The 275,478-nt window shown below is 43.7% G+C and overlaps 3 protein-coding genes across 9 annotated transcripts in view; 1 reads left to right on the top strand and 2 right to left on the bottom strand.

Moving 5' to 3' along the window:
- The first annotated feature begins 32,626 nt into the window (after positions 1 to 32,626).
- Positions 32,627 to 90,391, top strand: EZH2 (enhancer of zeste 2 polycomb repressive complex 2 subunit). 6 transcript variants are annotated; one of them, XM_071559625.1, is made up of 21 exons: positions 33,521 to 33,633; positions 35,738 to 35,803; positions 58,535 to 58,658; positions 59,149 to 59,250; positions 62,097 to 62,213; positions 63,601 to 63,721; positions 66,333 to 66,476; positions 66,998 to 67,100; positions 68,247 to 68,410; positions 74,847 to 74,938; positions 75,925 to 76,165; positions 77,164 to 77,333; positions 77,714 to 77,808; positions 83,362 to 83,402; positions 84,555 to 84,680; positions 85,842 to 86,020; positions 86,852 to 86,947; positions 87,539 to 87,620; positions 89,103 to 89,183; positions 89,300 to 89,384; positions 90,068 to 90,391. In XM_071559625.1, the coding sequence occupies exons 2-21, from the start codon at positions 35,766 to 35,768 to the stop codon at positions 90,126 to 90,128; spliced, it is 2,262 nt and encodes a 753-aa protein (XP_071415726.1). In that variant the 5' UTR covers positions 33,521 to 33,633; positions 35,738 to 35,765; the 3' UTR covers positions 90,129 to 90,391. The 6 variants fall into 6 exon arrangements, with proteins under 6 accessions (XP_071415728.1, XP_071415726.1, XP_071415725.1 ...); XM_071559624.1 differs by having other exon boundaries at positions 63,601 to 63,739; XM_071559623.1 differs by having other exon boundaries at positions 59,149 to 59,277.
- Positions 90,392 to 92,408: 2,017 nt separating this feature from the next.
- CUL1 (cullin 1) lies at positions 92,409 to 157,512 on the bottom strand. Its single transcript, XM_071559621.1, has 22 exons — positions 157,436 to 157,512; positions 141,954 to 142,243; positions 123,199 to 123,373; positions 121,696 to 121,863; positions 120,627 to 120,677; positions 119,608 to 119,698; positions 118,756 to 118,919; positions 113,917 to 114,079; positions 109,786 to 109,916; positions 106,416 to 106,523; positions 106,214 to 106,320; positions 105,087 to 105,135; positions 104,425 to 104,556; positions 103,563 to 103,680; positions 102,277 to 102,353; positions 101,686 to 101,817; positions 100,399 to 100,491; positions 97,504 to 97,551; positions 97,328 to 97,410; positions 95,865 to 95,970; positions 93,917 to 94,030; positions 92,409 to 93,036 (listed from the first exon to the last, which is right to left on the bottom strand). The coding sequence occupies exons 2-22, from the start codon at positions 142,091 to 142,093 to the stop codon at positions 92,956 to 92,958; spliced, it is 2,331 nt and encodes a 776-aa protein (XP_071415722.1). The 5' UTR covers positions 142,094 to 142,243; positions 157,436 to 157,512; the 3' UTR covers positions 92,409 to 92,955.
- Positions 157,513 to 206,601: 49,089 nt separating this feature from the next.
- CNTNAP2 (contactin associated protein 2) overlaps positions 206,602 to 275,478 on the bottom strand; it is a 1,051,893-nt gene continuing 983,016 nt past the window's right edge. For both annotated transcript variants that reach the window (XM_071559619.1, XM_071559620.1), the window contains 3 exons: positions 232,772 to 233,002; positions 213,810 to 213,881; positions 206,602 to 210,312 (listed from right to left, as the gene is read on the bottom strand). In XM_071559619.1, coding sequence (XP_071415720.1) covers positions 210,113 to 210,312; positions 213,810 to 213,881; positions 232,772 to 233,002 — 503 coding nt within the window. In that variant the 3' untranslated portion in view covers positions 206,602 to 210,112. The remainder of the gene's footprint in view (positions 210,313 to 213,809; positions 213,882 to 232,771; positions 233,003 to 275,478) is intronic.

The raw sequence follows: 275,478 nt of genomic DNA, 5'->3' as shown, positions 1-275,478 counted from the left end.
CTCCCCTGCAGCTTAGGTTTACATTGACATCAAAACCAAGACATCTTGTATTCTAGAAACCTGAATAACAGCTGCTTTCTACACTTCCAAAATACACTGTGGAAAATGAAAGCAGTTTATTTTGAGAGACTGCAGTGCACTACAGAGGAATGATTCAAGGTTTGGAAAGATATTAATGTCTTTCACATCAGGGGAAAAATAATAATAATCAGTATGTTACCCTTAAACCAACAGCTTCTTTTCAAAACTTTTTATTCTGAGGTGTCACTCGAGGCTAGTAAGAATTCTAACTTTAGCTGCAGGTCCTCTGAGAAAGATGAAGTAAAGTTATGTGATCCTTGAGAATGTACTGTAATAAGGCTTCAAATAGCACTGGGCAAACACATGCACGCACATTACTGCATATATTCAAGCACAAGTAATGTTTATGTTGCTACAACTCTCAGGAATGACCTAAGGAGGCCACATTTGGATTCAGTTTACTTTTACAGTAATGTAGTCTGTTATCCAAGTTTGGGCCAGAGATTGTCATTCTGAAGGTTTGCCTTCCAGACTCTCTCTCCTTGTATTATAAACCCCTTCCCTTCCCTTCCCTTCCCTTCCCTTCCCTTCCCTTCCCTTCCCTTCCCTTCCCTTCCTTCCCTTCCCTTCCCTTCCCCTTCCCTTCCCTTCCCTTCCCTTCCCTCCCTTCCCTTCCCTTCCCTTCCTTCCCTTCCTTCCCTTCCCTTCCCTTCCCTTCCCTTCCCTTCCTTCCCTTCCCTTCCCTTCCCTTCCCTTCCCTTCCCTTCCCTTCCCTTCCCTTCCCTTCCCTTCCCTTCCTTCCTTTTTTCAGATCAGTTACATTAAAATGGGATGATACACTGAAGTTTCTTCTGACTTTGGGTTCAAACCACAGCATTTAGGTAGGTTTCAGTACAAAAATCTTCTGTTTGTGGTCATCTTCTCCTCTTTGCAAATATAATATTCCTTTTTTTATTAAAAGTGCTGGATTTTTACCTGCAACAACATTTTTTATTACTTTCACTCAAGCTGGAGTGAATACCTGGAAACACAGAGTATCAGGTACAACAGCAACTTGTCTCTGCTATTTATGTTAGTTTAAAATTCATATAGAAACTTGTGAGAACTGGCTTAACTTACAGTTTGCCACTGATTTTTCCTGTAGGCCATTCATAGGGTAATAACCAAATAGTTCACTGAAAGGCATCATTTTGATTTTTGTGTGATTTTAATTTTTGACACAGCACACTTTGAAGTCTTGTGATACCAGACACAAGATCCCCTTGTTGGTTTGCTCAGCCCTGCTCAGACTGTCAGCCCAGGCAATGCTCACCTGATCCACCTGAGTGTCAGTCAGGATGCTTGTCCTTGGCCTGTCTTCTCAGCTGCCACTCCAGAAACCCAGTGAGATAAAAACAAATGAGCTGAAGTAATTAGCTGACTGACTACAAATGGGCAGGAATTGTAGGAACTGCTGAATTCATCACCACTGTCACTACAGCTGGAACTTGGCCAGAGGGGCAAACCTCAGCCCTGATGTGTCCACAAAAGCAGCCAAATTAAGAAAGGGCAGCACTTTTTGTTGTACTTTTGTTTCTCTTGGATATTGTATGAAGCAGCTGTGATGGTTTGGTCCTAGAAATGTGCATCTACCTCACAATCTAGATCAAAATAGCATAAATGTCAAAACAAATCTACATCTTGGCTTTTGGGGCAGACACTGGAATCTCCTCTGTAGGATGAATATATAAATAAACCCTTCATTTCGGTTTCAGTCCTCCTGCCCTTCAGCCCTAACTGACCTTTCACAGCAGCAGAGATGCAGAGCCAGATTACACACAGCAGCAGATGCCAAAGTGGGCAATTTGTCATCAGGAACACAATGGGAAAGCCACATATTTACAGTTACCTCTGTTAGACAAGAATACTTTCTCTTACTGTGCCTCGTAGAGAGAATTTACATGGACTGCTCTGATTTTCACTGAGGTTTAATACTTCAGACTTGTACTAGTGAACATAACTCATCACCTTTTTCACTGTCCCATGGAGCAGACCAATACCCTCCTTATGATCAGTGTCAGGAAGAAGTTTATCAAAGTAAAGGGGATTTTTCAGACACTCAGGATATTACCATAGAAATGTTTGACATAATGGTTAAATTACTCAGCCTGGATTTCTGTAGGTACACCTTTCCTTTCTGGATTCTGTTCACTTCAAGATTAAGACTTAAAGTACTGTTCAACTTTCAACAGTAAGAACTTTTATCCTCTAATTTTTTTTCTTTTGATCAACTGTCATGTACTTTTTTCCAAATCACCCTTGTGTCTTGGTTTGAGATAAGCAACTGCCAACCCCCCCGAGCACAGAGAGAAAAGCCTCCCTCCTAACACCAGGGAAAGGGAGGAAAAGAGAGGGGAAAGGAAAAAACACTTCAAACTGCATTTATACTAAATCTACATATATTTTTCACAGAAAGAAAGAGACAATTAGAAGAGAGTACAAATATTCACTCACACAAGTCTGCAACAACAAGTTCCCCACCTCAACTTCTTAACGAACACACAAATTCTACTGTCCTAACTACACATTACTTAAGAAGAAGCTTATTCCCCAGGGAGACAAACCCAAGCAGAAAGGAGAGACCCAGAACAACATATTTTACTTTCCTGATATACCCTGTGAGCCAGTGGTGGGCCTGGTCCTCTCCATCCCCCCTGGGACAGCATCGTGCGTCCTCCCAAGAGGAGGGCTGAGAAGCGACTGACTTAACCACTCCCACACTGGTTCCTACTTCCCTGGAGATGATGTCATAATGTGGTATGGAATACAAACTTACTGGCTAGAAGAGGTCAGCTGTTAGCTCAGCCCAGCTCAAGTCAGCTGACAGCTTCGGCCTAGTCCAGACTTCAGAGCCCAAATCTAGGCCCACCTAGGGGAACCCATAACACCTTGCAACGACAGAGAAATCAGCCTCCAGTCTTAAGAAATCTGTCTTTAAATCAAACATGCAAATGTGGCCTTTCCTACAAAGTACTTTTCATGAACTCTGGAAACTCTTACTAGAGAGCGATGCTTTTACAAGTTCTCTACACTCTATATGTTTACTGTCTCCCAGTTGGGTGTAACTTGCATTTTTCTGCTGCAGTATTTCCTTTCCAATTCTCCTTGCTTTCTTAAAAATAATGGTCTTAGTTTCCCTTGTTCTGTTTTATTCTCTGAAGGTTAGGTAACACAGACCAGCCACCTAAATCTTAGCAAAGTGCTACTTTTCCCTGTTGCCTTTTATTGAAAGCCATTTTGTAGTCAAGAGCATAAAACATAGAAGTTGTACTTAAAGGAGACCATAAATTATTGGAGAGGTAACAATTTGCCAGGAAGCTGTTGCATGATATTAATGAAAAGATAAACTTTAGGGGGAAGAGTCATCACTGGTAACAAATGGTAGAGGATGGCAAAATCCCAAATCTTTGTGGGGTATTGTAATGGTTTGACCCATGGCTTCCTCAGTAACCATTGTATCTAAGGAAGTTACAAGTATTCCACACGTGTCTTCCACGTAGGAGTGGGGGAGTGGTGTTGTGGCTTCTTCCCTTCCTTGGCTGAGGAGCTGGAGGGAGGTGGTTGAAGCCTGGTCCCTCCGGTGCCTGGTGTTTCTCCTGTCCTGGGTGAGATTGTTTCATTCTTGTTCCCCTTCCTTGAGGTTTTTAATTGTGTTTCTTTTGATTCATTTGGTTTCTTTGGGTTGGGTTGGTGTCTTCCCTATTTTCCAGCTAATCAATCCCCTTTTCTCCCTTCCCCTCTCCCCTGGGGGGTGGGATCCTATGTATTTTGTATACAGTGTGGTTTGTAAATGTTAGTAAATATAATTTATTCTTTTTATTCAGTTCAGTTTCTTTAGAGTGCGTTTCTTTTCAGGTTTTTTTTCCCTTTCCTTTGCTGGGAAGGTTCTGGGAGGGGGAAGGGGGGTCAGTCCAGGGTTGGCAACAGCTAGGCCAAACCTGCGACAGGTATTATACTATATTACCTACTTATAGAAAGCACTGGCATGCAGTGACTCCAGTGAGATTCATCTCTGTGCTCAAGGGAAGCAGGCAGGCACTTCGTAGGTCCAGACCTGACACTCAGATGTCTCTCCCTCCCTGGCAGAACATCCTGTGGTACCCGGGAGTGGCTTGGCTGCAGATGGCAGTGCTGGGAACCTCTGGAAATGCATCAGACAAGCAGAGCCAATCGCTACGATGCTACTTCGGTCACAAAGTCAGTTTTATCATTGTTGTTGGTAGGTGGTCTCCTTTACTGACTGTTATGACCCAAGCACCTGGAATCATAGATTTATTAATTCTGCCAAAATCCCATACGAATCTGGAAATTCAATGCTCTTTACATTGTACATAGAACTATTATTTATGTTTGTTTCAGAGGCAAATACACCACGTAGTGAACTGTCTTCTGTGAAAACTACCCTGGGTAGTGAGAAATGAATGTTGCAGCACCAAGGGGTTTTTTTCTGAGAAGCTGCAGGGTCACTTTAGCTACAGATTGGCCGATGTGCCCAGCAGCTCAATGTGATCCAAGCAGCAGGTGCCTAAAAAGCTGTAAAAAGACCAGTCAAGGTTAGCAGTGGGTTAGAATATAGAGAGGTTAGTGTAACTAACAGTAATAATGTCTGTGTACCCACTACCATCGGACCAGCCAGTAAACACCCTGCCTGGGCTTTTATATAAGTCTCTCTAATCACAGTTCCACTCTAGTTAGGATGATCTGTATAACTAATCCGAGCAGAGAAGATGATTAATGTTGAGCATTTACTTCGTGTCATGGGCACCGCTAAACGAGGGCTCTCCCCTTGCCGCATTTCTTTGGCAGTTCAGGGAGCAGAACTAGTTCTTGGCTTGCAACAAATTTGCATGATGGGAAATATAAGCAAATGAATGAGTTGTAAACTCTCCTGTCTGTGCTATGACAACATTGGGTTGAGCGGCTGTCGAGAGAGAGGGTTTAGTTACCGAAACAAAATAATATCGGCTGATTCGAAACTGGTGCCGAGAGACGGACTTTGTGCGGCTCGTTCTACTTCCCGAGCTTTTCCGCACGTAATTAAGAATAAACCCCCAGACCGAGCCTGCCGACCAAATGCAGCAGATGGCAGTGATGTACAGAGGAAACACAGCGCTTGGCTTATCTCGGGATTACCCTGAGCACAGACTTCACCCTCCCTTCACACCGACTGTCTGGCCTGGAGCTTCTAAATGTTTCTGTTTTTACTCGTCTGCATTTCAACTCGCTTTAGTCTATTTGTCAGCAAATGCCTTAAATCAAGAATCAGGAAGATTCGAAGCTGAATGGCTTTGCAAATTCCAAAGAACATCACTGAGATGTTGTCAGCATAAATAAGTAACTCGAGAAGAAATAGCTGCTGATATTAAGACACACCTACTTGGAACAAGGGTGTCATCTCGACTTTATTAGCAGTATTTTTAAAGCACCTGTGCCAGCAATTAAAAGGGTGAACCAGATAAATTCAATCCTATGGCTTATAAAAAGCAGTACTGTGTATTCATCCCTATTTGGAAAAGAGCAGTATAACTCTCCTCAATGCTGTCTGTTGTAGAATTTCATCTTGTATTTCCTGCAAAAAAAGTATACACAGTTTCAGCTAAAATAGGGCCTGTCTTACAGAGAAACATTAAGTATTATTGACACCTGTTGAGAGATTACTATAGAAGTTTTAGCAATATCTGACTAAAAATGGAGGAAAAAGTCTTCTTTTTGATGCCACTCAGGCCTTCAACAGGGAGGTCACCCAAGTCCTTCCCACTCCCACCTTCCATGCTGTCCCTGCTCATTTTGTATTCTGTCACATTAATATCTCAGGGCTCCAACTTGCAGCCTGTACTGGACACTGTTTACACTCTGGTGGATCTCAGTGCACACCAAGCCAGGTGCCTTCAGTTGCAGCCACGGCCGAAATTCCCCACAGAGAGGTCTCTGTGGCCAGTCCCAGAAGCACAGCCACCACCAAGCTGTCTCCAAAAGTGGTGTGAGCATGGCTTGGAGATTAGGAGTTAGGAAGGAAACATATTAGCTCCAGTTTTCTGACCTCTTTGGCCCCATGAGTTTGAGTTTGTCTGTGTCAGGATGGAAACAAACAGTTGTGAGTTGGCAAAGCCCAGGAGGCACCTTGTGGAAGGTACTGAAGCTCTTTGGTTTCTCCCCAGTGAATCTGCCCTTAATTTTAACCAAGAGGTCAAGAAGTGACCTTTAAAAGAAGAGGCAGATGAGATTCACTGTTAATCACAACTCTCATTAAAAAGCACCCACAAGGAGTTAATTTTTTCTCCCTGCCTCTCAGTGTTCCTGCAGCCAAACTGCAGGACTTGCTTAGACTTTCCTCCCTCTCAGGAATGCTGTCAGTGACCAGTTTGAGTAAAGGGCCTCAATACTTAGAACTGAACACAGTTTTGGTCACTGTCTTTCTTGAGATTTTTTTTCATAGGCCAGGAAAGTAAATGAGCAGAAAATAAGTGAACAGGAAATAAAATCTTTGGGGTTTTTTTGTTTGTTTAGATTTTAAAATTTTTTTAATATAAATTACATCTAGACATTTTCTGGCCACAGCTCCTCTGAAAAACAAAAGATTAAAAAATATTATCATCACAACATGATAATAGCAACATCTACTGCAAGCCAGTACTGTTGGCCACTGGCTAACAGAAACTGTGCTGCAGGTAAAACTCAGGAACAGAGAGCCCATTTCCATTGGGGCTATGAATGCTAATGTATGCAATACTTAGAATTCAGTTTAAGCAAAAGTATTTTGATAAAGAGAAGCTGAGCTAGCAATAATCTTGCAGAATTCATTGCCTTTCAGAAGGGAGACAAGCAGAGTCCAGTATGACTGTTTTGACCCAGAAACCTCAGCACAGAAAAACTGGATGTCTTTTCTGTCTGGCATCAGCTCAGATCAATGATGGTTCAGGTCATTGTGGACTGGGACACTTTCCTTTTCAAAATGATGTATCTACATATTTGCTGCTGCTACTCAGAAGAACAATTTCTGGAACAAACTAGTCAATGAAAATGAAATTAATTATTTAATGACTCTAACAATAAACTGGAGGCCAGTCTGTTGGCATCCCATCTAAATACTTCATATGACATCCTTTATAATTCAGGGGTTATTTGGTTAAAAGGTATTCCTACATTATTCCCAGTTAGAGACAAAGCAAAAGTCTGTTTTCTGCCACTATTGTGATGGTTGTAAAGCAACACTTCTGGCTGTAAAATAAATAAATTGAAATTCTGTAAAGCCTCATCTTGTTCTGAGCTGTATTCAGGATGAATATCTAAGTAAGCATTTATGTAAAATCATTTACAGGCTTTACAGTAACTACAACAGCAGCTCTTTAGTCTGTAAAAGAAAGATGTCACTACACCATTTGTATCAAACAAATGCACAGAAGGTATGAAGGTTACTGGTATAACCTCAGCTATCTTGAATGTGTCCTTAGCATAAAATTTAATCTTCTCATTTTTCCCAGCCAGTGAGGCATACAGAGCATGATCTGCTGCTGCTGGCAGAATGCTTAGGTACACCTGTGTTTAGAGCAAATGGTTTCCCCATATTGTGTGGATTTTAATTTCAGGTTATTCCTCTCACTTTAATGCCCTTTTATGGCCTATTTCTTATTTCTAATACGAGGAATATTACACAATGTTGTCTCAAAACCCCAAACCAATTCTATTAAAAGAGGTTTCTGAGGCAAATTCATAATCTAAATACTCTCTTTAAAAAAAAAGCCCCAAACCAACAACCAAATCCCAAATTTAGGTTTTCCTTTGATTATGGTGAAACAGAAATGATCTGACAGTGATTATCCATAGTGCAGAGTCAGTTCTTTGGGTCATTGTCTGTGCAAGAAATAACCAGTGCTCAATTTCCTCTGCAGGTGAATAGGATAATTACAAGAAATAGTGACTCAAAGAGGGAGAATATATTCTCTTAAAACCATCAAAACACCAAAAAGACAAAAAAACCAAAAAAATGTGGGAGGAAGAAAAGATCCCATTTATATATTCTTGTACATAAAATTATCTATTCCTGCTCTCAAGGAAGCAAGATAAGATAATAAAAAATGGGAAATGCACTGGATTACAAGAATTTGTTCTGTGTGTGTAAAAGACACGCACCATTCAGAAATTTTATGTGCTTATTTTATTACAGGTTTAACTGTTTTACTTTAAATCATGGCATGCACTATTTAAACAGGCTTAAACAGAATATTAATTAGAAGTGACGGTTAAGCCTGAATATAAATCAAGATGTTAAGCGAGTAGTCTCAGTGGACATTTATAATTAGGATTTGAATGTATAAGTAGATATTCATTCCAAGCAAAGAACTGTAGAAAATTCTATAGTTTTAATTATGAAAGGGATTGGATTTCACATGACTGAATTTACTCATGCAACACACTTGGAAAAACATGGATTCTCCTGAACCCACAGCAAGCAGATTTCCTTTATGTTTGTCAAGACAGTGACTGGGGGGTTTTCTCACTCCTAAAAGAAGCTGGCTGGGATTTTCCTGACCCCAGGATGCTGGATGACCTTTTTCCAAATTCTCCCACCGGTTTATGTGCCAAGTGGCGTTTGAACAACACGTTCAAACCGCGCTCAACCCAAGCAAACCACAGCACAAGTGCCCAGACGAGCCTCCACCGTCCCTCTGGTCACAGAGCCCAGCCCACACTGTGGCCTGGCAGCGACCTGAGCACTCCCTCTGCTTCACGCATCGCCGCTGGCAGGAGAAGAGTTGGAATTTTAATGGTAATTTCATTAGGGAGTCGTAAGGCTCAACAAACCCCAGCTGACCATCAGCCAGGCAGCTCTGGAGTGCCAACAAGTAGTAAAGGGACTGGTTTTGTCAGCAGCACAAGCATGGAAAATTCAGGGAGAGAAGAGACAGGTCATGTGGTAAACCCATATATTTTAGGGCAGCTTTGAGTCAATTTTGGGGCAGTTTTGGGTCAATTTTGGGGCAGTTTTGGGGCAGTCTTGGGTCAATTTTGGGTCAATTTTGGTTGAATTTTGGGGGAGTTTTAGGGCAGCTTTGAGTCAGTTTTGGGGCAGTTTTGGGGCAGTCTTGGGGCAGTTTTGGGTCAATTTTGCGGCAATTTTGGGTAAATTTTGTGGCAGTCTTAGAGCAGTTTTGGGTCAATTTTGGTTGAATTTTGGGGCAGTTTTAGGGCAGCTTTGAGTCAATTTTGGGGCAGTTTTGGGTCAGTATTGGGTCAATTTTGGGTCAATTTTGCGGCAGTTTTGGGTCAAATTTTGGGTCAACTTCACGTCAGTTTTGGGTCAATTTTGGGGCAGTTTTCGGTCAATTTTGGGTCAGTTTTGGGTAAATTTTGGGGCAGTTTTGACTCGATTTTGGGACAGTTTTGGGGCAGTCTTGGGGCAGTCTTGGGTCAATTTTGGGTCAATTTTGCGGCAGTTTTGGGTCAAATTTTGGGTCAACTTCACGGCAGTTTTGGGTCAATTTTGGGGCAGTTTTCGGTCAATTTTGGGTCAGTTTTGGGTCAATTTTGGGGCAGTTTTGACTCGATTTTGAGACAGTTTTGGGGCAGTCTTGGGGCAGTCTTGGGTCAATTTTGCGGCAGTTTTGGGTCAAATTTTGGGTCAACTTCGGGGCAGTTTTGGGTCAATTTTGGGGCAGTTTTCGGTCAATTTTGGGTCAGTTTTGGGTAAATTTTGGGGCAGTTTTGACTCGATTTTGGGACAGTTTTGGGGCAGTCTTGGGGCAGTTTTGGGTCAATTTTGGGTCAATTTTGCGGCAGTTTTGGGTCAAATCTTGGGTCAACTTCGGGGCAGTTTTGGGTCAATTTTGGGGCAGTTTTCGGTCAATTTTGGGTCAGTTTTGGGTCAATTTTGGGGCAGTTTTGACTCGATTTTGGGGCAAGTTTGGGTCGATTTTGGGGCAGTTTTGGGGCAGTCTTGGGGCAGTCTTGGGTCAATTTTTGGTCAATTTTGGGTCAATTTTGGGGCAGTTTTGGGTCAATTTTGGGTCAATTTTGAGTCAATTTTGCGGCAGTTTTGGGTCAAATTTTGGGTCAACTTCGGGGCAGTTTTGGGTCAATTTTGGGGCAGTTTTCGGTCAATTTTGGGTCAGTTTTGGGTAAATTTTGGGGCAGTTTTGACTCGATTTTGGGACAGTTTTGGGGCAGTCTTGGGGCAGTTTTGGGTCAATTTTGGGTCAATTTTGCGGCAGTTTTGGGTCAAATCTTGGGTCAACTTCGGGGCAGTTTTGGGTCAATTTTGGGGCAGTTTTCGGTCAATTTTGGGTCAGTTTTGGGTCAATTTTGGGGCAGTTTTGACTCGATTTTGGGGCAAGTTTGGGTCGATTTTGGGGCAGTTTTGGGGCAGTCTTGGGGCAGTCTTGGGTCAATTTTTGGTCAATTTTGGGTCAATTTTGGGGCAGTTTTGGGTCAATTTTGGGTCAATTTTGCGGCAGTTTTGGGTCAAATTTTGGGTCAACTTCGGGGCAGTTTTGGGTCAATTTTGGGGCAGTTTTCGGTCAATTTTGGGTCAGTTTTGGGTCTGTTTTGGGTCAATTTTGGGGCAGTTTTGACTCGATTTTGGGGCAAGTTTGGGTCAATTTTGGGGCAAGTTTTTGTCAATTTTGGAACAGTTTTGAGTCAATTTTGGGGCAACTTTGGAGTATTTTTGGGTCAATTTTTGGTCAATTTTAGGGTCAGTTTTTGGGTCAATTTTGGGGCAGTCTTGGGGCAGTTTTGGGTCAATTTTGGGTCAAATTTGGTTGAATTTTGGGGCAGTTTTAGGGCAGCTTTGAGTCAATTTTGGGGCAGTTTTGGGGCAGTTTTGGGGCAGTTTTGGGTTTGAAAACAAACACTTATAATCCTTTATATTGTCTAAATATGAATGTATTATAAATACACTATTCTAAAACTAATACTTTAATTACAAACACTTTAATTACATTCTTTTTGGGAAAGTATTATTTTTCTAACTAGAAACCTGCTTCCAAACGAGTGTTTGTGCACTGTTTTTGCCTGCACTAACAGAACTCAAACCAGAAAATAACAGTATTATTGATTTAATCCCTTATCATTATTACCAGTGCATAACCTGCAGTAATTTATTGTGTATACTAAAAGTAATACTTAGTCCATAAGGAATGTACCATAACACACTATTTAATTTTCCTTCATAAAGCAGTAAAACAAAACTTACATGAAGCCAATCTGAGCCTTCGCATTCTGACATTTATATAAATTTTACTTCCTTAAGAAAATATAAAAACAGCAGTAAAGACTGGGAAAAAAAAGTTTAAGTGGAGTGAGCTGTGAATTTTTATCATTGTTGTCATCATTGTTATCAACATTGACATTATGATTACCACCAATACTACTATTACTACTACTACAATTTTTTTTTGCTTGGGAATAATTGGAATTTAAAAATCCTGTTGAAAAATTAAAATAATTTTAGGTAATAATAGGTAATATTAGGTAATTGTAGGTAATATTTTTTAGCTATTTAGGCCTCTGATATTCTGCTATCAAGGGTTTATGAAGTGTTTTACAAAAGTCTACATCATCAATATTCTCTGATAAAAAAATAAAGAAACAGGTGTAAAAATTGTGGATTGCTCCAAGCATCACGATACAGCTGGAAAAGCCAAGAACAAACCCAAAGCCTCCAGACTCCTACCCACTCTCTCTGTTGTGTCACCAATGAAACAGAGCACCAGTGAGATGTGGAAAGGCTACGTAGGCTTTGGGTAGATTTGAGTGCATTGGAATAGGAGGTAATGGCGAAAGGTTGCTGGAAATTATTTTCTTTATAGTTGGTAAAGGACCTGGTGGTCTTTCTAAAACCCGTCAGCACCTTGCAGGAGATGTTTGGGATACACAGAGTTATTAACAGCTAAAGAAAATGAGGGCAAAACGAAAGAGTAATCATTAAGTCAGTGATAGACCTCACAAAGCAATGCCCCATGACCGAAGTGCTACTAAGATGCTGTATTTGCAAGAGAAATCTTAAAGGTTGTTTGCCAGCTCAGCTGGTCTAGCACTGTCTGTCACAAGCAATAGATCCTGTAATTCATGTCACTGCCCTGGCTGGGTCTGTAACTCTTTCTGCTTTGTCCTGTTTGCAGATGACTCAATCACAATGCCTTCCCCTTGCTGTTCTGTGTATCCCTCCTTGTCTCTGGTTTTCACTCCTTCCCACTCAAGTGTTAGTATTTCCTTCCTCTTTTCTACTCTGACTTCCCAAAAGGGATGCAGAGAAATCCCTCCCTTCCTCCCACTGCTTGCCACTCTTTTTTCCTTAGTCCTTCTTGGTTTCACTATTTGAGGGAAAGCCCCTGCGTAGCATTTAACACTTTAACTTATTTTAGGAACATCAGAGTTGCTTAAAAATGCTGCAACAAACTGAAACCCTGGAAATCCCCAGCTGCACAATTAATTCTTAGATGTGTATTTGTACTAGATAAAACTTAGGGGCCTTCCTCCTGCACCTTGTAGCTGAAGTGGTGCCTCAGGTCACTGAACTAGGGGCAACCTCACATGCACCTCAGAAAAGAGCCTTATGATTTAACAAATTGAATGAACTTACTGCTAAGTAGAATTTTATTCCATCAGTTAAAGATAGACTTTATTCAAAATTTATATGCATTCATACTAAATTAGTACCTGGACTGCTAGTGTACCTATTAACTATAAAAATAATTTTTTTAAAAATGAGTAGTTGTGCCACCATTTTAATAATTTTACGTATAATTGATCTGTCATCAGTTAAACAATACGTTATCACCAGTCTTGCATACTGACATAAGCACATCTTTTAATCTAGAGAATTATTAAATGAGACTTAGCTGTGTCTACAGTGTCTTGGGTTTCATTTATTCGTGCTTTTTCTGTTTCTAGCCATTTTCACAACAAATTGTGGATTATTTTATGTCTGATTAGATGGCCATAGCTAAAGACGATTTTCAATAACTTACTTGGATACACAGACTTCTCCAACAGTCACAGAATCCCAGACTATTCTGAGTGGGAAGGGACCCACAAGGATCACCGAGTCCAACTCTTCAGTCAATGGCCCACACAGGGGATTGAACCCATGACCTTGGAGTTACTACAGCCAATTTTTAACCAACTGAGCGAATCTCAAGGTCAACCACATCTGATCAACTCTTGATCAGATAATTCATCCACGTCAGTCTGTCTGGTTTGTTGTGAGCAGCAAATTCCAGGAGTCTTGGGTATATATGAACATGATTTCTTCTGGTCTTCTCCTGTGGTAATACATTTCCCAGCTGTAAACTTTCCTCTATACCGTTCCCTTCCCATCAAATTCTCATTTGGAGTCAAGTTACTTAATATGCAATTTACCAAAGTTTGGGACCACTCAATAGGCTGAGACTGACAACACACATAAGGGCCTACAACAAATGTTGTTTTCTGTGTGTACCTTCACTGGTATATACAGGTACACAAAATCATTGCTCCTGCTAAGAATAACTACTATGTAACCATAAGAACCAAGTTTTGATATAGTTCCCTGATGCCCTACAATAAGCAATTTTCTCCTCCTCTCCTGATCAGTATGGAACTAGCAGAGATTTAGAGCAGGTCTCAGCGTTGGGAGCCCAAAGACTGGGCATAAGAATAAGGAACCAGCTGGCTCTTTCAATAAAAGAGGTGAAGACAAACAAACTCAATTCTGTAACTTGAAATGCAAATCAAAGGTTAAATACCTTTCATTTTCCAACAAAAATCGGACAGTCTGTGATTGTTTTTAATCACCTTCACAGAAAGTGCATGCTTTATACTGCAAATAGCCTTCACAGGTTATACACTTTGCAAAATATCAGAAAAGTTGACCAGGAACACGAGACACTTCTTCAGCCCTTTCTGGCCTATTACACATTTTATTGTGTATTTTGAATGTGTGTGCAATGTGTGGTAACAAGTTGGCTGTTTCAGACCACATGTCCTGGATCCAAACTAGCGTGGCCAGCAGGCCCAGGGCAGTGACCCTTCCCCTGGACTCTGCCTTGGGGAGGCCACACCTTGAGTGTTGTGTTCAGTTCTGGGCCCCTCAGATCAGGAAAGAGATTGAGGGGCTGGAGCGGGGCCAGAGAAGAGCAACGAGGCTGGAGAAGGGACTGGAGCACAAGTGCTGTGGGGAGAGGCTGAGGGAGCTGGGGGTGTTCAGCCTGGAGAAGAGGAGGCTCAGAGGTGACCTCAGCACTGTCTGGAACTGCCTGAAGGGAAGTTCTGGCCAGGTGGGGGTTGGTCTCTTCTCCCAGGCACTCAGCAATAGGACAAGGGGGCACGATGGGCTCAAGCTCTGCCAGGGGAAATTGAAGTTGGAGAGCAGAAAAGAATTCTTTGCAGAGAGAGTGCTCAGGGATTGGAATGGGCTGCCCAGAGAGGGGGTGGATTCCCCATCCCTGGAGGTTTTTAACCTGAGCTTGGCCGTGGCACTGAGTGCCATGATCTGGTAAAGGGACTGGAGTTGGACCAAGGGTTGGACTTGATGGTCTGGGAGGTCTTTTCCCACCCAATCCATTCTATGATTCTATGTTTATGCTCTTGAAGCACCTCATTGCCTTGCTAGGCCTGACCTGCAGTTCTCAAGAGCAGATTGCGAGGATACTCAGGCAAGGTGTGGATTGATCTGTGCTCATGTAAACCCAAGTAAAACAGAACTGAAAGCAAAATCAGGGTGAAGTAGCTGAAAACCAATAATTAGAGAGGACAATAGTTCAATAAAAGAAGAAAACAGTGAAAAGCATCAGTAGTTGTAAAACTCTGTCATCCTTATTAAACTAGAATTAAACATTCCATGAGAGCTTAATGCAATCTGACTAAACCATGGCTTTCAAAGTTTCAGACCAGACTGGTATTCACAGTTTTTATTTTTGAGTGACAAATTCTGTCCCACTCAGCTCTTCCCCAAGTACAAAATACTGTGTGTGTGTGGTTTGTACAGGTGTCATCAGCCTGCCAGGAAACGGGTCCAAATGTACTTGAAATGATTAGTACATAACGTGAAATTGTCAATAATAAAAATACTTTTTCTCACAGCTGTGAAGACATTATTGCATGCTATCCAAAAATCTTAAAGGGGTTTTTACTTCTAAAACAGGTGTAGGTATCAACAAAGAACACTTAGCCAATAAATCCCCAGAGCACTTGGATGAAATGAAATGTCGTATTCTCACAATATAAAAATTCCTATGAAGTATCAAGGAAGACAAATGTTTTACATTGGTCACAGTGGGCTTGTCATTTTCCAAATTTTGACATTTCAGCTGGTTGATCTTCAAAAAAACTGAGGCATTTGGAGATGATTCCAGAAAATTATTAGAATCACTCTATTTACACAACACTATGGTTTTATTGAAGCAAGGCAGACATCGATAGTGTGTTAAATTTTGAAAGCTGCTGAACTAAATTGCTGCACATTTTGTTGTTTTCCAGTAATAAGGAGGTACATGTTCCTTTCCAGAGTTTATCTTGGTATCTTTGACTAACAAATATACAGCTTTCTTTGTTTTTTAATAAAAGAAACTTCTGTAGTTAGAAATAAGCTGCCCTTTTGAATATAAGATATGTATGCTCACAGAAGATGTTATTGACCTTAAGGACAGAAAACTTGCATTATTTTTGGTTATTCCCAGCATTAACATTTTGGTGTAATCCATGTCAGATCTCTGGCTAATCTCAGATGTTATTTCCTAAATTAGGGCACTAGCAGCTTACGAGGTGTGATCACATCTCACTGATGCATGTGATGCTAAATGAGTTTAAAGTCAGACTGTGATTCCATGGTACCATAAACTTGAAATGAGCCCTCGGAGCGGTGCTGGAAAAAACCCACAATGGCCACTGTAATTTGAAACACTAACCCAATATAAACTCTCCCAGATGTTTCAAATGTGTTTATGGCCTTGGGTGGAGAACTTTGCAGTGGTGGGCTTTCACAGAGTCATAGAATCGATTGGGTTGGAAAAGACCTCCGAGATCATCAAGTCCAACCCTTGGTCCAACTCCAGTCCCTTTACCAGATCATGGCACTCAGTGCCACGGCCAAGCTCAGTTGAAAAACCTCCAGGGATGGTGAATCCACCCCCTCTCTGGGCAGCCCATTCCAATGCCTGAGCACTCTCTCTGCAAAGAATTTCTTTCTGCTCTCCAACTTCAATTTCCCCTGTGCCCCCTTGTCCTATTGCTGAGTGCCTGGGAGAAGAGACCAACCCCCACCTGGCCAGAACTTCCTGGCTTTAGGGCAGTCTCTCTCTCTCTGAACTCCTCTGACCTTAAGATGCCTTATGGATCCTCCACTTTACCGTGGCTGATGCATCACTGGCACAGAAAACACACCATCTGAACAAGTGCATGTTCTCAGCAAGCCAACAGCAACATGATCAGGGGTCTCATGAACAGACACTCACAGTGACCCAATGAGACAGTGATGACTGAGGAATCACAAAAAAATGTACCCAGTTCAACAACTGAAGGTAAGATTACAATCATAAGCATTTGCAAGTTTTTGTGCAGCCTTTGTTGATAGATTGCAGCACTAGGAAAATATACAACATGTATATATTTATTGAGAGGAAAATATAAGGCCAACCAAACACGATTTGTCTTGGTTGAAATGCTGCAGGGCAAATGTTTGTCTGTTCTCCCTGGATTTCACTGATGACAAACAGATTTTTAATGTGACAGTAAAATGGGGGGAAATATCCTGTAATGACTTCTTCCTGCAAGCCTACAGTATCTTTATATTGCATGTCTAAGTGGCAGATGGTTCACAAAGAAGTCACAACAGGGCCCTCTATAATTTTTCAATTACACCTGGCTATCCACATCTGCACTAATATTTGATATGGTAAATATATTATTCATTTTGTATAGTATTGGGACTAAGTCTGAATATTTTTTGAACCTGGTACCAAAGCAGCCTCTACTGATGTTGAGATCACTGTCTGGCTACTCAACAACTGGGACTAAATTCTCTTCTGATCCCTCCTTATACTCTATGAGTAGCATGTGCTTAGGCTTGGGGTTTCCTTTCTTTTCTTTCAGTAAATGTGAATTCTAGATGTTCTTCCTCAGGGAAAATAAGATTAAAAAAATCAGATTTCTGAAACAGAAGAAAATTTATCATAGTTGGTAAATTGGTGTGCTCCATGGTGTACCTGCATTATAAAAAAGAACTGACTCCTTTACACACACATCATCTTTTGAAACTTAGAGATAATTAAGGCTTAGAAACTATAGTATGATTTATAAGTGGAAAATAAAGTGCTCTTGTACCAATTCTTACATTGCTAATCCCATGGGAAATGATCAGGGTTCATTAACATTTTTACTGCCATTTGTTATGGACAATGAATACTGAATGGCCAAAAAAACAGCTACTCAAGGTCTGCAAGCTGCATTTTTCTTTACTCAGCACCCACTGGAGACTTACACACAAAGCTGAGGATGGCTGTTAATTTGAAACATTCACATTTTCAAGGCAGGCTTATTTGTAAGTTGGGTTGCAGATCCAGTTTTAACATATAAAACTGTTCCTTCTAAATGGAAGAAAATTAAGTATTTCTTGGCAGACTTGACTTCAACTGGAAGACATGATTGGAAGGAGATTTTTGGGGCAGCCATGCAGTGCTTATCCTAATATAATTGTGGATTTTTTTGTAGATGCTATTTCTACTGGTCCTAAATGAAATATCCACTATTAAATTTAAAATAATAGTAAGTAGTAAAGATTCAGATGTTTCCTCCACTGAAAAAATTTAACACAACCAGGGACTGTGTCCCCCAGCCCCACCCTCTCCCCTCCACTCCCCCAAAATCTTTTTATAAATGTAGACTGGAAAAAAACACTTGAAGTCAGAAAGATTGTTAACCATTTAACTCAGGTCCCAAACACTTATTTGTATATTATTGTGTGTGAAAAATTGTTGAGACCATAAAGAGCCAAATAGCACACATTATTTAACGAAGAACATGCCAATTAATACAGATCTTTCAGCAGTCCTTAAGGGGATATATATTCTGAAGCTCTTTCAGCAGTGAAGTCCTCAGATTCCTCTCTTTGTTAGTAACTTTCTGGATGTTGTTCACTTTGGGATAATCAGTAGAAGATAATTAAAAAACTCAAAACTTACAGCATAGAATTGTTCTCTAATAGACTAGTGCAGGATCTTGGCAACCACAAAATGCAAATACCAGGTTTCTACAGCAACATCAATTTGATCACAATGTAAATCTGGTTTATTTTACAGTACTCATTAAACAGCAGAAGTATAGCAATCAATGTGTTCAGTTAATTTTAATAGAATTTTATTTTATTATTAAGCAAGGCTCCAATTACATTTTTTCCAAACAAGTGTGGGCAGTTTAGTCAGTTTGATCCAGATGTCAGCATACAATTCTCAAAAATCGTGAAGTTCCTGCAGTTTGAGAGGGGCCACCATTCCCAAAAAATGTAACAAGGAGAACAGGACAAGAAAGACTGTCTCCATTCATTGTGGCATTGCTGACATGAGAAAATTAACTTCCACATTTCCTGACTTCTTACATTTTAACTGGGTAACTGTGTGTGTGTATGAATGGAGGGCTTCATTTATTTATTTTTGCATTTAATTTCCTAAGTTTGAGGTTTCTTAACAGAGAAGGAAAGCAAACAAAAACCTTCTGTTTATGCAGTCTAATGAAGCTGATTTGGAGCTTTTGATGTGATATTCTCTGTGTGCTGGATGAGGCACACAGGGATAAGTGTTTCTTAGCTGTGCAGTTCAGAAAAGTCCTCTGAACTGGCAGTGTCCTTTGGATACAGCTCGAGCCTCGGGATTAATAACGTTTCTCTTTACCTGCCTTCATAGATTTTCTCAGGAAAGCACTGTACAAACTGTAAATAATTGAGCTACAGCTGTCAGTACATGCAAAATTCACTCAAAGCACGATTCTGAAGCTGTTCGTGCTGGACATTCCTGCAGCATTGTGGTTTCAAAGATGCAGCTTCTGCAGCAGCTTTCTGGTCCCTTGAGTCTATATACAGAATGGTAGAAAAAGCTGGGGAAATAAATTTGGATGGTCATAATGAATGTAAATGAGCTGCTGTCAAATGACAGCAGTTGTTTATTATTGATTCTCTCTATCTTCACAGTAATGTGAACTTGTCCATCTGAGATATTTTGTGAAAGAGGCACCAAAAAAGAGCATGTCATGTGGTCACCAGTGCTGTTTCCCAGGGGTCTGTGTTGGGTCCAGTCCTGTTTAACATCTTTAGTGATGATTCAGATGAGGGGATTGAGTCCATCAGCAGCAAATTTGCTGATGACACCAAGTTGGGAGGGAGTGTTGACCTGCTGGAAGGCAGGAGGGCTCTGCAGAGGGATCTGGAGAGACTGGAGAGATGGGCTGATTGCAATGGGATGGAGTTCAACAAGGCCAAGTGCAGGTCCTGCCCTTTGGCCACAACAACCCCCTGCAGCGCTCCAGGCTGGGCACAGAGTGGCTGGAGAGCAGCCAGGCAGAGGGACCTGGGGGGACTGAGGGACAGGAAGCTCAACAGGAGCCACCAGTGTGCCCAGGTGGCCAAGAAGGCCAATGGGATCCTGGCCTGGATCCAAACTAGCGTGGCCAGCAGGCCCAGGGCAGTGACCCTTCCCCTGGACTTTGCCTTGGGGAGGCCACACCTTGAGTGTTGTGTTCAGTTCTGGGCCCCTCAGTTGAGGCAAGAGATTGAGGGGCTGGAGCGGGGCCAGAGAAGAGCAACGAGGCTGGAGAAAGGACTGGAGCACAAGTGCTGTGGGGAGAGGCTGAGGGAGCTGGGGGTGTTTAGCCTGGAGAAGAGGAGGCTCAGAGGTGACCTCAGCACTGTCTGGAACTGCCTGAAGGGAAGTTGTGGCCAGGTGGGGGTTGGTCTCTTCTCCCAGGCACTCAGCAATAGGACAAGGGGGCACGATGGGCTCAAGCTCTGCCAGGGGAAATTGAAGTTGGAGATCAGAAACAAATTCTTTGCAGAGAGAGTGCTCAGGGATTGGAATGGGCTGCCCAGAGAGGGGGTGGATTCCCCATCCCTGGAGATTTTTAAATGAGTGGTACTGAGTGCCATGATCTGGTAAAGGGACTGGAGCTGGACCAAGGGTTGGACTTGATGATCTGGGAGGTCTTTTCCAACCCAATCCATTCTATGATTCTATGGTTCTATGATTCTATGTACCAAGCCTGCCTGTTTGATGTCCATGCTCTGAGGAAGCACAAGGAGAATCCTGAATGGGTTACTTGAAGCATGGGTTAAGGATGTGGCAAAGTGCAGAGCTTCCAAATGGTGATCTATTATCTTTAATGACCCCCTGCATGAAATTATTCATGAGGTTCTGCTTTTGTGCAGGCATCACTATAAGGCCGAAGATCAAATAGAAAATTAAGCACTCAGATTTTGATTTATTTTTGTCTATTAGCTTAGTTTAAGAAAGAGAGTGCAATCTGATAGAGGAAATAATGCATATTGAAGAGACCACACTGCGTAATAAATTAGCGGAAAGTGAGAGGCAAAATGCCCTGTCTACTGATGGGTCCTGTTGTGTTATAGGAAAGCATCAGAGATGGAAAGCAGCTGTGTGGAGTCCCCTGTGACAAGTCCCAGAAACTGCTGAAAGAGAAGATGACTCCAGTCAGTTTGCAAGGTGAAAGCCATCCAGTTGACCTTAGACATTGCTGAATGAGAGCAATGGCCAATACTTTACCTGTACACTGACTCATGTCTGTCAGCAAAGGCCCTGTGGGAGTGGCTGCAGTGATGGAAGCAGAACAACTGGCAGCACTGGCATTGTGGCATTGATACTGCTGTGGCGTGTGCTGGTTTAAAAATTGGCAGGAGAAATGAACCCAACACAAGAGAGATTGTAAGTCAGAGTTAAAATTTAATATTAATATTACAATAAATGCAATGGCACAAAGAGAGACTGGCTTTAACCCATGAAATCCAGAAGTATAACCCAGCTCCCTGGGGCACAAACACAGTGGTTCCCCTCAGTCCAAAGGAAAAGGAGGTGCAAAACCTTTTGGTGCAGCTGATGGTTGCAGTCTGGTGAAGACTAGGGGTCACAGTCTGGTTGAAAGTGGTGGTCTCCTCCTCTTGAGGTTCTGGTCTTCCTCTGGATCCGATGAGTAGTTCCTCAAGGTCTTCAAACTCCAAGATTATTTACCCTCATGTCCAGGTGGGAGCACCCAGTCCCTTCCCCAGGGCAGAGAGTTCCACAATGGTTGATCTGACTCTGTGAGTCAGGGGGGATTTTGGAATCGTTGCTGGCCCATCAGCAGAGCTGAGCCCTCAGGTGGGTGTGGAGGTGCCAAGGACTCCCTGCAGGGCAGTTCTTCCAGCTCCTCTGCCAGGCTTCTTTCCCAGCCAGCTCCCAGCCTGAGGGCTCAGCTGTGCCCTGGGCAGCTGCTGCCAATGGGCCATTGGGAACAGTTGGTAGGGAATGAATGGAGGGTGGAGAGTGCACAGCTTTGGTCACACCCACACAGGGATAAACTGGTCTCACCTGCTGAACTAGGACATGGCAAAATACTGCTGCCTGGGTAGAGAACCTGATTCTGAAAGTATGTCACATAGATGCTCATGTATCCTTGAGTCAGGTCACTGAAGAACATCAGCATAAACAGCACATGGAACAGGCTGCAAAGATTAAAGTGTCTCAGGTAGATCTGGACTGGCAAAATAACTATGAATTATTTCTAGCTTATGGGCCCATGACACCTTGTGTCATCAAGGAAGAGATTCATGTGGTAGATGGACTCATGACCAAGGGCTGGACTTGACCATGGACACTATGGCAAAGGTTATTCAGGAATGTGAAACTGTTCTACAATCAAGCAACTCAAGTGGTTAAAGCCTCTCTGGTAAGGAGGATGATGCCTGCAATATAAATATGGAGAAGCCCAGCAAATTGATTATAGCACACTGACAAACCCCAAAAGGCCCACTCCATAGGCTTTCAGTGCTGGAAGCAGCCACTGGATGGCTGGACACATGTTCTGCCACTGTCCAGAACACTGTCCTGGGCCTTGAAGTGCAAGGCTTATGGCAACATGATCCCCCTGAAAGAACTGAGTAAGATAATAGGATTCATTTCTAAAACAATTTCATGGACACTTGGGCTAAAGAACATGGCGTGGAGTGGGTGTATCACATTCCCTCTAATGCACCAACCCTTGGGAAAATCTAATGGTACAATGGACTGTTAAAGATGACACTGAGAACAATGGGTGGTGAGACATTCAAACATTGGGATACACATTTCGCAGAAGATACCTGATATTCAACACCAGAGGATCTGAAAATTCACCTGGTTCTGCCTGTTGAAACTTTTATGTAGTGTAGAAAGGGAAAAAATTCCAGGAATGTACATTAAAAATACACTGGAGAAAATAGTCTGGGTTATTCCTGCCTCAGGCAAAGGCAAACACATCTGGAATTGTTCTCCCTCAGGAACTCTGGTGCACTTGGTGGGTAATGAGGGACTGTGGAAGTCTGGTGTGTGCCTTGGGGGAATTTGATTTTGCATGAGAATAGCCAGTGAATTATCTTGCATGATGGTAATTGCTACACAACACCCTATATCATCCCTTCTGTGGTGGCTGTATGCCAGATCACGGGTAATACAACGAAAATCACCCACATTCATGAAGAGTCAAACCCTGATGAAACTGGAAAAGCACATTTGTGATGGAACTAGAGCTGGCTTTATTTTGCAACAACCCAACACTACACACTGTTTTACCTTGCCCCAAATGACTGTCATGACAAATTGAGCCCAAAGTCATGGACTAAATGAACTCAGACTTTTACAGGGATGATCCATAGTCTAAGGGAATGATATCTCTGGGTGCATCTATCTATCTATCTATCTATCTAGCTAGCTAGCTAGCTAGCTAGCTAGCTATCTGGCTGTCTATCTAATCTATCTATCTACCTGTCTATCTGTCTATCTAATCTATCTATCTAATATCTATCTATCTATCTGTCCTTCCTTCCTATCTATCTGTCTGTCTATCTATCCATCTATCTATCTATCCTATCCATCTATCTAATCTATCTGTCTATATTATCTATCTATCTATCTATCTATCTATCTATCTATCTATCTATCTATCTATCTATAATCTATCTATCATCTATCTATCATCTATCTATCTAATAATTATCAACCCATGGGCTTTGTCTTTTTTTCTGGTTCTCTTCTCCATCATCCTGGAAAGACAAGGGGGACTAAGTTGCTGGCCTGAGGTTAAACGACGTCATAACTTCATGAAGCAAATGCTCTCCAGTGAACTTCCACGATCCATGGTAGACGTCAAGCCACTGCCCAACTGTGACCTTTTGGAGATCTGCAAGAATTACATGCAGACAAGTATTTGCTTGCTCTATGGTGTAACATTGCCCTTTCTTATCTGAAAAGTTGACCCAGCTGTGGGCAAGGCTTCTCTCTCCACATATCTGGCCACCCAAAACAAATATGACATGATTTAACTCCTACTTGTCTTCCGATACTGTATTTCAATATTGCATTCAAATCATCCAATACAGAATGTACTTTGAAAAGAATTTAAATATTTCTCAAGTAAGTTTCCTCTCTAACAATTACATACTGAGATGCAAAGCCTTATTTTCTCTTGGCATCAAATGCACTGTACAAGGATTCATTAATCCCATCCTCATTTTGAAAATGTGTGAATTAGTACACAGAAGTGCAGTTGTAAAAAACTACAAAGCAAATTAAAGGAAGAGCAAATTACATCTCTTTTTCTGGATCATCCACTCCTCACACTTCTGTTTTCCACCAATTAATCCTAAACTGAAGAACTAGAATGAAATAACCCAGAATCCCTCTTCTTTGCACAACAGTCCATTTCACAGAAATGTTGTTCAGCTTTCTCTATGCAGTAGCAATGTTTGTAATTGATAGTAGGAGACTCAGTGTCTACTATCAGCCAATTTTCAGTTCTTCATAAAATAGCTGTTAATGGTAGCCTTAGATAGAAACATCTTTTGATTGAAGTGATCAATTAGAAGATTCCTACCTTTAGGAATTGGTCTAAAACATTAACTGCTAATTTGCTGCTTTCTGTAAAACAGTTTTGTCAATTTAAACTTTTCCAACAATGTTAACCTTTGTTTATTCCTGGGTATTAGCACTTTTTTTCATGAGATCTGAATGAAATACTACCCTAGATTTACCTCAGCCTGGATAACTAGAACATACTTATGTGACTTCCATCAGAGAATAAGTCACAAAGTTTTACCTTTGGCATTGGGCTTGAATAGACATCAGGGACTAATTTTGCTCATAAAGTCAAATAGCTCTTTTGGTTAAGTAAACCCACAGAAATCCTAAAATAGTTACTCTTTGTAAAGCAAGTCACATAGTTTGAGGCATCCAAATCAAGACCAAATACACTTGGAAAAGATGGCAGCATATGCAGAACATCAGCATTTTGCTAAATCAGTGTGTTTGCCAAGTCATGTCCTTCTCTGGAGAATTGCCATCCCAAACCTGGAAGATGCAAAAAGCAAAGGATTCCTGCTTTTTAAAGAATGGCAAAATATTGTCAGATCATAAAATACATGAAAAAATACTGCCAGCTGCTCAGTTTACTGAAACATTTTGAGAGAGTGCAGAGCAGATGAGAGGGCAGAAATTGGCTTAGAATCAGGAAATATCTTGTACTGGAACAATCAGCCAACATGCAAGAAAAAGCCTGAAAAAAATGTAGGATTAATTACATAATATACATATGTTTCCCATAAAGTCAATTTTCAAATTCAGAATAATTTACAATAATTAAAAGCCTTCTCTGGCTCAGGTCAGGATATCAGAGTTGTTGAAATTCTAGTAATTACTAATGCTTGATACATTTTCTTTGACCTTTCCTACTACTGGAAGTTACAATTTTTTTTTCTCTTTTAAAAAAAGTAATAATATTTTCTTATAATTTTTTGGTTTCTTGATAAAAATGGCAAGGTAAGTAAGTCTTTAGGAAGAAAAAAAAAGCCAAAGGGGGGGAAACACCTCTAAGTTTTCCAAACTCCTAGACTGTTTTTTTATATCCCCTCATCACACCTATGATTTGATGGTGTTGACTCCTATTCTCTTACTTGCATGCAATCAAACGAAAAGTGATAACAGAACACCATTTATATATGACATAATAGAACAAGGTTTTATTCTGCTTCTGTTTGTGCTATTTGAAGGAAGAAGCTTTTAGGGTGCCAAAATTATTGCTAGCCTTGTTAACTCCTTTGGAAGCAGAATAGTTGACACAAGGATAGCCAGATCTGTCCCTTTATGAGAGTGTAATAAGACAGAAAATCATTTCATTGTCAGATAATGCTTCAGTTTATGTGACACAATTAGATTTGCAATAAACCACAGACAGATTTGATAATGTCACTTATAACAATAATCCTGGAAGAACTAATAGTGTACCATTCAGCTCCCTGATGCCAATGAACTGAGAGCAACCTGCCAGGAGGCAGCTGGTTACCCAACCCAGAGTTACATGTATGAAACAAAAAACAGACTTTGGCACACTATAGTTAATTTTTTTTTAAATTTGTCTCCCAACTAGATAACAAGTTTAGCTCTGGTCTCCAAGTATTAATATTCCACACACTGGGCTCATTAGTCTAATCAAGCGGTGGGAAGACCACACAAATGTATGGATTGTTCAGCCACCCTGACCCCACTCATTCACACACATGTAATAGCCCTGCCATTCACTCATGCATGGAAATGATCACAAAGGCAAACAATGCCGTGCTCACTCATTCACTTAATTAGTTAGTCACTGTTTCACTCACTTGGTTGACTCAGTCCTTCATACTTACAGCCTTAGAATCTCATCTCACTTTCCCAGTGAGTAATGCCAATTAAAATTCACTTAGGACCCACACAGATTGAGAGAAATCAGGATTACACCCTCGGTCTGACAGATACTGAACTTCATGAAGCAATCCCTCAATGTGACTTGGAGTATTTTAAAATATTAGGTAGAAATTTAGTGCTGCACAGGCCTTACCTCCCCTTTTCCTCCTTTTTGCTTCTCTTCCTTTGAAAGAAAAATATGTGTTTCTGCCATTGGTATTATTCATTTAAATAAGCATTATTTAAAGCAAAATGTGTCTTTTTGCTCATAAATCATAGACAAGGTTTCAACACTCCCATAGTTGTCAGCAATCTATCATTCATAGAGCATTTCTCAGCATCAGTCTGCACAGGCACTCAGTTATTTCCTAATTGTCTTGGCTGAAATCCAGTTCCCCTGATTTCTCTTAATTGTATGTTTCACACCCAGCATGAAGGCTCCAGAGAGGGAAGTGATATGCAACATTCTTAAATTGTTAAACCAAGGACCTCTTTCAGTCTATGATACCAGTTTGATACAAATTCACGTTGGTCATTCTTTCCATTAACATCCGACAGCACGTCCAGCTGGCACCTACAGTGCAATGTTGTCTGTCTGTCTCTGGACCAAAACTTGCATCACCACATGACAGACTTCAATGTACAGGTCTGTCTGCATTTGTGCACACTCGTAAATCACTGCAATGCTCATCCTTTATGTCAAAAAGCACCGAAAGATTAACACGCTTTGAGTTTAGAAAGGGAATACTAATTTCCCAGTAACAGCTTTCTCAGATCAGCAGCTGAGGGATCTTTTTACCGTTTTGATTCAGAGATGTTTATATAACAAAGAGCTACATATTTGGTGAAAAAAAACACCCTGCCAAATAACTAGAAATCCTTACACATAGGAAGTAAACTCACCGACACAATGTCAAAGTACTGAATGGGTCTGTGTAATCCTTTTTTAAAATTTGCACTTATTTGTGAATGTTTTCACCAAGGGCTAAGACTGGAAAACAAAAAGCTTGGGATGCAAATGGGATACATACTTTGTACATCTCCATAAACTTTTGTGAACACCTTGTTTTCATGACTTGTATTAGACAATTCATTTAATGGGTGGATAAGTATAATTATCTTTTTACTTTCGCTCTAAAGTTGTTACATCTTTTTAAACTTGACTTTTTGACCACACAACATACCAGTTATCTTATCAAATCCACTCTCAAAGTGCTCCTCCCATAGAGGCAAGGAGACCAGGTACTTCCTATTGTTTAGTCAAGTTTATGTTGCTAAACAATGTTTTTATTTTTACATTTATTAATTAACTAACCTTGAATATGTCAGATCATGTGCATATACACACACAACATAATATGCATAATTACCTGCTAGAAAAGGTAGGCAGGACCAGCAGGACTGCAAATATCTCTTACTATTTTAGATGTCAGGCTCAGTTAATTCCAGGACAGAACAGGACAGGACTGCACCTTTACAAAGAAAGAGCTGAAAGTAAAAGGACACAACATAAATATCAAAGAGAGAATGAGGAGGGGTAAATGACGTTAAAATGGAGGCCCATGCCTGGCAAATTCACACAGAGATGAAAGGGTGGGTACATTTGGAGGTGATAGTTCCAAATGGAGGTGAAATGATGAAGAGAGGGAAGAGATTTCACAAATGCATTTGCTTTTGCAAACAGTCTGACTTATCACTGCATGTATATTGCACTTTGCTGGCTGAAGAAGTACCATCTGCAGCCAAATAGGAATATTTGATTCCAGTCAGTGACCTCTGTCTGCTGGGGTAATTTAGCTGTTTCCACTGAAGAATTTTGACACATCAGAAGCACAATATTCAAGTAGAGCTCAGGCTTTTAATCTTGAATTTGGCCTGATGTGAGACCATCATCCATCAGCATGCACTGAATTCCTCTGTGAACCTCTAAATTTGCAGCCAACTTCCCCTCTGTGAGTGGCACAAAACAGTCTCATACAGCTACACCTGCAAACAGAGCCAGGGCACTGCAATTCAAGTTCTCAGGCAGATGCTTTAATGGCAATTTTGCTACATGATACCATTTAGACCCTGAATTGGTTTAACAGTAAATGCAGGTCAGGTAAGGTAGAAAAAGAAAAGGGAAATACAAGGAACTATTTTTCTCACAAAAGTTAAGTGGCTTCTGTGACTACAGAATAATCAGAATTAGTAGATTCTTTGAAGTGAAACAATTACTTAGAGATAGTTTTTAAAGTCAACTTTATTTCTAATTGAAAGCAGGGCAAGTAAAATTATCTTTTACACAAATTGAAAAGGCTGATCACGTGCAATAAGCTTTATGTCTCCATGTTCAAAAAAGTTAACAGAAAATGACTTATATTGCTTCTGTCGTTGTGCAAAAACATTGGAGCTTTCCTTTCAGCAACATTTCTCCTTAGCCAAAAGGATGCTGTCCTGTATTTAATACAGACACATAGTTTGAGTTAATTGTTTGCATCACTCTTGGTTCCACCTTTGTCTTGCATCCCCAACAAAATCTCCTTGAACAGAGTACGACAGAACTGAGGGGGCTCAGCATACTGAAAACATTTATACTCAGTATAAAATATATTACACAGCTTTATCCCAACACATGAGACAAACATTCACTGAAGGATCAGGGGGCTTTCTGTGACTTGTGTGTGTGTGATGATGCATTTGCAGAGCTATGAACATGCTGCAGGTGTTACCGTTTGTAGCATCAGGTGCAGAAAGCCCAAAAAAGGCCCAGAAATCTGTGCATTTTCCCATAGCAGCACTTCATCAAATCTTGCTCAATGTAATTGCTGTTACCCCTTTTTTTCTATTTAATTTTCACTGTTCTGGTGTTAGACAATATGCCTACACTTCCCACTGTTCACGTTTTCCCTCCTGACTGTTACACCTCCCCTGGTCAGGTGAGGCCCCACGTGCTGGATCTTGTGGCAGGGGCATCAAGTCAAGTGTCAACCACACGTCTGCTTGTACAACAGGCAGAGAGTCCACGGCAGGTGTAACTTCTGCTGGCTGGTCAGCTGATTATCAAACTCCATTCTGCAGAGAAGAATACAGCAAATGGGGGGGAAAAGAGGTCAGAAGAGGTTTGTGAAATAGGTGATAAGGCTGCATTTCTTTCTGGGAAATTGGGCCATGTGTACCATTAAGACATTAATGGAAAAAAACATTTAAAAACATAGTTGATCTTAAAATGGTTAGTTAAAAAATGCAGTCATTAACTGTGTTAAAAGCTAACAGAAAAAAAATGTTTTTTTTTAAAAACAGTGTAACAAGAGACCAACTCTTAAAAAAAATGTAGCATTTATGCTAATTTCTGTGTAATCATTGCTGTGCATCAGACTTTAATGTTATTACAGATTTACTATTTTAGGCTGTACTTACATTTCCAGACATGTAAACATTTTGCAAAATCTTATCAAGTTCACATGAACCAAAATGCAGAATTTTAGACACACAACAAGCCGAGGTATCAGGAAAAGTACAGATTAGCATTAGGAAATGAACACCATGGAAGGCACTTTTAAAATAAATAAAATATATTTAAAAAATAACATAAAACAAAACACAAAGAAACAAAGACCGTGCTCCTAAACGTTCTGCCAGGTGAAATATTATTTGCTGTGTTACAGGCTTTGATTGCAGAAAACACTAAAAACATGTTTTCTGAAAGACTGTGAAGCTCTTAAATAATCTCATTTTAATAATCTATAGTGAGACTGGTACACTCTGTCTTTATTTCAGGCTAAGGTAGTTCCCTGACCAGTCTTGCTTGGTTACCAATACCGTGTAATTCTGGCAGCAAGGAAATCATTAGGATAATAATGCATAAAGAATAATCTATACTTTGGAAATACCACCTTATGTGAGATGTCGAAAATCTCTAAAAGAAACCGTTCAACTATTAATTTTGCTTTGTAGTGAAATTTTATTTGTCCTTTTTTTTTCCTGGATTCAACTTCCATCCTTTTACAAGGTGAGAACAGACACACCAGTACACCCCCACAGAAGCAATCATAGTTAGGAACATCCTGTGGTGCTGTCAAATGGTTATTTTTGTGTCTGATTGATGTTGGTGATCTACCACTGACAAATCCTTATTCTTCTGTTTTAGTCATACATAGAATATGAACATACATGTTACATTCACGTGCTGGGAATGTGGAAAAAGCTCTTCTACAGTGTATTAACTGTAGGGAAAAAAAGGCAAAAGCTTTCAGCAGTTTGAAGGGTCTGAAATGACACTTTTTTCCTGAGCATGATTTTATTTGATTGGCATGTAACATGTATATATTTCTTCCACATTAGCTGCTTTTCTCAAAAGCACTGTTACATGCTGCCATCTGAATTCACTCCTTTCAGAATGACTCCTCAAAATACCACATTTGGTAATTCTTTCAAGAATTGGTGCACTATTTTTGCCTAAAAAGCTGATCTGAATGTCTCTGTATAACACAGATCCTTGTTCTTTAATCGCAAGATAGTTGTACTTTAACCACAAAAATACAGCAGAAATAGAGAGTCATTTGGGTGGTTTAGTCTGTGAATACAGAAAGTCTGTACAGAGCTTGTTGCAACATTAAATCTCTGTGTAGGGAATCAAATAGCCACTAAAATTCTGGATGTTTGAGACAGCCTGAACTATGGATCAGGAAATCAGCACCTAATGGGGTTCCTTGCCAAGTTCATCGCTATAAGAGCCGTGGTGGAAAGGTTGTTTTGCTACAGCAAAAAGACGAAAGAGTGACTCCATTCAAACTGTGTTCAGCTTTCCAGTAACCACCAGTTTCAGGTATAACATGAATAATCTTCTGTGCCAGACACAAAAACATGCTCTGTGCTGAGCTCTAATACACAGGGCAGGTTCTACAGCGCAGGTTTTCCCACCTTGTGGGTGACTGTACCTGTTTCAGTAAGTTACCCTATGCTTACTTAGCAGTGGTTATTTTTACTTGCTGACTCAAACCAGATCCCATGAAGTGCAACCTGAGGGACTGAAATAAATTCCAAAAGCAAAGTTGTGAAGGGCCTGGGGAGCTATTTTGCTGGTGGCAGCCATGTTGGGGCAGAACAGATTCAAAATAGCTGAATTTCCAGAAATTACTAGTATTTTGCAAATGACGTATTTTTTAAGATGATCTTTCCAACTGTCAACCACCCTGCTAGAATGTGAGGGAGGGTATGGCCCTCTACCACACTGAGACATGGAACTGTAACAGGAAGTCATTGCTGCTGCACGTTTTGTGCTCACAAAACTCACAAAACCTTGAGAGGTTTAAAAAATAAAACAAGTTACTGGTAGAAACCCCTGTTCAAAGCCATGATGGAAATTGAGAACATACAGTGTAGGAATGCCCACACTTGACATCTCACTGCAAGTCTAATACATGATGAAGACTGGAAATTTTAAGTACTTCCAGAAAGACAGAGACTATAAAAGTGGACAAGCACATCTCCTTTAAGTAGAACACCAAGCCTTATTTGATGTCTAAGCCAAGTGCATGATTTGGGTATGAGATTGCATTTGTGATTTACTTCTTCCACAAGAGACTTCTGCCACTCAGGACCTCCTTGCAGTGGCCACTGCTCATTTTGGGGCTTCGATCCTGAAGATTTATTCACAAGAAAGAGGGGAGTAAGGAAGGATGACGGGAGTGGCTGTGGAAGTGAAGCTCTGATTGCTCCAGTGCACCTCGAAGTAGCACAGGAAAGGGACACGGGAAGGGCAAAGTACCCATTAGAAAACTTATCTTCGCAATTTATTTTTCCCTGCTGAAGATGAAGCAAGGCTCGAGTCGACAGAAAGCAGGATGACAGCCGAGTAAAGGTGCAGGTTTAGATACAACCTCGGCAACAAGATTGCCAAGCACGGCTCACGGATTAGAAACGGGGGGAAATGACAGCAGGAGACAGAACGCAGCAAGCAACAGGATGCGAGCCCGGTGCGGGGCAGGCACCTCGCGCTGCTGCGATTGACGACACCCCCACGACAGCGGGAAATCGCGAGGATGCGGGGGCGGGGGGGTGGTAGGGAGAGGAGGCGGCGGGGGCAGGCGATGCGGCTGTGCCGGTGAAGTTTGGGCAAGCAAAGGTCAGACACACGACACGAGGCGGCAGCGCTGGAGAGTGACTCAGCCGGGGCCGAGACATCCGCCGGGGAGCGGCGGGGCTTCCCAAGGGCTGCCGAGGTCCGGGGCCGCCTCCGGCTCCGGGGACGTGGTCACTGTCCTGCTGAGATACCGGGGATGCCTCCGGCTCCAGGGACGTGGTCACTGTCCTGCTAACGAACAGGGGCCGGCTCCCGCTCCGGGGTTGTGGTCACTGTCCGGCTGAGAGACCAGGGCCGCCTCCGGGTCCAGCCGCTGTCCCGCTGGGGGAGCGGGGCCACCTCCGGCTCCGGGGACGTGGTGACTGTACTGCTAAGGAACTGGGGCCGCCTCTGGTTCCGAGGCCGTGGCCACTGTCCTGCCGAGGGAGCAGGGCCGCCTCCGGTTCCAGGGACGTGGTGACTGTCCTGCTGGGGGAGCACGGCCGCCTCCCGCTCCGGACACTGTCCTGCTGAGGGACCGGGACTCCCGTCATTGTCCTGCTGAAGAACCGGGGCCGCCTCCGGCCCCGGGACCCGTCACTGTCCTGCGGAGGGAGCGGGGCCGCCTCCCGCCCCCCGTGGCCGCGGTCACTGTCCCTGTGTCCCACCCGTGCCCCGTGCCCGCAGGTTCCACGTGTCAGCGGCCATCGCCTGGGAACGCGGGTGCGCCTGTGATTTAGTTCTCTCCCGAGAGAGACTTTTACCGCTCTGGACCTCACCACCTGAGGATATACTAAAGGCATCCACAAGGAAGCGGGTGCTGATACTCGGTAAGGAAGCGTGACGGGCATTGTGGAAGCTCCGGGGCACCTCGGAAGCAGCGCTCAGTGTGGGACACGCAGGGAAGGGATCTGGTCACAACGCGGGGGCAAAGCGCCCATTAGGAGGGTTTATCCTGGTAATGTCACGTTTCGCTGCTGGGGAAGGCAGGAGTGAGTGACCCGGGCCGGGGGAGCGGCTGGGCCGGCCGGGGCGTTCCCGCCCGCCGGGACCGTTACGGCCGTTACGTCCCTCCCGCCCTCGCCCCGATTCAAACTCGGCAGCGGCGCCGGGCGGGAGCGGGAGCGCGGCCCCTCCCGGTGCCCGCCAATCCTCTCGCCGTTTCCCCTCCCTCTGCCCGTCCCCACGTGAGGCGGCCGCGGTCCCCGTTCCCGTTCCCAGCCCCATCCCCGGGCCGGGCCGGGCCGGGCCGGAGCGCGGGGGGGCCGCGCCGTGAGGGGCGCGGGGCGGGGGGCGGCGCGAGCCCCCAGCGCGGGCAGCGCGAGAACAAAGAGCGCCCCCCGCCCCTACCGGCCCCCCCGCACGTGGGCGCCGCGGACACGCCCCCGCCCCGCCCCTCGCCGCTCCCCATTGGTCCGCCGGGGGCCCGGCCGCGTCCGCCCGGCCAATGGGGGCGGCGCTCGGCGCTCGCCAATGAGCGCGATGGCGATTGGGCCGGCGCGGTTGGCGCTCGGTCCGGGAGGGTGAACCGGGCGGAGGGAGCGGAGCTGGCGGTGCAGCCGGGAGCGGAACCGGGAGCGGAGCCGGGGCGGCGGCGGGGGGCGGGTGAGTGCGGGAACGAGGGGCTGAGGAGCGAGCGAGCGACACCTCGCGGGGCGAGGCGGCGGCGGGAGCGGCTATTTATACCCCGGTCCTTTGTTATGGGGGAGGGGAGCAGGGGAGGGGGCCGCGGCAGCGGGGGAGAAGGGCAGGGAGGGAGGGAGGGAGGGATGAGAGCGACGGTGGGTCTCGAGGAGCTGCTCCCGAGGAGCAGCCGCCCCCGTCCCTCCCCGCGGGGACACGCGCGCTGCCGGCCGGTGACAGCTGGAGGGGGAGACATGGAGTCAGCAGTGCCCTTTGTCTAACTTGGCTCCCTCCAGCCCGGCCGGCGGCGCCGATCCCCGCCCGGCGGGGCGCAGTCTGGGCTGGGGGCGAGCTCGGCGTCCCTCTGGCAAAGGGCGGGGGGCGAGAGGGAGCCCGGGGCGGGGGGCGAGAGGGAGCCCAGGGCGGGGGCAGAGCCCGCGATTCCCTTCCCTTCCCTCCGCCCCGTTCCTGTCGGCGGCGGCCCCGGCGTGGCGGGCGGGAGGGGGTTGTGTGATCCGTGTGTGTGATCCGTGTGTGTGATCCGTGTGTGTGTGTGTGTGTGATCCGTGTGTGTGTGTGTGATCCGTGTGTGTGTGTTAGACAGAGAGAGAGATATCCGTGTGTGTGTGAGTGTGTGAGTGATCCGGGTGTGTGTGTGATCCGGATGTGTGTGTGTGTCTGTCTGTCTGTCTGTCTGTCTGTGTCTGTGTGTGTGTATGATCCGTGTGTGTATGACTGAGATGTGTGTGTGTGTGAATCGTGTAAGTGTGACCCGTGTGTGTGTGTGAGATCTGTGTGTGTGTGTGACCCGTGTGTGTGTGTGAGATCCGTCTGTAAGATCCATGTTCCCCCGGCGCCGCAGTCGCCCCTGTGCCCCCCGAGCCCCCCGAAAGCCGGGGCGGACAGGCTGGGAGCGCCCTCGGGATCCGGCGCCGTCCTGGGGGGTCCCGTCCCTGTCCCTGCCCTGGGGACCCGGCGCTGGGCTGGGGGTCCCGTTTTGTCCCTGCCCTCGGGACCCGGCGCTGTGCTGGGGGTCCCGTCCTGTCCGTGCCCTCGGGACCCGGCGCTGGGCTGGGGGTCCCGTCCCTGCCCTCGGGACCCTGCGGTGGGCTGCGGGTCCCGTCCTGTCCCTGCCCTCGGGACCCGGCGCTGGGCTGGGGGTCCCGTCCTGTCCGTGCCCTCGGGACCCGGCGCTGGGCTGGGGGTCCCGTCCTGTCCCTGCCCTCGGGACCCGGCGCTGGGCTGGGGGTCCCGTCCTGTCCCTGCCCTCGGGACCCGGCGCTGGGCTGGGGGTCCCGTCGTTGCCCTCGGAGCGCCCCGGGGTCCCGTCCCCGAGCTCAGGAGGGGCCGGGGGGCACCGCAATCTGTCGGCGGCCCCGGCGAACTCCCTAAACGGGAAGAGCACCGTGCGATCCCGAGCTTCCAGAGCGCCGCAAAAAAGTTCATTAGGAGCTGGTAATTGTGGGGGTTTGGAGCTAAGGTGGCCAAGCAGGACGGTGCGGGACGCTGTCTAAGGAGGGCACTGGGCAGAGCCGCCCCTGAGCAACAAACGGGAGGTTGGATAAAGAAGTCGATGTGTTGTGGCATCACCGCACGTGTATTTGGCACTGTGGGGTGTTCGCGGTGATTCACAAATTGTTACTAATAGACTAAAGAAGTGTTTGCGAAGATGCGGCGGGAATGGGGTAACAAACTTGTACATTACTCAAGATACTTATTTCTAGCTTACAAAGCACGGCACTGATTTTATTGGGACAAGGGAAAAGTTGTTTCTTTTTTAAACCTGGAAGTTCAGATTGTCGGTCTCTCTGATAAGAAACATTTAACAAATTAAAGAACGTAATTTAGTTATTGCAGGATAAGTTTGTCTTTTCTTTAATCCAGCAACTGCACTTTCAGCTGTTGTGAGTTTGATTTTACTAATACAGATTTCAGTGAAGAGTTTTTACCAGCACATTTGGTGTGATCTTCACTTCTAAACCGGGATTTTTCAGATAGATACGTTCACCTTTTTTTAGGGGTTGGCACATTGAGATATTTTGTGCAATTTATAAAAATTTAAAGGCCGTTCTTTGTTTGTCCCCAGTGTCTATATCAAATTGAGAGTCCGGGGAATGTTTATTTGTGGTAACAATAAAGCATCTTCAGAAGGGTGAGTATTGCCTGTACAGAGTGTACTAGTCTGACTATAGATTATTAAAATGCGATTATTTGAGAGCTACAAAGTCTTTCAGAAAACATTTTTAGTGTTTTAGGAGATGTGACTCAAGTTTTGGGCGACGGGGTGTGTGTTTTTGAGAGTTATTTCTTAAGTACTGGCTATGACATAAAATCGTTGCATTTCTTCTTGTGGAGTTTCCTTTACAAAAAGAAAAAAAAAAGAGCAAAAATACTTTTTCCTTCCTCTGTCTCCATAAGAAATGAAAGTAACAATTAAAGTTAAACAACCTGTGGAGAAATCTGTCAGTAAAATGTTCCATGAAATGCCTACTGCTATTTTTGTCTGAAACTCGGAAGGATTCAAGATTTTAACTTAGGAGAAAAATTGGGAAAAACTTTATTTTTTTCAGACTTTTTTTAATATGTAATTTCACCTTGAAAAGTGGCAAACACTGAAAATCCACACTGTCAAAAAGTCCTAAAATGTTTGCTCAATTTAAAACGAGCTACAGAGGGGTGGTGTGTAAACTTAGGCCAGAGACTTGAAATTCAAGCTCCGTTTTTTTCCCCCCTGCTGTGTTTTCTTCCTTTCTTGATAGACTTGTCAACGAGCTGAAATATGGTGGTTTCTTTGAAGATATGCCTTTAAATTGGTTCTTGTTTGTTCCATAACATTGGAGCATTCATGGCTGAAGTGTAAATATTCCTGCAGTCCTTCTTGCCTACAAAGAAACTTTGGGTTAGGGATGAAGAGAAGTTTTGTAGTGCATTATTGAATGCATGAGCTGTATTATATATATTTATATTTATATTTATATTTATATTTATATTTATATTTATATTTATATTTATATATATGACCACTTTCTGTAAAGCAACTTAGGTCAGAATAAGCCACGTCTAGAATTCAGTGCAGTCCAACAGTGTTCCCAGGAAAGTTGGTGCACTCTAAAATTCCTCTCATAATTAGTCAAAAAAAGGTGTCCTGTCACCATTCACTCACTGATTCAGCCTCTTTAGCTGTATGGATCAAGTGTGCATTTTAATAAGTTCACAACTGTGATGTTAAATCTGAAAAAGAATTTTGGATAACAGAATTTTGGATAACAGAATTTTGGATAACAGAATTTTAGATAATAGAATTTAGATAACAGAATTTTAGATAACAATTATATTCACGTGATTGAGCAGTGAGAGTTATTTTTAAAAATGGCTGCAATACTGACACAAGACACACTTAATAAATGTCTGATTTATGTTGTGTTTGAGCAAAAGTGCTGTGGAAAACTTCAGTGTAAAGGTTCTGTAATTCTGCAGTTGGTGCTTGCAGATGCATCTTCACTGATTTGAGAAGTGTCTGTGAAGCTTAAGAGGGAATAGAATCACATTTTTCCCAGCAGGGATGCTGAAAATCCCAGGAACAGGACCTGGCCTTTGCTAAGCAAGGAAGTTCACTGAGTTGAGCAGATAATTTTTGCAGTGTTACTTATCCAAGCAAAATGCAGCTTGCCAGACTTTTACAACTTGGGGGAAACGAACTTCATACTGTACATACAATTCTTAATGATTTGATGGAGGTGTTTAAATAATAGGAAACAAGAGCACTGATAACAGAAGCTGTAGGAGAGTAAAAGAAGGTTTATTTGAGTATTAAAGCTGCTTCCAACCTTTGGCTCATTCTGTCAGCAGTGTTGGCCTCCTGGAATGGTTTCTGATTGAAGAGCATCTGTAAATAAATACATAAATCTATACATTGAACACCTAAATATGTGACTTGCACAGCTGTTCTGGAGGGGGTAACTCAATGTCTGAATGGATGAGCTGCTCAAGCACTGAAAAAGTTTTAAGTGGGAACTTCAGTGAAGCAGCTCAGTCTGCTGGGAACGGTGAGACAAATTAAACTCTTGTATAAAATGTATCCAAAGCAGTAAAATCTTGTATAAAATGTTTGCAAAAGGAAAAGCTTCACAGGGGGATGATAAAACTGGTTACAAGTTGGTAACTCTACCAGTTACTTGGACTTTCTGTTTAGCTCTGAGTATATGCAAAGAGTTTGTTGAGCTAAAGATTAAAAGGAAAACTGTACAGAATTATTAATTAATTATTCTGTCTGTTCTCACAGAGATCAGTTAAAGACTTTAAAATGCTGCTGTTTGTATCCAATTATGGATGAGGTGAAACTAAAAATGAAATTTGGTGAAGGAGGGAGTAAGTTCTGTTGAGCTCCAAGCAAGAAACAATGAAGTTTTCTAAAACATGCTGCTTTCTGTAGCTGGTGGTAGTTGGCAGTTTAATTGTCACAGTCTTTTTCTAGTTGTAGGCCTGGATTTCCACTAGGATGGGTCAGACTGTGGATTTGAGGTCTGGATCCTCAGCAAAAGTGAGAAAACCACCTCCAGTGTCATAGACAGAATGTGTATTCTGAATTAAAATGATAAAGGAACATGAGTAAACTTGGGTAGAGACAATTCTTATGAAGAAAAGTATAATTTGTGTATACTATTGATAAATTGAGCTTCTCTTAAGTAGCAAAGAAGAAAGGAGTGTGTAGATATTTAACAAATTATTCAGCCGCAGGCTTGTAAATTGATTGTAATTTTAAAAAATACTGAGAGAGAAGAGGATGTCTGTTAATGTCCCTGCTGTGTCCAGAAAAATGTGTAAACTTGACCCACCTCCAGATGAATGTGGGTCACACTCTTATTTCAGGAATCTTTTGGCTACCTGGCTGAACTCTGGATTTGTCGTTTGTTGTGCCTCTGCTGTGTGTGTGGAAACTCCTGTTGCCTTGGAACGATTAAAATGCCTGCTGTGCTTCCTGTCTAGTGGTAAAATCAGTAGCACTTCTAAGGTGAGAAGGCCATTTGGAAATTTAGATGAGACACTGCACGTGACCTGAATGCTGGAGATAAAAATAACGGTGCAACGATGGGAGTGGATCAGCAGGGCTGTCATTGGCTTCAAAATGGGATGCTGCACTTCCAGAGCTTCTAGTTGGGATATATATATATGATTTCATTAAAAAAACAGGTAAAACTGGTGCCTTCCTGTGTGCAATAAAGACTTCATTGATACACAGTTAGTGAATACTCCACAATTTGTATTAGTTTTCTTTTTTTGTATTTGCATGTGGTGCCTCCTTAAATAATCTTATGTGTGTAATTGTGCAAGCCCAAATTGCACTCCACATCCTGGGCTTTCTAAGATATGAACTGAAAATAAATCTTTACAGGAGGGTACGATTTCTTTATGCTTTTAAATTGTCTTTTAATCTAAACCCAGGCCTGTTTCCCTTGTCAGTTTTTGTTGTGTCTGGCTCCTTTCCATCCTGCCTTTTACGTGCTTAGTTCAGTTTTTCCTGCCATGCCTTCTCTTTTCTCAGCCTGCACGTTCAGTTTAAATCCCAAAGCCATCGGATGTAATTTAAAGAAACAAAGTATTTGAAAGGAAGGAAACTCAACCCTTATGGCTCATATATAATTTTAATTTTTTTTATTGTGAGCTGGTTTCCTTTCCATGTTTCTCGGAGTGAGTGGTTCTGACAAGGTTTCTATTTTTGGTGTGTAATTGCCTGATTTTGTTTCTTGCTAATAAGACAAAAAATTCTAGAGTTGAAATTAATTTTGTTCCATCAGAAATCGTGTGAATGTGTGTTATAGATGTTTGATTTACCTGTGAAACTCGACCATGGCAAATGGATTAAAGTCTTTATTATCATCATCTCTTTTTCAATTATACAGTTTATAACCAGGACAGCATAAATTTTGTCCTTTGTGGTAACTCCTTCCTGTTGTATGTCCATTATTTGTGCCGTGTTTCCAGTGAGTGTTTATTGCTAATAGTGCAAAGTTCAATCCACTAATTATTGGAAGAAGAGATTGACATAAATGTTGTTTCAATCTTAAAGCAGTTTAACCATCACTGATGTTCAGTTCGTGGGAGACATAATCAATCCTCAGACCTCACTATTTGCAATTCTCTTCCACAGTCTGAGGGAGATGTTTTCCTTTTCGCTGGAAGGTTGTAGAGTTTTTTTATATTTTGTTTTTATTTTTCTTGTTGCTGTTTTGTTTTGTTTTGGCTTTTTGTTTGTTTGTGTTTAATACAAACCGTTTCTCATTAGTTTTCTATCAAACTTCTGCAAAAGCAATGTCTGTGTTTTTTCCCTTTATAACCAACATCTGATGTTGTGCTGGTTTAAAGGTGAACCAGCAGGGGAAATGAACTCACCACGAGAGAGATTGTAAGTCAGACCTAAAATTTAATAATAATATTACAATAACAACACTGACACACAAGGGAAATTGCTTTCAACTCACAAAAACCCAGCAGTATAACCCAGTGTCCTGGGGCACAAACCCAAGGGGGTTTGTTTGCCCTTGTGCTGAGACCCCTGTGGTTCCCCCAAGTCCAGAGCAAAAGGAAAAGAAAAACCTGTTGGTGCAGGCGAGGGCTGTGGTCTGGGCGAGAGCGGGGATCTCCTTCTGTCAAGGTCCTGCTGCTGCTCTGGATCCGACGAGAGGTTCCCGAGGTCTTCTTACCCACCACTTATGTACCCTCAGGGAGCACCCAGTCCCTCCCCCTGGGCGGGGACTCACACAATGGGTGATTAACTCTGGGAGCCAGGGGGTGTTGAGCTGTTGATGGCCCATTAGCAGCTCCGCCCCCCTCAGGCTGGGTGTGAAGGTGATAATGGCTCCCTGGGCAGCTGCTGCTAATGGCCCATTGTCCTTGGGGAATGAATAGAGGGGGTAGAATACACAGCTTTGATCACCCCCACACAGGGTTAGCTGGTCCCTCCTGCTGAACTAGGACAGATGTGCTGGTGGGTTAATCCCCACATGCCTTATAAAATAAGGATAACATACATTAAACCCTGTTATTTTGTGGACTTGAAAACGAGAGTTTTGTAAACAACTCTTAGGGCTGCTTTGATAATTTGAAGCTCATTTTGGACTTTTCAGGCAAATCTCAAATACTGGTTTAGCTTCAAAATTTGCCAGACTGTTCTGCAGTAAATTCTTCATACATGGAAAGAATAATGTTTGAATTTCAAAGTTTGTGCTGTTTATGCAGGGAAAGAGTATGGAATAACTGTTGAACTGCTGAATTGTCGTGTCAGGCTTTTCCCTACATGGAGAGTGTGTTGCTTTTGCTCGCGTGGTTTGAGCTGCAGAACCTGTGGCTATTTTGGTTTTGAGAGGATAAAAGGTGTGTCCACAAAACAAGTTCAGGAGGAATAATCACTGCACTTCAAATTCACATCCTAAATTATTTTACCTGTGCAGACACGTCTTGTGTGCTCCCAGCAAGTGTTGCTTTTTCTGCCAGATTTATCCAGGATATCAAAAAGCTGAATTTTTAAGAGATGGAGGTGTTGGGCAACAAGAGGTGGATTGGAATGTGCGTGGGAGTCATCCAGCTCCTCTGGGTGTCTGAATGGGTGTGAAGAGGCAAATTTGGAGGTACTTTTGAACAATTCAAAGGTGAAGTTCAAGTTTTATGTAGAAAACTTCACTTTTCTAGGCTTGGTCTGATGTGAGAAATGTGGGATCGTTTTAATGGTGACTTGTAAAAAGTATGGTAAAAATTGAGCTTGAAACTTTCTGTTGCTGTTCTGCTGTTTGAAGTTTTGAAAGGTTTGATTTGTTTTTTGAGCCAAATAGTCTTACTCATGCATGTAAATGTAGTTAAAAGTATTTATACACACAGATATCCAAGGGAAAAGTAAAGAGTTGCATTACCTGCTGCACGTCGGTCTGCTGGTGTTGCCCAGACTGAGGAGAGATTTCAATTAGTGCCAGTTTTGGTTTAGTCTTTAACATAAAATACTTGGTTATGATCTCCCTGCTCTCTATTCCCCTTCCCCCACCCGAGTGCACGAGTTCTTGAACTTCTTATTTTTATTTCCAAACCAGGATTTTTCTAAAAGTATCAAATGTTGAAATGTGCTGGAAGAAAGTGGTAATATAGGAAATTTAGTAACTTTTTTCCTGTGAAATGGGTTACTCTTACTCCTTCCATGGTATTCAGTAATGATTTCATGTCTGCTTTTGTTTCTCTGAATCCTGAAGTTGGGATACAGGGAAAGATTTTGGGGTTTAAGGGAAAAGTAGCTTTGAAAGTTGCAGGTTTGCTTTTACAGACTGAAGGATCACTCCAGTGAGGGTTTATCTTTTTCTTTTAAAACTGTCTGAAAATAAGTTATGCTACATTATTTTTTTTGTTTTACAGTTGTATTTTTTTAAGGAAATGTATTGGAAATATAATTGTTTGTGTTGGAATCTTATTTTCTCAGTAATGGATGCAACTCTTTTATTTTTCTCTACTGAAGAGAGTGAGAAACATCCACACCACTATTTCTTGGTGTGTAAATGTTCTAAATGAAGGACTCCCACTAAATGAGATGATGTGAAAATAAATCCAGAGGCAGTGTAATCCTTGGGAAAAAAGAAACCATCAAACTGATGCCCTCCTCCTTTATGTCTGACAGAAAATCAGAAGTAAGTTTGATTTCTGGAGCAGTTCTGCTGCTGAATCTTGCTCAGGTACTTCATGTTGAACCAACCTCTAGTTAGTGCCAAAAACTTTTAAAATTATCGAGGAGTTTGGTCAAGGCCAGATGAATTTTTGTGGGGTTTCTTTATATTTAAATTTCTGAAGGAAATTGATTAAAATTATTTTAGCTATTAATAAACAGATACAATTTTGACTGAATTTTCTGAAGGACTTCTGGAAGTTCAAGAGTTACTGATGAACTCTGAGTTGCAAAGTTTTTAACCAGCTACAGACAGGGTGAGGGATGTTCAACACTGGCAGTTGCTTTGATAGTTTTCTGACCCAGAAAAAATAAAAGATTCTCATTTTAAACCAGCAAGAATATAAATTAAAATTTCTCATGTTTTTCCAGGAAGGAAAGGGGAGTGCAGCATCGTTTCTTTCTCTTTAATATCCATGACCTGCTTGACTCCTCATTTTTCCCTTTCTTTCCTCCTTGTCCTTGGGAGTTTCTAATATTTGCCTGGTCAGTGGATATAATAGTCATAGAAATTCCTGAGAAGAATTTTAAAGCATCATATTGTTAAATTACCTACATGAATGGACTGTTAGGGGAGAAATAAAATACTATGGGAGGGAAACTGGTATTTATATTTAAAAAATTCCCGAAATCAAATGGGGATTGAATAAAGTGTGAGTTCTGTGAGCCCTGGAGTTGACATCTTTCTTTCATGTCTTGTGTGTCAGTGACTGAACTGCTCTGACTTACTGTGTGAGGTGAGAATTTCAGTTAATAAGTGTATGAACTGAGCACATCCAGAATTGATCTGCAGACTTGGGCATTTAGTTCTGTCACAAGGAGCTGAAAATTGAATGCCCATGGCCACAGGTCACTGTGTCCTTGGCTGGATGGTCACTTTTCTTCAGCCAGAAGCAGCAAGATGCTTCCAGCCAGAGGAGTCCCTTGTTCTGTCAAGGTCTGGCTGCAAAACTGCCCCTGCTCTCAGGGGGGAGGTGATGGCACAGGTGCAGGAACCAGGGGCAGGTCAAAGGGCTGCTCTTTGTAGCATGAAGTGGGGGTGACCCTTGAAAGCCAAAGCCGTCTGGTCCTCCCTGCAGTTTTCATAGAATCATGGAATCAGTTGGGTTGGAAAAGACCTCCGAGATCATCCAGCCCAACCCTTGGTCCAACTCCAGTCCCTTTACCAGATCATGGCACTCAGTGCCACGGCCAAGCTCAGGTTAAAAACCTCCAGGGATGGTGAATCCACCCCCTCTCTGGGCAGCCCATTCCAATGCCTGAGCACTCTCTCTGCAAAGAATTTTTTCTGCTCTCCAACTTCAATTTCCCCTGGCAGAGCTTGAGGCCATCGTGCCCCCTTGTCCTATTGCTGAGTGCGACGTTTGTCTGGTATGTTTGGGCAGTAATGGGGAACTGTGTCTAAAGAGATTACTTTGTTAAAAACCGACTGGAAACAGTAAAGGATGAGGGAAAGTGCATGTTGGGATCAACCCAGGCCAAAGTCAGGAGTTACATTTGTGGAGGAGAGACTCCTGATCAATCTGGACCAAAGGTTAGAATTACTAATACCTGAGGTAAGAGCATTCCCTGGGAACATCCAGGCATGCAGGGCAGGGCTGTAGGACTGTAGGCAGTTCTGTGCCATGCTGGAGCAGAAAGCAGGGACAGTGAGTCTGTCCAAGTATGGTTGGTGCAATGGCAATGCCTGGGGAGGGACAGCTCTTTGCTGACACATCAGTGTCTGCAGCCCTGAATGGTGTCTCTCCCCTGTAATTGTTCTCTCTGTAAAGACAACAACAGTGTGCCCAGGTGGCCAAGAAGGCCAATGGGATCCTGGCCTGGATCCAAACTAGCGTGGCCAGCAGGCCCAGGGCAGTGACCCTTCCCCTGGACTCTGCCTTGGAGAGGCCACACCTTGAGTGTTGTGTTCAGTTCTGGGCCCCTCAGTTGAGGCAAGAGATTGAGGGGCTGGAGCGGGGCCAGAGAAGAGCAACGAGGCTGGAGAAGGGACTGGAGCACAAGTGCTGTGGGGAGAGGCTGAGGGAGCTGGGGGTGTTCAGCCTGGAGAAGAGGAGGCTCAGAGGTGACCTCAGCACTGTCTGGAACTGCCTGAAGGGAAGTTGTGGCCAGGTGGGGGTTGGTCTCTTCTCCCAGGCACTCAGCAATAGGACAAGGGGGCACGATGGGCTCAAGCTCTGCCAGGGGAAATTGAAGTTGGAGAGCAGAGAAAATTCTTTGCAGAGAGAGTGTTCAGGCATTGGAATGGGCTGTCCAGAGAGGGGGTGGATTCCCCATCCCTGGAGGTTTTTAACCTGAGCTTGGCCGTGGCACTGAGTGCCACGATCTGGTAAAGGGACTGGAGTTGGAACAAGAGTTGGACTTGATGATCTCGGAGGTCTTTTCCAACCCAATCCATTCTATGATTCTATGACTTCCCTGATTTGTAATTATTTTTGTTTTTTATCAAATATGTGCTCACATTGACTCTTTTCATAATGCCAGGGCACTTGCAGTCCTTCGTGAAACTGCTTCAGAAAATGTACATAATTTAGTGACATGAAAGCCCTGTCATCTTTGGTTTATGTTTTCCATTTGCACCAGAAGTTACCGTAGAGGTTGTGTGCAGGAGGTGCATCAGCCTTGACATCACAGGGAACCTAAAAATCAACCATTGAGGGGAATTCTGTTGCATTGCTTAGCTCAGATCCAAGGCATTGCCTGTGTTATAATAATCCAATAAGTTTAGGCTGCCAAATAAATACAGTCATTCCAGTTAATAAGGTAGTTTCATAGTAGTACTACTACAAATAAGAAGTTTCATTAGATTAAGTATGTCATGAAACTGCACTCTGAGGTCACTGATAGCCACTCATACACAGCTGTGAGAGAAAAGGGTGTGTAGAGTCATTTTGTTTAAGACAGATCAAGGTAACAAGTGATGTCCAGGCTTGAACTTGCCACAAAATGGGGATTTCTTTTTTTCTCTTAACCTGGTTTTGAAATAAGCTGAAATTCTTACTCAAAACATACAGGAAAGCATCTCAGTAATCCTGAATATTTTGAAGTGTCAATTAGGAGCTTTTAAATTAAGGAGCTGCTGCGATAGTAACAAGGTCCAAAAAACCATTATGTTTGGGAAGAAATAATGGAGGAGGAACATCTTTCAGGAAAGCAAGTCATGAAGTGTTGCTTATTGTGAACATGTGCACCACTTGACTTTCTTAATGATTTCTTCTAGAATATGCTTAAGTTTAGAAATGGGAAAAAAAAAAAGGGGGAAAAAAGAAAACCCCGAATCCAAACCCAAAAGGCAACCAAGAATTTAATGTTCCAAGTTTGAGATCAGGCTTCTGATCTTAAGTATGCCAAGTACAAGGGAAGGCTGAAGCCACTAAATGGCAGAAAGTAAAAGGTGTGAGAAGAGAGACACTTCAAAGGCACAAAGGTCGGGCTGTAAGAGAAGCAGAACCCCATTAGGACAAGAAGACACAACTTGAATTAATAGCCCTTTTATTTATTTTAGGCATAATGTTAAGTTTAAGCACTCTAGTTAGATTGCTTTCTTAATTAGTGAAGAGCTTCCCGATCTGTCCTTTTTAATAACGGTTTCTAAGAGGTAGAACTGAAGGCTCCAACTGTGCTGTCAACTGGACAAGGTGTCTTTCAGGTGAACAAACACATGAAATAGTGGTGGGAAGGAGTGAGTGAACTGCCTTGTTGGTGGACTCTACAAATGTTACTGACATTACAAATGTTTCTACTGATTGTTACAATCAGTGATTTCCCACAAACTGAAGACTTCAGTCTGCTGAAGCTCTTAAACATTTTATTTCCCAAATTATTGTTCCTTTAATAGTAGTTTTTTCACATCGTGCCTGTAGCTGATCGAAATCCTGTGAGTGTTAAGATGCAATGTGATTGTTTTCATCTTTTGAAATACTGAACTGGAAGGTAAATGGCAAGCAAACTCCATGGCATCAGCTTTGAAAATGCTGTGGTCCTTGGTTTTGGGGTGGTGGGCCCAGCTGAGAGCTGTATTGACCTGTAAAATAGTTTAGGCTGGCAAGGACATCTGGGAGCCATTTGATCCAGTCTCCCACTTGAGTAAGGCAAACACTGCAATTGTGTTTTCCAGGCCACTTTTAAAACATTTTCAAGAGTGGAGATTCTAATGCCTCTCTGCTTAATGCATTCATATACTGGACCACACTCACTGTGAAGAATTTTCTTGTTATATTGAAATGCAATCCCTTGCTGAGTCTTGTCTGTTGCCTCTTGTACTTTCCTTTGGCATAGATTAGCATGTCTCGGTGGAAGGGCTACAACAGTGCTCAAGTTCTCTGATAGTCTGGGTTTAGTTCTGAGTTGTGTGGGAAAATGTGCTGTTCAGGGAATTAGTGCTTTTATGTAGTGGCTGAAATTCTTGGAGTGACTTGTCCAGTTTTGATAAGGCCCAGAAACAGACAAAAGCATGGCATGTTCTTAAGAGTGTGTTCAGGAGTCTGGGAGGCCACCCGTGGTATTCCAGAGGAATATCGGGAAGAGCAGCTAGAAATGCCTTGAAGCCTTAGGCTTGTGCTAGTACTTGTTGGCCATTTATCTGAATTACACCCCAATGATACATTGCTGTGATTGGCTGTAGTGGGATGTGTGAGGCAGAACTGAAGTGAAGGAATCTTCACTAGTGTTGCTTTTCCTTAGTCTTGCACTGGCAACTGCAGTCACAGGTTGCACATGGTTTCTGCTCTTGTTTGCCACTCACTGCGCCTTTTCAGAGCAATCTTTAGTCGATCAAGAGAGGGCAGGAAACAGCTTCTTGAAAGCTGCTCCTGCAGAAGTAGTTAACACATTAACTGCTTTGATTGTGCACAGTCTTGTAAGGAGCAAAAAGCTCCAGGATGTGAATAGTGTGTTTTACATGGTGTGGAACAGGAGTGTTCCAGTCTGACATAAGTAGATCATACACTGTGATGGTTTTACTGCTTACCCAGGACTCTGGTTTCATGGTTCCTCTTCTTCCTTGCCAGATTGGATGTTTATAGTGCCAGCATGAACAACTTTAGTCCAGTTAGGAAACTCTGCTTCTTCTGAGCTCACAAAAGATATGATTTGATGTAACTGAACAACTCAAATTTATAACATTTGCCATGTACAATCTGTCTGAGATGCTAAAGCAGTGTAGACAGACAGTGAAGAGAGAAAATTACTGCCATTTTTAAGATCCTACTTCCTTTCCCAGTCTTAATTGAGAAGTACACTAGGATGTATTTATTATCAGCTTCCAAGAGCAAATAGGTGAGACAATCATGGAATCATAGAGTGGATTGGGTTGGAAAAGACCTCCCAGATCATCAAGTCCAACCCTTGGTCCAACTCCAGTCCCTTTACCAGATCATGGCACTCAGTGCCACGGCCAAGCTCAGTTGAAAAACCTCCAGGGATGGGGAATCCACCCCCTCTCTGGGCAGCCCATTCCAATCCCTGAGCACTCTCTCTGCAAAGAAGTTTTTCTGATCTCCAACTTAAATTTCCCCTGGTAGAGCTTGAGCCCGTCCGTGCCCCCTTGTCCTATTGCTGAGTGCCTGGGAGAAGAGACCAACCCCCACCTGGCCAGAACTTCCTTTCAGGCAGTTCCAGACAGTGCTGAGGTCACCTCTGAGCCTCCTCTTCTCCAGGCTAAACACCCCCAGCTCCCTCAGCCTCTCCCCACAGCACTTGTGCTCCAGTCCCTTCTCCAGCCTCGTTGCTCTTCTCTGGCCCCGCTCCAGCCCCTCAATCTCTTGCCTCAACTGAGGGGCCCAGAACTGAACACAACACTCAAGGTGTGGCCTCCCCAAGGCAGAGTCCAGGGGAAGGGTCACTGCCCTGGGCCTGCTGGCCACGCTAGTTTGGATCCAGGCCAGGATCCCCTTTGGCCTTCTTGGCCACCTGGGCACACTGTTGGCTCCTGTTGAGCAGCCAATGCGCTGCTCAGTTTCGGTTACTTTGAAATGTTGTTCTCCAAAGCTAAATTCGTTCAGGGAACTGCTAACACACCAGTAACCATGGATTGCATCAGGGAGAAGCTTGGGTTTGACAGCTGTTCCAGTGGAGCCCAAGCCTTTGGGTTGTTGGTGCATAAACAACCCCACAACATTGCAGTGACGGGGCTGCTTTTAAAAGGGATGTTAACTGACTGACATGTATTTTAGTGTTGCAAAAAGTAAGTACAAGTAACAAACTGCCATAATAATAGAAGTTTAGTTGTTGGAGACTCCTTATAATTAATATCATGCCTGTTTATAGCAGCAGACCTGCTTTTGGTGCTGCCGTATTAATTACCTGGAGAGCCTGTGGCTGTCGTGGGTCTGTGCTGGTCTCTGGGCTGACAGCAAAATATCTTGGACATAGTTGTTACCAGCATTGCAAAACAGGTTTTTCATTCTACTTGCAAGCCAGAAGATATCTGCTAACTTGGAGAGGAGGAAGAGGAAATATTCTGAAAGAGGGACATTTGCTTTCACACAGTCATTGTTCCTCAGTTTGGGGTTGGCACTGATACTTCTGAGGCTGTTGATGGTTCTCCTCCTTACATCAAATTTATTACAGTTAATAGTTTTGTCTGTGGCAATGGCTTTGCTGACAGTTTGCATCTCTTGACTAATCCAGAACATTCTTGCAGAACATGTAATGTTGTTAAGAGTTGGTCATGAGTGGTTTGTTGATCTCCATCATGCTCAGCCACCAAAGCCTGTCAGGGTGAGGAATCAGATGAGCTGTTTGGAGGGGCCTGCTTAGATCAGCTCACCAATCTCTTCTTTTAGAACCTGCCAGACAGAGCCCAGCACAAGTTAAGCCTTTGTAGGCAAACACAAACCTCTTGGCATTTCTCTGCCCAAGCAGTGCCACAGCTGCTCTGCAGGGCTTGGTGAATGTTTCCTGTTCCGGGTTTTCACCAGTAATTCTTCTATACCATCAAAACTCAGTGTCAGAGGGATGGCACAGTTTGACAGACACTTCGGTTGGAGCCTAAACTGCTGCCCTCTCCAGTTTTGGTTCTTTGCTTCTTGTTTCTGCCTTGTGTGGATTCAAGAATTCGTGGCTTGAACAAATTTGTAGCTGCTGAACAAACCAGCATGTGGAGCTGGTTTTGTTGAAAAATTGTTTCTAAAACCCAAGTCTGTTCATTTTTTGGGCTGTTCAGAGACAGATTTTTTTTTTCCCTGACCTAGTTTGGTTACAGACTAATCAGCACTTAAGCTCTCACATTAGAGGAGGATGTGTAGAAGTGGAAATGAGTGACCACTTACACAGTGGACAGGTGATGACTTTTCCAGGTAAAACATCAAATAGCATTTGAGGAAGGTGGTTGAACTGATGGCGGCATTTGGTGTAAGTCCTCTCTCAAAATTTAAACTGTCTTCAGTGACACAGCACTTCAGCAAACAGAATTACAACATTATGCAAATTTTTAAGCATATGTAAGTGTTTTCAGGTATTTCTCATTTTAAAATACATTGAACTGCACTAAGTTAAAATATCACATTTCTGTAACAAAATAGTAAAAATCACACACCACAGTTTACTCTCATCTATTTCTCTGTGACTATTTCTGTAAAAGGTTAATTGTGATATAGTTGTTTTTGTAGTAAAACATTATTGATAAACTATGTTAATATTTCCTAAAATTGTGTTTCCTAGATATTTTTGTTAGTTTGTCTCGTTTGGTATCTGAAATACTCGAGCTGACACTGGCCTTGGGGATATTTTTCTTCCCCTGGAAATGAGAATGTGCTGTTTTATATAGATAAGTTTGAAAGGAAACCACATTTTGTTTTGCTTTAGAAAATCCAAAAGGAAGAGTAGCAACTACAAAACTTGTAGGCAATATTTATTTGTTTTATTTCTAGTTCATTTTCAGGTTCTTGATAGTTGTAACAAGAGTCTGTTGCAAACCACCTGCTCTGGAAAGATTTAGGACAGATTCATAGAGAGTATTGTCTTGCTTTGCATTTAGGGTGTATGAAGTAAAACACTAAAATAAAATTTCCAGGAGTTTCTAAGCAGTAAAGTTTAGTGTAACAAGCATGAAAAATAGTTTGCTGCAGTTGAACAATCATTTAATTGTATTGTGTTGTGTTGTCCTGTAGCAAAAAATATTATTTGAGACTTTATGAGGTAGTTTGGGAAAGTTAACAGCTTTAGATCTAAACTTAATGTGTTGGGGTTTGATACTTGAAATACATAATCCTTTTTGTTTGTTTGTTTTCTACCAAGTACTGAACTTTTTTGTAGGCTTATGACAAAAATCTTGTTAATCTCTTCTGTTGCTAAAATTTTACTTTTTGAGTTGAACATCACAGGTGTCCTAAATCCTGCTCCCCAAGCAAACATTTCTTTTTGGTTTGTGAAAAAACATAGAAGGGTTTGGGAGGGTGATTGGTTTTCTTTGGGTTTGTTTGTTTGTTTTCTTTGAGATTTTTTTTTCTGTAAGTTCTATGGCTGCTTGAAGATGTTCAGTGTTGACTTCAGGTAGGGTTTATGATTTGTCCATTAGTAAGATTGCATAAGCTCAGGCTGAGAGACCTGTCTGGATCTGATAACAGCTCACAGCTACAGAGCCACTCCAGAGCAAACTGGTGTATAAACCAGTGCCTGTTGTGGTCTCGTTGCCTGCACTGCTTGGCCTGATTTTCTGTCAAGTCCTTCCTGCATTAGAGTTGAGCACAGGAAGCCACAGCTGTGGATGGGATCGTCAGACTCCTCTGTGTGTCAGACAACAGTCACAAAAGTCAGCTTGTATTCGTCCGTACTCAGTTTAATCCAGTTTGTGGTCAGTACGGGGGGGAGAATAAAGAGCTGGGAAGGGTGGGATGATTGAATCATAGAATGGATTGGGTTGGAAAAGACCTCCGAGATCATCAAGTCCAACCCTTGGTCCAACTCCAGTCCCTTTACCAGATCATGGCACTCAGTGCCACGGCCAATCTCACCATAAAAACCTCCAGGGATGGGGAATCCACCCCCTCTCTGGGCAGCCCATTCCAATGCCTGAGCACTCTCTCTGCAAAGAATTTTTTTCTGCTCTCCAGCTTCAATTTCCCCTGGCAGAGCTTGAGCCCATCGTGCCCCCTTGTCCTATTGCTGAGTGCCTGGGAGAAGAGACCAACCCCCACCTGGCCAGAACTTCCCTTCAGGCAGTTCCAGACAGTGCTGAGGTCACCTCTGAGCCTCCTCTTCTCCAGGCTGAACACCCCCAGCTCCCTCAGCCTCTCCCCACAGCACTTGTGCTCCAGTCCCTTCTCCAGCCTCGTTGCTCTTCTCTGGCCCCACTCCAGCCCCTCAAGATCTTTCCTCAACTGAGGGGCCCAGAACTGAACACAACACTCAAGGTGTGGCCTCCCCAAGGCAGAGTCCAGGGGAAGGGTCACTGCCCTGGGCCTGCTGGCCACGCTAGTTTGGATCCAGGCCAGGATCCCTTTGGCCTTCTTGGCCACCTGGGCATGCTGTTGTTGTCTTTACAGAGAGAACAATCACTGGGGAGAGACACCATTCAGGGCTGCAGACACTGATGTGCCAGCAGAAAGCAATCCCTCCCCAGGCACTGCCATTGTACCAACCATCCCTGGACAGACTCACTGTCCCTACTCTCTGCTCCAGTATGGAACAGAACTGCCTACAGTCCCTTAATGCAGTTACAACCCTGCCCTGCATGCCTGGATGTTCCCAGGGAATGCTCCTACCTCAGGTATTAGGAATTCTAACCTTTGGTCCAGATTGATCAGGAGTCTCCCCTCTGCAAATGTAACTCCTTTTGGCCTGGGTTGATCTCCGCCTGGCTAGAACTTCCCTTCAGGTAGTTCCAGGCAGTGATGAGGTCACCTCTAAGACTGTAGAGTACCATCGCTGCTTAGGAAGTTACTTTGGTGAGTATCTTCATTATTTAGTATTGAGTCTAAATTAATAAGTTTATAATATTTGACGTGAGAGTTCATGAAGGCAGCTCAGAGTTTGTGCCCTTGGGCACTGTTGGCAGGGATGGGGGCAAGGTGGGAGCATTCAGGGGGCAGTGTGGGGTAGCTCACTGAGCAGGCTTGTGCAGAAAAATTGTATTTAAAACCCAAGTCTGTTCATTTTTGGGCTGTTCAGACAGATTTTTTTTTCCCTGACCTAGTTTGATTGCAGACTCATCAGCACTTAAGCTCTCACATTAGAGGAGGATGTGTAGAAGTGGAAATGAGTGACCACTTACACAGTGGACAGGTGATGTCTTTTCCAGATAAAACTGACAGCTCGAGGTTCTGAGAGGGAAACGTGGAAACATTTGGCTTTGAGGGAGGTGGAAGCAGCACTTGTACCTGCCCATGCCCATTCTGGGTGGTTGTGTTCCTGCATTACTGAGTTCTGTTACTGTAGGCAGCAAAGGGCATGATTATTGCTCATTTTATTGTTCCGTTTGCATCAGATTGCACATGCAGTTTGTCTTTTGTGTTTTATATTCTCCATCCTCACTGTCCTCCCAGGGAAACTGCTGGTTCAGAGTGCTCTGAAATGCAGCATTTTAGCAGCTTATCCATATATTTAAAGTATGTGAATAACCTTATAAGTGTAGATTAATTAACAAAACAAGAACTGATAAATTATACCATAGAAAATATGTTTTCATTCATAAATATCTCCAAACAGGAATCCTGAGTAGAGGGAAGATTAATATAGAGTTTCTACAGCTTAAAATATTGTGTAATATTAAGCACAATTACAAATTAATAGTGTTCTCTCCAAAGGGCAGACCCCCCTCATTTGTTCTCTCATGCTTTTCAGTTGAAAATTTTCATTAATTTATTTTCTTTCTGAATTTTGGCACAGTAGCCAGAGCAGCTTAAATATGGTTTTTGACAGCCGTGTGACTGTTTGAATAGACTGCCTAATTTAGAGAATTATCTGTGTGCTTGTCTGTCACGGGTGGATATTGCCAAAGTGATCAAAGAAAAATGGGATGTTGTCTTTAAATAAGACTATTTCTGTGTTCTGTGGGCAAAACAGGAGCAATTTGAGCTGAAATTGTTCTACCCTCCTTTATCTCTTGTTGTGAATCCTGGATTTGTTGTACACAATTTGTCTGCTGGAAGTAAATGTTGGCTGATTGAAGCTTACAGGCATGAATTTTCTTAAAAACTCACTGTAAAGAATGTGGATCATGTGCAGAATTATGGAATTCTCAGCAGGGTTTATTTAAAATACAAATATAGATGCCCTAAGACTGCCATTATTTTAAAATTTATTTTAATTTTTTTATTTTCAGCTATGCAAGGCAGGGCTTATTTAAAACACAAATACAGATGCTTTAAGGCACTGCTATTATTTTTTATTATTATTTTATTTTCAGCTATTCAAGTATGAGTAGAAACTGCCTTGGAACTGTGCCTGCTTTCTTTGTATCTCTGCTGGAAATGCCATAATCTGCCCAGAATTTACTGACTTGGCTGCTACAGTTTCTTTCTTTTGGATAAAACTTTTCAGGGCTGGGATCTTTGGCAGTTTGGTGGTTTCTGTGGGCCCTTTTTATCGAAAGGATAAAAAAAAATTGGGAAAGAATAAAATTTTTAAACAATAGAAACATCTATCAGGGTTCAGGAGGGGCAGAGAAGAAGGACAAGGCCTGGAGGCTCTCGGGGTCAGATCATTGCACTGAGACAATCCAGAATCATGTTTGATTTATTAAATGCAAACCCCTTAACACTGTGCAGTCTTAAGACAGGCTTAACTATTCTAAGACATTTGGCATTTGGCTTGTGCCACTCGGGCTACTGTGGGGGATATTTTGGAACTTGGTATGAAAAGTTGGTTGTTTCTTACAAATTGATCTTGACGTTCAGTGGCTTCTCTGCTCTGCAGTCGTAGCTGACTCCCAAACAACACAATTTAAGGAAAATGTACAGGGATTTTTCTTGCCTAGCAAAGTGAAAACTGTGTATTTTTTACAGCTCAGAGTAGTTTCATCATTTTCTACTGTTCACATTTGTAAGAGATCGTAGAATCATAGAATGGATTGGGTTGGAAAAGACCTCTGAGATCATCAAGTCCAACCCTTGGTCCAACTCCAGTCCAGATTTGGGAAGGGCTTTTCTTACACACAGGTACTGGTGCAAGTGGGCCAGTTGTAGGTTTGAGAGAACAATCCTGATTTTGCCCCAGAGATTCAGTTGATGTTGCTGATTCCCTGAGGTCTTTTAATTCTCCAGATCACTTTTGGTTGCAGGGATGGAAGGAATGTCCATCACCCCAAATGTCCCTCACCCCAAATGTCCATCACCCCTCTTTAAGAGGTCGTAGTTCTGTCTCACTTTTTGCTCCCCCAGCATAGGCTGTCCTTGCCTGTGAAACTTCTTATCCTCGTTTTTTAGGTTTAGCTTCTTAATTGTGAGTCTTGGGGACAACCTTTGAATTGACATTGGAAATAGCCAATGGCTCTTGTCTGTAGTCCTGATGTGAAGATGATGGATTAATTGCACTGTGGGAATTAACTCTGTCCACTATGGATACATCTTCCTGTCCTACCCCTGCATTGGTTGTTATTTTGTTTTGTTCTTTTTTTTTTTTTTGGTTTGTTTGGTTTGGGGTTTGGGTTTTTTGTTCTTTTTTTTTGGTCTTATTTTCTTCTCTACTTTCTTCTGAGATTTGGGATGGGACAACAATTGCCTTCTGCCCTAGCACATATGTGAGCAATGCTGTAATTCTGCTTTGGTCATGTGGAGCTGCCCAGAAATGCAGTAACATGGTCCACTTGGTTTGAAAAACTGCTGAGAGTTCATTAACACATTAATGTTGAAACCCCTCAAAATTTAAAGGCTCAGAGGTGACCTCATCACTGTCTAGAACTACCTGAAGGGAAGTTCTAGCCCTGCACCATTCATATTAAACACAGCCAAGTCAATCAAAGTGACTCAAAGTGCATTGTGACATTGATTAGAGAGCAGCATAAAAGCACCATGAAGTGCAGAAAATACATTATATTATATGCTAAACTAAGCAAAACAAAAATATGGAAAAACATCCCATTAACTAGAAATAAATTAGGCATAGAGAAAGTGCCACTATATAACATGCAACCTCAATTCATAAGCAGTACAGAACACCAAAATTGCTTCAGTTGTGATTCAGCCAAAAGACATGGAAATGGTACCAATGAACTCAGAAGATAATGAGAGCTCATCTGACAACACTGAAGTAACACAGTCCATAAAACAAAAACAGATTACATTGACTTACTCTAATACTGCATCAACCACAGCCCTTCTTATTCCAGTTTCCTGCAGAATAACAAATTACTCAGGCTCAAAAAAGCTTTCTGAACTGAAATTAAATTGCCAGATAAGCCCTTCTCATCAAAAGCAGATCTATATGGAAATCATATATAACTGGATTAAAAACAACAACAAAACAGATAAAACCCAACAGAATTTCCATCTTTCTTTCATACAATTTAAATACAACCTCGAGAAGGCACCAGAAGGACTTAAGACCCAAGAGAAGTACATCTCCACTGCATTAAAAAATCCAAACTATTCAATTTTCCAGTAGTGAACATCATCGTTACCTGTTTTATTAAAATGCTTAAAAAATAACAGTTCACAAGAAGATTAATACTTCTTTTTAAAACAGCATAACCCATGAACACTCAGGCCATTCATCTGAAAATAAACATGACTTAAAGGAACACTCCTCTTCCACCACTTTCAAACTTATACCTGGGGCACAACATGGACAATGACTTACTGCTCAAGGCACCAAAAACAACTCATAGAAAAAAAATAAAAAGCAGTGATGCTTATGTCAAGTTATAGCAAAAAAAATTGTTCTAAAGAAAGCAATAATAATACTGTGCAGGAGTCAGTGGGATATACATCACGTATTAAGTCAAATATATATAAACAAACTAAAAATTGCTTTTTAAATGTCATGTTTTTATTATGAGAAAAACAGTGAGTGGAAAGAAAACTTGTGCATAAATGGGTTATAGAAAAATTAGAGCTGAAAAAAACAAAAAAACTGTCCTGTACCCAGGATGCATCGAATCATAGAATGGACTGAGTTGGAAAAGACCTCCGAGATCATCCAGTCCAACCCTTGGTCCAACTCCAGTCCCTTTACCAGATCATGGCACTCAGTGCCACGGCCAAGCTCAGGTTAAAAATCTCCAGGGATGGGGAATCCACCCCCTCTCTGGGCAGCCCATTCCAATGCCTGAGCACTCTCACTGCAAAGAATTTGTTTCTGATCACCAGCCTCAATTTCCCCTGGCAGAGCTTGAGCCCATCGTGCCCCCTTGTCCTATTGCTGAGTGCCTGGGAGAAGAGACCAACCCCCACCTGGCCAGAACTTCCCTTCAGGCAGTTCCAGACAGTGCTGAGGTCACCTCTGAGCCTCCTCTTCTCCAGGCTAAACACCCCCAGCTCCCTCAGCCTCTCCCCACAGCACTTGTGCTCCAGTCCCTTCACCAGCCTCGTTGCTCTTCTCTGGCCCTGCTCCAGCCCCTCAATCTCTTTCCTCAACTGAGGGGCCCAGAACTGAACACAACACTCAAGGTGTGGCCTCCCCAAGGCAGAGTCCAGGGGAAGGGTCACTGCCCTGGGCCTGCTGGCCACGCTAGTTTGGATCCAGGCCAGGATCCCCTTGGCCTTCTTGGCCACCTGGGCACATTGTGAGAATAAGTTTCTGTATTGATTCCCCACCTCCCATCATAAAACCTGACAGAACTCAAGTCTGACCCGTGCACAGCTACTGAAAATGGAGCAGGAATCTTTTAGTAAGGTGGATGAAGCTGTCCATGACTGCCAGGGGGGCTGTGTGTGCAGTAATGGAGGTGAGTGGGCATTTGATTCCAGCCTGAAGGTGACACCTCCCTTCATGTTGACCTGCCTTGATAATTAGAAGGGCTGGAATTGTTTCTGCAGAAAATGGTTATACTTGTTTGAGAATGTATTGACCTCAGGCACCTGGGCATTTCAACCCTTTCCTCGTCCGTGGCTGTTCTGAACGATATTTTGAGCTGTTTAGTGACATGTTGTAGGTTGTTGCAGTGTGTCTCTCGGGTGGAGGCCAGTCCTTGATGTGGTGGTTTGGTGTCAGGGTTCTGTCAAATCAGCCATTGCCAGCACAGTCACAGCATACGGTCCTTGGTCTGGAAACATACGGAGCAGATCGGCATATTCTAGCAGTGTGCTTGGATTGTAATGAATAAATACAACTTCAGTGCCAGCAGTCCTGTATCACAGAACTGAATCAGTTGGCACCAGGAGGCTGATCAGCAAAAGGAGAATCAGTGGACTGTTTGAGGTTTTATAGAACACTTGAGAAAAGGGCAAAGTCTCTAATTCTGTTTCAAAACTTTGTCTAAATATCTAGAATTTCTGAATGCTTGAGAGGTTGGGTAGGAGGACTGTGCTTGGGGTGCCTCTTTGTACTTGGGGTTAACTTCAGAAGCCTATTGTAGGAGCTGGTGTCTGAGTGAAGAGGACCACTCTTGCAAGGAGGAAAATGTTTGTCTGCCATGGACATAGATCTCCAGAAATTAATTTACAAGGCTGCTTGCAAGGATTCTAATGTGTGTCTTTGCAGTGGGAATCTCAGAATCCCAGAATATTCTGAGTTGGAAGGACCCACAAGGATCATCAAGTCCAACTCAAGTCAATGGCCCACACAGGGGATTGAACCCATGACCTTGGCATTATTACAACTAAGTTTTAACCAACTGAGCTAATCTTGATTTATTCTTTCTCACCCCTTTAAATTCATCAGGTACCTTTCTGTAGAGAGGTATTGGAAGTGTTTAAATTAAGCAAGTGTGAAGGGTCCCACTGATTTATAATTACAATTCTGTATTTTCTAGTGTCTATCACTTAAATATATTTTCCTTTTTTTTTTTCTTTCTGTTGCATTGGAATGGTACCACAAGTGTCTGATTGCAAGGAATTAAAACTTGATTGTAATAATGCCAAGGTCATGGGTTCAATCCCCTGTGTGGGCCCTTGACTTAAGAGTTGGACTCGATGATCCTTGTGGGTCCCTCCCAACTCGTAATAGTCTGGGATTCTGTATATACATATACATATATATATGAAAGGTATTAAAGGAATGTCTCTGTCCTACCTACCTTTACTCTGACTTTTTCAGTAAGCAGTGCCATCAGGTTTGGTAATGTTAGTGTGCCATTGTCTCTTGTAGGATAATCATGGGTCAAACCGGAAAGAAATCTGAGAAGGGACCAATTTGCTGGAGAAAACGCGTAAAATCGGAGTATATGAGGCTGAGGCAGCTCAAGAGGTTCCGACGTGCGGATGAAGTAAAGGTGCTTTATCTTCTGTTCTCTTGCCGATGAAATTATACAATTACAGATTTTTTTCTGAAGTCTCAGGTGACCTGCAGCTGACATCTGCTGTAACACTTTCATTGAGTACTTTGTTAACCTACTGAAAACTTGTCTTATAAACAGATATGGTGTGTTTATATGGGATTGGATTGGGAATGTGAAGTATCAGAAGATACTGTGGAGGGCAAGTATGGCAACTTCTTTAGCTGCAAAACTCTTCAGCATTCAGTTTCATGCTAAACCTCTGAGTCTCTAAATGTGAGAACGTGATTTGAATCAAAGGGATAATGAACATATTAAATCTCACTGACATTTAAAACAAAATCTGTATGGTTGAGTTTTGAACACTTTTTTTTTTAACATGTCTGGTTTTGTTTATTTTTTTTTAGTAAGTGTTATAATGCCTTAAGATGCCAGCAAGTGACTTTAGAGTCTTTGATTTATTTGTAATGTTGTGATTAATTTTTAGAGTATGTTTAATTCTAATCGTCAGAAGATCCTGGAAAGAACTGAAATCTTAAATCAAGAATGGAAACAACGCAGGATCCAGCCTGTTCACATCATGACTTCTGTGAGCTCATTGCGCGGGACCAGGGAGGTTGGTTAACATGTGTTGTGGTAATTCCACTTACAAGGTTCTTACCACCTTCTCGTTTTATTACTGCAAATCAGCTGTTCTTGTTTTTGTTTCCTTTTCCAGCATAATGTGACTTGGTAGCTTAATATGTTTTGTATGAGTCTCTTAAAGAATTTATTTCTGATTTGCTCTGATCATATGACTTCTGGAAACTAATAAATATGTAGCAGGCTACTGAGCTTTAAATGACACACGAAAGTGAAACTTCTTTATTTCTGGTAATACTTGGATCAGCATCCTTTAATCAGACTGGTTTGTCTCTGTGATGCTGGGAGTTTATTCTCCCACCTATTGGAGTTTTCCCTCAGTTGCACCACCGAGTGGTTCCTTTGGTTCTGACTGAGTTAAAGCACATGAAAACTGTGAGCACACCCACTTGACAAAGTCGTCTTTATATTAATTAAAGTCGTTAAACCACAGAGATCCTGCAAGGAGTTAGGTTGATGAACCTTTGTGTTGCACAAGCAGACTGGAAGTTGACTTTTGAAAAGCATTTCTGTAATCCTGGTGCAGTTTGAGCACCTAAACTGGCTGTCAGAGACTCACTGAATGGGTGAGGTTGGAAGGGAGAACTTCCCTGCCCAAGCAGGGCCATCCTTGAGCTGGTTACCCAGGACTGTGTCATGTTGGGAGCTTGAGCAGGTCTTTAAGCCCCATCCAACTTTCTGTGTTCAGCCCAGGTTAATTTAACTTCATGCTCAGCTGCTCTGTGGGCACTTCTTCAAACTAAGCCAGTATGAAGTTGTTTTATCTGTAGTCTGAAAAGCTGGGATGAGAATGAAAAGACTTTAATGAGAATAGGTTAAAAAAATCAAACCAAACTGCTTTATCTTCAAGGAAATTTGCCCAATTTCCTGTTCCTAAAAATTTAGTGGAGAATTGGGGGACAGGAGTGTGTCACAAAGGTGCATTTTTTGTGCTTTTTGTTCAAATTCAAGCAGACAGGACCTTTGTGTGTTCTCTTTTAAATGTTCTTGAATATGCAATTACATGTACAGCTCTGTCAGTATTAAATGGCACTGTAGGATCAGAAATTCTGATAATAGTTGACACAGGTACACATCCAATTTTCAGCTTTTTTTTGTTAATAGAAGATCATTCCTCACAATTCCTTTCTTTTTTCATTTCTCTTTTTTTGTAAGCTTGGTGTTCACTGTTCTTTATGTGAATTTCCTGCCTGTTAATTGCTGCATTCAAATCCAGGCTCTGTCGCTCCAATGCTTAAGTTTGCCATAATTGAGACAAAGTGAGACAAAGAAATGGTGCAGACTTTAAAAGATTACCTTAAAATCTCCTTTTTGTGATATGCTGAATTTCTTCAGAGTTGTGTAAGACACTGGCTAGAAATTCAGTGACTTGCTGGAAAGGTTCTGTGAGAGCCTTCAACCAGTGACAATAACATGTCCTGAACAGTGAGCTGAGTTCCATCCCCAAACAACAGGGCAACATGGCTGAGACTCAGTGCTAAACATTTTGAGTCATTTTGACATAGCCCATTTGTCAGCCTGAGACATCTAGTTCCAAAGATAAAAGTAATTAGTTTTTTAACTTTTTTATTTTTCTTTAAAAATACATGAAAAATATGCTAGATGGCTGCTAGCTAGAAAATGAAACATTAACCTGGAATGTTACAGCAGTAACATAGGATAGAATCTTGAATATTAATATGCACAGCAGAAATCTAATTTCATTTCCTGCACATTAAAAAGAAAAGAAATAAATCTGGCTTTTGTCATTCTCCAGAGTACTGTCTCTTTATACTGTTTGTTACATTACTTTGTGTATTTCTTTAGAAATGTGAAGCTCTGTTCATCTTTCCCTTCTGGAAGGGAGAAAGATCTTTTGTCACCACTTCCTTTTTCCCTTTCAGGTACCTATGATAGCTGTTCTAAACTTTGTTTTATTTATCTCCAACCCCCCTTTTGTCGTTCTTCTCCTGGCTTTGGATGTTTCTGTCTGTTTTTGTTTCTAACTTTTTTTCCAGAGTTCTCCATGCAGCTGTCCAGGTATTTGAGAGAAGTTGACCTGTGTTTGTTAACTGTTGATTAGATGAAAGAATAACCTAATGTTGTCTGTATTTCTATGGATTGTTTATCCTTTGGAGGCTCCATGAATCTCTGAATCTCCAGGACAAAAGTCCTGTAGCTGAAAATCTCATTGTCATGTCCAGAGTTGCATATTTAATTTTCATTTTTCCTTTGTAAGCAGTGATCAGAATGAAAGGCTTGAGGATAGGATGAAGATAAACAGACAATAATGGGAAAACAAGGCAGGAGTTAGCAAGTCATATGGAGGTTTTATTTACATAAGGTGTCTTGCTGGCATTAAAGTAGTATTTTATTTAGTTTTGTGACATAAATAATACATGATTTCTGCAGTGTATTGATCTGAAGCCAAGGGAATTCAGTTGGCTCTCAGGTGGCTTCAGTAAATAATGACATCAGTGTAGCAGCAACAGGTACTAAATCTGTTGTGAGATACAAAACTCAATTTGTATCGTAGATTGAGCAGTCTGAGTGAAACACTATCACAGCCACTTAATAAAAAGTGGAAAAAACCCATAATGATCTATTAGCAAAGGTATTGACATAGAAATAACTCTTGAGTTTTTTTCCTGCTAAAACTATGTGTGCTATTACACCCTAAAAAATCATGCATTTTTCAAAGGCTGATATGGGTAATTTTGAGAAACTCTTTGAATTTTGTACATTGTGGAGTGTTCTGTGTTTTATTTTTGTTTGCTGTTTTTCTGATGTTGTAACTTCAGCCTCTTGTTTCAGTGCTCTGTTACCAGCGACATAGACTTTCCAAAGCAAGTCATCCCCCTGAAGACTCTCAATGCTGTTGCTTCTGTGCCTATAATGTATTCTTGGTCTCCCCTCCAGCAGAATTTTATGGTGAGTTTAAACAAGTGCTGGCAAGAGAAACGTGGGGAGAAAAGGGAGGTGTTAATTCTAGAAGTAAACCAGGAACAATCTATTGCCAATTACCCTCTCTATCTTTGGTAGTGGTAACGAGGCAGTGATAATCAGAAATTAACCCCCTCCCTCAATAAAATAAAGAAAAAGGTAACTTTGATTGCAAACTAAAGCTCTGTCCTCAATGAACCTGAGTTATCTCTAAAATCCTGCTGGAAATTCGTTTTAATTCAGGTGACCTATTGTCTTGTGTGGCCTTTTCCAACTGTTGATTTATTTGAAAGTAAATAATTAGTGTAATGGGAGATGTTTTCTGAGGGCTGTGAATACTTTTATGTAGACAATCAACCAACATACCTGTGGCAGAATAGTAGTTCTTATGGCATAAAGGAAACTTTATTCTCAAATAGTCTCCCCCACGCTGGTCATTCTCATACAGCACCTGAGTGTAACCTTTTTTCTGATTAACTTCACCATATGTAGAAGCCATAGCAGTAGATTTCTTATGTAGGTATTTGACTTACTAGAAAAGCTTAACTTATTATAAATCTTTGTCACATCATTTTGTATCTGATCACCTTTGCTGATTGGTTACTGTGATAATAATTGTAACATAGTGAATTAAATAGCTATTTTTTATCAGTATATGCACAGAGTTCCCCCCTACATTTTTGTACTTACTTTCAATTCATCAGTGTTTGGGTATTTTGGACTAGTGCAGAATCATGATCAGCAGGAAAGTTTATGTTTATTTTCTCAACAATAGAAGGTTCTTTTGTAGTATTGGAAGATGCAGCTAAACATCAAGGTCCGTAAATTCTACTGATAAAACATGGGAGTATTAATGCCTTTAGTGTTTAGACAGACAAAAATAAAGACAGTGCAGTTCACATTAAATTGTCAGACACGGTTCTCTGTTTGCTGTTTAGATAACTTGAATTTAGTGTATTTTTGTGGCATATTTTCTTATCACTGACAAAACAATGAAGGGATGGTTTCCATTGTGGTTTCCAACAGCATCAGTGTAGAAGAGAACCAAGGAGGGGTGAATGAACTTATCAAATGCAAGCTTCCCAAAGCCAGGTAACTTAATGAGTTTCTGTAGTAGAAGCTTTGTGTAAACACTGATAACCTTGAGAGTAGGAGCTGGTATTAGTATTTTGAGCCAGTCATGATGAGTGCAAAAATTGTTGAACATCAGTGATGGTTTTGTTTCATTTTTATTCAGTTAATAGTAAATGTCCTAAAGCAGTGAAGCCACTTGTTAACTGTGATAACTGGACTCTTGTCTTGTAGAAAATGGCAATGCAGAAATGGTCCTTTGGATCTGCAATTTAAACAGTTTCATTGTGACTGTTGTTCCCAGGTAGAGGATGAAACTGTTTTACACAACATTCCGTACATGGGAGATGAAGTGCTTGACCAGGATGGGACCTTTATTGAAGAACTGATCAAGAACTATGATGGGAAAGTGCATGGAGACAGAGGTGAGCCCAAACACTCAGGTATACCAATCACTTCTTCCTACACCAGTAATTGTTGTAGTGTTGCTTGTTAAGGGTTGATTGTTGCAATGTATCTCTAGAATCTCTGCATTCTGTAAACATTGGGTATAACTGACTTCCTTCTTTAAATATATTGCTTTGCATTTTCATAAGGCTGGGTGTTAAGGTAGTAGTATGGAGAAATTAAACACATTAAATTTTTCTCTATACCATACAGTAATTCTTAGTATTCAGTTCTGTGCCCAGAGTTTTGGAATAAAATAGTTTAATTTCCCTACATGTCCTGCCCAGCAGAAGGTGGCAGGAGACATATGCAAAACTCTGATAATGACAATTACAGTCCAATAGAATAACCTCTTGTAGGTTTGTGGGGGTTTTTGTATTTATTTTCCTCTAAGGAACTTTTTAGCTATTTAAACTCCTCAGCTCTGTAAGTCATCTTAGAGCAAAGCTGTGTCCTTCTGTTGATAGACTGTATATGTTTATTCTGGGGTGTAATTCACCCCCTGTCCCATGTGGGAGGTGCACTGAATGCCATGGCATCTGTTTCTTGGTTTGCTAAAGTCTCAGTGAAGGGGTGACCTTCTGCTTGGTCTGTGCTCACTCAGAACTGGGTTATTGTCTCAGTGTAGGGGTGACCTTCTGCTTGGTCTGTGCTCACTTAGAACTGGGTTATTGTCTTAGTGAAGGGATGACCTTCTGCTTGGTCTGTGCTCACTTAGAACTGGGTTATTGTCTCAGTGAAGGGATGACCTTCTGCTTGGTCTGTGCTCACTCAGAACTGGCTTATTGTCTTAGTGAAGGGATGACCTGCTTGGTCTGTGCTCACTCAGAACTGGGTTATTGTCTTAGTGAAGGGATGACCTTCTGCTTGGTCTGTGCTCACTTAGAACTGGGTTATTGTCTCAGTGAAGGGATGACCTTCTGCTTGGTCTGTGCTCACTTAGAACTGGCTTATTGTCTCAGTGAAGGAGTGACCTTCTGCTTGGTCTGTGCTCACTCAGAACTGGCTCATACAAACCTGAACTTTACAGCTGTGAAGGTTTCTCTTGCCTGCTCTGGTTCCCCTTTCACAGAAACATTACCCACCTACTCCACCTCTTCACTCAAACAGGGAGTAGTTTCTTAGCATTTACTGTATTCCTGTTAATGATGTTAATGACTAAGGGAAGTTTCTGAGTTCATTGGGTGCTGCTCATGAATGTTAAGGCTGAGATCAATAATAAATGTTACTTAGTCCTACATTAGACTTGTTGATGTGCTCAGGATAGCTGGTGCCTTTGTATTCCATAAGGAACATGAACTCTTCCATGGGCTTTGGCCTTTGGATGTTTTTACAGATTTACTGATTGCTGATATCCCTGTCAGAGAACTGGTTATGTCAAAATTATGGCATTAGTAGTAAATGTCTTCAATTATCAATTTATTATTAAAGGAGTCTGGCTTTAAAATTAATCCTGTGTGAATATCTTGAAACCCAAGCTGTGATGGCAATTTTTGCTATTATGGGTTCTTCAAAACTATATATTGAAAGAAGAAGCACTTCTTTTAGTTTTGCAATAACTCATATTCTTGAGTGACTGTAATTAAATGTAAATGCTGTGGGAATCTGTAATCCAGAGGAGTCAGGGTTCTAAAACAGCTTTATAATTGCATGTTTGGGAGAGAAATTTGTAGCAACCTGTGTGTGTATTAAGTGTTCTGTTTGAAGCATCCAAGTGGTGTTTTCAGTGTCTACCTAGTAATAAAACTATTAGTTTCTGTCAAGTTATTTTGGCATCTAACCCCAGTCCAGGTTCAAAAGGATGGTGATGAGCACTACAGATCCTACACATTTCATGGTTATTTTTTGAAAAATACCACCCTCTGTTAACATTAACTACCATTTTTCCTGTGTGCAGAAATACCTTATTGTTTAACCTCATCTGCCCTCTGAATGCCACAGCAGAATATGAACTAATATTATAATTTCATAATATTACTAATATTAATACTATAATTTTATAATGTTCCTAATATTAATTAATAAGATATATGCAGTATTGTATCCTTCACTTTTCTCTTGATTTTTTTGTGTATAACTGAATTGTTTTTCTATCCCCCTGTCAGAGGGATCTGTGGTGGGGAGGTGGAAGCTGAGGAACTGCCAACCAACAATCTCTGTGGAGATTCCCCAGCTGTCTAAGGGTTATTTTATAGACTAATTAGCATGTATTTCCAGGCTGGCTTAATTTGCCATGTTGTAATGGGGATTCTGGTATAAGATCTCCTCAGTAGTCTAACTAGGAGTATCTTTTTATCTTCCAAGGAAGAGAGATTTATAAAGGTGTGCTGGTATGAAGCACAGAGAGTCTGGAAAGGAAAAATTTCCACAAATTTCTTTCTCACCTTCCCAGTTGTCAGTCTAAAAGTTGAATAATGAGTGTTTTAAACTCATCCTTGTTCATACACTGAAACTAAGAGGGGGAAAATACGATTTTTTTTTAATAAATGGCAGCATTTTCCATAATTTAATTAAAGTGTGGGGAGGATTAAAAATACTTCATATATACCTTGTGCTTTTGTGTTGACTCCCAGTTTTGCTGAATTTCAGAATGTGGATTTATCAATGATGAAATCTTTGTTGAGCTGGTCAATGCCCTTGGTCAATACAGTGATGATGAAGATGATGATGATGGAGATGACAATCCTGAGGAAAGAGATGACAAACAAAAAGATCGGGAAGGGAACAGGCTGGGTATGTCTGTATGCAAAATGAAAACCAAAACTTTTTCAAAACTTGTTCAAACCCTTCTATATCAGATTTATTTTCAGGCCTAAAGTAGCATGACTTTCATGGTTTCCTTTGTCATTTAGTTCAAGAGTTGTACAGAGAATACTACAAAGGGAACTTGTTCCAATTTTTGTTTGCCTGTGTACTGAGGCAGTCAAATGGAACAAAAATCAGTAAGGTATCAGTCTAATAAATGCTTTAGTGCTCCTCAAAAATTGAAATATCATTATTCTAAAGTAGGCAGAGTTGTTCTGAATTGCCATCTCCATCTGCTGGTGAAATAATTGTTTCTCCAAATTTTATTGGTATAGTCTCTTGGCAGGAAAGATCACTTAACCTGGTTTAAGTTTTCTCTGATTTAGAAATAAAAGCCTTTTCTTCCTTTCTTTTAAACATTACAATTTTGATGAAGTCCCCCTTCTTGAGGTAGGAAAGAGTAGAAGTATAATTTTCTTGGTTTTCCAAATATTTTGCTTCCTTGACAGAGAAAGAAAGTCACCCACCCCGGAGATTTCCTTCTGACAAGATATTTGAAGCCATTTCCTCAATGTTTCCAGACAAGGGTACAGCAGAAGAATTAAAAGAGAAGTAAGAAATTGTTACTTATGGTGTATTACTCTTGCTTTATGAAACAAAGATTCCTCAACTTCATTAAATGTTTGTTGATGAGGAGTAGTCCCCCTGCAGCAGGTTCTGTGGCAGTTTTGGAACTGCTGCAAGTGATACTTGAAGGGCCATTCCTGCAGAGTCAAACAATACAGAATGGGCCAGTGGGATCCTGGCCTGGATCCAAACTAGCGTGGCCAGCAGGCCCAGGGCAGTGACCCTTCCCCTGGACTCTGCCTTGGGGAGGCCACACCTTGAGTGTTGTGTTCAGTTCTGGGCCCCTCAGTTGAGGAAAGAGATTGAGGGGCTGGAGCGGGGCCAGAGAAGAGCAACGAGGCTGGAGAAGGGACTGGAGCACAAGTGCTGTGGGGAGAGGCTGAGGGAGCTGGGGGTGTTTAGCCTGGAGAAGAGGAGGCTCAGAGGTGACCTCAGCACTGTCTGGAACTGCCTGAAGGGAAGTTCTGGCCAGCTGGGGGTTGGTCTCTTCTCCCAGGCACTCAGCAATAGGACAAGGGGGCACGATGGGCTCAAGCTCTGCCAGGGGAAATTGAAGTTGGAGAGCAGAAAAAACTTCTTTGCAGAGAGAGTGCTCAGGCATTGGAATGGGCTGCCCAGAGAGGGGGTGGATTCCTCATCCTTGGAGGTTTTTAACCTGAGCTTGGCCGTGGCACTGAGTGCCATGATCTGGTAAAGGGACTGGAGTTGGACCAAGGGTTGGACTTGATGATCTCGGAGGTCTTTTCCACCCAATCCATTCTATGATTCTATGAATGGTTCATTAGCCTTCCCTTTAAACTATAGAAAAGTGGGTGCTTGTGTGTCTTCAATAATTATGTTATTTTTGAGGTGGTAAAATAAAAGCTTTTGTTAAAAAAAATCTCCTTTTTGGAGTTAGTGAGTAATATGTGTGAAAAGATGATATTCCAGAAAACCAATCCATTCTTTCCAAGCCAATTTTATATTTGTATTAATGAATATGGAATGAATAACTTGTCGTGTCACTAACAGATTCACCTTTTTAACTGGCACTTATTTCTTAGGGTTTTTTTAAAATCTGTTAGAAAATGCTCGAATAAAAAATAGGTTTTCAAAAAAAGAGATAATAAATAACTTGTATTTCTTTTAAAGATACAAAGAACTGACTGAGCAGCAGCTTCCCGGGGCTCTTCCTCCTGAGTGCACACCCAACATAGATGGACCAAATGCTAAATCTGTTCAGAGGGAGCAAAGCCTGCACTCCTTCCACACACTCTTCTGTAGGCGCTGTTTTAAATATGATTGCTTCCTGCATCGTAAGTACCACTGGAGGGTGCTTGGTTATAGCTTAGTTTTGCAATCCAGGAAAGTTAAAAGAACCATAAGACAGTGCAGTGGGAAGGAAAGAGAAGAAAGAAATAAAAGCATCAGTATCTCTGAACTTTGTGAAAACAGCTTGTCCATGTTGACATTATTTTGCAGTGAAAACTATACCTCAAAAAACCAAATGCACCTTTGTGGGGTAGTTTGTTATCCTTTTTTCATTTAGGACTTCATATAGAATTCCTACCTTGGACCAACCTGTAGCATCACTTCTCTTTTTATAATCTGCAATAAAACTACATTATTTTCTACTATTTGTGTCTTACACTTTCTCAGTTTATGCATCGAGAATGGAATATATTTTTCCATAAAAATTCCTGATTATTTATCAAACTTGCTTCATTTTCCAGTAGGGAGAATGAACACTTCTGAACAGTTTTATCTTTTATTATCTAAAGTTACTTTCCAGCCACTCTCCTTGAATCTGGTTATTTGAAGAATTGTTTGAGAGAGTTGAGTTTAAAATTGTGATATCCTTTCCACTGAATTGCTTTCATGTTGCCCCATTCTTGCAGGGGAAGGACTTAACCAGAGCTTAGCAATGATGTTAGTTTTCACTTGCAAAGTGTGAAGAGTAAAAGAGATTCTGAAGTGCTACTTGAGACAGTTTTTGCTCAGAGAGCACTCAAATGTAAAGGAGAAACGAACAGTTCAATTAGGAAGTGGTTTTGATGTGTAGTGGAATACTCTGATGCCCTCAAAGTAATTTTCTCTTTTGACTGAGCTGTTCATTTGCATGTTCCACTGTGAGTGTGCATGCTTGTTCATTTGGAGATCTCTGTGCTTTGTCAGCAGCTCCTCATCCAGCACACATGCAAAAGCTGCCTGTGTTTGTACTTCACACCGAAGGCTTTGCACAGTGCTGCTGCTTTTTAGTGTCCCTCAGTTGCCTTTCAGCTTGAGGAGGAATTGGAGTTGTTCTCAGATGGTGGGCAGGAGGGAAGCTTTTCACGTTCCTAGTTCCTGGAATATTTGTGCCTTTTGGAGTCAGGTCTATTAGTTTCACTTTCTCCTTATATTCTGTTGACAGCACTTGCTTGAAAATACCAGGAAAAATATAAAAGGAAGCTCTTACTCGTGAATAATGTTCAAGAACAGTAAGTTTGTGGAGGTGTAGCTGCTGCCTTGTCCAGCCAGTCTCACCATGATGGGTTCTGTGAAGCTGGAGGGTTTGTAGTGTCTCATTCTCTGGGATGACTCATTCCAAGAAGTGCTGTGTGCAGCCTTAGTAGGGCAGGGAAGTGAAACTGTGTGCTGCCTCTCAGCAATCCATTTGTCTGGCAGGGGTTACATGAGTTCTTGACAGTCTCAATAGTTCAGTGGAGAGATTGAGTGCCAGTTTAAAAGGATTTTGATTTTTAAGTCAACAAAAAGCATTGTCTGGACATAGTGAGAACAAACTCTGGTGGCACCTTGGAAGACTTCAGGTATTTCTGCAGCAGTGTTTCTAGGCCATTTTTCTCACTGATTTTATAAACTTGTGTGAGTTTTCCAGTGGAGATGTGGTGGGTTTCTCTAAAATACATGTATATTTCATTAGTCTATGTAGATTTGCCTTTCATGTTCATTTTTGCAGTTTGACAGAGGTAGAACTGAAAGGTTCCACTGACCATCAGTTGGTTCCTACTACTCTGGGGAGCCTGGTATTACCAGTTCACAGTTTTGAGACACCAGCTCTTTGAGACTTCTATTCTTTAGGTGCTGGGAAAGGTTGGTTCATAGTATTGTACATTTTGACACATTTTTGAGTGCCACATTCAGCCAATGTGAAAGTCCAGAGTTTTTGGCTGAAATGCTGACTCAGTTCTCACAGCAGCAGCTCCTTTAAGCCAAAAGCTCTGTGTTCATAACCTTGAGATGGAAGACAAAGTGTTTATGCTGAAGGATGGCCCAAGTTCTTGTTGCTGGTGAATTTTGATATGTCCCTTAAAGAAGTCAGTGTTCTGTCCAACCTGGTGTATGTCCAAGGCTTCGTTCAAACTGTGCCTCGTAGTTAAAAAGCAGCCAGACTTAAGCCATCCCTTCAGGATTTCTGGGCCTTAGCAGAAAGAGGGATGAACAGCACTTTCTTTCACTGTGAAAGCATTCAAGATGTACCTTTGTGTGAGGATGGAGTGTGAAATCACTGGTTATGAGAATAGTCTTCATGACAGCACATGTATTGTCACTGATAATGATGTGTTTGGTACTCGAGGATTGCAAAGGGATCTCTTGAAGCTCGACTGACACATTCTCTGGACACTGAATGTAGGGAACTGATGCTTCAGTCACCATTCCCTGAAAACATACCCAAATTTCACCTCAACAATGACTGCTCACTGCTTTGGGTGCATCGCTTCCTTTTGCTTTTGTCCATAGCACCGCCAGAGAGAGTTTTGTTTCCTGTCTGTGTCTGTCTGTCTGCGTGTCTGTCCAGAGCTGGGAATTTATCTGTTAAAAGCTCAGAGAGTCAGTTGTGTGACCTCTTTGCTTCCTGTGAAATTCTAAGACTGTTGGTCCAAACTCACTGGGCTCATTGCTGAGAACAAGTAACTCATCAAAAATAAGAAGGCTGCTCTGGCTAATGGAAATCTGCACCAGCAATTTGCAGTGTCTCTGCAACAATTTACCAATTTAACTTTTGAAAAAAACTGATAACATGTCCACAGTTACCTCTGATCTGCTTCATGCGCTTGCCAAGAACTGATGACGTCCTGGCTTCTGCAGATGGCATTTTTGATGAATTACTTTGGAAATGTGGTGGGCTACAGTGATCAGATTTGTACTTTGAAAGGTGCAAATCTCTGTAGAAGTCATAGAGAATTAAAAAAAAGCAGGAATTCTATTGGATCTGGTCTTGCTTTTTGTAATTTCCCCGCTTAGATTCCACTTTTGTTAAGATTATCCTTGTTTTATGGAGTTTCCAATCTTTGTTCTAGAACGTTTGAGTTGAATGTAGGAAAAGTTATCATTAGATTTTTAACATGTCAAGTCCCCTTGACGACCTGGCAATCCCTTTATGTGCAGGTGATGACAGTACTGAAAAAACTTGTGTACCGACTTCATTTGCTGACAGCAAGGAATTATGCCTAAATGTCTGGACTAACAAAGAATTTAGAAGAAGGAAAAGTATCAGGTAGGGAGAATTTCCCAAATAGCTTGACTGTGAAGCAGGTGTACATTTCAGGCTAACCTGTTGCCTGTGTACTTTCACATTATGAAATACACGAGAGTCGAGCCCATTGGGGATGAGACAGATAAATAAATCTCAAAGACCAAAAGTACGCTCAGTGAAGCAGTTTTAGAATGATTTTCTGAAGGAAATTATTAAAGCAATACGGACTTTAGTTATTTAGGAAACCCTGCAAAGTCTTCCGTGGTTTTTTTGAAAGTAATTATTATTACTGATATTAAAAAAATTAAAACAGCTGTACCAATAGTTTTATACTTTGGGATCCTTTCTTTGTAACAAGCTTCCCCCCCAGAAAAAAACATCCCTCTCAACAGTGGTGGTAGATTTTGGCTTTAGTTGTCTTTACTGTGCTGGGTGTTTTTTAAATAGTTGAATACAAGATATGAGACTAATATTAAATATCAGATACAGCCTCCTTTTGAGGTCTGGCTGATTTATAAGTATCAAAGGTTGATTTGTTTCACTGCATTGCAGACTTAGCATTTCTTGATTGCCTAAAGGAAAACAATTTTTGAAAAAGTGCCATTTTAGGGCCTCAAAAAATGAACTTGTGAGAGAAATGTTTGCATCTGCAGGTGACATGTCAAAAGAATAGTTTTGATTTCTGCACAGCCTCTGATATGGATCATGGCTTGCAAATGTTTTACTGTTCTTTTGCATTGATGTAAAATTATTTGCCTTGTGGTATGAAGAGAAGGGAAAAAAACCCAGAATGAAATGGTGTAATGTGTAAATTTAAAGATACAATGTTAAAAAATGGGGTGGCTTCCCCCTCCACTTTTGTATGGGGGGCTCCCATCATCTCATTGTTAAAAGCTGGAAAAATGGGGAATAACTGGGCATTTAATTGCTGGTTTTTCTGGTTATTTAGCATATTGACCTAGGGAATGTATGAATGCTGCAAGGATATGTGAAACATGAGGAGGGACATACCACATAAAAGCTTTTAACTGGAATCTCGGGGAAGAAAGAGTGTATAAATTACCTTCCTATACTTGTAAATAATTTCTACATAGATATGTGCCCATTCATAGAAAATGGAAGCTTTTTTGTGTTCCCAGACTTATAAAATGTAATACCTTTTTTTGAAGAAAGGGATGCAATATTTAATTAGTGATGCTTTTATATTGTTCATACCATTTTAAGAAAGCCTTGGAAGAAGATGTTGCTTCACTGGGTCCCCATGTGGTGTTGTCATTAATACAGGCACAGTGTTACAGAATTTATAATTTGATTTTCAACCTGCCTTCCTTTGTGGGAGGGCAGCATGGAGGGATGGTGGATGGTTCCAAGGCAGAGTGGTTTCACCAGAGCAGCTCTGTTAGGAAGTGCTCACCACTGGTGCCAAAACAATGTGCCTGCAGAGCTGTGCTGCAGACCAGACCATTGAAATGAAATTTGCTTTTAAAAACTTTGCCTGTGAAGACAGATTTGGGCTCTGCCCTCAGTCTTCTAAAGGGAAGGAACTGGATTTAGAAAGGTCAGTCCTGAAAGCACAGTGGACACACAGAGAGAAGCCTCGTGCATGATCTGGAAAGAAGCTGAGTAGGAAAGCCTGTGGTGGTGGTTCATGAAGGAGCAGGGTGTGTGTGGAGTTGGTGTGGAACAGCCCTTTTAGATCAATGTGGGAAAGAGGGGAGGGATTTCTTCTTCCAGTTTGAACATTAACACTTTTAATTCACTGCATGTTTAAAAACTTCACTGTCAGGAACAGTTGCCTCACTGCAGCTGAGGTAAAACTGCAGCATAAGTGCTTTTACACAGCTTGGAATTCACACATTTTTGGAGGAGCACATTTTCTAGGCCTTCATGGAGCATTAGCAAACAGACAGCACTGAGTAATCTCTTTTTTTTTACCTTATGAACTTCGTGCATTCTCCATTTTTGTTCCTTGCAGTTCTGTAGCCACTGTTAACACATCTAGAGGGGCAAAGTATTTATTGATGCATATCTGTCTCTATATATAAAAACGAAAATAATTTTTTCTTTAAAGAATTTTTTTTTAAAGAAAATTACAGAACACCAAGGATAGTGTTTCAGAAAGCTCCTAAAGTAATTTGGGAGCATAATTATATGGGTTTGGGTGAGAGTCTAGTGGCAGGTTTTCCAGGCTTCAGTTAAGTAACTAGTGTGGAGAGGCAAGACCGAGAGGAAAGAGGAAAGTCAGTCTCTCTGAAAACATCCTGCTGGGAGGAGAGCAGGCTCTGGCAAGGAGAGTGCTGTTACAAAGGTGTTCATGTTGCATGTGTGACATACCCAGTTCTGCTCTGCAGGTTGTGCAGAGTTACAGTCCATCAGATCCATGGGCAGACGCCTCTCCACGAGCTGCAGACTTGACTGTGGTTGTTCTGATCCACAGTGACTGTGCAATGATGGCTTGTTCTTACCTGCAGCTGGGATACAGGAACTGAGCTCTTACATCCTGGCAGCTTAGCTGGAGTGCTGATAAACTAATAGAGCAAAAATGCTCATGTGTCTCCTCCTCATTGTTGAAAATATAAAGTGGGTTCATTACCTTTCCAAAGTGTGTATGAGGTTGGATTATTGGACAAGGTAGAAATTGAACAACTGAATCTGACAGATTGAAGAGATGATCCTGCATTAATAGGAGAAGCTCTGATTAATTCTGTTTAACACGACAACAAAGTTAAGTCTGTATTTTTGTTGGGAAGGGAGATAATAGAGCAAATCTTCCTTGATAGATGATATAAATGTGATGATTATCTCTGCTGATGTAAATGGCTTTAAACTGAAAGGGATGGGCAGATTTACATTTGATATAAGGAAGACATTCTTGATGTGAGGGTGGGCAGGCCCTGGCACAGGGTGCCCAGATAAGCTGTGGCTGCCCCATCCCTGGGAGTGTCCAAGGCCAGGCTGGATGGGGCTTGGAGCAACGTGGTCTGGTGGAAGGTGTCCTTGCCTATGGCAAAGGGTTTGGAATTAGATGATCTTTTAAGTCCCTTCTGAACCAAACCATTCCATGATGTGTGAAACTTTCTTATGTGCTGTCTCTGTGTATTTAAGTGGTAAGTCAGATGTCACTACATGGGGTTTATTTTGTGCTTTTTTTCCATTTGTTAATGTTTTTATTCTGGTTTTAATAAAGTCTTGGTAAACCTTTTGTTTTGAATACTGTTAGATATTTAATGTATTTTTATATGAAAACTTAAAAATGTGATGTTTTGATTCAACAGCATTCCATGCAACTCCCAATACTTACAAACGAAAGAATACAGAAACAGCATTAGATAATAAGCCTTGTGGACCCCACTGTTACCAACATTTGGTAAGATAATTTTATGTTTTACAGTTCATTGAGTGCTTCTGCCAGCTGCAGTGTGGCAGGATAGATACACTTAATACAAGGACAGGCTGGATTTAGGATAGTGCAGACACTCATGGGTCTCTTGCAGTCAAGTAGGTTTTCTTCAGTGGGTCTGAAAGAAAGGATTTAACTTCCAATTTTCTTAAGCAGGAATAGGTTTAGATCTGTTAGATATAGCCTGAGATATTTGTGGGGAAGGAATATTATCACCTCCTAATAATTGTGTTGCTGCTCTCATGTCCAAACTAGTCAAGGAGCTGCAGATTTGGCTCTCTTGTAAATTATATCACAGCTGAAAATTATGAAGGTTTTTTAGTTTGTCAAAGGCAGGTTCCTTCCAGGACTTGTGTTCTTAAGAAGGAAAAAGATGGAAATTAATAAGGTGTAAAGTTCAGTAATAAAATTCCAAATCTCTCCCATAATTCCCCTAAATTTTTAGTATGGGAAACTGTGATTTTTCCAATCTAAAAACTTGATATACATCATACCCCTTTCATCCTGAAAACAAATTACCAGTGCTTGCATTTTAAAAAATGGAATTTTAAAAAATTGCTGAAGTGCCACATGCAAGAAGAGTTCCTGTATTTTGACAGGTATCCTCTGCAGGAAATTCTCATTTTTTCTGTCATCTGGAAGAACAGAAATTTACTACTGAATTATTTTCCACTTGGCAGCCAAAATAAAGGGAGAACTGTAATACTGACATGAGTATTTTATAAATGTAGATTTATTTTTTTTTCACGGTAACATCAGAAGTATTTTATGGTTCTTCTTAGTGGGATCACAGGGTTGGTGTTCATTTAACTGGAATTTCTGTGCATGTGATTATTTATAGCATAACACAAAGTTACACAGAATGCAAGCAGAACTGTGCTCCCCCAAGCCTTGGCCACGGGGGAAAATGCTTTTGAATTATTTTGCTGCAAATTGTCACATTTTGTGTTCAGGAGGGAGCGAAGGAGTTTGCGGCCGCCCTGACCGCCGAGCGCATCAAGACGCCGCCGAAGCGCCCGGGCGGGCGCCGCAGGGGGAGGCTCCCCAACAACACCAGCAGGCCCAGCACACCAACCATCAACGTCCTGGAATCCAAGGACACAGACAGTGATCGGGAAGCTGGGACTGAAACTGGGGGAGAAAACAATGATAAAGAAGAAGAAGAAAAGAAAGATGAAACATCCAGTTCCTCTGGTACGGCTGTCAATGCTCTTTAGTCAATTAGCTGTAGTGCTTGGGAAGATAAAACAGAACCAAACCAAACCAAACCAAACCAGAGATTGGCTCAGTTGGTTAAAACTTGGTTGTAATAATGCCAAGGTCATGGGTTCAATCCCCTGTGTGGGGCATTGATTGAAGCGTTGGACTCGATGATCCTTGTCAGTCCCTTCCAACTCAGAACAGTCTGTGAACTCTGTCTGTGGAAAAAGCTCAGCAACAACAAAACCCACCAAAACAAGTTTCACAGACAGACTGGTGAGAGATTTACAGACTATTCTGAGTTGGGAGGGACCCACAAGGATCATCGAGTCCAACTCTTCAGTCAATGGCCCACACAGGGGATTGAACCCATGACCTTGGCATTATTACAACCAAATTTTCACCAGCTGAGCTAAAGTTGAACCATGGGATCCTAGAAAATGTGTATTTGGAATGTATGGAACTGAGTGTAAAAAGACAGAGTAATAATACGAGTTTAATCAAACAAAACCCTATAAGGAGGTGTCCACATTGTCTCAATTATCATAGAATGGATTGGGTTGGAAAAGACCTCTGAGATCATCAAGTCCAACCCTTGGTCCAACTCCAGTCCCTTTACCAGATCATGGCACTCAGTGCTACGGCCAATCTCAGGTTAAAAACCTCCAGGGATGGGGAATCCACCCCCTCTCTGGGCAGCCCATTCCAATGCCTGAGCACTCTCTCTGCAAAGAAGTTTTTTCCTGATCTCCAATTTCCCCTGGCAGAGCTTGAGCCCATCGTGCCCCCTTGTCCTATTATGTATAGATTATGTAATTTGAATAGTTACTATGGGCTTCTGTAAGAGGTATGTGAAAAGTGCAGGGGTTTTTGTGGCACTTAGGAATAAACAACAACAAATTGGGATATTTTTAACTGCACTTAATGATTTGAAATTTTTAATGGCTGTGTAAAATTTTTGAAATTATGTTACTCTCAATTATTTATTACAGAAGCAAATTCCAGGTGTCAAACACCAATAAAGATGAAGCCAAATACTGAGCCTCCAGAGAATGTGGAATGGAGTGGTGCAGAAGCCTCAATGTTCAGGGTTCTTATTGGCACCTACTATGACAACTTCTGTGCAATTGCCAGACTGATTGGGACCAAAACGTGCAGACAGGTAAGAAGGGCAGATACTTGCTAGGGGTGATAGCTTTTTACTTTTAAAACTGAAGTGTAGAAATACCAGTATTGATTACTAAAAGAGAAAAATGAAATAATTTTCTTGGTCTTCCCAAGAATTCTGTGATCCAGAATTCATGCCACAAATACATAAAAATTAGTTTTAAAACTGTTTTAAAATTAAATTTACAGGAGGTTTAAATTAGCCTGTCAGTTCTTAAATAACAAAAATAATCAGCTTTAAATGTATTGAAAAGAGACTATGACTGGATATAATCTGTAAGTTGTTGGTTGAAGGAAATCATACTAACTTAGAAAATGAGCAACTTTCTACTAGTGAGAGATTTATCGTGGATGTATTATGGTATCTCTTGTTAGGTGTATGAGTTTAGAGTAAAGGAATCTAGTATTATTGCACCAGTCCCTGCTGAAGATGTTGATACTCCTCCCAGAAAGAAGAAAAGGAAACACAGGTAAATCTGTTACTAAATAACCTTAGCATAACAATAAATTGAAAGTTCAGGGGATCAGAACAGAAAGTATTTTGGAGGAAAAGTCGTGCAGCATTTCCTTTGCTTCGAAAACCAAAATGTGCAGCAATAAAACAAAACGGTGTTTTGGTTTCAGGCAAAAGTCTTAATGCCTTGGCAAATGTCACCTTCCACTTCTCTTTCTCTCTCTCTTCTTTTTAAGCTCTTTAACAGCCAGAGTCTTGTTAGGAGATTCTTGTAGGTGTATTGCTGCAAGTAGTCAAAACTCAGTTTAGACTAGAAATACCCTACACAGCTTGATGCAGCATTCAACATAGTGTGGTATAATTTTGTTTGCAGCAATAAACGTGAAATTTGAAAGCATTACAGTGGGACTCAATAATGATTATATGCTATTGTGTAAATTAAAACTCCTATTTTTTTATGGTGAAGTGTATTTCAGTAAGATTCAGATGGCTAGTAAGCAAGAACATTATAGCAAACTAGAAGGGTTGCCCTTTTTTTCTTCAGGAGACACTGTTCCTTTGTAGCACCCCAGTTTCATTAGCAAGAACCAGGCTAGCAAGTTGTTATTTGAATTGAAGCTGCTTTGAAGAACAAAATCAAGCTTTTTGCTGGAGCCATGAAGACCATCTGAAACCATTTCTGTTGAAATGTTGAACTTGGTAGCTGCTGTCTGTCAGTGAAATGTGTTTTTCTTTGAAAATACCGAGGTTGGGAATATGCAACTCTGCATTGATTGCTTTTATTCCCAGGGATAACAACATAGGAGATAAAAAGCTGACTGAAAATTACCAAAAGCATTTCTTTCAGCAACAAATAAGAATACTTCTTTCCATATAGTTCCCTATTTCTCCCTTTAACTTCACCTCTATTCCTCCAAGTTTGTTACTCCAGGTCTTCTCCCATCAATTCTTGCTTCTGTCTTAGCTTGGATAAGCATATTTATTTTTTCCAGGCTCAGTGAAATTCCTGATCCTGGCTCAGAGATGCTTTTGACGTGGAATAGGAAAAGATCCACTGAGCATCTGGAAGAGATTCTGTTCTCTGCAAAAGCTGTGGAGTTGAATGCTCTTGGCACAGTTTTCAACTGTTTGGGCATTTGGTGGGCTTGGCTGTTTAAAATTAGGTTATTAGCCCTGGTGCAGGCTTGGAATATGCAGCTGGGAATTTGCTTGTTGTCAGATTCATACAAGTTGCTATAAAAGTGGTGTTGTTACATCTGTTTAAAACTGAAGGGCTCAAATGCATTTTGAAGCTGGAATGGCTTGTGTGGTTACCAGGTTGACATTATTTTGGAGGAGTTTTGAGATTTTTAGTTTAGTTTTTTTTTCCCCAAATAAATAAAAGCACACACCATTTCATGGGAGTTCGTGATGTTATTTTATTAGTTGGCCATATAAAAACTTTTATGGTAGCAATCTAGTTTTGAAATGCCTTTTAATTCTTTTAACTCTCATTGAAGGAAGGAGATAATTTTTTATTTCCCAGAATATGTGGCAATCAAGCTGTCTCCATTCTTCCTTGTGCAGCAATCCTATAAAAAAGGAAAATAATTTAGCCTGCCTACATATGTCTGTAGTCTGAGCACTCTAAAGATGTGACACAACTAGCAATTGGGACAAACATCTGGAAGTCTTTCTCTGTTTCTTTCCTTTCTTTTAGCTGAGCTTACTCACTCTGAGAGTAAATCCAATCCTAGAGCTGGGAAGGTCCTTCTTTTCCTTTTGCTCTTTTCCATTGTGAGGGTCTTGCCAGTCTGCAGCATCTCCATGTGTGTGTGTGTAGCACTTTGGGCAAAAGCAGCATTCACTGAGGGGGAAAAGCAGGAGCAGGAGGTTGCTTTTAATGGCCTCTTGGAGCTGATTTGATGGCAGATTTTCTTACAAGACTTTGCCTGTTTTTCACTGTGGTGCCCATACTGGCACACTGGGCAGCTCCCTGGCAGGACTGCACCCCTCTTGGGTGGTGAAACACACTGTGTCCCTCGTGCCTGTGTCATTTTTGTTAGATAGCCATAACAGGGCTGATTAATGAGAGAGGAAGGCTTTAATACAGCTGCTTTCTGGAGAACCAGCAGGTGCCAGAGCCCCTCCTGTGTATCAGAGGTTAACCTGGCACTTTGGGGCAAACTGTGCCTTCCTGAGGAGTAAGTACTTTGCATAGAAGGCAATAAAAAATCTGAACCAGGAAAGAATTCCAGAAGGCATGGATGTGTGCTGGAGGGAGAGCACTTCAGGGCTGTTTTTTCTTTTCTTCCACTGCTGGGAGCTGAATTGTATTTGGTTTAACTAATCAGCACTCCTTCCTCTATTTTGGTAAAGATTTGTTACTAATTGTAAGGTCATGTAAAGCTGCTTCTTGATTATTTTCCTCTTCCCCCTCATCCCCTTTTCAGATGCCACTTAGTAACTTTTATTTGAAAATATTTTCCTTTTTTTCCCTAGTTTCTGATTCTCCTCCTCCTGTCCCTCCCTTCTGCTGGGCTGCTGTTCACTGCATGTGTTGGAATAGCTTATGGAGTTCTGCCAAGAGTTCAGGATGCCTTTTTGTATGGATTTTAAGTCTCACCAGGCAAAAGGTGCAGCTGAGGCATTGGCACAGGTATTCTTCTGTGCCACCTGGTTGGAAGGCTGAGTCTTGGAGTGGCAGGGAGGCTCTGGATAAGGTGATTTAGGAAACTAAAGTCCTTGAGTGATGCCAGAAAACCAAACACTGCAAAGACTCAACTACATATTTGACATAATTGGCGTGTATTTTGAATTTTCAGTGCTCTTTCTGATAGCAGAGTATGCCTGTGCAGAGCAAGAAATGGCAGTGTAGCTTCTTCCAAAGAATGTGTTTCTACTGCTTTATTAGCTGATACTGCTGCCTCCTAAAACCACTGGCAAAGTCTGGTAGGTTGTTAGGAGAGAACAATATTTTTGACAGCTTCTGTCATGATGCTCCTGGAAACACTTGTTTTCTAAGCTGGCTCTCCTGGAGATGTCAGCAACCAGATGTACAAATCCACTGGCTTGCTTGGAAACCTGCCACTGAGTTTCCAGTTTGCTTTCCTTTAATGAAGCTCCAAGTTGTGAGTGCTTTCTCAACTTTCTGTCCTTTCCTTGCCTTTGCTTCCTGGTGCTTGGGACCAGATCTTGCCCTTTGTTTCTCTTTGAGACCACAGATTATGGGGCAGACTCCACCTTTAGTATGGTACTTATTCAGTCTTCAGCTTTGTGCCCTAACTGGGAGAACTTGCAGTGCTTCTGGCAGTTTTGGAAAGTTGAAAGCCAATGCAAGCTCTCATCAAAGCTCCTGTGGAGCTGGTCACTGTTGGCAACTTTGTGTTGTCTTCTGCCATCCCTGGCAATTCCTGCTGGCCCTGTGTGCCTCCAGCTCCTTTCTGGGCTCTCCTCCTCCCTGGCACTCCTGCACAAGAGGGGCTGAGCACATGCTTTTGCCATCCTGACTGCATGGATGGTTTTATTTCTGTTTTGAGTTGATACTGTTACTGCTCTGTTGATGGTGGTGTTCCACTGCTCTGTTGATGGTGGTGTTTCACCCTTAAAGTATTAGGACAGTACTTACCTTAGGAAAAAACCCCACTAACTGGTAATGAAATGATATTTTAAGAACTCTACCCACCTGTCTAGAAGGGTTTTTGGTATACTGGTGGGTCCTTATTATTCTGGGGTGACAGAAATTTTCTGTGAAAGACTTTTTCAAAAATGTGGTCTGTTATGTTACCAAATACCAGACAGACAAGAGAGAAAGTAGTTTCATGTGCATTAGAATAATTTAGGTCAAAATTGCACTCCTTCTTTCAATTATATGGGAGCTGTCTTCTTACAAAGAGTCTCATAGTTGTTAAGTACATGTTGGTTGCCTGTTTTTGTAGGGTGAGTCACTCTTCATAGGAATATCACCTATTTATTACAGTGCTCTGTAATGCTGAGAGTATTTGGGTTTTTCCCTCCCCTCAACCTCAGTTACTGGGACCAATCTGCCTCTGTGGGTTTCTAACAAGTATGGGCTCCTTCAAATGCTTGTAAGGAAGTTGGTTGTTTAGTTAAATCTTTGAAAGGACAGTTTTATAGAGGATCTTACTTGTGGGAAGCTGTTGGGGGGCACAACACACCGTGGGGCTGAAATAGAAACTGATAACGCTTTTGTGAAAGAAATAGGAGCTAAAAGGTCCTATTTAAGTAGTTACAGCAGGAGATATTTTCTCAGAGTGCAAACTCCTGAGTGTTGCATTCACTGAAAGGCAGAATGGGGAGTTTTGAGTGCCTTTTGAGTGTCTTGGGCTGCTCAGTGAATATGCAGGGGAAGTGAGGTGGCTCAATGCAGTGGCCAGGGAATGAGGCTGCTCCTGCATTGTCTTCATGTTGCTGTATGACACACTGATCCAAGATGTATAGACTTTGAAAATCCTTATTCTAATTTTTTTTATTATATGTGTTCACTGAAATACAAGTGCTAACTAAAATTCGTGGAATTGAAGCAAAATAAAACAATTGGTTTCTCCTTTAAGGCTACTGAAATTAAAAGTCTGGTTTTCCTTTTGGTAGCTGAGGTTCAGACAGGTGTTTTTGCTTGATTGTGTCAGAGATGCTGTTTATGCAATAGTTGACATTCTGTGCCCAAATGATTTGCAATTTGCAATGGATACAAAATGAAGGAGTAATTGTAACTTCCAAGCATGTTAAAGTATAATGAGTTACATTATGATAACCAAACCCATGTTATTCTTAACGCAAACCCCAACAAATCCAAACAATAAATCCCCATCACACAACAAAAGCACCACTCCTGGCAAAGGGTGTGCTTTGCTGAGCTGGCTGAGAAAGGGGACACTGAAGGAAAACTGTAAGGACACAAGAGAAAGGTGTATGGAGTTTGAAACAGAAGGGAAAAGGCTTAGTGCAGCACCCCCAGCCAGAAAAACTAGGGGAAAATGTGTCCAGCTAGAAGAAATGCCAAGGCCACATCCCTCTGGCTGTGCCAGGCAGAGCCATCATTGCTGTCACACACTTGGAGCTCACCAGGGGAAGGACAGCTGTGACCTGTAGGTGACAACCAGCGTGGTGGTGCTGGGGCTGAGTGCTGGGAAGCAGCTGCCAGGCCTTCACTCTCTTAGTTAGACATGACCCTTCACATCTGCAATTCCGTGTCCTTCTGCTGCTGCTTCTGCCTGCTGGAAGTGGCTCCAGCAGCTGCTCTCTGCAGGTTTTCCTTCAGGGCCATCTGAATCTGAGCATCTCTGTAGCCTGGGCTGGGTGGGACTGCTTGTCTGTACGATCCTGGGCCTGGAGGAATGGTGTGGGGAGGGGGGAGCAGCCTGCAGAGCTTTGGTCTTTTCAACTCCAAGAGACTGGGACAGGGTGTTTTGCTGCAGCCACCTCTGCCTTGTGTGCAGTTGGCAGATGTTCATGTCACCAGAAACTTCCCCATCATAAGTCAAGTGTGGGTGCCAGAAGCAGCGACCTTTCCCAGCCCACTGCAGGAGGGGTTCCTGTCAACCTTCTTGTTTGTTTTGTGTTTTTGCAGGTTGTGGGCTGCTCATTGCAGAAAGATACAGCTGAAAAAGGGTTAGCATCTTTCCATTCAATTTATGTCCTGAACTGTTGAGATTCTACTATTGCTTTCTTGGTTTTGTTTTTCGGGGGTTTTGTGTTCATGGGAGTTTTTTTTTGTTGTTTGGGGTATTTTTAATGTTAGGCCATTCAATAAGTTCTGTGAGGAGCTGGAGATTGTAGGGGAATAAAAAGAAAAAAAGTAAGCTCTCATTTCAAATATTGTAGGGACAAAAGGCACTCTTTGGTTTACATAACTGGAAGAGCTTTGTATAATTCAATTAAAAGGAAAGCAGGCTGAGTTTACAATCTCTTCAGTATTCAAGCACAGGTAAAAGTGGTATTAATAGTTGGAGCTGCAGTTAAAAGGACATGTGTGTGTTTTTTTTTTAAAACATCTTATTTTAGAAATAGTGTTCTGCAAATTTGTTGAGAATGGTTAGGACTTCAAGCAACATAAACAATAGATCAATTTTTCTCACTCCTTTTTTGTTGCTAATTGGTAACTTGAGCACTTTTACAAATTCACATAAACCTAACACAAGCTCAGGAGCATTAACAGCAAACATAATTTATATAGCACTAAATTTTCCTGGCTGCTCTATAGGTAAAGCTCTACACTTGGCCCTGGTATTTCCTTTCTTGTCCAGAAGACTTCAGCATTGTGCTGGAAAATTGACTTGGGAAGGCACAGGGGTATAATAATAACCAGGTATTATGTTGCCAGTGGTAACCTGTTTGATAGCTGACTGTTGTTCCACACTAAAAAATTACTTTGGGTGTTTGAGCAAATTTACTGTGCTGAATAATACCAGTGCTATTCTAGAGCATGTTCACACAGGAAGTGATACCACTGTAGTTTGGTTTTTCAGTTTTTCACAGTAAAGAGATTTCAGCTCTGAATACTGGAAGCAGCTGAGGGATGGGCAGAGTGGAGGGCAGTGGGAAGCAGGCAGGGAGTGGTGTCAAACACCCCAAGAGTGTTACAGTCCTGCTTAGGTGTCTTTTGGGTTTTTAACCCCACTCATTTGTGGGTTTGGGTTTTTTGTTCACATTTGGGACTTTCTTGAATGACTAAAAGGGAATGTCTGCCTTGAAGAATGAGGGGAACTGTATATTGTTTGGTTGCAAGTTTCAACTTTACAAAATGTTGCTATTTTTATTCAGATGGGTCATCGAATCATGTTTACAACTATCAGCCATGTGATCACCCACGTCAGCCTTGTGATAGCTCATGCCCTTGTGTAATTGCTCAAAACTTCTGTGAGAAGTTTTGTCAGTGCAGCTCTGAATGTAAGTAAAACATTTAAGTTATCTATAAATTTCTCTCCCTGTCCCATCACCTGGCTCTGCACTGGCAGACAGTCCATACTGCAGTCAGTGTTGCAGGAGCAGCAAATCATGGCAAACAGTGTGAGCACACAGTCAGTTCAGTTTGGCCCTCATATTTAGCCATTGCATGAAGTCAGAGAGTCTTCAGCCTTAAAACTGAGGAAGACTAAATTAAAACCAGGAGAGAAAAGAATTACAGTATATCCCAATGTCCCATGACTGTTTTAGTATTAATATCATAGAATGGATTGGGTTGGAAAAGACCTCCGAGATCATCAAGTCCAACCCTTGGTCCAACTCCAGTCCCTTTACCAGATCATGGCACTCAGTGCCACGGCCAAGCTCACCTTAGAAACCTCCAGAGATGGGGAATCCACCCCCTCTCTGGGCAGCCCATTCCAATGCCTGAGCACTCTCTCTGCAAAGAATTCTTTTCTGCTCTCCAACTTCAATTTCCCCTGGCAGAGCTTGAGCCCATCGTGCCCCCTTGTCCTATTGCTGAGTGCCTGGGAGAAGAGACCAACCCCCACCTGGCCGGAACTTCCCTTCAGGCAGTTCCAGACAGTGCTGAGGTCACCTCTGAGCCTCCTCTTCTCCAGGCTAAACACCCCCAGCTCCCTCAGCCTCTCCCCACAGCACTTGTGCTCCAGTCCCTTCTCCAGCCTCGTTGCTCTTCTCTGGCCCCGCTCCAGCCCCTCAATCTCTTTCCTCAACTGAGGGGCCCAGAACTGAACACAACACTCAAGGTGTGGCCTCCCCAAGGCAGAGTCCAGGGGAAGGGTCACTGCCCTGGTCCTGCTGGCCACGCTAGTTTGGATCCAGGCCAGGATCCCCTTGGCCTTCTTGGCCACCTGGGCACACTCTTGGCTCCTGTTGAGCTTCCTGTCCCTCAGTCCCCCCAGGTCCCTCTGCCTGGCTGCTCTCCAGCCACTCTGTGCCCAGCCTGGAGCGCTGCAGGGGGTTGGGGTGGCCAAAGGGCAGGACCTGCACTTGGCCCTGTTGAACTCCATCCCATTGGAATCAGCCCATCTCTATCCTGCTGTGCTATAATCTGCACAGTCTGAATTTGACCCTGTACTTGTTTCACCCCTGCTCTCTCTGGTTTCCACTGTTCCTGTGCAGGCCAGAACCGGTTCCCCGGCTGTCGCTGCAAAGCCCAGTGCAACACCAAGCAGTGCCCGTGTTACCTGGCCGTGCGCGAGTGCGACCCCGACCTCTGCCTCACCTGTGGGGCAGCCGACCACTGGGACAGCAAAAATGTCTCCTGCAAGAACTGCAGCATTCAGAGAGGATCCAAAAAAGTATGTTGATGGTTACAAAGCTCCATGGCTACTGCCAGCGTTTGGGGGTGGTTTTCTGTTTTCATGGCAGAGAATGGAATGTCTTTGCCTTCGTGATGTCAAACAAAACAAAACAAAAAAACCAAACAGAACAACAAGGGAGGTGGCTGTCACTTAGTAGCTTGTTAAGCTCTGGTAGGTTTTGCCATGTACCAATTAGTGTTTCTGTGTAGCACTGCTGTGCAGTGTCTGCTTTTCCCCATTCATACTTGGCTTGTAATGTGCAAACCGGCTGCTGTTTTAAAGTGATACCTCAGCAATCTTTGCCTGCATCAGCATAAGGAAGTTTGTCCCAGACACAGCAGCTGTTTCTCTGTTCAGTTTTTGATTCTAATGCACAAACTTACATAGTCTACTGAAGACACCCTGAAAGCCCGTTCAGCTCTGGTAAATCAATCAATCAATCAATCAATCAAAGTTTATTTCTACTCTGGAACATCATCTCACAAACTAGCTGAGTACTGAGCTAATCAGTCACGAGCTTCTGTCTGCAGACTTCTCTAGCTTGAAATCTTTAGTAAATGTGGTTTTATGTAACACCCTCATTTCCAGGTCAAACTAAAATTTTTAATGGTTTTCAAATACTTGAGGTCGTTTTTCTTTTATCTACATCTTCTGATCCACAAGCTCAGTGTGCATTTGGCAACCAGAAGAGTCTGTGTGTGTCCACTGTCTTGGAGTCCCTTCATGTACATTTCATTAGGTGATACAAAACAAAATAGAAAAAAAAATGCCTGAACTCAAATCTAAGCCAGGCATGTCTAAACTTTTTGGTTTTTTCTGCCCCCCCAGCACTTACTATTGGCGCCTTCAGATGTGGCAGGCTGGGGAATTTTTATCAAAGATCCTGTACAGAAGAATGAATTCATCTCTGAATACTGTGGTGAGGTAAGGATGGAGGACACTGGTTATGTATGAGCTTAATTGGGGAAGTTTTGCAGTGACAGGGACCAACAGATTGTCTGTAACCTGGTATAGGTTTAGCCAGGGTGATGTGATTGACTGAGTGTGCAGATGCTGCTGTCAGAGGCTCAAACCCAGGAGCTACAGTTGAAATGTCACACAAATTTGAAACAGGTTCTTTGTGAGAATTTTTATCTGAGATGTAATTTCAGTTCAGACATGCTTGGAATTTTGTGCCACATCATTTAGTAGAGTACTAAAAGTCAGTAGGTGCTTTCATTAAATTATATTCTGTAGCAATAGAACCCTGAATCAGGTGTGCAGTCTTGAGATGAGAAGCAATTCTTGCTCTTCTTCTGCTCTGAAAGGATTTAGTTATGCAAAGAGTAGACCATGGATGTTTGGTAAATGCAGAATGCTTGCTGAAAACAGGGATTTATGTTTGGGAATCCTTTCAATCCCAGAGAATAAAAAACCCCCTCCACCTGTCTTTCAGAATATCTGGGTGTTTTGAACTCAAGCTACAGTTAGAAAAGGGAAGAGTTTTCTGTTTTATAAACCCACTGTTTCTTTCAGATTATTTCTCAGGATGAGGCAGACAGAAGAGGAAAAGTGTATGACAAATACATGTGCAGCTTTCTGTTCAACTTGAATAATGGTATGTATGCATCAGTTTGCAACCCTTGCAGCATAAATAAAAGATGTGTGCTCACCACTTTGTTCAGCCCTGTATTTTGCAGACAGCAGGAAACACTGAGATTTTTTTCTGCACATCTTTCCCTATCAATGTGTGGATTCCCAATATTGACAGTGCTTTTTTTCCCCCCCAAATGCTACTCAAGTAGATTAGTCATGGAGCCTGTTACACAAGTAACTATGTAAGATGAGTGGAATTTGATGGAGTAAAATTATGTGCAGGCACTAAGTAGACTGAAGAATTTAGAAGGCTTGCCAGGTATTGTCTGAAATAATTCTGCTTTTTAAATCAGCAGTAAGTGATGATGATAATTACACTGGGGGGAGGAAAAACTCAAGCAGAGATATGTGGTATGTGGTTACTGCCATGAGAAGAGAAAAATACAGACTGCACTGTGCCAAGCATGAAATACCAGAAAATAGTTGAAAGGAGGCAAAAAATGCTGCTTTATGTCAGTGTTGACTTAGCATATTTAAAGGCAGAGAAGCTTCAACCCCCTGCAGCGCTCCAGGCTGGGAACAGAGTGGCTGGAGAGCAGCCAGGCAGAGGGACCTGGGGGGACTGAGGGACAGGAAGCTCAACAGGAGCCACCATTGTGCCCAGGTGGCCAAGAAGGCCAATGGGATCCTGGCCTGGATCCAAACTAGCGTGGCCAGCAGGCCCAGGGCAGTGACCCTTCCCCTGGACTCTGCCTTGGGGAGGCCACACCTTGAGTGTTGTGTTCAGTTCTGGGCCCCTCAGTTGAGGCAAGAGATTGAGGGGCTGGAGCGAGTCCAGAGAAGAGCAACGAGGCTGGAGAAGGGACTGGAGCACAAGTGCTGTGGGGAGAGGCTGAGGGAGCTGGGGGTGTTTAGCCTGGAGAAGAGGAGGCTCAGAGGTGACCTCAGCACTGTCTGGAACTGCCTGAAGGGAAGTTCTGGCCAGGTGGGGGTTGGTCTCTTCTCCCAGGCACTCAGCAATAGGACAAGGGGGCACGATGGGCTCAAGCTCTGCCAGGGGAAATTGAAGTTGGAGAGCAGAAAAAACTTCTTTGCAGAGAGAGTGCTCAGGCATTGGAATGGGCTGCCCAGAGAGGGGGTGGATTCCCCATCCCTGGAGGTTTTTAACCTGAGCTTGGCCGTGGCACTGAGTGCCATGATCTGGTAAAGGGACTGGAGTTGGACCAAGGGTTGGACTTGATGATCTCGGAGGTCTTTTCCAACCCAATCCATTCTATGATTCCATGATTCCAATGAGAGGTGAGGGCGGTGCCGCTGTGGCAGGAGGAAATGGAGTGGAGCAGCAGGAATACTGTAGGATGCTGGGCCAGCTCCTCCATGTAGGAAGCTGTGCAGTTCTCTTCTGCGGCTGCTGAAATCCAAGCACACTAAGTATTAAACACTAAACATGTTTGTAGGTGACTTGTCCATCATTTGTGGATTTTGTTGTTTGTTTCACCCCCAGATTTTGTGGTTGATGCAACACGCAAGGGCAACAAAATTAGATTTGCAAACCATTCAGTAAATCCCAACTGCTATGCAAAAGGTAAGTTTTAAATTTACTTGCTTGTCAGCAGCACATGAAGTGTTGTGGGGTACTTATTTAGTGTGCACATTTTATAGGTATTTGTACTAACATAAGGCTAAATTTCTTTCAAACAGTTATGATGGTTAATGGCGACCACAGAATAGGAATATTTGCTAAAAGAGCCATTCAGACTGGTGAAGAACTGTTCTTTGACTACAGGTGGGTAGAGATGGACTTTGTCACTTCTTTCATTGACTGGAGCAGCTTTCAGTATCTCTGCCAGCTCACAGTTAATTCCTGTGCCTGCCTGGTCCCTGCAGCCTCAGGTCTCAACAGCCCCCTGTGGTTATTTAATCCAGGTGTCACAGTAAGAACTGACTTGAGCAAACTTGGAACAGCAGCTTGTAAAGTTCAGTGACCAATGGGGACAGACCTGCACAGCAGACTGTAATAGGCAGGGCTCTCTAGGGCTGGTATTGGTTGACTGTCCCATCATTCAGTACTGACTGTTATTTCAGAGAAGTGCTTGGTAAGAATGTTCATACTGACCTCTAAAATCATCCCACTTGAAGAAGACTAAGCTGTCCAGTGACAATACCATGTAAATGCAGTTGCTTTCCACTTGCTGGAATGAACTTCAGCTTGTGACATTCAAGGTGAAAAAGTGTGGAATTGTAGTGGTTTGTTTCCTCTCGATCAAACTCCTCTAAAAGTAGTTTCTTGCATGGCCAGCATTGCTCTGCACCTGCAAATTCACAGGAGAAGGAAAGGCTCCAGCTGGTGAGGAAACTGTGGGAAATCTGAGATTATTCCAGTCTGTGGTGCTGTTCTGTAATGTCAGAACAATGAAGCTGAAATGTTCTGTTAAACTGTTTTTTTATTTGTGTTTGTTTAAATTTCAGATATAGCCAAGCTGATGCCCTTAAGTACGTGGGCATTGAAAGAGAAATGGAAATCCCTTGACACCAGCTACCTCTTCTTTTAAACAAACAGCTGCCTTATCTTCAGGAATTTCTAGTACTGTGGGCAATTTTAGAAAAAAAAATGATGCAATTTGAAATTCTGTATTTGCAAAGTACTGTAACAGTAATTTATAGTAACGAATTTTAAAACAAACAACTTTTTATTGCCTTCTCACCAGCTGCAAAGTGTTTTGTACCTATCAACTTTTGCAATAATGTGGTGTGGTACATTTTTCAACCTTGAATAAAAGATACTTGAACTTCTTCATTTTTACTGGAACTGAGTTGGAATTTTGTGTCATGCAGCGTGAATTTAACTTGTAACTTCTGAGCAAAGGCAGCTCCATCCTTGTCCCCTTCTGACACTGTTACTTCAGGTCACATTGAAGATTCAGGGGAAGAGTCAAACAGTGCAGGAGACATCAGGGAGGTTGCCTGTGGTGCAGCAGCACCTCCCAGACCTGGTCTGAGAGTGTTTGTGTTCCTGGCCATGCCAGCTACAATCATGTTCTCTGGAGCAAGGGCTGCTGCAGAGAAACCTGCACTCAACCTTTACATCCCACAGCTCACCTTTTGTCACAGGAACAACTGCATTTCATCAGTCCTTAGTCCTAACAAGGGCTCTCTCCATTATCAGTAGATTTAATGGAAGGAAAAAGTGTCCCCCCCAAAAATAATCCAGAATAGCTGTGATTTCTGTGACAAACACCACTGTCAAGACAAAGCTGTGATTTCTGTGACAAACACCACTGTCAAGACAAAGCTGTGGTACAAGATGCCCTCAGCAGTGGCTTCTCTGAATAAGGGACTGCAACAGTAATTACCTGTGCATTTCTCTTCTGCATATCCTAATTTTTTTAATATATATGTTTTTAGATCATTTAGATTACAGTCTGTCTGGGTCTTGGACAGGGCTACCCAACATTTATTTTGCTTGCCTGTGGGGTGGGAACTCTGCAGGCTGATGGGACATAGAACAGAACTCTCCAGTCAAAGCAGCTGGAGAGGCAGGGCAGGCAAAACTGATCTCCAGAAATCCTGTCCATGGTGAGCATGTCCCTTCTGTTCAGCTCTGACCAAAGGTAAGACACTTATTTTCTCCATGCCTGGGGAGAGTGTGGCTCTTGGTGTCAAGCTGAAGGGGCAGGATACAGAGCACTGCTTCAACCAGCCCTGGGTTAGGCTTGGCTGTGAGAGGCAGCTTGAACAGGTGGCCTTCCATCTGAGAACAGAATTCAGGCTGTTTCTCTGTCATCAGACCACTCTTCCATCCTGCTACAAAAGTCTTGCCCTGAAATTTCAGCAAGAATTGTTCACCAAAACAACACAGCACTTTACAATACAGCCATCCCAGAAAGCATCACAAGCTCCACTTTTCTCAATTTCCAAAAGCAATTTTAAAACTGAACAGCAAGATGCTTCTATTCCCCATCCTGGCAGTCTTCAGTACAATTAAAATTAATTCAGAATAGGAATAGCAAGACTGCAAATTCTCAGGTGCAGATGAACCTTCCTCCTCCCTTTTCCAAATCACTTTGGATCACATAAATTTTTGCTCCATAAATTTTTTTTAAAACGCAGATGTTTTTGTAGGTTTAGTTTCCCTCAAGAGACAAATATTAGAAACATCAAACCTGGCTCCTTTCTCTTCCTGTGAGAAAAAACACTAAACAAATCACAAATTTGAAAGGGAAAAAAGTGCTTGGCTGCAGAATTAAAGTTCTTTTCACCATCACGATCAGAAAATATAAATTACCAAAAATGAGACTTGTAAGGATGGCAGCCTTTTGCTTGTAGCATGTGGAAAGCCAAGACTCATTTCATAAAATGTTGTGAGAAGAACAGAATGGAGCCTGGTCAATCAATGTATGAGAAGCAACACTCAAAAGTATTTTAATTCCCATCACAGGTTGCATTTAATGGGAATAAATCTTTGGGAACACGCTCAGTTTTCTGTTCCTGTCAAAGACACAGGCAGTCTAAACCTCCCTTGTTCCAGGCAGCATTTAAGGAAGGGTGATGCATTTTATAGCACACTGGGCAATATTAAAACCAGCTCCAATTTCAGATGGCCATTGCCCACATATATCCCAAGTGTTTCCTGTCCTGCAGATCTTGTGAAGTCATCACAACTTCCTTCTATTTCCAAAGTGCAGACTTTTCCTCTTAAAAAAGAAATAACATGCCCACAGATGATTATAGATGACAATTTCTTCAGAGAACAAAATGTGCTTAAATCACCAGAAAACAGGGAGGAAAAGCAAAACCAATTTCTAACAGCTTTCATAACCATTATACCTTTTATTTACATTTAGAAAGATAATTAATGAAACTTAAAACAATAAAACCAAATGCAACTTGTACAGAAATCTTTTAATTTTTTTTATTATTTATCACACATTAAAAAATGAAACACACTATACAAATGGTTTTTCATAGCAGATTACACATGGGTCCATTCAGACTCGCTCTCCAAGTGCTGCCAACATGTATAAGTACTGCCTGTGATGGCAGCTGTTTACCATATAGCCAATGTATTGATTTAAATGCAGTAGCATGCAACCCTTAAAGGAGAAGGGTTTGATTCCTCTCTGTTCTTAAATTAGGTTAAATGGCATTGGTGTCCATATTTACATACTTGAAATGTATCAATCCTGAGCAGTTCTGATGCAAATCTGAGACTGGCTGATGGGAGTCCTGGTCTCAGGTATTAAAAAGGGAGGTCCAAATGGCAGCAGTGGCTGCTATGAAGTTCTGTTGCTTTCATTCTTTCCATCACATACCTATTTGCCGAGTGTCACACAGTCAAGGAGTTGCTAATAAAAGTGTTAAGCCAAGTAACTGTAGGTGTCCTTCTCACCATCCACACGTTCCAAGTACTCCTTCTCAATGAGAATGTCGATGCATTTCTGTGGGAGGAACAGAGGGGAGTGGTGGGGCACTGGCAGAAAAGTGTGGCTGCTACAAAGGGAGTGATTTCAGGAGTAGGCAAAGGGCACAAACACGGCAGTTCCCTCTCCTGTTCCCAACCACATCCAAGTAAAGGACTTTGCTAATCCATTAAACTCAGTTATACCTACTTGATGCTATTCTAGGGGAGTGACTGGGAGATCAACCCATCATCAGTATGCTGAAACTTCACAGCAAGACATCAAATAAAGAATTAACCAAGCTGTGGAATGCTCACACAGGTCACTACAGGAAGGAGCTGCCTGTGGCACCATCTGAGCAGGAGCCTCTGCACTTGTGCCAGTGTGTGCAACTGCCTGTTCTTTGCCCCACCTACCCCCTTGGCTGTGGGTGTAAAACCACAGGTGAGCCCACTTAAACAATCTGATGAAGAAATTAAGAGACATTAATTAGTAATTAATATAATCAATATAATTATTAGTAAATAATTAAATACAATGCGCCCCATCCCAACATTTTTATCCTAAAGGAGATCAGGAAGCTGTCAGATGGAGCCAACCCCAAGGCTGGCTGCACTCCCACAGCTGGCAGAGCAGGAACAAAAGGTAAGCCTGGAGCAAAGGCCACACTGAGCTGGAACTGATGTGAACAGATGCAACCAAGCTACTATTTTACCACTGCCAACAATGCAAAACACGCGTATTACCCTAAGGGAAATGGTATTTCTGGTTAAAACATTTCCTACTTACAACTCCAAAAATCTGTCCTTACCCATCCCATCTCCTTAGCTTTCCTTTTAACGCAGGAACACGTGTTTTGTCTATATATTACACCCTCCTCAGCTCCTGGAACAGGTACAGAGATGTGGTTCTCACATACCTTAATTACAGGAACTCGTGGCTTGAACCTCGAGGACAGCTGTGTTAGCACTTCTCCAAGCAGTTGCTGGTGTTTTAGAACCTTCCTCATTTTCATGATTCTCACAATAGCAGCCTGCACAGCAAAGTCACAAAGGGGTGCTTAGGAGCAGATACTTGTCTTTTTGGACAAAGCCATTTAACTCCCTGGCAGATCACACCAGGTCGTGCAGAAGCTCCACCACAGCAAACCTGAGTGCCAGACAGGGAGAGGTGTGCCCACAAATGCCAGCTACTCACACAGCTCTTGAGAGCTCAGGTTCTGCACAGCACATGGGCATCAAAGTGGGTTTGTGTCAGGTCCAAGGTTTGAGACATGGATTTTAAGGGCTTTGCTTACGGTCGGTCATAACAACGGCAGCAACTGGTACCAAGAGCAACATGAAACTACTTGTGTAACAAAAAAGCCTTCTGTATTTATTTAAACTGCTTGTGTCCTGTCTGCTATCCCGTGGGAGGGGAAAAGAATGGGTGAGGAATACCAAGGAGACAAGCCCCTCCCTAGTTACATCTGGTTACCAGGAAAGAGCCTGAGTTAATCAATTACACTGTGATGCTCTCTTAGCAGTACATCCCTATTTCCCTGCCCTGCCTCTTTGCTTCTCAAGTGGCTTCTGAATGAATGATATAAAACCCCTGTTAATGCCACACTACCTGGATATCCCTCCTTTACACCCAGGACAGGGTCTGCTGAGCGTGTTTATCCATGGAACCCAAACATCATCAGCTTAGAACAAACATCAACAACACATCCTGCCTGCAGAAATGCCTTCCCCCATTCCCCATTACAGACTCCAATCCCCCATTCCCCATTACAGACTCCAATCCCTCCTTTTCACCCAGGACAGGGTCTGCTGAGCGTGTTTATCCATGGAACCCAAACACCATCAGCTTAGAACAAACATCAACAACACATCCTGCCTGCAGAAATGCCTTCCCTCATTCCCCATTACAGACTCCAATCCCTCCTTTTCACCCAGGACAGGATCTGCTGAGCGTGTTTATCCATGGAACCCAAACACCATCAGCTTAGAACAAACATCAACAACACATCCTGCCTGCAGAAATGCCTTCCCCCATTCCCCATTACAGACTCCAATCCCCCATTCCCCATTACAGACTCCAATCCCCCATTCCCCATTACAGACTCCAATCCCTCCTTTTCACCCAGGACAGGGTCTGCTGAGCGTGTTTATCCATGGAACCCAAACACCATCAGCTTAGAACAAACATCAACAACACATCCTGCCTGCAGAAATGCCTTCCCCCATTCCCCATTACAGACTCCAATCCCCCATTCCCCATTACAGACTCCAATCCCTCCTTTTCACCCAGGACAGGGTCTGCTGAGCGTGTTTATCCATGGAACCCAAACACCATCAGCTTAGAACAAACATCAACAACACATCCTGCCTGCAGAAATGCCTTCCCCCATTCCCCATTACAGACTCCAATCCCTCCTTTTCACCCAGGACAGGATCTGCTGAGCGTGTTTATCCATGGAACCCAAACACCATCAGCTTAGAACAAACATCAACAACACATCCTGCCTGCAGAAATGCCTTCCCCCATTCCCCATTACAGACTCCAATCCCCCATTCCCCATTACAGACTCCAATCCCTCCTTTTCACCCAGGACAGGGTCTGCTGAGCGTGTTTATCCATGGAACCCAAACACCATCAGCTTAGAACAAACATCAACAACACATCCTGCCTGCAGAAATGCCTTCCCCCATTCCCCATTACAGACTCCAATCACATTTAAGGGCATTTTAAACACACTTTTAACTCCTAACACAGTGCATTGCAATGGCATGTTGTCCTGTAACAAAAATTAAGAAAGCCCAGAGTAAGCCCCAGTAAAGGATTACAGAGCTCTAATTCTGAGATCATTCTGCAACACAACTCACCTGAATCAGTAGTTTCCTATCTTCCTCTATATTTTTGTGTGTAGTTTCCTGTTCCTGCTTCTGTTCAGTCTTCATTGGCACATTGATGTTTACCCTTAATTTTTTGCTGTAAAGAAAAGCAGAAGTTCATAAAACAATTAGCCTATTTAAAAAACAATCAAAGAAACAAAAACCCCTGAGTAAAATCCAAGTCCAAAATAAAAGCTACACCATCACAATTACTTTACAACAACAGAGGGCTTTGGCTCTTCTGTAAATTTTAGACAGTGCCATTCAAGTTTAAAAAAACAAAACATAACAAACCAAGATGAAAAAAACCCTGCAACTATAACCAAAATGCCCAAATACCTTTTTGATGGATGTTCTTGTGTTTCCTGACTTACTGAACCCAGCTATGATCTGCTAGGTCTGTACAATTACACTGGGTTTGAAACATTTCTGTGTTTAGTAAGAAGCTTTGAGTCAGTGAACAGGACACAGAAAAGTCAGTGGAAACCTTTCTGATTTCCTGGATTCTGACCACAATGTGGAGAAATCCATTTGTTCTGTAACTCTGCCTTCTCCAGTGCCGAGGGCTGTGCTGAGGGGAGCCCCCCTACCAGGTGTGACCACAGCCTCAAGACAAGGCACTGTCACAAGTGGGGAACAAATGTCAGCAAATGTCACCAGGGTGCACAGGGCTCTGCTGTCAGTGATTCTGCACAGTGCTGGGCATCATCCTGTGTTGGTACCACCACACTGCACACAGCAGCAACACCGAGCTGTTCCCATCACTGCTGACCATGAATTCCCAAACCTTTCATCATGGGTTAAGGGGGATGAAAGATAAAGAGTGAGGTACAAGGAAAGGTTTTAAAATGCTTCTTTCACTTAGGATCTTATCTTCAGGAAGTACTGAACTCCTCACTGAATTTATGTGTGTTTATATCCATGCTCTGGTAAGCATGATAAAGTCACCACAGTACTGTAAACAGCTTAAAATACAGGACTAGCTAAAGTAGGTAATAAAACCTACTGAAAATCATGTTTTTTAAGTCTTCAAATCACTGTACCTTCTGTGGTTCTAAAATGAGCCTGACAGCTCTAGGGGATGAACACAGAGCTGTGCCCTTTGCTGGGCACTGAGCATTTCTGTGACCCCATAAAATCCCAAGTGCTGTGCTCAGTGCACACGAGTCAAACAGCAGCAGTGACCAGAAATAAATCATTCAAGAATCAAGGAAGAAAAAGGGCACTGAAAATACATCCAAGCCTTGACAGACTTTATGCCAAAGTCAGACAGCCAAAATCTTCCCCATCCCTCCCTTGCCAGCCCTCTCCTTAGTACACACTGGATCTGTTTGGAATTGGCACTTGGGCTCTGAAGTTTCACCCCAGGTATACAAATTTTACCCAGATTTTAAAAGCAGGATGATGCTACCCATTATACATAAGTGAGGTTTGCTGCTCAAGTTTTTCCTTACTTTTTGTAACCAAGATAGAGTTTTATTAAAGTATCTGGTTTTAACTCCACCTCATCCACGTTTGCATTTTCATCTTCCAAAACCTGCAAGAAATAAACAAACAAATAAATAAATAGATAGTCATTAACACACTTCACTGCCTGTTAAGCAGGTCATAAAACAGCAAGAGTACTTACAAGCAATTTTGATTTCAAAAGTATCTGTAGAACTTGTGCCAAGATATCCTAAAAAATTACAGAAAATATTATCAGTACAGACAGACAGCACCTTTCTCCAGCTTAAAAACTTGAACAGGAATGCATATATTTAGACTAAGAACTAATGAGTGCAGACTGCAAACCAAAGGGAAATAAAAGCAGCAAAAATACAGTTCACAGAGATAAAACATTAAAAGGGCCTTTTTGGGTTCTGTGACATTATCCCCCTTGTGGTCAGTCAAATAATATAAAATTCTTAAGAAAGACTAACTCCAAACAACAGATCTTTCTAGTTGCTGGTTTAGGAACTATTCAATGAGCAGATTTATAAGCCCAGGAAAACATTTTTCCCAAACCATGCCAATATATATATCCCATAAAAGCACTCTCTGCTTTCTGATCAACATATTTTTCTTTTCTGTCTTATACCAGGGATCTGTTCTGGTTGCTGTTGCTGGTCAGTCACCCAGACAGCTCCTGCCAATGTTCTGTGCAGGTTTGCAAAGCTGCTATTTCACCACAGTGAAAACCTTCTGGGATCCAGGCAGTTGGTTTTCAGCTGTATAAAGAGGTTTTTTTCCTGATCCAACCATAATTTGGGCTAAATATTTATTTGACATAAATATATGTATCTCTGCAAACCAGTAATAAAGGGCAACCCCCTAAGACTTCTGAGTTGGCTGTAAACCATCAGCAGCAATAACTTTCTAGAAGAATAAGATCTCACTACCCAGGGATTGCCAAACTTTCCAGAAGTGGATCAGGCTTGATGCAAAGCTACTACTAAAGGTCACTGATGCCAAATAAACTGTGGGCCATAAAGTCCACTTGGAAAGACAAAGAGGGAACCTTTTCCACAGCAGAGAGTTAGCCAATGATTTTACCATGTATAAAAGAATGCCAGACAGGCAGATCAATCATTTAGGGACAATGCTTCTCTTTTTGCTGCAGTGTTGTCTTTTAACATTAAAATGTAGGGCGTGTGTGCTGCCATTAAGCAGGCAAAAAGGTTGAAGGCCCTTTGGTATGGTGGACGCTGGGACAAGTATAAATACGGAGAGGCCTGGCAGGTGGACTACATCACATTGCCACAGACCCGCCAGGGTAAGTGCTATGTGCTCACCATGGTAGAAGCGACTACCGGATGGTTGGAGACTTATTCAGTACCACATGCAACAGCCCGGAACACTATCCTGGGCCTTGAGAAACAGGTCCTGTGGAGGCATGGCACTCCAGATGGCATTGAGTCAGATAATGGGACTCATTTCAAGAACAATCTGGTGGCCACTTGGGCACGGGAGCATGGTATCGAATGGGTGTATCACATTCCATATCATGCACCTGCGGCTGGGAAGGTTGAGAGGTGCAATGGACTGTTAAAAACAACTCTGAAGGCACTAGGTGGAGGAACCTTCAAGAACTGGGATAAGCACTTAGCCAAGGCCACCTGGTTGGTTAACACCAGAGGCTCTATCAATCGAGCTGGTCCTGCCCAAACAGAATCCCTCCACACGGTGGATGGAGACAAAGTTCCCGCAATTCACCTGAGAGGCATGTTAGGGAAATCTGTTTGGGTTACTTCTCCCTCGGGTGAAAGCAAACCCATTCGTGGGATTGTTTTTGCCCAAGGGCCTGGGAATACCTGGTGGGTGATGAGACAAGATGCTGAGATCCAGTGCGTGCCCCAAGGCAACCTAGCCTTGGGGAAAACCTAATTGTGTGCCTTGAGTTGTGTTTTGCAGGAAACCAGACACCGGATGAGAAAGACCCAAAGCTGATACTGGTATCCCATGACGTCCAACGATAAGGCAGCCCTAACCTGTGAACCAGTCCTGAACTTGGAACTGTGACTTTAACCAAAAGGCAAAGGACCCAAGCTGAACTGATGCTGGTGCTGATCCTTGATGAAAGGCCACCTGCCTCGAAAGACTGCATACGGACTATACATATATGCATATAAGCACGGGAAAAAAAGAATGATTACTGTGGGATATGGGCCATTGATGTCATATGATATGAAATAAGGGGTGGACGTTGTAGTAGTTTTGGCTTTAGTCAGCATAGGTCCCCATTTAGGCCTCAGTTTTTAGCAGGCCTCAAAGGTTGTGACACAGATTAGAGGGGACAGGTATCATCTGACTTAAGCAGCCATAGAGGTATTTCATATCATCTGACATCATCAGGAAGTGTCGGGGAGTATAACAAGCAAGGTGGGAGGAGTCTCTGGGCTCTTCGGTCCATGCTTCTGACCAGGACGGTTCCCGCTCCCTGACTGCTGATATCAGGCCCTCCTGCCGGTCGGCACGTCTGCTTAGCCGGGGACGTGAGCACATTCCTGTTAATTCCTCTTTCCCTCTTGCTGGGAGGTTTCCTTTGGGGAGGGGGTTTGGTTGGTTTGGAGTTTCACCTGTTAGCTGGGGCGACCTCGGTGAGCCTGTTGTTGTTTCCTGTCACTATGTGCTATTTCATATTCTGTGTTATTCTCTGTATAAATATAAAAACCTCACTGTGTTTAAAGCCTCATTTCTGCTGTTTTCCCTCACTCTCCTGCTGTGGGAGTGGACTTTTTGACTGGGTACCAGGCAGTTGGCATTTTGCCAGCTCAAACTATAACAGCGTGAAACACTGAAAAGTTCCTCCCAGAGCTCAGCAGGGACACAGACACTTCACTCCAGTCATGAACAGGAGCGCACACACACCAAGGCTGTGGTTACAGGGAAGTGAACCAGGAAATAAGTTGACCAAGAGAGCACATCTGTCTCCTTGGGGACAGACAATGCCTCTGGCTTCCAGCACATGCAATCCCAGTTTCTTACGACAGCAGAAGACCCAGAGACTTGTTCCCAAGTGTGGTAAAGAGTGCAAAGTCACTACCATTTTGATCTGAGTGCTGTCTGTCAGCTGCTGCACCGTGTAGGCATCTTCTGTGTTGTACTGCAGTAAAATCGCCATCTGGAATGTGGATGCCTGACAGAGCCAAACACAGAGAAAGGAGGGGAGAGGGGGGAATCAGAGAGTGAACCAACACTTTCTGAATTTGAACAGACCGAAATTCAACACTTAAACACATCAACTGGAATATCTGGACAACAGAGAATACCCAACTAGTGCTAATCACTACACAATCAGAGAATCTGATGCTGTTTATACAACTGGAACTCCACCTTCTGGTATTACCTAACCATAAACTCCAGGACTATGATCATTCAGCTACCTGCAGACACTTCATCCTATTATCTATTATGGTGTCAAAGCATTATCCTACTTGCTAATACAGTTTAAAATTATTTTTCTTTGTCCCTCCCTGACCCATTTAATCTTCATTAAAACCTACACAGACTACTGAATTCATCCTCACAACTCCAGAATAATGAAACCAAGTTCATAAACAAGGCAGGTTATCAGTGGGTATCACCACAGGGTTAACATATGTTGATGACAAGGTCAAACTGAGATTATCTTGTTTCTTCTGACTGTTGTGAACTCTCCTCCTCTGTCTGCTTTTTGGGAGAAAAAAAAAGCTGTCAAATTAAAAAATTTGACAGTTCTTACTGCAATCATATTTGTCCTGCAAAAATTTTATTGCATACCTTTGGTTTTGTAATAGTGAAGATGTGTTATAGGTGAACTAATAGGACAATAGAGGGCAATTGCCTCAACCTCAGTGAGAATTAAACTTTGAAAACAGTTTGTCTGGGATATTTAAATTCTACCAGAGGAATCTTGTTTTGACTGAGCCAGCAGGAACCATGTTCAACTTATATGCCAAGTGTGCATTGTGTGTCCAGAGAGGATTTTTCCTTACTGGAATTGATGGAAATTCATGAAGTTTAATATCTCTTAGAGAAAATAACATATTACTGTAATGGATCCAATCAGTTCTGCTCTATTGCACTTAGAAAGGAGGTTTACTTTGTAAAAATCAGGTGATTCTCTAAAATGTTTTTCATGAGATCCCACGCAGAGAGGTTGGAGTTACCTCACACAGTGCAACTCAACACCTGCTTAGACCATGGGCAAGGTACTCCCTTTTCTAAGTCCATTTTCTTAAGTATCAGTACAGTAAATAAAACAAATGCACAACAAGGGTTCTGTCAGCTGCAGCCAGTGCTCTGGATGCAACAATCACCACGTGTTTTAGTGGCATGGCCTTGTCCTCACCTGTAATGTATATCTGTTTTTGAAACAGTTGGTGACCAATTCCCCCTTGGACAGCTGATACAACCACGTTAATTTCCTTCCACTGTGACGACTGGCATAAAAGGCAGTAAATCTCTGATAGCTCCGTTCTAACTGTAGAAAACCAACAACAATAAATAAATAAATACATGATGTTCTTTACCTTCGTTTACCATTACTAGAACATGTAATACAAGCAACACAGGGACAACCCTCAAACACCACCTTTTCTGAACAACACAAACAGAAATCCAAAGTATTCAAATACCACAGACTGGATGAAAATTTCCCTTTGTGACAAGGTCTTTCTTTAAAGTATCATTAACAATATAAATGTAAACCAGCATTGAAGTTTCATTCTTCCTTTTTATAATACAATAAGCACGACTAGAAAAAATACATAATTCACACAGTTCTTTCCTATTATTGTGTTGTTCCAAATACCCTCATAAGCAACTACCAGAGCCACTCCCAGCCCTCTCTGACACACAGCAAGACAGGAGGAGACACCAGCCTGCTAAAACAAGTCTCTCTCAGGATGATTCCATGTCAGCTGAACCCAAAGAGCCTCACCTCAGAGGGCAGAGCGAAGGTGCAGGATTGCTGGAACGGCCACGACCCAGAGCTCAGCACCTGGATGCTGAAATCCACTGCAAGAGAGGGGAACAGGCTGAGCTGCATCATTGCCCTCGTTCCTACCCCCTCTTCAAACACAGTCCCAGTCCCAGCACAAACTGGAAATGGTTCTGTCTTGTGGTAAAAATATCATTAAGTAATGTATTTTTTTCAGATCATAAACTAAAGACACTCCTGAAAGATGTCACTGCAGTTGGAGAGCTTTACATTTACTGTGACAGGCACTCAATTTTCTCTGTTTTGGAGAAGTTACTACCCTATTTCTATCCCCACAATGGATTTCCCTTTTAACATATAACTCTGAAAATTGTAAACATTTACTGTCACACAAATGCTGGAACAGACCTTTCACATTTATATTTGTAAGGCACTTTGGACAGGTCAAGTAAGAGTAACATAAGAACTAAGTAAAATTTAGGCTTGACAATCCCCAACTCTAACTGTAACCCAAGAAATAATTACCAGTTCTTGATAGAGTTTGGTCCAATGTGCTTCAATTAAAAAATATGTATAAAAAAGAGACAGGGCTGTCTAACAACCTGGGACACAATATACTTTTTTCCTTCATAGAATCATAGAATGGATTGGGTGGAAAAGACCTCAGAGATCAAGTCCAACCCTTGGTCCAACTCCAGTCCCTTTACCAGATCATGGCACTCAGTGCCACGGCCAAGCTCAGGTTAAAAACCTCCAGGGATGGGGAATCCACCCCCTCTCTGGGCAGCCCATTCCAATGCCTGAGCACTCTCTCTGCAAAGAAGTTTTTTCTGCTCTCCAACTTCAGTTTCCCCTGGCAGAGCTTGAGCCCATTGTGCCCCCTTGTCCTATTGCTGAGTGAATACTTTCACACAAGTCTGAACTTCAGCCATGTTGTGTTCAAAATCAAAACATTTTCAAGAAAAACATCTCTCCAATCAAAAATTCAAAAAGGAAAAGAAAAAGGAAAAAAGAAGAGCCAGGATTCAATGTAATTTACTTACATATCTTAACATGAGCTGCAGAATCAAGAGGGGCTCCCCACAAAAGGCAGAAAGTGCTATTAGAAGACAAAGCACATGCCTAGAAGACTAACTTTACACTCCTGGCTATCTTGGTCAGCAGAGCACTAACTGTGACTTCTGGCAGTACAATGGCTAAGGCAAGTATTTCCCTCATAGTTAGCTCTGTAAAAATAAGGGGAAGCCAAACTAGGCAACAGTAACTTAGGGGAATGTATTACTTACAATCCAGTGGTTCTGAATTGGTCAGGTGCTTTTTAAACTGCTCATTCAAGTCCTTGCTCACACCAATGTCTTGGAACATCCGCTGCAGCTTGGAGGTGTACTCAAAACCACAAGCTTGCTGCAGTTTGAAAGCACAGGTATATCAACAAGACACATATTTGACATGGGATAATGAGAAGAACAAGTATCAGAACTTATTTTCTAAAAAGATGTGGAAATTTCCCTATTTCCCTTACTCAAAGTACTGATCTCAACTAGATAAGCTCTTCAACTGTCATTGAAAACTGAAGAAAATTTTGTTTAACAATGAAGCAAAACACAAGGAAACAGAATTCTCCAAGGGTATTAGACCATACTTTGCTTGACTCTGCATGAACAAGAGTTAATGAAATAAAGCTACTTTTCAGTAGTCATTCCCCTGAACAAATATATCCATGTCGTTCATTTGGATAAGAATAATGAAGTTTAACTCCAAGGGACAGATATGTATTCCAAGCTGGTATTACTTAAAAAAAAGAAAAAAGGCAGAAATAAAGATCTAGAAATAAAGATCTAGAAACAAAGATCTAAAGATCTAGAAATGGAGATCTAGAAATGGAGATCTAGAAATAAAGATCTAGAAATAAAGATCTAGAAATAAAGGGCTAGAAATAAAGGGCTAGAAATAAAGGGCTAGAAATAAAGGGCTAGAAATAAAGGGCTAGAAATAAAGGGCTAGAAATAAAGGGCTAGAAATAAAGATCTTGTGTATTTTTCTGCTGTATAAAAAAATAAAGAAATGAAGGGATATACATTAATTCTTTCCAAAACAGTCTGAAGACCTGCAAGGCAGTAGGTGATGGGACAGCCATGCAATACTCACTTTTAATTTTGAGATCATGCTTGCCTCAGCATCATCACTAGCACTGTTCTGGTGCACAAGTCTCTTTGCCAACATTTTAGCATAGAATTTCTGAAACACATCTTTATCCTCAATGTACTTGAAGACAACCATCTGGAAAAGCCAATAGAGTTTGTAAGGAAAACAATATTTGAACATTTGTCTTGAAAAAGCTGCAGCAGTAGCTGCTTCATTTGCACCTGAATTGTTAAGGTGAGGGGGGTTTGTTTGGCTTTTTCTTTGGGAGGGGGAGAAGGGAGTGGTGGTGTGTGTTTGTTTTACATGTGGATACAATTTAAACACATGAACACGTATTTCACATGTGCAGCCTTTTATATACATGTAAAAGATACTGTAGAAATTATATCTATATATTACATATGTATATAAAGATGAAGTAAAAGCACAGCTTCAATATAACCCCTTTAAATTTGCTGTAAAGGGCTTTTTATTAATACACAAAATAAAACAATTTTTAAAAAGCCACACAGAGATTACTATTATTACTCAAAAAATTAAATTAAATACTAAGGAATGAAATCAAATGTGCAAAAATATTTCTTTTCTCTGCCTTGTGTGACACTTGAGTGTTACTAACTTGTCAAAGCTTACACAGAAGAGAACTGGACTTATAGACATCTTACCACTTGATTGAGGGTATCTTCCAATTCTGCTTCTTCTGGATTCTTTGAGCTGCAATTAAAGAAGTGCATCTTTAATGAGTCCCCAAACAGCAGAACTAAATCCACACATGGATGTCTAAGGAAACTCCACAAGTAAAGGAACACAGATTTGAGCAGTTGTCGGATCAGACTCTTTAAAGAGAAAACAATGCCATGAAATGAACATTTCACTGCTCCACCTGTGAGCAATTCCGAAGGACACAATTTTTACAGGTTGAAGTTCTGGACCAACAGCTGCTCAGGACTTCTTGATACCTGATACTTCTCAAGATTTATGGGCTTAAACATGGATCTGTGCCTTTTCCTGCTGTTAAAGGCTGTCTGTATTTCTTATCTCGGATAGTACAGTGAGAAGAGAACAGCTCATAAAGCTTGGACTTGACTGGGTGAGGTGACTGTTCCCCTCCATGACTGTCCAACAGGCACACCCCAAATCCACCCTGCAGAAAGCCAGTATTTATAAAGGAGAAAATAAATCCTTTGCTCAAGGAAGGAGGGGATGGGGAAGGGAAAAGTCAAAAAGTTCTTCCATTTTTGCATTGTTTGGTGGTGGGTTTTTTACTCCTCCAAAACATTTAGACACCAATCCAGGGTGACCTGAACTGTGTATGAGCTGCTGAATCACCTGAAACCAAATACCTTGAATTAAAATATGAACTGTGAGAGGTTAGAAAGCAGTTCTTGCTCTCAATTTCTACCCAAGTGGAAGAAGGTATAGAGGAAACAACAGGAAGAAAGCAAGAGTTTTAATGGAAAAAGGGAATGTGCGTCTCTTCTTTACAACATACAACCCAACTCAAACTTCTGGGGGGAAAAACCTCCTTCTGTTTTATTAAAAAGCAGAACTCACATTCCTATAAGGAATTAAAGGTTTTCTTATTTCCCCTCCTCTTCCTTAAAAAAAGAAAAGCCAAGTCAACATAACATTTAGGAATGATTGTACAGAAAGTTTTGCATCCAGAATTCAGCGCAATTAATTTCTTGAATCATTAAGTTCTGTTTCTGAAGACACAGGGTAAAACCTCACATGACAGAATATTTTAAACCCAAAGCCAACATGAAATAATGATTTCTCTTTGAAGACATACCTTTTCTTTAGTAAGGAGTCACAGTATCGTGCCAGTAGCTCTGGGGATTTACTGGATGATTGAGCCATTTTTGTCACTGCATTGTTATTTATGAAGCGACCACAAGCCTATAAATAACAGAAGACAGTGAAATTTTGGGAGACAAGAGACTGAATGGAAATGAAAAAAGAGAAGCTCCCCCTGTGGCACTGCCCACACTTACCTTGTCCAGTGCAGCCACAAAGCCAGCATCGTTGTTGAATGCAGACATGACTAAAGCATTGTACTTCTTATGCACATCCAGCACTGTCTGTACATACATTTTTGGATCCTGCAATAAAGAGAGAATGGATTTTACATCCTGTTCACGTTCTGCTTTCTACTTCCTCCAAAATGGAGCTACTCACCAGCCAAAGCAAGTTTTTAAGGAGGAAGTCCACAATATTAGAACTATTTTAAAGGTAAAATAGTACCCAGACTGGTTCAGGTCCTGTGTCCAGGACTGACTGACATCAGTGTAAGTTTTCATTTACAGCAACCAGAGTGTAAAAAATAAAAAAGCCAAACAAACCCCATCTACTCAACCACTGCAAACATTCTCAAAGATTAAGCTCAATTTGAATTAGAGCTGAGAGAACTGGACAATCATTAAATGGCAGCTGCTGCAGAAAAACACCTTTCCAAAATAAATCTCTGTAGTGAGAATGTAACAGGTACGACTTAGGACAGAGATCTCAGTCCTTGGCAGCTCCTAAAAATTACCTGCTCTACACTCAATGGCAGCCAAATGCCAAAAAACATCAAGTTTATGGCACTCCCAGACCATGTGCAATTACTAATCTTTGGACCTCAGTAAAGATGGAGTGGAGTTGGAACAGGGACAGTGAGGAGCAAGTAGAACAACAGGACAGTGACTGTAACAGACTAAAAGGTCTAGAAGTCTTCAATTTGGAGATAGGAAGTTTGAAGAGAGTATGACTGAAAAGATGAATTATCATTAAAAGCCACATTTTGCCACTATTGGGCATTGGATGAAAGTGATAGGAAACAAGTTTAAGACAGATAAAAACCACCTTTACATATAAAATAGTGGATTTCTAGAACGTGGTGCCAGAGGAGGGTGTTGGAAGCAGATCAGGAGGTTCAACCAGGCATGGACTTAGTCCTGTAACAGTCCTATCTGTCAGTAGGAGTCCTGGATGCTGGCAAGAAATGACAGAATATGGGTAGGGTTTTATCAGAATCCTGAAAAACACTCCCTGTTGCCACTGAAGGCAGACACAGACTGTGTGGACCACCAATCTAACACCGTGCTTGAGATAAAGAACTGAGATGATGGAGAACCTCACAGACAAGAAATGCAAGTGGATCTGAAGGACATTCAGAAAAGCATCTACTGATTACAAGGACTCAGAGAAAAAAAATAACCAAGGCACAAAAAGCAGCAATCTTCAGCTGAAGAGCAGCCTTGTGCTGTATCTCTATTAACTGTGTTAACAACTCATTCTGGAGTACAGATGTAAAATAGGTGAGATGAGTCAAGCTGGTGTGACTATTTCTCTGCACCAACTACAGAGAAACCTCTGAGAAGCATTTGCTGAGCTGGTCCCAGAAAGGGACCTGGGGGAACTGAGGGACAGGAAGCTCAACAGGAGCCAAGAGTGTGCCCAGGTGGCCAAGAAGGCCAATGGCATCCTGGCCTGGATCCAAACTAGCGTGGCCAGCAGGCCCAGGGCAGTGACCCTTCCCCTGGACTCTGCCTTGGGGAGGCCACACCTTGAGTGTTGTGTTCAGTTCTGGGCCCCTCAGTTGAGGCAAGAGATTGAGGGGCTGGAGCGGGGCCAGAGAAGAGCAACGAGGCTGGAGAAGGGACTGGAGCACAAGTGCTGTGGGGAGAGGCTGAGGGAGCTGGGGGTGTTTAGCCTGGAGAAGAGGAGGCTCAGAGGTGACCTCAGCACTGTCTGGAACTGCCTGAAGGGAAGTTCTGGCCAGGTGGGGGTTGGTCTCTTCTCCCAGGCACTCAGCAATAGGACAAGGGGGCACGATGGGCTCAAGCTCTGCCAGGGGAAATTGAAGCTGGAGATGAGAAAGAAATTCTTTGCAGAGAGAGTGCTCAGGGATTGGAATGGGCTGCCCAGAGAGGGGGTGGATTCCCCATCCCTGAAGGTTTTTAACCTGAGCTTGGCCGTGGCACTGAGTGCCATGATCTGGTAAAGGGACTGGAGTTGGACCAAGGTTGGACTTGATGATCTGGGAGGTCTTTTCCAACCCAATCCATTCTAAGATTCTGTTTAGATTCAGCTCAGGTAAATGAAGCTGGGCAGAATCAATCCCACCCAGGATTGTGGCTAACAAGGCAATGATGAACAGCAGCACAGCAGAGAGAGGGACACTGGAAAAAGAGGCAAGATGGATCCCAAGGGAAACAGCCAAAGATACTGCTATGAATGTGAAGAACAGATGTGTGGAATAAGAAAAGGAACAAAAGAGAAAGATGAAAAAATAAGGAAAAGTGTCATGAGCAGGCAGAGTTTTGTAAATGGCCAGAGCCAAAAAACTAACACAAATTTCAGGCCTTCCCTCTCTGAAAGAGGAACTAATTCCTGGAGAAAAAGCTTTCATTTTTTTTTCCTGTTAAGCTCTTCAAGGCCTAAACAGCAAAAATCCAGGAGTGATGACCACCAGGGGGATGTGTCAGGCACAGGGCATTTGTGATTTCAAAAGTTAAAGTGATGTCCACAAATGAAGCTGAAGATTCCTGAACTTGCCTCAACTTGATGATCCATAAGAGATCAACACAGCTAAAAAGCTCTGAATTTAAAACTATAGAAATGAGCAACAGACAAAAAGGTCAGCAAAGGGTTGAAGCACCTTCATGCTGCTGAGATGCAACCCTGGTCAATACTAAATGAGTATTAGACAAAAGTCTGAAATTACAATTATGGGACAAAAATGAAAGAAGACAATTACATGGCTAATCAAGCACAGAGTTCTAGAGAGCTGACCTGCTCTTTATAGTGTGACCTTCCTAATCATTTTAGTTCTTTCTTCCTCTTGTATTTCTCATTCTTTTCTAAACAGAAGAAAGCCATGTACCAAAAAACTCAAACCAACAGGCACTTTCCCCAAACTGTCCTGCCCAAGTCAGAATGCTGCAAGATGATGGAATAAAATACAGCCCACTGGACAAAATGCTTCCTGAAACAGGGGACTCTCAGGTGCATTTGTGCTGTAAGTGCTGGGTGCTGTATTTGCACAGCCAGCTTTCCAAGCACCATGACATCCTAACAGAGCTAAAACTCAGAAGGAAACTCACCCTTCTCCCCAAAAACAAAACTAAAAATCCACACTAAATCCCCTCCCATCAGGTCAAATGAAATTAAAAAACACAGCCCCAAAAGCCTCTCAAAGCTCAAAGAGCAGTAACAATATGATGTAACTTGTTTTAAGACTATAATCAACATTTGAGCATTGCCTAGTCCTCACAAAATTAAATTAGTGAGAGGGAAAACAGAAGCAAACTGGGAATTCACCATCCTCTAATGTAAAAGTGGCAGCAACCACACACAGACTCATTTTGATGGGGTACTTGCATTTAGAGCAGCTTCTCCACATTTCTCAATTGCAGCCAGACCCTGATTATGAATGTGGGTTTCCAAGAGTTTTTTCAGCTCCCCAAGGCCATCCTGGATTCGAGATACGAGGTTGTACATCCGCCCCAAGTCTGGAAAAGACAACAAAAAAAGAAAAGGAACATCTCCCATCTGTACTGGCTCTGACTCTGATTTCTCATTTACAAGTTGCCAACAGGAGTTAAACACCCACTGCCAACAAAAACATACATGCAACTGCTCCTGTAAAATGCCAGAAAAAAGCTGCAGTAAAAAAATACACAGTATAGCAAACCTTGGCACTCACCTGGACAGGTAACACCAGTTAAAAACAATCTGTTTTACCTTTACCATGTGACAGATCTGAAGACTAAAAAAAACCCGAGCTGAATGGTAGAAAATCTACTTCTGATTTCTAGTTTTCATAGATTCAAAGCAATGACTTTTAAAAATGGTGTTAAAATACTGTTATTTATATAAGATTTTGAAGTGCTACCATGAATTAGAGCCCATTTGTCCTGTTACTGCTGGCTGTGCTACAACATTCTCCAGCTGACCAGAGTCCTTTGAATCTTAACCTGAACAGGGGAGTTCTCAGAGATCTGACACCACCTGTAGCCCTTTGTACATTAACTCTTTTACTCAGGGCAGTTTCAGTGGTAATAGTTGGAAATTTAAGGCAGAACACTGTGCTTTGATGTGACCTGAGCAGATAAACTGAAATGTTATAAATCAAATTTCTTTCCATAAAGTGCTGTTAATAACAGACATCTCTTAAAAAAGGTTTAAGTGACTGATTACCAGTAGAAATAAATGTACCTGGAAAAAGAAAAGAGGTTCTGAAAAGCATTACCATAGGAAAAAATTAATAGAAGCAAAAATAACCTGGATGTCATTTCACATGTCAAAGCTTCACATTAAAATCTCACCAGTTTTCAGCCAACACTTTCCAAACCTATTGGTAATTTTGGAAAGTCCAACACTGAAGAGGGTTTTGCTTTTCTTATTCAGTTGCAACAGAGGAAATGCTTTGTACTTTCAGAGTGTTGAACTCTTTAAAATAAAAGGCAAACTGTGATATGGCCACAGACAGGTACACAAACCTGCAGTTACCTCTTGCAATCCTGTCCTGACTGAGCAGGCACTCAATGAAACAGTAAACAATCAGATTATTTACTGTAAACTAATGAGGGTATTTCTTTCACCTTGCTGAATCCACCTTGAGGCTGTCAGTGCATCCAGCTCTGCTAAAGGGTAAGGAAGAGTTGGACTCCACGATCCTTGTGCGTCCCTTCCAACTCAGAATAGTCTGTGATTTTGTGATTCTGTGACTTCTCTGAAGGGCTTATGAGCAACTTGTTACCACAGGAGGGTTATGAGATTAAACAGAACACGAAAATAAAGGAGCCAGAGCTCTGCCCAACTCTGGAATGTCACACAGAGTTTGGTGCCTTCTAATACTGAAGTGATGACATCTCAGTTCACATCAGTTTCCGTGTCACATTTTCTGTTCCTCAGAACTTTGTCAAGCTTAAACATTTTTTTTTCTCACGAAAACCAAGATTTCAACCTGATGGTAACTTTTATAAGAACTTAAGAATACCATACTGAATTTTGAAACAAAGATAGAAAATAATGCCAGGCATGGACATAACAAGCTGCTGGTGGATCTGTCCTCCATACATTAATTGCACAATGAGATTAAAAAGTTACAGAACACCAGGAGGAGTGGCCAGTAATACCACACACTTACACACATGGGAGAACCTTGAAACCATCATACTTTGAAGAGGAAAGCAATAAATATTTTAATTGAGAGCAAGTTTTTATTATAAGTTTAGGATAGTCTATAAAAGGCTATGATAGTACATCACAAATTTGAGAAGGAGCTGATTACAGTGACAATCTTTCAAAATAAATGTTTCTAAGCTTGAGATTTCATGAAACTTAAAGGAGGGCCAGGGAACTACTGTAATTTGCACAAGTGAAGCCAAATAAGAGAAAATAGAATATTTTGAAAAAGACGAAAAAAATTAAGTGTTTTAAAAGGCCTAATTAATCTTAGAAATAACACAAATGAAAGTAAAACCAGAAACATACAATTAGACAGTGCTTAGACATAAAATAATTTTCTTTTTTTTGAACCCTCACAAACTCATGGAATTGCATCACTACAGTAAATGACTACCCATGAGCTTGATAAATGGGGAGAGAAAAAAGCCCAGAAAGGCCTCCTGAGTAAAAAAAAAAATACTTTGTTTGCTCTATTTGATTGTCAGAAGTCATTTATGAAGCTGTTTATTCCAATTACAAAGTAAATATTTACAAACACGTGACTCTTAAATAAACAGGATATTTACATTTGAATCAGCCAACTTGTGGCCTACTAATCACACTGAATTGCCCTTTCCAATTTTGAATCATCTCTTAGTTATCAACGTGACTATTACAGTAATAATTGATAGCTGCTATTTTGAGACTGATGTATAATGTGACAGTCATAGTTGCAATCCAAAACTCTCAAATGAACAGTATCATCATTAGTAACTTGATCATAGTTTCCCTTGAATTCTTAAAAGCAGTATTTCAGCTATACAGCCTTACTCTGACTTCAAATACAGATTTAATTTATTCCCCAGCTGAAAAAATCAGACACATCATTCACCCTTATCCTCTGCACAATCCATAGGAATTACCTGGCCTAGTTCTGATTTATTTTGTGCTCTGTAATAACTCCTGAAGAAACTCATAAAAGCCAATACAACTGGCCATTCCTTAAAGACACCTAAACTGCAATAATCTCATTTTAGAGGAACTGCTGAAGAAGTCTTTATTCTGCATATTCTCAACGATGGCATAAACTTGATCCATTAGTAACACCTGAGACTCATTTTTACAGTTAAAATTAACTCAACAATTAAAAATTTCCACCCTTTCTTTGTGCTCTCTTTTATGTATTTTATATACTCTACGTTAAAAGCTGCTTCTTTGCTTCCATTCCTCCTTGAGCATCTCCTGTGCATAATTCCAAACACTTTGGAATTTAAAATTCTCGCTGCTGACTCAGAAGGATGGATGGATTAAACTGCCCCAGCTGGTGAGAGCACTGCTGTGTTTGTCACTCCCATCTCTCTCACACAAGCCCCAGCCCCTGCTGGAAGGATGGCTGGAGTGCTCTTGGAGCTCTTCCAATCACAGGAACAGAAATCAAACCAGTGATGTTCTGCCTTAATAACTGGGATTGGAAGAGGCTTCTTGAAGCAGTACCACAAACATCCCCAATTAATCAAAATCTGTTTGCCAATCACTTCAGTGACCATTTTCTCTCAAACTAATACTGATATAATCACTTTTAGCCAGCACCAGATTTCACAAACCACCAGGGAGGAGAACTCTGAGCCTAAAGCCAACGTTTGGATCTCTGTCCCAGTTCAGCAGGTGGGACCAATTTATCACTGTGTGGGTGTGACCAAAGCTGTGGCTTCTACAACCTCTAGTCATTTCCCAGGAACTGTTCCCAATGGCCCACTGGCAGCAGCTGCCCAGGCCACAGCTGAGCCCTCAGGCTGGGAGCTGGCTGGGAAAGAAGCCTGGCAGAGGAGCTGGGAGAACTGCCCTGCAGGGACTCCTTGGCACCTCCATACCCACCTGAGGGCTCAGCTCTGCTCATGAGCCAGCAACGATTCCAAAATCCCTCCTGACTGCCAGAGTCAGATCCCCCAGTGTGGAACTCCTTGCCCTGGGGGAGGGACTGGGGGCTCCCACCTGCACCTGAGGGGAGAGAATCTTGGGGTGTGGGGACTTGGGGAACCACTTGTTGAATCCAGAGGAGCAGAACCTCAACAGGAGGAGCCCACCACTCTCAACCAGACTGCGTCATCATCTGCACCAACAGGTTTGTCGCTTCCTTTTACATTGGATTTGGGGGAGCCATGTGGGGTTTGCACCCCAGGGTGCTGGGTCATACTTCTCAGTTTTGTGGGTTAAAACAAGTTTCTCTTTATGCCATTGCATTTATTGTAATATTGTTATTAAACTGTGATTCTGACTTATAATCTCTTTTGTGTTCACTTCTCCTGCTGGATTACCTTTAAACCAGCACAATCTCCTTACCTTCATTTTTGTCAGCATCTAACAGATTCTGGAACTCTGTGTGAAAGATCTCCAGGTGTTTTTCAATCAGCACTTGCTCACATTTCCGTGCCAGCTCATCCTGTGTGCTCTCATGGAGATACACCTGAACTCTGCGCTGCTCCTCCAGGAGCCGAGCCTCGGCCTGCGGGACAGAGGGACAGTGAGACCTTGTGCAAGACAGAGAACAGGGGACTGAGCACCAAGTTCATCCAGAGAAAGACAGACAACAAACCTCCCACTAATGGGGGGTTACGGACCACCTACTCAAGCAGTGGTTTGTCTGGAAATCACAACACACGTTTGGAATTGATGCCTATGTTGGAGATAACACTGTGCCCAGAGAGTGCTGGAGAACGGGGCTGTGTCCAGCTGGTCACCAGTGGTGTTCCCCAGGGGTCTGTGTTGGGTCCAGTCCTGTTTAACATCTTTAGTGATGATTTAGATGAGGGGATTGAGTCCATCATCAGCAAATTTGCTGATGACACCAAGTTGGGAGGGAGTGTCGACCTGCTGGAAGGCAGGAGGGCTCTGCAGAGGGATCTGGAGAGACTGGAGAGATGGGCTGATTGCAATGGGATGGAGTTCAACAAGGCCAAGTGCAGGTCTTGCCCTTTGGCCACCCCAAGCCCTGCAGCACTCCAGGCTGGGCACAGAGTGGCTGGAGAGCAGCCAGGCAGAGGGACCTGGGGGGACTGAGGGACAGGAAGCTCAACAGGAGCCAAGAGTGTGCCCAGGTGGCCAAGAAGGCCAATGGGATCCTGGCCTGGATCCAAACTGGTGTGGCCAGCAGGCCCAGGGCAGTGACCCTTCCCCTGGACTCTGCCTTGGGGAGGCCACATCTTGAGTGTTGTGTTCAGTTCTGGGCCCCTCAGTTGAGGCAAGAGATTGAGGGGCTGGAGCGGGGCCAGAGAAGAGCAACGAGGCTGGAGAAGGGACTGGAGCACAAGTGCTGTGGGGAGAGGCTGAGGGAGCTGGGGGTGTTTAGCCTGGAGAAGAGGAGGCTCAGAGGTGACCTCAGCACTGTCTGGAACTGCCTGAAGGGAAGTTCTGGCCAGGTGGAGGTTGGTCTCTTCTCCCAGGCACTCAGCAATAGGACAAGGGGGCACGATGGGCTCAAGCTCTGCCAGGGCAAACTGAAGTTGGAGATCAGGAAGAAGTTCTTTACAGAGTGGTCAGGCATTGGAATGGGCTGCCCAGGGAGGTGGTGGCTTCCCCGACCCTGGAGGTTTTTAAGGTGAGATTGCACGTGGCACTGAGTGCCATGATCTGCTAATCAAAGTGGGGTTGGATTAAGGGTTGGACTTGATGATCTCAGAGGTCTCTTCCAACCCAACTGATTCTATGATTCTATTCTATGACTCTATGCACTATTTGAATGGTGGGGGAGAACCACAGCAAGACTGCTTGCCCATTGCTTCTGAATAGGAAGTTTACAGATGGAAATCTGCTGTCAGAAAAAGAGAAATCTGCTGACATGAGATGCTGGAAGTTTTAGAATCAGAAAGCTCTCCAGTGACAGAGGTAGTTTTGTTTAAATTATAGAATCATAGAATGGATTGGGTTGGAAAAGACCTCCCAGATCCTCAAGGCCAACCCTTGGTCCAACTCCAGTCCCTTTACCAGATCATGGCACTCAGTGCCACGGCCAAGCTCAGTTGAAAAACCTCCAGGGATGGGGAATCCACCCCCTCTCTGGGCAGCCCATTCCAATGTCTGAGCACTCTCTCTGCAAAGAATTTTTTCTGATCTCCGACTTCAATTTCCCCTGGCAGAGCTTGAGCCCATCGTGCCCCTTGTCCTATTGCTGAGTGCCTGGGAGAAGAGACCAACCCCCACCTGGCCAGAACTTCCCTTCAGGCAGTTCCAGACAGTGCTGAGGTCACCTCTGAGCCTCCTCTTCTCCAGGCTAAACACCCCCAGCTCCCTCAGCCTCTCCCCACAGCACTTGTGCTCCAGTCCCTTCTCCAGCCTCGTTGCTCTTCTCTGGCCCCGCTCCAGCCCCTCAATCTCTTGCCTCAACTGAGGGGCCCAGAACTGAACACATTTCATGCTCCCACAAAACCAAGAGGCAGAGGACTACAATTTACCAGTATGCTTGTGACAAATTCATTGAAATGATCTCATGTACACAGAAAAAGCTTCCCAATAAACTACAATAATTTAAGTATACTAGCATTTAATTTGGCATATGAAGTGCTCAATATGCACATCTTCCTGGCAAACTAAAATTTTAAATGTCACTCGAGGAATAGTACCTACACCAAAATGTGAAACTGAAATTGTTTATATAACAAATCTCTCTATTTTGTTTGCAAAAGTGTTGAAGATTCGCTTTACAAGCCATCTGTAAGTGCAGCACATTATTAGGGAGTAAGTCTGTATGTTCCTCTTACCAGTCCAAATAATTTAAATTAATGCCACCAAGGCAATGAAATTAGGTTAATGCACTTTCCTAGTATGTCAGAATATCGACTAAGCATGAAAGATATCACATTATGGACAGTAAAAAAGGACCAATTCCACTGCAAGTACACTGCAACACATGGAGACAGCTTTAAATATCCTTACTGTTAACTTCACTCCTTTTGGTAACAATTTTGTACTTAAGTTCTTGTAAAATGATCCTGGGTTAACGTTTCCTAGAGCTAAACCAGTACTCATCAAAATACAGGAAATTAAATCCACAGTTTAGGAAGGAATAGAAGCTCCTGCTTCAAAGTACTTGCCAGTTCCTTACCAGTAAGGACTAACAATTAACTTCCTTACTGACAGCAAATAGAAGCAAACCTTTCTGATGAACAGTAGGAACTGGAATGGGATTAGTAGTTCTCCTGATTTTACTTTTAAGCAATTCTGTATTTCTGTAGTTCAGGAAATTCTGCTGCTTCTTGAAATATCCTTAGACCATCACTTTTAATGTTAACAGTCGACTCTCACTTTGAGCTCCTCTACGAAAAGAAAGATTTACTCTTCACTTCATGTTTACTTATACTCTCATTTTTTGGTGTTCTTCTAACTCCATTTTCCTTTTTAAGTCACATTGCAGAAAAATGGGAAAAATAATTAGTCCACACAAAGCATGTTGACCTGTTCTAACTATAATGATCTACAGTTCAGTTTCAGACTATATTTCAAGGGACAGTCTTAAGAAATACTGACCTTTTTCCCTACAGCACATCAGGCTGTGCTAGAAGAAAAATTCACAATCCTTCCAGACTCAGTAAGGCTGCCTGCATAACTATATACACAAACCCTAATTCTGACTGAGACTTCACTGGGTGTTCTACAAGAAATACCCACCATTCTACTCTAACATTAACACTGATGTTATGCTGAGTGAACTATGGCACTCCAACAAGTTTCTTTTTATTTTCCAATGCTCCCTATCCCCAGTCAGAACTAAATACAGTGCACAGTGAGAATGTCATGTAAGTGCACCACCAGCAGATTACTCTGTCACAGGTCATGCTTCCAACAGATTATTTTCAAGATCTTATACTCACTAGTCTATCAGGAGATGCCAAGACTGTCCAAACAGCCTTTATACATCTCTACTATATTAATTTGAGCAAAGACTTAAGGCTACACATTCTCTTGCTGGAGATTTCCCCTGCCTTCTGCCAACCTTAGAAGTGCTTTCAGCTTCAACATCAGCTTCAAGCAGAGTGATTTGCTCTTTTGTGGATTTTTGAAGCCTTGAGGGTTGTTTGGGGCACTAATAAGTTATTTCTACTTGTCACTAATCTCTAGTTCTTGAAATAGCAATGACCTTCAGACAGATTTTACTGTCCTGTACTAAGGAAATCTGCATGAGCCAGGCATTCAGGTTATGAATGACTGAAATTCCACCACTCTCTTTTTATACATATATTAAAGTTAAGACAAGAAATCAAAAGGGAAGTAGCAAAAAATAATTAATTCAACAGCACAAGAGTAAACATAAGTAGGTCTGGTAATTACTGGGCAACTCTCCCAACAGACTAAAGGCATGACTTGTTTCACTGTGTTATTTCTAGCACTCCCCCACCCTTTTTTTTTTTTTTGGGTAATCCATTGACTTTAATGCCAAGAGTCAAGAAAGGATGTGGTAAAAAGCATCATGCAAAGGATACTGCAGGGAGGGATGTGTATCTGCACACACTCAAAAAGCTCTCTTACTTTTTAACTGAAGCTGAAATGGAAAAAACAAGCAGCAATTCAGAAAGTGAAGAAAGAACATAAAGCAGCACTTGTGCAAGGTGGAAGGTGACCCATCTGTCTCACATTCAGTAAGACTGACCCAATAACTGGGCTGGAAATAGCCAATGTTTATCCTATTTGCTCTCAGTTGCTCTGTCTGGGATGCCCCAAACCAGAGACTAGTTTAGAACTTAAATCTTGTCTCTGCTGTCATAAGTTCTGTGTAGGGCTCAACACAATGAAATATTCTGAGAGAACTGAAGTTCATTAATGATGTATTTCCTCAGGTAGCTGCTCAGCAAGAGATTCCAACACACAGTTCCTAGTACAGGACCAATAAATTTGCAGGCTTTTAGTGTCCTGAAGTCTAACAAAATCTGAATTTATTTTAACATTATTTTCTGTTTTGCCCACTAATAATGTTTCAAACTTTCCTTGTACTTACTGAAATGCAGTAGGGAGACAAACTTCACACCAGCTAAACACAGAAGCAAATCACTACAGGAAAAAGGAGCTAACTTTCTGTCAAAGAACCACCACTTTAAGAAACTGATAATAAAAGCCTGGAATTTGTATTACTTTAAAACACATCTGTATCCAGGAAAAAAAAATTTCCACAAAGCTGATTAAGTAATTTACCTTCTTCATGTACTCTGTGACTGGGTTTTGTTGCAAGAATTCAGTACTTTCTCGTGTATAAAATCTCTCTGTGTCAGCAAGAAACTGAGATTCAAAGGATTCTTTATAGACAGTTAGTGTAGGTCCTTTTGCAAATGCATCATCTTCATTCAGACCCAGCTCCACTACACGAAAAAAATACAAAAAAAAGACCAAGCATGACAAAACTGTTTTTTATGATCTCTTGCAAATAAACAATTACACTCCTTCTGACTTAGATGAAGGTGATTGGTTGGGACTGTGTCAACACCACTTTTAAAAATATACCTTGATTTTGCATTTACAAAATAAGCAGCACAAGACATGACTCATGTAAACTGCACCTCTGGATACACTTCCTAAAATGGATTATAGGATTTGGAAAACTTTATAATCTCAAAAGCTGGTTCAAATTCTCTTTTCATTTTTCTCCTCTTGGAGTTCCAGATTATACACTTTTGTTTTTATTAATGAAACTAATAATCTGGGTGGCAAAACTCTCAATATCATGCAAATGGCAAAAAAACCCCCACTTTTGGAAACTACTCCACTTCCCTCCCTTCCAGATTTAGCTGCCAAATAACTGATTTGTAAACAATGAACACCCTTGTCAGTCAGTTGCACTTTCAAGTTTTACAAACATGGTGTAATGAACTGTGACTGTATCAAGTGTCAGCAGAAATACGAAGTTAAACAATAAATTTATATTACTGTAAAAAAATAAATCCTTATTGCACACCCAAGGAGGTGGGTTGTGACTTCTGAGTTCTGACAGGGTACAAATATTTATTTATTCTTGAGAAAGTAACAGAATTTTAAAGAAATCTCATTTACCATAGGATTGTACAACTCCACTGATCAGCCTTGTGTTGATAGTTTCACCATTTCTTTCCTTCTCAATCAACTTCAACACTGCATTTGTTACCTTAGAAAACAGGGATTAAAAGTGAGTCAAGCACAGAGAAAGCAGCTGGCAGATCAAGCACAGTAATATTTAAAAAGGAGTGTATTCCTACACTCAAGACAAGTCAAGCCCCTTGGGAACAACATTTAAGGAGATCTGAACACATAAAATTCCTACAGAATATGCTACAACTTTAAGTTATATAACAGAATTACAGTCTGATTAGTGGTGAGGTATATATGGTTTTATATATGGTATTTTTTCTTTTTTTGTTTTTAATTTGCCAAACTTCTGTTTGTTTTATAACTGAAATACAATAAAACTTTGTTGCAAGAGCTGAACCACCCATCTGTTCTTTACACAAATAATCTGCTGCAACTACTTCATCATGAACTTCTGGAAAGTGAAATCAAATACATACCTACCTAAAGATTGTGAGGGAATGTCTTGTTTTATATTGTGCTGATTCGTTAATTTAAAATATTTGGTTGGCCTGAATCTCCCAGGGATCAGTGTAAATTTAACAATTCACAGTAACATGAGAAGGGACCAAAATCCCAGCCTGTTGCTGTGTGTTCTCCTGAAATCTTGACTCTCAAACATGCCTGGATTCCTGCCTGGCTTAGAAACAGCTGAAGTTGCTACTTCATTTAAGATGAATCCCCTCAGCTTTTTTTTTTAAAAAAAACCCCAAGGATTCTCTCAGCAAAGAGACAACAGAACAGTCTTGGTATCAAGATTCAATCACACACACAGAAAAAGGCCTATTCCCCCAAATATTTCTCTTTATCAACATCACAAAGGAGAAGCAGAAGGTTCCCCTTTATTTTCAGGGTTTGAGCCCCTCCCGTCCCCCAAATTCTCCTTGAAGCAGTTACTAACAATATATAAAATTAACCCTATGCAATAACACTACAGTAATAATATATTTATATACAAATATACATACCTGCTTATTTAATGGCCTGAATAAGCAGTCTCTCCAGGTCACCAAGGCAAGCTGGGAGGAAAGGAAGGGAGGTGAAAGATGGAATAAAAATATTTCTCCTTAAGGAAAGCTGACCTACTATGCTAAACAATCAGAACTTCTGGAATTATTATATTTTGGCAGACAGATTTCTCAAGCAAAAGACTTTCACACTAAAATTACCATGTGCTTTATGACTAACTCTACACCTAAGACATGCCCTTTTCTGACAGCAATTCACTACAAACTAACAAACCCCACAAGTTACTTGGACAATATACAGCTTTTTTGGTTGGCAATTTCCAGGCTGACACAGTCCCTTAGCATTAGGCTGGTAAAGTTAAGAGGAAGGGAACTAAGCATACCTATTGTTTTTCTACCATGTGCAAAGTTCTTTTAGTGAAGTAGTAAAACAGCACACCACTTTTCTAATGCTTTCCCAGCAAGGACAATAATTATCTGTTATTAAAAAAAAACCCAAACAAACAACAAACTTTTAGTTATCCGAGATAGAGAACTTCTCTCAAGTTCTTCTCTTATTTATGTTACTTTACATTACATAAAAAATTATCAAGATCACATATCAATCTTTCAGAACTGTACCAAAATAACTTACACTACAAACCAAATGTTGACTGAATCTTAGCAGCTTGGATGAGAAAAAATTTGTAGAGATGTATTGAAGTCATCAGAAAAAAACTGCAATTTACTTCTTCGTTTGGTATTTGAAATGCTTGGCTGAATTCTAAGTGGAATGACAAGGCCACACTGATGCACACAGATAATGGTATAAACAGCAAATATTCAGAAACAGAACCCTCAACAGTCTAATACTGGAAGCACCAACACACACAAGGCAGATTGAACATCTCACAGGCTGAGACCCCAGGAATTTTTACAAATATTCTATGGTGGGAGTATGGAAATGGGGGAGATTTCCACTTTGCTGACTGCTTCAAAACTCCTCTGGATTCAGGCAGAGATCTGCAGGATAATAATGCAAACGTGACAGATGGAATGGATAAATCATTCCCTTCCAACAGCTACTTACTGAATAAATTTCATATATTCCTTTACGACCTTCATCGCACTCACGACGAACCCAGTGTCGATTGAGGTAGGCACAGATCCCATTCAATACTTTGCTTGAAAACCTGTAATCTTCCCACTGCTGAGTGTAGAACTTCAGCACACTCTCATCCATCAGATCTTCACCATCCTGAAATAACAGCAGTTCACCAGGACTGTTGGGTAATTTTAAGGTGAAACCAAGATATCTAAGGGTGTACAAACAGACTGTGTGATAAGCCTACACCATGCAAAGGATTTATAGGAACATAGTGCTAATAGATTTAGTTCTACACTAATGAAGCACAAAATCAGTATGAGATTTTGGAATTAAATGCACAGCACAAAGCTCCAGAAGATATCCCTGTGCTTCCTGTGGGACAGAGCATGAGGGCACCACGTTAGAATCAAACAGAGACACTGATGAGTGTGCCAGGCAAAACACTCCAGTGCAATGGCAATGGATTTAACTGATAATCTCCATAAAATGTACCAGCCATTCCCACTGCTGCTCCCTGGGGAGCTGAAACCAGAGAGTGTGGATGGAAGAGAAGTAGTAATGGTAGTAAATGGGTAGTAAATGAAGCCCAATATTCATTGAAACAGGTATGGCATAATATTTGTTCTTGTTACAGAAAAAACAAGGGAAATAGATAAAGTTTTCAAGTTCAAGTATCTTTTCAAACTGGACCTCTGCAGCCTGAATGGACAAGGGAATTAGTGATTCTGGCTCATGTTCAGCTTCACATGGCATGTAACATTACTTGAGATTAGCTCAGTTGGTTAAAACTTGGCTGCAGTAACACCAAGGTCATGGGTTCAATCCCCTGTGTGGGCCATTGACTTGAGCTGGACTTGGTGATCCTTGTGGGTCCCTTCCAAATCAGAATAGTCTGTGAGTCTGTGATTCTATAAAACACAGGAATGCTGTTTGGCTTGAAGGGGAAAAGCAGCTCACAGGTACAACACCGTGACTGATCTATGCCTGAGGTGAAGCCTAAAAGCCAACCTAATGGCTAATGGAGACAAAAGCAAACTTCAAGATCATTCTGTTTCCTTCCAGTGGCTGCAGACACCTCCAGGTTTGTTGATACAAGCTTATCTCAACCCAGCTCCTGTCACAGAATCATAGAATTGATTGGGTGGGAAAAGACCCCCAAGATCATCAAGTCCAACCCTTGCTCCAACTCCAGTCCCTTTACCAGATCATGGCACTCAGTGCCACAGCCAATCTCAGTTTAAAAACCTCCAGGGATGGGGAATCCACCCCCTCTCTGGGCAGCCCATTCCAATGCCTGAGCACTCTCTCTGCAAAGAAGTTTTTTCTGCTCTCCAACTTCAATTTCCCCTGGCAGAGCTTGAGCCCATCGTGCCCCCTTGTCCTATTGCTGAGTGCCTGGGAGAAGAGACCAACCCCCACCTGGCCACAACTTCCCTTCAGGTATTACTTACTCCAAATGCAGATCCATCTCAGGTCCCATCTTACCTTAAGGAGATTTGTCAAGTAGTTCTTCAGAAATTCTTTTAGCCGTTTGTACAACTCCAAGCCCACAAACTGGGCACCTCCAGGTGTCTGGCCCTTTTTGGATTTGGAAGGAGGCACTCCAGCTCCCCGTGCTTGGTTGGACTGGTGGACACTGGTACAGTAGTTATAAACATGACTGACAGGAAAGTTAAGGAATATGTACCCAGGGCAAGGCAACAAAAACACAATGAAAAACAAACGTTGAGTTCAACAAGCTGTTATTTATACAATTTAACATAATACATTGCAACAAACATTAGGCCACATCAAATCAAGGTGAAGCAAACAAAATGAAGTGACTTTCAGCAGAATTATCTGCAGCAGAAATGTGTCAAACTGCTGAGGGCACTGACAGTACTGACCCCAACATCAAATTAACTGAACACTTACTTAACAAGACCACCAAGAAAAAAAAAAGCAGTGGAATTTGCTGATAAGATTACTTTCAAGGTTTAAATGGTATTTATTTTATGTATTCTATTGGTCTTCTACAAATACATAAGCCTTCATTTGAACTGGAAGAAATTAGCTCAGTTGGTTAAAACTTGGTTGTAATAACTCCAAGGCCATGGGTTCAATCCCCTGTGTGGGCCATTGACTGAAGAGCTGGACTCGATGATACTTGTGGGTCCCATCCAACTCAGAACAGTCTGTGATTCTGGGGTTGGTGTGACCCAAGCGCAGAACCCAACATTTCTCCTTGCTGAACCTCAGACAAGTGGCCTGAGCCCATCGCCCCAGCCTGCCCAGACCTCTCTGCAGACTCTCCCTGCCCTCCAGCAGATCAGACACTCACCCAACCTGGTGTTCTCTGTGAGCTGACTGAGGGTGCACCCGATTCTCTCCTCAGTCACCAGAGATCTCAAACAGAACTGGTGCCAGTACCAAGCCCTGGGAAGAACCCTTGTGCCTGGCTGCCTGTTTGCTGCCCATGCTGCCTGTTTGCTGCCCGTGCTGCCTGTTTGCTGTCTGTTTGCTGCCCGTGCTGCCTGTTTGCTGCCCGTGCTGCCTGTTTGCTGTCTGTTTGCTGCCCGTGCTGCCTGTTTGCTGCCCGTGCTGCCTGTTTGCTGCCCGTGCTGCCCGTTTGCTGTCTGTTTGCTGCCCGTGCTGCCTGTTTGCTGCCCGTGCTGCCTGTTTGCTGCCCGTGCTGCCTGTTTGCTGTCTGTTTGCTGCCCGTGCTGCCTGTTTGCTGTCTGTTTGCTGTCTGTTTGCTGCCCGTGCTGTCCGTTTGCTGCCTGTTTGCTGCCCGTGCTGCCTGTTTGCTGCCCGTGCTGTCTGTTTGCTGCCTGTTTGCTGCCCGTGCTGCCCGTTTGCTGCCTGTTTGCTGCCCGTGCTGCCCGTTTGCTGCCCGTGCGCTGCCTGTTTGCTGCCCGTGCTGCCTGCTTGCTGCCCGTGCTGCCTGCTTGCTGCCTGTGCTGCCTGTTTGCTGCCCGTGCTGCCCATGCTGTCCGTTTCCTGCCCGTGCTGTCCGTTTGCTGCCTGCTTGCTGTCTGTTTGCTGCCCGTGCTGTCTGTTTGCTGCCCGTGCTGCCTGTTTGCTGCCCGTGCGCTGCCTGTTTGCTGCCCGTGCTGTCCGTTTGCTGCCTGTTTGCTGCCCGTCCTGCCTGTTTGCTGCCCGTCCTGCCTGTTTGCTGTCTGTTTGCTGCCTGTTTGCTGTCTGTTTGCTGCCCGTGCTGTCTGTTTGCTGCCCGTGCTGCCTGTTTGCTGTCTGTTTGCTGTCTGTTTGCTGCCCGTGCTGCCTGTTTGCTGTCTGTTTGCTGCCTGTTTGCTGTCTGTTTGCTGCCTGTTTGCTGCCCGTGCTGCCTGTTTGCTGCCCGTGCTGCCTGTTTGCTGCCTGTTTGCTGCCCGTGCTGCCCGTTTGCTGCCTGTTTGCTGCCCGTGCTGCCCGTTTGCTGCCCGTGCGCTGCCTGTTTGCTGCCCGTGCTGCCTGCTTGCTGCCCGTGCTGCCTGCTTGCTGCCCGTGCTGCCTGTTTGCTGCCCGTGCTGCCCATGCTGTCCGTTTCCTGCCCGTGCTGTCCGTTTGCTGCCTGCTTGCTGTCTGTTTGCTGCCCGTGCTGCCTGTTTGCTGCCCGTGCGCTGCCTGTTTGCTGCCCGTGCTGTCCGTTTGCTGCCTGTTTGCTGCCCGTCCTGCCTGTTTGCTGCCCGTCCTGCCTGTTTGCTGTCTGTTTGCTGCCTGTTTGCTGTCTGTTTGCTGCCCGTGCTGTCTGTTTGCTGCCCGTGCTGCCTGTTTGCTGTCTGTTTGCTGTCTGTTTGCTGCCCGTGCTGCCTGTTTGCTGTCTGTTTGCTGCCTGTTTGCTGTCTGTTTGCTGCCTGTTTGCTGCCCGTGCTGCCTGTTTGCTGCCCGTGCTGCCTGTTTGCTGCCTGTTTGCTGCCCGTGCTGCCTGTTTGCTGCCCGTGCTGCCTGTTTGCTGCCCGTGCTGCCTGTTTGCTGTCTGTTTGCTGCCTGTTTGCTGCCCGTGCTGCCTGTTTGCTGCCCGTGCTGTCTGTTTGCTGCCCGTGCTGCCTGTTTGCTGCCTGTTTGCTGTCTGTTTGCTGCCTGTTTGCTGCCCGTGCTGCCTGTTTGCTGCCCGTGCTGCCTGTTTGCTGCCTGTTTGCTGCCCGTGCTGCCTGTTTGCTGCCTGTTTGCTGCCTGTTTGCTGCCCGTGCTGCCTGTTTGCTATCCGTGCTGCCTGTTTGCTGCCTGTTTGCTGCCTGTTTGCTGCCCGTGCTGCCTGTTTGCTGCCCGTGCTGTCTGTTTGCTGCCTGTTTGCTGCCCGTGCTGCCTGTTTGCTGCCCGTGCTGCCTGTTTGCTGCCCGTGCTGCCTGTTTGCTGTCTGTTTGCTGCCCGTGCTGCCTGTTTGCTGCCCGTTTGCTGTCTGTTTGCTGCCCGTGCTGCCTGTTTGCTGCCCGTGCTGCCTGTTTGCTGCCCGTGCTGCCTGTTTGCTGCCCGTGCTGCCTGTTTGCTGCCCGTGCTGCCTGTTTGCTGCCTGTTTGCTGCCCGTGCTGCCTGTTTGCTGCCCGTGCTGCCTGTTTGCTGCCTGTTTGCTGCCCGTGCTGCCTGTTTGCTGCCCGTGCTGTCTGTTTGCTGTCTGTTTGCTGCCCGTGCTGCCTGTTTGCTGTCTGTTTGCTGCCTGTTTGCTGTCTGTTTGCTGCCTGTTTGCTGTCTGTTTGCTGCCTGTTTGCTGCCCGTGCTGCCTGTTTGCTGCCCGTGCTGCCTGTTTGCTGCCTGTTTGCTGCCCGTGCTGCCTGTTTGCTGCCCGTGCTGCCTGTTTGCTGCCCGTGCTGCCTGTTTGCTGTCTGTTTGCTGCCTGTTTGCTGCCCGTGCTGCCTGTTTGCTGCCCGTGCTGTCTGTTTGCTGCCCGTGCTGCCTGTTTGCTGCCTGTTTGCTGTCTGTTTGCTGCCTGTTTGCTGCCCGTGCTGCCTGTTTGCTGCCCGTGCTGCCTGTTTGCTGCCTGTTTGCTGCCCGTGCTGCCTGTTTGCTGCCTGTTTGCTGCCTGTTTGCTGCCCGTGCTGCCTGTTTGCTATCCGTGCTGCCTGTTTGCTGCCTGTTTGCTGCCTGTTTGCTGCCCGTGCTGCCTGTTTGCTGCCCGTGCTGTCTGTTTGCTGCCTGTTTGCTGCCCGTGCTGCCTGTTTGCTGCCCGTGCTGCCTGTTTGCTGCCCGTGCTGCCTGTTTGCTGTCTGTTTGCTGCCCGTGCTGCCTGTTTGCTGCCCGTTTGCTGTCTGTTTGCTGCCCGTGCTGCCTGTTTGCTGCCCGTGCTGCCTGTTTGCTGCCCGTGCTGCCTGTTTGCTGCCCGTGCTGCCTGTTTGCTGCCCGTGCTGCCTGTTTGCTGCCTGTTTGCTGCCCGTGCTGCCTGTTTGCTGCCCGTGCTGCCTGTTTGCTGCCTGTTTGCTGCCCGTGCTGCCTGTTTGCTGCCCGTGCTGTCTGTTTGCTGTCTGTTTGCTGCCCGTGCTGCCTGTTTGCTGTCTGTTTGCTGCCTGTTTGCTGTCTGTTTGCTGCCTGTTTGCTGCCCGTGCTGCCTGTTTGCTGCCCGTGCTGTCTGTTTGCTGCCTGTTTGCTGCCCGTGCTGCCCGTTTGCTGCCTGTTTGCTGCCCGTGCTGCCCGTTTGCTGCCCGTGCGCTGCCTGTTTGCTGCCCGTGCTGCCTGCTTGCTGCCCGTGCTGCCTGCTTGCTGCCCGTGCTGCCTGTTTGCTGCCCGTGCTGCCCATGCTGTCCGTTTCCTGCCCGTGCTGTCCGTTTGCTGCCTGCTTGCTGTCTGTTTGCTGCCCGTGCTGTCTGTTTGCTGCCCGTGCTGCCTGTTTGCTGCCCGTGCGCTGCCTGTTTGCTGCCCGTGCTGTCCGTTTGCTGCCTGTTTGCTGCCCGTCCTGCCTGTTTGCTGCCCGTCCTGCCTGTTTGCTGTCTGTTTGCTGCCTGTTTGCTGTCTGTTTGCTGCCCGTGCTGTCTGTTTGCTGCCCGTGCTGCCTGTTTGCTGTCTGTTTGCTGTCTGTTTGCTGCCCGTGCTGCCTGTTTGCTGTCTGTTTGCTGCCTGTTTGCTGTCTGTTTGCTGCCTGTTTGCTGCCCGTGCTGCCTGTTTGCTGCCCGTGCTGCCTGTTTGCTGCCTGTTTGCTGCCCGTGCTGCCCGTTTGCTGCCTGTTTGCTGCCCGTGCTGCCCGTTTGCTGCCCGTGCGCTGCCTGTTTGCTGCCCGTGCTGCCTGCTTGCTGCCCGTGCTGCCTGCTTGCTGCCCGTGCTGCCTGTTTGCTGCCCGTGCTGCCCATGCTGTCCGTTTCCTGCCCGTGCTGTCCGTTTGCTGCCTGCTTGCTGTCTGTTTGCTGCCCGTGCTGCCTGTTTGCTGCCCGTGCGCTGCCTGTTTGCTGCCCGTGCTGTCCGTTTGCTGCCTGTTTGCTGCCCGTCCTGCCTGTTTGCTGCCCGTCCTGCCTGTTTGCTGTCTGTTTGCTGCCTGTTTGCTGTCTGTTTGCTGCCCGTGCTGTCTGTTTGCTGCCCGTGCTGCCTGTTTGCTGTCTGTTTGCTGTCTGTTTGCTGCCCGTGCTGCCTGTTTGCTGTCTGTTTGCTGCCTGTTTGCTGTCTGTTTGCTGCCTGTTTGCTGCCCGTGCTGCCTGTTTGCTGCCCGTGCTGCCTGTTTGCTGCCTGTTTGCTGCCCGTGCTGCCTGTTTGCTGCCCGTGCTGCCTGTTTGCTGCCTGTTTGCTGCCCGTGCTGCCTGTTTGCTGCCTGTTTGCTGCCTGTTTGCTGCCCGTGCTGCCTGTTTGCTGCCCGTGCTGCCTGTTTGCTGCCTGTTTGCTGCCTGTTTGCTGTCTGTTTGCTGCCCGTGCTGCCTGTTTGCTGCCCGTGCTGCCTGTTTGCTGTCTGTTTGCTATCCGTGCTGCCTGTTTGCTGCCTGTTTGCTGCCTGTTTGCTGCCCGTGCTGCCTGTTTGCTGCCCGTGCTGTCTGTTTGCTGCCTGTTTGCTGCCCGTGCTGCCTGTTTGCTGCCCGTGCTGCCTGTTTGCTGCCCGTGCTGCCTGTTTGCTGTCTGTTTGCTGCCCGTGCTGCCTGTTTGCTGCCCGTTTGCTGTCTGTTTGCTGCCCGTGCTGCCTGTTTGCTGCCCGTGCTGCCTGTTTGCTGCCCGTGCTGCCTGTTTGCTGCCCGTGCTGCCTGTTTGCTGCCCGTGCTGCCTGTTTGCTGCCTGTTTGCTGCCCGTGCTGCCTGTTTGCTGCCCGTGCTGCCTGTTTGCTGCCTGTTTGCTGCCCGTGCTGCCTGTTTGCTGCCCGTGCTGTCTGTTTGCTGCCTGTTTGCTGCCCGTGCTGCCTGTTTGCTGCCCGTGCTGCCTGTTTGCTGCCTGTTTGCTGCCCGTGCTGCCTGTTTGCTGCCCGTGCTGCCTGTTTGCTGTCTGTTTGCTGCCCGTGCTGCCTGTTTGCTGCCTGTTTGCTGTCTGTTTGCTGCCCGTGCTGCCTGTTTGCTGCCCGTGCTGTCTCTTTGCTGCCCGTGCTGCCTGTTTGCTGCCCGTGCTGCCTGTTTGCTGTCTGTTTGCTGCCTGTTTGCTGTCTGTTTGCTGCCTGTGCTGCCTGTTTGCTGCCCGTGCTGCCTGTTTGCTGCCCGTTTGCTGTCTGTTTGCTGCCCGTGCTGCCTGTTTGCTGCCCGTGCTGTCTCTTTGCTGCCCGTGCTGTCTCTTTGCTGCCCGTGCTGCCTGTTTGCTGCCCGTGCTGCCTGTTTGCTGCCCGTGCTGCCTGTTTGCTGTCTGTTTGCTGCCTGTTTGCTGCCTGTTTGCTGCCTGTTTGCTGCCTGTTTGCTGCCTGTTTGCTGCCCGTGCTGCCTGTTTGCTGCCCGTGCTGCCTGTTTGCTGCCCGTGCTGCCTGTTTGCTGCCCGTGCTGCCTGTTTGCTGCCCGTCCTGCCTGTTTGCTGCTGCCCGTTGCTGCCTGTTTGCTGCCCGTGCTGCCTGTTTGCTGCCTGTTTGCTGTCCACGCTGCCTGTTTGCTGCCCATGCACTGATAAAGATGCATTTGAGCTGGGCTGTTGATCCCACCACCTTTTTTAGGGTGGAAGTCCCCATTCCTGTGCAACCAGGGATTTCTGTAGTTTCTGACACATCAATGCCCCTTTCTGTCTTTGCTGCTACATGGATCTCTATCCCTCACCTTCACTAACATGGCAGACTGAAAGGCCTAACTGGCCCACCATCTTTCAAACACTGCTGTGCTGCCCCCTGCTTTTATACATTCCCCCCACAAATCTAGTTTAAAGCTCCCTCAGTGAGTCCTTCTATCTCCTGTGCAGACACTTTTCCCCCTTTCAGACAGGTGTATCCTGTTTGTTGCCAACAGGGCCTGGTGTCCCACAAACCAGCCTGCAATGAAAAAAAGATTAAAAACATGGAAATTCTGCCAGTGACACCAGACTTGGAGCCAGGTGTTGATCTCCTGGCTCTTCCTGTTTCTTCCCTGAGAATCATAAAATGGATTGGGTTGGAAAAGACCTCCAAGATCATCAAGTCCAACCCTTGGTCCAACTCCAGTCCCTTTACCAGATCATGGCACTCAGTGCCATGGCCAAGCTTAGGTTAAAAACCTCCAGGGATGGGGAATCCACCCCCTCTCTGGGCAGCCCATTCCAATGCCTGAGCACTCTCTCTGTAAAGAAGTTTTTTCTGATCTCCAACTCCAATTTCCCCTGGCAGAGCTTGAGCCCATCGTGCCCCCTTGTCCTATTGCTGAGTGCCTGGGAGAAGAGACCAACCCCCAGCTGGCCAGAACTTCCCTTCAGGCAGTTCCAGACAGTGCTGAGGTCACCTCTGAGCCTCCTCTTCTCCAGGCTAAACACCCCCAGCTCCCTCAGCCTCTCCCCACAGCACTTGTGCTCCAGTCCCTTCTCCAGCCTCGTTGCTCTTCTCTGGACCATTCCTTGCAATGGGAAGGAGAGAGGAGAAAACTACTTGTGCTCCTGATCCCTTAACCAGTCACCCCAAGGCCCTGAAGTGTCTCTTCATTACCCTCAGACTTCTTGTTGCAACTTCATCTGAGGACTGTACCAGGGTAGGAGGTTTTCTCTTCACATCTTTAAGTCAGGCCTCAGAGAGAGGCAGCAGACAACTAAAAAGTGGCAGCAATAATTTATCCTCTTACACTAATACAGCCTAGAACTGGTAACAAAACATTTGAAGGAAACACTCTGTTTTCTCATCTAAACCCTTCAACTATTCAGAATTCTTTTAAAGGAGTAAGCAGAAGTCACACTGTCCAAAACACTTCAAATAGGAAAGCACCCTGAAAGAAACTGCACTTCACAAGCAAGAAAAATAAATTAGCTGGATCAAATTGAACTTGATGTCAGATTTAACAACAAAAATCACCCTAATGACTCAGAGGGCAAACAATTAGGAAAAAGCTACAGAGCATTCATGATTCCACTGACAGTCTGAAGGCAGGCTTTGAATCACATCCCACGTTAGAGAATTAACCAATCCAGAAGGTTTAATTTGGTTTTAACACAAGTGGACCCAGCTTTAACCAGCTTTCCTCCACAGTCATATTTTGAAATTAGTACTCTGCACAAACTTGACTTTTATCTTTCCTTTCAGAAGGTCCAGCACAACACAGTTCTGCTGATGTCTTTCATTAAATACCAAAGGAATTATAAGCCCCAAATACACGATGCATTACAGTCATTATGAACAGACTTGCTTCTAGTATTTAATTAGACAGCATTTAAAAACTCAAGCAAAAAGATCTCTTACAATACCCAGATTGCTACCTTGTAATTGATTTTAACAAAGCTTCATAGACAAAGCATCCCTTAGGATTTAATGCTCTGAGTATCTTGGATGTCACCAGGAACAAGGCTCATGGTCTTTGTGTCCAACCAAAAGGAAACCCTGCCCATGGTCTGTACTCACATTCCTGTTCAGAGTCATTTAATTCTGTGCAAAGCTGTAACACCTTTTGCCTGACCCAGCACACCTTCATTTCTCATCTGTTACCAGGTGCCCAATAACTAAACTTCCCAAGGTATCAACATTTCATTTATGTTCAATTGAAGCAACTGAACTTTTAATCAGCCCCTTATCTCCATCAGCCACTGATTTCCTGGACATTAATGATTTCTTCCACTTCCCAGTCATTTGTTTATTCAGATTCCCTGTTACTGTTGCTACTTTTACACTTGGATTTCAGAATTCCCTGTTCAAGTGAGGAATTCTGAACAGCATAACAACTTTTTTCTAAATGCACAACTTGCTTTCTTTCCACAAACAAGAAAAGCAGAGCTTATCTCAGTTAAATTTTAAAGGAGTTACTAAAAATGTCTCTAAACTGTGTATGGAAACCCTCTCCATCATATACAAGGAATGCAGGGCTGATTTACAAATACCCAACTGACAGTCTTGCCTCCTCCTTCTTCCTCTAACTCTCCTATCCCAAGTGGCTCTGAGCAAGCCTAAAAACAGGAAGATTGTCCAGATGAAGAGCAACTCCTGCAGTTTTGAGAGTACAGCCTGAGAAAAATATTCTTTCTGTTCACCTCTACAAACAATCACAACAGCTTTCAGAAAAATAAAAGACCAAATAAAAGGCACAACCCTTTTTTAACTCCACACACTTCACTATTAAAGTCAGGATTCCTTGTAAAGAAGATAGTGAGACAGATTGAGACTTTTTGTCCACATCTGACAGTAATGAACTCCCAGCTGGAACAAAAGTAATACCAGTATTCCACAAGACTTGACCTACCAGTATTCCAGCTGGGAATAACAAGGGAATGCCATAAGAATTCTTGGTTGCAGAAGGCAAAACAATCTCCTCAGTGCTTCATATGCTGCAAGCCACATATATCAGTATAATCTACACTACTTTTGACAGCCTTGACTCAGTTTCTAAAGGTGGGCAGAGCAAAGGGGGGAAAAAAATCCCATGCAGCTATGTCATAATGAAATTAAGGCCTTGTGGAAAGTCATTTTTACTGAAGGAAATGATCACAGAAATCATAGAACCATAGATTGGGTTAGAAAAGACCTCCCAGATCATCAAGTCCACCCCTTGGTCCAACTCCAGTCCCTTTACCAGATCATGGCACTCAGTGCCACGGCCAAGCTCAGTTTCAAAAACTCCAGGGATGGGGAATCCACCCCCTCTCTGGGCAGCCCATTCCAATGCCTGAGCACTCTCTCTGCAAAGAATTTGTTTCTGATCTCCAACTTCAATTTCCCCTGGCAGAGCTTGAGCCCATCGTGCCCCCTTGTCCTATTGCTGAGTGCCTGGGAGAAGAGACCAACCCCCACCTGGCCAGAACTTCCCTTCAGGCAGTTCCAGACAGTGCTGAGGTCACCTCTGAGCCTCCTCTTCTCCAGGCTAAACACCCCCAGCTCCCTCAGCCTCTCCCCACAGCACTTGTGCTCCAGTCCCTTCTCCAGCCTCGTTGCTCTTCTCTGGCCCCACTCCAGCCCCTCAATCTCTTTCCTCAACTGAGGGGCCCAGAACTGAACACAACACTCAAGGTGTGGCCTCCCCAAGGCAGAGTCCAGGGGAAGGGTCACTGCCCTGGGCCTGCTGGCCACGCTAGTTTGGATCCAGGCCAGGATCCCATTGGCCTTCTTGGCCACCTGGGCACACTGGTGGCTCCTGTTGAGCTTCCTGTCCCTCAGTCCCCCCAGGTCCCTCTGCCTGGCTGCTCTCCAGCCACTCTGTGCCCAGCCTGGAGCGCTGCAGGGGGTTGGGGTGGCCAAAGGGCAGGACCTGCACTTGGCCTTGTTGAACTCCATCCCATTGCAATCAGCCCATCTCTCCAGTCTCTCCAGATGCCTCTGCAGAGCCCTCCTGCCTTCCAGCAGGTCGACACTCCCTCCCAACTTGGTGTCATCAGCAAATTTGCTGCTGATGGACTCAATCCCCTCATCTAAATCATCACTAAAGATGTTAAACAGGACTGGACCCAAAACAGACCCCTGGGAACACCTAAGACACAACCCACCTGCAGAGCTTCCTTGCCACCTGCTTTTCCAGCAGCATGGGAGCTCATGCAGGCACTCAGCCCCCCAGCTTGGGGAATAACCACCACTCCAGCTGCTGTCCCTCTTCCCAGATCCTTTGCCGAGCAGATCTGAACTGCTGTGTCCACACAGGGGAAGCCAAACAGGCTCTTTCAGTAGCAGTCCGTTATTTTTGGAGCAAGCATGCCATGAAAACAAAAGCCTGAGCAGGCCATGCTCAACTCCAATCTGCCCTGCTGCCCACAAAAATACTCAGTACAGCTTTTTTTGTTTTTTTTCTCCAGGAGTAACTGCAAAAAGAAATTATATGAGGAAAACTATCAGCTTTGTACTTCAACACACAACAGGAAAGAAGTCAGACTTTACACTGATGGGTGCAAATTACTCAGTTTTGCACAAGTCCTTAGTCTTAAAATTTTTAGAAAGAAAACAGTTCTGCTGAGGTAACAACTGAATTCTCTTTTAGAAGTACAGGTTTTCCAATTTGCTCTGAAGAAGCAACACAACTGGAAGAAGCAACACAACTGGAAGAAGTCTGCTTGAGGAACAGACATGTAAAATTAAAGGAACTGAAAGGGAAGCAGAATGAACACAACACAGCACAAAACTTCAGTGCAGAGAGAAATGACAACAAAGCTTTTTAAAAGGAGGAAGCCTGGAACAACAAAAGCTGATCAATGCTCCAACCATAATTTCTCTCTCACCGCTTCTAGAATCGTTATCATAAAGGTCAGTTTTAGGCATAAATTTGCTATTTCACAGCTTTTAGCAGTAACTAACTGTGCTCTGTGGTGAATGGATGCCCTACAGGATTGAGATTAGTTCCACTTGTGTGAAAAATTTGTTTTTTCCTGGATTACACCAAAGGCATTGCGAGAACACTGTGAAGAAAGTTACTCAAAACGCTGATAGGGAAATTGCTAGGGAAAGATTATGGAAGTTTTGTATCCTTATAAAACCACTTTTGATAGAAACAATACAGCTTATTATATTTACTAAAGAACAGCTTTACGTATTTTCTTCACAATTAAATCTCTGCTGAAATCCAGAAGTTGATGCTGTGTGTGAATCTCACAAAGCCACCTCAGGCACCAGCAAAGCTGCTGAGAGAACTGGACACACCTGTGTGACTTCAGTGCTTCATAAACCAAAGAGATGAGGGAATTTTGCACAAGTTCCTGAAATTATAAGGTTGTCAAAAAGCAATCCCTTTTCAGAATTTGTGCTTTAAACACCCATTTTAGCCTTGTGAGTAGAAGCAGTAAAACAAAAACCCAGAAACTTCCATTCTGTTCAGGGAGGTGTCAGCAAGAGATTTCATGTAGGTTCAGTTCATCATCCAGTACTGAGAGTTACCCCCACAAACAGCTCAAAGAAACAAACAAAAAAATTAGGATACTGTCCTTAACCTCACACATTGACCACTTGTGTCACAGGCAATTAGGTCTCAAGACTCAACTGATACATTGAAGTGTTTAATTTGATACAGTTGCTGTTCAACCAATCCCATTTCAGGCAGGGAAGGGGACGAGGCAGACGCTGAAGGAGCACCAGCCCAGGAGCTGCCAGGAAAATCCAGGGATAACTCTGCTCAGACACATTTCTACAGCTTTGAGACCAGAGAAACTTCCAGCAAAAGCCACCTGAAAACTAACAGGTAACTTTTTGCTTCCTTCTTCATGGCATAAACTCACGAGAATCACAGAGAGTTTCAAGAAATACACAACTTTTCAAAGCCAAGTGTAAGAACCACCATAACTGAGGCTGCTTTTAAATTCAGCTTTCTTTGCATTGACAGAGGTGGGGTTTGCACAGAATATTATTGGGTACTATAAAAAGCAAGTAGAACAGTGAGCAATCACTATGGAAGAGCACATAAAAAAGGGAAATGATTCCTCTACTACAAACACACTCTGCCCTTCTTTTAAACTGAAGCTGCAATTTCTGTAAATACACACAAAGCCACACAATTACACCAACTTATCCACAAAAAAACCCCGTGTTCAAACATGTAATAAAACCACATTTACTTCCACCTTCCTGTGCCACACAAGCACTGACTTGGCACACAATAAATGCTGTGAAATTGGATATTGACTATAAGCAGGACTAACACCAAAAAACCAGTAGAGGCTGCTCTGATGTGTCCAAAGTGACCTTAAACAATGTGACACTGAAGGGAAGGGATGGCTTAGAGTGACACAACCTCAGAGGGAGTTTTCAAGATTTAAATAAGAAGTGCACGCCCTGACATCTCAATATCTTTTCTGTACAGAATAAGCATAATAATCTGGTCAGATAAAAAAAAAAAACAACCAACCAAGAACAGACCATGCTGCCTGGTAACAACAGACTCATGTGATTGGAAAACAGAAGATTTTCACAGTTTCAAAATGCACCTGCTGATTTAAAATCCTACTAAAATACAAGAACTCAAGTGAAAGCCACTGGGAAAAGGACTGCAAGAGAAGCAACTACAAAGGGATGCCAAGAGAAAGGCTTTGTAGCTTTGCTTGGGCAACGTGCACTGCTGGTGCTGAATCTGTCCAGAGGAAATAAAACTTTAACTTTGTCCCAGTTCAGCAGGTGGGACCAGTTTATCCCTGTGTGGGTGTGACCAAAGCTGGGCACTCTCCACCCTCCATTCATTGCCCACCAACTGTTCCCAATGGACCATTGGCAGCAGCTGCCCAGGGCACACCTGAGCCCTCAGGCTGGGAGCTGGCTGGGAAAGAAGCCTGGCAGAGGAGCTGGGAGAACTGCCCTGCAGGGAGTCCTTGGCACCTCCACACCCACCTGAGGGCTCAGCTCTGCTGATGGGCCAGCAACGATTCCAAAATCCCCCCTGACTGCCAGAGTCAGATCCCCCAGTGTGGAACTCCCTGCCCTGGGGAAGGCACTGGGGGCTCCCACCCAAACCTGAGGGGACAGAGTCTTGGGGTTTGGGGGCTTTGGGAACCTCTTGTTGGATCCAGAGGAGGAGCAGATCCTCAAAAGGAGGAGCCCACCACTCTCCACCAGACTGTGCCATCATCTGCACCAACAGGTTTGTCCCTTCCTTTTCCTTTGGACTCGAGGGAACCACGTGGGGCTCAGCACAGGGGCCACCAAACCCCACTGTGTTTGTGCCCCAGGGGGCTGGGTTACACTGCTGGGGTTGGGGGTTAAACCCAATTTCTCTTTGTGCCATTGCATTTACTGTAATGTTGTTATTAAATTGTAACTCTGACTTATAATCTCTCCTGAGTTGTGTTCATTTCTCCTGCCAGTTCACCTTTAAACCAGCACAAATGTATTTATACATTCTACTCTATCAACAGATAATTATCCTGAATCATCTGCTATTTTTAAATTGTGAGCATACTACAATCAATTATTTAATGTTTAACACAGTGTTTTCCTTCACCACGTGCCAATATCTGAAAAAAAAATTCCCTTTTCTAAAACAATTACAATAACCTTTTACATTTGGTCCAATGGACAGTCAGTAACCACCTCTTTGCTAAAACAAGTATATACATGAACAAAACTGAACCTCAGTAAGCAACTTTTGAAACAAGGAAAGGATTTTCATAAAATAATGAAATGTAAAAGAACAGCTTAAACTTTACCTTAAAATACTTCAAGCACTTATTTTGAAAAAAATTACTAATGATGGCTAATAATGTAATAATATAAGAAACACATTTGTAAAATCCAATGAGACTTGAGCAAATTTCAAGTCATAGTAAATTCAGTCATTTTACTTCAATTTTTGACATAATTATGCCAAACAACTATTCAAATGCATTACAGGAACTGTTGAAATCAACAGTACAATTTTTATGTACAGAACATTAGAAAGTCTTGAAAGCCAATCTGGACACTGTATTTTATATCTCAGCACAACACCCACATCACACATTCCACAGAACAGGAAACTCTCCTTATCAATGAAAAGATTTTAAGGTATCTTCATGTACATAAAATCTTATTTGTTATAAAGCAATGGCATTTGGAATCTCTAAACAGCCTTATTTTTCCCAATTGAATTTACTTTAAATCTTAAAATTAGTTTATGTCAAAAGAGGTGGTTTTGGCATTTCAAATAAAAGCACACACACAGAAAATGGAAGCACAACATTAATCTTTGCATTCATAACTCATATCTGAAAATTTGTTTAATTGATGCGTGCTTGGATGAAGAAAATAAATATTTTAGGAAGTTACTTGGTGTTTTGGCTGAGTCTCTGTGAAAAATTATGTTACTTTCATAGTGCAGGAAAGTTTTCAGACAGTCTGTACTTGGTCTGAGAATCTGGTCAAGACACACAAAACAAGAAAATTAACAAAATCCTTTCACTCTCTGCACTGCAGAGTTTAAATACAAATGGAAATAAATCCTGATTCATCCTCTCATACCATGAGGCCTCAGGAAAAAAAAAAAAAAAAAAGTGCAGGCTCACCATAAGATTAGTTTGAAAAACAGGCATGACCTTCTGGGGGAAAAAAAAAGGAAGAAAATAACACAATATGTGGGAATATTGTATCACTGTCAAATGGAGTTAAGAAGGGGTGGCCATAAAACAAATCACAGCAATATAAATGAGGAAGGTAAGAATCATTCTGGTAAACAAAGTAACAGCTCTTCAGCCAACAACTCAAACCAGAACAATTCAGGAACAGAAAAGCATCCAGATTTCATTTTCAAGAATCTCACATATGGGGAAAAAAGCCAAATAACATAAAAAACACTTAAACAGATGATCATGTGACCTGACAAAAAAAGTATCCTGCAATCAAAAGCAGAAATAAACTTCAATTAGAAAAAGGAGGGATGATGACCTTGGTAACCACCATTCAGAAACAGGATTTTTGATTCACCTCTTAAAAACCCTGGAATAATCAAACTCTTTCTTCTCCAGCTGAAATAAAAGGGAAAAAAAACCCACCTAAAGTACAAGCTCTGGCTTGTCCTCAGAGATTGACTCAGGTGTTCTCACAAAAAGAGACACTGAGCAAAGAAAATGAGTGCAGGTGTGAGGGAGGTACAAACATTTGGAATTGCACAACTATTCTAATTCTTTACCAGATGCACTTCAACAAGGCACAACAGAAACTTCTGCATCTCCAATTGATTTTGACTGAAAAAAATGCATAGCAGATACAGATTAAAGGCAGGTTTGCTTGTGTGCATGCTGCTCCCCCTCTCATAAACTAGAGGGATGAAAAGGAATCCCTTTCAGGAGCAATACACTGAGAAAACAAAGAAAAAAGGGGTGGATGGGAAGGGAGGAAAAGGATGAGAGGATGAGGAAAGACTAAACTGCCCCCTGCACAAGACCCAGCACCCTGTAAGGCTGATCTTCAGACCAATCACAGCTGCAGCTGAAACTCATCTGCATCTGCTCTGCTTTGCAAATCAAGCTGTTTGATAGGCAGAGCTTCCTGAAATCAAAGTCCATCCATCTCCTGGACTTGCTGTACACAAAGACTGAGCACGTATAGAATCACAGAATAGATTGGGTTGGAAAAGACCTCCGAGATCATCAAGTCCAACCCTTGGTCCAACTCCAGTCCCTTTACCAGATCATGGCACTCAGTGCCACGGCCAATCTCAGTTGAAAAACCTCCAGGGATGGGGAATCCACCCCCTCTCTGGGCAGCCCATTCCAATGCCTGAGCACTCTCTCTGCAAAGAAGTTTTTTCTGCTCTCCAACTTCAATTTCCCCTGGCAGAGCTTGAGCCCATCGTGCCCCCTTGTCCTATTGCTGAGTGCCTGGGAGAAGAGACCAACCCCCACCTGGCCAGAACTTCCCTTCAGGTAGGGAATATATATCAGGGGGTTAATATTTTAAGCACACCTTTGAACATGTGCACTTGGTACAGGAAGCAAAATGCATTGGTGTCTTCACAGTGAATCAAAATCTCAGCCCAACCAGTGTCAAACATTCTGAGTTATCAACTATTATATTAATCCACAAATCAAAGTCTAGCTACAAAATTATTCTCTAAATTAATTCACTTAAGAAGGTAACAAAAACAGTCCTGAGTTTCGAACCCAACAACTCCTTGAAGTAGCAACAAGGAGATGAGTAGTGGACAGTAGATCCCTTTTACAGCTTCATTCCAGGAGTATTTGAGAACATCAGGACAGGAAAAAAAGCCAGAGTTTTACCATTAGCATCAGAATTAGTGCTTAGTCTTCAGCAGCCCTGCATAACATCTCACAAACAAGAATGTATTAAAGGTGCTGAGAGGCAAAACTCTCTGAGGTTCTACTTCTTGTCAAATTTCTATCAGACATTCTACTTTGCAGACTCATCTCACTCAGTCACAAACAAGGTTGAACCCAGCGCTGCAAGAAATCAGTAATTTTAAGTCTTAGGAAAAGTTCTGACCCTAAACAAATGTTATTCTATCTTCCCATGGCTATTAAAGAAGTATCCTGGAAACACTCAGCAGACTGATCTGATCAGAGGGTTTTTCCCACTGCCCACAGGAGCACAAACTCTGCAGGCAGAAATAGACAAGATTACACATTGATGCAGAGATCACATGTACAGAACATCTTTCCTATCTCCTTAAAAAGTCCAGGGAATCTCAGAATTGACTGCTTTATAGCCCTCAAGCTCCTCTTTCATTTATAAAACCTCTGTCCCTTCAAAAAAATTAACACAGACTAAATTTTATATGCTGCACTTCAGGATCAGTGCCAACAACATCTTGAGACGTTTTTGTCCTGGATCCAAACTAGCATGGCCAGCAGGCCCAGGGCAGTGACCCTTCCCCTGGATTCTGCCTTGGGGAGGCCACACCTTGAGTGTTGTGTTCAGTTCTGGGCCCCTCAGGTCAGGAAAGAGATTGAGGGGCTGGAGCGGGGCCAGAGAAGAGCAACGAGGCTGGAGAAGGGACTGGAGCACAAGTGCTGTGGGGAGAGGCTGAGGGAGCTGGGGGTGTTCAGCCTGGAGAAGAGGAGGCTCAGAGGTGACCTCAGCACTGTCTGGACCTCCCTGAAGGGAAGTTCTGGCCAGGTGGGGGTTGGTCTCTTCTCCCAGGCACTCAGCAATAGGACAAGGGGGCACAATGGGCTCAGGCTCTGCCAGGGGAAATTGAAGTTGGAGATCAGAAAAAACTCCTTTGCAGAGAGAGTGCTCAGGCATTGGAATGGGCTGCCCAGAGAGGGGGTGGATTCCCCATCCCTGGAGGTTTTTAACCTGAGCTTGGCCGTGGCACTGAGTGCCATGATCTGGTAAAGGGACTGGAGTTGGACCAAGGGTTGGACTTGATGATCTGGGAGGTTTTTTCCCACCCAATCCATTCTGTGATTCTAGTTTATGTATTAGAACAACTTTGTTAAAATAAAACAACTCTAAAAATTGATAAAGAAAAATAGCTGAACTACTTAAAGACTGGAAATGTAGTCAGTCACCACTTCTTCTATTGTATGTCTACACACTTTGCTGTACCACCACCCCCTTAAGCAGTGCTTGCTCTACTGAGCAATACCAGGTCACAACAGTCAATGCTGAACAAGAGATGCAAAACAAAGGTGGTTCCTCACCACATCCATTCACAGGCCTCTGTTTAGGGGGAATATAAAAGAATTCCCCACTTTCTAAATGAAGTCCTGAAGTCAAACACTGCAGCTATAACAGAGCACAAGGCATGTGTGTCCTTCAGATTGGTTATAAAAGATTCTTTGCACTCCCTGACAGAAAGAAGCTTCCTACAATCACCCAAACCACCTCAGCACACTCACACAAAGATGAACATCTTGTAACAACTCCCAGAATGGGGAGATGCTGGAAAACAGCTCCCTGAATTAAAGAGAAATCCACTGGACACATTATGAAACCAACTCAAGAGTAAAGTATTACTTAAAGGATGACATTTGAAAAATTATTCAGGTAACTGGACATTATTACAACTGAGACCTGCAGGATAATGCCAGAGACTAACATAGAAAGGAAAAAGAATTTCTGTTTTCTTTCTGTGTACTGTGGACTCAAAATTAGGCCTATTAATAACATAACTTTAAACATCTGCTCTGTCAAAAATCACAGCAATCAAACCTGAAATACAGAGGTAGCCATAATAATTACCAAAGTCAGGTTTCCAGACAACAGAATGTTTCTGCTTATTTGCCAGTAATATTAAATATAAAAGGCTGATCTTCAAAATAAAAATATGCATTCTTAAAAGCCATCAAGTCAAATAGTTATGAAGCAATTTTGAGTTTGGAAAAGTCAAAATCTACCTCTGATCTACCAACAGGGAAAGCAGTGACTGCCACAGGCATTAGGATACGTGTAGAGTTCCATGTATCTGGATTTTGCCATACTTTGTCTGGTGTAAACCTGTTGAATTCCAGCTCTAAGGTCATCCCATATCTGGTCCAGACCAATCTGTTTGAGTCCATGCGGGTTCTGACTCCTATTGGATGACATTTTGTATTTCCTGTAAAGTCTCCCAGTGCAGCAGCCTCAGATCTGGTTATTCCTCCATCAGAATCACAAGGCAAGTAACATTCTAAATTCAGCTGCAGCAACTCAGGGAGGGATTCTTTACATGCAAGTGAGGCTTCCCAGGAAGATAACCTGCAAAACAGAAAGAAAATAGACACCTTATGTGACAGGCCAAATTCATTCACACTAAAGATACAGAATTATTTCATTGAGACATAGTTAAATACATAGATGACAACTCCATGATGAGATCTGAAATACCAAAACCAAGGAATGTAATTTTGCAGTTCAGCCAATGGGGTGGTTGGTGCCAGAGCTGTCCAAGGTCAGCGCTGCTGACAACAAAACTCCAATGCCAATAACAAAACACAACAGTAAAAATCTTCCCAACAGCAGACTCCATCTCACCAAGAAGTGTTTTCTCCCCCTACACAGTAAAATTCCAGCATTTCCAACCAACTCCAGGTTCTGTGGTAGCTCACTGTTTAACAACCATCCCAATGGATATCAAAGACTAACCAGAAAATATTAAAAATAACTTCTTCTTAAAAAAGAGTTATCAATAACTCTTCCAGAATTGAGATTCCATCACAGGTAACCTGAAAGTCCAAGGTATTTTAGAAGCAGAGCTTTTTTCTATCACATATTTCCATTAATTTCTTTGCCAAGTAAAAGAACACAACTTCCTTCAATGTCATTTTACCAACATGCAGCCAATAGGGGTGGGAAGAAAGAGCTACTGATGGGAGTACAGAGAATAAAATATTGTGTGAACTGTGACTAAAAAACCAGAAACTAAGAAAAGGCACTACTGCCATGAGACTTCAGTGCACAAAGTCTGGAACACAGTGAAAAGATGGTTGTCAATTCACAGATGCACATGCTGAAGTCTCCTCTTTACAACCAATCCCAGACTATTCTGAGTTGGAAGGGACCCACAAGGATCATCGAGTCCAACTCTTCAGTCAATGGCCCACACAGGGGATTGAACCCATGGCCTTGGAGTTATCACAACCAAGTTTTAAAAAATTCATCGACCTCGTGAAATGACAGGGTAGGAAACCAACCACGTGGAATTACCACTGAAAACATCAAGTAGAGAAGATCCTTTTTTACACAAGTCCATAACAATAATTGCCCGATTTTTACATGTCTTATCTAACAAAGCAACAAAATTAAGATATAAAAAAATAATGAAGATGGTAGCACAATTACAGAAATTAGTCCACAGATAAGCAAGCTTTGACAAGTTGGAACCAACTTAACCTGAATTCAGCCTTTCCATTTACATAGAGAGCTTATGAGAAAGATGAAGACTTTTTACTGGCAACTCCAATGACAGGACAAGGGTCAATGGCTCTGAATTAAGAGGGTAGATTTAAATAGATAGAAGGAAGAAATTCTTTACTGTGAAGGGTGGTGGTGAGATCCTGGCACAGGTTGCCCAGAGGAGCTGTGGGTGCCCCACCCTGCCTGTGTTCAGTGCCAGGTTTGATGGGGCTTTAGGAACCTACCCTAGTGGGAGGTGTCCCTGCCCAAGGCAAGGACACTGGACCAGATGGCCTTTAAAGGTCCCGAACCACCCTGTGATTCTATACCCTACAGCTCATTGACTGAAATACTCACAACACAATGGAATATAATGGTTTTCTATCCTTCTGCAAACAACACAGCTTTATGATAAACCAGTGATCTCAGGCTCCTCTGGACCTTCCATAATTTCAAGGATAGTATAGGCCAAGACTGCATAAATACTATTATTTGTTTTTGACCTCTGAGCAGCAGAATGTAAGGATATTAATCATTGAATCATAGAATGGATTGGGTTGGAAAAGACCTTTGGGATCATCAAGTCCAACCCTTGGTCCAACTTCTGTCCCTTTACCAGATCATGGCACTCGGTGCCACGGCCAAGCTCAGGTTAAGATACTGAGGGGCTGGAGCAGGGCCAGAGAAGAGCAACGAGGCTGGAGAAGGGACTGGAGCACAAGTGCTGTGGGGAGAGGCTGAGGGAGCTGGGGGTGTTCAGCCTGGAGAAGAGGAGGCTCAGAGGTGACCTCAGCACTGTCTGGAACTGCCTGAAGGGAAGTTCTGGCCAGGTGGGGGTTGGTCTCTTCTCCCAGGCACTCAGCAATAGGACAAGGGGGCACGATGGGCTCAAGCTCTGCCAGGGGAAATTGAAGTTGGAGAGCAGAAAGAAATTCTTTGCAGAGAGAGTGCTCAGGCATTGGAATGGGCTGCCCAGAGAGGGGGTGGATTCACCATCCCTGGAGGTTTTTAAACTGAGATTGGCCGTGGCACTGAGTGCCATGACCTGGTAAAGGGACTGGAGTTGGACCAAGGGTTGGACTTGATGATCTTGGAGGTCTTTTCCAACCCAATCCATTCTATGATTCTGTATCAAAATATTTGGCAAGTTTTTGCCTTAAAATGAGCATCCAAAGGTGGATCTGTTGTCTTCAGCTTTATCTTTGATACAAAACATACGAAAAAAACAGAAAAAAAAAAGAAAAAACTCTCTCTTGTACCCAAAGTAATGAAAGTAATCAGTTTAATATTCTCCCTTACCAACTTAATACTCTCTTACCAAACACGGGCAGCTTCACAGACAGGTCACTGCCAATGACACACACTGCAAATCAGGCTTAGGATTCCTCTTGATGTCATAAAAACACATTTTGAAAAGGCATCTAAATGCAAAGTACAGAGCTAAGAACAACACACCTCCCTCCCTCTGTTGCTGGTGAGCCTGTAAGATACAATCTACACAATTAATTACATTAATTAAGTGTTTGGAGATACATCTAAGTATATACTTGTACGATTATTTAAGTATATCCTTACAGAAGTATAAATATTTAAGTCTAAGGCGGGGAGAGATGTAAAAACTGTTTGCTTTCATATTTTACTTCTTTGCCTTGACAATGTATAAACTATTTCTTGGACATTTTTTCCAGGTTAAAAAAAATTGTCTCTTGACTCCTAAAGGACACAACGTCCATTCCAGCTCATATTTGCTGGATGAGAAATAATTCTATTTTGTCCCTATAATCACTTGCACTCACAATTTATGATTTCAAAGACACCTTTCATACCCATGTACCTGCAAATTAATTTTGTGTTCACTTGATTTCAGTTGAGGTTGGCATTATGAGCTCAAAACTGTAACACAGCTCAGATTTCACATTCACAAACTCACATTTTTGTCCAAAAGTATTTTAGGTCACTAAATATAAGGGCTACAAATTAGACAGAGAGTTCATGCAACAAGACACAGTTCTTAAAGAAAGACTAACTCTAATGTCCTGAGCACTTCACATGCTACAAATGTGCAATTAATCAACATCTGGAGCAGAAATTTTCCTTGTGCCCCAGCAAAATGACACAACTATCATAAAAAGTAGTTATTCCAGAAATCACATCAGTACCAGAAGTATTAGAATCTTTTCTCCCTTTTCAATAATGATATTTAAGAGATGAGTTATGAAAACTACCACGTTCTGTTCCTCTGCATTATTACAAAATACTGATTTACATGTAGTGTGAAAAGCTTTATTTTCCAGAGAGTCAAACTCAGTTCATTATGAGAAGAAGGCAGAAATGTTGGCATGCACACACTCCTCCCTCCCAAAAGTTGTCTTGGGCTGACAAAAACATTCTGTACTTGCTCCTACTCTAATTTTTTTTAATGCTGAACACTTTGCCAGTAATTTAAGAGCAAGTCATGAAAGTCTGTGTAAATTTTGAGCAGCTACTACTGTACCTCCCAAACAATAACTTGATTTGGGGCTTCAGTGCTGTCCCCACACCCTCTGCTCTGTGCTACACCTCTGATCAGTGATATCCACAGTGCCAAAAGGAACACACTCCTGCATTACTTTATGTGCCAGTGGTACAGCTGCCAGCTGGAAAAACAAAACAAAATCCAGATTCACTTTTATTTTCAAATTGAAACACAATATATGGAAGCAACCTGGAATTGCAGTTTTCACACTTATTTATTTACCTAAATTATGCATGGTTGTGTTCACTAAAAGCCTTTGTAAGTGACATGGGTTTAATCTGCACACCTGACCATGGGGATTTTTCCAAAACTTTCAATGCTATTCCTCAGAAGAGCACCAAGAAACTTCCAGCATGCCACTTCTCCACTTCTCTTTGCCTCTTTTACGAGATCTTTAACATCCTTCCTTTATTTCTTCCTTTCAGCTGTACCCTTGTCTTCCTTGACCAAGGAATTCCTGTAGCTTTTGACAGATATCTCACTACAATAATGCAATAGCTAAAAAAAAACTCCAAATAACACCAAATCCCAACACACTTGAGGCCTCATAAACAAGAATAGATCTAGACTAGACAAGGTTTGCTGTTCTATTCTGTACAAGAAAACTCTCCCTTCTGCAACTGCAGCCTGAGAAACCTTTGGTCAGTATTAAAAATCTCTCCAGCATCTGAAAATTTCATGGTATTCTGACAGCAGCAACTTCAGAAACAGGGGAAGGGACTACAGCCCTAAGTATTATACATGTAAAACTTCTCAAGTTTGTTTGGCCATATTTCTGTGCTAAAACCAGGATTTCTGTGCTAAAAACAGAGAAGTTCTGGCCAGGTGGGGGTTGGTCTCTTCTCCCAGGCACTCAGCAATAGGACAAGGGGGCACGATGGGCTCAAGCTCTACCAGGGGAAATTGAAGTTGGAGAGCAGAAAAAACTTCTTTGCAGAGAGAGTGCTCAGGGATTGGAATGGGCTGCCCAGAGAGGGGGTGGATTCCCCATCCCTGGAGGTTTTTAAAGTGAGCTTGGCCGTGGCACTGAGTGCCATGATCTGGTAAAGGGACTGGAGTTGGACCAAGGGTTGGACTTGATGGTCTCGGAGGACTTTTCCAACCCACTCCATTCTATGATTCTATAGAGGCCCTGCAGTGGTTTTTAACTGAGCCTGCAGTAACAAGGTCCACAGTTTCTTAGAACATTGATTATGCTCAGCTTGTACACCTTGAAAAAATGAAGGCTGTGGATTAGGAAAAGAAAAACACCATTCAAAGAGAATCAAGTCAATATATGAGTTCACTGAAAAGAAGGAAGAAAGGTCTACATATGTTGATTGGGTTTGTGTGGCCAGGGTTTGGTAGCAGGGGTGGTAGAGGGGTGGCTTCCCTTCCCTTCAGGGAGTTCCAGACAGTGCTGAGGTCACCTCTGAGCCTCCTCTTCTCCAGGCTAAACACCCCCAGCTCCCTCAGCCTCTCCCCACAGCACTTGTGCTCCAGTCCCTTCTCCAGCCTCGTTGCTCTTCTCTGGCCCTGCTCAAGCCCCTCAATCTCTTTCCTGAACTGAGGGGCCCAGAACTGAACACAACACTCAAGGTGTGGGCTCACCAAGGCAGCAACACTCCTGGGATAACATATTTAAGAAGGATAAAAGTTACTGCACACATGTGATTGCACTCAGAGAGGAAAAGAGTGAGAATATGTGAGAGAACAGCCCTGCAGACAACAAGATCAGTGAAGGAGGGGCAGGAGGTGCTCCAGGCACTGAGATGAGGTCCCTGCAGCCCCTGGTGAGGCAGGGACAGTGCAGAGATCCACCTGCAGCCCGTGGAAGAGACCCACAGCAGAGCAGGTGGGTGCCTGAAGGAGGCTGTGACCCTCTGGGAATCCCGTGCCGGAGCAGGTTCCTGGCAGGGAGCTGTAGAGAGAGGAGCTCATGCTGGAGCAGGTTTCCCAGTGGGACTTGTGACCCCATGGCAGACCCACCCTGGAGCAGCCTGTGCCTCAGGGACTGCACCCCATGGAAAGGGGCCTGTGCTGAAGCTGTGAAGAGCTGTAGTCCATGACAAGCACTCAGAGCTGGAGAAATCTGTGGAAAACCATCTCCTATGGGAGGGATCCCACCCTGGAGCAGCAAAGGACTTGTCTCCCTGAGCAGCAGCAGAAACAGCCTGAGCTGAACTGACCATAGTCCCCATTCCCATCTCCCTGTGCTGCTGGGGGAGCCTGAGGATGAGGGAGGGGTGGGGGGAAGGTGTTTTTAAGGTTTGTTTTACCTCTCAAACCTGCTCTGATTTTGATTGGTAATAACTTCAATTAATTTGCCCACATCTAGTCTGTTTTGCCAGTGACAGTAATTGATGAGAGATCTGTCCTTGTCTCAACTCATGAGGTGTTTGTTGTATTTCCCCTCCCCTCTCCACTCGTGGAGGGCAGTGATGGAGTGACTTGGGCCATCCAGCCAGGATCAAACCACCACAGTAAAACAAAGGGCCCTGAGTATCCCCATTCCCTCTCTGGCTCAAACCACATATGATACAACCTGTGTAAAAATCCAAATGAAACCAAACAAGCAAACAAAAAACCAAACAAAGCCCAAGAAACCCCAAAAAAGCATAAGCCCTGAAGGACAATGCACACAAAGATACAATTCTTGAATCAGAAGGATTCAGAAAAGGAAAATGAGGGAGGACAAACCAAAAACTCAATGCTAGATACCCAAAATACCAAACAGAAGACAGATTAGTACATCTTGTTTTCCCAGAAAGTTAGGGAGAAATAAAAAAGAAAAAAAGCAACAGCAGCAGGGAGCCCGTTTAGAGACCTTAATGATAACAGAATCACAGAATGGACTGGGTTGGAAAAGACCTCCCAGATCATCCACTCCAACCCTTGGTCCAACTCCAGTCCCTTTACCAGATCATGGCACTCAGTGCCACGGCCAAGCTCAGGTTAAAAACCTCCAGGGATGGGGAATCCATCCCCTCTCTGGGCAGCCCATTCCAATGCCTGAGCACTCTCTCTGCAAAGAATTTCTTTCTGCTCTCCAATTTCCCCTGGCAGAGCTTGAGCCCATCGTGCCCCCTTGTCCTATTGCTGAGTGCCTGGGAGAAGAGACCAACCCCCACCTGGACAGAACTTCCCTTCAGGGAGTTCTAGACAGTGCTGAGGTCACCTCTGAGCCTCCTCTTCTCCAGGCTGAACAACCCCAAGGTTGTCCTCCTTCAAGGACAACTCTTACACAGAACTGTTTTCCCAAAAGCTCTTACTAGACATCAAAATTCTAACTAAGTCCAACTTAATGAGTTAGAAAAACAAGATCCTACAGATCTCCACCAGGCAAACCTTGGTACATGTCACAGTTTGCTTCAGACACAGCATGAGCTCCACTGGAACCCCCAGGGCCTCTGAAGCACAGCCCAAACCCCCCACTCAGTGCACCACAACACACTCTGCCACACTCACCTGGTAAGACACAAACAGGAGTTTCCACCTGCAACAATATTTCCACACAGAGTTTTCCCATGCTCCTGGCAGGCAGCAGTTCTTATCAATAACTTTAAAAACATTAACATGTTGCTAACAAGTGTGGAACACTCCTGGCTGGAAGCTCTTCCCAAACAGCTTGCTAATTTTACAGCGCCTTCCATCTCGCTACTTTTGCAAGAGCTCAGCTGATCAAGGCAGTGCAGTTTGACACTTGGATTTATAAATAAAGATGATGGTCACACCAATTCATCTCGCAAACAGTCTGATACTCCCAGACATTCAAATATACCACAACAGCACAGCTTAAACTCTGAAGAGCTTCCTCTATATTCACCTTCATACTGAGGTTTATTCTGGAGTGACGAAGAATGCAACTATAAAATGTTAGTTCTGCTAAACCTCAGTAACATTTTCACAGAACCTTCAATCAGTTTTGACCTCTAATGACAGCAACAGGCACCCCGGCACAGAAGCAAAACAATTTAATGTCCTAAAAGTTAAAATTGACACACATCCCCAGCAGCCACAGTTAAATCCTCCTCCTTGTTGATTAAGTTTGCACCATTAAGTTTTAAAGCTAAGTCTGCACTAGAATTTAACAAAATGAATTTAATTACTGAAGGATACACATTTTAGTTTTATACTATTCCTACTAGTGATGGCACCTGAGCAAAGGCACAGCTTCAGAGATAACAAAACTATTCCAAAGTTATCTCTGAATAAAGGACAGTAAGAGAATAGTCTGAGTCTGTTTTCTTAACAAAATGCAAACATTCTAAAAAAAGCACTTCCAATTACACAGTGTAAAGTTTATCCTTTGGCTACCAATAAGGAAAACATTTGCCCATGAAATTATTACCATGGAAAGCAAGATGAAAACACTAACAGCTAAACAAGTACTATTGTCTATAGCCCTCTTTTCTCCCCCTAATTCAGTCCTCCAAAGTTCAGATAAAACTTCCAGGTGAGTCTCCACTGCTGAGAGACTAGAGAAGCTTGCAAATTTACATATGAAATTAAGTTTAAATTATAGAGCAAACCAGGGTGAACCAAGGTCACACCAGCAGTCTGAGTTCTGAACTCTCATCCACATTAAGGTGTTGTTCAACCTTAAACACATAGAGCAACAAAAAGCAAAGTTACACTGGATGCAAGTTAAAAATACAAACAAGAAGTTTCCGAGCTCAGCTACAGCTGAAATTGCATTAGTAACAACAGAAATTCTTGTAGATCCCTGCTTTAAGTTTAAAAAATGAACTTCTGTCTACCTTGTGTATTAATGAATCGAATACATTTGGGTGCCAGTGGCAAAACCATCAGTATCTCCAATAAAATGGCAAAGAGAAGCATCATGAGTCTTAAACAGGTAAGTGCCTTCCCAAAGCAGAGTGAGAAGCTGCTGCACCATCCTGATCCTCACCATCCCTTCCATTTCTCCTTCCCGGTAACACCAAGCTTGAGACATCAGCAACATCAACTACAGCAAATCTCATGAAATCCAAGAGCATTTTGTTTTACATCACCTCTATGTGCTTCTAACTGAAAGCAAAACACAGGCCAATGGTATGGAACTGATACTCGGGTCCAGTGTGTAACTACAGAAACACCAGAGAAAATGGAGTTTTTACCCTTTATTCTCAGTGCTGATGTCAAGCAATGCCTCGGACCTGCCAGACCAAGCAGTGAACCTTCTGCCTCCAAAACCACAACAACCAAAAGGGGAAGGAAAGGAGGTAATACACATTTTTTCCTGAGTTTTGGAAGAGCACCACATCAAAGTTGCACTGTTTATTCAAGAACCATATAATGCTTTGGGTTGGAAGAGACATTTAAACATCGTGTAGTTCCCACCTCTCCACTAAAGGTGGAAACATCTTGCCCTATCCCAAGTTGCTCCAAGCCCCATCCAGCCTGGCCTTGGACACTTCCAGGGATGGGGCAGCCACAGCTTCTGTTCTAGTGCCTCACCAGAACTTCTTCCTTCTATCCAACCCAAATCTACCCTTTTTCAACTTAAAACTTTTCCCCCTTGTCCTGTCAGTGTAGGGCCTGGCAGAAAGTCTCTCTCCATCTTTCTTATAACCCCCCCTTACACACTGAAAGGCCTCAGTAAGGTTTCTCTGAACCATCTCCTCTTCAGGCTGAATAGGAAAGGTGTTCCATCCCTCTGATCACTTTTGGGGCCCTCTGGATCTGCTCCAACAGCTCCATGTCTTCCTTGTGCTGGGCAGGATGCAGCGCTCCAAGTGGGGTCACAGGAGAACTGAGAGAGGGTGAGAATCACCTGCTTCTTTTAACAAGTTCAGGATACAATTGGCAAAGAAAGTGTCAGTTTTAAAGAGCTAAATTATAAGAGACCCCAAATCTGGTAAAAAATTTACATATATACCAGTTTCCTCAAGTGCAAAATGGAATTACTATTTTCCTATTTTCACTTCATTTTCTAAGGCTTATAAAGAGGAATTTGAAAAACACTACATTATATAAAGTGGAATGTAGTCAATCACAGAATCATAGAATGGATTGGGTTGGAAAAGACCTCCGAGATCATCAAGTCCAACCCTTGGTCCAACTCCAGTCCCTTTACCAGATCATGGCACTCAGTGCCACGGCCAAGCTCAGTTGAAAAACCTCCAGGGATGGGGAATCCACCCCCTCTCTGGGCAGCCCATTCCAATGCCTGAGCACTCTCTCTGCAAAGAATTTCTTTCTGCTCTCCAACTTCAATTTCCCCTGGCAGAGCTTGAGCCCATCGTGCCCCCTTGTCCTATTGCTGAGTGCCTGTTCTGTTTAGTTAAAAAAATATGTATTTTATTTTGACCTGTATCATTTACAAGATGAGGTAAGGCAGCAATTAAAGGGGTTCACTCTTGTGCCATCAGCAGTTCTGTGGATAAAAAGAAATGCAACAGAAAACTACCCAGTGGGACACACATTATTTCCCAAACCAGTGCTCTTCCCAGCAGCCAGGATAATGCAACAACTGTTTAAATCAATGTTCTATCCCTGTAGTTGCATTAAAGACTTCAAGTTTCAGGGCACATCAGCTCAGAACAATTTTATTAACAAGTCATTTAGTCAGGTCTGTAACAGGTCTGAACTGCAGCATTGTAGAAACACCAAGTCAATCTGTAGTAGTGTCTCCACTGGAAATCCCACAATAAAATACAAGTTACTTAGAGACATGCTGAACAGGTCTCTGTAATTTTCCAATAATTAAATTTTTTGCCTTTGTCTTACTGAAAATTCTCCTTTAACAGGCAAAGGAAACTCAATGGTCGCCATGACAAATTTAAAAAAATAGTAATTTAAGTTTGCACATTGTATAGATCTTAACTCTTATCCAGGCCTCTAAATGTTGGTTCCAACAACCACTTCTTTACAGACATTAACTCAAAAAATAACTGAAATATTTCTATTACTTTACTCTTACCTAAAAAACACACTAGCATCTAAATATTCTGTTTAAAGCAAATTCATGCATTCCTTAAGCACACACAGAACTTCCAAGACCGAATTTTCCAACCCATTCTTTCTCCCCACTCTGTGCAGCAGGAGGACTGTGCCAACCTGCCAGGGCTGCCTGTGCGTGTTCTCCTGGAATGCCCATCCAAGTGGGACACACAACCAGTTTCCCTCCTCATGCACAGGCAGACCCTGTTGATGACCAGCACTGATTGAGCCACTTTAACCCGATACTGCCCTCCACAAGTTGGAAAATCCTGGCTGAGAAGGCTGACATGGAACACTCTTAGTAAGAAATCCCCTCCCTTCATGTTCATAATACACCCCTCTCAACATCCAAACTTTGTAAGTGCAAGAGGAACACCTTTAAAGGTTTCATCCACTAGGATTCTGCTGGGTTTTCTAATAATTAAAAGCACTCCAAACTTCAGTGCCAAGAGAGAAGACTCCAGGTATTCCCAATTGATGCAAGCACTGACACCCTGGATATGACTCATCACTAACTGGGCTCTGCTGGAATAACTGTGGCTACACAAGCCTGGGCACCACCACAGAAACTCTGCAGATGAAAAGCAGGACTCAGAGGTCTTAACATGTAAATTTTAAGATAACACTCTCAGGCTGAGTGTCTGAGGTAACTTTCTCAAAGGACTCAGTATTGTTTTCATAGCAATACAGCCAAATTCCATGAGCTTTCACCAATAAGCTAATTTCAAAAAAAGTCACACCCAAAGCACTACCCAAATAAGGATGTGCATCTATTTGGCTTAGAATTAAAGTTATTTAAATTGAAGCAATGTGATTTTCTTAAGCCAACAGGCCCAGGTTACAAGGCCAATTCCAAACAAGGATCCGAGGAGTAAGTGGAAGAAGAATTATTTAGTTAAACCAGCACAACTATTTTGTCAGCCAAGGAGCAGAATGCATATGCCTAATTTAGGTGTTCTCCCTGGACAGGCAGTGGGAATTTTCCTCCAGAGGGCTATTTCAGAGCAGGAGCCTAGTTCAGTTGTTCTGAGCTGCTGTCGAGTTTCTAGGGTCTGTGTGAAAAAATATGAGAAAATATGAAAATATGAAGCTGTTAAGGCTGAGCACAAAACCTGGATTTTAGAGTTAGGTATACAAATTATCCCAAAATCAAATGTGTCCACTGTGGGACAGGTACATCCAGTGCTTCATCTGCACCTCAGGCATGTTGTGATGACATGGCTGTGAAATGTAGCCAACCCTCAGGCCCAAGGCAACTACGACATAAAGTAAGAAGTTGGACAACAAACACTGAGAAACAAGAGAAGGTACAAAGCAGAGGGAAAGGACGATGGGGAGAGGCTGAGGGAGCTGGGGGTGTTTAGCCTGGAGAAGAGGAGGCTCAGAGGTGACCTCAGCACTGTCTGGAACTGCCTGAAGGGAAGTTCTGGCCAGGTGGGGGTTGGTCTCTTCTCCCAGGCACTCAGCAATAGGACAAGGGGGCACGATGGGCTCAAGCTCTGCCAGGGGAGGTTTAGGTTGGAGATCAGAAAAAAATTCTTTGCAGAGAGAGTGCTCAGGCATTGGAATGGGCTGCCCAGAGAGGGGGTGGATTCCCCATCCCTGGAGGTTTTTCAACTGAGCTTGGCCATGGCACTGAGTGCCATGATCTGGTAAAGGGACTGGAGTTGGACCAAGGGTTGGACTTGATGATCTCGGAGGGCTTTTCCAACCCAATCCATTCTATGGTTCTGTGATTTCTTTCTAGTCAAATCACCATCAGAGACACAAAGTGTCAGTGCAGCAAGGACAGACACCTGACCACCAACACACAACAGCACAGAGTGAGTGGACACTGCCTACTGTAGTACCTGTAGTATCCTACTATATCTCCAAAGAGGATGCATCCCAAACATGCTCCCTATCAACTAAGCACCAACTCACAACATGCTATTACAAAAATAATTTGGCCTAGTTCAAGTTACATGGCTACTGGGTATTTCTGCCCCCCATGGACCATTTCTCCCAGTCACAGAATCATAGAATGGATTGGGTTGGAAAAGACCTTCGAGATCATCAAGTCCAACCCTTGGTCCAACTCCAGTCCCTTTACCAGATCATGGCACTCAGTGCCACGGCCAAGCTCAGTTGAAAAATCTCCAGGGATGGGGAATCCACCCCCTCTCTGGGCAGCCCATTCCAATGCCTGAGCACTCTCTCTGCAAAGGAGTTTTTTCTGATCTCCAACTTCAATTTCCCCTGGCAGAGCTTGAGCCCATCGTGCCCCCTTGTCCTATTGCTGAGTGCCTGGGAGAAGAGACCAACCCTCACCTGGCCAGAACTTCCCTTCAGTACTGCCAAAAGGATTTCCAATACAGACGTTTTCCTCCCTGAGTGGCATCAGGGTATCCATGGGTATTAATTAAGGTGGAGGTGTATGATTATACATGAACACATACACCAGGGCAAGGTTGCTGAGGAAATCAGTAACAAAACAAATTACAACCAAATAAGGTAAAACAAGTAAGTCATCTCTGCCCTCTTAGTGCTGACAAGTATACAGACAATCTAGGGTTAAATTCCTTCTCCTCAAAGGCCCAGCTGAAGGATCTAAATACAAAGTTGGGGGGATAACATAGGAGTCTACAAAGTAAAGGAGTATGTGGAAAGGAAAGAGTATTAGGTGAGATCACAAGGAAGGTTTTAATGACAGGAGAGTAAGATCAGAAGGGCAAAAAACCACAGTGAAGGAAATGGTTACTGGGAGGAAGAAAACTGAAAGGGGAAAGGTAATAGAGGGATAGGGATGGTGCTGAAATATAACTTGAAGAGGAAGCAAGAAAGATGGGGAAAGGATCCCAATAAGGCCTCAGTTACCTTTCAGTGGCAAAGTCACTGGGAAACGAACAAGGTGATTCTTTGCAAAGACAAAAACTGCAGGAGCAGTGATCTGGATGGAGGTAATAAATGCACAGACAGACAAAAGATCACAGAGGGCACTTTCCCTGGGAAGGCTACAACAGTAGGTGGCAACAAGGGGAAGCCTGGTGCACAGTCCTTGAGAGGCAGAGAAACCTGGAGAAGGTGACAAGGATGAACTATGGCAAATATCACGGTGCTGGGGACACCGGGGAACCTCTCTGGGTACAAGCAAGCTGCTACCAGACAGACCCGAGCGTCTCTGGGGCTCTGGGGATGGCTGGGACACCACAGGGGCAAAGGAGGCGGCACAGAAAAGCACAGGGAGGGCAGAGGGCAGGGGAACACCTGACAACAAGGTTATGGACAAAAGCTCATGGGGGGAAAAACGTGGGCAGAGGCCTGGGACGAGCCTGGCATGGCTGGGGGGGGCAGTCCTGGGGCCAGGAGGGGCCAAGTGAGGGCGTGGGGCTGCAGCAGGACGGGCCGGGCTCTGAGAGCAGCCGGGGCAGCACCGGGGCGGGCAGGGACATGTGGGGCAGCGGGCAGGAGACAGGGCAGGGCAGGGAGGGCCGGGGCAGGAGGCAGGGCAGGGGGGAGCGGGCAGGGCAGGAGGCAGGGCAGGGGAGAGAGGGCAGGGCAGGAGGCAGGGCAGGGGGGGAGAGGGCAGGGCAGGGGGGAGAGGGCAGGGCAGGAGGCAGGGCAGGGGGGAGAGGGCAGGGCAGGGGGGAGAGGGCAGGGCAGGAGGCAGGGCAGGGGGGAGAGGGCAGGGCAGGAGGCAGGGCAGGGGGGAGGGCAGGGCAGGAGGCAGGGCAGGGGGGAGAGGGCAGGGCAGGAGGCAGGGCAGGGGGGAGAGGGCAGGGGGGAGAGGGCAGGGGGGAGAGGGCAGGGCAGGGGGGAGGGCAGGGGGGAGCGGGCAGGGGGGAGGGCAGGGCAGGGGGCAGGGGGCAGGGCAGGGGGGAGGGCAGGGGGGAGGGCAGGGGGGAGGGGGCAGGAGGCAGCGGGCAGGACGGAACGGGCTGGACGGAACGGGCTGGACGGAACGGGCTGGACGGAACGGGCTGGACGGAACGGGCTGGACGGAACGGGCAAGGCAGGAGGCAGGGCAGGATGAAGCGGGCACACAGAGCCGGCAGGGCCGAGGCAGTGGGCAGGAGAAGGGCAGGAGGCAGGACGGGCAGGAAGCAGAGCAGGAGGGAGCGGGCAGGCACACAGAGCCGGGGCAGGAGGCAGCGGGCAGGATGGAGCGGGCACACAAGGCGGCAGGGCCGAGGCAGGAGGCAGTGGGCAGGACGGAGCGGACAAGACGGAGCGGGCAGGAGGCAGGGCAGGCACATAGAGGCGGCAGGGCCGGGGCAGGAGGCAGGGCAGGCACACAGAGCCAGCAGGCCCGGGGCAGCCGGCGCGGCGCTCGCAAGCCCCGACGGAGGCGATCCCTTCCGAGTGCGCAGTTCGCGGCCTCCCCGGCCCGGCCCGCGGCTCCCGGGGCCGGATCTACGAGCGGCCCGAGCGGCCTCCCCCGCGCTCCGGGGCCGGCAGCGCGCCCGGGAGAAGAAAGGCAGGCGGGCCAGGCCGAGCCCGGCCGCCCCTTGCCCCGCTCCCCGCGCCGTGACTCAGTGCCGGGCCCCGCTCCGCCCGCTCCGCGGGGCTGCCGCCGCCTCTCCCCGGGCCGGGCCGGGCCTGGCTGCGACACAACGCCGCGGCCTCCCCGCACTCACCAGCATCGCGCGTCCCGCAGAGTCAGGGCCGCGTCCGCCCGCCCCTTCCGCCTCCGCCGGGCCCGCATCCGCCGCCGCCTCCCCCCGGCACGGCCCGCGGAGGGCGGAGGCGCCGCCTCTCCCGCCGGCCCCGTCCCGCCCCGTCCCAGGCGCGGCTCCCCTGGCTCGGCTCGGCTCGGCCGGGCTCAGCCCCTCGACGGGGACTGCTCGCCCCAGGGGCTGCTCGGCTGGGCCCGGCCCCGCCACCGTCCCTGCCGTGCCCTGTCCAGCCCTCCCCGAGCAGCCCAGTGGCAGAGGAGCTGAAAGGCTGGAGGGGGGTGGTTGGCAGAACACTCAGCGTGAGAGGCAGTGTGTGCCTGCAGCACACAAACAAGCCACATCCTGGGCCAGCAGCGCGGCCAGCAGGGCCGAGGAGGCGAGTCTGCCCCTCTGCTCCGCCCCACCTGGGACGGGAGCACCGTCCTGGTGTGCCCAACACACACGTGGGAAATGGAACTGTTGGAGCAAGTCCAGAGCAGGGCTCGCAGCTGATAAGAGCACTGCAGCACCTCCCCTGCCATCACAGGCTGGGAGAGCTGGGGCTGTTCAGCCTGGAGAGGAGATTGCGGGGAGACCTCCCAGCAGCTGCCGGGACTTGAGGGGCCCTGCAGGAGAGCCAGAGAGGGGTCTGCGTTCAGGAATGGTGGTGATAGACAGAGGGTAATGGATATTAAATGAAAGGGGAAATTTAAATTCAGAGCCAGGCTGGATAAGCCCTTGAGCAGCCTGGCCCATGGCACACGGGGTTGACACTAGATTATGTTTAAAGTCCTCTCCTACCCCTAACATTCTATAGAATCATAGAATGGATTGGGTTGGAAAAGCCCTCCGAGATCATCAAGTCCAACCCTTGGTCCAACTCCAGTCCCTTTACCAGATCATGGCACTCAGTGCCATGGCCAAGCTCAGTTGAAAAACCTCCAGGGATGGGGAATCCACCCCCTCTCTGGGCAGCCCATTCCAATGCCTGAGCACTCTCTCTGCAAAGAATTTTTTTCTGATCTCCAACTTCAATTTCCCCTGGCAGAGCTTGAGCCCATCGTGCCCCCTTGTCCTATTGCTGAGTGCCTGGGAGAAGAGACCAACCCCCACCTGGCCAGAACTTCCCTTCAGGCAGTTCCAGACAGTGCTGAGGTCACCTCTGAGCCTCCTCTTCTCCAGGCTGAACACCCCCAGCTCCCTCAGCCTCTCCCCACAGCACTTGTGCTCCAGACCCTTCTCCAGCCTTGTGTTTCAGAATGACATTATTAGGCATGACAGGACTTTCCTCCATCCATAGTCCATTCAAGGGTTGGACTTGATGAACGCAACCCAGCTGATTCTATGATTCTATAACTAAGCAGCTACTTTTGTATTTATGAGAAATGTGGGTTTCTGGGGTGTCCTGGACACACTGAGTGGCACCATACTGTGTTTGTGGATGGTACAGCTGTGCAATAACAGCCTGTCCTTGTCAAGCAAGTGTTAAACCAAACTGTGAGGCTCCTTTGACTTATTCATAGGAGGAATCTTTACCTCGAGGTGCATGAACATTGCTTTGAAAACTTTGATGGAAGTGTGGCTGTTGTAAGAACACAGAAGTTTTTCTGTAACTGTGAGTTCCAGAACAGTAACAAAACAACTTGGAAACAACATTGCAGAGGGAAGCACAGGTAGAAACTGGAAAAAAGGAAATTTTATTGTTCAGCTCTGAGCTGGTTGGCAGACATGTGAGGGTATTTGGTCTGACTTAGGAATAAGAAGTTACATAGACCTGTTTGCAATCTGTGAACAAATTTAAGCAAAAATACCTACTGTAGGTAATTTAATATATGATAATAAAATCTAAAACTCCTAGCATCGCTTATATCTGGATTGAATGTTGATTATTCTATGTAACAGCATGAAATTAATGACACAAAATCATACCAAAATTAGAACAGGTTTCAGAAGAGTATTATTTTGGAGCCAGTCCTGTCTTATTTATTCCTGAAGACTGTGGAATTAAACTGCTGGAGCAGTTCTGCAAAGGAAAAGAACAATGTTTGCAAAAGATGTCATAAGAAGTTCTTATCCCTTATGTAAGTATCGAGAGTTCAACCCCCTTCATGCAAAAGGAAAGAGAAACAGGGGAGCAATAGGAAGAAAGAGAAGGTTTTTCTTGTCTGCAAAGTGCTTCACTTCCATTCTGGTTCTACCAGCTGTTCACCTTTTCTGAAAATTGACCTTCTCAAAGCTAATGGTCTTTAGTCATATAAGTGCTTGAAAAATTACTTCCCTGTGTAATAATGCCTTACACAGCACAGCCTGCTGAGGTGGACACAAGCAAAGCCAGTGACACAGCCCTTCCAGTGAAACAGGGCTGAGTAAGCACCTGGGGAGCCCTGTCTGAGGAACTGGTTTGATGTATAGCAGGGACACTGTCTCAGCTGGCTGGGTGGCATCACGATGCTTGTATTAATTTTGCCTGTGTAGATGTGCTTATAAATACCATTCCTCAGCACGACTGAATTTCTGGCTTGGTAACACATGTGAGCTGTGCTAGAGGAGGGTTTGTGTTAGTCAGGAGCAGCATGGCCAGTTCTGCATGGGGTGTTACAGTGTGGGGAAATTCAGGGCAAGCAAAATAGTCTATGGGAGGCAGGAACCAAATCCAAAGGAAGGTGGACTGATCATAAAAAATAAGGACTGATTTTAGAGTCTTGTAAAGATAAATTTTGGTGCTGTGTTGTATTTACAAGAGGTAAAGGCATCTTTGTTTTAAAGGTCTACAACAAGCAGATAGGAGAGCCACGGATAAGCAAGGAAAGAGGAAAAGACAGGCAGGGAAGAAGATATGGCAATAAGGATGGTCTGAATTGGCACCATCTTGCACTAAACTATGTGGGGTTTTTTTGTTTTTGTGATTAACTGCGTTAAAAGCTTGAGATAGGATAGTTTGGTTTTAAAGGAGTGTTTCTCTTTCCCCCCAGGATTGCTTTATGCTTTGTGTTCACTATATAGAGACAAGGCACAGTTCTCTGATTTTATTCACAGTAGTGGTAGCTTAGCTGGCACTCTGAAAAGGCAGGCCATGAAAAACATCCTCCCTAGAAAACTCAGACATGATGCATAGCATGGCCCCTTCATACATCTCTTGGAAGTATTCCTGTGTCAGGGTCACAGAGAGAAAAGGGAATTGATTACAAAAATAAGTATTACCAAATTACTCACTAATGCATTATAAATTGTCCAATGGAATTTATGTACTTTGCATGAAAGGAGAGAAGCTTCACCTACAGACTGAGGCAGCTCAAATTTCAAGGACAGACGTCATGAGAGAAATCCACTCTTTTTTCACTAAAATGAGTTTGCAGGACTGCTGAGAGGGGTCTGTTTTCACAGTAACTTGCAAGTTTCCCACTTGTTGCATCAGCAGTGAATCAGCACACACCAAGCAAGAAAATTATCATGACAATGTTTGCTGTCAGTGCAAGTAGGCAGCTCCACTGGCAAAGAAGAAAAGCCTGAGTCATTCAGAGACACAGAGTTGCTGTGGCTGTTAGTTTATTACTGCTGTCAGGAGGCTGGACTGATGTGGAGGGAGACTTTCCTTGCTGGTTACATGTAGAGCTATCTGAAAGCGGGAGTTAAATCACCCTCTACATGTGTTCAGTTCTGGGCCTCTCAGTTCAGGAAAGAGATTGAGGGGCTGGAGCGGGGCCAGAGAAGAGCAACGACGCTGGAGAAGGGACTGGAGCACAAGTGCTGTGGGGAGAGGCTGAGGGAGCTGGGGGTGTTTAGCCTGGAGAAGAGGAGGCTCAGAGGTGACCTCAGCACTGTCTGGAACTGCCTGAAGGGAAGTTCTGGCCAGGTGGGGGTTGGTCTCTTCTCCCAGGCACTCAACAATAGGACAAGGGGGCACGATGGGCTCAAGCTCTGCCAGGGGAAATTGAAGTTGGAGAGCAGAAAAAAATTCTTTGCAGAGAGAGTGCTCAGGCATTGGAATGGGCTGCCCAGAGAGGGGCTGGATTCCCCATCCCTGGAGGTTTTTCAACTGAGATTGGCCGTGGCACTGAGTGCCCTGATCTGGTAAAGGGACTGGAGTTGGACCAAGGGTTGGACTTGATGATCTGGGAGGTCTTTTCCAACCCAATCCATTCTATGATACCCTTGAGAGGACATGCTTGCTATGGCAGGGCAGATCATAACCAGATTTGGTAAAGGTTGCATGGCTGTACTGAACATCTCTTGCCTTTTCTAGCACATCTGTTTTCCTCGATGTTTCAGTCAAGAATGTATGGCTAAGGTCCTAAGTGATGGTTCCCCATTTAAGCACTTTATTCCTCCTTTTGAGCTGAGCACAACTTGGTCCCCAGCTCTACGAGCCCCTGTTGTTTGAACTAGCAAGAGGTAGTGTGTTTTTCCCCTTATTGTTCCTTCTTGAGGGGATTGCAAGCCAAGATACAGGTAAAAACCCAACATTTTTGGAAAAGGGGTATATGGTGGTGTACAGTACGTGAACATACAGATTTCTACAGCTTTTTTGTTGAGTGGAAAACCTGAGTTTCAGGATTGTCCATCCTTGCTAGAAAATCACTGTCATGCACCTTTATATAAACCAGCTCAGAAGAGACATTGCCTGTGCCTCCAAATTCAAAGGTGTCTGAAGAAATCCATCCATCAGTGGCAGATGACACTCTAGTGCTCTACTGCTGCTTGTGCTGTGGGAAGGTAAAAAACCAGAGATCAAATTGTTCTTTGCAAAGGCCAGTCTCTGCATGTGTAAGACAGTCAGTGCCAGGTTCATATATGGAATAAAAAGGCAGCCTAGAAATGCTACACAAACATGGCAATCTGTGGTTAATTTGCTCCTTTTATAGGCACAGGTCAGTGTGTATACAAGGCACAGGTTAGCAGCTCCTCTCAAGGCTTCTGATTTTGCTCTTCTCTGCCAGGTGTCTATCACCAGGTTTCTGATTGTTTCAGAGATTTGCAGCAGAATTCCAGCATTAGAATTAGAGAGGAGGAAAAAAGAAGAGTTGAGTTAGAAGGGACCTACAACCTTATTTTGTTCCATGACCACATTGGCCTGATCACTTTGAACAGTTCTGATCTCAAGGTAGGAGGTGGAGAATTCATGCAAAGTAGGATCACAAGGAGTGGAGCATCACTGCCTATCCAGAGTAAAGATGATTTATGCCTCTTTGAATGGAAGATGAACAAATATCCACCTTGTTCCCAACTTTAAGGTATTTAAACTCCAGAACTGAGAGTATTTGTTCACACAGCTAAAGGCACACATCGGCTCTGGGAATTTCGAATGGAAAGAATATGGTAGTAATTCCCCCCAATAATTTCTAAATTAAATACTTTCAATCTGAAATGGTTTCTTTCTGCCTCTGCTATCTACCATGCAAAATAATGTACTGAGACACTACCGTTTCTTTTTCCATCCTCTCCTCTGCTGGGCTGAAAGTTTCTCTGGGCCTGAGATCCAAGACTCAGAATTGGTTTAACTCATTAGAGCTCTCTCTTTGTAGGAGCTTTTACAGACTGAAAGACAGCCTTGGTTATACTTCTTTTTTTTTAATATATTTTATTTTGAGTATCAGCTGATTTGCTGCTAATGAAGCAGAACTCTTAGTAAAAGTTGTATTCCTTTTTTGAAATTATTTTTTTCATTTTCTGTTTTTATTTGATATTTGGTGATGCCAAACAAGCAGCTGTTCACACACATATAACTAAGCAAGTCGATGTTCCACGTGAAAGATTTTCATACAGGAACACTGATCTTTGGGCTTGACTTGTGGAACTGTTTCTCACAATATTTCTGCCTGAAGGGATGAGAACAAGGAGGAGCAGTCTCCCAGGAGCCCACTTCTCCTGCAAGTCACAGCTCAGCTTTTCACACTCAGCAGATTCGAAATAAGGGTTTATCCTCACTGCATCCTTCCTCAGGCTGAAACCTCAGGCCTATCAAGGCTTGCTTGTCTGGGTTTGAGCCCACTCAGATGCTGCACAGGACACATTCTTTTGCAGGGTATTTAGTGTCTGTCTGATCAGCATTGTGTTAGCCACTGTACACAGAATTCCTACAAGCAGGAATGTCTAATAAGGAGCATGACAGAAGATTATTCATAATGTATCTAAATTCTGACAAGCTTGTGATATTTCCTTCAGTGCCATGATAGTTCAGCGTTTATATACTTAAAGCTTATGGTTTAGGTCTTGTTGCAGAGATTTTTGGTGGAAGAAAACATTTATATGGAGGAGGAAATATAGAATGATAGAATGGATTGGGTTGGAAAAGACCTCCGAGATCATCAAGTCCAACCCTTGGTCCAACTCCAGGCCCTTTACCAGATCATGGCACTCAGTGCCACGGCCAAGCTCAGGTTAAAAACCTCCAGGGATGGGGAATCCACCTCCTCTCTGGGCAGCCCATTCCAATGCCTGAGCACTCTCTCTGCAAAGAATTTCTTTCTGATCTCCAGCTTCAATTTCCCCTGGCAGAGCTTGAGCCCATCGTGCCCCCTTGTCCTATTGCTGAGTGCCTGGGAGAAGAGACCAACCCCCACCTGGCCACAACTTCCCTTCAGGTAGTTCTAGACAGTGAGGAGGTCTTCTCACTAGTCTGGCTTGTAAAAACACTGAATTATAACAGTTACAAAGGGGATGGTTTCCAGTAATTTAGTGTATTACCCACATTTATTACTGGTGGCATCAATTTAACACAGATATTGACAGGAATGGTAAGAAGAGAGGTGGTTTTTGTGGTCAGGAAAACAGATGATACCTGAAAAGCTCTCTGAAATGTAGCCTGTGCTGCAGAAACCTCTGCAAGTCCCTGCTTTTGATATTTGTGGTGTGAGTCTGTGTGTACCTAAGGCAGTGACAGGAGCTCTAGCACCTCCTGGGGAACTGCAGGCTGTGAAGTCTGCTCTTTCCATTGAGATACCTTGGTACAGGACTGGCATTAAGGCCATGAACAGACATGCCAGCCAATGCCAAAGGACACCAATCCTTTGCCTGGCACAGCCAAACTCACCAGTGTGGGAATCTGAAATTTTGACCGTCTCACACCAGTGCTGCCCTTTGCTGAGCACAGAACATGTTTCTCTAAGACAGAGAAAAGATTTCAGTCTATTGTCTCTTTTCCCCCATGGCCTGGCTGTTTTCCCACCTAGGGAGGCCACTGATTTTGGGCCTTTACTTCTAGAGCTGATCTTCCTTTTGGTACCAGCTCAGGACACCTTGTGAATTGGCAACAAGCTGTTCCTTCGTGGCTTCTGGTTCCTGTCTTTGCCTGTGAACACTCTTGCAAGGCCATTGTTGCTGCAGTTCCCTCCAGCCTGTTCCCCTTTGCCCTGGGAGCAGCTCTGCTGTTTCCAGCTGGTGTCCCCAGCACTTGGCAGTGCTGCTGGGATGGGAGGCTTTGTCTGCACTAACCCAGGAACAGCTGCAAGGATGGCACTCAGACAGATACAGGTATGTGTGTGTGGTTGTGCATCATTTTTCCTGTTTCTTTCCAAGAGATTATTTTGCCTGTTTTGGACCAGGAGTGGGCAGAGGCAGCAGCATTTTCCACTGCTGTTTTTAACATGAATAATGGTGTTTTGCCTAAAAGAATGGTTCATTCAGACAAACATTTCAGCATTTCAGACAAGATCCCTGCTGGGGCTGTCTTCAGTACCCTACAGCAACATCTCCAATAACACACTAGGTGGCTTTCCTTTTTTCCTCACAGACCACTTGAGAAATAAGCCTTGCACGAGAGAGACCAACAGTCCTTCTGCACTCCAAGGATGTGAATGAACTTGCTGGGGTGATACCATCTCAAGCTTTCAATCTTTACCCTCTATCCAGTACCCTTTCCTTCAGTGATATTTAGCTGAGGTGTTTTAAACTGAGGTACTTGACTGAGTAGGGTATTTGTTTTGCTTGTGTGTTGCTGGGAAAACCTGCTCAGTCCACAGGGCTGGAAGCAAATTGGGATCCAAGTGCTTTACTGGTCGGTCAGGAACACGAAATTAGGCAGCAATCAGTGAAGTATTGCATTTGTTTTTAACCTGAGATTGGCTGTGGCATTGAGTGCCACGATCTGGTAAAGGGACTGGAGTTGGACTAAGGGTTGGACTTGATGATCTCAGAGGTCTTTTCCAACCCAATCCATTCTATGATTCCATGATTTGAGATCAACAGTAGAACTACAACAGGTAAACTCCCAAACTAGACATACATTAATGTTAATAAGCACCAGGAAATTTCTAAACACCCTGTGACAAGTGCAGAAGAGATTTCTGAAGCACTTCAAGCCTCTCCATAGGAAAGACATGCACTGTGCAAAGCCCTGGTGAGAACTCACTGACACCTGTGGTATAAATGCCCTTCTTTGCATAGTCTGGACATGCAGATAAACGTACAGGGATGACCAGTGGAGCATCCTGGGCACAGAGACTTGGTCTTAAGGTTCTAGTAAAGCCAAAACCTTGATTTAATTTGTTATATTTAGGTAGAATAGTCAGTAAGTGTCCAAAAATACAATTTGCATGATTTCTGTCTATATTAGGTTTTAGTTATTTGCATAGAGAGAGCTGCCAGAATGCCTTATGTTCCTATCCCAGAAGTCTGAGAAAACCTAATGAATTTTTATAGCTGGGAGACCAATTCTGTTGGCTAATAACAACTACCTTTGTACCATTCAAGGAAAAAGTGACAGACTTACACTCAGCAGAGCAAGTAGTCAGTTTTACCCTAATTCTCTGCTGTTTTTTCATCACCAAGTACTAAACCCAGATAGTAGCAGATGATGTACATTTTTTTTCTTTAAAAAGGAAGGTAATTTACAGGTCAATTATGAAAGAATTAAAATTGCTGTTCTAAAATAAACCAAGTACATCGTGTTATTTGTGACTGATGCTCTTAGTTATTTGTCATTTTGTTTGCTTTTTTCCTTCAGCAGTTTACAGTGGGTCTCCCACATATCATTGCAAAAACAACCCACTTTGCTGGATAATAAATACTTTTATCTCCTCGCTAAACAAAAGGCTGCATAACTAATATTAGTATTAGTCTGTGAAAAACCCAGTGCTCCAAAAAGCCATTTTAACTATACTTGAACAATAATTACAGGCAACAATGCCTCTGCTCCTTGAAATTTATCATAGAAATTGTGATGGCACTAAACTTTATTAAAATTTAGTTTAGAATGCCACGTACTTAAAGACATTACCAAAACATCTCTGCTCCCTTTAGAAACAAACCCAGGAAAACACCCCTGCAAGCTGAAAATGTGTTAATTTTCCTCTGGCTTTGTATTGTGATTTCTGGAAACAAGATATTCCCACATAACCATTATTGTTATAAAAGCACCCGAACCACACGTACTCCAGTAACTCAATACAGTGAGAGAGCAAAGGGAAGTGTTTTGCCAAGAGCTGCATGTTTGGGCCCAGATGTCACCTCCAGATTGAATGTTGTGCCACTGCACACCCTTTGGCATCATGGAAATCAGTTTGTAAGTCCCGCTGTCTTTATTTTTTCTGCTGAAGATGCAAAATAGCCTAAACTTTGACCTTGTAGCATAAGCTTGGCTAGAGGCTTGGAAAGGGTTCCTTATCTTTAATATCATAGCAATTTTGTTAAGAGTAAGAGACTGATGGTCAAAAAGTACACAACCACCCCCATCCTTGCACCATTTAAGGCTATCAGTCAAGATCATGCTATGTCAGTAAGGAAAATAATGTTCAATAGTACAAGTGATTCCCAAGGCAACTAATCCCTAAAGGACAACATATGAAAACATTTGAAAATAATTCTAATGGTATTAAAGTGAGTCAATCACACAGATGCATTGTACATGCTCTGAGTACACTCTGTGAATGGTTAATTCACATCTTATTTTTCATCTGTTCTTACCAATTAATATGATGCTGATTGTTCCTTTGGTTTCCCTACTGTGGAAGATTACATGATAAAACCAGAACTAATGATTACCATGATGCTCTAGCCTATGTGTGCTGGACTTACTCCTCAGGGGTTTTTGTTGTTTTTGGTTTTTTTTTTGACCTTGCCATGTAATGGGACTGGAGTTGGACCAAGGGTTGGACTTGATGATCTTGGAGGTCTTTTCCAACCCAATCCATTCTATGATTCTGTGATTCTATGTGACATAGATTAGAAGGGACAAGCATCACCTGACTTAAGCAACCAAAGAGGTATTTCAAGTCATCTGACATCATCAAGAAGTGTCAAGGGGTATAAAAAGAGAGAGAGAGAGGAGGAGTTTCTGTCTCTTTTGGCCAACTCCTCAGCCCCGTGAGGATGCTCTGACTCCTGAGATTAGGCCTGGTTGCCATCCCCACTGTGTTATCTAGGGAGGTGAATGTTTTCTTATTAATTTCTCTTTTTCTCTTGCTGGGAGTTTTCTCTAAAAGAGCTTTTGGAAGGTTTTCTGGGGTTTGAATCTATATTTCTGGGGGTTGGAATCTATATTATTGGTTCGGGTGACTTGGTGAACGTGTTATTATTTCTTTTCACATTTCTACATATATGTGTTATATCATATTCTTTTTTAAATTTTATTTTCTTCTGTGTAAATATAAAAACCTTGCCATTTCAGAGTTCCATTTCTAGGGGTTATTTTCCCCTCACTTCCTTTCCCTTGCAGGGGCACCCTTTGACTCTGTATTGGGCAGCTGACATTTTGCCAAGCTAAACCATAACATGATGTCTTAACAAGCACAGTTTCTATTGCAGTATAGCTGGAGGGGGTTTGAGTTGTCCCACCTTTATCCTGGAAAAATGCTGTATAGCATAGACCAGATTTTCAGAGCTGGGCCAGGCATTCTGCCCCAAACTTTTGCAGCCAAACTGTGTGTGGATTGACTTGTAGAGGTGCTGAGAAAATCTAAATTTCTGTGTGCGCTCCAGGTATTCAGCACTGAAGGTGATTTGTTGAAGTGCCTAATATTGATGGCTTCAATGTGATCATTGGTCAAGAAAGCACAGAAACTTGGTGAGATTATTCTTCCACGACTTGATGAGCATAGTCATTGTTTGCAGTGTGCTCCACACAGCTGTTGTGGCTTTGCTTTTCATCTCTGAGTGTCACTAGTGGGAAGTGTAAAGTTCTGTGAGGTGAGTTTTTACAGCAGCTCATGATGGATTAAAGACTTGACTTCTCTTCGGGGTGTCTGGCAGAGCAAACTGATCAATGAAGGTGTTGAAGGCATTGTGGCTGCAGCAGGTGCAGTCTGAATTTCCAGAAAGTATAAAACACCATAAGTTTTTACAAAATTATTGTGTGACAGAAAGCAATCAGCCAGTCAGATTGAAACAACCAACATGCCAAAATAAACCAATAGCAGAAACACCCCACCAGTTACAAATAGGCACGCTAACACTTCTGTTTACTTTATAAAACCCTGGCAAGGGAGAATCTAATAACCTCTCAGTGATAATTTTATGCAAATCTCTTCAAAGTGCATCCATGTCGGAGGGAGGTACTATTTTTGTGAGCATAAGAGGCCCTGAAATTCTAAGCATCCTTTTTTTCATAAAATTTAAGGCAAGTAAGGTGAGATTTCCCAAAGCACGCAGAATCCAAGCCCGTCATGTGTTAAACACAGTGGGGTTTGGTGGCCCCTGTGCTGAGCCCCACGTGGTTCCCCCGAGTTCAAAGGAAAAGGAAGGGACAAACCTGTTGGTGCAGATGATGGCACAGTCTGGGCGAGAGTGGTGGGCTCCTCCTGTCCAGGTTCTGCTCCTCCTCTGGATCCAATGAGCGGCTCCCAGAGGTCCCAAACCCCAAAATTGTATCCCCTCAGGTTTGGGTGGAAGCCCCCAGTCCCTCCCCCAGGGCAGGGAGTTCCACACTGGGGGATCTGACTCTGGCAGTCAGGGGGGATTTTGGAATCGTTGCTGGCCCCTGAGCAGAGCTGAGCCCTCAGGTGGGTGTGGAGGTGCCAAGGGCTCCCTGCAGGGCAGTTCTCCCAGCTCCTCTGCCAGGCTTCTTTCCCAGCCAGCTCCCAGCCTGAGGGCTCAGCTGTGCCCTGGGCAGCTGCTGCCAATGGGCCACTGGGAACAGTTCCTGGGCAATGGCCCAGAGGGTTTAGAATGCCCAGCTTTGGTTACCCCCACACAGGGATAAACTGGTCCCACCAACTGAACTGGGACAAGGTTGTTCTCTGTTCTACAGCTGTCAATGAACTGGCCATGCTTTCTGAGCTCCGTTTCAGCCAGTGATTCCTGGGAGTTTAAGGGAAACAACTGCCAGCAAAAGTTGAATGTAGACAGAGTGCAGAGGAATTGCTTGGACAGGGCACCCAACCTTCATGCTGATAAAATGATGTAAATCCCCCCAGCCCTGCCCAGCAATGCACCCACTCAAGCCCTGCATTCTCCTCCCCTGTTTTGGCTCTGTGGAATAACAAAGGCAGGAATGGGACGAGCAGTTCCTCACCAGAACAGGAGAGGTACTGTTGGCCTGTGAAGCCACCCCTCCTTCTCCTTTTCATGAGCAGTTTGAAGCCTTCTTGACTCGATTATGAGTTCTCTCTCTTGTGCTGGGTCAGACAAGAAAACAGAGGCATCTGCACAGCTGTTAAATATGCCCAGGGAGGAAATTCTGCTTGAAGCAGAAGCTGAAAAATGATGATCTTACATCAGAAAACCACTAACTTACTGCATTAATATTACATTAAATATTAATATTAAAAGTATATAGTAATATTATTGCATTAATAAATATTGATGTTATGTGTCTGCATTTTAAAGGCATGTTTAAAAGTTGCTTGATTATTGTTGCACAGAAGTCACTGATTCTGCTGCATTTGGTTTATAATATTGTAACCCTCATAGGTACTGAGTGTGAGGATTTTAGCTGTGAAAAGCTGAGTCCAAAAGCCTTTACAGCCAAGATGTGTAGTAATCATGACCTTTTAAAATAAGGGCTGATGTCATTCTTTGTAACTTCCTCAGTCTTTTCATTTCTATAATTGAAAAAGCAATGAAAGTAAAGATACACATTTCACTTTTCCCCTCTCTCCATTTCATTTTGTCTTTCTTTCAATACTCTTTCTTTTTCATGTCCTAATTTTTGGGGGGCGATTTTTAATCTTAAATTTTTAAGAGGCCAAATAACATTTTCTATTAAAAAGACAAAAAAAATAACAAAACAAAACCAGCAAAACTTGTTCTGGACATTTCTCACCGATTTTCTGGGTGTTTTAATTTCCAAACATTCTCTTATGGAATTTGGAATTAGTTTTTTGCACTTTTGCTCACTCATATTTATCTTTTCCAGTTATCAGTGACTTTCTTTTCACTGCCTCTTAGCCTTCCAAATTTGTTTAACTCTGTCTTCTGTCTGGTTTTCCTTTGAGCATCATGAATGATATCATGGAGAACATGACAGAAAATGTTCAGGTTAACTTCAAAGACTGAAAGACAATGCTGGGAACATGAAAAAGAGAAGATATCACTGGTGTGAAGGATGGGCTCAGGGGACAGTTTCAATTGATCAAGAAGTCTTTGATCTTGGAACTTGGAGAACCTCAAACAGAAGATAAGCAATATACAGATGTAATGGTTGTGCTTATTAATGCCTTTGTTGAATCAGGTTAATACCCATAGTTCCATCTTAGAGTTAAAGACACACAAGAAAAATCCCATCCCTGGTCTTAAATTTGATTTAAGCTTTATATGATTTATACAAGATTTCTCACAGCAAATTTCATCAAAACAGAGAACAAGCTTTACAAAGCTGACTTTCTGATTGTACTAAGATATATCTGAATTTAGAAACTTGAAAGAAAAACAGCATTTTGATTATCAGAGTTTTTTAATGGCTCAAATGCAACAACTACACTCAGTGGCTCTTGCAAACAGCAGCAACTCTATCAGGGTAAATAAAGTTAGACCATCAGTTTGGAAATGTTTAGTGGAGGGCACAGCAGAAGCAGCTACAACTTCAGGTGATTAAGCTGTTCCAGGGGATTGGGATTGCAGGAGGTGAGAGTGAAACAAGGATTTTAACACATCAAAATAATGCCCTCTTAATCTGAACTTCTAATCAGATTCACTGTAGGGAAGGAAGAACAAATTTATTGCTTGGGATTACCTTCAATCAATTCAAGTAATGTTTAGAAAATACTGTGAATGATACTCAAAGAAACTGAAGTATTCAACTGATTTTATTTTTTACAGTGTTTGCTGTATTTCTTGTGATTTATAAGTGGAAAATTATTAAATAAGCTATATATGATCCATCAGCTGTGAGGATAAACCTGGTCCCTTTTTATTGGCAGGAGTATTCTGTAATGACCCAAGCATCCTAAACAGGGCAGATACTGGGAATGCTGTCATCCCCAGGCAGTGTGGGACAGGCTGTGATTGCAATTTGATTGCCACTCTAAGCCTTGGCAAGATTTAGTCCATGTGTCAGACATCGTGGGTTTGGTTTAGCTCCCTCTCTTTGGAATGTTACAAGTAGAAATAAAAGTAATCTTATGGATACAAATAAAAGCTAGCACAGAAATACCAAGATCCTAAAGATATGTATGTATATGTATCATATTTCACACAATCTTTCATTTTTGTCCCCACAAAGACATTCTCCAGCTCACCGGGAAGGCCACAGGTGGCTTCTTCAAGACAAACCATATTGGTCTGTTCCTCACTGTTTCCACATAGATGTGAATATTTCAACAAGCTCATGTTTTCAGTCTTGCAAACAAACTTTTTCTCTTCCCTTCCCCACCTCTTACTGCCCTTCCCTCCCCTGCTGTGCTGGTGTAAAGGTAAACTGGCAGGAGAAACAAACCCAACACAAAAGAGATTAGAAATCAGAGTTACAATTTAACAACAACATTGCAATCAATGCAATGGCACAAAGAGAAATTGGGTTTAACCCCCAAACCCAGCAGTGTAACCCAGCCCCCTGGGGCACAAACACAGGGGGGTTTGGTGGCCCCTGTGCTGAGCCCCACGTGGTTCCTCCGAGTCCAAAGGAAAAGGAAGGGACAAACCTGTTGGTGCAGATGATGGCACAGTCTGGTGGAGAGTGCTGGGCTCCTCCTGTCCGGGGTCTACTCCTCCTCTGGATTCCATGAGTGGTACCAGAGGTCCCCAAACCCCAAGATTCTATCCCCTCCAAGATTGTCTCCCCTCAGGTTTGGGTGGGAGCCCCCAGTGCCTCCCCCAGGGCAGGGAGTTCCACACTGGGGGATCTGACTCTGGCAGTCAGGGGGGATTTTGGAATGGTTGCTGGCCCATCAGCAGAGCTGAGCCCTCAGGTGGGTGTGGAGGTGCCAAGGACTCCCTGCAGGGCAGTTCTCCCAGCTCCTTTGCCAGGCTTCTTTCCCAGCCAACTCCCAGCCTGAGGGCTCAGCTGTGCTTTGGGCAGCTGCTGCCAATGAGCCATTGGGAACAGTTGGTGGGCAATGAATGGAGGGTGGAGAATGCCCAGCTTTGGTCACACCCACACAGGGATAGACTGGTCCCACCTGCTGAACTGGGGCGCCTGCCAAGCTGCTGCTTTTGCTTCATAGCAGGCATGGTGCTGTGACTCCAGCTGGAAATGGGAACTCTAGTGACTGGTTTTAAAGAGGTGAAACAACCCCCATAGTAGTCTGTCTCTGAACATCTATGATGCTTGAGACACTGACAGTGCCTTAGTCCAGCTGCAGGTCACTTTTCCAGATGTGTGGTGTTTCTGGGTCAAGCCTGGCTAAGCAGAAGAGGTTGCACTGTCCTCCATGGGAATGGCAATTACAGGTGTAGAATCCATCTTAGTAGAACTGGAAACCTCCTCAAGGGAAATAGCCCAGGGAGATGGGGGGTATTCCAGATTTTCTTGAAAAATGGTTCTCATTCTTGAGGTGTGACTAAATCTATCACTGACTTTTCCAATTCCCCAGTTCTAATGGCATGTATTGTAACTAGCTATGAATCTGATCCTAAAGAAGGAAAAAAAAAGGAAAACACACTCATAAATTGGAGAACAAATTAATGCTTAAACAATTTCAATAAATACTATGTTAAAATAAGCAATTTCAATAAATGCCATGTTAAAATAAGCAAGTTCAGCTATCATTCCATGGGAAATTTTTAAAGAATTCAACAAAACTGTAATGTTTTCTCACCGAGTTCAGTTCAGTCCTCGGTGTGGAAAATCTTTAGAACATAAGCATGTGTCTCCACACTTCTAATGAAAAATAAATTAAACTGAAAGAGTAAAAAAAAACAAAAATCCCTACCCTACACAATGCCCAAGCTCCTCAACAAAAAAAAAAAGAGAAATTCTTAATCTTTACCACACATATACTCTGAAATACATTTGCCTAGCAAATAATAGAGTTTATTCATCCAGTCAGTTGCACGAGTTGGGTAAGTCCAGTCCTTGATATGCTGAGTGCACCAGGAGGTACTAATGGAAAAGAACATGCCCCATGAAAGCTCTTGCTGCTCATACTGTGTCCTGCAGAGCCTTCCATTCCTTAAGTTTATTTCAAGGTGGTCTAGAAATTGCTATGTTCATATTCTAGTTGTGTTTGGGAACAGAAACCAAACTGCTAGTTTTAACATTTGCAGTTAATTTGTTCCAGAATCAAAGTAAACCTGTAATTCTGTAATTCTCAGCATCATTACATTCAACCTGAAGATCATTAGCTGTTGACTTCAACACCTTAAACCAGGTGAGCATCCTCCATCATGCACAACTGGGTACCGGAAATCTTCTTTCTTTGTCTCACTTCCAGACACTGACACAGGACAGGAAGCAACTGGAAATGTCCTGGTGAAGATAAGAGATGGAAAATCTTCCTGTTGGCATGGAGATAGGAGTGAATCAAGGTCATTACACTTAAAATCCTGTCAGAAAGTGAACCTGGTTTATAAATCATGAGCCAGCCCTCCCTCAAAACAGCACAGTTTAGGGAGGAATAATTTCAAGTCTCCATGCTTCATGTTTAGTTGTTGTTTCATTTCATAATTTAACAAGCACTCTTAGCTCAGTTGGTTCAAACTTGGCTGTAATAATTCCAAGGTCATGGGTTCAATCCGCTGTGTGGGCCATTGACTGAAGAGTTGGACTCCATGATCCTTGTGGGTCCCTTCCAGCTCAGAATAGTCTGTGGATCTTACTGAGAAATGGAAGGAATTAGTTCAGGTTTGTGTCCAGCCAGCCCCTGGACAAAGAACAGAGTGGTAACCCCTGTACCCAGGGCCATCTCTGAGGATATTCTTCAACTGCCTCCTCTTGACTTCTGACTGGAGACCTGTCCCATACAACTCTTAGACAGCTCTAAAAGGGTCTTATTTTCCCCATAAGTTCATGCTCCTTCTTATTTGGGGAAACGTGCCTTTGATTTTATGCAAGCTAAGCCGTGGGGGTTTTTTTCCTGATTATCCACAATAATCAACGGCAGGTGTAAGTCAAATTGAAAAAAAAATAGCAATTTTCAGCAATGCCCCTGACACAAGAGTTGCTTCTTAGGATGCTGCATAAAATAACGAATTACCAGCAATATTTAAAAAAGAAATGTAAAAGTTACAAATATAACAATTATTGCAATATTTAAAAATAAATGTAATAGTTACCAATAGAACAATTATTGCCCATTCTGGATGCAGGAAAAAACTATGGTATTTTTCACCCAGAAACATGGGTGTGTGTGTATGTGCATATGTGCATTTGACAGTTAATTTTTTCAATGTATTTTTCAGTCCTCATGTCATGGAAAAATAGAACATGAATAGAAAGGTGATCCAAAGGGAAAGGCAAACATGGGCTGACTTCCAGTTATTTCTTCTAACAGCAATCTGTCAGTCAGATGCAAATAATGCATTTGTACTTTGCATATGCACTTCCACAGAGGCAAGGACGAGACTTTGTGGTTTAATTCCCTCAGAGCATAATCTCAGTGCATTATTTATTGAAGGGTGATATCCTGGTAGTATTTTATTAAATTTCTGCTTCTGAGACAAAAGGAATAATGAAATCTTTCCTCTCCTTGGGTTAATTCATTGGTCTGGCAACAGGCAGCAACAACTTCTGGTCATCCTACAAGTACTCAGCTCAGCAAATATTTGCCTTCAAAATGAAGCAGCAGCAGTGCCGGGTGTTTTCAGGTCATGGGGTGCTGCAGGGGACAAGAAGAAAGTCCAGCCATGGGCTATTCTACAACCCTCCTCCACCTTTCGTGGCTTCACTGAAATGAGCTATAGGCTTTTCAATATATTCTGTTTGCAAAATACATAGAACCATAAGATCAGTTGGGTTGGAAAAGACCTCCAAGATCATCAAGACCAACCCTTGGTCCAACTCCAGTCCCTTTACCAGATCATGGCACTCAGTGCCACGGCCAAGCTCAGGTTAAAAACCTCCAGGGATGGGGAATCCACCCCCTCTCTGGGCAGCCCATTCCAATCCCTGAGCACTCTCTCTGCAAAGAATTTCTTTCTGCTCTCCAACTTCAATTTCCCCTGGCAGAGCTTGAGCCCATCGTGCCCCCTTGTCCTATTGCTGAGTGCCTGGGAGAAGAGACCAACCCCCACCTGGCCAGAACTTCCCTTCAGGCAGTTCCAGACAGTGCTGAGGTCACCTCTGAGCCTCCTCTTCTCCAGGCTGAACACCCCCAGCTCCCTCAGCCTCTCCCCACAGCATTTGTGCTCCAGTCCCTTCTCCAGCCTCGTTGCTCTTCTCTGGCCCCGCTCCAGCCCCTCAATCTCTTTCCTCAACCGAGGGGCCCAGAACTGAACACAACACTCAAGGTGTGGCCTCCCCAAGGCAGAGTCCAGGGGAAGGGTCACTGCCCTGGGCCTGCTGGCCACGCTAGTTTGGATCCAGGCCAGGATCCCCTTGGCCTTCTTGGCCACCTGGGCACACTGGTGGCTCCTGTTGAGCTTCCTGTCCCTCAGTCCCCCCAGGTCCCTCTGCCTGGCTGCTCTCCAGCCACTCTGTGCCCAGCCTGGAGCACTGCAGGGCTTGGGGTGGCCAAAGGGCAGGACCTGCACTTGGCCTTGTTGAACTCCATCCCATTGCAATCAGCCCATCTCTCCAGTCTCTCCAGATCCCTCTGCAGAGCCCTCCTGCCCTCCAGCAGGTCGACACTCCCTCCCAACTTGGTGTCATCAGCAAATTTGCTGATGATGGACTCAATCCCCTCATCTAAATCATCACTAAAGATGTTAAGCAGGACCAGACCCAACACAGACCCCTGGGGGACGATCTCTTTTTGGTTACCGTCAAGTGGGAGAAATAAAGCAGTTTTCCCAAACCACAGGAAGCTTCTCTGTGAGGAATCCAGGGCTGGGTGAGACATCAGAGGCATTTTGCCCATGTCTCTTGTTTTGTTTGCAACCCCCTGTCACTTCTTGACGCCACACTATGTTTAACTGGAATTTATAAATGCATACAGAGCAGTGATCCCTGAGACTCCCCTTGCACAGGGCAATGCTAAGTACATGACTGGCTGTATGATTGGGAAACAGATTGGATCAGCAGCAGCTTAAGTGTCATTGGTTTAATTGAAGCAGTAAGACTGATGCAGAGTATTGCTTGAGATATCCCCATCAGTTTTAAAAATAAACCTTGATTATGTTCAGAAAACCAAAAGTCCATGGGTAATCTTTTCCAGCTGGGCAAGGTTTGCCTGCCTTGTGTCATCTTTCAGGGCAACAGCTGGCTTTGATGGGCTGTGAAGGGAATATTGCAGTCTCTAGAACACCCTCCTACAAAGTGGGGTTTTCTTCACTGATGAAGGTGTTGCATTGCTTTTGGTTATGAGATGGACTGTATATAAATAACTGGATGAAATTGTCCAGTCTGTCTCCAACTTTTATGTACATGTATTTCAATATATGCAAGAAAACAAATCTTTGTGCAATGTCTATACACACAACATGTGTATTCTGAATTTATATGGAGACACACAGTGGCACACAATATTTACTGTTTATTCTATACAAACAGAATTCTGTGATTCTGTAGAAACATAGGATGGCTTGGATTGGAATAGAATTTAAAGATCATCTAGTTCCAACACCCCTGCTGTGGGCAGAGACACCTTCCACAAGACCAGGTTGCTCAGCATTCAGTCCAGCCTGGCCTTGGACATTTCCAGAGTGGAATATCCACAGCTTCTCTGGGCAACTTGTTTTGGTGACTCACTACCCTCACATAAAAACATAAAAGATAAAATAAGTAATTTCTTCCTGATATCTAATCTAAACCTACTCTCATTCAGTTTGAATCCATTCCCCCTTGTCCTGTCACTACATGCTCTTGTAAATAGTCTCTCTCCATCTCTCTTGTAGGTTCCTTTCAGGTATTGGAAAGCCACGATCAGGTTACCTCGAGGCCTTCTCTTTTCCAGGCTGAACGAGCCCAATTCTCTCATCATTTCCTCATAGGTGAGATGCTCCAACCCTCTGATTATCCTGGTGCCCCTCCTCTGAACTCACTCCAACAGGTCCATGTCCTCCCTGTGCTGGGCACCCAGAGCTGGACACAGCACTCCAGGTGTGGTCTCATGAGGATGGAGGAGAGAGGGAGAATCCTCTCTCTCAATCTACTGGCCACAGTTCTTTTGATGCAGCCCAGAATATGCTTGGCTTTTACAGAAAGAGATCATCTTAGTGTTAACCAAAATACTTAGGACATTTGTCAGAATGGAAATAGAGATAAATCCTTTGCCTTGATCATATGTCAGAGACAGCGTGACTTTTTCTCTGAGATCTCCAACGTATGATCTCCACTCCCTACACACCCTGCCCTCTTCAGCTCCCTTGGCTTTCCAGTTTAACAGATTAACCAGGGAATATCTGTGTGGTGCAATGTGCTGTGCTGGCAGGATTTGGTGTGTCTGGCCAACAGTCTTTCAAGCAGTTTGCACAGCCCTTTGACTTACCATAGAATTGTGGAGTGGTTTGGGTTGGAAGGGACCTCATAGTTCCAACCCCACTGCCATGGGCAGGGATACCTTTTGCCAGACCAGGTTGCTCAAAGCCCCATCCAACCTGCCCTTCCAATGGGTTTTGGGCCCAAAAATGCTGCTGAGCAACTCCATGATGTTACCTTATAAGCAGCTGTAGCATTTAGAAATAGAAACCAAGTTCATGAGAGAACCTCATGGGTCACAGCTTGAGTATTGATGCTGTAGATTACCTCTGATGCCAAAGGGGTTTTTGATTTTTGATTTTCACATTTTTTAGATTTTAGGAACACAGTAGCTGTAGATTTTTAGTAGGTTAATATTTCTGGCTTAAGTTTAATGTCTTTCTATCACTACCCTTGTCCCAGAATGGGGACCTCAAATTCTCTTAGTTATTTAATGTTGTTTAGACTCTCTTCAAGGTAGAATGCTGATGGCTATCAGAAAGTCCTGCAGAACAAGACATAAACACAGGACAAAGTGACCCAGAAATCAAAACATTGGAAGAACTCCAGGAGCCCGAGGAAGAGGAGATGATGAAGACAGAGGGTCTCATCGACCCCCCAGACCCAAATCCTAGGGGTGGGACCAGGGGCAGGACCAGGGCTGGACTGAGGAATGTGTAAAGTAATGATTGGAGGGATCATATTATAAAAGCCATCATGTATTCCTGTAAGCCATAGGCCTGATATTAAAGGACCTTTACTTTTTATCTTATCCCACACTAAACTGGCTGAGAGTCCCATTTTTGGGAGCTCTCATGGCATCACCTCGAAGTCCTCCAAGTGCCAGGAGTGCCTCCTGTATAAGCTAGCAACCCCTCTGTAAAAGTATTGCATTATTTGCTTGTTTGCTCTCAGTAGCTCTTTATCATCACTTCTGGTCTAATGTACTGGCAAAACTGCCACACATCAGAAAAGCAGCCATCAGATCATGGCTGAACTACCATGGGGTTTGCCCAGGGGGTTCTCTCATGCATTATGTGTGAAGTTTAAATAAAAGCCTTACTTAGCATGTACATTGCTCACAACATTTTCTGAAATTTCTTTCAATTGTTTGAACGGTAACAAGAGCCTGATTACTTCTACACCAGCCTATCATTTTAACCCCAAAGGAACAATTTATGTGGAAGTTATCTTTACAGAACAGAGAAAAAACACTCCCAGGCAGTTGATATAATCAGGACAAAATATTCTTGCAGTTCCTGAAAGGTGGAAGGCAAGTTACCACGTGCTTTAGATCTTCAAGATCTTGTGTTTCCCTTTCACTCAGAACTCACTCCCACAGGAAAGCTTTGAGGGGATGAACTTTGGGCAAAGGCTCCCACTGTGTCTGTGGTGACAGTGCATGTGATTCCTGCACCTTTCCTAAAGCTGACTCATCCAGAACAGAAAAGCATTTGAATTCTCAGAATGACTGGCCCAGTAAAAGAAGGACTGGTTAGCAGGAAACATGAGGAAAAAAGCTGGTTCTAGAAATTTGTGGACATTTCTAGTATAGCCAACTGTTAAAAAAATATTAAAGACATTAAGCATACTTATCTTTAAAAAATATAACATAGCACAATGTAACATCATGGACTCTATAGTATGTATTACATACTATATGATATGTAATAAAGTGTGTGGATATATAGAGCATAATGCACTGTATTTGATACACATATTCTATCACATACTATATATGTAGGCATATATAGTCTATATAGTGTGTAGATAGATAGATAGATAGATTATATAGACAGATAGATTATATAGACAGACAGACAGATTAGATAGATAGATAGATAGATAGATAGATAGATTATATAGACAGACAGATTAGATAGATAGATAGATAGATAGATAGATAGATAGATAGATAGACAGGCAGATAGATAGACAGGCAGATAGATAGATAGATAGATAGATAGATAGATAGATAGATAGATAGATAGATAGATAGATAGATAGATAGATAGATAATGGATGGATGATAGATAGATAGACAGATAGATAGATGATAGATAGATAGATAGATAGATAGATAGATAGATAGACAGGCAGATAGATAGATAGATAGATAGATAGATAGATAGATAGATAATGGATGGATGATAGATAGATAGATAGATAGATAGATAGATAGATAGATAGACAGATAGATAGATGATAGATAGATAGACAGGCAGATAGATAGATAGATAGATAGATAGATAGATAGATAGATAGATAGATATGGATAGATGATAGACACTTTCAGTGACAGAATTGGTCCTGATTTACAAAGTGTACCTATGACTCCTGCCCACGTCCCTCTTTTCCTAGCAGTGCTTCCAAGTTTCCATAATGACTGCTCAGAGTTTTTTTGAGCAGTAAGCAGGGATTCTGCTTTGCAGTTGTAATGAACAGTAGGAAAATTTCTGTTGCTGATTCTTCCAGTAATAATAAAAAAACTACTTCTAACTGAACTTAAATGCTAATCTTACCTGTCTGTATTAGTGGTATAATCACATAAAACCCCCCAGCTTAGAAATATGTAAAAATATTCAGAATATTCAGGGTTATCAGGTGCAAAAAGGTGTTTTTTCTTCAGCATGTTAGCTGTTCATCTAAAGTTTATGGTACTTGATATCAATGTTTTTAATGCTTATTTTTCATTTCAATCTGCAACTAGCACTTAACTTCCTACAAATCCTCTTAATTCTTCCAGGTCAGAGGAAAAGACCTTTGAATGTAAGACAAGCACAGCACCTTTAAAAGCCAAACTGCTAGAGAAATAATTGAATTTAGCAGGAGCTACAATTTCTAAATTATTGTGTGATAAATCACAAAAAGGTCATTCACCCATGATGAGCTGCTCAATAATTTATTCTTTGACTACATCCAAATAGCACAGCAAAATACTTAGTTCATGAGATGGCAACAGGATCTCATGATCTTTGCAAAAACGCAGTTTAACCTTGCATGGTTTGAAATAATTTACAGGTTCTGGAAAATTGGTATTGCAGAATAACTGCACTACAGATTAAAAAGAATAATAAAAGTATCTGTGCAGATGCAGGCATTGGGTTTAATCTTGAATCTCTTCCACTTCTATGTGTGTTCCTCTGAGTCATAGGTCAGTGATGGTCCTCCCTGTGATGCAACCTGTAAGCTCAGGATGACTGGAAAGCTTTGATATACTCTAAAATAATTAAATTATCATAGTTATTAAACGATTACAGTGCTTTTATGGAGGCTGATGTATATTTACCTTTCCCCGTGTGTAAGGATGTGTTTTATTAACTCAGCCCTGCATACTCAGCCAAGGACAATGAACTCTGCCTGCATTCTTATCATGCTTTGGTTGTTAATAGCCATGCTCCAGACCAAAATAAGCCCTCAGCTCCACCCAAACACCTTTGCTCTCCGTGCCAGGTTTGCACACACCCTGGATGAACCTGCACTTGGGCAATCACTATCAGTTCTCCTGAGGAGCTGCAGGAGAAAGTTCCTGCCTGGCTGAACTTTGCCATGAGAAGGATCAGATGTGCTTTGACGTGCTCCGGGAGCAGAAGAGTTAAAAAAGGTGCTCCTTTGACATGGTGCAACGCAGGATAAATCCACACTTTGGGACAAAGTTTGGCACTGCCCTAATCGGTTCTCACTGCGCTGTTTATGCAAATCAGCCACCGAAACCAGTTCAACCAGTCCCTTGAGAAATCCCAGTACCTGCGGAAGGGAGAACTGCCTGCACATTTCCACATCACTCAGCTAATAATGCTCTGCTCAGTCTCACAGCTCCCCTGCCATGCCTCTCACCCACCAGGGCTGCCTCACTCTGCCACCTTGCCCACAGTAAAGCAGGATTCAGCTGAGGCAGCGTTGCAAATACTCAATAGAATTCCTTTCTGCAAAGGAAGGTCCTGGTTGGAGAGGATAAGCTGAACCTTGAGTGTTGTGTTCAGTTCTGGGCCCCTCAGTTCAGGCAAGAGATTGAGGGGCTGGAGCGGGGCCAGAGAAGAGCAACGAGGCTGGAGAAGGGACTGGATGTGGCACTGAGTGTCCTCTGAAACACCTCCAGGGACAGAGAATCCAACATGTCATGATCCAACCCCACTGTGATCACCAGCCCAGGGCACTCAGTGCCCTGGGCTGGTGATCACAGTGGGGTTGGATCAAGGGTTAGAATTGATGATCTCAGAGGTCTCTTCCAACCCAAGTGAGAAGAGTAACGAGGCTGGAGAAGGGACTGGAGCACAAGTGCTGTGGGGAGAGGCTGAGAGAGCTGGGGGTGTTCAGCCTGGAGAAGAGGAGGCTCAGAGGTGACCTCAGCACTGTCTGGAACAGCCTGAAGGGAAGTTGTGGCCAGGTGGGGGTTGGTCTCTTCTCCCAGGCACTCAGCAATAGGACAAGGGGGCACGATGGGCTCAAGCTCTGCCAGGGGAAATTGAAGTTGGAGATCAGAAAAAACTTCTTTGCAGAGAGAGTGCTCAGGCATTGGAATGGGCTGCCCAGAGAGGGGGTGGATTCCCCATCCCTGGAGGTTTTTAAACTGAGATTGGCTGTGGCACTGAGTGCCATGATCTGGTAAAGGGACTGGAGTTGAACCAAGGGTTGGACTTGATGATCTCAGAGGTCTTTTCCAACCCAATCCATTCTATGATTCTATGATTCTATGAACATGGTATTTCTTTAAAACTTCCTAAGTCAAATAGAAGTTAAAAATAAAAGAAAACTAAAAAGGAAAGCCAAGGAAATGGGCCTGGGCATACACTGGACTGACTGCAGATTCCATATGGACCATTCACTTTAGAGCTGGACTTGATCCTTGGGGGGCCCTTCCAACTCAGAATATTCTCTGAAACTCTGTGATGCTTTGAACATGAAGAATCAGCAGCACATGCATCAGTCAATTGTAGAAGCACACTCAAGGCTGCAACGATTTCATGTCTTGCTGGAGACACCTCCCAGGCTGGGCCACGACTGCTCAGGAGTTCAGGACAGGAGATTTCATAACTCCCTGCAAGACATCATGTGGTTGTGCCCTATGATTTGACTGCTGCTGTTAACCAGTTTATCTGTGTTAGTAGCTGGTTCAGGTATGTCTGTACATACTGCCCTGAGGGTAAAAAGGCTAGAAAGGATAAGGGTAGGAAGAGAAGAGCTGGACATATCAGAAAATCAGCTGAGAAGGGCTGGGGGTTTTTTGTGTGTATTTATGATTTCAGAAAACTTTGTTGATGATGTAAGAGAAAGTTTCCCATTGTGGTGTTGCCATTTGATCCTATTCATTTGGTGGAAGCATTTTTGTTCCCATAGGCCCCCAAAGGGCTCGAGTCTTTGTATTCTGCCTGCACTAATTTATATCAACTGCATTGGACATTTTTGCTTTTCATGCACTTCACTTTTCATTTGGTTTTCTTGAGTAACAGGACTCACCCCCTTAAAGTTTAACAAAACAACTCCTTGGTGTCTCAGAAAAATTTAAATGGCTATTGGCAGGAAAGCATTATATAAAAGCAAGTGAGATTGGATAATGTTCCTGTTTATGCTTTACCCAGTGGAAGAAGTTCAAATTAATGGGTGTTCTATTTAACAGAAATATTTTACAACTGAAAAGGGCCTTTTGATCTGATGAGAAAATTTAACGTGGTTATAAATGTTTATAAATAAAAACAACCTCATCTTACAGGAAATGAAATTATGTTAAATGTTAATAATGCCATAAAAGAAAGTCCAGCAGCCTTTTCTAAAAATCACACAGGTGTTGTAACCATCTTGTAGTTTCCATCCCTGCTTATCTATTGTCTTGATTCTCTGACTTGTCCTCAGATCCCTTCTGGAGACAAACCTGCTCTTTCCTTGCCAGTCCATGATGCTCCCCTAAAGGTCTCTACCCCTCACACCTTCCATCAGTCTTTTATCCAGGGCTTCTCTTCCACCCTAAGGCCTACCCTGCTTGCTGGTGGTGAGTGCTCTCTGATTTTTTTATTATGTCCTTGCTCAAAAGCATTCACAGAGGTGAGGACTGGGACTCTCCTGCAGCTGCCTGGTGTGCCCTGGTCACCTGGCAAGAACCATCTCTCAGCTGGGGCAGGGAAAAATCACCTGGATTCAGGTCAAGCAGGATGACTGATAAGTTCCCTGTGTTTCTAAGACAGTAGACAATAGTTTTAGGTCAGTAAGGCTATTTTCAGTGGATCAGAGCATTTCTAAAGACACCTAATCTGTGTATTCATCTCCATGGCTCATTGAGGCAAGTCAAGAAAGAGTCAGATCCAACATTGATTTGCTCAGGATTATTGGTCTGAGGAAGTCAGAGACAAGAGCCACTGTAATGAGGAGTCAGAAAGGATGTCTTTCCAAGCCAAAACAAGCAAGTAAAGCTTTAATGTCCTCAGGATATCTGAAAGCAATCAGAAGGTGCATGTTGGGACAAGCATCCCCCAGCTCCATCAGTGTACATGAAGGGTAGGGGTGGAGGGTTTGTCAGTCATGGGTCAGAGATTGGTTTGCTTTCTTGTGATGTCCCTCCTCTCTTCCCCACCTTTTCAGGCTTCCTTCTGTGACTCAGGTACCAAACACTTTAGGGATTGGGAGATAATATGGTGATGGTGGCAATGTCATCCATAAGTGCTGGTGGCCTCTGGCCCACTCTGTGCTATTGCAAATGGTACAAAATGTCAAGTGATGCCATGAGAACACGTTGTCTGAGGAACACAGGATTTCTCACTCCATTCCTGGTCTGGTTTCCATCCTGTTGAAGTCAACTCCCACCAGTGATGAGACTTCAGAGTCAAGCCTGTAAAGAATTCACTGCTTAAAGAACTCACTGTGTGCCAATGGACCTTAATCAAGAAATCAACATTTGGTGTTGCAGGGGATGATTTCTGGGATGAGTTATCGTGGGGCCATTCTGGGGGAACTGTTTTCACCTTTTCTGATTGTGGGGGCAAGCAGAAAAAAGCAAAGCCCAAGAAACCTGCTGATACAAGTTTCCACGTACTTCTGTGAGTGGAAATTCCATGTTTTTGTAAACTGTCCAGTTCTGAAAAGTTCCTGTAGCTTTATGACAAACCGAAGGGTTTACCTTCAGGGGAACTCAGGCAGCTTTAATGAGGATGGGAAAAAGGGACCTTCTCCCTTCTAAAAAACAACTAGCCTGGCAAACCAGGCAAATGTGGTGGCAAGACCCCAAACATGTCTGGAAACTGAGATGGGGACATTCAACTCAGAAAGTGGGTCCTTTGTTTCCTTCTCACATAAATAAGGTTTCTGGATATATGACCACACTGTCAGGTATCTGTTTTTTTCAGAGGCTGCTCCTGTTTTGTGAAGCTTTTCACTACTGTTCTCTTCAGCTGTAGCTGTACAGAAACACCTGACTAATGTCTTATTTTTTGGGTAGACAGTGCCATCTAGCCCCTGACCAAATAGGCTAGAGACAGATTTTTAGTGTTCCTGAAATGCTGCTTTATATTACAGAAAAAGCTGCAGGAACAGCTTCTGTTTGGGCCAACATTCAAGCCTTGCTGCATTTCTCTCCTGTCCTTATCTACATCCCATCATCTACTGACTTGAATTACACTTCTAGAGGTGGTTACTTGCAGAAGACTAAAGGTCTTCTGTCTCTTTAGCTGGCATGTCACTTTAGTTAGAGGCAACTATTTGACCAAACCCAACCATTTCCCCTGCTTGTGTGCCCCTTCCTACCTGACTTTACATTCACTTGTTTTCATCCTCCTCCCAGGACTCTTACTGATTGACTCCAAAGGATAACCTACCCATTAAATCACTCAAAAATACAGACCATGTCTTCTCAGCAGATAATCATCAGGGTGATGCCTTGTGGCCTTGGCATGGGGTGGAGCTGAACCTGAGTGCTGGGGACTCCAGCAAAGAATCATAGAATGGATTGGGTTGGAAAAGACCTCTGAGATCATCAAGTCCAACCCTTGGTCCAACTCCAGTCCCTTTACCAGATCATGGCACTCAGTGCCACGGCCAAACTCAGGTTAAAAACCTCCAGGGATGGGGAATCCACCCCCTCTCTGGGCAGCCCATTCCAGTCCCTGAGCACTCTCTCTGCAAAGAATTTTTTTCTGCTCTCCAACTTCAATTTCCCCTGGCAGAGCTTGAGCCCATCGTGCCCCCTTGTCCTATTGCTGAGTGCCTGGGAGAAGAGACCAACCCCCACCTGGCCACAACTTCATTTCAGGTAGAACCAGCAAAGAAAAGCAAAGGAGGGTCTTTCCACCTGCTGCCACTCCTCCTTTGCCTTCCTCCAGCAGCCCAGGAGAGTCTGACACTCAGCAGAGATGCTCCTACCATGGCTGATGTCTTGGGGGCCTTCCCTATGGGCCCTGCTTTTCTGCTGGAGTCCCCAAGGTTGGAGAAGATACATTTCCCTGTGCAGGAGCAGCCAAAATTATTACAAACCCTGGGTCTCCTGCCTGCTGAGCACCTGAAGAAGGTTCCATTACCATGTCACTGAACCTGGTGAGGTTTATATTCCTGTGCAGACGTCTGTGGACTTTTACTGTATTTTTCTTCCAAGGATTTTCCATGAGAAAAGCTCAAGACATTTACTGGAAACTAAACCTTCTCAAGGAAATGCTGTTTTGAATGAAACCTGCTTGGTTCGAAAACACTTTGGTCTAACTGAAAAAATTTCCTTTCTGCAATTCTTTGATAAAGAGTGTAGCCATCATCAGTATCTGAAAGAAATTATTAACTCCTATCGAAGTGGATGGGGCAGTTCCCACATCCCATGTGATTCAGGATCTGTGAAAAAATCAGGCTGGATTTAACTACTAGTTAATCATGGTAGTGAGTGCCAGTGCTGGGTAACAGCTCCACTCAGGTGCCACTTCCTATGCTCCATCCAACTCCTCAACCAAATACTCCTTGCACAGGGAAGCAGCTTTGAAGAAGGGTGGCTCTGGGCCACATGTGATGTCTTGTTTTAAGTCAATAAACTTAGATCTGGATACTCACTGTGTTTTCCAGGAGCTGATATGAGTAAGAGTAGCAGAGATGCTGATGTGTTTCTTAAATGGAGCAGCCCCATTGCAGAAACAACATATTTGGCCTTGAGTGGACTTGTTATCCTCCAAAAATTAAAGTGCTATCCATACTACACTGCTGTGCTCTTTGGGGTGACAGGACTGAGATAAGGTGGTTACTTATGTGCTACAAAATCACAGAAAAAAAAGACAAAATCAGAGTATCAGCGTTTCAAGAATCATATTTCAGGAACCATAAATTAATAAAGCTGGACCCATGATGTTTCAATGACAGCATGTGATGTTTCCAATATGACTGGCATTGTTTGGTTTTCAACAGTTTCTAATTTAAAAAGGAATATATAAAATCTGTTTTACTTGCAGAAGAAGCCATTTTACTGATCAGAATATGCTGATTTAATAGACAATGATCCAAGCTTTCCAGTTAGAGGTATAAGGGATAGTTTAAGAGCCCTCTTTGGTGTATTTCTCTCAGGCAGACTATAAAGATTTCCTTCTCTTTTATGGAGATGTTTGGCCATAAACCTCTCCTTAAATATGGATATAGAGTATTTCACATGATCTTGTACCACCACAGTTGTAACAGGAAATGTGTAACAACTACTGAAAGTACCCCAGGGCTGGCTGAAAAGTCACTCAGTGCCCAGTTTGAGCTGGTCTGCAAAAAACACCAAGTCCACAGAAAGCCACTTTGCGATGCTTTAACACATAAACTGATATTATACATGATGCATTTCTACATTTTTCAATTTGTTATTTGCAGGCAGGCAGCACCAGCTGTATGCAGTGCAACACCTTGGAAAATCCAGTAGCTCTTTTTCCAGCCAAGAGAATTGGAGTAGAGGTGTAATTGTCCTGTGACAATTGTCCTGTGACAAGCTTCAGATCCACAGTGACCAGGGAAGAATAACAGGGGCATAGAGACAATTTATGGTTCTGGCAGCTGCGATTTTTTCTTGTGAGCAGTAGATGGCACTCTTTAGATTAACTTGCTCTAAGTAAATTTTATATTAATAAAAGCAGGCACATGTGCACACATACAAATATTTGATTCTCAGAAAAAAAAAATATACGAACCAGAAAAATCTGTTTATCTGAATTTTTTCAGGCACCATTAAAAACAAACAAACAAACAGCTAAGAAACAGAGAGAGAACAAAGTCTAATCTAGAGTTTCAGGATTTTGACATAGCACTGCACTATTTCCAGTGTTCTCATCCCTCTTTTTAACTCTCTAGCGTGAACAGACACCTGTTCTTTCCAGCTTGCCCTGCAATAACACCTTTAAAGGCTGCTAAATTACCTTTACAGGTGAACACCCAGTGCCAACCCAAGAACTAACCTTTCTTCCAGCCTCTCCCCAACACGTTCCCAGGATAATAATGGGATGGGACAACGGATTTTCTCCTATCTGGTTTTAAAGTGGGAAAGCACAAATTCACACAAGAGTTGCCTGGACCAAGCCAGTCCTTCTACTTGGTCTCTGCTTTCCCATCTCCCATGTTATCTTCTTTTCCTGACCTGTCCAGTGAGCTCCACTGAGGTCCTGCTGGTGGGTTTTCACAGAATCATAGAATTGATTGGGTTGGAAAAGACCTCCGAGATCATCAAGTCCAACCCTTGCTCCAACTCCAGTCCCTTTACCAGATCATGGCACTCAGTGCCACGGCCAATCTCAGCTGAAAAACCTCCAGGGATGAGGAATCCACCCCCTCTCTGGGCAGCCCATTCCAATGCCTGAGCACTCTCTCTGCAAAGAAGTTTTTTCTGCTCTCCAACTTCAATTTCCCCTGGCAGAGCTTGAGCCCATCGTGCCCCCTTGTCCTATTGCTGAGTGCCTGGGAGAAGAGACCAACCCCCACCTGGCCAGAACTTCCCTTCAGGCAGTTCCAGACAGTGCTGAGGTCACCTCTGAGCCTCCTCTTCTCCAGGCTAAACACCCCCAGCTCCCTCAGCCTCTCCCCACAGCACTTGTGCTCCAGCCCCTTTGTTTTGCACAGGTCCAGGGAAACTCCAAAATTCAGCACTTGCTCTCTGTGCTTATACAGGACCTCTGTGTTAGAATTCACAGCACAGCTGGGAAAGTAAACCAGGTGTTGCTTTTGCCTGGCTTTATTTTGTTTTGTCATTTTGGTGTTTTTTTTTTGTTTTAATCTAATTTTATTTTTATTCCTGACATTGTCTTTCAAGGGCCTTTTCTGAATTGGAAGCAAGATCCATCTGTGGATCTTATGATGCTGTGGTGGTTCTTGCCACGCTGAGACACGTAACTGATGTGCTGTGGCTGCTGAGAGTAAATCCAGAGAGCAAATGGCCAACCCAGTCAGTTTTTTGTCTGTAGCTGAAGCTGTGGAACTTCTCTAGGAACTGCTGCACAGTAATACAGGTGAGGATACACTTTGAGTGTTGTGTTCAATTCTGGGCCCCTCAGTTGAGGAAAGAGATTGAGGGGCTGGAGCTGGGCCAGAGAAGAGCAACGAGGCTGGAGAAGGGACTGGAGCACAAGTGCTGTGGGGAGAGGCTGAGGGAGCTGGGGGTGTTCAGCCTGGAGAAGAGGAGGCTCAGAGGTGACCTCAGCACTGTCTGGAACTGCCTGAAGGGAAGTTCTGGCCAGGTGGGGGTTGGTCTCTTCTCCCAGGCACTCAGCAATAGGACAAGGGGGCACGATGGGCTCAAGCTCTGCCAGGGGAAATTGAAGTTGGAGAGCAGGAAAAACTTCTTTGCAGAGAGAGTGCTCAGGGATTGGAATGGGCTGCCCAGAGAGGGGGTGGATTCCCCGTCCCTGGAGGTTTTTAACCTGAGCTTGGCCGTGGCACTGAGTGCCATGATCTGGTAAAGGGACTGGAGTTGGACCAAGGGTTGGACTTAATGATCTCAAAAGTCTTTTGCAACCCAATCCATTCTATGATTCTGTGATTCTATGAAATGTTTGTGTGACAGGGTTACAAACACCCACAATTTTACACTGCAGCCAATCCTTTTTGCAGACCAGTGTGTGTCACTGACAGTGGGATGTCAGCCACACTGTGCTGTGCTGAGGAGGCAGAGGTTGCCACAACAGCTCACAGAACAACTCACTGCACCTCTTGAGTCCCTCACACCTACACCAGGTCACAAACTCTCCTGCTCTGTTGTGCAGCAGGAAATACTTTGGAAGGAAATGATTCATGGTGCTTTTTTAGGAAGAGTCTGCCTCGAGGCTCTGCTGCCAGTTAGAATCCACTGGTTTTAACTCTGTCTTGTGGATTTACAGAGTGAATGTTTACTGAACTGAAGACAGAACTTGGCCAGTGTGTTTTTTACATCAAGTTTTCTCTCTTTTCTTCTTAAAAGCTCTTACAGGAGGTGAAAGAGGGCTTTGCCACAGATTGGAGCCAATCAGTCAGTGCACAAAAGATAATAGTCAGATACTGTTAGCACAGTAATTTCTGATGCTTATTTCGTTACTGGAAGCTTTTAAAATGTGTTTTCAGCTTAGACTATTTTCTTTTAAAACAGCCTTAATTAGCTATTTTATCATCCAATTTATCTTCAGCTTGCAGTAAGAAAATGCAATTTGTGACCCAAGTCCAAGATGCCATTTCTGTACCACCATGAATCAAAAGGGCATCCTCTGCATAATTGAAGTATTAATAGAAGTGAGATGGAGAGACAAGCTGATATTTATTGAGACTGAATCCCTAGTGACAATATCTATCATCAGCACTAGACATGCTACCATTTGGATGGCATGAGGTGTCCAGTGGCACCCAAAAGCTCCCAGCCTGACTCCGGCGATTTTGGCATTTCTGTTTTATCTTCTGTTTTATCTTCTTTTTCAAATTCTCCTTATTGCTTCTTGTATCATTCTGAGTGCTCCTCCTGAAGATGAATAACACCTTTCCCTGCCATCCACAGTGAGCTGTTCACACAGGGAAGAGGTTGCCATTGCATTCTCCCACCCTCTCTGCCCTGGCAAATGGAACAAGGCTCACATCTTCACCTCACCTTCTGTGCCCATCTCACCTCTGCCCATGAGCTGCTGACAGTGATGTCTGTGCTGAGTGCTGCTCTGCTGTCCTCTCTGCTGCATCCCCTTGTTGCCCTGCCTCTGCCTGCCATCAGCAATCACACTTGTTACACTGTGCCAGTTTAAAGGTAAACCAGCAGGAGAAATGAACCCAACACAAAAGAGATTATAAGTCAGACTTCCAATTTATAAAAAATATTACAATAAATGCAATGACAAATTGGTTTTAACCCCCAAACCCAGCAGTGTAACCCAGCCCCCTGGGGCACAAACACAGGGGGGTTTGGTGGCCCCTGTGCTGAGCCCCACGTGGTTCCCCCGAGTTTAAAGGAAAAGGAAGGGACCAACCTGTTGGTGCAGATGATGTCACCAAGGTGGTGGGCTCCTCCTGTCCAGGTTCTGCTCCTCCTCTGGATCCAACAAGTTGTTCCCCAAGGTCTTCAAACCCCAAGGTTCTATCCCCTCAGGTGCAGGTGGGAGCCCCCAGTCCCTCCCCCAGGGCAGGGAGTTCCACAGTGGGGGATCTGACTCTGGCAGTCAGGGGGGATTTTGGAATCGTTGCTGGCCCATGAGCAGAGCTGAGCCCTCAGGTGGGTGTGGAGGTGCCAAGGACTCCCTGCAGGGCAGTTCTCCCAGCTCCTCTGCCAGGCTTCTTTCCCAGCCAGCTCCCAGCCTGAGGGCTCAGCTGTGCCCTGGGCAGCTGCTGCCAATGGGCCATTGGGAACAGTTGCTGGGCAATGAATGGAGGGTGGAGAATGCCCAGCTTTGGTCACACCCACACAGTGACAAACTGGTACCACCTGCTGAAGTGGGACACACACCCACTGTGGTGAAATTCTTCCTGGTCTCTGTGCTGTACCCAGCACTGAGTGGCTCTAAAAGCTGTTCAGGTCTGCAGAAACAAGGAAGCTGTAATGGACCTTCACCAAATCCTCCCTCCTCCAACCCTTTTTTCCCTTAGGTAATTCAGTCCCTGCTGTGACACTATGAGTGAGCTGTGATTGCATGCTTCATTCCAAAATCAATTGTACAGGTAGCAGAAGGAGGGAATAAAAGAGGAAAAAAAAGTCAGTGCAATTTATTGCAACTTATTGCAATGCATCAAAGTAATTCTTCTTTCTGTAAATGTGAAAGAGTCCTTGTGAACTTTACAAATGAGAGAAAACTGGGAAGGTGGAAGGAGAGCAGTCTAGAAATTTGTTCTGGGCTGAAACAAAGCCCCTTCTTAGCTCTGAAAGCCCTAACACCAGTCAAAGAATTTGCTTTATTGGGTCATTGTGAAACCCACTGCTCTCCTGCGTGTTGAAACGGCACAGGATGGTGCCTGGTTTACAATCCCTAAAATGCCTCTGGCCTTGGCTGTCTGGGAAGGAGTGCAATTCCACCCCCAGCTCATGGAGGTGTGTTTGCAGCCACTCCCACAGGATTGTGGCAAGCCAGCAGCCACCACTTGGATCCTGTTCTCTCAGGTATTGCTGCTGTGTGGAATAGCCATCCCAGAGAGCCAGCACTCCTCCAGTGCTGAGTTAAAATCAGCATCAGCAAAGTTTTGGCCTATTTGCTTTCAATTTGTTGTCTGCTTGCAGGAACAGCCCCATTTTGAGTTGCTCTGATGCTCCTGCCGTGGCGGAAACTGTGAGTTCGTGCCTGTCCCAGTTCAGCAGGTGGGACCAGTTTATCCCTGTGTGGGGGTGACCAAAGCTGGGCATTCTCCACCCTCCATTCATTGCCCACCAACTGTCCCCAGTGGCCCATTGGCAGCAGCTGCCCAGGGCACAGCTGACCCCTCAGGCTGGGAGCTGGCTGGGAAAGAAGCCTGGCAGAGGAGCTGGGAGAACTGCCCTGCAGGGAGTCCTTGGCACCTCCACACCCACATGAGGGCTCAGCTCTGCTCATGGGCCAGCAACGATTCCAAAATCCCCCCTGACTGCCAGAGTCAGATCCCTCAGTGTGGAACTCCCTGCCCTGGGGGAGGCACTGGGGGCTCCCACCCAAACCTGAGGGGATGGAATCTTGGGGTTTGGGGACTTGGGAAACCATACGTTGGATTCAGAGGAGCATCAGAACCTCAACAGGAGGAGCCCCCCACTCTGACCAGACTGTGCCATCATCTGCACCAACAGGTTTCTCACTTTTTTTATTTTGGACTCGGAGGAACCACGTGGGGCTCAGCACAGGGGCCACCAAACCCCACTGTGTTTGTGCCCCAGGGGGCTGGGTTACACTGCTGGGGTTTGGGGGTTAAACCCAATTTCTCTTTGTATTGTTGCATTTATTGCAATATGATTTTATTAAATTGTTACTCTGACTTATAATCTCTTTTGTGTTGGGTTTGTTTTCTCCTGCCGGTTTACCTTTAAAGCAGCCCAGTGCCTGAGGGTGACTCAGGGCACTCACTCCCCACATCCAGGTTTCTATGTCGTGACACGCAGGTTCACCTTCTCCACAGCCCCCTGCACACTGGTGATGCCACAGGACAGCTCTCCCCCAGCACAGTGGGAAGGCTGGTGGCTGGGACTGACCATGGCAATGTGAACACTTGCAGGAGGTTTCTTACAGCTGGTCTTGATGGGCCACTAGAAGAATCATCTACAAACAGGAGTGTGCTTAGTCTGAGAAATGCTTGCCTAGGGATTCCTTTTAGGAAGGAAGGAAGTGCGGAAGGAAGGAAGTGCAGAAGGTAGTGCGGAAGGAAGGAAGGAAGTGTAGAAGTGCAGAAGGAGGAAAGGAAGGAAGGGAGGAAGGAAGGGAGAAAGGGAGGGAGGGGAGGGAGGGAAGGAAAAGAAAGAAAGAAAGGGAAAGAAAAAAAGAAAGAAAGAAAGAAAGAAAAGAAAGAAAGAAGAAAGAAAGAAAGAAAGAAAGAAAGAAAGAAAGAAAGAAAGAAAGAAAGAAAGAAAGAAAGAAAGAAGAAAGGAAAGAAAGAAAGAAAGAAAGAGAGAGAGAAAGAAGAAAGAAAGAGAAAGAAAGAAAGAAAGAAAGAAAGAAAGAAAGAAAGAAAGAAAGAAAGAAAGAAAGAAAGAAAGAAAGAAGAGAGAGAAAGAAGAAAGAAAGAGAAAGAAAGAAAGAAAGAAAGAAAGAAAGAAAGAAAGAAAGAAAGAAAGAAAGAAAGAAAGAAAGAAAGAAAGAGAAAGAAAGAAAGAAAGAAAGAAAGAAAGAAGAAAGAAAGAAAGAAAGAAAGAGAGGAGAAAGAAGAAAGAAAGAAGAAAGAGAAAGAAAGAAAGAAAGAAAGAAAGAAAGAAAGAAAGAAAGAAGAGAAAGAGAGAGAGAGAGAAAGAAAGAAAGAAAGAAAGAAAGAAAGAAAGAAAGAAAGAAAGAAAGAAAGAAAGAAAGAAAGAAAGAAAGAAAGAAAGAAAGAAAGAAAGAAAGAAGAGAAAGAGAGAGAAAGAAAGAAAGAAAGAAAGAAAGAAAGAAAGAAAGAAAGAAAGAAAGAAAAGAAAGAAAGAAAGAAGAAAGAGAGAGAGGAGAGAGAAGAAAAAAGAAAGAAAAAAAGAAAGAAAGAAAGAAAGAGAGAAAGAAGAGAAAGAAAGAAAGAAAGAAGAAAAAGAGAGAGAAAGAAGAAAGAAAGAAGAGAAAGAAAGAAAGAAAGAAAGAAAGAAAGAAAGAAAGAAAGAAAGAAAGAAAGAAAGAAAGAAAGAAAGGGAGAAAGAGAGAGAGAAAGAAAGAAAGAAAGAAAGAAAGAAAAGAAAGAAAGAAAGAAAGAAAGAAAGAAAGAAAGAAAGAAAGAGAAAGAGAAGAAAGAAAGAGAGAAAGAAAGAAAGAAAGAAAGAGAAGAAAGAAAGAAAGAAAGAAAGAAAGAAAGAGAGAAGAAAGAGAGAAAGAAAAGGAAGAAAGAGAAAGAAAGAAAGAGAGAAAGAAAGAGAGAAAGAAAGAGAGAAAGAAAGAGAAAGAAAGAAAGAGAAGAAAGAAGAAAGAAAGAAAGAAAGAAAGAAAGAAAGAAAGAAAGAAAGAAGAAGAAAAGAGAAGAAAGAAAGAGAGAAAGAAAGAAAAGAAAGAGAGAAAGAAAGAGAGAAAGAAAGAAAGAAAGAAAGAGAGAAAGAAAGAAAGAAAGAAAGAAAGAAAGAAAGAAAGAAAGAAGAAAGAAAGAAAGAAAGAAAGAAAGAAATCTAACAGTAAAGAATTTTTGCAACTTGAAAACCTTCCTTTAAGACCTTTTTCAGAACAGTAGAAAGCATTCCCCCTCCAAATCCCTTACTCACAAAAGTAGCCCTTTATTCCAGCTAAATGCGTAGGCATCTGGAAATAGAGAAAAGCCAGTAATGGTGACCTACCTACAACATCCCAGCATGAAACAATGTAGGGATTTTGGAGATTAACAGGCTTGTTCACCACAATTCTGCAAAGGTGTGTCCTGTCTCATTGACTTCTGAGGCTTCATGTTGACTGGGATTTAAAATGAAATTTTGCCCTAGACCCTACAAATCAAAGCAAGTAGCTAAACTCCTTGGTTCTTACCCTTCCCTTCCCTGTATCCTGCCAAGACTCAGCAATTTGAGCCTGTTGTATCTATGAAGTTCTCTGCCTCAATTTAGTGACCAAACCACCATCAGTATCATTGGGGGGTGTGGCAACTTTTTTTCCAGTTTTTGAATATTCCTTTCCTACCACTCCTGGAAAAAAAGGTGTCAAAAGGACCTGACCTGCCTAGATGAGCAGGCACCACAGTGATGTGTTTGCAGCATCAATGAACTTCACACCCGTTGGAAGAGAGAGGAGCAGCTGAAACTTTTCTGGACCTTCAGGATTTTGAACTGTGTCATCCAAAGGCAGAAGATGGGGTATGTTTGCCACAGTTCAGGGACAATTGGTGTTTAATCTGCTGTGTGTTTAAGGGTGCTGACAAAATGGAGATGTACAAAACACCGTGTGTGGCATGAGGGAGTAGCACAAAGGCTGGTGGGAGAACTGAGGCTGCAAGGGCTGCTCTCCTTTGCTCTCCTCCTGGGGCCTTTGAGTCCACAAAGCCTGTAGGGTACTTGGGGGATACAGGCAAGACTAGCCATCAAGGTAAGGTAAACCTCCCCTCTGGGAAGAGACTTCTGCAGGAATCCACCATGAAACACCACAGAGGTAATCCAGGGCAAAGAGGAATGGAGAGGTTTGGAGAGGTCAAGCACCTCTGGCTTTTCTTGGGTTATGTGGGATCAGAGCTCAGAGCAAGAAGTTTGAGATAGCACTGCCTATAGTTCTTGCTTGATGTGAATATACCAAAAGTGCTTTTCCACCACACAGGTTTCATCAAAAAACAAACTGGCACAAGGGAACTTCAGAAAACCAAACCAAACCAAATGAAACCAAACGAAACCAAACCAAACCAAACCAAACCAAACCAAACTAAACCAAACCAAACCAACACAACCTCTTATCTTTGACTGGGGATTCAGAACAGAAACACAGCAGGTGCTTTCCCTTGTCTGCATTGCATTCCCAGGCCAGCCCCTTTCCTTCATCCTTGCTCTCAGTTCAACAACTTCCCAGGCCCTCCTGGATTGCAGCAAACTTCACAAAGCCTCTTTCATGGCCCTAGGAAAAATCTTTCTTTCTGCCATCCCTGAAGCCTGTGTTGTCTTGCTCTTCCTCCAGGAAGCCTTCTGGCCACCACCTGTGCTGCCTCTCCCTGCTTTGCACCCCAGCATGTCCCCCTGGGCAGGTCACCTTGTGCAGCTGTTGGGACACAAGGGACCTGCCCCTGTGGAGAGAAAGATTTTTGAGTTGAAAAAAAAGTTTTTAGAATTGGAGGCAGGTCCTGGGGCCTGCTGGCAGGTGCAGGATTAGTTCTGTGAGAAAAAGGCCAACAGCCAGGAAAAACAAAGGAGATAGGAAGGCTTTGGGTCATACTGCCCATGGGAATAGAATGTTTGGAGAGATAAGGCTCTCATGGCAATAGTGAACATCTGCCCAAAACTGTCATCCAGTTAAGAGCTGTTAGGAAGGTTGTAGACACTGTGGTTCAACCTATAGGAGGAGGCTATGGGTGGGATGAGAGAGATATATTATGGAATTTGAAGTTAGAGCTAGAGCCCTTTTTCTTTTACCTGTTTTTTCCCTTTTCTCCATGGAGAGATTTTAATAAACTGTCTGTGTGTAACACCTGTGAGCTGTGCCCTGATGAATCTTCTCTTGCCACCACGATTTACTGCCAAACTCTCACATTTGTACTCCAACATGCCCCTGTTCCCGTCCCTCAAAAGCTGCTGCTGCTGAGGCTGAAGCTGGCAGGGTGAGGCAGCCTGTGCCCTGCTGCTGGGGCCCTGGCTTTAAAAACACTACTCAGCTCCAAAATAAAGTGCCTGCCTCTCTCTCATGCAAGCAACGTGACTGCCCATGAGCACTGATAGATGAGCAAGGCACGGACAAAAGATAATTCTTTAGTGTATGTGCAACGTGGGATCAAACTACACATCTTGCCAGCTGGTGGCAGGAAGGATCAGTCAGAAGTCAAATCACACAGGGTGGCAGATTTATGTGGGTATCAAGGCCATGCAGTTTGTCCTCAGTGTAGTCCCATAAATGCAGTGATCTTTATGGGCACATGCAGAGGTGTAATTGAAACTGTGCAGGACACAAAATGGATTTGAGAGATTTATTTTGCATCTCTGCCTTGAGACATGATGAGGTTGCTTCATTAGCAAGCAGAGATAAAGAAAACCTCCCTTTCTTGCTCTGTTGCTGGCTGTTTTATTTGTTGTTAATTAAATAGCACAGCAATGCACAGTTTTTTGGAGGACTACAGTTGTGAGGAGATCCCATTTGTCCTGCCCAAACACATGGCAAGAAGAGATGAAAAAGGTGACTAGACATAAAAACACTTCTGGTCCCAAAAGTCCTTTAAGTGCACATGGTTGGCAGCTGAGAGGCTCTTCTGAGGAAGTGGCACAAGGACACTGTGCTGTGGATGTGGACTTACCTGGTTATCATTGTAGGTACCTGCTTTGGGCATGACAAAGCCAGGCTATGACAAGAGGTGTACTTGAACTGCATCACTCAAAGGTTGAAGGCAGCTCCTGACATTCCTCCTTCCAGGTAGTTCTAGACAGTGCTGAGGTCACCTCTGAGCCTCCTCTTCTCCAGGCTAAACACCTCCAGCTCTCTCAGCCTCTCCTCACAGCACTTGTGCTCCAGACCCTTCCCCAGCCTCATCGTCCTTCCCTGGACCTGCTCCAGCACTTCAACATCCTTCTCAAACTGAGGGGCCCAGAACTGGACACAACACTCGAGGTGTGGCCTCACCAATGCTGATTCCATGGAAAGAATCACCTCCCTGGTCCTGCTGGCCATACTATTCTTGATCCAGGTCAGGATCCCATTGGCCTTCTTGGCCACCTGGGCACACCTGGGCTCATGTTTAGTCTCCTGTCAACCAGGTCCACTCTGCTCCCAACCTGCACTGCTCATTGTGGCCAAATTACAGGCCCTGGCCCCTGGTCTTGCTGAATCTCATGCTGTTGGGTTTGGTCCATCTCTCCAGCCTGTCCAGCCAGCTGAGGGAAACCCAAAACCTTGCACAAAGAGGCAGTGGTTTATTGTGTCAGGACAAGCACCCAGTGCTTTGTGAGGACAATAGCATGGTCTTCTCTTCCACAGGAAGCACTGGCATGTCTCCAGCACCCACAGATGTCAGCTGGGCTGCAGGCAGAGGGAGAACTGGCAGGAGAAGCAGCACTAACCCACTATGTGTCACAAAGCTGATCTGATGGGGCCAGGCAAGAGGATGATGGCAAGAAGAGCAGCCCCTTGGATGTCTGTTCCTCTGATGAGCAGCTTCATGAGCAGCTCTAGTTGTTATTGAAATGCCTTGGAAGGGATGGATATGCCCCACCTGAACAAGAAAAATTGTGCAGAATGTGTGGGGAAAGAGTCTGCACCTGGGACACATCAGCTCTTGCTCTGAAGGGGCCTGAAGCTTCCCTCAATCTCTCTGCCCATTAAATAAACAACATTTGCATGTGCACTGGTAGCATTAATTTGAATTATTGCTATTAATCTTATGAAATCTTCTTTTAAAAATCTCCAGCCAGTCAGTAGTGCTACCAGTCACTCCTGATTCCAAAAAAACTGGATCTGAATTATTCAGGAGAACAGATTCCCCTGTCCCCTCCTTGGAGTCTCAGAAACCTGAAGAGCCCTCTGCACTTCATCTCAGGCTCTTACACACAGTCTGTAGAGGTTTGGGTTGTTTTGTTGAATGAAGATGGGAAATATTCAAAAGAAACTGCACATGCACACACACAATAAAACCCCAGTCCTCATCTGGCAAGGCTCTTTTAATGTTGTACTTTTACCAAACCACAGTACATACTTCAAATAAGGCCTAACAGATTATACTCTTTATAAATTTACAAACAGTTTATTCTCCTTAAAGAGATCATATTACTTTTATCAGTCTTGTGTATTTCAATGAATTATATGTTTATTCAAGCATAACATAGCAAATGTAGCCATAAATCTTGTAGACTAAGTGTCTATAACAGAGGAATCTCAGATACACTATACTTTCATATTAGGATGTTTTTTAATATACACATTTTTGTTTCAGTAGGGTAACCATTATATCCTGGTTATGTGTCCCATGGGAAAATTGTGCTCAAGAAAGAAACCTGTGGACTAAGTAACTGCAACCAGACAGGGTCTTGGTTCACCTGCCAGGAAACTGGGCCACCTTGGTAGGCACATAACCCTGGGGTTGGTCTCCAGCCTGGTTTGGACAGAAGGGTGAGGGGCTGCTTTTGCTTTCCCAATGGCCCATGTCTTTTCCTGGGTACAGACCACTCCACAACAGCAAGAATGAGATCAGTAAGAAAGGACAACTGCATTTGTATCTCCAACAAACACCCCATGTTATTGAGAGCTGGCTGGCTGGTAGGGATGTATTACTCAGACATAGCAGACATCTAGTACTTAAAAAGAGAAAAAAGGGAATAAAAAAACTGAGAGGAAGTAACATGACCTGCCTCAGTGGCCATTTTCACAGTCTCTGGCTACTGCTGTGTATCTGAATCTAATTCTGAACGCTCATTCATGTCCTAATCTCTGCTGAGCCCCAGACCCACAGACCAGAGGTTGCTGGCTTGCTATGCTGTCAAGCTAAGCTAGAGAAATAGGATCATCTCCCTATGCTGTGAAAACCCCAAGAGCTTGCTGAAGAAACCGTTTTGAGGAGCTCACACTGATCAACATCATGGGCTGTGCAAGGCAGGTGTTTCTGAGGTGTTGTGTGGCACTGATGGCTTCAATCCATCTCTCAAGGACTGAGAAGTTCCTGCTTGAGCCCAATGTGTCCCTGCCAGAGAACCAATGAGGAAAGAAAAAAAAGACACTGGGACAAAACCCAATCCAAACCATGCAAATTATAGTTGAATAATAAAAGTCTGAATCCAAGCCCGTTCCCCAAGTCTCCCTTGCAACAGAGACAGCTGATTGCTTTCTAAACTGCAGAACCAGCCATTTCTGTGGCCCCTAAATAACAAGTTTGGCAAGAATTACCATGCACAAAGTAAAGGCCACTTATAAAACATCTCCATAAAAATATCTATTTATCTCTATATCTCTATTTATATATGTCAGTAAGAAGTGTAAGACTGAGCACACCCCAAGCACTCCATAATGGTGGGGATATCTAATCAATCCCCACGAAATTAAGCACTCTTAGTTAGGGTTGGCATCCACATGTAGGATTAAGTCAGTACAGATCATTTCCATCAGGCTTCTGTTAATTAGCACTAGAAGAAGGGGATAGCAGGGTTTGGGGGAGCTGAAGCCTTTCAGGAATATTGTGCCAGAGGAACTCCCTGGGCTCAGGCTGCTCAATGTGTGAGCCAGTTCAGCAGGACTGAAGGTAATTTATGGGATATCTGCCAGCCCACCTGAAGAGCAGAGAAAAAGAAAAGCTCCTCATTGCTCGTGTGTGACTGAGATTGAGCATTCCAAGCAGCCCCTTCAGAGTTCATGGGAACCAAGTGATGCCTTGGCCTTCTTTACTCAAGTGACTCTGATCCCTCACCTTAAGCAGCTGGAGCTTCAAAAGATGAGACACAACGCAGGAGTTGCAGGGGGGTTAGTGCAATATCTCAGATTTCCAAATACAGAAACATTTTCTTTCCACTCTCCAAGATGCTGATCCAATGAAAATAAAGTTCTTTAATAACCAATGTTGAGAATTTTCTTGGATATGCCCACAAGTGAAACCAGTAGCAGTACTGACTTATTGCTCTTGTTGAGCTGGACCTTTAACACTCCAAGAAACTAAAACCAACAGAGGCTTTTAGAATGTCATTTTTGTGCCCTAATTTAGAGCCCACCAGTGGCCTTGTAGAGCTGCTACAAAAGTACAAGCAAAGGGGATGCCTGAGAGCTAATTCTGACATCTTGTGGCCCTAAGGAAAATAGATGCTGGCTTTTGCTAGACATTAATTTAATTATTGATATCTCTTGGGAAAATTTGAACTTAAGCAATAGAAATGCTTAATGGAATGAGGTGCAGCTGCTGCTTTTTTCAGCCTCTCTTTGCCAGAGAGTGCTGTGATTTTGGAAGAAATACAAACAAATTATAAAATAATGCTGCAGATGGCAGAAACCAAACTTGTACCTTCAGTCACTGAGCACTATGAACAGATAAAAAGCAGCTGCAAATATAGCAGAGGGCAGGAATGTAGTGGTATATAACCCTCTCACTACAATGGGCACAGTTTAGGAAGGTGGAAGGCTTCACCCTGGTCAAATTAGAAAGCATTGCTGGGAAGGAGTTTAAAGATGAAAGGAGAGAAACTTCTCAGTGAGAGGGAACACTTCCAAAGTGGAGAAAGACATGGGAAAACCCCCAGAACTATCAGCAGATTTCTTTCCTTGGAGCAGTGGGTAGGGGGGTATAGAAAAAAGGAAACATTAGACTTAAACAGAGATCTTACTCCTGTACCAGGACCAGTGTAATGGAAGGGACTTTATGCTGTGTTTCAAAGTGCAGCAAAGGGAATTCTCTTTGTCACCTTGCCCTGTTGCAGCAGTTTCTGTTTCAGGGTCTTGTCACACAGGCAAATTCTGCAGGCAGACCTTGAGTTTATAACAGAAATAAATTACAACCAGCTGCTGATACTGTGTCCAGTGCTTTATGAACCTCAGGTGTATTTTCCAGCATTTACCCAAAGCAGTTTTTTAAGACAAAGCAATACAGGGCTATTTGTTCAGCTTGTGAAAGATTTATCGGGTGTGCCAAGGTCAGATTCCTTCAGTGACACACGCACTGTAAGCATGAGAAGGTGCAGTTTAAACATCAGCATTCAGGGGATAAACCACCTTCTCTTCGTTCAGCCAGGTTTATTTATCTCTACACCTCCATATGGGTTTAATAAAATAATCTGCAGGCTCTGCTGGTTGCTCCATTGCTAATCAGAGCCATGAGAAATGAAAGAGAGCTGTTAGGCTGGAAATTTTCCAGGTGAAGCCTGCTTCCATCTGACATGAGTCAGCTGAACTATCTGTCTTCTGGCTGATTCAAGGGTTTGTTGACTTGCTCCAGTGACTCTCAGTCTGTCTTAAATAAGAGCCTGTTGATAACTTACTGCTCTGAAAATGGAGTCAGCAGGAGGAAAAAAACCTGCACAGGATGATAGATTGTCTCATTCAGGTTCCTTTTCCCTCAAAAAGTTGGGCTGGAAGGTGTTTTGTGGTCCCTTTCAACCTGTGATGTTCTGTAAGAGAGGGGGAAGATGATGGCAGGGACAGGCAGCGACACATCTGAGAATTCTCTCGTAAGCAAAGACAAGAAAGACGACAGGGAGAAGAGCTTGGGACTTGTGATCTCACCAGCAGCTGAGCAGCTTGCTGAAATGTCACATTTTCTGCTGTGTTCTTGCCACAGCCTGTTTTAAAGCATGTGGAAAATGGGAGAAGCTCAAATACTTTGGGCAAAAAGGTAACAAAGACATGGTAATATATAACTGACTGCACCACTGTACCTCCCTCAAACCCCAAACTGGAAGGCAACAAACTTTTTCTGGTACAGTTTATTGTTTCACAAGCTGAATATTTTCCTCAAACAGCTCCTGCTTCAGTGCCATTCTAGCAGTTTACTTTTCTTATCTGTCAGGAAATGCCATCTACCTGCCTTGACATGAGTTTTTCAATAAATCAGAATTTCTTAGAGGGGCTCTTTGCTAGAATCCAGAATGCCAGTTGTTGAATATTATCAGCATAAATACCTCTGGATTGTAATAATTAATATGGTGATAGTACAGCTGTGCCCCTTGGAGACAGCAGAATAAATGGTATTAAATCTGAGGAATAAATAATTTACTCTTCCTTAATACTTTTACACACCAAGCAACATTAATCTATGGCAAAGCAAAGGGTACACACTTTTATGTTTGTTGTTTAATCCAAATGCTTTTCCATTAAAGAAAAAATAGCAGTGGGAGCACGAGTAAACATTATTGGAAGTTGTTGCATCACAGAGGAAATGGAATGCATTAAATTAGTTACTTGCTTATATGTATATTTGCAGAGTAAATCTTACCCCCTTTTCACAGGTTGGGCTCAAGTAATTGCTGAGCATTTCTCATATGATATTTTAAAAATAGAAAACTAGTGAAAAGAAATAATTCTCAGAGAAAGAGCCCATTGATACAAAACTTTTTTTCTGTTTCTTTTTTCTTTTTTTTCTTTTTTTTTTTTTTAATTAAATTAGTTTTTAAAAAGACATCCTGTGTAAAGAAGCCACAAATTGGCAGCTTTTCTTTCTGGTTCTGAAGCTGTTGGCATAAGCAGGGTTTTGAGCATAGTGCTTCAAGAAGATGACTGCTAATAGGTGAAAGTCAGAGTGAAAAGAGCTGTGTTACAGATCGTTAAATGAATGCTTTTCTGTAACCAGGCCCAAGTCTTGTCTCATTTGAGGCACCATAAGTGCCTGCTGCTGGAGGGCACAGTCTGGGTTTATCTTCAGAATTGCACTTCAGTTCAAGGGAGTGATTTTGCCAGCACTGCAGACTCCTGGAAGCAAGTTTGGTATCTTACCCTCCCACATTATGGCAGCAATTACCCAAGTGGGGTGGACATCACATGCCCAAAAGCCTCAAGTTTGAGAGGTGACTGTGACACCCACACCCTTCTGGCTGCAGTGAGACACAAGTGGGGACAGCAGGAAGCAAAGGCTTCGTGTCATGGGGATTCAAATATCAGGAGGGCTTTGCACTTGAACCATCTCTTTGTTCTAGAGCTTCTCTATATAAATGAAAAATATTCCTGTATGGTGTGGCTCTCCCTCTGGGGGTTACAGCACTCAGCACAAATGGTCACAGGGTATCACACCAGGACTTTGCCACTGTTAATTCCACAAAGTAAGGTAAGGTCTTGGACAGATCCAGGGATTTGGTTAAGGTAAGTCACTCTAGACAAACAGGATGGGACAAGCACAGTCCCTCTGACTCGGGGGGTTGGTGCACTGAGGTTTCTCTGCCTGCATTTCACACTCTCCCATTCAAGAGCATTGAATGCCATGATCTAGTGCCATGATCTGGTAAAGGGACTGGAGTTGGACCAAGGGTTGGACTTGATGATCTCGGAGGTCTTTTCCAACCCAATCCGTTCTATGATTCTATGATTTATTATAGTTCTTTTATAAAATGCTTCATGTCATAAAAATGTTTTAAAGCCTGATAAGGTAGTTTAATAAAGGAAACAGACCCAAGTCTGTTGAGCAGGGCATACATTTCCCTTGATGATTCCAATAAAAAGCTCTCATTTCTAAAGGAAAGGACAGAGTTACAGCAGGAAGGGAAGGCAGAGAAGCCACACTCAGTCATTTGTAGTGTGTAACCCTCGTGAGCTGGCAGTGCCACAGGATCTGCAACAACAAAGGTGAGCAGAACCCACAGCAGGCTGCTTGCTCTGATCTGCAAAGTGGTTAGAGTGGAAAGAATTCAGACAGGCAGTCATTTAATTTCTCCCCAAGCCCTGCTCTCAGACCCTCAGCCCACCTCAGCAAGTACAGAGGCACACTCTGTAACAGGTAGCCCTGATGCAGGAGGAACACACCTGCACTTCAATAAACCTTCCCTAGATTTAGCACCCTTTCTTCTGATGCTTAACTGCATTCTGAGGTCCCTTTTGTGATATACTGTGGTCTTTTTTCAAGAGGCCTTTCCAGCTTCTGTCCTTTCCAAATTGATTTCCTGGTACTAGAGAAGGAAAAAATACAGACAATGATCAGAATATACAAAGCATGAGGAAACAGCTGCTAGGGTGGTTAAAACTGTTTAAAATTTCTCCTCCTCTCTCCCACATTTACCAATCTGCAGTTAAAAGGAAAACCATTCACAGAAGATAATATGCACACAAACACACTGTCCTTCTTTTCATTCTACTTCACACGCTGTTGCTTGCAGAAGGTTTCCCTCCTTTCTCTAAGATAGAAAATGACATCTGATGAACAGAACTTAGGTTCTGCTTTTCAAAAATGACACATTTTAAGAATCACCATTTAAAATCATTCATGGGAAAAAACATAAGCTATTGCTTGTCAAACTCAGACAGCTTCACATTTCCACAGATACCCTGGAAAAATGAGATGCACCTGCCATTAAAGGGCACTGTTTCAATTATACTGAATTCTTAGCAGTACAATAAACTTGTACATACACATCACTGCTTTGGCAGTCTGGCTAAATTACTTATGGTGCCCATCCTTTCACGTATCTCATGCTACCCAGAGCATGATGTTCAAATGCTGCCATACCTTTGAAGTGGTAACTGCTGGAAGAGATAAAAAATATACAGGGAATGTTTAAGACACAAAAAATACAAAGCAGAAATGCTCCAGTACCTATTAAAGATACACATTCCTCTTGAATACATCTGAATCTTTATCAGTAGGTATGAAATAAGCAGTGTGTGAAAGACTTGATTCAAAACTGCTGGACTGGATTGCAGATTTCCCTTGAGGATGGGCTGACATGAAAATAAGTTCCCCACTCTTTGGGTTCTTTGGAGCAACATGTCTCATCAGCTGGTGGTCTGCATGTGTTGTGAATGAGAATCCAAAATATTGCTTGCATTATTTCACTGACACTGAGAGCCCTAATCCCCAGCCCAGTCGTCTCTCCCCACTGCTGGAGGCAGCTTTGCCATCACTTCCTGTGGAGTCAGGAATGAACCTTTTAGAAACACGACTGGGAAACTTCAGTTCCCAAACGAGGACAAGAAGCTACATTTTTCTGCACGGTTCAAGTGGGTGAAACAGCTAAAAAACAGGTGATAAAAGACCAATTATTTTAATTTTTGGGAGGGGAAAGTACAGAGTTTTATAAAAGCAAGACCCACTCTCCCCTCCAACAGATTTCCCCACTGTAAGTGTAAGGATAATTCCTGTTAAACAACATGGATTTTTGGCACAAATAAGAGTGGGTGAAATAAACTGTGGATGTTGTTTCAGACTGCAATGATAGACTTGCAGAGGAAGAAATCCTCAGAAAAGATATAGTGCTGGGAAAATACACAGGCTACTCCTCTGAGCCTGCTCCTGCTTCACTGCCAGGCTGGGGAATGGCCACTGCCTGGAATTAAACACACACCATTCTCAGAAATGCAACACAAAGCAGACAGGCAGCAATTCACCTAAAGTCACCAAATGCCTATACAGAGACCAGCTGCTAGTTGATAATACCATGTCTAAGGTCCAGTAATTAAAGGTTTCTAGAGTTATGAAAGTGTCTGTATCATGAAAATAAGACAAGACTGAAGATTATCCACATTTTAACACAGCACGAAGCAATTCCACATGTCAAAAAGAGAAACTTTCCAAAGGTCCGTGGTGTCCAGTCAATGGAGAGGTGCAGATGCTTGTAACTTGATTTCAGAAATTTAAACCCTGTTTTCCAAATTTAAGACACTAATTTATAGCTATTGCTTATGCAATGGTCAAAGGTTCTCTTACAGAAATTCTTGCTTGCAGGGTTGTGGGAGATTAGTTGGCAGCTTTTTAGAAAGAATAGATGACACAGGTCTCACTACCACAACTCAGAGACAACTGTCCCTGGCTTTGCCAAGGACTGGGTTGCACATGGAGACCAACCCATCCCTCCCTTCTAATGCCATGCTGAGGCACTGGCAATCTGGAACCATGGCTATGAAATCTGTCTCTCCCACATAAAGCAGAAGAGAACTTTAGTCTCTCAGGATATTCAAATCTGATCTTCCTCACAGGCAGTAAATTCAGAGTAGTAACTCATTTTTTTTGCATACCAAATCCTAATCTAACTCTATTCACTGCTCCTGGTAATTTGAAGCTGAAGGCAAGGATGTTTTCCAGAGTGGACTAAAATACCATTAAAATCAATTTAAACATGAAATAATATGGAAAAGATAATGCCTTTTCAATCCTTCAAAGACATCTGTGATTGCTACGTAGTTTGTTGAATAGTGGTGCAGGGTAGAGTCATCCCCTGCTGATACTCTCCAGGGAGGGAAGACTCATCTTACACCCATGATTTTACAAGAATAAGCTCTCATCTGCTTGATTGCAGCCAAGGGAGGGAAAGGTTAACACTGGAGGCAAGGCAAAGCACTGCAGAGCACAAGAGTGACAGAGGTAATTTTTATGCCTACCTGAACCTCTCTGCCACATGTTATCTGAGAAACAGTAATTTCTTTTGAAACTGGCTACTTCTTTGTATGCTAATTCCAAATCCATAAATGAAAGAAATTAATGGGTTTGATTCACTCTGATATCTATGTGCAATGGATCCAGAGGAGGACTTTAGGCTACCATCCTTAAACCCCACACCATCTGGCCTTGTCTGTCTGACAAACTGTGCTTATCAACTCCTTGTCTGGTAAGATTCCAGTATTTTCTTCCCCTATATGACTTTTTTCTTTTTCTTTCTCACTTTTAAGCATCACCTAGAATAATGAAAGAGTAGTAGATTGCACACTTAGGTGAAAAGTAAGTCCTTCCTGTACAGAAAAATAGTAAACCCCCCAATACTAAAGGTAAAGCAAATCTAGGACTGTCATGAGCATAAATACTTTTAAGGGGAAATTCTTGGTGTTGTTTCTGTTCTTTTAACACATGGCAAATGCCCTGTAGTGTATTCATTCCTTCATTCTGTTCCACTGCAAAAACTGCCCATTAAGGCCTTAAATTCCTATGAGATTGGCACAGTTGGTTAAACCTTGGTTGTAACAATGCCAAGGTCATGTGTTCAATCCCCTTTGTGGGCCATTGACTGAAGAGTTGGACTCGATGATCCTTGTGGGTCCCTTCCAACTCAGAATAGTCTGGGAAATCATGGAGTCCGTGAAAATCAATTCAGACCACAGGACAACCACTCTCCTCTACAAAAGCCAAGCTAAAGCTTTGTTATTGCCACCAAATGGTATTAGGTCTTCAGACTGTCCCTTTGCCTTCCTGCTGCTGGGGAGACACCCACAACCTCCCTGCTCTGAGAGGAAAAATGGGATGCAAAGCTGCACGTGGCATTAGCCTTGCTAGTCTTAAAAATGCCTTATAAAGACAGTAAAAGAGTTCAGGTAAATCTATGTATTGAAAAGTAACTCTCCCCTGTGTGCTGTTTCTCATGTGCTCTGGGGGCAGAGTTTCCAAGCCTCCTTCACCTCACCCTCCTGACTGTGCAAACACTGCCAGCAGAGGCTTTCCTAGAAAAGGGACTGAAACAAAGGGTTTAAGGAATAAATTGCTACTCTCAAGTTGGGAAAATGTATGACATGAAGCCTGTGTGTTCAAATGCATTGACTAGAGCTGTAATAATTAATATGATGACAGTCTATTAAGAAGAAACAAGCGAACAAAGTCTGGCTCTAATTCCCTACTACAATGTACAGTATATGCCAATATGCCACAGGCAGAGCTGAGTTTAAACTGGCACGTGCCTCAGGTCACCAAGTGCCACAGCCAAAGATACAGGAACAGACTAGGTCTACACACTCACAAAGCATCATCTTCCCTCAGAGAACAACAAAATAATAATATAAAACCCCCTAAAGCTTCCTGTGCTTTATGATTGACCTCTCTAGTAGTAATAGTAGTCGTAGTAACAGTGTTTTCACACTGTTGGTGAGAATTGCACGCAATCAACAAAGTGCCTGGGTCAAGAACATGGATCCTGCCAGGGTTGGCATAGGCTGATGGTGTGTTGAGAACCTGGTGAGTAAGAGCTGCATTAGTCTTCACCCCCCTGTCCCACCCCCAGTCCTGGACCCCCAGCTCAACACCACCCACATGGTTATGGGTCAAGGTGTGGGGCTGAGGGCAGCCTGCGGGGAAGTGGCCAGCCATGAAGGGACACAATGCTGGGAGGGAAGGGCTGCCACTTCTCTCAGGACAGAACTACCCACATTTGAAACGGCTTGTAAAAAATGTAAAAAACCCAGCCCCGTTTCTTGTCGCAGGTACCCAGAACATCTCTAAACACACAGAGAAAAGGACAGGTATTACTGAAAATTTTAACCAGTGCTGAAGCTGCAAAACTGCTCTTTGTTGTCGTTGTTTGGATACAGAAGGGGCAATTTGCTGTAAATAAATATTAAAAAATATTTTTTTCTTAAATGCTTGAGATATATTTCTTTTCTTCTCCAGTCTCAGTGGTATTTTCCTGTCACTTGCTCCTCCAGTTGTGCTGATCTTTTGACCCTATGTGTGCTCAAGCGTCCAACACAGAGTGTTCTTTCTCCACTGCAAGAGTCACCCCAGTCCCACCCTGGCCCAGCTCAGATCCCACCCCAGGCCCCACCCCCGAGGGCTTAGATCAGCCATTCCTTCTTGCTCTCGTCGATGGTCTCCGTGAAGTTGGGGTCATTGTTCATGATGGCGGCGTCGGCGCTCTCGGCCGACTCTGCCCCTTTGGCCTCGTTGGTGTGATACGTTCCCTTGTGGCGGAACATGTAGCGGATGAGGAACACCAAGGTGCAGAGGATGGTGAAGATCACCACTGCGATGACACCTGCACACAGGAGAGGAGAGGAGATGCCATCAGTGAGAGCAGCTACAGGTGTTGACACAAAACCTGTGGCAGCATCACCAAAGGTGCTTGGATTCCACCGCTCTGATATTTATTGAAGTTTCTGTTGCTACAGAAAAATGAAGAATGAGCAATTCAGGTCTATGTGGGATCCTGTAAGACTGAAACCAGCCTGCACAAACCCTGTGAGATTTAGCTATCAGCTAAGAAGCAGCAAGGAGCTCAGCTGCTGCTGGCTGGTAGGGAGGAGGTTACTCCCTAGGAATTCACACAGTAGGTTCTCACAGGACTCTGCAGGTGCGTGAAAACAGTCAGGATAAGATAACAAACACTGGACTAGTGAGATAGGGATTATAACCAATTAAAGTTTGTAGCCTGGTGGTGTGAGGTTTTAACTTAGCCAATGGTGTGTAGCTTTACCTCTATATAAACTGTGTGTGGTGTATAATAAAGGGGCATCCACTCGATCATATTGGTCTGTGTGTGCTGTCCAGTTCCTCCGCCGTGTATTTATTTATTTATTGAAGTTTCAGCTGTATACAGAACGTTACTCAAGGAGCCTGCTGGTGACTGTCATCCTGTAGGTAAATGTGGGAATTGATTTACAATATTTGGAATGGAGAATGTCCTGTCAGAAATGGATTTGTGAAGAGAATGAAGAAGCCACCTCTAAAGCTTTAACAACTGATGTTTTTAATGGTGTTTAAATGTAAAAAATGGTTGTTTAAATGTCTTTTGCAAAGTCCCTGCTTCCCCTTCCCAGGATATCTCGAGATAAGGTCTGTCTCAGGGGTCTGGAGGGAGGTTATGACATGCATGTTACCTACCCCCTTGCTATTGAATCTAAATCCCCTGATTCCCATTGGCCCAAAGCCAAACCCCCTCTTGTTTCTTATTGCTGGGTTTCGGATCGCTCCAAGGTCCATATAAACCCTGACCTGCAGAAATAAACTCTCTCTCCTCCCTCTCCTGTGGTCTCTGTGTGTCCTTCTCGGGCTCTCTGGGACCAAGTGGTCAGGGGCAGTGGGGGAGCACATTCTCTCCTACATAATTGAATAAACCCCAGGACCAGGAGAACCCACCACACCGCTGCAGATGGAAATCCACAACAGGGAGACTTCAACACCAACACCCACCTACAGCCCTAAACTTTGCTGACCATGAGACAGAAGGGTTGAGCTCTCCCAAACCAGTGGGGTCAAAGGGTGACGTGTCATGGCCTGGGCAACTCTGTGAAGATGAGCCACTGACTTGCACTTTCTATCAAATGACTGTAAAGACCCATCTGTTAAAAGTTCAAACACAGGAAGGTGGTGTTGGGAGAAGCCCCCTCAGAGAATTTTTCTCACCATACCAACACAAAGGTTTGGCCTTGGAGTGCCAGGACTGAGGACAAAAGATGGCTGATGACTTTCAGATTCAAGCTTAATGGTTGGGTGGAGAGGGAAAACAGAACCCCAGCCCCTGGGGGTGGGGAGAGGTTTTTCTTTCTTTGTTCCCTGTGTGCAGGTTTGTCTTTTAGGTTTTTGGTTTTTTTTCCTTTGGGCAGCTGCAGAAAAGGAGCCACTGCTTGGTGGTGAGAGCTCTTTTCCTGGCACTGCTCTTTGCTTTTCCCCCTCCATCTCTGGGCACCCTGAGCTTCAGAGAGAGAGAGAAGAGAGGACAGACACAGCTGCTTCAGGACATGCAAGCTTTATTCCCCTCTTCCTGGGGACTGATTTGGACTGCAAGGAGATTCCTGGGAACTATCACCATTTCCTCCACTCCCAGCTTTTCCTTCTTGGTTTGGAACAGAGGACAAGGAGAGAGAGTCCACGTGACCGTTCATCCCTTGTCTCTGCCTCGCTGGGAAAAGACTGAGAATTCCCCTCACAGCCAGCCAAGGTGTGACACTGACACTGTCCATAAATAGAACTGCTCCAGGAGGAACCCACAGTTTGGGGGTTGTTCTCTTTTGTTTTTACTTTTGGTTTTGGGGGAGTAGTTTGCTCTGGTCTGTCTACAGTTATATCTATATCTACATATATATATATACATATATATATATATAGTAGTTAAGAACAGTTATCCTTCTTATATCCATTTTCTAATTAAAGTTCCTTTTCTTAAATTTAATAAAGAGTGACGTGATCATTGTGGAGGAATCCTCTTCTCTGCTTTTTGGTAAACATTTTGGTTTTTCCCTCAAACTAAGACACCCATCATAGTTCTTCAACATGCCCTGAGAATTGCTTTGGCCTGCTGCTGGCTCACTCCACCCCCTTGGCACTGGCTCCACCAAAATGCAGAGTCTTTATCATCTGTTCTGGCCTTAATTGCTCTCCCTGAATGGTCTCTCTGGGGTTCAGACCTGTTATGGAGAAGCCTCATGAGTGTTATCCTCTTAGGCATAGGTATCTATATGATAAAACAACACTGTTTCTTGTTTGGCCCTTCTCAACAGGTGTGAGAATCTTCCAGGATGAAGGCACTATAAAATTCTCAGGTTAAAAAAATCATGTATTCACCCAGAAATATAATATTCCACTTTATGTTAATTGATGCTTTGGACAGACAGGCTGTTCAGGTGTGGCCCTAATTTTTTTGAGGAATTCAATGGTGTCCTTCTGGGATTGTAAAGTCTCAAAGCATAAAAGAAAATTTCTAAGTCATAATTAAAATAAAAATAAGAAAGGAAAAATAACATAGGAAATCAAAACTAAAGCAACTAAACTAAACCTGGATATGGAAACATAGATCGTCCAGGTGACCATGGAGGAGAAACAAGAAATTCTATTAGGCTGTGTGAAGTGTGGCCTTACATGACAAAAAACCCCCACAGATATGTCATTTTATATTTACTTTGAACTGATTGAAAGCTGGTAAACTGATCTTTAATTTTATTATTTTTTAAATATATGTGCCTTCAGAATTGGATGAAGTGGAAAAGCTTTCCCAGCACTGTTTCAGTGCAACACTTCCACACTATGGGATAGGACAGAGCAAACTGCACAAGTGCATAAAATTAAACAAGGTTCTTATGTCTGGTGGCAGCTGGCCAGAATATCTTCAATGGAATGTTAATTCCAGGTTCCACTTCTGGTATGGGAGTCTCCAGGACCTGAGTTCTAGCAGAACATGCAGGAGAATGCAGGATCACAAGGGATTTTGTCAAGCAAATAGTGGCCAACATGTTGATTCCTTGCTGTCTTATATGAACCAATTACTCTGTTAACATTAATTACTGCAAAGTAGTTCCCCACATAGATGCTTCATCTGTGGCTTATGAATATCAGTATCTTGATTTGGTTAAAACTGAATCTGAGGGACAAAATGGAGCGAGAACAAACTACTCAGTAGGACAATGTCTGAACTGACACAAATTTCTGGGGTTTTGTTCAGGTGCTGTTTTCCACAGAGTCAGCTCTCTGTTACCAACAGGAATTCAGCCATCTGAGTCACACTGCAATGTATATCAGAAAAAGAGATGGTTTTCTTACCTCCAATAATAGCAGAGTTTCTGTTAACTCCATCTCCTATAGCTTGGCCATTGTAGGGGAAATCAGCACTTGCTGTAAAGAGGGAATGAAAGATTGATGTTGTAATATCAGTGAAACTTCTGTATGAAGTTCAGAAATACATCCATCAACCTCAGACACAAATAAAAATATTATGATCTTTAGGTATTTATCTAAAGAAGAATAAAAGAAAAAAAAACCCTTTTGCTATTAACTAATTCTCCAGAACTACTTGTTTCTTCGTCTTAACAAAAGTAAAATAAAGAAAAGCAGGGACTCTTGGTAAGCATTGCTGTTTAGACAGGAGGCATTTTTGACACTTTACTACCATAAATTCTGTAAGTTTTAAGCAGTCAGTTAGCACAAAACCAAACAAACCCCTTTCTCTTAGAAGTGTGTGATCATACATATTATTAAAGAGAGATTTTTGCCTTTGTCAGTGCTTTCCATTAAAGATGTACCAGTGGCCTAAAAAGGAGAGACTCCCTGTAGCAGAACTGGATGAAGCATCAGTACAGGTTTAAAGTAGAATCTGAATAGTTTTAACCTCCAGAAAACATCACAGAGGCTTTTCAAAGGAAATCTCATCAATTAAACCAATCACCAGCATTTTCTTTATAGTCAGACATAGTAACTAGACACTCCAATGACCCAGCAAGCCCAGGGAGCTGAGGAAGTGGTTGGGATCATCTCCCTCTTTGCCACTGGACTATGGCATTGATTTTGAAATAGAGATAACGTTGTTAAAAGTGTTTACCCAGAGAAAGTTAAAACAATCAAGAATATGAATTGCTCCTTAGGGCAGCATGTAAAACCCACCTGTATTTTCCTTGCTGGATGGATTAGGTGATATTGCATTAAAATAATCAGTTGCCTTTACAGACCAGAGATGCATTCAGTATACCCAAAAACTGGCTAAGGGAATTCAACTCCCTTTCTGTTAGCATGGAGTGAAATCCATAATAAAGTTTCTTTTGTACTGTAAAGCAGCTGCACAAAAGAATGAATGGTTTCAGCTTGCCACGTGGCCTGAAAAGAGGTTTGGGGCTAGGGTAGCCCTGCTCTGGGAGAGAATCAAACCAGCTGTGTGTTCAGCAGCCAGTTTTTGGCTGGTTGCCTGTGGGCCAAACAGGACGGTATTTCCCAGAGCCCAGTGGAGGGGGCCTGTCCAACAGTTTGCAGCAGCAGCATTTGTGCCTTTCACATTTGTTGGTGCTCTGGCTTCTGAAAGTCTTCTGCACCTCTCTGAAACAAACAGTCATGTTTGGGCTTTTGTTTGCTTCTCTACAAGGAGCAAAGTCTCAGTTACCAGTGAAATATATCTTATCTAATTTACAGGGAGAGGTATTAAAAACCTCTTGATGAGAAATAAATAAATACCTGGTAAAAGATAAATAAATACCTGGGAAAGAAAAGAGAGGAGAGGAGAGGAGAGGAGAGGAGAGGAGAGGAGAGGAGAGGAGAGGAGAGGAGAGGAGAGGAGAGGAGAGGAGAGGAGAGGAGAGGAGAGGAGAGGAGAGGAGAGGAGAGGAGAGGAGAGGAGAGGAGAGGAGAGGAGAGGAGAGGAGAGGAGAGGAGAGGAGAGGAGAGGAGAGGAGAGGAGAGGAGAGGAGAGGAGAGGAGAGGAGAGGAGAGGAGAGGAGAGGAGAGGAGAGGAGAGGGGAGGGGAGGAGAGGAGAGGGGAGGGGAGGGGAGGGGAGGGGAGGGGAGGGGAGGGGAGGGGAGGGGAGGGGAGGGGAGGGGAGGGGAGGGGAGGGGAGGGGAGGGGAGGAGAGGAGAGGAGAGGAGAGGAGAGGAGAGGAGAGGAGAGGAGAGGAGAGGAGAGGAGAGGAGAGAAGAGAAGAGAAGAGAAGAGAAGAGAAGAGAAGAGAAGAGAAGAGAAGAGAAGAGAGAAGAGAAGAGAAGAGAAGAGAAGAGAAGAGAAGAGAAGAGAAGAGAAGAGAAGAGAAGAGAAGAGAAGAGAAGAGAAGAGAAGAGAAGAGAAGAGAAGAGAAGAGAAGAGAAGAGAAGAGAAGAGAAGAGAAGAGAAGAGAAGAGAAGAGAAGAGAAGAGAAGAGAAGAGAAGAGAAGAGAAGAGGAAGGAAGGAAATACCTGGTTCTGTATCAGTGGATTTTGCTCCAAAGAACCACAGAGGACCACTAACATTCTGGTACAGGATCCACAATCACACCCTTGCAGTGCTAAAAGCAAAGGGTTGGCAGTTGGGAAATAAACCCTGATTTTAAACCTGACCTCCCTCATCTCAAGGCAAATCCAAAAGTCAAATGATACCACAGGGTAAGAATTGATTTGTCAAACCACAAGGAATTGCTCTCTGCCATTTTCACCCCAAAGGAGGCCCCTTGCCATGGGAGCAGCACCATGGGGGGTTAACAAGTCCTACCACTTGTCACTTGTTTGAGAGTTGGTCTCCTGAGTCCTCACACAAGAAATCTGAAAATTGGCAATGGTCACACTTCCTTCTTCCCTTACAACTGAGTATTACACTTTCTTTTCTTTTAAAAGGTTGTTTCAAGGCCCATGGCACTAGTGAGGTGTGAAGGCAGAGGAAAGCTGCTGTTGATAGTCCCTCCTGAGCTGCCACATCACAATGGCTGAGCCACAAGGGATTCCTGACAGGTGGAACACAGCACAGCTGATGATGTTCAACAGTGTATTTCAGCAAGACTTCATCATCAGATGGGCCAAGTTGTGCCCTGCTGCAACTGCTGAAGAACCAGGAGTTCTGTCATGAAAACAGGATCTTAGCATGAATCTTTTTAAAAAGCACTTGCTGGCAGATATTTTTACCATAATTCATAAATTCCTCTTCTACTACTTATGTCAGCAAGAGACCTGCTTGTATATTATGGGGGTTTTTTGATTGAAAAATTATATCTAAAATCTCAGCCAAATGTGGGATTATAGAATATGTTTTGCTACAAAAGTATCTATACTTTTTTAATGTATTATTACAGATGGATACATGAGAAAGAAAACAATTAATTGCTTTCATCTTTTAAGAGGAAATTGCCTTGAAATTCTGCACAGCATTCACTTCTCAGATGATCACAAACAGCTACAGACCAAGGGTCTAAGAAGCACAAAAGGGTAATTCCTGCCACAGCAATCAGACAGAAGAGAACACAGGAGGGCACATTCCTCGACCCTCCAAGGTGAGCTTAACAGAACACTGTCCCCAAAAGGCACCAAGTGCAGGTATTTCAGACAGGAGTTACATCTTTGATGCAGTGGTGGTTCCCCTCTGACCTTACTACAGTTCACATTCCCTGGAAATATAAAGCAACTTTGGCAAGAAGACAACTCGCAAGAGTCTTTCTTTTACCCGTGCTGAGAGTCAGGAACTAAACTAGGAAAGAAGATGTTAGAGCAAGTTGTAATAGAGTAACACTGTAATATTCTGCTATAGAGTAATGCTGATGCTCTGCACAGAAGGCCTTAGAATCATAGAATCTTAGAATGGATTGGGTTGGAAAAGACCTCCCAGATCATCAAGTCCAACCCTTGGTCCAACTCCAGTCGCTTTACCAGATCATGGCACTCAGTGCCACAGCCAATCTCAGTTGAAAAACCTCCAGGGATGGGGAATCCACCCCCTCTCTGGGCAGCCCATTCCAATCCCTGAGCACTCTCTCTGCAAAGAATTTTTTTCTGCTCTCCAACTTCAATTTCCCCTGGCAGAGCTTGAGCCCATCGTGCCCCCTTGTCCTGTTGCTGAGTGCCTGGGAGAAGAGACCAACCCCCACCTGCTGTTTGCAGGTTGTAACTCCTGAAATGTTGCAAAATGACCGGTCAGATAAAATTATTATTGTTACAAATGACTCCCAGGTTTCATGGCAATCTAAAGCACAGTGGAATTACGAGCTCACATGGCTATAATATGCAGATGAAGTACAGAGTGAGTTGCTAATGAACAAGTGTGTGCCCTCATTTCCCTGTCACAGCTGGGAACTTCCCTTTCCTGATCAGATCCTTCTATTGTCACTGTGACACCAATTCTAACTATGCCCTTTTTGCACTGTCTGGTACTTGTACCTCGACAGCTTCAAACCATGACCTGCCCAGGGCAAACAGGTTGTTCATGTAATGCAAGGGGGGTGTGTGGAGGTTATTGCACCAGTTTTGGTGCACACACCATGCTGCCTGTTGGTTAGCTGAGACCATCAGTAGGGCTGTTCAGTATTCCTTTATTACCTGGTCTACAAAGGTTGCCCTAGAACTGCTGCTTCCCACCTGGTTTGGGAACTGTACTGGAAAAGTTTCTTTACCTGGGGAGTTTATTCTGAATCTTCCCTAGGTTGCTCTGAGCAGTGTCTCACTTGTGTGAATCATAACATGAAGAACAAAGCAAAGAGCTTTTAAATCTAGCCTGGAAAACAGTTACACACTGACCCTAGAAATGTCCCAAAAGCTGCTTGAAATCCTTGACTCACACAGCTGTGGCACAGAACCATCAGTGTGCTGTCAGGGCACACCAAAGAGCTTTTCCTGAAACCTACAGATGGTGCAGGGATGGATTGCACCACCCCAGGAAATGCTGAACTCATCTGTGCCTTGTGAACATCATTTCTTCTGGTTCCCTTCCAGAATCCAAGCTGGGTGATGCTGTTCTTTGCACCCTGCCTTCCTCCAGCAGGTTTGCTTCAGACACCACCAGCCTGAAGCCAACTTACATAAAAGGAGACAGCACACCTTGCTTTTTCTTGCTTTCTTTCATGGGCTGCTGTTTACAAGGCCATAGTTTGAGTAACCACAGAGTAAATCTACAGACCCTGAACTGATGGTTTGCACTTTTCAGCTCTCTGTTATTACTCTCAGGGCAAATGGGGTGAAATAAACACCTAAAAGGTTGATTAAAGTCTAACTGCAGGCAAAATCCATATTTTGGCCATCATTTTAATGACATTTGAAGCTTTAGATGACCACAAAAATGCAGTAGGAGACCTGCCATCATTCAGCATGCCCAGCATGGTCATTGGCACAGCCAGGGGCAACACAGCAGCCCTCAGTGAATGCAGAGGGGAGATGGGACTTGATGAACAGACCACAATTAGCATTGGATGTTAAAGATGACAAATGTCCTTGATTAAGCTGAGTGAATTATGACTTTGCTCCATTATAGTGGGCGTGATTCAGCATCTGCCATTTTCAGAGGGAAATTTTTTTTGTGATGGATCCCACGTAAAAGCCTTTTGGAAATTCACAACATTGAAATACAAAATGACCCTGTTGAAGTAGAAAAGTAGTCCAGAGGGTGGGTGTGGACAGAGAAATGAGCAAAAGGCTGTTCAGTAAAGGCAAGGAGAACCCCAAAGCCAATCAGGGAGACTTTGCAGAGAGACAGCAATAGTGAGATGTACACAGCAAAAAGGCAATTTTCATTTTGACCTGCACTACCAGAAGTGTTACATATGAGGCTTTGGAAGCAATTTTTTTTAACTGAACTCTTTTACTGAGTGGGCAAGTCTTAGTTAGAATATACCACACTACAAAGGCAGACACAGTTTAGATTTTCCCCAAAAAAAGGAGGATGGGAGACATCAGAGGTCTAAACCAAACAATGGATGAAACACATGAAATGCTGGAATATTGGGGTTTTTTCAGCCTAGAACTAACATATTGCAAGGCTGCTTTGACATTTCAGCTTTACAGATGTCCACAATTTTGAGAGGAATTCTCCCATTATTAAGACTGGTCAGATTTTCACATAAATGTGGACTAGAGGAGCAACCAGAACTGCTTATCTGGTGATAACAAGGTATGTAAAACTGCCAGCAACAAAGACATTGATTAGAAGTAGAACAGTAACAGAACAAAATACAAGCAAAGATGTGAACTATAGAACTCCTTCTTCCTGTGCCCATCCCACCAACTGCTCTGCTGAGTTTGGCTCTCTGAAGACCTTCCATGGCAAGCAAACAGCAGCAATTCAGCAAAACAACAAAAAAATCTGAAGCAGGATTTAAAAATGCTGCGTCTTTTAACACATTTTTATGTGTCTTTTGTATTGAAAGTTTCTATATTTTTATTTCTTAAATGAATACATCTATTTTTTTTCCTCTTTCTCCAAGTCAAAAACCAAGAAAGGAGAAAAACTATCCCTACTCAAGCTTTTCTAGGCACTTGAGAGCAGATTGTGATTAAACTCTGCTAACAGACTTAAAGTCCTACTGACATCATGTTAAATATAGAACCAAGAATTTGGCAGAAGTTATTTTTAATATTAAACATCTCCAAGTTTTTTTAAAAAAACCAGCCTCACACTTACCCCAGCACAAAATATCTAAAAGATATTATTAACCATATGGTTTGTAAAAGGTCATTTTTGTTCTAGCATTCTATACAGGGTCAGCCATCACTCCTTGAATTTTAGTGATGTTTTACTCACAGTGTTGGAGGGTGACAAGTACATCCCTATTATGAACCATTTTTCTGTCTCTGTGGAAATAGAATTCTTCACAGACACAGACCTAATAATTTTTTTTTTATTATGAGTTATGGGGTATTGGAAAAAAATACTCCCACATAGCAATTCTCTGATTACCAGAGCAGACGTGCAGCTTAAAGTGAAAATTGGGGCTTTTCCCTTGAAAAAATGTCATATTCTTCTCTCTGTTGCCAATAATGCAAATTATTTGGAGCATGAAAATCTCAATATTGGATCAAAATCCACTAATTTATTCAATTCTTTGCAACCTTCTTGACTGGGGGGGGAATAGGGAGGAAACAAACCCAATATAAAAGACAAAAAATCCTCCAATGCATTACTGCTATTTGGACCAATTACTCAAATTAAGTTTTGTCAGGTATTTTCTGTCAGATCAGTTTTAAAGGTTACTTATTTTTTTCCCCCTGAGAATTTTTAACTGAATCTCAAGTGGTTTTCATGGCAGCTGTTGGTGAGTTCTGCTGAAAGAGAATGCACCAAGACAAAGGAGAACACAAAACCTGTGTTTTTACATTTTTGGTGTGAAGGTTCTCCAATCCTGCTTCTTATTCCAATGTGAAATGAGTATAAATTAAAAAAATCCCCTGAAATGATGGTTTAATACAAACATTGTCCTCTGAAGAGCCCTTCAGTCTGTAAATGCCTGGGACAGTGTGGGAAGGTGGGGATTACAGAAAAAACAGTGTTGTCGGATTTTTCTGTGTGAAAAAATAATGAATTTTAAAGTGAAAAATGCAAATGTCAACAATGAACAACAGCTGCTCTGAGAGAAAATGAGGTGAATGCTCCATGGCCAGTGAACTGGGACAATACAAATTCCCAACACTGGACACCAGAGTCGACAATATTCTTTTTTTTCGGCCTTGAAAGGTAATCCTCCTAGCAAAGGGATAGAAAACTTGCACCTTGCTAGGAGACCCACTCTTGCAGCTTGAACTCCCCCAGTCAATCCTGGGTGAAATACAAACCAGGGCAAACATAGAGTCATAGAATTAATTGGGTTGGAAAAGACCTTCGAGATCATCAAGTCCACCCCTTGGTCCAACTCCAGTCCCTTTACCAGATCATGGCACTCAGTGCCACGGCCAAGCTCAGGTTAAAAACCTCCAGGGATGGGGAATCCACCCCCTCTCTGGGCAGCCCATTCCAATGCCTGAGCACTCTCTCTGCAAAGAAGTTTTTGCTGCTCTCCAACTTCAATTTCCCCTGGCAGAGCTTGAGCCCATCGTGCCCCCTTGTCCTATTGCTGAGTGCCTGGGAGAAGAGACCAACCCCCACCTGGCCAGAACTTCCCTTCAGGCAGTTCCAGACAGTGCTGAGGTCACCTCTGAGCCTCCTCTTCTCCAGGCTAAACACCCCCAGCTCCCTCAGCCTCTCCCCACAGCACTTGTGCTCCAGTCCCTTCTCCAGCCTCGTTGCTCTTCTCTGGCCCCGCTCCAGCCCCTCAATCTCTTTCCTCAACTGAGGGGCCCAGAACTGAACACAACACTCAAGGTGTGGCCTCCCCAAGGCAGAGTCCAGGGGAAGGGTCACTGCCCTGGGCCTGCTGGCCACGCTAGTTTGGATCCAGGCCAGGATCCCATTGGCCTTCTTGGCCACCTGGGCACACTCTTGGCTCCTGTTGAGCTTCCTGTCCCTCAGTCCCCCCAGGTCCCTCTGCCTGGCTGCTCTCCAGCCACTCTGTGCCCAGCCTGTAGCGCTGCAGGGGGTTGGGGTGGCCAAAGGGCAGGACCTGCACTTGACCTTGTTGAACTCCATCCCATTGCAATCAGCCCATCTCTCCAGTCTCTCCAGATCCCTCTGCAGTTCCCTCCTGCCTTCCAGCAGGTCGACACTCCCTCCCAACTTGGTGTCATCAGCAAATTTGCTGCTGATGGACTCAATCCCCTAATTCCTGCACTGTCTTTTGGGATGAGTTTGGTGATTCTCTCTTGCTTCCCCCTTTATATGGTCATTTCACACTTTCTTTTGCAGAGAAGCAAGTGATGGTACAAAGCACTGGGAGGGCAAGACATTTTACAGTATTAGTACTTGTACAGTGCAGAATTTCATTCCTTATTTTAAAAGGAGAGCAGACTTTTAGCATCACTTTTGGATTTAGTTTATCTGCAGCTGAACTTCAGCAAGTTGCATCTCAAAAGCGGCATCTTAAAGATTTGTTCTGCCAAATTTCCAGTGGATTCGTAGCAGGTTGGAGCACCCTCATCCATCAGACCTCAGCTCATCTGTCTCTGAATTCCTGATATTCCTGTCTGGCACTGCTCACTGCTGCTGGTGCATTAGTCATGCTGGCCTAAGTATCACTTTGATGAAAATTTTATGAGCAGCCCTCACATTTCGCCTGTTAAGGAAGATACACAAATACTTCCTTTTATAATGAATGTAGAATGTGAAACGCTTTGGTGCTCTCAGAGGAACAGTAGAGTTAAGTGCTGGTCAAAGGCTGGCTCTGTATAGCTAATTGCTGATAATGGACCCAGAGGGAATATGTGTGAGAAACCAAACCCCCCCAAAAAAGTCCATCTCTGCAATCATGAATAACAAATAAGCCTGTTAACTTAGGACAGCTCCAAAAAAAAAAAAAAAAGGGAAAAAAAAGAAAGGCTTGGAGTGGGAATGAGAAATGGGTCAGATTGGAGAGTTTAAATCTAGAAAGGAAGGAAGGAAGGAAGGAAGGAAGGAAGGAAGGAAGGAAGGAAGGAAGGAAGGAAGGAAGGAAGGAAGGAAGGAAGGAAGGAAGGAAGGAAGGAAGGAAGGAAGGAAGGAAGGAAGGAAGGAAGGAAGGAAGGAAGGAAGGAGAGAGAAAGAAAGAAAGGAGAGAGAAAGAAAGAAAGGAGAGAAGAAAGAAAGAAAGAAGAAAGAAAGAAAGAAAGAAAGAAAGAAAGAAAGAAAGAAAGAAAGAAAGAAAGAAAGAAAGAAAGAAAGAAAGAAAGAAAGAAAGAAAGAAAGAAAGAAAGAAAGAAAGAAAGAAAGAAAGAAAGAAAGAAAGAAAGAAGAAAGAAAGAAAGAAAGAAAGAAAGAAAGAAAGAAAGAAAGAAAGAAAGAAAGAAAGAAAGAAAGAAAGAAAGAAAGAAAGAAAGAAAGAAAGAAAGAAAGAAAGAAAGAAAGAAAGAAAGAAAGAAAGAAAGAAAGAAAGAAAGAAAGAAAGAAAGAAAGAAAGAAAGAAAGAAAGAAAGAAAGAAAGAAAGAAAGAAAGAAAGAAAGAAAGAAAGAAAGAAAGAAAGAAAGAAAGAAAGAAAGAAAGAAAGAAAGAAAGAAGGAAAGAAAGAAAGAAAGAAAGTGCTTTTCTGTCTAAGGAAAGGAAAAAGAAAGCAGTCACATGAAGTGCTCAGACATCTAAATGCTTCCTTTTCTACTCCATTTCCCCCCTAATTTATGGCATCCCCAGGTTCCTAGTTAAGACTAGTACTTGTGCATAAAAATACAGTCTTTGCAGAGATTGGAAAAGGCACTTTTTAATATTAGCACCTTGTCTTGACATCAGGTAGCAGCATTAACATTCAAATCACTGCTTCTGACACAGCCACAATCCTGGTCTCTCAATGAATGCCAGAAGAGTTTACAAGCTTGGCAGTCTGTCAGCTGTCTGATACACTACCCAGAGTGTCAGAAATTTCACACTGAAATTATACAGTCTTAAAGACAAGACAAAGCTATGCATAATTGCGTGAAGGAGCTAGATGAGACAGAGGGAGGCATTTTTATTCCAAATCAATAGAGAGATTTACAGTAATTCAAGCACCATAATTAAGTCCTTTAAGGATGAAGCACTGATGGTGCCAAATTTCAGACAGATGCTCTTCCTATTTAGCTGCTCTATGGGGAGGAAAAAAAATAGAAACTGTTGCATCTCAGTGTTTACCACTTACCCTCTCGTCTGCAAGAAACGCTTGGCACTGAGAGACTGAGCTGAGTTTTGCTAGACTTAATCCCTGACTGCCTGGCAAAAATCACTCAGGTCAAGGCCCCAGACTTCTGAGAAAATATTTATATTGGGAGCATTAGGGATGAATGTTGGTCAGTCTCAGCAGAGTAAACAGTCATGGAAATGCAGCAAAATGTGGCAGTGGAAGAACCTGTTGGCCTGCAGGGCAGGGTGCAAGTGCATCTTGAATAAGGAATATAAATACTAAACTAGCTTACTGGCAGACAAACAGCCTCCCAGTGTTTACATGCCATGTTAATAGAAAACCCAAACAAACAACCACCTTGAGTAATCAGTAACCCTGAATGAGAATCTGGCATCATTCTCTGCCTGTGGCACAGGTAGCTAATCCTGCTTACTATGCTGGAAAAAAGGAGGAGAGACATTTTATTCCAGCAACCACCTTCATCTCACATTCATAACACCAGGAGAACAAATTGAAAGGTCTGAGGTTGCATCATGAACAAAAATGGTGCAGCTTCTCTGTCCCTCCTGCCTGGGGATGTCACCCTGCTCCCCTGGAGGCAGCCTGGGGATGTCACCCTGCTCCCCTGGAGGCAGCCTGGGAATGTCACCCTGCTCCCTTGGGGGCAGCCTGGGGTGCCCGGGGATGTCACCCTGCTCCCCTGGGGGCAGCCTGGGGATGTCACCCTGCTCCCTTGGGGGCAGCCTGGGAATGTCACCCTGCTCCCTTGGGGGCAGCCTGGGGTGCCTGGGGATGTCACCCTGCTCCCCTGGGGGCAGCCTGGGGATGTCACCCTGCTCCCTTGGAGGCAGCCTGGGGATGTCACCCTGCTCCCTTGGGGGCAGCCTGGGGATGTCACCCTGCTCCCCTGGAGGCAGCCTGAGGATGTCACCCTGCTCCCTTGGGGGCAGCCTGGGGATGTCACCCTGCTCCCCTGGAGGCAGCCTGGGGATGTCACCCTGCTCCCTTAGGGGCAGCTTGGGGATGTCACCCTGCTCCCTTGGAGGCAGCCTGGGGATGTCACCCTGCTCCCTTGGAGGCAGCCTGGGGATGTCACCCTGCTCCCTTGGGGGCAGCCTGGGGATGTCACCCTGCTCCCTTGGAGGCAGCCTGGGGATGTCACCCTGCTCCCTTGGAGGCAGCCTGGGGATGTCACCCTGCTCCCTTGGGGGCAGCCTGGGGATGTCACCCTGCTCCCTTGGAGGCAGCCTGGGGATGTCACCCTGCTCCCTTAGGGGCAGCCTGGGGATGTCACTCTGCTCCCTTGGGGGGAGCCTGGGGATGTCACCCTGCTCCCTTGGGGGCAGCCTGGGGATGTCACCCTGCTCCCCTGGGGGCAGCCTGGGGATGTCACTCTGCTCCCTTGGGGGCAGCCTGGGGATGTCACCCTGCTCCCTTGGGGGCAGCCTGGGGATGTCACCCTGCTCCCCTGGGGGCAGCCTGGGGATGTCACTCTGCTCCCTTGGGGGCAGCCTGGGGTGCCTGGGGATGTCACCCTGCTCCCCTGGGGGCAGCCTGGGGATGTCACCCTGCTCCCTTGGAGGCAGCCTGGGGATGTCACCCTGCTCCCTTGGGGGCAGCCTGGGGATGTCACCCTGCTCCCCTGGAGGCAGCCTGAGGATGTCACCCTGCTCCCTTGGGGGCAGCCTGGGGATGTCACCCTGCTCCCCTGGAGGCAGCCTGGGGATGTCACCCTGCTCCCTTAGGGGCAGCCTGGGGATGTCACCCTGCTCCCTTGGAGGCAGCCTGGGGATGTCACCCTGCTCCCTTGGGGGCAGCCTGGGGATGTCACCCTGCTCCCTTGGAGGCAGCCTGGGGATGTCACCCTGCTCCCTTGGAGGCAGCCTGGGGATGTCACCCTGCTCCCTTGGAGGCAGCCTGGGGATGTCACCCTGCTCCCTTGGGGGCAGCCTGGGGATGTCACCCTGCTCCCTTGGAGGCAGCCTGGGGATGTCACCCTGCTCCCTTAGGGGCAGCCTGGGGATGTCACTCTGCTCCCTTGGGGGGAGCCTGGGGATGTCACCCTGCTCCCTTGGGGGCAGCCTGGGGATGTCACCCTGCTCCCCTGGGGGCAGCCTGGGGATGTCACCCTGCTCCCTGCCATCCCTTAATAGAGAGAATGAGAGCTATCTCACAGGTTCCCATTGACTTTAATCCTCCTGCTGTTGGATTCACTGATGTGTACTCGACTCTTTCAATGCCCATGACCAGCATTTTGTTCCTGGATTTGTGTTCTAAGATCCCTTTGAGGGCTGCATGGCAAGTAACGCCCTTGATCCTTCCTTCCCACTGTGCCATTTGCAACCAGCCCTTGACAAGGCCAAAAGCTCATTCCCATCTTCCCAGCTGCCTCTGTACCAGGACATAACTCCCAGAGCCTTCAGCTCAGCTGCTGCTGCTCTGCTGCTAGCAAAGGGTGAGATGGCAACCCAGCTGATGGCACCTGAACCTGCAAGGTGACCTTCAGCACTGTCACCAGTAACACAGCAGTGACCTTCCCTTAGTCCAGACACTCACTGCTTTCTCCCACATGACAAGGAAATCAGCTGTCTAGTTGAGCACAGATCATATGGCCAGTATTCAGCACTGCTGCTCCCCATTCCTGCCAGCACTTGTTAAAGGAAGAGGGATGAATTTGTAACACAAAGGGAGCAGCAAACAGCTGTTTCAATCTTGACAACAGTGGTACATGTATTCACACAATGTTTTTGCCAGACATGCTCAATACAGGTTTCAAAGTAACCTGATTCTTAAAAGATAAGAGCTTTTACCCTTTATCAAAAGGTAAAAAATAAAAGAAAAATTAAAAATATTTAGGGTTGAAATGTGCACAGGCAGAAAAAATTCATACCACTCAGAAGGGCATTACAAATGTAGCTTTTAATCCTGCTCCATTTAATTCATAATATGTTCAAGCTAATATAGGTTTAACTAAATCCCATGTTAAGTACTTTAGATGCCATTCTAATGCTCAAAATGCCATTCTGTTCATACATCTTGCAGCTCAGAGGTGCCAAACCAGGGTTTGCCAGCTATTGTATATATCTTATCTCTCCTAGGATCTCCTGTTTTTACAAAATTCAGGACTGGGTAGTTTGACAAGCTGAAGTTCATTTTACCTAAAATTGAGAGGTATTTACATGTAGTAGATTTCTTTTATCCATTGTATATAAATAAGAAAAATTTAGAACTGATATTTTACTAGTAAACCACAGAATATTTATCTTAGATAAAACACCCACAAACTGAATGTCACCTCAGTAATAAGCATCTTCTAAGTATAGGGTATTTTAGGTGTGGAATTATTTTTACTACAAAAATACTCAGGTTTGGACTTTTCTTTGCTTCTCTACAATGAGCAAAGTGTCAGTGACCAGTGAAATATTTCTTATCTAATTTGCATGGTGATGTATTAAAACTCTCTGATGAATATATTTTTTAAACATGTGTGACTAATAGATATTAAAATGCATGTTAATATAGTTAAAGGAATGCAATTATAACTTTTGAAATGCGTGCCAGATGGATTTGGGCAATATATAAAGGTAGGACACATTCAGTGATCAGGCTCTTTTTAGCCTCTTTTCTGCACTCCTTTTGATGCAATCAAGGGTCTATGTTGGGTCCAGTCCTGTTTAACATCTTTAGTGATGATTTAGATGAGGGGATTGAGTCCATCAGCAGCAAATTTGCTGATGACACCAAGTTGGGAGGGAGTGTCGACCTGCTGGAAGGCAGGAGGGCTCTGCAGAGGGATCTGGATAGACTGGAGAGATGGGCTGATTGCAATGGGATGGAGTTCAACAAGGCCAAGTGCAGGTCCTGCCCTTTGGCCACAACAACCCCCTGCAGTGCTCCAGGCTGGGCACAGAGTGGCTGGAGAGCAGCCAGGCAGAGGGACCTGGGGGGACTGAGGGACAGGAAGCTCAACAGGAGCCAAGAGTGTGCCCAGGTGGCCAAGAAGGCCAAGGGGATCCTGGCCTGGATCCAAACTAGCGTGGCCAGCAGGCCCAGGGCAGTGACCCTTCCCCTGGACTCTGCCTTGGGGAGGCCACACCTTGAGTGTTGTGTTCAGTTCTGGGCCCCTCAGTTGAGGCAAGAGATTGAGGGGCTGGAGCGGGGCCAGAGAAGAGCAACGAGGCTGGAGAAGGGACTGGAGCACAAGTGCTGTGGGGAGAGGCTGAGGGAGCTGGGGGTGTTTAGCCTGGAGAAGAGGAGGCTCAGAGGTGACCTCAGCACTGTCTGGAACTGCCTGAAGGGAAGTTCTGGCCAGGTGGGGGTTGGTCTCTTCTCCCAGGCACTCAGCAATAGGACAAGGGGGCACGATGGGCTCAAGCTCTGCCAGGGGAGGTTTAGGTTGGAGATCAGAAAATAATTCTTTGCAGAGAGAGTGCTCAGGCATTGGAATGGGCTGCCCAGAGAGGGGGTGGATTCCCCATCCCTGGAGGTTTTTCAGCTGAGCTTGGCCGTGGCACTGAGTGCCATGATCTGGTAAAGGGACTGGAGTTGGACCAAGGGTTGGACTTGATGGTCTGGGAGGTCTTTTCCAACCCAATCGATTCTATGATTCTATTCTATGATTCTAAGGCAAATTGGATTGTCTGATATGAACTGATGGGAGGAAAACACAGGAAGGGAACTATGCTGATGATCCACTTGAATTTGATTATTGATTTTCCTTTGTAATCATCAGAAAGACACTTTCTAGAAAAGAATGACTTGTTGAATTCCTGCACTTCATCGCCACCAAGAAAGGATCACCATAGCAACAGGAAAAGCTGCATTGTGAGAGTCCTGACAAGCAGAACAAGATCATGGTCTGAGACAATGGCCCAGCAGCCTGGCAAAATGCCAGCCAGAGGTGGGGTGGGAGGGAAGCAGGTTTGCTATAGTAACAAAGACATTTAGAAGGAGCTTATATTGTAGATGTGAAATATGTATGAATTCAAGGCTAATAGGAAGTGTGAGACAGTGAATTGAGAATCTACACAGCTCCTTTGTCTGGGGTGCAAATCAAAAAGGTTTCTCATTGATAAATCCCTGAACCAGCCTTAAAAGGTGAACTGCCAAGTGACTGGTGAGTGTCTGAGGGAGCTGGGGGTGTTTAGCCTGGAGAAGAGGAGGCTCAGAGGTGACCTCAGCACTGTCTGGAACTGCCTGAAGGGAAGTTCTGGCCAGGTGGGGGTTGGTCTCTTCTCCCAGGCACTCAGCAATAGGACAAGGGGGCACGATGGGCTCAAGCTCTGCCAGGGGAAATTGAAGTTGGAGAGCAGAAAAAACTTCTTTGCAGAGAGAGTGCTCAGGCATTGGAATGGGCTGCCCAGAGAGGGGGTGGATTCCCCATCCCTGGAGGTTTTTAAGGTGAGCTTGGCCGTGACACTGAGTGCCATGATCTGGTAAAGGGACTGGAGTTGGACCAAGGGTTGGACTTGGTGATCTGGGATGTCTTTTCCAACCCAATCCATTCTATGATTCTGTGATGGTTTTCCCTCTGTGTTGGGGCATCCAAAATGTTTTGCAGCTTGTAGGAGGTGTCCATGCAGTAACTACATAAAAGAGTTTAAAGCAAACATTTCATGCAGGTCACCTGTCAGGCAGAACCTGCTTAACTTCTAGTAACCATCTGCAAGGTGTGATCCAGCACTGCTGTCCAGAGGAGAACAGACCATTACATTTGCTGTCTGGTGGATCTGTTCTACACAGACACTTACCTTTGATCCCCTCCTAAAACATTTTTCAGTCCTCAAAGTTCAGTCCCACATTATTTGAGAAGTAAAGCTACAAACCCATGCTTAACTCAAAGTATGAATCAGGATGAGTGCAGAGTATGTCACTGAAAGAGATTTAAATCACATGATACCTCCCACAAAAGCTTTCCTGATTTTTCCTTTTCACTATGAACCATACCCATCCTCATCTCTCATGCTTTGTAAAGAACTATTTAAAATCAAATAGGTGACATAACAATAAAAATTACAGATAAAAGTGTGTTTGAAATGAGAAACTCTGCCTGGCTTTCAAAGCCATGTTCTTTGCAACCATTTCTTTGTGGCAAAGTGTGAGTGGCTTTTGCTTTAGCATCACTACAAGTATTTCTCTGAATTTCAAAAGAGCTCTTTATGTTTGTGCCTTCAGCCAGTTCAGTGAAGGAGCAAATTCACAGTGAGTACTATTACAGTCCTGGAACCAATAGGAACCATTACTTATTCTGATTCTTCCATTTTCTCTCTTGGAATGATTTCAGTTAGAAAGGTTTCAGCAAGGTTTGGAAAATGTAAAAAAAGTCCTCAGTGAAAACTGCCAATTTATTAATGCAAAGTGGCACCAAACTCAAACGTTTTCATTTACCAGTCATCAGGATCATTTTGATGACTTACAGGTTATGACTTTGATGACTCAAGTTACACAGTCTAGAGGATTTATTTTCCATGTGACTGTGTCAGATCACCACAGACACTTTCACCAACACTGAGCTGTTCTCACTGACACTGATAAATGAGTTGCTGTGGTACCTCCTCTTTATATCATGGAACTGTCACCCAGAGTGAAAGTCAGGTATTGCTCACCAACACCTGAATATCCTCCCACTCCTGAACCAGAGAGTTCCTACCATACCTCACCTGATATTGCTGCTTTCTTCTGTGTACATCAGTTCCTCACTAGAAGCCTTTGAAGCAATATAATCTGTTCCCTCTACTGCTGGAGAGGACAAAAAGGAAGGATCCTGGTCACAGTCTCACTAAAGTCAGAGATCACCAAAAATGAAGGTGGGTCACTTGCACTCTGTCTTGCCCATGAGTTGAAACTGTTAAGTCTGGCCATGGCAATGAGACTTATTCTTTACTGGCAAAAGTTCCCAGACAGCTTGAGCCAACCTAACAGCATGTTGGATGTTCCCTGATATCCTTCATGCTGTCTCTTTGGCCAAGCACTGCAATTAATCCAGCAGGAAAAGTGTAAGTTTTAATCTGTCAGGTCAACCGAGTTTACATGACAAGACTGAGCCAACACAAGGTCAAGTATAACAGGATGTGGCAAGGACAAAGGGGAACTTTGAATTGCAGGAGCTATTAGGAACAGTGCAAATATCTTCAATAAACCCAACCATTGTCTTTTACTGGCTTGCAGTCAATTGAAGTGTAAGGAAAAGTAACCAGCAAAAATTAACACCCAAATCCCATTAGACGCACAAGATTCTCAGCAGTGGATCCTCAAGGAGTTTATGGCACATTTTTTAAAGACATGAGCCAGTGAGGAATGCTTCAGAAATATACTTTTATAGAAAGAGGAGCACAGAACATGATCTTCAGGTACAAACTGATCTAATGATTTCAGAGAAGAAAGGGACTAGTAATTTGTGATGAAAAAAATGTGGGTAGAAAATTGCATGCTATAAATGGGGAAGAGACATCCCGAAATCTTAAAATGGCATGACACAGCAGCAAGGAGGGAATTGCAGGTTTTAGAGCATGATACTGCTTGTGTTGAGGTTTGGGATCCTCAGCCTTGGAATGTCTGTCTCTCCTTACCAACACCTGCCCTGTTTCTCTGCAAAAGAGCTGAAAGAAAATGCTGGAAGCAGTTCCTCAACATTGCAAGGAAAAAGACCCCAACTAAACTCCCCCCCAAAAAACACAAAAAACTCCAACCCCCAAAGGTATGACCTTGATAAATACTTTGGGGAAAGACACATCTTCCTGCCCACTGTCAGACAACAACTGGCCTAGAGATGCATTCCCAAACGCAACAGGCAAAGACTAATCAGTGTCAGTATCATTATGGACCAAGTCTTGCCTCCAGCATCTTAATTTTATACCACTGCAAACTCATCAACTTTGCCAGGACAGGTTCTAATTTACAAGTGAAATCACAATGAGGATAAAACACAAGAGAGTGGTCAATGTACACCTGAACTAAATGCAAAGGGAACCTGACACTCAAGAAGCAAAAGAGAAAAAAAAAACCCCAAAACAAAACCAGCACAATGTCTGATTTCAAGGGCTGTCAGTCACAAAGCGGGATGAGAGTGTTGGGTTCAGTGAATTGTTTTGGCTACCCAGCATTTCCAGCACCAGGTGAATGCCCCCATGACTAATGGGATTTCCCATTAAACATGGCCTAAGGAAAGCACACATTTCAGGAAACAAATCAGCATTTTACATAAATGTATTTGTGCCTGAAATTAGATTTATTTTTTTGGTATGAAGCTGACTCCAATGTACTCATTTATTAGGAATACAGTATCAGAAATGCTGCTGTCTCTTAGTTATATATATTTGCAACCTTTTGCTGACTACACACTCAATACTAGAGAGAAAGTGCTATCACAGCAGCGAGGTCAAAACTCAACATTCAAATAGTCTAAGAAAAGAAAAATAAAGCAGAATATTAAAGAAAAAAACTACAAAGAAAACACTGTAACTGCATTCAGAAGTGATGGCAAATTTCTGTCATTGCAGCTTTACATTTCCTGCCGTGGTTACAGCCCTACAATTACACCTATCAATCACTTGCTCTCTCTTTTGTTTTTCTCCACAGAAGAAGGCAGATGGATTTCTGAGCTGCTCCCCTGAGCTAATGTGATGTGATGTGAAGCCCAGCTCACCTGAATCCAAGTGCCAGGGGTCCGTAGCGGCCGACATCGGGGGGATGGTGAGTGGAGAAGCTCCGCAATTGGATTCCACCAGTTCTCCCTGGATGTGGACCTGAGAGGAGGCGTTGGTGGGTCTCAGAGCTGCTTTGAGTGGAGCAATCTGGTTGAACTGCACCCTTGATAGGCAGCCGGTGAATCCTGGGGTGTTGTATTGATAAATATCTTGGTCAATCTTCCCAATTTCTAAAGGAAATTGAAGAGAGAAATAAAATTAATCAAAACAGTTTGTTGCTTTGGAAAGCACAGCTGGTCTGAACACGTTGACTCCCAGAGCACGGTTCCCAAGTCTGCCTCTCAAGGATACTGAGATCATGTCAGACCCTGACAGGTTTCTTTACATTTCATTAGAGATTAAAGCTGGAGACCTTCAGGCCTTGCCGTGACTCGGTTTCACTGCTGCACTATCATTAAAATGAAAGGCTGGCATGTAGGAGTCAGTGAAGGAGTCATCAAAGAACAAAGGGCCAGGGAAAACATCTTCCTGAGAAGACTGGTGGAAGGAAAGGCAGAAGGACAGTCCTGGCCAAGGTGTCTCCTCCCAACTGAAGCTGCTGCTGTGAGAGATGCCCCTTCCTTTAGTCTGGGCTGTTGCCCTCTATCTTCATTCAGTGGGCCTAGACCACTGCTGGTCACTCCTCACCCCTCCTGTCTCCTTACCAATGTCCCTTCACCAGGAGACCAAGTCTTCCTTCTCCTGGGTGCCAAGCATCCCTTCACCAGCAGACCACGTGGTCTGGGGTGGAAACCCATCCATCTCCAGTATCCTTCCTTCCCTTGCAGTGGTGAGAAGTGGCAGGAGCCCACCCACCACTGCTGCAGGACAGGGAGGAGCAGTGTGTGTGCCCCTTTGCCTCTGACCCTGGGATATGCCAGCTGAGCCCCTGGTGAGTCCCTGGTGAGTCCCTGCTGTCAGTCAGTTCTCTGCTATGAGGTGACAGACAAGCTGGCAGCTGGGACCCATGAGCTGAGCTCAGGGCTCCACTGCCACTCTCTTGAATCATAGAATCATAGAATGGATTGGGTTGGAAAAGACCTCAGAGATGATCAAGTCCAACCCTTGGTCCAACTCCAGTCCCTTTACCAGATCATGGCACTCAGTGCCACGGCCAAGCTCAGCTGAAAAACCTCCAGGGATGGGGAATCCACCCCCTCTCTGGGCAGCCCATTCCAATGCCTGAGCACTCTCTCTGCAAAGATTTTTTTTCTGCTCTCCAACTTCAATTTCCCCTGGCAGAGCTTGAGCCCATCGTGCCCCCTTGTCCTATTGCTGAGTGCCTGGGAGAAGAGACCAACCCCCACCTGGCCAGAACTTCCCTTCAGGGAGTTCTAGACAGTGCTGAGGTCACCTCTGAGCCTCCTCTTCTCTCAAAGTCACCCTCAAGGTATTTTTCTCCCTTCTAAAACAGCAGTTAAGATAATCCCCAAAATCATGCAAAATGTGACACATGCCCTTAACTCCCCAGGAACCTTCAGGCTGCTCCCAGCTAGTTTAATTCTGCCAGGGCTTGTTGCAACAGCCTGAGTCACAACCAAAGCAGAACTGTCACTCTCTCTGTGTCAGAGGGGTGTTAACATTTCAAAGCCTCTCTGTGCTGTCTAAAATCATATTTACAAAGAAGAAGGGAATTAGCTTCTTTTTTCCTATGGTAGCACAGGAGGAATGAAGAAGACAGATGGAAACGTGATGTTTGTGCTGTACCAAGGACCAAGAGACTTCCAACCACCTTCCCCAGCACTGGCAGGTTAATACCCAGCCCTTGAAATCGGTGCAAAAAGTCATACTGAGCTGAGCACAGCCAGGTGGTATCCCTGGGACAGAGAAAAGGGAACAGCCCCAGGTTATTCAGAAACAACCTCTTCAGATAGGAACAAGGATAGGAGTTTAAAAAAATGGCCTTTCTGGAAAAAAAATGTATGCCTGCAAATTACAAGATTGTGCCATAAAAAAGAAAGGAAAACAGAGGAAGTGAAGAGAAGCTTCTTCTGAGAGGTGGGAAAATAAAGTGGAAAAGTGCTTTATTTTAAGGGTTTGGGGATGATCTGGAAACCAAATTTTTTTTCTACAAAAAAAAATTTAAATCAGAATTATTGGAAAATGCATTACTGATCTTTTGGAAGTGTCTGTGTTCAGTTCTAACCAAACCAAGAGGTTTTAGCTGTTTACTGGGGGCTCCCTGAAAACTACCATGATATATATGTCAGTGCTATATTCCTAAGAGTACTGTGGATTTGGATCAGGGATATGTACAAGGAGTTTCAAAGCTACAAACCAGGCAGGGCATTTAAAAAATGTTTAATTTTTGGTGTTCACACATTAAACATGAAGTGGGAGAAAAATGGTGGAAACGATCAAATTTTGATCACAATTAGAACAACTTCACATGGAACTAAGCTATAATTTTCTGTCTTTGGAATCATATTAGAATGATAAACATACAACATCTAAGTGTCCCCCACATCCAGCATAAGGGCACAAAACTAAGATAAATAACCTGAACGTTACTTGCATTAGATCATTATACAGAATCACAGAATCATAGAATGGATTGGGTTGGAAAAGACCTCCAAGATCATCAAGTCCAACCGTTGGTCCAACTCCAGTCCCTTTACCAGATCATGGCACTCGGTGCCACGGCCAATCTCACCTTAAAAACCTCCAGGGATGGGGAATCCACCCCCTCTCTGGGCAGCCCATTCCAATCCCTGAGCACTCTCTCTGCAAAGAAGTTTTTTCTGATCTCCAACTTCAATTTCCCCTGGCAGAGCTTGAGCCCATCGTGCCCCCTTGTCCTATTGCTGAGTGCCTGGGAGAAGAGACCAACCCCCACCTTCCCTTCAGGCAGTTATATCATCTGACATCATCAAGAAGTGTCAAGAAGTATAAAAAGAGAGGGAGGTGGAGCTTCTGTCTCTTTCGGTCTTTGCCTCAGCCCCTGAGGCTGCCCTGCCCTGCCCTGCCCTGCCCTGCCCTGCCCTGCCCAGATCAGGCCTTGCCACCATCCCTGCTCTGTTATCCAGGGAGGGGAACATTTGCTTGTTAATTTTCTCCTCTCTTGTTGGGAGGTTTCTCTGGAAGGGTTTTTGGGAGGTTTAGTGGGGTTTGGGTGGCTGGAATCTGTAATATTTGGTTGAGTGACTTGGTAGCTATTGTTGGTTTTGGGTTTTTTTCCTCACATCTGAGTAAATCACAGAATCACAGACCGTTATGAGTTGGAAGGGACCCACAAGGGTCATCGAGTCCAACTCAAGTCAATGGCCCACACAGGGGATTGAACCCATGACCTTGGCATTATTACAGCCAAGTTTTAACCAATTGAGCTAATATTCTGCTTTTAATTGTCTTTCTTTTGTGTCATATGAGAAACTTGCTACTTTGGGATTTGGGGTTTTTTCCTCTCCCTCCTTTTTCCTCGGTTGGAGTGACCCTTTCTCTCTGTGTTAGGCAGTTGGCATTTTGCCAGCTCAACTCAACATAGCTGCTGGAGAGGTCCAGCTCCACTTAATTCTACCACCTTCTTTTTATACATTCTTGTAACATCACTTAGAAAGGCAAAACAACAGCCTGACGTAGCAGAAAAACACAGAATCCCAGACTATTCTGAGTGGGAAGGGACTCACAAGGATCATCAAGTCCAACTCTTAAGCCAATGGCCCACACAGGGGATTGAACCCATGACCTTGGCATTATTACAGCCAAGTTTTAACCAACTGAGCGAATCTAATGATGTTTTTGGTGCCACAGCCCAGGTTTTGGAGAGATGAAGAGCTGCTTTCTATTTATGCAAAGTTCCCCACATGACAATCCTGGGACATTTCTGACATGCCAAGACTCTGCAGCACAAAGCTGTGCCATGCCAGCATCCTCATGGCACATGTGGGAAAGATGGCCTTGGACCTTGGCAAGTGGGAGAGAGAGTCAGCCATGGAGGATCAAGACATCTATTTACTGTGAGTTATGTACCATAAGGAAGGAAATGTAACAGAACTTGAAGTACAGTTTGTGGGTATGCACTACAATGTAGGTAATAAATAGCCTCTTATGAACTCCTTTGGAGTTTTCCAGTGGTGCCCTTCACAGTAGAAATAAGGCAAAGCTAAGGGGACTCAGTCTAGCCCAGCAAAGCTCTCAGGAAGTAAAGTGAACAGTAAATAAAGGGCAGAGGAACTGGACACCACACACAGATCATTGTGATCAAGTGCCTGCCCATTTATTACACACTACACATGGTTTATATAGAGTTAAAGCTACATTTTATTGGTTAAATTGAACCTCACACCCTATAACTGCAAATCCCCATTGGTTCTAATGCATATCTCACAAGTCCAATGTTTTGGTGAACTTATCCTGACTGTTTTCAAGAACATCTCCAGTGTGCTGTGAGAAACCTGAGGAGTTCTCATGAGAAACCTCTAGGGAATTGCTAAGATCTCCTGGGGAGTGAGCTCCTCCAAGCAGCTGTGGCCTTGTTTATTCTCAGCTGCTTTCAGTCTCACAGGGTCTTATGTAGATCTGAATTGCCCACTCTTGATTTTTCTGAACCTACAAGGAAGTATTACAGAAATGTAGATATTCTTTCTTTCTTTCCTGATAGTGGGAGAGCTCTGCTCAGGGCAGCTCACAGCAGGGCAGGGAGAAGAAAAGTTCTACACACTGGTGTGATTTTGGTCATGACAGAAGACACCCTTTAAACCAAGTAAAGCCTCAGAAGCACAACCAAAGCCCTTTCAGCTCAATTTACTAAAAAGACTACTTTGACACAATTTTACCAATTGAGTTTTGCTTTCAAAATGGTGAAACATGCAGCTGTTTGGAATCAGGACAATGACCTGTTTATATGTGCCCATTCATTCTCAGAAATACAACAGCTCAATGACTTTGGAAAGAGAGTAGCCACATCAGCAGTGGGAGAAGTTCAGCTTTGCCACAGGATGATATTTCTGGCAGAACTACTGGGCTGCTCTGCTGTTTTACTTAAGATCAAGCACCCACTCAGTGGTTAGACAGGAGGTAATCCATTATACATCTCTACAACCCTTCTGCCAGTGGCATTAAATTGAGCCTAAACTGTGTAATATTTTAATAGACTGCACAGGTGAATTCACCAATTCAATTAAATAAACCACTAATTGCTTTTGGGTCAACCTTAGCAATAGATTTTCCCTTAGAAATAAAGTACCACGTGCTCCCTTGTCCCCTGGACACAGAAAGATACCTTGTTATGTTACCCACTGCTCAAAGATCAGCTCCATCAGCATCTTAAGCATTTCTGTTATGGCATCAGGCTCCACATAATAGAAAGCAGTTTAAACTCCACTGAAAGGAATCTATTGATTTCAGGAATTCACAGTCTACAGAGATTGCTTCACTTAGTTGATGTTTAGATGAGGCATTCAATGCAACATCCAACTGTAGCACATGCCAATACTCAAGAACTGGCACAGTGTAAGAAACCTGAGAGTAAATGAATTAGTTTGAGTCACAGTCACGGGGAGAACCTATGCCTGACAGACCAAAGCCACAGGGCAGAAAAATCCATGTCAGGAGCAATTCCTATACATCCTAAAGAGGGATAACACCAGGCAAAGGGAAAATGACATTCTGATGCATTGCCTGGGTGTTTTGATGAACAGCCTCCAACATGAAGACAAGCATCTGTTTGCTTACTGGCTGTTTATATCTTATCTGTCCCAACATTGGCAATTTATATATAAAAAATCCTAATACCACTTGCCCGTGTGGAAAATGTATAATGTCAGATATGCCAAACCCACTCAGTAAAAAGAAAAGAAGATAAATTCTCAGAGCTATGTTTAATGAGCTGTGCTAAATGTAAAATCTGCAGACATGTATGGGGGCTGAACTAAGCTACTTTACAGACTATTCAAGGCCATCAAACTTCCCTGGCTTTTAATTTGTTTCTGAAGTAAAATTTGGTATGTGGTACAAACTGAGTGTAAAACAACAGAGACTTTATTTTGTTCATATCTCAAAACCAAGCCAGTGCATTCTGCCTTTCTGAACACTCTTATCAGTGGAACAGGATGCTCATTATGGAGAACATGTTGCAGGGCTGCTGGCGCAGCAAAGGCGTGAGTGGCCCCTGAAAATTATAGAATTGTACAATCCTAGAATGGATTGGGTTGGAAAAAACCTCCGAGATCATCAAGTCCAACCCTTGGTCCAACTCCAGTCCCCTTACCAGATCATGGCACTCAGTGCCACGGCCAAGCTCACCTTAAAAACCTCCAGGGATGGGGAATCCACCCCCTCTCTGGGCAGCCCATTCCAATGCCTGAGCACTCTCTCTGGAAAGAATTTTTTTCTGCTCTCCAACTTCAATTTCCCCTGGCAGAGCTTGAGCCCATCGTGCCCCCTTGTCCTATTGCTGAGTGCCTGGGAGAAGAGACCAACCCCCACCTGGCCAGAACTTCCCTTCAGGCAGTTCTAGACAGTGCTGAGGTCACCTCTGAGCCTCCTCTTCTCCAGGCTAAACACCCCCAGCTCCCTCAGCCTCTCCCCACAGCACTTGTGCTCCAGTCCCTTCTCCAGCCTCGTTGCTCTTCTCTGGCCCCGCTCCAGCCCCTCAATCTCTTGCCTCAACTGAGGGGCCCAGAACTGAACACAACACTCAAGGTGTGGCCTCCCCAAGGCAGAGTCCAGGGGAAGGGTCACTGCCCTGGGCCTGCTGGCCACGCTAGTTTGGATCCAGGCCAGGATCCCATTGGCCTTCTTGGCCACCTGGGCACACTGGTGGCTCCTGTTGAGCTTCCTGTCCCTCAGTCCCCCCAGGTCCCTCTGCCTGGCTGCTCTCCAGCCACTCTGTGCCCAGCCTGGAGCGCTGCAGGGGGTTGGGGTGGCCAAAGGGCAGGACCTGCACTTGGCCTTGCTGATCTTCATCCCATTGGAATCAGCCCATCTCTCCAGTCTCTCCAGATCCCTCTGCAGAGCCCTCCTGCCTTCCAGCAGGTCGACACTCCCTCCCAACTTGGTGTCATCAGCAAATTTGCTGCTGATGGACTCAATCCCCTCATCTAAATCATCACTAAAGATGTTAAACAGGACTGGACCCAACACAGAACCCTGGGGAACACCACTGGTGACCGGTCGCCAGCTGGATGCAGCTCTGTCTAAAATGGGCACCCCTAAAATGGGCCCCTGAGCTTTACAAGACACTGCTCTTCATGCAAAATTTGAAATCCTGTGCAGCAGACAAGTTCTTTTTAAGTCCACAGGTCTGCAAGGGCCAGGTGGTACCCAGCTGCCTCCCCACACATCCCATTCCCAACAAGTTGATACATTTTAACTGGCCAAGGTCCTGCAAGGATGGAGGAAACGTGGTGAGGAGCTGTGGGATGGCCTCCAGCCCCCACTAGGCTGAGACACCCATCCTGTCACTCCATTTTCTGGCACATCAGAGAGACTTGCCCATCCCATTCCCTTCAGACCATGACCAGATCCCAAAGTCAGGTGCCTCCAGACCTTTCTACAAGTGATTGCTTTGCAGAGCTTTCAGACACTGCTCACAGTGTGGCCATAGGATGTGTCATGGTCCTTCTGTGTCTATTCCAACTTTTTAAATTCATGTTACTTTTTGTAACTTTTCTGGTTTCCTCTTATAAGAAGTTATAGCTTGTGTGAAATAATTTTGTTTAGACAGTTTATATCTAGGCTGACAACCTCCCTGATTATCCACTGAAACACAGAGGAGATGCTATTTATGGTCTGCGAAGCACCAAAGGAGTCAACACTCACCCAGCAGTGCCAACCAAAGGTGTTGCACAGCACACACATGGTGCTTTCATTTGCTGTCTGACACTTAGGAAATGGCCTTTCTGTCAAACAGGAGAAAAAATTACTTTTGGAAACTGTAACAGCTCAGTGTGTGTTTTAGTTGCAGCAGCAGCTTTATTAGAATTGCCCAAACAAAGGCCATTTCTTTCTGAAATGCTTCCTATACTTTCTGCCTAAGCTAAAGATGATTGAAGCAGGTGAAAACCACCCAGGATTAGAGAATCTGAGCTGTGCTGGAAGCTGTGCTGCAGCCCTGGAGCACTTCCAAAGGCAGGCCCTGGCAGAGCAGTTCCAGCTTTCGGGTCACGCTCTAATGGAGACAGTAAATCACTGGCATGAAATACACTCCTATCAGAGTCCCATTATTGCAGGAATAATAAAGACTAGTGCTGGACTGCAGCTCCTCAGTCAAAAAGGGCCCTGTGAAGAATGCTATGAAATGGAGATATTATTTGACAGCAGCCTGGTTTCACATTGCCACAAATGAAGAGGGTTGAAGAACAAGTCGGATTTTTTTCCTGCTCTTCTGTACTGATGATATAATTACTGAGTGGTTCAAGGTGTTACACTGGATGTATGATTTCCTGGAATCTTTCATTTTAAAATGTCATGTGTAGCCAACAACAGAAATTCACACTGCCTTTTAATGCAAAGGGAAATAACTGATGCTGCAAGGTTCTTAGTGACTGCATTACAAACCCCTCAAAGGTAAGGCCAAGAGTAAAAGTAATCCCCAGTCTTTCAAGGGGACAAGTAATTTTTTCACATTTTGGTTCTGACTTGCTGCATGACCTTGAGAGAGTCACTTCAAATTGTCCCTTCCCTCTTGGAAGGACATAGAGAATTGTGCCGACCCTCTGGGTGAGATCTGTCTCAAGGTGTTTTGAGATCTAAGTTTAAAAAGGTATGGGCGTTGCTTTTAGGTATGAAAATAAAATGAAATGGTTTTTTTAAACACCTCACAAACTTCTCATGATTTTGGAGAGGTCACTAATGGAGACACAGATTGTGTAGCACATTATATTAAAGAGAAAAGTATAAAAGAGAAAAGTATAAAAGAGAAAAGTATAAAAGAGAGAGGTATAAAAGAGAAAAGTATAAAAGAGAAAGGTATAAAAGAGAAAAGTATAAAAGAGAAAAGTATAAAAGAGAAAGCTCTCCCAAAGGTAATAGAAGGCAAAATCAGGGAAACAGAGAAGAAATGTTAACTTTCCAGTGATCCTTTGTTGTCAGTGGATGATACCCAGCATTTACATATCCTCTGAAAGTCTGGATTTTGGCAGAAGTCTTCAAATATTCCCAGTCAAGAGTGGCTGCTGAGGAGGGTTCAGCTGGGGACAGAACCTCAGTGGGAGTGAACACTCAGCTCTGTGTGAGTGGGACCAAAACTCCCTCTGCTCTTGTGCAAAGAGAGCCCTCTCTGTACATTACCCTTTATAACCAACTGTGAGTGCTCTCACAGCCATTTCATAAATTAGTGTAGCATTTTAATTTTCCTCTAGATGACTAATCCTTCTCCTTGGGCACCAGAGGCAAAACTCAGCCTGTTGTTTAAAGGAGGACTCCCAAATGATGCAACCCACGAAGCTGCAGAAATCAGCAATTCTCAAGGCAAAACTGCATGAGAAGTACCTGACTGTTGCTGCAAGAACAATTTTCTTTGTCTACCCCACCCTCCATCCTTTTGACATGATGCAACAGCAACGGGATCACGGACTGAGGGCAGCATAAGGAGAGCCATCACCAGGTGTTTCATCCACAACAAAGAATTAAATGTTTTATCCACTGATTTGTCTGCAGGCAAGCTCTAAAGAGAGTGAGAAGTGGATGACAGGGAAGGAGAAGAAGCTATACAGGCAAAATTTCTTTTAAAAAAGTGCCCACAACTCCTAAATTTAAACAACTGACAAAGTAAATAAATAATTTTACCATCACAGATATCAGTATGGAAAAAAGCTGTAACCACAGAGAAAACACCCTCTGTATTACAGCACGATTTATAAGTCCATTCTGATTTATGCTCATGATAAAGAACCTTGAGATCATCCTTCATAACCCTCAGAAAAGGATGGAAAACACACACATTTTGCAACACAAAGGTGTGGTTTTATTCACATTGCTTGCCTAAATGTGCTTCTGTGTCTTATGGAAGCAACAACATAAGACAGTAAATGCTTTTCAGGCCAGAAAGTAAATAAATAACCAAATGAGTCTTTTGCTGCCTGTAGTCAAATGTAATGTCTCTTGGCCAAAGTCCAGTGCATTTTGTTATACTGTGCTTTTGTTAGAACTCTGTTAAAACAACATCATTTCAATCAGATCATCACTTTGCATTTTAACGGGTATTCTATGACGACCTGCAAACGACCTCGTGATATGCTTTGCATTCTGTATTATCAGCCTCAAAAACCTTAGGAAAACTGCAGTGTCATCCAAAGGGGGTGGGCAGAAATTCTCCCTCCAGTATATCACATTCCATATCATGCACCTGCTGCTGGAAAGGTTGAAAGGTGCAATGGACTATTAAAAACAACTCTGAAGGCACTAGGTGAAGGAACTTTGAGGAACTGGGATAAGCACTTAGCCAAGGCCACCTGGTTGGTTAACACCAGAGGCTCCGTCAATCGAGCTGGTCCTGCCCAAGCAGAATCCCTCCACACGGTAGATGGAGACAAAGTTCCAGCGATTCACTTGAGAGGCATGTTAGGGAAATCTGTCTGGATTACCCCTCCCTCGGGCCAAGACAAACCCATTCGTGGGATTGTTTTTGCCCAAGGGTCCGGAAACACCTGGTGGGTAATGAGGAAAGATGGTGAGATCCAGTGTGTGCCCCAAGGCAATCTAGCCTTGGGGAAGAACTAATGATGTGCTTTGAGTTGTGTTTTGCAGGAAACCAGACACGAGATGAGAAAAACCCAAACAAAGCTGGTACTGGTATCCCATGACGTCCAACGATAAGGCAGCCCTAACCTGTGGAATAGGCCTCAACTTGGAACTGTGACTCTAACCAAAAGGAAAAGGACTAAAGCTGAACTGATGCTGGTGTTGATCCTTGATGACAAGACATCTGCCTTGAAGGACCACATATGGACTATATATATATATATATATATATATATATATATATATATATATATGTGTGAGATATAAGCAAATGCAATAATACAAAGATCGCGTGGAAAGACCAGTGTGGAATAAGGGGTGGAGAATGTAATGGTTTGACCCAAGGCCTTCCCCAGGAACCATTGTATCTAAGGAAGTTACAAGTATTCCACACGTGTCTTCCACGTAGCAGTAGGGGGAGTGGTTCTTTCCTTCTTCCGGTCCTTGGCTGAGGAGCTGGAGGGAGGTGGTGGAGGTCTGGTCCCTCCGGTCCCTCACTCCTCCCTTGCCTATCTTATTGTCTCACTTGGAGATGGCAAAAAAGCCAGAGGAGCATTTGAAGGAGATTTGTGGTATTCAATTCAAACTAGAAAATATTTTTTTTCAGTAAAATCACGTTTTTATTTGTATATTTTTTATGCCTTATAGTAACCTTATATTTGTAAAAGTTGTGAGATTTGGGGTATTTTTAAAATTAAAAAGGTAAGGATCTGTTAAGAAACCCCTTTTAGGGATGTCAGCATCACAAGAATAAAACTTCAACAGCAGTTTCACAAAATTTTTCCTATTTATTTAATTTAAAAGAAATCCATTGGGTTTGCACCTGCAATGTTAGATTTCAATGCAATGTAATAAATCAATAGAAGGTTTTTCTGGACCTGACTTTTCCAGAATAGGTGCAGATTCCCACATGATGAATACTCAATGATCTTTCCAAGTAGTGGCAGTTTGAATTCTGCTATCAAAAGCCTGAAAGCAGCAAGCAAATGAAAAGCAATTAAAAAGCAGAATGCCAGCTAGGATGAGAATGCTGTAACTTAGTAGGTAATTTTTTTCTTCCAGCATTTTCCTTCTGTTTGCTTTACTTCTTTATTCGGTATTTGATTTTTTTCAGATCAAAACACTTTTGGTATACACAACACCAACGTAGCTGTAGTAGGGAAACCCATAATTTATTTTAAAAATCAGAAAAAATCCTGTAGGACAGTGCAGGGAAAAAGAATCAATTTCATTTCTTAGAAGCAATTTCTTTTATGGTTGGGTTTTTTTTTTCCCCAGTGTTGCATGCTTTGCAGTTTGAAGCTGAGCAATTTATATTTGAACAATCTCTATTATATCTGAAAGTCAATGATGGAGTTGACCCAAAAAATGCTAAAGGCTTTTGAGTCTTTTCTTTGCTACATATATGAAATGCACTTTTGTATCTCCTCTGCTGGAACATGCTTATGTATAATAAATTCACTTCTGCAAGGTATTTGCTATTTGATGCACAATGTCGAATTAGCATAAAAATTTAACAGCCACATTAGGTAGATCAATAACTTATCTGGTTCATTGTTCTCTCTTGGAACAAAAAGTGACTGACAGTGGCTGATTCACAAGCAGTGTAACAGCGTGGAACACACAAACCCATCCCCCAGAACACCTTTTCAGCTTCCCATAAATGGGGGTTTTAAGCCTTTCTCAGGTGAAGGTTATCTCTTACCTTTTATATTTAGCTGCCAGCAGAACTGTGTGCTATGAAATGTGCCCCATCTTTTTGGAAAACCCCAAGTGCTGCTGACCTTCACAGCATCCCACACCAGTGAGTTCCAGTGAGCTACTCACTCTGGGACACACAGCCTTCTGCAGCTCATTTTCATCATAGAATCACAGAATGGATTGGGTTGGAAAAGACCTCCCAGATCATCAAGTCCAACCCTTGGTCCAACTCCAGTCCCTTTACCAGATCATGGCACTCAGTGCCATGGCCAAGCTCAGGTTAAAAACCTCCAGGGATGGGGAATCCACCCCCTCTCTGGGCAGCCCATTCCAATGCCTGAGCACTCTCTCTGCAAAGAAGTTTTTTCTCATCTCCAACTTCAATTTGCCCTGGCAGAGCTTGAGCCCATCGTGCCCCCTTGTCCTATTGCTGAGTGCCTGGGAGAAGAGACCAACCCCCACCTGGCCAGAACTTCCCTTCAGGCAGTTCCAGACAGTGCTGAGGTCACCTCTGAGCCTCCTCTTCTCCAGGCTAAACACCCCCAGCTCCCTCAGCCTCTCCCCACAGCACTTGTGCTCCAGTCCCTTCTCCAGCCTCGTTGCTCTTCTCTGGTTGCAGCCTGGAAAAGGTAATAAAATGTCTTGACTTTTTGTGTTGTGGAAACCACTGCACACCTTCATCACTGCAGGTCTGTACTGTATCAAACTTTGGGGGGACCAACTATATCACCTTAGAAGAGAGCTCTCAATCTTTGGTTTAAAAGAAACCTTTAATACACTTCAGTCAGAGTGTCAAAGCTCAGCAGCAAACACCTTCCACCTCTAGGCAGTAGAAATCATGATTTCACAAAGAATGAAATGTAAAAGCATCACATTGTGATCTGGGAACGAAAAATGCTCCTTCATGCAAGAAATACACCAGAGATGATAGAAACAGGTGGGGTCTGGTGCCAGCCAACACATTTTACTCCATGAGAAACAGGAAGGAATATGTGTAGCTTAACTGGACCTTTATTACTTTTCTGATCAGATGCAGGATATTACATGTCAGCCATCCTCAGTGTGCATATACTTTAAAATTTCTATGATCTGCTCATCCACAGTCTTATTTAGTATATAATGATAATAGACATTTTCACAAAAAGACACAGAGCTGAGTGTGTAGATTGATAATGGAAGAACAGAGCCAGACAACATGCAAGGACTAACTCAGTCTCTACCTTTGCATCTCATTAGATGGTGTAAACTGAGCATTTCTACCTACCCTAAATCAAACTGTCACTACAAACATGCTTTATAATTATTATCATTACTACATCCAAGCACGGAATTATATGCTGGAGTAATGTCGGGGCACAATGCCATTGGCAGCATAATGGCTTTGTTAACAGCTGGAGCAAGTGCTCCCACCCAAATACTGAAGCAGTGGGTGTTTCTTATCCCAAACCTTTCTTTGGAGGAATAAGGAAACAAGATGCAAGAAAAATAAATACAAAAATAGTAGATTTTTATTATCTCTTTACACTTGCTCAGCTAAAATAGGACATTAAGTTGAAGATGCTATACTGACAGGCAATACTATCATTTGCTTCATTTTCTTAAATCTAGTACATGACTAAACACTCCGTGTGACATCGGCTGCATCAGACAGCAGACATGTCTAACACAGGACTGCTTGTGAATTTGCCTCTTCTGCAACCAGGTCGCATAAAAATAAACTAAAACTTACAGGTGGATCGCAACACCAGAGTCAGAAGATGATCTAAATCACGCTGACCTTCACGCTGCCCTCTCTCCTTCCCTCCAGCCCCAGGATAAACGGAACCCCATGCAGAGATAAAACGTGGGAGACAAAGTCGGCAAACCCCAAACCCCAGACGGGCATCCCGGACACGCCTCGCAGCTTTGTTCTGGCCCCGCAGGTGCGCTCCCTCCTCCGCCGCCGGCGGGCAAAGGGACCATCCACGGCGCCGCTCCCGCTGGGACCCGGCACAGCTCATCGCACGATGCCCCATCCCCGCGGGGTGTCCCGCAGGCTGCCGAGCCCCCCGCGCGCAGGAGCAGCCTCCCTGCCCCGCAGGAGCATCCTCCCCGCAGGACCATCCTTCAGGCAGGACCATCCTCCCGGCCCGCAGGACCATCCTCCCCGCAGGAGCAGCCTCTCCTCCCGCCGGAGCATCCTCCTTGCCCCGCAGCAGCATACTCCCCGCCCGCAGGACCATCCTCCGGTCCAGCAGGACCATCCTCCCCGCAGGACCAGCCTCTCCTCCCGCAGGACCAGCCTCTCCTCCCGCAGGAGCATCCTCCCCGCCAGCAGGACCATCCTCTCCGCAGGACCATCTTCCCTGCCCCGCAGGACCATCCTCCCCTCCCGCAGGACCAGCCTCCCCGCCCGCAGGACCAGCCTCCCCGCAGAACCATCCTCCCCGCCCCGCAGCCCGCAGCATCCAGGATACCTGACGGCTCTCCCGGCCCTGAGTTCCGGCTCTCGGCGCGTCCCGGCCGGGAGCTGCGGGGCAGCGGAATCGGCACGGCACGGCACGGCTCGGCACGGCTGCGGAGCGGAGCCTCCCCCGCCCCACTGCTGCGGCTGGGAATACACGGACTGGATCCGCAGGGGGAGCGGGCGGAGTGGAGGCAGAGGAGGGTGTGGGTGGGAGTCCCGGCGCTCCCAGCGCCCTTCTGGCTCGAAGATGCTGCTCAGCATCAAGGGCCGGTGACGGCAAACGGGGGAAATGTAGCTGAAGGTTATTGGGGTATTTTGACAGGTTTTGAATATTACAGTTGGAAAATATTTTTGCTCTTGCTTTACTCGCACAGAAGTGTGAGGCAAACCAAATAAGAACCTGCATAGAATGGCTTTAAAAAGTTAAAATTACTGAGATGACTTACTTCACTTGTTCTCTTTCAAGATGACAGAAGGGAGACTGCAGTCTGCCTACAAGGCACTGGAGAAAGAAGGGGTTAAAGTCCATCTATTGACACAGAGATTATGAGACCACCTATTATCCATCTGTACCTATTATCCATCTAACATGGATTATGAGATCATCATTATTAGTCTATTATCCACCTGTTATTAACACGGAGATTATGAGACCACTCCTTCCTTGTCTCCACTCCTCAGTCCAAGTGCCTCCTTGCTCTCTTCTCCTCTCCCAGCTTCACCACCACCTTCCTCTCCCTGTCCCTGCTCCATCACCCATGGAGAGAGGGTTCCTTGTTCTGGAGGGAGGGTACAAGTTGAGGATTGACACAAACCCTGAAGAGTCCACAACATCATAGGCTGCAGCTCCCTGTGGGTGGCTGGGCTTGGCCATTGCACTGTGCTGCTCATCCCTCTGCTGCCTTGAGCCCCAGAGGAGATGCTGATGCTGCATGGCCTGGGGGGAAGGAGCTGCCAGCACTGACTCAGGCCAGAAGCATCACAGCAGGCAATATAGGGCACTGGCCAGTGGGCAGATCATTATACAGGACTGCTCAGCTGTTTCTCCACTGAGCAGCCAGAAGGGAGTGAGTAAAGAAAAAAAAAAGTAGCACTTTACCAGAAGTGTACCATAATGGGAATAATTGATATTACAGGAACCAGGATGGATGAAATGTAGGACCAGAGTCTTGGATCACAAGACCTGCAAGTTGTCCCTCCAGAAGTCAAAAAGGAGATAACAAGTACTCATCAGTAGGACCACATCTAAGACCTTCATTTGGCTAGTGTGGTATTCACAGCAATTTAACTCAATTTCAGTATCCTGTCCCTGTCCTGGATATTTCTATATTTTTCAGAACAGCAAAACTTTCACAAAGTCACTGCTGAATCATTCAACTCTTACTGCTTAGAAATACAGCCAGAGTTGCCATCTCTGCAATAGTTTAGACAGAATATTTTCAGATGTATTCCAGAATAAAAGCAGGAGTTTCTCCTCTCCATATTTCCAGAGGCACAGTATTGCTTACATACTTTTAGTGGTTTTTTTTGGTTCTATCTTTTTTCTGTGTGTTAAAAGGGGAACACTCATTGAAAACACAGTTTCAAATGTGAATTACAATTTATAACTGTTTGCATTTTTGTAAAAAGATCCTCTTCCACTTGATCTGTTCCCATTCCCTCTTCTTTGTGCTGTATCAGTAAGGACATACCTTGGAGAGTATTTGCCAGAGCATTTCATTAACACTAACACATGCACCAGCAGGTACTTTCCTCACTGAAGGACCATTACATGACCATACATTTAAAATTCTGTGGTGCTCAACTCTTGACTAGACACTCAGCATGGCTGATCTTTTCTGAGAGAAAACAGAAGCAGCAGTAAATGCTTGACTGAAGGACTTTTTCCTATTTGGATTTATTAAATGAGAATGGAAAATGGAGGACTTTATTGAACAAAACTGTCATTGACTTTACACACAATCTGTGTATTTCTTTGGAGAAGGCAATCTGAGACCTGTAAACCATCTGCCACAGTAATTTTACTGAGGTCCATTATTAGGGTTGTTCTGGACCAAGTCAGGTTTGACGTAACAGAACTGGATCCTGTTCTGCACAGGCACACAATGTCCTGATCTGCTTTAGTATTTGACACAGAAAACTCACAGAGAGCTCCCCCAGTACCCCCAAGTAATGCATGAATCTCCTCATTTTTATAATGGAAAAAAAAAACAATAAATGAGGAATCTCTAACTGGTGAATTGTTGTTTGCAATAATTCTAGCAGAGACAATAAGCAGTTTGAGCGAGCAGTAGTTCAGCCTTAGTTGAAGCAGTGAAGGCACTCAGGGTTTAGCAGATTGCTGAAAAGTCTCTCAGCATGGCAATCTGCAATTTAGAGATATTCAAACTACATTGAAATGAGCTGGCCCAAGTACTGGATGCAGTTCAGCTGCAGAGGAACAGAACTCAGTGCAGGGTATTTATCCCACCTTTTGGAAGCATGAAATAATGATTTAGTAGAAAAAGACCGTGCCAGAATCAATTTTTAATTGCCTGTATTCATGAGCTCTGAGTCTGAGACATAAACAAAGGAAATGGAAAATTCACACTTATAATTACATTCTTGAGAGACAGTTTGCTCGACGGGAATGTTAATTATGGAATGCTGAGGACAGCTTGGTAGGGAAGGAACATATCACTGGTAGACTTCTCTTGGTGAATAACTTAAATGTAGGTGTCCCAACATGTATGCTAATAAAGTTCATGAAAAGGGGATGATAGACATGTCTGCTGTGTGTGGAAAAAATTCCCTCATCCTCATTTCCTAGAAACTTCAATTTGGGATGCTTCTGCTGGGATCTCATGCAGCCAGTAGTAAAGCATCATTAGATTATTGAATTTTTTTTTTCCCTAAAAATTTTACTGACTATGACATAAGGTAATTAGTTTGGACTTCATTAGGAACAGTAAAGAGGACTTAATCACTGGCCTGGAAGATGGTGGTTGCCTAGGGACCAACAATCATAACCTGATTATGTTCAATATGTGATGTATGTGCTATAAAAAGCCTATCTGGTCTAAGCTGAGGGAAATAATGAACAGCAGCGAGAGGGAGGAGAGACAGGAAGAAACCCATGGATAGAAGGGGATGTTTAAAAATAGTTTGTATCTCAGAGAACAAGGTTCCACACTTTATCCTTTTATCACATGAGGATGTGACAATTCCTTTTCTTTCTAATATCTAAACCCACCTTCTTTCAGTCTGAATTCATTCCCCTTCATCCTGTCACTACGTGCTCTTGTAAAAGAAATTCTTCACTGTGAGGTTGGTGGACAGGTTGCCCAGAGAAGTTCTGGATTCCCTATCTCTGGAAGTGTTCAAGACCGGGCTGGATGGGGCTCTGAGCAGCCTGGTCTGGTGGCAGGAGCCCCTGGTCGTGGCAGAGGGGCTGGAACAAGATGATATTTAAGATGCCTTTAAGATCCCAGGCCATCCTGTGATTCCATATTCTATGCTTGGTTTTCCCTAAGAATTCTCGGGTGTTAATTGAAGAGATTACTCTACCTACAACATTCCATAGATCTTTAAGCACTGGTGTAGTTAGAGAAGGTTGGAAAATTCCTTGGGTCCACTCAAAAAAATTGAAAATTGGTTAAAAAGTTCATATGATTAACTATTGGATAAACAGCCTGATGTAATTATTCATAAAAAACAGTGGAAGAAACATTGTAGAAATCTGTAAGTAATAAATAAATGAAAGGATAAGTAAAAACATGAAATAATAAAATAAATTAATAGCTAAAAATAGCTAAAATAATAATAATTAATAGCAAAAATGTTTCCTTAAATAAATTTCAAATTTCAGCCTTTGAGCACAAGTTTGGTCAAACTATATAACTGAAATTAGAGTCCACAATATCAATAAAGCAGGTGCTTAATGGAAGCAAGTCATGGCTCATAAGCTTAGGAGATTAGAAAATGAGAGGCTACCTAAGAAGGTACAAAGAGCTACAGAGCTCTCTAACTGAGCCAAGAAAGGCATAGCCAGAAGTGTCTGTCAGCAGCTTTTAAAGGTAGAGCAGACTAACTGTTGGAAGAAGTGACCCAGGGAGGTACAGTGTGTTGTGTTACAGTCTCTGCCCCAATCTGCCCAGCTTTTAAAGTCATGCTTCAGTACAAGCCTTAGAGTTTTGGGATGCTGTCTAGCTGTGTTCCCTCTCACTCCCTCTGAATTCTATATTTAAACTCGTGGCTGCTCTAATTGAAGGGAGTGGAATTATTTTTGGGACTCGCCACAAGTGCTGAGTCATTCCACTAAATGCTCCTGTCATTACTAAATGATGAGCACCCTGCAATCACCTGAGGTTGTGTTTCAGTTCCAGAGGCATGTCCAGCTTTCCCATCAAGTGCTTGATTGGGAGCAATACAACCTTGATTTCAGTATTATTTTGGGCACTATTATGGCTCTCAGTATTATTTGCTTTCATGTTGCTGGAACATCAAAGCCTGTCTCCAGTTATGTCAAGTGACCAGACAACTCACTTGAACTAGTTGCCTCTAAATGGGGATAAGAACGTTCACTTAGATTTAATATTATTTAATAAGAGAAAAACAATTACTGAAATCCCAAGAGTATTGCCATTATTTTTTGCTATAATGGGTACAGAAAGCTAGAAAAAAAATCTGTTAAAACTGACAACAGAAAAGCTACATAGCAAGCCTGAATAGTTTAGGCTAACATAGCAATGCCATCATTGAGACTTAAGGCTGAGCCATTCTCTGTTGTGACAAAGAAAACCCAGAAACATTATCTTTTTTCACTCCACTGAATGAAAACACAGTGATGCTTTACCTTAAAATGCCAAGTTATAGCACAGGAGTTCAAAGCCTCAGCCTGTCCTTGGCTGATAAATTAGGGGCAATCTCAGGATATTTAATGGAGATGAACACCTTCACCATGTTTACTGTGCTATCTGATTTCAGTGGTGTAACAAGGATTACTGGAAGTTTATTGTAACCTGGGTGAAGCTCTCACAAAGGCAATGAAGCAGCTGGGGGATCCTTGGGTTCCTGTGGTTTAGGCTTCCCTGGGAAACACCATTTCTGGGCTCTGCAGCCCCATGCACAATCAATCATTTGTACTCCAGGAACACGTGGTGATTGAGTAACACAATATTTCTTTTTTACTCTGTGGGGAGTTAGTCTGGGACTGAGGGAAAAAAGACACAAAAGACACTGGAAAATATTTTTAAGGGAAACATCTTCCTGCATCACACGTGGCACAGGCCTCCAGTGACTGTTTCATAATTTGCAAAAGAAAACTCATCAATCATTTTAAACACTGGCATTGGAGCAGCAGTAAATCATCTTAGTAAATATGGTCTCAGTATAGCAGTTGAATTGGGGTTAAGAGAGCTGATCCTAAATAATAAACTCAGATTCAGCGAGGTTCCTCTTGGAAGCCATGAGGCAAATGGCTCTGCTCTCATGGAAACCTTGGGCAAACTCCCACTGGTTTTTAGCTCTCCTGCACATACTTGCTCCAAAACACAAGAACTGTAGGTTGAAGGCTAATTTTGTGGCTGAGGGGGTGAGTGTGAGAATAGTGATACACGTGGCCAAATGATGTTGCTCTTGGCATACTGAGAACAGTTTGGGTAACAAATTAGACATACTTGGTAGTAGGGAAAAACTATGAAAAAACTTTCTGACCTACACCATGTGAGCACTCTAAAATATCATAGGACTGTGATTTAGCTAAGATATTTTAACCAGAGGCCTTCCAATACTTTGTTTCAGATCTTCTAAGAGTTTCATCACTGAAATACAGAGCCAGGTTGGGAAGATGGACATGCTACCATCCTTCTAGGCCTGCTCTCAAACCTGGCTCTGATTAAGTTGGTCATCAGCATGAAAGATACACCTCACACCTCATTGGTTATATGTGTTAGTCACTGAAGGAACTGTAAGTTAAAGTTCAGCAAACAGGGAAAAAGTAGTGATGTCCTTCTCCTGTTTGAAGAGTAAACACCAGGACAAGAAGGTTGGCATAATGACCATGGCACAGAAGGCCCTGAGGCTGGGATAAACCAGTTCATTGCTATGATTGCAGGAGAGGGAGGTTGTGCTTCCATTCCTTCTGGTCAGCTGGAAATGTCAGGTTGCTCTATTGCCTCTCAAATAAATGCAGATAATTATGGAACGATTGTAGAAAGAGTTTGTGTCACTCCTGTTGACACACCTGCTCTTCCTCTGCATGTCAGGAAATGAACACCACAAGTATAAAACCCCATTGTGCCGTTGAATGCCAAGGCCACAAGTGAAGGAGGTGACTCTTTTTGGCCTCCAGAAAGGAGGTTCTTAGTGCCAGCAAAGGGACCTGAGAGGTGTTTTGTATATATTTCACTTGCAGATCTCAGGTTGTTCATTCCATACAGTTATTCCTGCCAAAGTGTCAGTCCTTCCACCCTGTTTAGGGGCACTGCCAGCCTGGGAGCCACTTTGCTGGTGATGCCCTTGTTGGTCCTTCTGAACTGGGTGCAGCCCAAGGGCAGCTGCTTGAGCTTCACATTGTTTGGAGCAACGTTGTTCCTCATCTCCCCAAAAATGACTGTACTTATTGACAGATAAGATTATGAGTAGAAACCTTAAAACCAGATTTTACACATTTTTACTTAAATGGCACCTTTGCATACATGGCCAGTGGTTGTTTGGAGTGAGGTGTGTACTTAGGCAGCTCTTTCAGAATTCACACGTTAATAATTTGGGAAATAAATATGATTTTCCTGGTTAGCAGCATTTCTTGGCACCACCTAAATGTCAAAAATAACTTGGACCTTTATAAACAAACTAAAAAAAATTACAGATTGCCATGATTTTATTGTATGGCTTTAAGATTTTCTGGATCTTTGTTAGACCATTAGGCTTTACAACACAGATCCAACTTGCTTTCAGTATATACATATAAGAGACCTCAATTTGAGATTTTCATGCATTTATCAGCGCTCTAAAACTGAATTACTGTCGTCACTGAAAGCTGATGTGCTGTTTATCATTCAGTGAGAAACAATTAAAAATAACAATTCTTAATTGAAGCAAAGAAATAAATATTCCATGAGGTTTAGGATATATTTTACCCAGACAACAACAATATCAGTCGTCACTGATTCCATGACGCAAATACCAAGGCAGAGCCAACTGAGAATGAAATTCCCATCTTAATTACTGGGGCATGGTGATCCAAATGGCAATAATTACTCCCCAAAAACGAACTTGCAGAAGTCTGCTGCGAGAATGACAAGTCAGCTTGTCAGGGCCTGCTAGGAAGCCGCAGTTCTCTCACTGCAGCACCTGTTCACGTTGCTGTTCTGCAAATCTGTGAATTTAGGACGATCCATCAGCACAGTTTTGTCTCCACAACAGTTTCCCTTATACAGGGTACCGGTGTGTCAGAGAACAGATTTTTCAAGACATAAAAGGAAAGCACTGGCCTTTATCAGTTATAAGAAAGACACTAATGAGACACTCATTACATGCACCCACTGCCCAGTTTTATTTGCCTGACAGTGATTTTCATGAGCTAAATTAAATCAGTACACTAAATTTCTTTTGCTTTTCTTTCCTCTGTTCTGTAGCACTGCATGGGAGGTAAATCTCTTGATTCCTGGTGTTTTCAGCACTGCAGCAAAATGCTGAGTCTTGAGAAGCTTGCTGATGGAAAGACATGCCTAATTATCTATCCATGGAATGGAGCCTGTTTGCAAAGGTCAGTGTTGCTCAAGCAACTGTCCTAGTTCAGCAGGAGGGACCAGCTAACCCTGTGTGGGGGTGATCAAAGCTGTGTATTCTACCCCCTCTATTCATTCCCCAAGGTCAATGGGCCATTAGCAGCAGCTGCCCAGGGAGCCATTATCACCTTCACACCCAGCCTGAGGGGGGCGGAGCTGCTAATGGGCCATCAACAGCTCAATACCCCCTGGCTCCCAGAGTTAATCACCCATTGTGTGAGTCCCCGCCCAGGGGGAGGGACTGAGTGCTCCCTGAGGGTACATAAGTGGTGGGTAAGAAGACCTTGGGAACTTCTCGTCGGATCCAGAGGAGCAGCAGGACCTCGACAGGAGGAGATCCCCGCTCTCGCCCAGACCAGAGCCCTCGCCTGCACCACCAAGTTTTTCTTTTCCTTTTGCTCTGGACTTGCGGGAACCACAGGGGTCTCAGCACAAGGGCAAACAAACCCCCTTGGGTTTGTGCCCCAGGACACTGGGTTATACTGCTGGGGTTTTGTGAGTTGAAAGCAATTTCCCTTGTGTGTCAGTGTTGTTATTGTAATATTATTATTAAATTTTAGCTCTGACTTATAATCTCTCTCATGGTGAGTTCATTTCCCCTGCTGGTTCACCTTTAAACCAGCACAGCAACTTACACAAGAGCTGTGCTGCTCTCCTTAAAAAGAATTTCAGTATTTAAAACTGTAAAAATGGAAAATAAAAGAGGTAACAGAAATGTATCTATGCTATGTGTGCATAACTTCTAAAAAGGCACACATTTGGCAGCATGTCAGGAGTTTGCTGCATAATTTCCTGTCTCGAGTCAGAAAAACTGAACTCCAGGGATCTCTGTCCATGTAGTATGTTGAAAATTGCAGAAACAAAATCTTCCTCCTTATTAGAAGTTTATAAAATCTTCAGTTTTACTGTATTGAAGAACTCACTAAAAATAACTGCTTGATATCCTGTTTAGGTAAAATCTCTCTCCCAGACTGGCAGTGTGGAACACACTTGGAATGGAAGGGGAAGCACAAAGCTCCTGTGGTGCCTCCACAGCTTGGACCAAATGGGCTGTGTGTTCCTTTGGTCAGTCAGGAGGCTCCTGCTGCTACTGCCTTGTTCCTACTGCAGGTTTGTGCAGCCACAGGTGGCACTGTGCTAGTTGGAATGGTTTCTAAAGGTGTGGATCTCAAATCCCAGATTAGCAGACTGGTTTATTTTCCACTCCATCGTTCCGGCTGACATCACAAATACACTGCGCAACTGCCAGGAGAGTCTCCAGCATGTCTGTCTCCATCCTAGGGAACATCTGCTGCCTTTCTAACAAGTTTATCAGGACACAGACCGGCTGATCATGTGGGTATTTCAAGAAGCCTTTAAAAGCCTACTTAAACAGTCTAATTCAAAGGCTTTGCATGTGCAAAACAAAGCTGGAACCAGGGAAGCTTGGATTAGTTGCATGGGCCGTGCCTCAGTTGTACATCAGGTAAGCAGAGAAATAAAAACAGTCGATGAATGTCTGGGGACATAAAACAGTGAAAAAGTCTCTATGTCAAAAGCTGATCAGTCTGTGAACTGCTGCAGAATAAATAGCATTGATACAAATCTCAGCAGTGTGAGGGAAGAGCAACATTGGCCAGGACTCATAACCAGGCAGGCTGATCAGCTGTCCTGCAGTAGCACAAGGTTTTGTGCAAATACAAGAAGCTTTTAGTATAGATATTTCACCAAAAAGGAAAAGTCTGATGAGGAAAAAGTTAAACTATTGTCCAAAAGCAGAAGCAATGGGGTAAGGAGATACCACTGAGATCAGCTCAGCTGGTTAATACTTGGTTGTAATAACTCTAAGGTTCAATCCCCCATGTGGGCCATTGACTTAAGAGTTTGACTCGATGATCCTTGTGGGTCCCTTCCAACTCAGAATAGTCTGTGATTCTGTGAGAGGAAGTCTGTGACAACCTGGGAAGCACAAACATTCCTCCAACCACTCCCTGACTGTTCAGATAGAATTCACAGAACAGAAAGGCCTCTGGTTGGTACATTACAATATGAAGACAGAGCACAACCTACTTTATTTGCAGTGCCTGAAGTCTCTTGACAAGAATATAAATGCTGTAGCTCCATGTCATGAAGAGATTTACTTATTTCTTGCTATTTTTTCCACCCTTGGATTGATCTTTTTTTGCACCGTTTAACGTCTTTGTTGGCGACATGAACAGTGGGATTGAGTGCACCCTCTGCAAGTTTGCCAACAACTGTGTGGTGCAGGTGACACGCAGGAGGGAGAGGATGCCATGCAGGGGGACTCTGCCAGGCTTGAGGGCAGCCCATGATGGGTTGCATCAAAAGAAGTGGGGCCAGCAGATTAGCTGATGTGACTCTTCTCCTCTCCTCTACTCTTGTGACACCCTACCTGAAGGACTGAGTCCAGCTCTGGAGCCCTCACCTTATGAAGCACATGGAGCTTCTGGCTTTAATCCAGGCAAGGCCATGAAGTTGTATGGAGGGACACAGCAAAAGAAGTTTTTAAAAAAGGAGTTGGGCCAAGGGTTGGACTTGATGATCTTGGAGGTCTTTTCCAACCCAATCAATTCTATGATTCTATGAAGATGCTCAGGGGGCTGGAGCACCTCTCACATGAAAACAGGCTGAGAGAGGTGGGGTTCTTCAGACTGGAGGGGAGAAGGCTCTGGGAGACATCATTGAGGTCTTCCAGTGCATAAGGGGGGCCTACAAGAGAGCTGGAGAGGGTCTTTTCATAAGGCAATGTAGAGACAGGACAAGGGGAATGGCTTCCAACTGAAAGAGGACAGATTTAGATTGGGTATCAGGAAGAAGTTCTTTCCTGTGGGGGTGGGCAGCCCCTGGCACAGGTTGGCCCAGAGAAGCTGTGGCTGCCCCATCCCTGGAGGTGTCCAAGGCCAGGTTGGATGGGGCTTGGAGCAACCTGGGCTGGTGGAAAGTGTCCCTGCCCATGGCAGGGGGTGGAATGAGATGATCTTTGGGGTTCCTTCCAACCCAAACCATACAATGGTTTTACTAATGCCTTTTCACTTTCTAAAACAATGCACTGAGGGTAAAAAGGGATAACAGACTATGATGAGATACCAGAGAGAAGAAAATTAGATAATTAAAGGCATTATTTCCTTTTCCAAGGAATGAATTTATTCTTTTCTGTCAAAAGGTTAATATTGAATAAGCTGGCAAAACATTAGATCCAAATCAGAGACCCAACTAGAAAATTAGATATTTAATTAATACATCCAGAAATGCACGAGCTGTAAAATCCCTGGAATGGAAGAATATTCAGATAAGATTTCACCAGAAAATGAGAAATAGTAGTTGAATTGATAAAGAAGCTGCAGTGTTAATATACTGAAGCATGCACACATTCCAGGAGGAAATCAGTTTCCCTCTACAATCTGCTTGGTATGTATTTGTATTGTATTTGAAATTATTTCTAGCTTATATATTTTAGCTCATTTATTTATAAAAGAAATATAAAAATAAACATAAAAGCACCGATCTCTTTAAGATAAAGGATGAATCGTAAGAGTCTTTAAAATTAATGTGTTAAGTAAGTTTTAGTCACAATATACACATATGGTAAATTATTAGCCAAATCCTTGTAGTCCTAAAGTGCTAAATCATTTGCAGTATGACTAAGAGAAGGATGCCAGAGAATTAATACTTGAAGAAACAACTCCAAGACCTGAGGGATCAAAGAAAAAAGCTCTCCATAAAATGTGCAGAGATTTTTTGCTAAATCAGCTTAAGAAATACAAGTTTCAAGTAGAATTTGATGACTTATCTGACGTAAACCTTATGGTGTTTTGCTGAGTGTTTGGCACTCCATGTTCAGGAGCTTTCTGTTCAAGTATTTGGTGCTGGTTACATGACACAGGTCACCACCTGTCTATTATGGTTTCCCATTCATTGTTCTCTCCCCTTTTTCATCACTCTTTTTCCATATCCTCTTTATTTTTATTTTGGTTGTTTCCTCCTTTCCTTGTTTATTCAAAACATTATCATCAGTTATATCTTTTATTCTTTATTTTATCTACCAGTTCCCCAGTTCATCTATCCATCCATCTATCCATCCATCTATCCATCCATCTATCCATCCATCTATCCATCCATCTATCCATCCATCTATCCATCCATCTATCCATCCATCTATCCATCCATCTATCCATCCATCCATCTATCCATCCATCCATCTATCCATCCATCCATCTATCCATCCATCCATCTATCCATCCATCCATCTATCCATCCATCCATCTATCCATCCATCCATCCATCCATCCATCCATCCATCCATCCATCCATCCATCCATCCATCCATCCATCCATCATTTTATTTATTCTTTTTTGGGGTTTATGGTAGTAACACTGCTGGTTTCAGATCTTTTCAAATCACAGTGATCAAGCTCTTAGAACAAATGCTTTTCTTTGAGACTTTAAGCATCACAGGGTTGGTTCAGGTGATGTGGACTGGTGTGAGAAGACATCCATCTCACACTAGAACAGTTCTTCACAGAAATCTGGAAAAATTGCATTATTTGAGAAGCCTCGGGACCTCCAAGAACAGATGTATGTGTGAGAATTTCTGTGCTGGGAAATCTTAGTGTTGATCATTATGTTCTCCAAATTGACATTAACTGAAGTACTAATTCCTCTAAAATCCCACAGACTTCCTCCATTCCTCAATACACTGTTACTGATTGAAGCAGTTTGGTTTCAGCTGAGGAAAACCCCAAATATTTAATGATTGTTTTGCCCTAAAAATCTGCACTTCTCTTTCTACCCACCTCAAAAGTGGGGAAAAGAAATACTTTAAATATTGCTGGTGTGTGTGTGGCTCGGCTTCACGTACGCAGATTTGGGCAGGGCTGTCCCCACGTGCCCTTCCAGCCTGTGCAGTGGATTTCAGGTGAGGCTCAGCGTGCGCAGAACTGGCCCCACCATTTCAGTCCTGAGGTTCATCTGCCACGGCCGAGCGAGCTTGGACAGTGCCAGTGAAGTTCCTCAGGACTAGAACCTACAGCACCCGGCATTTCCCAGGAGGTCTCCCATCCAAATACTGATCTGGGGCTGACCCTGCTTAGCTTCCGAGATCTGATGGGATCAGATGTCAGGGAAGGACTAGAACCTACAGAACCCGGCATTTCCCAGGTCTCCCATCCAAGTACTGATCCGGGGCTGACCCTGCTGAGCTTCCGAGATCTGACGGGATCGGATGTCAGGGAGTCATTTAACTGCCTATATTGCTGGTAGCTCCACTATAATAGTGAGCTTTGTGGTTCTCACACGTCTGACAGCATTGAAATGCACAGAGAACACGAGGTCTGACACACCAACAGATGCACAGGGAGGCTCAAATATTCTGGACATGCTGCATTTACTGGGCAGAACATTTAGCTGTGCATCTGTCCATGTCCCACAGCATGTTCCAGTTTGTGGCCTGTGTAAAGCTGAGTTTAATTCCACAGAAACAGTGATGAGCTGCCCGGGATTTTGGAATGACAAGCAGCCTGCATGGAGTGTCTGCTGGGTGGATGCAAGTCAGAAGAGCTGGAAAAAAGGAATCTGACAGGCGACCTGCAAAAGCAAGTTGTGTCCTTCAGCACTGCCAAGCAGGGAGGAACAGACCTGTGGGAATTCTTCACATGGACACTGCAAAAGGTTGTATTTAAGCTTGCTCAGCACCAAGTGAATGCAAGAGGAGCTGAATACTGGCACAAGAAATCCCCAATAGCCTTTAAAAACCCCAGCCTAACACCCCAGCATTTTGGGGATGAGTCCATCTGAAAACTAGAAAGGATTTAATTGAGCTCTTTTTTTCATTACTTTCCTCCCTGTCTCCAGTTTGCTACTAACAGGAAGAGTTTGATTTGGGCAGTAGTCTAGATAATAAAGGTGAAGGTTAGACTGAGATTGAGGGAGTTTAGGAGGAAGGAGAAGCCTGTCCTTTCATATTAGCAAGTCTGTGGCAGGTTGGTGCATTTGCCATAAGAAGCTGTTGATGTGTTTGTAAACCAGTTTATAGCTAAATGGTCACATGCTCAGCTGGGACAGTTGCTGTGCATTTTGGCAGGAGATCTGACTTTGTTAGGGAACAGAACCCACTCCACAAGAGTTAAGAAGTGGATGATGGGTGAGGTAAAGATATATTTACTCATTTCTTTGACTCTTATTCAGGCAGTAAGAACAACTCAAAGAAACAAGAAAAACTGGTTCCTCTCATGGACAGCTGATCAAGTGCCATTTCCCAAGCTGGACATTCCTCCAGCCTGGCACCACAGGAGCAGGATATCCCTGTCTGATGCACAGGCAGATGGCATCAGCCAGCTTTCTAGCTTATCAACACTGCTGATTTGTCCCCACTGTGCTGTTCCCTACATCTGTTTTTCTCACAGCTTCTTCCATGCCACTCCTCAGTCCCTTTGGCTTTTCTTTTTTACCCCCCCTCTGGAGACATTCACCCAAGTTCCCAGTAAGAACTCGATATTCAGAAAGCATCTCTGCTGCTTAATTCTCACAGAAAGAAATTTGCCTAAACAGTTACAATAATTTCTATTTATTTCTCAAAACACAGATACATTTTCCAACTTCCACTTGAGTTCTGCAAGAAAAGCGGAAGGGCATACAACTTTCTCATGCTGGAAGCCTGGAGAAATCTGACCTGCAGAGCTTTCCAGACCACCCCTGGACTGCTGGTGGCCTGACGGTCACTGAAAGGTGGGTGAGCACAGGGGAGAAGGAATTGGGGCTGGAGCAGCAGAGACACAGAACTCTGAATCAGCCTCAGCAACTGGGTATAGCCTGAGCTGAGAATTGCTGAGATAAAACCTGCCTGATGCAAAGGTGTAGCTGGGCTGGAGTGAGAGGGAAGTGAGAGGGCAGTAAAGGGACTCAGAGGATGAGGGTGGAAGGAGAAGGGAGATATGGGCTAGGCAAGAAGCCTATAGAAATTGTGTGTATGAGGAAAACTCCCCAAAATTCTCTTACTCCAAAGAAGGCTAAATCAATAGAAGTATTATTGAAATGCAGGAAAAATTTTAGTAGTAAGAGAAGTCCCAAGCCTGGTGCTCTCAAATTGTGCTGTGGGAAAGCTCAAAGGCAGGCAGGCTGGGAACTGGGAGAATGTGAGAGTATGCAGCAAATCGTGGAGGCCAAGAAGATTAATAAGGGCACAGCTTGCAGGTGTCACACACAAAGATAGTTTGTTCAATCACTCCATGAAGAAAGGGAAAAAATAGGTAAAAGTAAAAGCTAAAAGTAAAGCTTTTTACTAACTTCAAATTACACAATATATATTCTTAATTCCCATCCATAGCCCCATCTTGTAGGTTGAATCACAGTGTCCATAAACCTCATTACAGCTTTTAATTGGATGACACTTTCTGGACAGATGTCCACTTTTGCTGTGAGAAAACTTATCTCTTACATTCTTTCCCACAGGGCTGCTTGACCCAAAACCTCCTTATCTTACTTCATTTTCCTTAGCTTGTAGGTCTTTCTCATAGGACTAATTTAGTACCTGCCAGTAGGCTTCAGAATCAGCCTGCAGTTCCAAAAACCCCTCTCTCAACTCATAAATCCTTCTTTTCCTCCACAGGAGGTAAGCACAGGAGCACCTGAGTACACAAGAATTTGTATCTGTCTGCTCTATATTATGTTTCATTTGGCTTTTAATTTGACTGAACACATTCTTTCGATAATTATATAAAAAGGAGGTTTCTTGAGAAAAAAATAGCAGTCAGAGGTGAGCCTTAAGGGAGAACTGGAAATGGCCAGCTTGGGAGTAACAGAAATGGATTGGGTGTGTCTGTGCCATGCACAGCACTGAGAAGCCCCAAAACCAGTGCAGAGAGAGCTGGGCACACAGCAGTGCTGGCAAAGAAATCCCTCTGGGAATAGAGGATAGAGTTGGAATGCTGTGATAAACACCTGACTAGATAATTGTTGATGAGAGAAACAAGAAAGAGGACAGACCCAGGGCTGAACACAAGCTGTCAGGCTCATCATGTCCCACTCTTCCTGTTCCCCACTCCCTCTCTGATTCCCTCAGAATCAAGTGAAAATGCAATGCAACTCATCACATTTTCTATTGATTCATTTTCCTGCATGAGGAACCCTGTCACTACTTCCAACAAAAAAGGACTTTTATAAATTAATGTGCTGGTTTCAGTGCATTCCTCAGCAGAAAGGATGTGGCACACCCCAAGCAGTCCCCAGGTAGGAAATGCAGTGAAAACTGAGCTGCCAGCCAGGCCTTCCTTCATCCCTGCAGGGGACACTCTTACAAAGTCAAGATAACAGACTTCAGCAATTAAGATGTGCTCTGTGCATTAATGGAGAGAAATCTGTGGATTCCTGCAAGCCTGAAGGCTCTTGTTGGAGAGCTGCTGCAGAGGCTTCTTTCTCAAGCTAAAGACAGCCCTGGAAAGTATTGCAGTGTGAACACCACTGGCCTCAGCTGACATAAAGCTACAGCACCACTTAAAAAATGCTGCCTTCTCCTTCTGGCCATTGATACCCATACAGGTTTTCCCCATATGCTCTTTTCCCGTATGAGGGTGGGTTATCAGAGAGTTCAGCAGCCTTTGCATGTCCTCCACAACCTTTGATTCTCATCCTGTAATGGCAGGAAGTCAAATTTGGTTACTACATTTAAATTAGAGGGACACTCAAGATGTTGCCTAGGAAAAATGTGAAGAAAGTCTCTAAGTCCTGGTCTGATTAATACAGAAACAGTAGTTCATTCCCAGCTTCATCAGTCACATTATTGACTGTCTAGCAAAGGCTCCAATGAGAATGCAGAAGGAAGAAGCCAACTAGAGATTGCCATCAGTCCAGAGAGGCTGGTAAAGATGCAAATTTTATGTTAAGTGAGCACTTACTGAGTGATGAAAATACATATTTTCAAGGTGCTACAGTGAAATCAACTCACATTTGGCTGAGAAAGATATGAGAGCTTGATGAATTACATTAGCAATTGTAATAGAATTTTTCTCTGAAGATGCCTCACCATATCAGTATTTCTGAGGTGTCTCATCACCTAGAATTAAAAAAAACCCTTTTTCAAAGTATTCCAAAAGAAAAAGATTTTTGTGGGGTGGTTATTCTAGCTGGGATGTTTTAAACAATTCAATTTTTCTGACACTCAATGGCAACCACAGTTCATTTCCTGGAAATTTTTGAAAGAACTGAATGTGTTATGGTGGAACCTTTACACAGTTTGGATTCTGCAACTGGCAAGGATCAGGAGACAATGTTTTTGAGCAACAAGCATTTTCATGAAACAGGGAGGGCTGGTAGAACTCTGAACACAGTCTGAAGAGAGCAGAAAGTAGGAAGGAGTAACAGAAGTGGTGACAGTGTGTATTATCCTGCTATCAGGCTGCACAAAATAAAAACACTACCTTTTGGTGGGAAACTGCCTGTAACCTTACTCAATGCTTCACTTGCAAGTGGAGCACAACCCTCATAATGCAGTAGCTGAGAATCACTGAGTTAGATTTGTAAGTTCATGTCGTCATAAAGGAGAGATTTCTGGACAGTGGTGTACATTTATGGGACAGGAAACAGGATTCTCTATAAAGAAAGTTGAAAAGATATGAGTTTTTTCCTGTTGTATCTGAATGAGGTGTTTATAAACGAGTCACTGTACTGTGGATTAAACAGAGTTTTATGGCGTCCTGCCCCGTCCTGCCCCGTCCTGCCCCGTCCTGCCCCGTCCTGCCCCGTCCTGCCCCGTCCTGCCCTGTCCCATCCTGGCTGGCCTGTTCTGTCCTGTCCTGTCCCATCCTGTCCCATCCTGTCCTGTCCCATCCTGTCCTGTCCCATCCTGTTCTATCCTGTCCTGTGTCATCCTCTCCTGTCCCATCCTCTCCTGTCCCGTCCTGTCCTGTCCCATCCTGTCCTGTCCCATCCTGTTCTGTCCTGGCTGGCCTGTCCTGTCCCATCCTGTCTTGTCCCATCCTGTTCTATCCTGTCCTGTGTCATCCTGTCCTGTCCCATCCTCTCCTGTCCCGTCCTGTCCTGTCCCATCCTGTCCTGTCCCATCCTGTCCTGTCCCATCCTGTCCTGTCCCGGCTGGCCTGTCCTGTCCCATCCTGTCTTGTCCCATCCTGTTCTATCCTGTCCTGTGTCATCCTGTCCTGTCCTGTCCCATCCTCTCCTGTCCTGGCCTGTCCCATCCTGTCCTGGCCTGTCCCATCCTGTCCTGGCCTGTCCCATCCTGTCCTGTCCCCTCCCCTCCTGTCCCCTCCCCTCCTGTCCCCTCCCCTCCTGTCCCCTCCCCTCCTGGCCTGTCCCCTCCTGTCCCCTCCTGTCCCCTCCTGTCCCCTCCTGTCCCCTCCTGTCTTGTCCTGTCCCCTCCTGTTCTGTCCTATCCCATTCTGTCCCGTCCTGTCCCATCCTCTCCTGTCCTGGCCTGTCCCATCCTCTCCTGTCCTGGCCTGTCCCCTCCTGTCCTGTCCTGTCCCATCCTCTCCTGTCCTGGCCTGTCCCATCCTGTCCTGGCCTGTCCCATCCTGTCCTGGCCTGTCCCCTCCTGTCCCCTCCCCTCCTGTCCCCTCCTGTCCCCTCCTGTCCCCTCCTGTCCCCTCCTGTCCCCTCCTGTCTTGTCCTGTCCCCTCCTGTTCTGTCCTATCCCATTCTGTCCCGTCCTGTCCCATCCTCTCCTGTCCTGGCCTGTCCCATCCTCTCCTGTCCTGGCCTGTCCCATCCTCTCCTGTCCTGGCCTGTCCCCTCCTGTCCTGGCCTGTCCCCTCCTGTCCTGGCCTGTCCCCTCCTGTCCTGGCCCGTCCCCTCCCGTCCCGTCCCGTCCTGTCCTGCCCCCTCCTCACTCCCTAGTACTACCCAGCAGTCTAGAAATTTCCAAACTTTTTGTAAAACCAACAAAAATACCTTCCACCACCATGGTGAATCAGCATCATCTTTCACCATTCCTGCCTTGTCAGACCCTGTGTCACGGTGAAAAATTTTGGCTGTTGCAGCAGGTGACCCCACTGAAAACTTGTGAGGGTTCAGACAGATTTCTGTCTTTATCTCCAAAATTTCTTCTACTATGTCTGATGCAGAAAACAATCTGAATTATTAAATTAAAACAACTTTTTTAATTTCCTTAGATATTCGACTTCTCCCTTCAACAAGGGGCAAGATCCTTCCCTCCCCTCTGTGGTAACTGACTGACCTGTTTCAGCTTGAAACTGTTCAGTCTGAAACTTAACTATGTTTCACTGTATATAAAAGAGCACATGAGAAACACAGGCTGTGAAAAAATCTAGACAGAATGTATGTTTGCAACTCATTCCTGGTGACTGTCTGAGTCCCAGCAAGCAGCAGTGCTGGGTTTGAGGTGACATTCTCTGTGTCTTCCTCCTGTGCACATGGTAATGCCATGCACATAACCAGGACAACCAGTTGTCCCAGTTCAGCAGGTGGGACCAGTTTATCCCTGTGTGGTGTGACCAAAGCTGGGCATTCTCCACCCTCCATTCATTGCCCACCAACTGTTCCCAATGGCCCATTGGCAGCAGCTGCCCAGGGCACAGCTGAGCCCTCAGGCTGGGAGCTGGCTGGGAAAGAAGCCTGGCAGAGGAGCTGGGAGAACTGCCCTGCAGGGAGTCATTGGCACCTCCACACCCACCTGAGGGCTCAGCTCTGCTGATGGGCCAGCAACCATTCCAAAATCCCCCCTGACTGCCAGAGTCAGATCCCCCAGTGTGGAACTCCCTGCCCTGGGGGAGGCACTGGGAGTTCCCACCTGCACCTGAGGGGAGAGAATCTTGGGGTTTGGGGACTTAGGGAACCACTCATTGGATCCAGAGGAGGAGCAGCACCTGGACAGGAGGAGCCCACCACTCTCTACCAGACTGTGCCATCATCTGCACCAACAGGTTTGTCCCTTCCTTTTCCTTTGGACTCGGGGGAACCACGGGGGGCTCAGCACAGGGGCCACCAAACCCCACTGTGTTTGTGCCCCAGGGGACTGGGTTAGACTGCTGGGTTTGGGGGTTAAAACCAATTTGTCATTGCATTTATTGTAATATTGTTATTAAATTGTAACTCTGACTTATAATCTCTGTTGTGTTGGGTTCATTTCTCCTGCCAGTTTACCTTTAAACCAGCACACCAGTTCATGCTGAGGGGTATTGGCTCTGCTGCTGTGGCAAGTTTTGAGAGAGGTCAGGGATACAACAGAATGTTGTTTTCCACAGCAGGATATGGTTGAAGCCATTACACATCACACAAACAATCTTTTGAATGAGTTCCTTCTCCATGACAACTAAGAGTGTTTTAACTGGTCCCTGAAATATGCACATGGCCTATACATCTATCAGAATGGGCTTATTTAAAGAGTCTATATATATAACTTTAAAATTTGCTGGGCAGGAACACTTGGAAACAAGGCATCAGTCAGGTTTTAGTTCTGTAAATTAATTATTGAGAATATTTTTTTTAAATTAAATGCAAAGTAGCCTACAGTCAAAGGTCTGGCTAAGCAAAAATAGTAATTTTTTTTAATGATAGTGGAATTCACAAAATTATTCACCACGAATAATTTGACTTATGTTCCAGAAAACATTCTACAACAGGATTATCTTACCTTCATATTTATTGATTACTTAATGAATACTTTATTCAGACCACAGACTCGCAGGTACACAATTTTTTTGGAGAGATTATAAACGTGTGACCAAAGTGAGAGTTTTACTTGCAATATTTGGGTCAGGCTACATGTTGTTTTGTTATGCTTTTTTCCCAAGTGAAACAAGTGTCAAATAAAACCCAATTTTTTTTTTAAGTGTCAAACAGTGAATGAGTTTTGAATTAGACACAATTTCTTTACTTGTCCTTACCAGAAATGGCATGTAAATAATCTGCACCTTCAGCCAAAATAATCCGGCCTGGATGATATTTCCATAGCTATTTCTGATCAAAACATTAGTGCATATTCACATTATTTTTGAAGGTTTTATATCTGGAGCCATGGGCAGAAGTTGTCCAAGTTAGTCAGAACAATGTAAAATTTTAGTACTTGTGCCTTGGCTTATTAAAGGCAATTTTTTGTCAGTTCTGTCTGTTATCTCAGGAAATTTCTATTCTAATTTTTTTTATTTTTTTCCTTTGAATATACTTGGAGGAAAATGATAAAGTACTCTATTTACAACTCATTTTTTATATTTTAAAAGCCTTGAAGGTGCTCTGAGCTCTTTCATTTTGCTATCAATGCCATTAAAATTTTATGGGGCCAACAGCAGGTTTTACTGATTTCCTTGTCGTGTTCAGTTTGTCTCTTTGACCCTTTAAAGCAGCTGCCTTTGTAATAAATTAATATTAGATATTACACAGTCAGGTGAAATAGTTCCTGTCTTTTTGTGCTAGGGAAAAGTTGTATAACTAAGACATGTCACCTTAACAAAATAACAGAAGTTAGGAAAAGGTCACTCTAATTACTGAAGTTCAAGTTTTCAATTTATTCTATTACTTTTAAATATCACATGGCTTTGAATGCCAGATAAGACACATGCAAATAATCTTTTCAGAATGGCAGTAACTAAATTAAATGTCCTTACAATCTCCTTTTCTTTTTTTTTTTTTTTTTTCAGAGCCAATAGATGCTTACTTTGGAAGGAACTGTAAAGGAATGGCATAATTTTCTCTGCAAGATTCTGCAGAGCAATTTATATGAAACAATTTCATGAGACATATTAAAGCACAAGGGAAAGGACTTCAAAATTTAGGAATTTGGGAGGCTCCTGCACCCTGTTATAGGTTCATATAAAGGCCAGAAGACCATGAGAAAAAAAAGGGTGATGGACCTTCTGGAGCTGTTGAATGCCCACAAAAGATTTGAGGAGTAGTAATCAGTGAAGTTTCTCACAGAGAACAGTGCACCAGGAAATGAAAAGGCAGCTGTCAGTAAAAGGGATGAGACCTGAGGAGTGAATCACCTGAAGGTTGGGAGTGAAAAGTTTGTGGGATGAAACGACTCCAGCTAATTCTTGGAAGAGCAGGACTGGCAATACTCATGACAGTTATGATAACCATGACATCTACCTGAAAGGAGGTTGTAGCCAGGTGGGGATGGGTCTCTTCTCCCAGTCAACCAACAGCAGGACAAGGGGGCATGGGCCTAAGCTCTGCCAGGGCAGGTTTAGGTTGGATATCAGGAAGAAGCTCTTTCCAGAGAGAGTGGTCAGGCATTGGAATGACCTGCCCAGGGAGGTGGTGGATTCTCCATCCCTGGAGGTTTTCAAGGTGAGACTGGACGTGGCACTGAGTGCCATGATCTGGTAATCACAGTGGGGTTGGATTAAGGGTTGGACTTGATGATCTCGGAGCTCTATTCCAACCCAACTGATTCTATGATTCTATGACTCTATGATCTAATTTAGTCCAGCTTGGCTGGGGTCTCCCTTTGCCTCCCTGGAGCTGCCAGTTGGCCACTGCAGCAGCAGCTGAATCCTGCAGTATCCTGAGACATGGAACAAAGGAACTGTACATGTGCTGAGAGGCAAATGTTTCTATTAGTGATATATGTAGTTAGTGTTTGCATAATAGCTTACTGCATGAACAATGTTGTCGCAGTTTAGCAGGTGGGACCAGTTTATCCCTGTGTGGGTGTGACCAAAGCTGGGCATTCTCCACCCTCCATTCATTGCCCACCAACTGTTCCCAATGGCCCATTGGCAGCAGCTGCCCAGGGCACAGCTGAGCCCTCAGGCTGGGAGCTGGCTGGGAAAGAAGCCTGGCAGAGGAGCTGGGAGAACTGCCCTGCAGGGAGTCCTTGGCACCTCCACACCCACCTGAGGGCTCAGCTCTGCTCAGGGGCCAGCAACGATTCCAAAATCCCCCCTGACTGCCAGAGTCAGATCCCCCAGTGTGGAACTCCCTGCCCTGGGGGAGGCACTGGGGGCTCCCACCCAAACCTGAGGGGATGGAATCTTGGGGTAAGAAGACCTCATGGGTCACTCGTTGGATCCAGAGGAGGACCAAAACCTTGACAGGAGAAGACCACCACTTTCAACCAGCCTGCAACCACCACTCTCCACCAGACTGCAACTCTCAGCTGCACCAACAGGTTTTCCACTTTGGCCTTTTACTTTGGACTCGGAGGAACCACGCGGGGTTCAGGACAGGGGCCACCAAACCCCTTTGTGCTTGTGCCCCAGGGGGCTGGGTTATACTTCTGGGTTTTTGTGGGTTAAAACCAGGCTTTTCCTTTGTGCCATTGCATTTATTGTAATATTGCTATTAAATTGTAACTCTGATTTATAATCTCTTTTGTGTTGCAGTCATTTCTCCTGCCGGTTTACCTTTAAACCTGCACAAATATGTATTTGTAGATGTTGCTCATCTCTTTGGTATAATATTAAATATCAGTGGTAGAAGTGGGACAAAATTTTGAGTTTTGTCTGTTTCTAAAGGGGGGACTAATGCCAAAGGGGGTTTTGATTTTTTGCTTTTTACATTTAATAGATTTTAGGAATACTGTTGCTGTAGTGAAGGGAAATTTAGTGTGTCAGTATCTCTGGCAGCTTAAGTTCAATGTAATCTCTATCCCACATCAATGCCTTAATTCTTTAAGCTGTTTAGTCTTGATTTCAAGGTAGAAGGCTGAAGAATATCAGAAGGCCTGAGACATAAACAGGGGCAGAGTGACCCAGAAGTCAGAATACTGGAAGAACTCCAGGAGTCCTGTGTGTGCTGAGGAAGATGAAGATAAGGAATGGGGGGTCCCAAAACCTCCCCCAGCCTCAAATCAGAGGGGTTGGGACTGGGGAAGGACAGGGCTGGACTGAGAGGTGAGTAAAGTAATGGTTGGATGGACAGTGTTATAAATACCATGGAAATCAGAGTTTGGGGCACACATTGATGTATTCCTGGATGAGCCTGGGGGCTCATTAAAGCCCCTGCTCTCTTATCTCCTACTAAAATTGGCTTGGAGTCTTTTTCACAGACTTTTACAGGCAAGAGCAGGAATGGATATTTTTGGCTTCTCTTCTCCATTTCAATTCTCAAACAAAAGGTACAATTCACTTGGCCTACTCTTGTTTCTAGCTCAGAAGTTACTGGGATGGGACTGGCTCTTCAAAGTGTTTATTGTGACCCTTAGATGGGAGATCTGTAGAAGGGAAATGGCCCTTTCTGAATGGGGCTAGTAGGTGGGATTTCTCAGAGAAACCAGACAGATCAAAACCCAAGGTCTGAAAGAAAAAAAATACTTTTACTTTGGTCTGATTTTAACTAGAAGGGCTGTGGAACATTTCCACCTTAACTTGAAACACTTCAAAGAGTGAGCTATGGTGAATGTTCTCAAAGAGATGAAATGTTCATTCTCTGACATGAAACAAACCCTCTAAGTGATAAAAATCTGCAGTTCTGTGTAAACATGAACACTGAAAAGGGTTTGGAAGGTGTGGTGGGTTTGGAAATTGTGGTGGGTTTGGTAGGGTGAATTACTGAGATGAATTTGTAGGTCATTGCTGTTATTCAGCTCCAAGGGTTGAAGCATCAAACTGCCAGGCTTGTTTTACTGAAAAGAAAGTATCTTATATAGGAGTAAAGAATGATCATGGAATAATTGTCATTTTCCCTCCTGGAAATTCAAAGGATTTTGAACTTTTGCCTCCTATTATTCAGTATCTATTTGTGGAGAGATGCCATGTAAGAAAAAAGCTGTTCTCATTTCTATACTTCACCTAAGCCGTGTGAGCAATGTAATTAATCTCCTACTTTTTGTGGAGTTTTTCTATGTTCTCTCCTCTGTACATTTGAAGGTAATTACTTGGTGATGTAAGCTGGTATTACCTCCCACCAGTGCAGGGTGGTGGAGGTCACAATGAATGCAGAGAAATGTCTCCTGACCAGCTGTCATCTTTTCCACACACCCCAGTAAAGAAACAAAGAAGCTGCAGTCACAGAACAATAAAACCTCCTTGTATTAACACCAGAAAACCCCCTGATATATCTAGAAATGGACCTTCTACCACTTCTTCTCAAGGAAATTGTCTTTTGAGGCAAGAATCCACACCCCTGGGGTTATTTGTAGGATCTCTCTTTAGCTGTAGAGTGATGGCAGCTGCTTTTGTAAGGAGGAAGGAAGACCTGAAAGGTATTTCTGTTTTGGCCTGAAGAGCAGCAGGTTGGAGGCAAAGCAGAGATTAGTGCAGGGACAGCTGAGAGTTCTGAAATCATTATCTGTCTTATAGATGACTTGTATTATGCCAGTTGATTCCAAGTGGATATTAAGTATTTCTGTAAAGTTCTAACTTATTCTGGAGTGGTTAGTGGAGATGAAAACCAGACAAGGAGCACATTTCCCTTCCTTCCCTGCCACTTACTGCAGCTCTTGTCTGATCTTGGTGTTTCTGAGCTCAATCACACACCCCAAGAAGAAACTCTCAAATTATTTCTGTTCACCAGAATGATACTTTTACAAAAGTAGTGTTTAATTACATTTAATTCTTTAAAAATGCATATTAAACCCCAAAGAAATACTCCACTTTTAGTAATAAAGTACAGACTATGGCAGTGCAGGTGTAGGTCTCCAAAAAGCAAGTGAAGGCAAATCTGAGCATTGCATCCAAACCCTCTGCACTTCATGGAAAAGTCAAACCTCTGCTCTGTTCTACTCAGAAATGAGCTTCAAGTTGCAGCCTAAATGAAACTGTAGATTCCTGTCACATTGTCAAATTTTTAGGTTTTTTTCTCCTTATACCTGGTCATGCAGATAACCAGCTTTTCCCTCTTGCCTTGTCTGTATCAGCCATCAAAGCTTGAGTATATTGAAATAACAGATGAAAGAACTTACTTGAGACATAAACATTACCTTTGTATCATTTTTATAAAATCAGGCATTTCACTAGTGCTTTAATTTCTGTTACTACACACTCATATAAAACAGGATTTTTCATTCATTGTCTTTATCAGCTTTATTTCACACTTTGAATCATAATCCCTTTTACCTGGGTAAGAATTCTATACTCAATGCCTTGACCTCCAGATTCCCAGAAGGCTAAAATTACTTTATATCAGTTTTCTCCAAACCAGCAAACAACTACATTTTTTTGGAAATTCTTTCCACAAAGCAGAAAACACCTCAACTTATCAAAGAGGAAATTCTCCCTGATTACAACTGCCACTCCTCTGTAAACAACACTAATTAAATGGAAATAAGACAGACAGAGGATCAGATTGTTAGCAAGATTTTTCCTGAGTGCTCTCCAAAAACCCATCTGTCTTTAAAACGAGGGCCTTGCATTAATTTTTGGTGATGAATGAGCATTGCACACTATGGGAACAATAGAAGCTGAAAGCAACTGCAGCCAGCCCAGCAGTGGGATGGGAGGTACTCCCATGTTGCCCATTTAGGAAATGTAATTGCAGGTGAGTACAGATTGGAATTTGATTTATGTATCCAGATATTTTGTTGGTTTTAACCCCTCTAGGGCACTAAAACATGCCTGGTCAGCATGACGTGACAAAAGCCCTAAAGATACTGATTTCTATGTCTGCTTTGTCCTTCCAACTTGTGCTGGTTTAAAGGTGAACCAGCAGGGGAAATGAACTCACCACGAGAGAGATTGTAAGTCAGACCTAAAATTTAATAACAATATTACAATAACAACACTGACACACAAGGGAAATTGCTTTCAACTCACAAAACCCCAGCAGTATAACCCAGTGTCCTGGGGCACAAACCCAAGGGGGTTTGTTTGCCCTTGTGCTGAGACCCCTGTGGCTCCCCCAAGTCCAGAGCAAAAGGAAAAGAAAAACCTGTTGGTGCAGGCGAGGGCTGTGGTCTGGGTGAGAGTGGTGATCTCCTCCTGTCGAGGTCCTGCTGCTGCTCTGGATCCAACGAGAGGTTCCCGAGGTCTTCTTACCCACCACTTATGTACCCTCAGGGAGCACCCAGTCCCTCCCCCTGGGCGGGGACTCACACAATGGGTGATTAACTCTGGGAGCCAGGGGGTGTTGAACTGTTGATGGCCCATTGGCAGCTCCGCCCCCTCAGGCTGGGTGTGAAGTGATAATGGCTCCCTGGGCAGCTGCTGCTAATGGCCCATTGTCCTTGGGGAATGAATAGAGGGGGTAGAATACATAGCTTTGATCACCCCCACACAGGGTTAGCTGGTCCCTCCTGCTGAACTAGGACACAACTGCTTTTGCCTCATTCAACATCACTCTGAGAGTTGCACAGTAAGTTCATTGTAAACATTACCAGTTATACAACAGTTTCACACCTGGAAGTCTGTCTTTCTGCAGAGTTCACTTTTTCTTTGGTAGAAAGAATAAAGGTCTTGTGGGGGTTTTGTTGTTGTTGTTGTTGTTGTTGTTTTTGGGTTTTGTTTACATTTTTGATTTGGTTTTGGTTTTAGTTTTTGTTTGTTTCTTTGGTACTGGTATGTTCTTCTGCTCAATCAAATACCTTATTTGCAAAGACAGCAGCACAAGCAGAGAGAAGGAAGCAAAAGAATAATATATGCAAAGTGGTAATATAACCTCATGCTCTTAGAAAAATTAAGTATTCAGTGTCAGGAATCCCATTCCTTTCCTGCAGAGTTTTTCCAGCTGCTGAAGGCTCTGCCTGAAGTGCTTTGTCTCCTCACTTTGAATTAATGAATGGAGGAGGAGGATGGCCTGGCTGAGTCAGACAGTCAGCTCCAGTCCAACGGCTCCAATCTGGTGTGGTGAGGTGGGAATGCACCCAGCTCCCAGGTATAGACCAAAATCAGCTTTTATCCCTTCAACAGAACTGACCTGGAGAGCACCAGAAAACAATCCACATCTCTCTTGCTGAACAACCATTTTAAAAGATTTTAATTTCTTACTTCACAGGAGTTCGATATGTTAAATTTTAAAAATGAAACAAATGGGAAGTGTGTCTTCAAAAAGGCACATTATCCATGTGGTCACATGGTTTTCCACTTCAAAAATCAGTGCACAAGGGTCACAGGGTAAAGCCTTACACCACTAAACAAAGAAAAAATGACAATTTTCTGGATTAAACCTTCACTGCATTTCAAGCAACCACATCTCTGTACAAAGGACTTAGAAGAGATACTAT

Source organism: Pithys albifrons, chromosome 7 (assembly GCF_047495875.1).
Source record: "Pithys albifrons albifrons isolate INPA30051 chromosome 7, PitAlb_v1, whole genome shotgun sequence".
Lineage (NCBI taxonomy): Eukaryota > Metazoa > Chordata > Aves > Passeriformes > Thamnophilidae > Pithys > Pithys albifrons.
Note: the sequence above shows the minus strand (reverse complement) of the source record. Positions and strands in the feature narration are given on the sequence as shown.

Excerpts from the sequence above, each read along its gene's own strand:
- EZH2 (XM_071559622.1), top strand. The coding sequence starts at position 35,766 with ATGTTTATTTGTGGTAACAATAAAGCATCTTCAGAAGG. Across the intron at positions 89,184-89,299 it reads TCCCAACTGCTATGCAAAAG|TTATGATGGTTAATGGCGAC; the intron begins GTAAGTTTTAAA and ends TCTTTCAAACAG. Across the intron at positions 89,385-90,067 it reads GAACTGTTCTTTGACTACAG|ATATAGCCAAGCTGATGCCC; the intron begins GTGGGTAGAGAT and ends TTTAAATTTCAG.
- CUL1 (XM_071559621.1), bottom strand. The coding sequence starts at position 142,093 with ATGTCATCCAATAGGAGTCAGAACCCGCATGGACTCAAACAGATTGGT. Across the intron at positions 103,681-104,424 it reads GCATGATCTCAAAATTAAAA|CAAGCTTGTGGTTTTGAGTA; the intron begins GTGAGTATTGCA and ends TTCAAACTGCAG. Across the intron at positions 93,037-93,916 it reads CACGAGTTCCTGTAATTAAG|AAATGCATCGACATTCTCAT; the intron begins GTATGTGAGAAC and ends TTCCTCCCACAG.